This window comes from Cyanistes caeruleus, chromosome 21 (assembly GCF_971803275.1).
Source record: "Cyanistes caeruleus chromosome 21, bCyaCae1.hap1.1, whole genome shotgun sequence".
Taxonomy (NCBI): Eukaryota; Metazoa; Chordata; class Aves; order Passeriformes; family Paridae; genus Cyanistes; species Cyanistes caeruleus.
In genome coordinates, this window is record NC_141721.1 from 3,988,694 (window position 1) to 4,267,256 (window position 278,563).

Below are 278,563 nucleotides of genomic sequence, written 5' to 3' on the forward strand. Positions count from 1 at the left end.
GTCTGTGGTTCCAACTGGGCACAGAGCTGGGCCATATCTCACTGAGAAATGAACAGAAACAGCTTTTGTTCAGGGTTACGAGCCACCTCCTCAGCTTAGTGTGTATTGATGGTTATAATGGAGTTCAAATCAATATTACCCAGGGTTGTAAATGTGGTGACTGCTGGACCTTTTTCAGGTTTCTGCTGTAAAGCATCTGCTCTATTAGAAAAAAACATTTGTAACAGATTATGGACAGCTTGTTCCTTTTAAAACAATAGAATTTGAGGTATATATGTGCTAGTGACAGTATCAAATCCAGTGTATGGTATATGAGGGTTCAGAAAGTTGATGAATTCAGCATCTGTTGATTTGCTGGCCTAGAAAAGTTGGATGCTGATGGTTTTGAAGTTGGAGTTACTGTTTGGAAGGAAGAGGCTAGAGGGTGCTCTTGCCCACCGCTGTGCTGGCAGATGCAGGAATGGTGCCAGCTGGATGGGATGGAAGGAAAGCAGGAATCAGCCGCTGAGAGCAGCCTCAGTAACCCTGCTGAGGTTTGTTCCCCAGCAGAGCTGTCACCTTGCACTGCACAAACAACTCCTGAGGGTGCAGCTGGAGCCCTCAGAGGGGAGCAGAGAACTGGGAATGGCTGAGCTGAGCAAGCCCAGGGCTGGTGCAGCATCCCCCTTCTCTCTGCAGTTTCCTGGTGGGGCTCTGGCTTTTTCCCTCCTGGAGAAGGGCTTGGTGGTTCAAGCAGCGCTTCCAGTACTGGGAGCAACAGTTGTAGCTGCCTTTAGTGCCAACTCAGCTTCCAACCCTGCCTTCTCCCCCAGGCTAAGAGCTCTTTCTTCTTCAGTCACTGCCCAGGATTACCAAGTAGATGAGTCTTCAAGTGAGCCACAAAACTGGAGCTGTCACCACCTTCTCAGCTGTTCCACCTGGCAGTGATGCTGAGCACTTGTTTATGTTCTGTGCTGCACTGGGGCAGAACAGCCTGAGTTCTTGCATGTTTTTTAAGAGACCTTCAGAAGCTGCTTGGTCTTTCAGAAAATCAGCAGGACAGAGAAACTGTACTGGCTTGGTGGGTTGTTTTACTTGCCTTTGGTGCAGTGAGAGTTAAATTAGCTTAGAGAGGCCTGGGAAGATGTTCTGTAAAAAAATATAAACCCAGATGATGGTTTAACTATGTCATTGCCCTCCAACTTCTTCTGCTAAGTCCTTTGGTCCTGCAGGTTTTCTCCACAGCTGGCTAAAATTTGTCAGGACAAGCTTTAATTGAAGTTAAAAGGAAAGTAAAAAACTTTAAAAATGTAATATATTAAGGACTGAATTAATCGTAGTTCTTCCCAGTGCTGTGTGAGGATTTGGTAGGACTTCCTACAATAAAATTCCCGACTGAGGAGGGATAGGACAGTAGATCTGTCCTGACAGGAGGTGGAAAACCAGGAGAATCTATCTCAACAGAAAGGAGCAGTTTGTTCTCAGCATAGCTGGGAGCAGCTCTGCTCTACTGCCTTCATCTCTATTTATGCTCCATCTTCCAATAATACATACTCTTAGTGGCAAGGGTTTTGCTTTGGAAATCAGTTCTGTGGGGAATGCTGGTGCTGTATTTATAAAAACAGGTCTAGCACTTGCCAAGTTCAACAAGGACTTGGTGGAGAAAAGAGGGATGCCAATGCAGGAGTGGCATGTGATCCTTACAGAGCTGAAATGCCACTCCAATATAAAATAATAGCTAAACATTTTCAGAGACACACAAATAGTTTCCATGCTGGGCCTCTGCAGCCAAACTTACCTCACCCTGAGAAGAAATGCAACTTTTAAGTTGCTCAAATACCACAATCCTAAAGAGAGATATGGAACAGTGAGTGAAGCCAATCTCTCGGGAGTTTGATCCAGCCAGTGCTGGTTTTGCCTAATCTAGAGTTGATAATTCCCATTTCCAGGGTAACTGAGCCCGTGTGATGATGTCCCAGTCAATGATGTTGCTAATGCTGCTGTAGCAGCTGCTTGTAAAGCTGTTGTAATAAAATACAGCTGTCAGAATGCACTCAAAACTGCTTAAAACTCCACTTTTCATACCAAGGTGGTGATTGCTGGAGCTCAGGTGCCTCCCTGATCCTAGAAAGAGATGCATGAATTTGGCTGTTTGCCGAGCAAATACCAATGAGATTCAAACTGCTCCAGAAAATCGGTGTTTTCGTGGGAGGCCTCATCAGCTGGATGCAGCTTCTTGACCTCACTGACTTCCAGGAACTCTACACACAAAAGGTAAAGCCAAGGGAAGTCTGCAGACTTAGCATTTTCTCTGTAACACCCTTGTGATGTCTGTTCCTGGCTCTGTTTGAGACAGGATACTGGGCAAGACAGACTTTCTAACACATTTTAAAGGACACAGGAAGGTCCTTTGACCTGTGAGAACTTAGTGTGCACAAATGAAGTACCCAGAAAACTGAGCAGAAAAGCTTCACTCTTGTGGCAACCCAAGGAACGTTAAGCTGCTTGTGCCTTGGTAAAGAATTTGACTCTTGCAGGCTGGGGTTGGGAGGGAAAGCTGTGACTGGGCCCATCTGACCTGATCCAAAGTCCCAGCTCTGGCCACTTTCCAGCAGCAGGATGAGGATTTTGGACATTGCCTGGCACAGCACCCACTGAGCCATCCTGCTGCTGTACAGCAGCAAACATCTGAAGAACTGCTCTTCTTAAAAGGATGAAAAGGAACAACTTGAACCCGTTTTCAGTGCAGAGCTTTAAAGGTTTTTGATGGTAGGTTCTTGTGCATCACATCCATCTTGGTTAGGAACTGCCACGGAGGAGTAACAGGGTTGCTATTTGCTTATCAGTTACAATAAACACTCAGAGCTGCTCTGAGAAAGCTCACAAGAGCTGTTTCATAATGTTGGTTTATGAACTCTTGGATCTCACCCCAGACAGGGATCCACTGGTGCTTCAGTGCTTCTCTCTGCAATGCTCAGCTGCTCTTGATGTGGCCCTGTGGACAATCCAGCCTCCCCCATGCCGGACTCCACACCTGTGGTGATCACATTTAGTTCTCTGGGATGTTTACAGGTCAATATGCAAATGATATTAAATTAGGAACACTGGTTCTCTGAGCTGGGAGGTGTCTTTAGGGAAGGGTTTGGAAATTGAGCTCAGTGAGTGCACTGACATCTTTTGAGTTAAACTCAAGGGAGAGGAGGGACTTTCTCTAGAAACCCAAGAAATCGGGAATGATTAGGCAACCAGAGCTTGTAGAGATCTATTTATCATATTCTTTGTGAATGCTTTACAAAAGCATTTGTTGGTTCTCTGCCACAGGCATGACTGGTTAGGTTTCAGTTTTGGGGTAGAAGTTACAAGGACTGAAACTTTTTTTTTTTGCCTCATTTCTGAGTTTTCACCTACTGAAGAACTGAAGAAGCCAGAAATCTGTTCACCTTTCCATGAGATAGTATTTTTGTTCCTGATAGCACTCTGATTACAGCAGCTGCATAAACATCTTTATACTCTGTCATGGAGTTACTTTACCTTTAAGGGAGTTGGAGTTGCTGGGAAGTGCTTGGAGTCTTTTCTCCTGACCAATTATCGGTCATTGCTGGGAATTGACAGCAGTTTAGGCCATTGAAAAGTAGGATCAACTTGTGAACCCTACCTTAAAATGTAAAAGCAGAGCTCTCTGGGCTCTCTTTGTTTCTGGCTGTGGAGGGTGGCTGAGCTCCAGGCCTCCCGTCCCTGCCCAGGCCATGCGGCCGGGCGGGGATGGGGCCGGGCCTGCCCCGTCTCCCGGCCGGGAGATGGGGGTGCCTGGGGAAGGTTTTCTCCGGGCCGGGCCGAGCCGATCTCTGGCTCGGCTGCAGGTTTTGCTGTAACTGAATTCACTGGAAACTGCCCAGTGAAGAAAGAGAAAGGCTCTGGACTTGCAGCAGGTTGGAGCAGCGACCACACGCTCCAGAGCAGCCATGAGGAACTTTCCATCGCAGACGGCTCCAGCTCCTGTTCAGCAGAGATCCCCAAACCATCTACAAAAGCCTGGGCAAGATTTTAACTCTTTCATTACCCAGATGAGACTTGCGGATTAATCTTTTTATCCAGAGAGAGAGAGAAAGAAAGATCAACATGAAAAGAGACTTTATAAACTACCAGTGACAAGAAAGAAAAGAAGCTTCAGGAAAGGTAGAGAATTAAGAAGATGCTTTAATTAAGCTGAAATATCTCCCTGTTAAAACTATGGAGATGGACAATGAAGTCCTGAAAAGAACTCCTTTAATTCATGATACAGGATCTAGAGAGGAATAGTGTTCAAAGTGTAAATTTGAGTAAAGAGTAATTATAGTATAGTGAAGTACTAAGAGATTAAAAGCCTTGAGAGGCCATGAGAAAACTGTTGAGAGATTTGAAGCCCTGAGAGGCCATGAGAAAACTGTTTTCTGGTGAAGCTCACAGAAACAGATGAAGAAGACTTTTTTTTGCCTTTGAATAACTTATCCTTAAAAATGTTATCTCTAGACACATGGCCCATACTTACTTCAGAGTGATGTGAAAATAGGAGGAGTGAACTCTAATAATAGCAGCTCTGAGCAGCTAACATTAGGGCAATAGAAAACTATAACAAAAATAGTTTTCTTGTGAGAAACTCCATAAATTAACAGGAAGAAACTTCTGTTTCTCTATAAAGACTGGTGAACATACTAGCAAGAATTGGGACTGTTTTAACCATCAGAGTTCCAGAGTTTTTGTCTCTGTTGTCATGTGAACAAGAGAATAGTGGGTGGATAGGAGATGGAAAGGTTTTTCTGGAAGTTTATTCTGGTGTTCTTATTATTGTGGTTTGTCAATAAACTTTCTTTTTTTCCCTTTTAAGTTGTATGCCTGTTTTGCTCTTATTCTAATCCATATCTCACAGCAAGAAGTAAATAATTTTCTTAGTTAGTGGTTTAAAACCACGACATACTCCCAGCCAAAAGTCTGCAGAGAAATATGATTTGGGATCCCCAAGGCTGGGATGAATTCTTCTCCATCTGAATGCCAGAACCCCTGAGGACTAAGGCAGCAGCCCCGGGAAATGCCCGGTCGGAAAGCTGGCGGCTCCGGAGGCTGCAGGTGCCCTCCCAGACACTTCCCCACATTACAATGAGCAGAGGAGGGAGTTTCCTGCCTCTGCCTGGAGCCCAGCCAGTCACTTTCTCATCATCCATATTCTTAAGTGGAAGAGCAGATGGATCAGTTGCTTCCTAGATACGACACAAACACGGATACATTTGCAGACAGAGCTGTTCTTGTTTTGAAAGGAAGCGTGAGGCTGACCTGTGTTGAGGAGAGGCCATCCCTTGGCTCTCCCTGCTGCCAGGGCTGAGTATTCCCCTCACACCATCCCTCAGGCTCTGCCAACTGCCCACTGTGCTCTCCAGCAACTCATCAGTCAGTTCTTACTGGCCCAGCCACAAAACCTTCATTTCTCCTATATTTATTACCTTTTAGCTCCGTGACTTCCATATTTTTCCATGTTATGTGGATCACTTACTCTCTCTTTCAAATGCTGCTTCCCTTCCCTATATCCCTGTGCAGCTCTAAAGCAAAGTGTCACAGGCTCTCTGCAGCTCTCTTCAAGCTGCACTCAGCAGAGGCTTCTGTAACTTCAGGTTTTGGTTATGATTAAAAATTGGAGGAAGGAGCCTGGGAGCTTTAAAATTAGGTGTGGGGTTGAAGCTGGCATGAAAACAAAAGCAGACAAGTCACATCCTATTTATTTTCCCCTTGAACCAAAGCAGAATCAAAACATCCTTTTGCTTTAGTCAAATTAAAACAAAACAGTGGAACAAAATACTGCTGTGAGTAAACAGAGCTGTTGACTTGTCACTGCAACCCTCAAGATCATCAGCTGTGTGTGAGCTGCAGGAGAGCTGTGACAATGACACGGTGCAGCAAACAGCCCCTCCTTGCCCACGGAGGGAAATTTAAGCAGAAGGAGTACAAACCACAGCCCTGAGAGTGTGGTTATCATGTAAAGCTTGAGGAGAGCACTGCTCTAAAGTGTAGATTTTGCCTGAGGAGGGGCTGCACTGCTGGCCCAGCTTCTGTGCTGCTGAGCTCATGGCAAGTGCTGGCCCACAGCACGACCCTGCCTCCGCGTGTGCTGGGCCATGAACTCAGGTTTAGGAAAAGCTGGAATTGCTTCCTCTTTTCCACTTTTCAAAGCGGACAGAGCGCTGTCCCAGCTGGCAGGAGAGAGGCACCGGCAGCGGGATGCTCCCGGGGGACAGGGGACAGGGGACAGGGCAAGCATTCATTCCCCCGGGCTGGGTAGCACGGGGGGGGAGCCCCGAGCAGGGCCAGCCCCTGGGCTCGGTGCTGCTGCCGGAGCCCGGCCCTCGGCCGGGGCTGGAGGGCTGGAGCTGGGGCCGCCCCCGGGGCCGGGGCCGGGGCGGGGAGGGGCGGCGGGCGGTGAGCGGAGCGGCGGCGGCGCAGCGGGGATGGCAGCGGCGCTGCGGGCAGCCCTGGCCATGGGGCTGCTGGCGGCTGCTCGGCCCGCAGCCACCGCAACGGGGCAGCGGCGGCAGGCGGAGGTAGGAGCGGCACCGGCACCGGCACCGGCACCGGCACCGGCACCGGCGGGGAGGGGCGGGAGCGCGTCCTGGGTGTGCGTCCCCTCCGTGTGACAGTGGCAGGGGTGTACCCGTGTCCCTGGTGTGCCCATGTCCCCGTGCCCATGTCCCTGGTGTCACTATGTCCCTGGTGTCACTATGTCCCAGGTGTGCCCATGTCCCTGGTGTGCCCATGTCCCAGGTGTGTCCATGTCCCTGGTGTCACTATGTCCCAGGTGTGCCCATGTCCCAGGTGTGCCCATGTCCCTGGTGTCACTATGTCCCTGGTGTCACTATGGCCCAGGTGTGCCCATGTCCCTGGTGTCACTATGTCCCTGGTGTGCCCATGTCCCTGGTGTCACTATGTCCCTGGTGTCACTATGTCCCTGGTGTGCCCATGTCCCAGGTGTGCCCATGTCCCTGGTGTCACTATGTCCCAGGTGTGCCCATGTCCCAGGTGTGCCCATGTCCCTGGTGTGCCCATGTCCCAGGTGTGCCCATGTCCCTGGTGTCACTATGTCCCAGGTGTGCCCATGTCCCAGGTGTGCCCATGTCCCTGGTGTCACTATGTCCCAGGTGTGCCCATGTCCCAGGTGTGCCCATGTCCCTGGTGTGCCCATGTCCCAGGTGTGCCCATGTCCCTGGTGTGCCCATGTCCCCGGTGTGCCCATGTCCCAGGTGTGCCCATGTCCCTGGTGTGCCCGTGCCATGGGTATGAATGTGTCCCCAAAGTACATCCCCAGCACGGGTGAGTGCCCACGAGCTCCTGACGCCTGTGCAGCCAGGTGTGCCCTGGCTACACGCAGTGAGTGTGGCACAGGTGAGTGGCTGTGCCAGCTGGAGATGGGGCTGTGCCATTGGGTTGTGCTGGAATGCCAGGGGCTGTGGCCACAGAGAATCACAGAATGGTTTGGGTTAGACTGGACCTAGAACTCATCCCATTTCATCCCCTGCCATGGGCAGGGACATTTCCACTATCTCAGGTTGCTCCAAGCCCTGTCCAACCCAGCCTGGAATCTTCCAGGGATGGGGCAGCCACAGCTGCTCTGTGCACCCTGTGCCAGGGCCTCACCTTCACAGGGAACAATTCCTTCCCAATATCTAATCCAAGTCTGCCCTATTTCATCTTAAGCTGTTCCTCCTTGTCCTATCTCTCCTTGCCTTTGTCCAAAATCTTTCTTGAGCTCTCTTGGAGCCCCTTTAGGCACTGGATGGGGCTCTGTGTGTCCCTGGAGCCTTCTCTTGTCCAGGATGGACAACCCAGCACTCTCAACCTGTGTCCAGGTGTCCCCACAGGTGATGTGCACCTGCAAACCTTCCCATCTCCCTGTATCAGGAGGGGACAAAAGCCAGTCCTTCCCCTGCCTGCCTCTCCCCAGGATTGTTCCCATCACCTCTGTTTGGATTTATTCTGTTTGTCCTGCTGTCATTGTCACCAAGTGCCAACATCCATTCCTGTTTGCCTTGGGAGGACAAAGGTGTGAGATTTGGCTGGTGAACAAAGGCTCATATTGGGAATTTTTTCTTGTTTAGGCCTCGATCCAATGTACATTTGCACAAATGCTTAATTTTCAACCTCAGCCAGCAAGTCCTGGTGAATTAATTGGGATTTTGAGCACATGCTCTGAGAGGAAAAGTGCTCAGGAATGCTCAGGAGTGTTTTGATGCACAGGCTTCTTCTGCTGGGAGATGCAGCTTCAGAGAGGTCATTAATAGTTGTGCTTTTCCCACTGTGCACAAACCTCATCCCCTCATGCCACCTGGAGAAAATAAATCTGTAAAGTTTTTAATGCTCAGAAAACCAATAATTTAAAATTCACTTTAAAATAAAACCAGTTGTTTTGGAACAACTGCTTTAACAATCCAAACTTGCCTTTCCACTCCTCATTGGTGACTTCTGAGTTCTTCTCCCTTGAAGCTTCAGAACAGATCCCAGGATTGTGGCAGATCCCTTGTGAGGAGTGAGGAGTTGCTGGGCAAGTGACTTTCCTGTCTCCCTGCCTCAGTTTCCCCAAGGGAACATGCAGTGCTGGCCAGGGACTTTGGGACAACACACACAATGGAAATGCAGAGGCTGGGGTGTGGAACTCGTCTAAATAAACTAAACAGTTAATTTTCTTTTAGGAGGAAGCTGAAATTCTCCCATAACATCAAATAGTTCTGGTGGCTTGTGGCTTTCAGAGCACTTCCAGGCTTTGCTTCTAAAATTTTATTATTTTTTTTAAAATTCTTTTTAAAAAGCCACAGTTAGCAACAATAGGTTGTGTAAACTTAGCTGCATAATACTGTGAAAATGTCCAGTTGTGTGCTTTTCCTGGCTGGTGCCCACATTTTCACTGTATCTGTATCAATTGCAGTTAAAAAAAATAAATTAAAAAAATAAGGAAAAATTCGAAAATTTAATTTAAAACATTTGTATGTGAAATCATCTTATCAGCTCCAGATAGGAGAGGGCCCAATGTAAGAGAGCAGATTGTTTGGCAGAGCTGGTGTCTGGCTGGGCTGTGCTCAGACAGCAGCTGGGGGGGTGGGAATGCCCGAGATCCCCTGATCCCGGGGGAATTGTGTAAAATACACGGGACATGTGAGATCTCAGCCCGTGGTGGGACTGAGGAGCACGCTGAGCTTCTGTGGAGCCAAGGATAAAGGACAATGAAGTCCCTGCAGAGATTTGTGTGAGAAGCTCCAGGTCTGTTTTGATGGAAATAAAAACTGGGGAGAAATTTGAGAAAAACAGGGAATGGAAACAGGACTAATGGACTGAATAATTCTCATTTTAGATTATTTTTTTCCAATTTTTTCTCCCTGCCCTGTCCTGCCCTTCTCCTTTCCATCTTGCAATATCTGGTGCACACCGACTTCTCCCACTTATCAAACCTCACTTTCCAGGCTCTGGGCTGGGTTTAGGCTGGGAAATGCTCCAGTGTCCAGCTGAGCATCTTTAGGGAGCAGGCAGCCAGTTGGGATGCAGGATGCTGAGCACAGCTGGATGGAGGGAGGGTCCCGGGTACCACACAGACGCGGTGGGGCTCGGGGGTCAGCTGGGGCACAGAGCATCCCACGTTTTCCTTCTGAAACAAGGCAGAGAAATCCTCCTCCCTGTACAAAACCACCCTGCTGTTCAGCCTCAGCACGGCGATGGAAGGAGAGGAGGAGGAATCGCCCCTCTGAGGCATCCCTGGGCTCTGGAACACCCCTGGGACCGCATCCCTGAGCGCTGCTGCTGATGTGGAGAGCGAGTGTCCCGGTGTGATTTACACCCCGTGAGCCACCACAGCACAAACAGCCCGGCTTTCTTCCTGCTTCTCCCCCAAACAATCCCCACTTGTCAGGGCAAACATCACCCGCCGGGCAAGGGGCTGCGGCGCCTTCCCCCGGCTCCCACCCCGCTGGAGGGCAAGACTCGCTTCCTTTCTGTCCTTAGACACGAAAACACAACCAGTCTGCATGACCAAACTGGTTTGTCAGCTGCTCTGGTATTCGCAGGGGAAGGTTTGGCCAAGCCCAGTGTTTTCCTCTGTTTTCCCCAAGTGTTTTGGGTGGCATTTGGGAGTTTTGGTGCTGCAGCCCATCGGGGTGGGGGGTGCTGGCAGTACCAGGACAAAGCTGCTGGCTGCTTCCCAAGGAGTTATCACAGAATCATGGATTGCTTTGGGTTGGAAGGGATCTTAAAGCTCATCTCATTCCACCCCCAGCCATGGGCAGGGACACTTTCCACCAGACCAAGCTGCTCCAAGCCACATCCAGTCAGTGAAACCAGGAGGGGTTTTAGTTAGACCTGGCTTATTGCTTCTCAGCTTTAGAAGATCGAGAGAAACACTCTATCTCATTATTTATTTATACTATAAACAACACAATTGTTAAATAGAATGAGTTTAGAAGACCCCAGCTCCCCATTTTTAGTCACAAGTGCATTATTTGCTGCTAAAGTAGATTTTTAGGAGTGCTAGGCGGGACAGGAGATTCCTTCAGGACTGGGTTAGGCGCAGCAGGGGAACATCCAGCAGCCAGACAGAGCTTAGGGCTTTAAGTGTGACAATCAGCTGAGGTTTCTCTGCCTTTGCAGTGGGAGGATGACCAGGCTCTGTGCTTGCTAATGCCCCTTCTCGTGTGTCTCCCTGTGTCTGTGGATATAATATTTACAGAGATATTTATACACACACTTACACAAAAGCGGCGCGCGGACTCTGCCTGAGGCTTTGCAGGGATGAGCGGAAGCAAATGAGCGTTTTTAATTGATGTGACATCTTCTGGAGGCAGCTCACAGGCAGCAGGGACCCCATGGGCAGGAGGAGCTGCTTCTCCTTCTGTGACCACTCGAAAACACGGCCCAGGCCAGCTCTCCTCGTGTGTGTGCACTGGGGGAAACTGAGGATGAAAAGCAGGAGCTGCTGTGCTCCTTCTGGTGATGAGATGATGTGGAATGAGCCTGGGGATGCTGGAACCAGGATTTAGGATCCACCTGGGCTGTGTCATGATTTAAAACAAAAGACTTTGAAGGTGCAGCTTGTGGTGGCAGCGCCTGCAATCACGACCCAAAGCGCTTGCCCACCCTGCACTGGGTTTGTACCCAGAGAGCAGAGGGAGCACGGTCAGCAGGAGCTCAGTCTGAGGCTTCTCTGGTACTCAGCTGCTGGAAAGGAGCCAGAGCTGGCGTGTCTGGGGGGGAGAGCAGGCAGGAGTGGAGCCTGATGTCTCGGCACTCTCGTTATCCCAGCTTCCAGGCAGGGAGGGCTAATTGTGTTTGCTGCTGGCTGGCTTCCACCCGGGATGCCTGTGGTCGAGGGCAAGGTGTTTCCTTGGCTTTAGCCAAGGCAGGGATGATTTCCAGGGTTGCAACAGGCTCCACATCAGAGCCCTGAAATGGGAAGGGTCCCTCTGTCTCCCCCAGACTCCTCCTGCTGTCCCTGCTGCAGCCCCAGGGGCTTCTCTGCCCCAGCACCGGCTCCCAGGAGCCAGATCCATCCTCCTCTCCCTTCCTCACACAGAGGGGAAACTGGGCATATTTCATATTAATGTTTCTCTTGGTTTCCTGCTGTTTTTCTTTTCCCATTGTACAGAAAAGAGCATTTCCCCGTCTGGGGCAGGAGGGAGGGGGTTTTCCCAGCACTGCCAGACTTTGCATTGCAGTCTCAGGAGATGTTTAATGGGCTGGTGCCAGATTCCAGCAGTGGAATCTCTGGGGGGCTGTGCAGTGCTGGGGGAGCCTCGAGCACTGCTTTGGGCACAGGACACTGTGCCATGGGGCTCTTGGCTTCCCCTGGACCCCCAAAACTCCTGACAGCATGGGGGATCAGCACATCCCCCTCCTGCAGCTCCGTGTTTCCAGGATCACCATCACCCTCAGCTGACAGTAGATGTGTCTAGAAAATGTAACAGAATTTCTCCTGATGGTTTTGCAGTTGATGCCTGTGTGTGAGAACCTCAATGTGGCACAGGTCAGAAACCAGAGAGAAAATTCTGCTTTGCTTGGAGTTGCAAAGCTCAAGGAGCTCTGGGCAGGAATGATAAAGCCAGTGACCTCTGTGCCTTCTGGTGCTGCTCAAGAGCAGCTGCTGGGACAGGAGTTGCTTTTTTCACTGTGCACCCTGACGTGTCCAGATGGGCTTTCAAGCCTTCATGAGATCATGGTGAGGAAAAAGCATTTTCACGCTTTAATGATGGGGTTGTGTTGGGTTCCAGGCGAGGAAGGATCTTCAGGTTGTGCTGAGTGAATGCAAAATTGTGTTAGGAAAGGTTCAGACCGTGGCGTGAGAGCCAGGACTTTCCATCCTGGCTGTTCTCAGCTCACATTTATCTGCAGTGATGTCACCATTGGGATCTTCACCCTGCACCCTTATATGTGATCTCGTGCTTCTGCAGGAGAACTTTACAAAAATACAAGCACAGAGGAAAAGGGCCAGATGCCTTCTCCTCTCCAACTACTTGGAGGATTCCAAGCCACCCCATCCCCAGGATGCTCCTCCATCCCCACATCCTCCATCCCTGCATGCTCATCCCGAGCTGCTGCTGCTGGATTTTGCCTCCTGGTGCCCCTGTAAATGTGGGGTTATCCCGGTGTGCCTGAGGAATGGAAAGTCCAGGCTGGATGATCCATCCCTGGGTCGGTGTTGTGGCTTTTCCTGACAAACAAGCCAATGCTCTCCCTGCCAGTGTGGCACTTGCCTGATTTATCCTGACTCACTGGCCAGTCTGAGGTGCCTGGGTCACTCTGGCCATGCTCAGGCTCTTGGCACTGCTGGGATGAGCTGCTGGAGCCTCCAGCTGAGACAGGCGGCTTTGGTGGGAAAACCAGCCAAATTCTTTGTGTGGGGCTGGGTAAAGAGCGTGTCCAGGCAGGAATCTGCTGGTCCTCTGCCGGAGGGGGATGCTCCAGGTAGAAGGGGCACAGAGGAGGAGATGAAACTGGAGGAGATGAAACTGGGGGAGAGGAAACTGGGGGAGATGAAACTGGAGGAGATGAAACTGGAGGAGAGGAAACTGGGGGAGATGAAACTGGGGGAGATGAAACTGGGGGAGATGAAACTGGGGGAGATGAAACTGGGGGAGATGAGGTCTGCAGAGCACCCGTGGATGTGGCTGCCCTGCCCGCGGGGAGGTGGCAGCACGGGGGGATGGCTTTGGGGATGACATGAAGATGACTGCTCATGGCAGGCAGAAGGTTTGGGCAGGAGGAGGAGGGGGAGAGGCCCTGGCACAGCTCGGGACTGCCACATCCATAAAGCATTCCCTCTCCTTGCCGGGTGACAAGGCCCAGGAAGGGCTGCTGCCTCCTCTGCAGGGACAGAAAGGAGAAGTGGGTGACCCACAGTCAGGAGCAGCACTGAGTGGAGGTCAACACTCCAACCCCGAGACGGGCTGGGGGGAAAACAGCTTTAAAAACCCCCTTTTATCCCTCAGGGCAGCAGCCCTGCTGTGTGGGTCAGCCCGTGGCATTCCTGGTGCTCAGCACTCCTCTCCTTTGGGATGTGAGGAAGGGAAGCCGCCACTTTCACTTTTTATTCTGATTATTATTCATGGCTGGAACTGCGGCTCTGCTGCACTAACAGGATGCTGGGCAGCTTGTTTGTCTCCTGCAGACATCCCTGGCCGTGGGGCAGGCGGGCGTGGAGCATTCCTGTAAGCCCGGCTATAAACTCCTCCAAAAGCTGGGGAGGAGCAGCCCGAGCAGTTTATTTTCTTTAAAATACAATTTAAGCGCTGGAGCAAGTTCAGAGAGGCAATCTCCGTCCGTGTCAAGGGCCGATAAGAAGAAGAATGGTTTGGCAAAGCAAATTGCGCCCGGAGCGCCCCCACTTTTGCAGCAGCACATCCTGAATGGGAACGGGGGGAGGCTGAGCCTGACCCCATCTCACCCGCCCCACTCGGGCCTTTGTTGGAATGGCTGAGCTCAGCCGGGACCAGTAGAGCTGTGCCTTTGGTCGCCTCTGGCTGCGGATGACACGGCTGCAGAGGGTTTTCATCTCTCTCTCCTTTCCTCCTACGCCTCCGTGGTGCGGTGGCCAAAAACCCCAAGAGCCACCCAAAGGATGGGGAGGACCCGTCCTGGCACAGGAGGCGCAGAGCTCTCAGGAGCAAAACAAGCGGGCATTTGGGGTTTGCAGCACTGTTTGACATCCCATCTCCTTTTCTCCCCTCCTTCCCAAGCCAACGCGTGCTCTGAGCTGCCCCTTTCCCGATTTTCCTTGCAGCTATTCCTGGAGAAGTACGGCTACTTCAGGGAGAGGGGGGGCACACACAGCCCCGCCGAGTTCACCGAGGCACTGAGGTAGGAACCTTCTGAGAAAAACCAGCTTCACATATTTCTGATAGAAATTAAAAGTTTAATAGAAAGACAATTAAGAGATAAAAATAAACTATACAGATACAGCCGGGTGTCTCTGCATTCACCTTACTAACAAAGGATTGTCCCCTAAACAAAACCCTACTACATATCCATAAATTCTCATACATATTCATACATTCTTCTTCAGTTTTTTGATGTTCCTGTGTTTAGTTTTTACCTTGCCCCCTTCCCAATAGATCAATCTTCTTGGTGCCACTGGGTTTTATATCCTCTGATAACGTGTGCAATAAATCCTTCACCTGGAGGGCTTGGAGGACAAGATAAGCCAAGAATGCAGGGGGGGTCTCTGACTGTCTTTTCAGTCTCTGGGTTATACAGACAAAAAGTATTTTGTGCTTTAATATCATGTTATAACCTAACATATATAGATAGATAGATAGATAGATAGATAGATAGATAGATAGATGATAGATAGATAGATAGATAGATAGATAGATAGATTGATAGATAGATAGATATGTACTATACCACTATTTTAAAGTTTCATCAATGAGAGAAATAAAAGAAACTACATTCATTATAATATTTGTGAAAAGCCAATAATATATTATGCACTTATAACACTTCTATTCAACACCGTGGTCAGAACTCAGCAGCTCCAGCTCCAGGGATGCTGCCAGCACTCCGAGGGGCTTTTTTTTTGCAGCCAGAGGGGTTTTTTTGCAGCTGGAGGCTCTCTGTCTCACGGTCTGATGCTGAAGCACAGCCAGTCCTTTTTGGAAAGGCGGCTCCGTGCCCGGCTCCTGCAGCTGGGTGCCGGCTGCTGCCACCCGCCTCTCGCTGCTTTATTGGCCTTTTATGGCCCCGTGCTCGCCTCGCCATAAAATCCGAGCTTGGGGATGGCTGGGAGATGTCAGAGGGGAAGAGCTGCCAGCTCCTGCCTGGATTTCTCCTAAAGACATCACCTCGGCTCTGGGAGCATCCCGGGCTTGGCCTTGCGCAAAGCCAAATGCAGAATTAAATGCGAAGTGGAATAACCGGGGTTATAAACTGGAAAAGGCATTTTTAGGCTCCCCTGTTTGTTTTTGCCCTGCTAGGAGGTGATTTACAGCCGTGGTTGCAGAGCCAAATCCTTCTTGTTTTGCCAGCTGGATGAAGTTCCGATGTTGGGGTGTGAAGCTTTTGGGGTGAAAACCCTGGCTCAGGTCAAACCCCGGCCACGAACACAACCAAAAAACGGGGTGTGGGGGCTGGATGTGGGTGCTGGTATTTCCCTTCCTTTTGTGAAAAATGACATTCACTGTTCTGATAAATTTTAAGAGGTTTAATAAAAAAAAAAGAAAAAAAAAAAGAAAAAAAAAAAGACAATAGAACAAAGGGTTAAAACAGCCAGGTGCTTGGCTCTCTGCCAAGAGCACACCTGGTATTTTGGAAACACCCTTTATATGCCATTTCTACTGCATCTACTTAATGCATATTCATGGACTTTATGCATATTCAAACTTTTCTATTAACTAGTTTACATTTTCCAGGAACTGTTTAGCATGGCCACTCCACAGATCCACCTTTTTAGAGCATGTGTGTTTCTTGGCTTGTGGTTTTAATTCTTCTCTTATCATCTTTTAATTTGGGCCTTGGCTCCTTCTTTCCACAGACAGGGAGTGCTGATAATCAGCAGGGTCCCCATCATCTGTTCATTGAATATTATCCTAACTAAGCAGACAGTTCAAACATACATCTATTGATAAATTATACATACAGCATTCATCTTAATACTTGTGAAAAGCCAATAGTATAATATTTAAATAAATAAATAAACAAACAAACAAATAAATGAAATGAATGAATGAATGAATGAATGAATGAATGAATAAATAAATATTTTTATGTATTTTTATTTATTTATATAAATTTATGTATTTATAACCCTTCTGCAGGGATTTCCAGCGGGTGTCCCACCTCCCTCCCAGCGGGTTGCTGGATGCCCCCACGCTCCATCAGATGGCCCTGCCCAGGTGTGGCACCGATGACGGCGACAGCCGCGCTGCCGGGACGCGCCGGGCACGGCGCACGGCACAGCACGGTGAGCACCGGCACCGAGGGGGCTTTGGGGTCTGGAATGCTCTGCTCTCCCATCCTGGACTCGTGGGGAGGCTGCTGTGGGTGCCTCCCATGCAGCCCAGGACACACTTGGAGGTTTTAAAGCTCTTTATTTTCACTTGATGTCAGCAGTGATTAGAGATGCGACTCCCACCTGTGGGGGAATTCAGCTCTCTGGGGTGGTTTCACTGCTCCTGGACATCTCCCAGGTCACCATGGCCCCACATTCAGTGCAGGGAGGGCAGGGGCCAGCACTCAGTGAAATTATCTCCAGGTTTTGCTGACCTTTGGCACTAATAATGCATATTAGGGACAGAGCAGTAACCAAATACCTGCCAGCACTTGGCTGCCTGACCTGGGAGTCATTTCACCCATGTTAAGGGGTTTGACTCTGCTCCAAGCATCCTTCTGTGCTCCTGTGTGTCCAGCACTGGGCCTCTTGTTCCTTGTGAGCTCTCTTTGGGCTCACAGATGAGTAACTGGATTCCTAGAGAGCAGGAGGGCCGGGGCCAGCTGTGATTAGGACATGGGAAAAACGAAGGCGAGATTAAGAAAAGGCTCTGAGCCGTGTCAGGCTGGCTGTGCATCTGGCAGGGCTGGTGATGGACGGCCTCAGGAGAGCCCTGTCATCCTCCTGCAGCCTCTGGATTTCCTTCCAAAGCCCCAAAATGCAGCGTGTCCCTTGCAGGAGCCATCCTGAGCCCAGGAGGAGGAGGAGGAGGAGGAGGAGGAGGAGGAGGAGGAGGATGAGGAGGAGGCTGTGATGCTGTTCAGTGACTCTGTGAACTCTCATCTTTGCCCTCCTGTGTGGTCAATGGTTTGGGGGAGCTTAGGGGGAGTCACAAGTCATCTTTCATCTTCATCCCCAGCTGTCCTGGTGATATCAGGGCTCTGTCTCCCCTGAAATCTTTTAAGGAAGCCTTGGGCACTAAGCTGTGCTGCTGAGCCCTTCCCACTCCTTTGCCTTTGTCCCACCTTTCCAGAGGTGGCTTTGACTCCTCTCCCAGAAATCCAGTCCTTGGGCTGCATCTTCTGGGCTTGAAGCTGGCACCAGGCAGCAGGGACCTCCTAGCAGGAACCCATGCTGGATTTGGCTCTGGAGAGGATGAGGAGCCAAAAGCTGACTTTAAAGCTTCTCATCTCCTCAGAGAGGTTTCAGCCTTTCAGCCTTGGCTGGGCTCTAGCGGTGGCACCTTCAGAAGGATTTAATCGTTGTGACGCACCTGCCCCAACTTCCACTTCGGCTCGGGAAAACCACGACATTCCCATGAAGTTTCCTCCCGCTCAGGCAGCCCTGGGTGGCAGGACAAGCCCAGGGAGCCTCGCTGAGCTCCTCCCGTTGCAGGTGGGCGCTGGCACAAGCGGCACCTGCGGTACCGGGTGGTGAACTGGCCGTCCTACCTGCCCCAGCACGAGGTGCGCCTGGCCGTGAGAGCCGCCTTCGAGCTCTGGAGCAACGTGTCCTCCCTGGTGTTCTGGGAGGCTCAGGACGGCCCCGCCGACATCCGCCTCACCTTCTTCCACGGGGACCACAACGATGGACTCAACAATGCCTTCGATGGGCCAGGTGCTGGTCGCTTCCCCCTCCTAAGGTGCTCTTTTACAACGTGGGCTCTTCCCTGGCAGGGAGGAGGGCTGTGGGTGATGGAGGCTCTGCATCTCCAGCCCAGTCTGCACCAGTTTGCTGTCTGATTTGGGGTCCCCCCTCCCAACCCTGCCAGGCGGCTGAGGTGTTCCTGATAGTCCCTCCCCACTTGCCAACACCCTCCGACCACGGGCTCCTCCGACAAGACCCAAAGCCGAGGCACATTTAGGCAAAGCAGAGCGGCGTGTGCCGGCTGTGCCGCGGTCCCTGATGGCTCTGGTGTCCCCAGGAGGTGCCCTGGCTCACGCCTTCTTCCCCCTGCGAGGAGAAGCCCACTTTGACAGCGCCGAGCGCTGGTCCCTGCACAGCGGCAAAGGGCGCAACCTCTTCATCGTGGTGGCCCACGAGGTCGGGCACACGCTGGGGCTGCAGCACTCGCCCGTCAAGAGCGCCCTGATGTCTCCCTACTACAAGAAGCTCAGCAAGGATTTTGTCCTCAGCTGGGATGACATCTTGGCCATCCAGAACTTGTACGGTGAGCCCTGAGCGTCCCTCGGTTCCTCCAGGGCTGTTCTCTGGGATGGAGAGCGAGCAGCAGGGATGGGAGCAGGTCCCTGAAAGGGGAGAGGGATGCAGTCACTTGGGGCCCATCCCTGTGTGTGGCTGGGGAGGAAAAGGCAGGAGGTGGGACAGGTACCAGCGCCTCCAGGGCAGGGAAGGTTGGATTTGCTGCCCACTTGTTCAGCTGGTGCGTTTTTTGGGGTACCAAGGGATTTTTGCCACTATCTTACAGAGTGGGATAGGAACCAGACAGTGGGACAAGGAGTCTTGGGAGTCCTGGGAGTCCCTGTGCTTTGGGAAAAGTTGTTTCTCTGCCCCTTCTCTGGATTCATCACCCTTTGTTTCATCCCAGGAAAGCCCTCCAAGGGCTCGGCCATCCAGCTCCCAGGAAAAGTCTTCACTCACTTCCAGGATTGGAACACGGACCTGTACAGCAGGGACCGAGAGCAGAGGAGCCTCAGCACCTATTACTGCCACTCCTTCTTCGATGCCATAACCGCTGGTGGGTGTTGGCCAGCGTCAGCCTCTCCCAAAACGTGCACCCCTAGCCCTTGTCCCCGTGCTGCTGCAGCTCCCCGTGGTGGGACAGGGGGGTTTGGCTGCTCCACAGCTCCTGGCACTGGTGGCATCACTGATGCACAGTGAAACAGTGCACCTTGAGGCCACAGAGATGTGTCAGGAGCAGGGAAAACATCCTAAAACTTGGGCCATGGCAAGGATTAATCACTGCAGGAGCTGAGCTGTGCAAGATAAGCCTTGAACTGTGATCAGCATTTATCCTCTCACGGCTGGAGGGGAGGCAATGAATTATGGAAGCTGAGGGGGTGGCTGGAAAGGCAGGAGGAAACGTCCAAACCCTGAGGATCCCCAAATCACCACGGGGCTGCATGGGGAGGAGAGGGGAGCTGGGCAGGGGTGGCTTAATAAAATTTCTCACCTGGGGCACCCTCCCTTTGCCTCACAGACGGGGATCACAACCTCTACATCTTCAAGGGCAGCCACTACTGGGTGGTGTCGGCGAGCGGCAACGCCAGCGAGCCACGGCCACTGCAGCCACGCTGGCCCGGCCTCCCCGCCAGCATCGACGCCTGCACCTGGTCCCAGCTCAGTGGGAAGTTCTACTTCTTCAAAGGTGGGTGAGGCCCGGCCAGGGGACTCCCCTCGGGGCTGCCCCTGCCTGTGGTGTGGCTGTCTGGGTCTGGCTGGAGCCACACAGCTCCTGTTTGTGTCCCTGAGCAGAGCTGGGGTATTGCTGTGTCCTGGCTGTGCAAAACCCTGGGTTTGGTGCTCTGCCGTGGATGAGCCACATGGCCTTGGCAGCCACATCACCTCCTCGTGCCTCAGTTTCCCCATCAGGAGAGCAGCGCTCACTGATGTGCCAAAGCAAATCCAGGTGCTGGATCTTGGGGAGAAAATGCTCCCCAAACCACGAGGTGCAGGGGTGTGTGTGGGGGTTAATGGTGCACATGGATCCCTGTGTTGTGACTGGAGGCTGAGCTGCTCTGGGAGCTGGGATATCATCCATAAACTGCCCCAGGAGCTGGGATATCCTCCATAAACTGCCCCAGGAGCTGGGATATCATCCATAAACTGCCCCAGGAGCTGGGATACCATCCCTGAGCTGCCCCAGGAGCTGGGATATCACCTATAAACTGCCCCAGGAGCTGGGATATCATCCATAAACTGCCCCAGGAGCTGGGATATCACCTATAAACTGCCCCAGGAGCTGGGATATCACCTATAAACTGCCCCAGGAGCTGGGATATCATCCATAAACTGCCCCAATGTCTGGAACAGCATCCCTGAGCTGCCTGGCAGCCAGATGGGGAGAGGAAGGTCAAACCAGGCAGCCTGGCTGCCAGGGTCAGCCCCAGCTTTTCGGGGAAAGCTGTCACTGGCTGTTTAGAAAAGGGGCTTTGTGCTGCAGCTGGGGCAGAGCCAAAGCCCCTCTGCCCCCCCAGCCCTCACCACTCCCTCCATCCTCCCCAGGGCTGCGTCAGGCTGTGCCTTGTGAGCAGAAAGGGGCTTTTGTCTGCCCTGTTGTGGGGACAGGGTGCTGTGGGGACAGCCGAGCCACCGCTCCCCATCGCAATTCTGCGCTGGTCTGGGATGGCCCAGCCTCAGCTGGATCTGTTTGTGACTGTCCCATTCGCTGTGCAGGATCAGGGGGAGGTTTGCCAGCACGGTGGTTGCCTTGCTCTGTCCCTGGTGGTCCTTTTCCATGCCTTCAAGCCCCTGAGCTGCCGTGCCTCAGTTTCCCCCCAGCCTGGTCCTCGGGGCAGCCCTGCAGTGGTTCCTGTTGGGTCACCGGTGGGACGGATGTCACTGACACTTCACAAGGCTGGTCCTGTGGCAGAGTCCGTCCACATCTGGATCTCCTCCTGCCACAAACCCCACCGGGGCTCTAACCCCTGCTCTGACCCCGTTCCCCGCAGGCGGCCGATGCTGGCGCTACGCCGGCTCCAAGCTGGAGTCAGGATTTCCCCGCAAATGCAGCACCCTGGGGCTCCCTCGGCACCCGGACACCGCTCTCTACTTCCAGCAGCTCCGCCGGCTCGTCCTCTTCAAAGGCCCCAAGTACTTCGTGCTGGGCGAGGAGCCGCTGGGCGTGGAGCCCTACTACCCCCGCAGCCTGCGGGACTGGGCAGGGCTGCCCCCGGCCACGGCCGGCGCTCTCACCCACACAGACGGCTCCCTCTACTTCTTTCGGGATGAGCAGTACTGGAAATTCGACCAGACCAAGCTGCGAGTGGTGGCCAGCGGTAAATGGGCGGCACAGCTGGCCTGGATGGGCTGCTGGGATGGCAACAGCGAGCAGGTCCTGTTCTGAGCAGGGGATGGATGGAACGGGGGGTCCGGAGCTCACCCCGCTGCCCGGATCCCCCTTTGTGCTGCTCTGGCTCCTGTCTGAGCCCGGTTGGGCAGGGACTGGCTGCCCCTGGATGGATGGAGCCGTGACCCAGCAGAGCCAGGATGCAGCTGGGACAGATGTGCCACAGCCAGCTGGCCTGGAGGCTTTGGGACACGGGATTTTTTTTGGAAAAAAAAAAGAAAAAAAATCCACCAAAAAAAACCCAAAGTTTTTTTTGAAGTATCAGCCATGGAGACTGCAAACACACCCATTCCTGTTAACTTTCAGGATATTGTTACACGTGTTTTTTAAACTAAGAGTGGGGTTTGGTGATACTTTTTGATATCTTTGTTGATACTTTTTGATATTTTCCTACGGCAGAGAAGTGTCTCGCTGCTGCTTGCTTTGGGGTTCGGATGGTTTTAAATGGCAGACTGAGAACGTCTCCTGCTTAAAACGAAAAGAGACATTTGAACAAAGATTTGGGTCCATGTGGAGCTTTGCCCCTGCAGTTTGTTCAGACCCCGGGGTTGGGGATGCTTTGCTGGGCTGTGCTCATGTCCTGGTGCTCTGCTGAGACACCCCCACAGTGGGATTTGGGGGCTGAAAGCAGAGGGGTTTGGTGTTTGGGCTGGAGAGAAAGGGGAGGCTCAGCTGAGCTGCTGGCCCTGTCACTGTGCAGCTGGCAGGCAGCAGGAGCATTGGTTTTTGGATGGGTTTGGGGTGCCTGGGTGGGTTCTGCGGGGTCCAACAAGGGTGGTGCTCACCTGGCAGCCCTCACTGTGTGCAGAGAAAGTGCCTGTGCTCTGCTGGCTCTGCAAGGGACGGGATCAGCGAATTCCTGAGTCCCTGAGCCCCACCTGGACGAACAGGGGAGAAAAATAACAGTGGAGGAGAGGAAGAGGAGAGGGCGAGCAGGACAGAAGGACATGTCTGTGCATGCAGGCTCACAGGGACAGTGTGGCTGCATATTCCTCATTCCTTCCCAAGGCAGACTCCCCACCTGGAAACGCTGCTGGCTCCTGGGCACGTCCTGTCTGCAGAGGGCTGGGGATGGACCTCAGCTCCCAGGGCTGGGGATGGACCTCAGCTCCCAGGGCTGGGGATGGACCTCAGCTCCCAGGGCTGGGGATGGACCTCAGCTCCCCAGGGCTGGGGATGGACCTCAGCTCCCCAGGGCTGGGGATGGACCTCAGCTCCCCAGGGCTGGGGATGGACCTCAGCTCCCCAGGGCTGGAATTCCAAGGCACTGGTGCTGAGCAAGACAGGTCTCAGCTTTATGAAATGATTTATTGAAACCTTTTATGCAGTGGCTCTCCCAGGGCTCAGGCCCACTGGGTCCTGCAGTGCCATGTCAGGGTGCTGTGCTGTCCTGCCATGTCAGGGTGCCCTCCTGATTCCAGCAGCTTCAATTATTCCTCTTTTACTCATTTTTGCCTGTTCTAGACCTTCCCTGCAGCACAGGGCTTGCCCTAAGCAGGGTGCCAGGGCTGGTACTTCCCCAGGGCTCTCAGTGCCAGATGCCAGCTGAGCTCTGGGTTTGGCAGGATGGGGAGCCAGCACCCTTCCCTTTCTCCACAACACTTGTGAGCAAGCCCTTCATGTGCAGACACAGGGTCCTCATCTGCCTAAAACCTCAGGGGATTTTCCACGTTGCCAAAGAAACGCCCCCACAGCATTTTCATTGGAATGGAATGATAATAAGGTGACGTTGCCTGCAAGGAGTCCCAAGGGCTTGGAGACCTGACAGCAAATAAAAACCAACCTCTGGATATGTGGCATTGGGATTTGTGCTTGTTTTCTTGTCACACTTTGGGTTTGGGTTTTTTTTTTTAAAGCAAATCTCCAATTTCCTGACAGGGTTGTGTTTAAGATGCCTTTGGGTGTTTGGGGTTGGAGTGGGGATTGTTGAATTTGGCCTCAGCTTTCATGCTTGCAGGATCAAAGAGGGGAGATGGATCCCACTGAAAACTCACTGATGGTGATGGAAACACAGAAATTCTCTTTCCTACTTCATCCCCAAATAACTGAGGATTTTTCCATGCTTTGGGATGTGCTAATAGTTTTTTTCCCCAGGCTGAATTCATTCATTATCCCTTTTCCTGCTCCCTTAGGAGAAAACTAGGCAACCCATCTGCTGTGTGACTGGAGGCTGAGGATGGGGCTACCTCAAATCCTCTCCCCTTTTTGTGTTTTCCATCTCTCCCCTGGCTTGCTGCCCTGGGTTTCCTGGGGCTGTGTCCTGTGGGGTGCCCTGGGGCCCTGTGATGCTGCCAGGGCTGGGGCTGAGCTCAGCGCAGCAAGGGTCACTCTAGATTGTCACCCCATCAATTTGGGGGGGTCTGGAAGAGGTGAACTCAAGCCCTGAGCCTTTCAATCCACCCCACTGGGTGCCCTGGATGGAAATCCAGCTTCTCAAGGGTTCTTTTCTCCTGCTGGGCTCCCTGGCTGGGCACATCAGGCGCAGACTCCTCCGGCCTGCCACACATTCCCCAGACAGAATAGCTGGGATTCCTACATTCCCTCCCCCAAAATGACCCCAGCTGGGCACTGTCTGCAGTGACATCAGCAGCTGGCTCCAGGGAGAGGAGGGGTCCCCCAACACAGCAAGGAGCCCCACAAAGCCCAGGAGAGGCTCTGTTTCGGTCCTGAGGCGTGAACACTTCCCTGGCAGATTTGTTTTTTGCGGGAGTACCTGGCTGCTGTGGCAGCTCTGCCAGGCTTGGGTTAGGGAGGGAGTATCCCACATTCCCAGAGGTGCCCACTCATGTGCAGTTATTTCCTTAAAGCCCCAACTCCTGGAGTCACTCCATTTTGCCAAAGACCTCGCTGTTGTGGCAATGAGGGAGCAGAGGAGCACAGAGCAGAGAAAGCCCAAAGGTGGGTGTGAAAATAAACCCTTCTCACCTCGAGGTTGCCCTGAAGGTGCACTTTGTGGCCCTCAGGTCACCTCACCTGTGGTGGAGGCGGCTGTAGGGGTTTTGGGGAGGGGGAAAATCCCTCCTTGTGGGGTTGGGAACAAACTGGGGGCTGATGAGCTGCTCTCTAACTCCTTCCTGCCCCAGAGCCAGGGCCCTTGAGGGGGTGGAAATCCACCCCTGGCATGGCTGGGGAAGAGCAGGGCTGTGACAGAGGAGCAGGTGCTGAAGGGTTAACAAGGAGTGTTTGCAGCCAGTCCCTTGTCACCAAGGAGAAGGGATCAGCACTTGGGAAGGAAACAAAACAGCCACTGCCCAGGAGGGTGATTTCCTCTCCCCGAGCAGCACTACAGCCCTGGGACCCCGGGAGGGCTCTGGACACCAGGACAGCGTCACCACCCCCTGTGGCACGGAGCAAGTGGCACCAGGTGAGTGTGGCTGCCAGGGAGCTGGGCTGGGGACAGGGCTGGGGCACCTCTCCATGTCCCTTTCATCCTTTTCCCTCACCCTCCTCCCAGGCTTATGGCAGAATGTGGGGGGCACCGGGCACGGGGGCGCGGAGCATCCGTCCCTACCAGTCCAGCGAGCAGTACCTGTACGCCATGAAGGAGGACCTGGCAGAGTGGCTGAAGGAGCTCTATGACCTTGACATCGAGGTGGGCACCTTCTTGGAGGTGCTGGAGACGGGGGCTGTGCTTTGCTCCCACGCCAACCACGTCACCCAGGTGGCCGGGGAGTTTGCCCGTGCCTGCCCCGACGTGGCCCAGCACCTCCACCTGCCCACCGCCGGCGTCGCCTGCAACCTCACAGCACAGCCAGGCACCTTCCAGGCCAGGGACAACGTCTCCAACTTCATCCAGTGGTGCAGGAAGGAAATGGATATCAAAGGTAGGATGCCAGGCTCCAGCTGTCCCATGTCTCCACGTTCAAGTCCCCCTCCAGCCCCTCCAGGTGTCCCCCAAGCCCAGCGCCACCCTGGCATGGGACAGCACCATGTGCCTGCATCCCTGAGCTGGAATTCCTCCTACGAGGTCCTGCAGTGTTTGCTTGGGTGCAAATATGCACAGGAGGAATGGAAAAGGAAAGGGTGGATGGCACAGTGTGTCCCTGCCAGGCACGGCACGATCCCAGCCCTAAGGACAGCAGGAGAAGTCCTGGCTCCGAGCAAAGCCTCTGTCACCCTGTCCTACCACTGTGGATGCCCAGGAAGGAGGGTGGCACAGAGCAGGACGTCCTCAGGGCACTCAGACCCTGAGTTTTGTGGCTTTGGGAAGCCGTGAAACAGCTGTAGATGCCCAAAAGGAAAGGCTCTTCCTCCTTTGTTATTTATCCCAACTCTTGTTGAACCCAACCCTATTCCTGGTGGGATGGCTCCAGTGAAGAGCACCCTTCTGGGTGGGTTCTGACTCCATGTGTGCCCCCCATCCCCTCTGCCCCCATCCCCACATCCCCTGGCTCAGCCCAGCCCTGCCCTGCCCAGACGTCCTGATGTTCGAGACAGAGGACCTGGTGCTGAGGAAGAACGAGAAGAACTTCGTGCTGTGCCTGCTGGAGCTGGCACGCCACGCTTCCCGCCTCGGAATGCGCGCCCCGACCCTGGTGCAGATGGAGGAGGAGATCGAGGAGGAGCTTCGGCAGGAGCTGGACCTGCCTCCCATGGACACCGCCCTGCCCCGGGGCCCCAGGAAACCACGGGACCTCAACAACCTCGACCAGATGGTACCGAGGGGAGTGGGGTAGCATGGAGACGGGGATGGAGATGGGTGGGATGGAGATGGGTGGGATGGGGATGGAGATGGATGGGATGGGCATGGAGATGGATGGGATGGAGATGGATGGGATGGGCATGGAGATGGGTGGGATGGGGATGGAGATGGGTGGGATGGGCATGGAGATGGGTGGGATGGGGATGGAGATGGATGGGATGGGCATGGAGATGGTTGGGGATGGGCATGGAGATGGGTGGGATGGGGATGGAGATGGATGGGATGGGCATGGAGATGGGTGGGATGGGCATGGAGATGGATGGGATGGGCATGGAGGTGGATGGGATGGGGATGGAGATGGGTGGGATGGGGGTGGAGATGGATGGGATGGAGATGGAGATGGGTGGGATGGGCATGGAGATGGATGGGATGGAGATGGATGGGATGGGCATGGAGATGGATGGGATGGAGATGGGTGGGATGGGGATGGAGATGGATGGGATGGAGATGGATGGGATGGGCATGGCCACCCCGGGAGCTTTCCCAGCAGCCCTGGTGAGGACCCATCCCTGCTGCCCGCAGGTCCAGCACCTGGTGAGCCGCTGTACCTGCCCTGTCCAGTTCCCCATGATCAAGCTCTCGGAAGGGAAATACCGTGTGGGGGACTCTGACACCCTCATCTTTGTGCGGGTGAGTCTGCTCCACCCTGTGCCCTCGGGGGAAAAGCATCAGGAGTTCTGCTCTGCTGCCGTGGCCCCTTTTCCATAATCCCCCCAAAAGCGCCCGTGTGGGAATTTTGGCCGCGTTTCCCAGGGCAGGGCAGCAGGGGAGCTCAGCCCCACCATAGGTGTTGCTATGGATTGAACCATCCGCGTGTGTGGGACCAAACCTGACATCCCACAGAGCCAAAGCCTGGTCTCACCCAGCAATGGGAGCACCGGGGTGTTCCAAATCCATCCCTAAGCCTGGCCAAAGAACCCCGCACGTGTCGGAGAACAGGGATTTTCCGAAAGGATTCCCACCCTCCTTGTGGTGACGAAATGAACCCGTCGGGAGGGCGGCAGGAGCTGAGCCAGGGACTCAGCCGTCCTTTGGGACACCTGGTGGCACTCAGGGCACAGCTCTCGCAGCCCGGCCGAGCGTGTCACCCCCCGGCTGGCGGTGTCCCATGGCACGGACATTCCCGTGCAGATCCTGCGGGAACACGTCATGGTGCGGGTCGGGGGCGGCTGGGACACGCTGGAGCATTACCTGGACAAGCACGACCCGTGTCGCTGCAGCTCGCTCTGTGAGTCCCCGTGTCCCCAAACCCCGCGGCTGGGTGGGCCGGGGGGGAATCTGTGCTTGGTCTCGCTGCTTTTCGGGGATATTTTCAAGAGCGGGAGGCTTTGGTACAGCCGTACCTCGTTGTTTTACCCGGGAATGATGGGTTTTGGGGACTTTCTTTGGCTTTGGTGGCCACTAGAGGTCATGGAAGACTTTTGAATGGAGCCGGACCCCAAAAGCCGCTTTGCAGGGAGCGCATCTCTGCCGGCACCCAGGGCTGGGTGGGCTGCTCCGGGGGGCGGCTGCAGGGGACAGGGCTGCTCAGCGTTGTCCCCACAGCTCACAAACAAGCCTGGAAAGGCCGGAGCCCGCAGCAGCAAGTGCAGCACGAGGTGCGGCTGTGCCCGACCCCGAGGGCGGCCGCCCGCAGCCCCCAGCCCGCGCTGCTGGTCAGCCGCTCCCAGAGCCCCCTGCCCCCCGTCCCTTGGGGGTCCCGTGTCCCCCCTGGCCCCGGCTCCCCTGCCACCCCCTCGCCGGAGGGCTGGGGTCGCCGGCCGGGTGCCAGCCCCCACCGAGAGCAGCCCCGGAGGGTCCCTTCGGGCAGGTGAGTGGCGCAGAGATGCTTCGTGCCTCCAACTGCTTCAGTTTGCTCACGTCCTTGGAATTTTTCTCCCCCCGCTCCCTTCTGGAGGTGCCCAGCTCCAGGCGGGACGGGGGGGATGCAGCAGCTCCTTGCTCCGCTGTCTCTCCCTGCAGGATGCGGGAGCCACCCGCTGTCCCTTTGGGGGAGCAGCCGCCACCATCCCGGTCCCCGGCTCGGTCCGGCTCCCCTGGGCACGGGGCGAGGGGCCGGGCACCCACCCCTTCCCGGCTGAGCTTCCCGAACGGCTCGGGGGTCCCCGGGGCACCGCAAGGGACCAGCCCGGGGAAAGCCCCCCCTGCGGCACCGGCACGGGGCAGGTCCGCAGCACCCAGCCCACGGACGGCACCAGCACCTCCGAGAAGCAGCCAGCAAGGAGGAAAATCGTCTGTGGTGGCTGCCAGGCCACAGGGAACGGGGGCACCCACCACAGTGACACCCCGAGCCCCCAGTCCCTTAAAGGCCCGTGCCTCCAGTCCCCGAAAGGCGCTCGCCCCCTCCTCGCACCGGGATGTCCCGGGGGACCCACGGGAAGGGAGGCAGGGAGCTCTGGGCCGGGGCCGACAGCCCTCACCCCGGAATTCCTCCAGCCGACCCCCGAAACTGGACAGCGGCCTTAACGCCCCCAGCAGAGGCAGCCCGGCCGCCCCCCGGCCCCCCACCCCTCCGGGCCGCTCTGCAGAGGGGTGCGAGGTCTGGGAGGGTCCCCAGGGGACACGGCAGTGCCACCCAGCCCCGAGCCCAAGGGCTGCGGCTGCCGAGGGACCCCGGGTGCCAGAGGATGAAGGCGGGGGAGGCTGCGGCCCTGGCGATGGGGCTGGGGGGCTCCGGGGGTGCTGTGGGAACTCGCAGCCCCCCGGGTATGACAGGGTGCTGGAGGAGCTCTCCCGGGGGCCGCAGCCCCTGCGCCCTGTGGGGATGTGGAGCCAGGTCCCCAAAACCCCCGCACGAGCTGTCCCGCAGCCCCCGGGCCCGGGGGAGGCGGAGCGGCCGGGGCTGGGGGGCCAGACCCCGCGGGGACCCAGGGCCAACAACGCCGCCAAGCCCCGGCGGTGCCTGAAGAAGCCCGAGCGTGTCCCCTCCATCTACAAGCTGAAGCTGCGGCCCAAGGTGCGCCCCCGGCGGGACCACAGGCCGGGCAAGCGCCCCTCGCGCATCCCCACCCCGCTGGGGCATCGCCCCCCTGCCCCCCGCACCCAGCAGCGCCCCCCGGGGACCCCCCGAGCCCCCCGGTCCGGCAGCAGCCGCCCCACGGCCGAGCCGCCCCTGGCTGACAGCGGCACCTGGCTGACCGAGGATGATGAGGAGTCGTGGGTCTGAGCCCACCCCGAGAGTCGGACAGACGGACGGACGGACGGACCGCTCCCTCCAAAGGTGGGAGCGATGCTGAAGCTGGAACTGGAGCTGCAGTGCCCGAGGATTCCAAGCGAGGGGCCCCACATCACTTCGAGAGCTGCGCCCCCTCCTTCCCCATGAACCTTTTGTGTACTGGTAATCCTGCTAAGCAGGCGTTTTGTACTGGTTTGGGTGGAAAAACCCAGCCCCAAATTGAGAGAATGGGATGCTTTCTGCAGGAGGAAGGGTTGAGCCACCCTGAAGTGGGGACAACCCACCCTTGACACCCATAAAAATGTCAATGTTCCTCGATGTTCCCCATCTGCACCACGGGACAGCCTCGTGTGTGACAGCTGCAGAGTGCTGGGGTCCCTCAGGTCAGGGGGCCACAGGAGGGGTCCCTGGCTGCCCCCGTGGGTGACATCCATCCTGGGGTGATGGATGTCACCGAGGGTCACAGCAGGCACTGCTGCACCCTGAGCCCGCAGCCACGGACCCAGCAACGCTGGTTGTGCAATAGAGATGTACCAAAACTCTTCTGTTTCCACATCTTTTCTGTGTGGGTGGGGAGGGAGAGAGGATAATGCTGAGATTATCCCATCCCCGTCCCTCTGAGAAGCCCACAAGGCCCAGGAGAGCCCCGTTTTCCACCAGAGGATGAAGTCAGCCCCACTTCCCTGCAGAGGAGCAGCAAATGTGAGCGCTGGGACTCTGGGAATTCAAAACCTGCCGGCAAAAACACTCCTGAGGCTGGTATGGAACAAGGGGGACAGACCTGATTTTTAATTCAATTTCAAAGAAGGAGGTGCAGGGCGTCACAGGCGGTGTAGACACCTCGGGAATCTCTGACAAGGAGTCCAGGGGGGGAAGGAAAGCCAAGTCCAGGCAACTGGGATGCTCAGTGGGGCAGGAGGAGGAGGGAGGGAGAGGGAAGCATCCTTGGTGGGGCCGAACCAAACCCAGGCATCACCTCCACGAGCACAGGGGGAGAAACCTGGTGCTGCCCTGGGCACAGCAGTGGGGCCATCCCAGCCTGTGCCAGGCCCAGGCTGCTCTCAGCAGGACCAGGGTGGCGTTGGGTGAGTGGTAAATCTGTAGTAAGGGGTGAGTAGGGCTGCGGGGTGCTCGTGGCTGCTGCTGTGCTCCCGTGAGCTCCCATCCCTGCGCCTGGAAACCTCGGATCTTCCTGCCTGGGATTCCCTGCCTGCACCCAGGGTGCCACCACCACCACCTACCCCTTCCTGGGCTCTTGGGAAAGTAACTCTTTGTAGCCCTCGTTTTCCCGGGAGCTGGGAAGTGCTGTCGAAGCAGTGAGAGTTGTTATTATTACTAATATAACTTCCTCTGTCTATAAAGTACAATAGAATATAACAATTATATTTATAACCTTTTTTTTTTGGTTTTTTTTTTTTCTTCAAAATACTAAATAGATGCTATAAAAACCTGTAACTAATTGTGCTATAAACTGCAGGCTACAGGGTTATAACAAACAATGTATTGGCTTAGTCGTTGATATGTGTACGTCAGAGCACTTCATAAATGCTTTATTATTAGCATTTACCGAGGAATTTCCTTCTCAGACAATTTAGAGGGATAAAGCTCTAGCCAGAGATCGATAAGTGGACTTACATGTGTTAATAAATCCTGACAGGATGAGCTTGGCTGGGGGAGCCGGGCTTGCCGTGAAGGCGAGGGATGGTGACAAGTGCCACTGCCCTTCCCGACTGAGATGGCCCCGTGTCCCCTCCCATTGCCTTTCCTCATTTTTTCCCTTTTTCTGTTCATTTTGGAGCAAGGGGTTTGATTCCCCAAGCAAGGAGGGAGGAGCAGGGTGTGTGTACCCCCAGCCCTGGGGCAGGGATGGGGCGCTGAGAGGCACTGGAGCTCAGCTGGAGCTGCCTTTAAGGGGAATCATTTCGAGGGCACAGCGGAGCTGCTGGGCCGTGGACACCTGGCTGTGGTGGGAGACAGAGCTGGGTGTCCTGGTTTGCTGCCCAGAGCAGCGCTGAGCCCCTCCAGCTCCTCGCTACAGCAGGAATTACAGAGATGGTTTTGCTGGAGGATGGATCAGACACAGATCCTGCCTCAGGAGGTGAGGATGGTGTTTCCCTGTGTCACACAGGGACCAGCCATGGACAAACCACGACCCCTTTGGCCTCTTGCTCGCCCTTCACTGCCCCATCATCATCATCATCATCATCTCCTGACAGGGGCTGCCCTTTGCCAACCCACCCTGCAGGGCAGGCCGCAGACGAGCTGCAACTCTGGTGCGAAAAATAAACCAGAACGATTAAAAAATAAATAAATAAAATCATAAAAAAAAAAGCGGGGGGACTCACTTTCCTATAAGGGATATGCAGAGAGAAAAAAACCCCCAAGAACACAACTGGAAGTGCTGCTCCAGCTCCCGGCTGCTGCCGAGGGTCTCACCGGGATGGAGGTGACATCCCTGCGGGAAAAGCCGGCGGGGTCGGAGCTGGTGGCCCTGCCGGTGGCTGCCATGGCACAGGGACAGTGGACCCTGTCCCCCTGCCCGGGACACCGCGGGGCTGGGGTGGAACAAAGCCGGTCCCTGCTGAGCCCGGGACAAGAGGTAGCAGAGGGGTGACCTGACGGGCAAGGAGCGTTCCCAGATTATTTGGTGTTCACAGGCTGGGGGGAGAAGCCTCCGGGGCTGTGCTGGGGCAGAGGGGAGCTCCGAGCCCTGGGAAGGCAGAATCCAGCATCCTGGGGATATCAGGAGCAGGATTCTGACTTACTTTTTTCCCCCCTTTCTCGCTTTTATCCAGAAATTCCACCTGGAAATTTGACCCGACCGAGCTCAAAGACAGCCCATGTAACCTGGCTGCTCTCCATAGGGAGAAATCCCAGCTCCACGAGGGGAAAAGCAGGATTCCTGTTCCCCTATGCCCCAGAGACAGAAGCACGCCCAGAACAGCGGGGTACAGGTGTTGGGTAATTCCCTTCCAGGAGCAGGTGATGCGCTGCCAGGGCAGGGACTGGCAGGGATGAACCGACAGCCAAAATCTGGGCACCCTCCGAGGGTCCTGCTCCACCCTCCAGTGCTGGGCACAGCCCCCAGGGATGGCTTCGGCCTCAAGCACCGGAGAGAGCTCAGGGGTTTAACCAAGGATCACCCACACCCTTCACCATGCCCAGGCAGCCTGGCCACCTCCCTGTCCATCCTGGCCACCTCTCTGTCCAGCCTGACCACCTCCCTGTCCAGCCTGACCACCCCCTGTCCAGACTGGCCACCTCCTGTCCATCCTGACCACCTTCCTGTCCATCCTGGCCACCTCTCTGTCCAGCCTGGCCACCTCCCTGTCCAGCCTGACCACCCCCTGTCCAGCCTGGCCACCTCCTGTCCAGCCTGACCACCCCCTGTCCAGCCTGACCACCCCCTGTCCAGCCTGGTCACCTCCTGTCCATCCTGGCCACCTCCCTGTCCATCCTGGCCACTGCACCGCCCTGCCCAGGGCTCCCTGTCCCCAAATGTCACCGCAGGGGACACGGAGGCGCCTCCAGCGCAGCTCCGGGGAGCAGAGCCGGGGGTCCCCGGGGGCAGGGGGGCTCACATCTCACATGATGGTGCAGCGGTTCCTGCGCAGCGCGCCCTGGAAGCGGATGGTGGTGTGGACGTGCTTGCAGCGGGCACAGCCCACGCTCTTGAGGAGCTCGCTGAAGAGCAGCAGGATGTGCCAGTTGTACTTGGCCGAGCACTCGATGTAGCCGCACTTCCACGTCTTCTTCACCAGGTTGGAGACGTTCCAGCGCGGGATGACCCGGCCCCGCTGCAGGTCCCGCTTGTTGCCCACGATGATGATGGGCGTCTCCGAGGTGCCGATGACCCTGGGGAGGGCGGGGGGTGACAGAGGATGGAAGGGGACGGGGCACAGCGGGACAGCCCCACCGGCCCGCAGAGCTCATCCCATCCCAAACGGGCTCCTGGCTGACGCTTTGCCAGGCAGAGATTGTCTTGTCCCCTTGTCCCTCTCCCCGGCCAGCCACCCCTCGATGCCGTCTCCAGCTGCTCACTCAGGGCTCACCCACACGGGATACCTGCCTGGGCTTCTGCTGTTTTGGTTTTTGGGCTCCCATCCCTGCAAAGGGGCTTGGTGCCAGTCTAACGCCAGGATGTGCCCCCTTGATGCCCTTCTCCCTTTCCAGGAGCCACAGGGCCCCACCACCGTGGGCACACACCATCCTAAAACCATCCCTACCTTGTTTCCAGGATCTGCTGGCGGATGGTTTTGATGTACTCGAAGCTGTCAAAGCAACAGATGTCATAGACCAGGATGTAGGCATGGACACTCCGGAGCCCCCTGCAACACACGTCCGCCCACTCCTGCAAGGTGCAGAGAGGGATCAATCCTGGCTCAGCCCCTCTGCCGTGCCTGGGGATGCCCTGCCCTGCCCTGTTCTGGGGATGGGCACCCCAAGGAGGCTGCTGTGGCAGCAGGGGGGCTGCACATTCCCCAGCCCTGACCTCAGCACCCACCTCTGCTCTGCTCTGCCCCATCTGTGTCTGCCCCCACAGCTCCAGAGATCCCTTATCCCCCTTTTCAATCCAGGGGACAGGTAACAGGATTTGTCAACCCCAATCCCATTCCTGAGTGAGGATTGCAGCCTAATTACAGCTCCAGTAATTAGGAATGGGGAAAAAAAACCTGAGCTGGGAGTGGGGCTGAATGCCCCCTACTCTGTGTGTAAAAGCTTCGTCCTCCAGAGCTGCTAATGAGCTGTGTTAATTAGTGATGCACCCTGGTTTTTGGGGCAGGGCAGGTGAGGAGGATGCTGAGCCCCATCTGAGGTCTGAGGGAGAGGCACCAGCAGCTCTGTGGGTCAGGGGGGGAAGGTGGCAGCAGGTCTGTCTGGAGGGGACATGGGGACAGAAGGGAAGCAGAGACTGCTCAGGAATTGAGTCTGTGAGAACAAGATGTGGATCCAGGGCAGAGGCAGGCAGGAGTGGCCTCTCTACAGCCAAAATCTGAAGCTGTAAGGAATTCATGCTGTTAGGAAACCCCTGCATTTCTGAGAACAACAGGAATCTTTTTTTCCCCATGCTGTAAGAGTGAAAATCTGCCTCACTCGGGCACTTTGGTGCCCCAGCAGTGGGACCCTGCAGGCAGCACTGCAAAACCCTCCTGAGTGCCTCTGGAAAGGAGGAAGATTCTCCAGGGAGGAAAAGCATCACTTCTCCCTGAGCAAACCCCTTCAGAGCCATGAATCAGCCCTTCCCGGGTTTATCATCAGAATGAGACGGGGAAAGGGGAGTTTTGGGATGTGCGTTGGTCTCCGTCACTGAGGGCAGCACGGGAGGAGCTGGGAGGGGGCAGAGTGACAGAGCCTCTCCCTGTGCACCCAGGGGAGATGTGGGGAGATCCTCAGGCTCAGAGACGCAGGAGGATGGAGCAGCAGCCTCTGGGTTACTCTGGGTCCTGACACATCTGGGAGACACCAAACTGCAGCTATTTCAGCGTGCTGGGGGGCAGCTCAGCGATGCCAGGATGGTTTTCCTCATGCAGTGCAGGTTTCCCGGGATGCTGGAGCTGCAGAAGTGTTGCACTGCGGGAGCAGGATCGCAGAGAGCCACTGGCTCCTGCTCCTCTTCCAGGACAGCACTGCAGGGATGCTTCTCCTGGCACAGAGCTGAGTCCAGCGATGTTTCCCAGCAGACAGAGCCATATCCCTCACCATGGCCCTCTCCTTTCCCCTCGGAGCCATCCCTCTGATCACCCTCTCTTCCCTGGAAACCTCCATCTGCTCCCACCGGCTGCCTCCTCTGGAGTGCAGCGAGGCAAGGAGTTAATGGAGTGTGTAAACATCGGCTGCCGTGTCAATAAATTACCCTTTGCTATTTCGGGCTGTTTCTCACGCTGACCTTTTGTTCCCTGCACTCACCCATTAATTTTTAAACCTTCTCCTCTCCCCTGGAATGCTCACTTCACCTCCTGCCCGATGGCAGGGACTCTTGGAGCAGTACATGACCCCGTTCCTGCTGGGGACAGGGACACTGTGACTAACTGAGGTGGCCCCACTGGTGGCACTGCCCTCCAGCGTGGCTGCAGCCACAGCTGGGAACCTCCAGCTCCTTTCCCCACAGTGGTGACACAACTTGTGTCCCTGGGACTGGGGCTATGGCATGAGCTTAAAATCCCCTTTTCCCCCATTAACTCCATCCAGAAGTTGTTGGCACTGGTGGCAACATTTTCCAACCCCACACTGCCTTGTGGGGGTGCTTTGGAAGCACCTGAGGGTAGAGGAGGAGCTGGTGGGTTCAGAGCTCCAGGAACAAGCCCAGGCCATGCTGGAGGGGCTGATGGCCACTCCCAGGAGGGGACAAGCTCTGCCTGGCTTGAGCAGTGGGTGCATCAGGGCTCTGGCTCTCCAGGTTTTCACCTGAATGCTCTGCTGTTGTGTCTGACAGGCACGGGACTGGATCCCAGTGCTCCAGGATCCCAGTGCTCCAGGATCCATCCCAGTGCTCCAGGATCCCAGCATTCCAGGATCCCAGTGCTCCAGGATCCCAGCATTCCAGGATCCCAGCATTCCAGGATCCATCCCAGTGCTCCAGGATCCATCCCAGCACTCCAGGATCCAACCCAGTGCTCCAGGATCCCAGCACTCCAGGATCCCAGTGCTCCAGGATCCCAGCACTCCAGGATCCCAGTGCTCCAGGATCCCAGTGCTCCAGGATCCATCCCAGCATTCCAGGATCCCAGCACTCCAGGATCCCAGTGCTCCAGGATCCCAGTGCTCCAGGATCCCAGTGCTCCAGGATCCATCCCAGCACTCCAGGATCCCAGTGCTCCAGGATCCCAGCACTCCAGGATCCCAGTGCTCCAGGATCCCATCACTCCAGGATCCATCCCAGCACTCCAGGATCCCAGTGCTCCAGGATCCCAGTGCTCCAGGATCCCAGTGCTCCAGGATCCCAGTGCTCCAGGATCCATCCCAGCATTCCAGGATCCCAGTGCTCCAGGATCCCAGCTGGACGTGGCTGTGGGCACAGCCAGAGCCACGCTCCTTGGAGCAGGATGCCATCTCTCTTGTGTTCATTGTCACCAAACTTTAAAGCACATTTTATCCTGGACCTGCTCAGCCACGAGGACACAATCCCTCATTCAGCAAGCAAACCCTGATGCGGAGGGAGAAGCATCCCCCAAAAAAGCGATGCAGAACTGGAACCCCACAAAATTTAACAGCAAAACCCCACGGAGGTCTCCGGAGACCCCGCAGAGGTGGAGGCCCCCTCGGGTGCCCCCCTACCTGCAGGGTGTTGACAGGGAAGGCGGTGATGGGGGGAAAGTCCATGATCTGCAGGTCGTGGACGTGGCCGTTCATGACCACGGCGGGCAGGTAGACACGGCGGGCCGTGGTGGGCACGCACACCTCGCTGAACTCGTTGTACAGGAACTGCCGGACTATGGCACTCTTGCCCACGCCCTGGGCTCCCAGCACGGCGATCTTGAAGGTTGCCACCATCCCGCCGCACGCCGGCCGCTGCCCTGGTGCTGCCCCCGCGGTGCCGAGGCCGCATATTCCCGAGCAGGGGGCCTCAGCCCCATTCAGGATGCATTTCCCCTCCGGGACTCCACGTCACTGCAAGGCCAAGGAGAAGCTGGTCAGGTGTGGGAGACACCCTGGAGTTACGGTGGTGTCGCTTCAGGGGAGGTTTTCTCAAGCAGGAGCTGCGCCCTCGGCACTGCAGGACCCCAGGGTCCCCCTTGGAGCCTCCCACCCCAGCAGCCAAGGAAAGCCAGGGTTTGAGGGAACTTTATTCCGGGAGGGTTGTCACAGGCACATCCAGCCCTTTCAGCACCAGAGCAAGGAAAGGGGCTGTCTGTGGCTCAGGGTTTGCCCAGCAGGGTCCCAGGCTGCGCTGGGGACTCAACCCATGGCCGCTGTTACCAGCTGCTCCTTCCCGGTGCTGCCCCAAGCCGGGAAATCCATCTTCCCTCCCCTTGGACAGCCGGAATTGCCTTTTGCCGGGCGGGGGGACATCGCTCTGTGCCTGCGAGCGACAGCTTGAACGTTTCGTTTCAGGCTTTGAGCGCTCGGGCAATTAAAACCTGATGGGGAATCATTTGGCAGCCAGCTGCCAGGGTGAGCCCAGAGCCACCGCATGTGCTGGGGGACACGGGGGGATAACCCACACACAGGAATGGGGGAGCTGAGGAGTCCCCAGGAGCGGGAGCTGTGATGGGGATGGCAAGGGCGAGGGGAGGGGTCCCACTCCCACTCGCTCTCTTCCCTAGGAAGCAGCTTGTGCTTTATCCCAAAGTGTGGATGCTTTGACCAATTTCTGATTCTCTGGTTCATTTTCCCTAAAAAAGCCGAAGTGCAGGGCAGCAGCTGAAAGCGTGAGGTTCAAACACCCCGTTGTGCCTGTTCGGTGGAGATTATTGACCCCAGGGGGAGCCTGGGCACAGAGGCTGGCACTGCTGGGTGCCGGAGTGGCCAAGCTCCCCGGGATCCTTCCAGCTGGGCCGTGGCTCACACCATCCTCACCTTCCCCACTCCAGCACTGGGGACCTTGTCCCCCCGTGCTGCTGCCGCTGTCCCCCGGGGTGCTGGCTGTCCCCAGCCCCGGCAGCAGGAATGTTTCTGTGCCAGATGCAGGGAAATGGGGGGTGCGGGAGCCCCCGGGCCCGACCCTGCCAGGGCCTTTCTCCGCCAGCAGCCAGCACTGTCACTGCAGTCCCGGGGGCCACTCTGCTGCAGGGACAGCCCCGTCCCCACGAACCCTTCCTCCTCACGGCAGCGTCCCCAGCTCCGCTGCGGGGCCGGAGGGTGATGGAGCGGCACAACTGGAAACGCAGAGCCCGCAGGGCTCCCTGGAGCTGGGGCACGGGCTGAGCCCCGCTGCGCCTCCGCCAGAGCCGCCTCGCCCTCCGTGCTGGCACCAGGGGCACCCCGAAAACACCAGAGGCCGATCTGACGGTCCCCAGCCCTACCAGCAGCTACTGTGGGAAACTGAGGCACGGCGGGGGGACCCTTCGGGGCACCCCACGGTGGGGTGGTGGAGCCGGGGCCAGGCGCGGGTCCTCGGGCGCACCGGGCCGGGCTCCGCGGGCTGCAGGGCCGGGCGGGGGCTCCAGGGGGCTCCAGGGAAAGGTGGCGCCGGCCCCCGCTGCGACCTTGGCCATCCTGCCACGCCTGGGGCACTGGAAGGGGCAACCCCTGAGCCCCGTGGGGCGGGGGCGGCGGCAGCGTCCCTCACCCCACATCCCTCACCCCACATCCCTCACTCCACATCCCTCACCCCACATCTCTCTCCCCACATCCCTCACCCCACATCCCTCACCCCACATCCCTCACCCCACATCCCTCACCCCACATCTCTCACCCCACATCCCTCACCCCACATCCCTCACCCCACATCCTTCACCCCACATCCCTCACCCCACATCCCTCACCCCACATCCCTCACCCCACATCCCTCACTCCATATCCCTCACCCCACCTCCCGCCCCCCACATCCCTCACCCCACATCCCTCACCCCACATCCTTCACCCCACATCCCTCACCCCACATCCCGCCCCCCACATCCCCCGCACCCCCCGCACCCCCCGCACCCCCCGCACCCCCCGCACCCCCCGCACTCCCCGCACCCCCCGCACCCAGCCGCTGCCGGGGATGCTCCGGTGGCGGGGGCAGCGCGGCACCCCCGGCCCGCGGGGTGGCTGGGGGTGATCGGGGGATGCCGAGGGGAGACGACACCCGCAGCCGCCGCGCCGGCGGGCGAAGGGGAGCGGAGAGCACCGGAGCTCAACTTTCGCTGGGGACCCCCTCGTCCCCTCATGCCAGCCCCCCCCGGCCCTGCCCGGCGGTAACTTTGCCCTCCCCGTCCTGCCCTTCCCGGCGGATCCCCGTACCTGGCGGCGGCGGCCCGGGCCCGCGGAGCCCCGGCGGGCGGCGGAGCCATGCGGCGAGCCCGGCTCGGGGCGGGCGGCCCCGCTGCAGAGCCCCGGCCCGGCCCGGCCCCCGCCCGGCGCGGCGACACCGGGGGACGGCGGCGGGGAGCGGGGAGCCCGGCCGGGGCACGGTGGGGTCCGGGCAGGGATGGAGGCAGAGCCCGGTGGGATGGCGGGGATGCCCAGGAGGGAGGCGGGCAGCGCCCGGGGAGGGATGGAGGGAGGGATGGAGGGAGGGATGGAGGGAGGGATGGAGGGAGGGATGGAGGGAGGGATGGAGGGAGGGATGGAGGGAGGGATGGATGGAGGGAGGGATGGAGGGAGGGAAGCAGGCAGAGCTCAGGCAGGGATGCAGGCAGCGCCCGGGGAGGGAAGGAGGCTCTGCCCAGGCAGGGATGCAGAGGATGCCCGAGGAAGGATGCGGGCAGTGCCCGGCAGGGAAGGAGGCAGCACTCGGGAAAGGAGGCAGGGAATGCCCAGAGCGAGCCGCAGGAATCCAGCAGAGACACCGGCTTCTCCCGGGGCTCTGGGGAGGCGCCGATGGGAAAAGACCCTCCCATGTCCCCCCTGCAGTGTGCTGGGTGCAGCGCCGTCACCCCTTCCCTCCCCGGCACCTGGGCTCTGATGCCCACCCCGGGGCAGCCCCTGGGGCCGGGTTCCCTCGGGGGAGGTGGGCAGGACCCCTCCCGGGGAGCCTTTCCCTCCTCCGACCCCGCTGCTCGCTGTGCCCTCCCGCGGCCAGGGCTGGGGGTCTCTCCGTGCCCGGGGGGGACCCTGAGCCCAGGCTGCTTGCAGGCCCCACCAAAGGAGGGACATTTCTGTGGCAGAGGCTGCATTTTTGGGTCACCCCGCACGGAGCATTTACCTGCGTGCTGGACAGAGGGAAGATGCTGGCTGCACCTCCAGGAACATGGTCCAGGCCCCCGGGACACGCTGCTGATGGACTCCCTGCACCTCTGTGCTCCTCGAAACAGAGCCCGAGCCCTCTCCGGCCCCGGTGGCACCAGCGAGCACCGAGGTGTCTGCACAGCCCTGCTGCCATCGCACGGGCTCGGCTGAGCCCGGGCTCCCCCAGCCTCCTCAGCACCTTCGGCTGGGAAAAATCATCTCCGGGGGCTCCTCTGCAGGGTGAGGAGGGGGTGAAAGCGGGAACACAACGCCGCATCCCCCCTGGGGGAGGAGGGGAGGGCAGACACAGCCCCACGGCCGGGGGGCGCAGCCTTTGTCACACCCCGGCAGCAGCACCGGGCAAAGCGGGTCCCAGCCGGGCTGGCAGGGACCTGGGCGGTATTTCCCTGCAAGGAACAGGATATTTCTGTGTCCCGGGGGTTATTTCCAGCCCGAGCTGCTGCTCCGCTTCCCCGCATCGCCATAAAGCAGCGCCGAGCCCTGGAATGTTTCAGGGAGAGCGCAGGGATCGGGCTGCACATGAACTCTCCTGCACAATTCGGGCTCCAGCCTCGGGGCTATTTTTAGCAGTTCCCTCCGAGATGCTCTTCAGTTGCAGTTTTATGTGTGAAATTTAATATAGGAGGATGGGGGGGAGGGGAGTGGGGCTGGATCCTGGCACGTCCCTGCTGGCTGGGAGGTTTATCCCAGTCTCAGCGACACGAGCCCAAGGCAAACCTGAAATCATCCATCCAAGAGCTCCTGGGCTCTGATGTGCAGGTGGCAGCAGGGGACAGGCAGAGCTGGCGGCTCAGGGAGCTGTGGTCAGATCCTGCCAGATCCCAAATCCTCCCCTGAGTCCCTGCCACCCCCATCAGGGGCTCAGGGACCTGCTGGCACTGGCACGGAGCAGCAGGTGGGGATTTTGGGGAGCCCACCCAGCACAGCAGGATTTGCCCCAGCTCCAGCCACAGCAGCAAGGAACAACTCAGGAGGTCCCTGTCCCACATCACGGGCCTCAGGAACAGGGAAGGCTGTGGGGACCAATCCCCCCTGGCACTTCCCAGCTCAGGGAGCATCACCTGTGTCCCCTGAGCCCCACGGGTGACAAATCCAGCTCCCAGGGTTGGTGTGTCCCTGCTGACAGGGAACAGTGTCTGGCAGCAGCAAAGACCAGGTTTTTCTCGAGGAGCCTCTGGCAGAACAGGGAGGGAGGAAGAAACCTTTCCCTTTGCCACAGGACATGAAGGGACAGCAGCTGACAGGGCACGGCCCTGAGAAACCCAGAGCAGCTTTTGCTCCTGTTGGGCCAAATGCTGCTCCAGCAGGGAATGATGATCCCATCCCAGGCACACCAGGGATGCAGGAAGGGACACAACAGCAAGATCAGGGACCCCAGACCAGGCTGTCACTGTTGTTACTTGACATGAAACACAAATCCCAGTGCAGGCCAACACTGGTTGATATGGCACCTGCCCTCCAGAGAGGGTGAGAGCTCCCAAAAATCCAGGTGCTGCTAAGCTAAGGCTGGGCAGGGTGAGGGAAAAGGTCACTCTGCTCTAGAGCAACACCTCCCAGACCTGCTGCTTGTTCTGCTGGATTTCTGCCACTTCAGGCAGTTTGGGGCTGCCCAAGCTTGGCTCTGGCCTGGCACAGAGGTTTTGCAGCCCAACCCATCTTGCTTGGGATGGCACCAGAGATGGCAAAGCCCTCTGAAAAACAACAGCACCACTGCAAAGCAATCCAAACCCATCACTGACTCCCAGGATTTTATTATTTCATCCCAGGAAAAACAGGTCACACTAAACCCACCTGGGGCCCCAAAAGGGCTAAATCACTAAAAAGGGTACATAAAAGGGTACATCCATCTTCTGCTCCTCATCTGAATCTGTCCCTGCTGCCCTTTGAGATGAGGAGAAGCAGCTGTTGGAGGACCAGGGAAACTTGCTGCCTCCTCCCCCTGCAAGCCCCAGATTTGGGGGGGTCTGTGCTGTAGAAGTGACTGGTGGAAGGAGAAGCCTGGTGGGTGAGCAGCCTCCTTCCCACCAAATCCAGCCCTCAGCCCTGCTGCTCCCCTGTCCAGAGCCAGTGTCGGGAATGGCTCCTCCTCTCCCCATCCCCACAGAGCCACACGCAGCCAGAGCCTGGTGGAAATGAGTTTATTGACACGGAGGGCAGGTAAAGCCTGAGGAGCAACACGAACACTCGAACGAGCAGGGGCGGAGGGAACGGCACCGACCAGCCCCGGCTCTGCTGAGACACCCACCCCAAAAGCTGGGGAGGAATTTGGCAAGAGAAGGAGGCGCTCAGCAACCCCTCCCCACATCGAAGCTGCGCTCTCCTCCCTGCCCCGACACAGCACCGCACTCAGTGCCACCGGTGCTTCCTTAATTACTCTATTAATGACTTTTACACTACACCCACAGGGCTTGGAGCACATCACCTCCCAGCACGCGTGGGCAGGGCTCAAGGGCTGGGTTGCTCCGGCTCTGCCCCACTTTCTTCCAGAGCACAGGGGTTCCTACACGGGGACACCACCTTCCTCAGGGTCCTGCAGCTCCTGGAGCCTCTCCCAGGACACTGCCACCTTTTCCCAGCACTGGTTTCTCTTGGCTGCAGTCAGTGCCAAAGCCCTGATGAACGATCTCCCACCGTGAAACATTTACTGCCTCTCAAAAGTGGCATCGAAAAGGACAACAGGGGGGTTGCTACACGCAAGAGCTTTGTTAGCTGGGGAGGAGATGTCCAAGCATGCTGGGGAGGGGGAGGCTGTTCTGGATTGGGGCTTGGATTAAGCAGGACAAGCTCTGGATGGAGCAGGGACATGCAAGAGGCTTTGCTTTCGCTGTTGCTGCAGCACTGAGGGGTTGCAATGAGGAGCCCACAGCTGTGGACTGAAAGGGAAACAATCCTGGCTCTAAGGGACAGGTTGGAAAAGAGGGGCCAGGGCATGGGGCTGCTTGGGACAGGGACTCAGAGCAGGAACCTGGCCACCGTGTGTCTCTGGGCACCAAGAGTGGAGCTGCAATGGGAGAAAAGCTTCCATGACCTGTCCCACTCGGCCCAGCTGGAAGCTGAGTGCCCCAGGCAGGCAGGGAGCAAACGCTGCCAAGCCCAAACCATCTCCCACCACGCCCCAAACCTGGCTTTTGGGGACAGCAGGGCACAGCCACTCTGCTCCCCTGGCATCCTGGGCACTGCCAGCAGTGGCCCCTCGCTGGAGGGGCCTGGCTGACACCTGCAGCCCCGCTGGGGAAGTGGCACTGCCACATCTGGATGTGCCACCACGAGCCTGGGAACTGCCAGGGCCAGCGCTGGGAGAGGGGGCACAGCTCAGGGATGGCTGAGACGGCAGCTTGGCCTCAACAGGCACGGAAGGAATGGGAGGAAAAGGAGCTGCACACGGGTGAGGGTGCAGAGACCACACCTGGAACTCTGGCATGAGCCTTTTGCTCTAAGAACAGGCTCATTTCCAACATTTCATCCACTGCTGCCCTGTCACCCATCCAGGCCTGCAGCTCCTCCTCACACTAAAGCAGCCTCACTCCTCAAATCACCAGCTCATGAGGCAGGGAGATGGCTGGAGTGAAAACACCATCGAAGCAGCGCTGTCTGCCAGCACAAGAGCAATAAAAACCCTTTTTTAGGGCTCCATCCCCCTCCTCAGACCCAGCTGATGGCTCTGTTCCTAATTCCCCGAGGCCGTGCTCACCCTGCTAGAGCCCAATGTCCCTGCAGGGCTCCCAAGACTTCCTTTAATCACCTTTAAGCCAATTACAATAGAAAAACTCAAAAAAAAAAAGTATAAAAATATAAAATAAAGTGCAGTGTTATGTTTTCGACACTTCTGCCTTGTTTTAATGAGCGGACGTGTGGTTTTTGCTCGGTGTTTGTTTTTCCAATGAGCGGTTATTTTACAAAATCCAAACTACACCTAAAGCCATTTAGAAAACACTGAACATTGGCACAAAATGGAGAGAAGCCCACGAGAACGGATGAGTGAGGGGCGAGGGGGAGATGGGAGTAGTCTGAAGCAGTGGTTACAAACTCCATGGACGCTAAAAATACCAAAGGGGTTTGTTCCCTATCATCGTTAGCACGTGGATACTAATTGCTACCTTGTTTATTCAGTGCCTTTGACTGAAATCCTACACATGAATACAGCTGCTTCCAGTTGCGAGTGCTTTTCCCTCACGCTGGCGGTGAAGGAGGCTCTGGGGACCCCTTTTTCCCCCCTCCTTCTGCAGGGTGAGGCACAGGCTCCGTCTCCTGTTAGTTTTTCAAGATGGCATCGTAGGCCTGGTAGATGTACTGGGACACTTCTGGAGCTCGGCATTTCAGGGAGAGCTGTGGAGAGGAGAGGAGAGGTTAGTGCTGGGGAAAAGAGGGGCAGGAGCTTTCCTGCCACGTCCACAAAGGTGGCTGGGAATGGGTTGGACATGGCTGCTGACAAACACACAGGGTATTTCTCCTGCTTTCTTCATCACCAACTCCAAACTGCCCTTTCAGGAGGAGGAAAACAAAAGTAGACTCCCACTGTGGGCTTCCCAAATTCTCAGCAAATGTAGGTGGCCCCACAGGCAGGAGGAAAGGGGACACGTCCCAAACTGAGTCAAGGGACCTGTGCTCGTCCTCGGGCTGCAAATCACAGCACTAAACCCAAGGGCTTCTAAGGATCTGCTGCTCAGTCCTGATGGACACAAACTTGGCTGTCACTCCTCTCTAAAGCAAAGATCAGGCTGAGACCAGGCTTGCAGCATCAAACCTTGTGCAAACACTTTAAATCACCTTCCAACGCTCACGCTCACCCCACGGCTCCCCACACCACAAATTCCTCTTGAAACTCCTGGCACAGCTTCCAACAGGAGATAAATCCTCTAAGACCAGAGACACACAGGTCCCTCAGAAGGGCAGTGAAGTCAAAGAGTCACAGGGGTGCATGAGGCAGGACAGAGAGCGCCTCCCCACCAGCCACGGGCTGCTGCCAGCACAGGGCCACAGCCAGCCAGGAACACGGCGGGGCATAAATTTCCCCTTGTCTGTAAGAGGGGGAAGGGCACCCTGGCAATGCTTCCTTGCTAATATCTCTTGGCTTTATCTCTGGGTCACCTTGGCAAGTCACTGCTCGTTGCTGAGTGGGCACTGTCCCAGCTCACTGGTGACAGAGCAGGGCAATTCTGTCGCTCCTCACTTTCCCCTTCGGCACTCCTCACACCCCCCCAGCCAAATTAACAGCATCTCCCTCAAAACAGTGCGAGCAGGGAGGGAGGAAGAGCAGTGAGGATGAGCTGAGTGTGTGGGTGAGGCAGCAGGAGCCCAGGCTGTGCCATGCCCTCTGCTCTGAGCCCTCACCGTGTAGTTGGGGTTCCCGGGCTGGATGCGCAGCTCCGCCAGGATCCAGATGCCGTTGGTGAGTTTGAGGGACTGGTAGAGCATGTCCTGCCCCTCCACGTTCCTCTTGGCAATGGTGTAGACATTGTTGTTCTGCAGTTTGCTGGAGACAGTGTCTTTGGAGGGAAGAGAGAAAAAGCACATCTGTTAGTTGAGATCCATCATCTGCAGAGACGGGAGAGCCCTGAGGAGCATTCCCAGGATGCAAGGGCACAGGGAGTGCTGGCTCCTTCCCTGGGGACAGGAGCACACATGACACAAGGAGAAAAAGAACCCAGTTCTCACCGTGGACCCACCTCATTCCCTTCAGGCTGTGATCTCTTGGTAAGAACGTGCCCATTTTACAGGGCTCTCACTGCCCTGGGTCACTCAGGACTTGAGACTTTCAGGGCTGCTCAGAGGGGAAGAGGACTCTGCTTTATCTACACCCCCAAGCCAGCTACAGACAGCCAAAAAGTCAGAACATGAAGGTGGAAAAGAACAAAGATCACAGCCTGAGGTTTGCTCATGTTCTGAGGTCCCTCCTACTTCCCTCACACACAGATGCTTCTGGCCAAATCAATGTCCTACGAGGAAATAAAAATGCTTTCCCTCTTTTAAAAAGCAATTACTTGAAAGGGTAACCCCCCCAGACACTGACTCTAAACATCACGTTGCCAATGAGGTGTGATTTCACCTGCACACCTGGATGGGTGTCATTGTCACACACACTGTTTCTAAGGGACTTTTTGAGGAAACCAGAACAGGCAAACACACGGAACACCAGGACCCAAACCAGAGCCCCTGGATCCCGAGGGGTTCCTCAGCACAGAGCAGAGCAAACATCAGGCTCTGGATGCCTGTAAAGGGGCACAGTCACACTTGGGGTGGAAGATCCCACACCTGATAAGCATCACTGGCAAATTCCCATTCCTGGTGCCCAGGAGGAGAAATTTAACTCCCTGCTGGGGCAGGGGGAACACTTTATCTATGCTGGGTCATTCAGAGCAGGTTGGGCACTACTGACAAAAAATGAGAGAGAGAAACAGCCTTAAACCAACTGGCACTGAAAGCCCAGAGACTGGAAATGTGGGATCCCTCTGAAGGAGCACAGGGAGCAGGACAGCAGCAGAGAAGCAGCAAAAAGTGATCGTGCAGCTCTAATCCATCCCTGCACCCACAGACACACAGATCCACAGGGTGCCAGATCTGAGAATGGACACCAGTGTGTGCTGAGGGACTGGAGAGAGGACAGCAGAGCCTGTTCATGCACCAGGGAATGGTGGGAGGAGGAAGCAAAAGGCCCTACAAATCTGCAGCCTGATGCAGACACTTCCCAGAACAGCCTGGAGCCTTTGCTGCACCCCTTTTCTCCCCAGGCTCCAGAGCAGCTCCCTGCAGGTCGAGGATGGTTCAGGCATCCAGCTACCCAGACACACTCAGATTTAGGCTTCCTCTCTTCCCCAGTTACTATGGAAACTGGCAGATATATGTAACTAATGAGATCTTTTACTTAAAACCCCTCATTGCCTGTCTCCTCCTCCCACCCATACTCCTCCTCTCCACAATAAACTCAGCCAGACTTGAGCACTGGGCAGTGCAGAGCAGACCCCTGCTCACAGGGAGCGTGGCTGGGATTAATCAGTGCTGCAAGGACATCACCCACCAGGAATGAAGCCCAAATTCCCATATTCTCATGCCCCCAAGCAATCTACAGGAGCCTCCAGGCCTTTGGGAAGGTCCAACACAAGCACTGGCTCAGAGAGGAAATCCTTGTGTGAAAGGGATGTTGGTGTTAAATGGGATTTTGTTTGCCCCATTTTGACAGGCTGTGGTTAAACCTCAAGGTGGAACTTCTGGCAAGGACTTTCTCCAGCAATCCTGACACCTGCCACAGCAGCCTCCCCGCTGCTGGGAGATGCTGTGGGAGTAAAGGCACTCCCTGGGGAGCAGGGATGCAGGATTGGAATGAGGAGCTGCAATTTTGGCTGCTGCTCCATCACACAGGGGATGATGGCAGAGCAGGGGAGCTGTGCTTGAGGAGCTCAGCAGGTGAGACACAGCCACAGAGCAGCTGCTCTTACACCAAAATCTTCATGTGCTGGCTCCTCCTGCAATGGAAACATCCCAGCCTCTGCTGAGGGGCAGATTTCTGAACAGGAATGTGCTTGTAGGGGGATGCAGGGAGGGAAAGTGAGGGAGGACAAACCCTAGGAAGCATATTTTCTGCTCCCCTGACCTCAGTTACCCTCCAAAGAGCACAAAAAGCCCCACCAAAAGATGCCCTGCCTCAGCCAGAGGTGGTGAGCAGGCTGGAGCTGATGCTTGGCTTGCCTGACCTCTCTCTGAGCACAGATTTGTGGCTTGGTGAGAGCTGACCCCCTCTCTCCCCCCCAGGTAGCAGCTCCCATCCCTCCTGTGCTCTGGAGTATCAGCAATTTGGATTTTGGAGATGATCAGAGTTGCTAAGCAACAGTGGCAGGCTGTGGCTGGCTGAAGGCAGGACCGCTAATGCCATGTGACAGCACAGCCTTTAAAAAAGAAAGAAATAAAATAAAGCCAGGCAGATCTTGCTGGGAGCAGGGAGCTGAGCCTGGGCCCCCAGAGCCCAGGGAGGCAGGAGCAGGGCTGGGTGACTCTGGGGACTCTGCAGAGCACACAAGTCCTTCAGCAAAGCAGCACCTGGCCTTGCACAGCAACTTTCTTTTGTCTCAAGGTTTATTCTCACAACCCTCCCGAAGCACAAGGGAAGGACAAAGGGAGGTTTGGTCACCATCGAGGCCAGGGAAGCCTCTGACATCAGCCCAGCTTTCAGGGCTGGTTTGTTTTCCTTGTATTTTCCTTTCTGAACAGAATTCTTCACCTCAGTGCCACACAACCAAGCAGTGCACACGGAAACACAGGGAGGAGCAGCTGCACAAGGTCTTCTCCTTTGCACTGGAGTGGCCCAAAACTCTTTTAACAGCACTTTTCTCCTGGGTGAAGCAGAGAATGAGCTGAAATCTTCTACCCACCAACCTAAGAACTTCACATCTGAACTCAGAGAGCCAAGATGAGCACCTGACAACCACGGGGTTTGCACGAAGGACAGGCACAACTCGGAGCCAACACTGACCTTTTCTGAACTTTGTGGCAATCTGCAACAAGCTCTCTGTATCAGAAAGTAGAATTTAATAGTTGTATTTTATGCTGTGGTAGCATGAAATATCAGCATAGAACATCCCTGTGCCATTTCTAGCAGCACCTGAATGGTCCTGAGCATCCAGCCAAGAACTGCATTCAAATACCAAGCACAGGCTGATGCAGTGGGGAGGCACTTGGGGCAATGTTATGACAGTACATTCATTTCCATTGCATGTAATATGCATCAGTTCTGTAATTTATTAAACTATCAGCTACAAGATTTGCACATACAGAAAAGAAAAACAATGCAAGCTTGTGTATGATTGTCCCCCAGGTTGTTTCATCAAAATAAAATCCAATTTCTCTGTTCTGGCATTAGCAAATTACTTAAGGGAGAAAAACAAAGTGACCACTGCATACCAATAAAGGCATGTGCAACTCCACACATGAAAGCTGCTACACTAAAGTGTAAATCAGTAATAAGTAAACCTAAAATTCCTGTGCTGAACAGCACAGCAACTGATTGAGTGCCATTAAATGGAAGGCAATCTTCATGTGCAAGTCAGCTCATCCTTTTTCACTCTGTGGGTTTGGGTAAGCAGTGTTTAGGAAAAAGAAAAACATTTAGCTCATCTAATTTGCATATCCTAATGTAGTGATCCTTTAGAATTTAGAATTTTCAAACTTGACATGTTGAAAAAAACCCCAGTGTAAACAAGGCAAACTGAGCTTCAGTGCGTGCTCAGCTACAGGGGAAACCTCAGTTGCACCAACAGCACCGGAATATTTGAGCTATAACAGTTAAGGAATCTATTTTCATGCACTAGATTAGTGTATTTTCATTAAAAAAAAAAACCTAAATCAATTAATTTAGCACTGGATTAATAAGAGATGAGAATGCTGGGATATAACCATGACCTTGTGTTTTCATTATTTCTGAATGAGACTTTCTCCAGGGAGCTTTCCCAACCTCTTCCTAAGAGGCTGATGCATGGAACAGCTCTAATGAATTCAAGATGTGCAGGGCATCCTAAGCACACCTTGGTCCCACGATACAGCTCCAGAGGGACCTGTTCCTCCACAGCCTGAGAGCTGCAGCCCCCAGGAACAGCCACAGGCCTGGTTCATCTCTCACCACTGGGAACCTGAGCCCCAAATCCTGAATTAAGCACTCATCTCTCCCTGAGTCACTGGGAACGGTGGGAATACCTTCAAAAGTCCGGGATTTGGTTTTTTTTGGAAACAAAGATGGTGAAGACACAGATCAGCTCACAGATCAGACCCCACTTCTCACTTAAAGGTACCTGCTCCTCATCCCACAGCCTGGCACCTTAGCCCTGGCTTCACTTGCTGTGCTCTGGGCTATCAGCAGCCAAGACTGTCTGGTGGCTCAGTGCTTTGGGATGAGCTGCCAGGGACAGGAGCTTTTTTTTGCCATCCCTGTTGCAAGCCACCAAAGCTCAAACCAATCCTATTTGGCTTGCCTTGTGGGCAGCACAGGATGGATCTCTTACCTACAAAGGCCTGGGAGCACAGACTCCCACAGCCGCTTCTCTGCTGTCTGCCTGTGTTTATCTCCTTTTTGTTTGAAGGAAGAAAAGCAATAACCTGGAGAAAAATCTGCAGTTTGCACAGGAGGTGCTGTAAGGTGACTGTTACACTGTGACAGACAGCTCTGGATGTACAAGAAACTCACACGCTGCTTTTATGACAGATAAAATCCCAGCCCCCAACAAATCCCTGTTCCAAGCCTAACTCACTTCAGAGCCAGTTCCACGCAGGGGCTCACAGCTGCATCCTGGCTCCTTCCTGCTCTTGTCCAGCCTTTCCCTCTCACCATTTCTTAACATCTCCCAGGCACATCCCAACCTCTTGGTTGCACACAGCTACATCACCCTGCACATCAGCTTCACCATCACCTCTCTTAGCCATCCACTCTTGTAATTCCCCAGCTCCAAACCCCTGTGTATTCTTCATTTTCACCTTCATTTCCTTATTTTTCACCTCCTTGATTAATCCTGTCTCAGTCCAGACATTTTCTAGAAAGCCTCAAGTGGGTCCATCTGCCTGCATTTTCCTTGCAGCATCTCCCAAGATTCCTGCCTCTCTCTTGGTAAAAGCTAAATAGGGAATATGTGCTGGGTGGGGGAGAGGAAGACATTCAAATTTCAGTTTCTCCACTGAGGATGCGCAGCACCCCCTGCTTGGCTGCTCTGCAGAGCAGAACTTCAGCCCTGCTCCTCAAACAGATGTGAGAACTCGGGAAAGCAAAGGCTGTTTGCAGCTGGGAGAAGGAAAAGCTGGAGAAGGAAAAGCTGGGAGAAGGAAAAGCTGGAGAAGGAGAGCTGGGAGAAGGAAAAGCTGGAGAAGGAGAGCTGGGAGAAGGAAAAGCTGGAGAAGGAAAAGCTGGAGAAGGAAAAGCTGGAGAAGGAAAGCTGGAGAAGGAGAGCTGGAGAAGGAGAGCTGGAGAAGGAGAGCTGGAAGAAGGGAAGCTGGGACAAGGAGAGCTGGAGAAGGAAAGCTGGAGAAGGAAAGCTGGAGAAGGAAAAGCTGGAGAAGGAGAGCTGGAGAAGGAAAGCTGGAGAAGGAAAGCTGGAGAAGGAAAGCTGGAGAAGGAAAGCTGGAGAAGGAAAGCCAGGCTCTGAGGGTGCAGGGATCACACTCCTGAGCAGCCTTTCCCAGCACAGCTGCTCCACACGGCTCCAAGTGGCTGCTGGAGCTGCGTTAGGGCACAGCACTGGGAGCAGAGTATTTTTAGCTCCAGCTCCACTCGCATCACTGGGCTGGGATCAGTGAGGCTGAGGCATGAATGGTCTCTGAGCACTCACCACCTGGTGGGTGGGCTCAGGCTAGGAATGAATGACTGATCCCAGCAGGAACAGCAACTCAGGGATAAGGAGTCACTCTGAGGAGCCAGAGGTGCTCTGGAGCTGTTCCCTGTGCTGGAGGGCTGCACAAACCAAACATCTCCTCAGGTTTGGTGAGGAGCTGCTGGAATCTGCAGAGTTTTGTGCAGCTCTGCCACGAGTGCATTGCAAACCTGCAAAGAACACCACATCCACTGACAGCCCAAATCAAGAGCTTTATTGTGGTTACTCATTTCCTACAGAGAGTCTTTGGAACAGGAATCAGCTCTTCCTCCAGAAGGATCAAGTTCCTAAAGATTTTATATGCAGACTTGTTCTTCTTGGAAGAATGGAGGTGTCTTAAGCCTATTATCACTGGATTTAAACAGTCAAGATTGTGAATCTTAAAAAATTATCACCCTCCTGAGACACACACCCTTGCTCTGGTGTACACTAGAAGGTGGATTCAGCTCCTGCCACGTTTCACCCAGCCTATTCTGCCTCTGCCCTGGTGTGTCTCACTTGCCATGCTGTGAGAAGTCTGCACCCCCAAGGATGCTGAAATCCCAGCACTCCATGGGTTTTGGATTTGGCTGATCCTTGTGCAAGCAAAGCTTGATGCTCTAAGGACAGTCTGAGCTAGAGGAAGTTACTGCCTGTAGGAAATTGAGGTGAGCAGGCTGAGTCAGGGTTGCACTGGTAGAAAAAATACAAGGGACTGGGTAAGCACACAAGATTTCTCTGGTTTTCTCTCCTGCAAGCTCTGTGCCCAAGCCCAGGTGGTCAAAGAGTTTCAAGAGGGAGGAGGTGCTGGCAGAGGAAACACAGAAACAGAAACCTCAGTGGATGGAAGTGTTTGGAATCTGTCTGTGAGGTGAGACCCACTTTCTGCTGTGCACAAGCCGAAGAGGCTGGCAGGTCCTGGCAGGTCCTGCACTCCCCTGAGCATCCCAAGGGATGGGCTGTGCTCTGGAAAGGCTCTGTGGCCACATTCCTCCCTGGAAAAGGCTGCAGATCCCACTGCAGAGGAACTGCCTGGTGTTCCCTGCTCCCTCTGAGAGCTGCTAACTTGTTCTCCTCTGAGCATCCCAGGCCTGGGTGAGCAGTCTGGCCCTGAGCTGGCAAACCCTTTTGGAATGGGGAGCATTCTGCCACTCCACGTTTCACATCTTCTTCCAGAGGGAGGAGGGGGAGGCCAGGCTGCAGGACCACCAATCTTCCCAACCCTCCCCAAACACATCCCCTGCTAGGCAGCACTTCAACACCAAAATGAGCAGCAGCTTCCAGGGTTTCTGGCTGGAGATAAAGAGCCCTGGATGCAGCCAGGGCATGGCCAGGGCAGAAGGCACCAGCAGCAGCAGCTCTGCAGTGCAGGGGGAGAGGCAATGCCAAGCTCGGTCAGGAGCAGAGGGAGGACTGGGGGAGGCACAGAGGTTGTTCTCATTTGAAACCCCACAGTGAAATCAAGTCATAAGGTCCAACAGCTGCTATTTTTCCCCTCCTCTTGTGTGCTCCATCTTTTATATTCCAAAATAGTAATAATTATGAGTACAAAGAGACCCATGGTTTCTGTCTGCTATTGAAGCACGAGGGTGTTCATTGTGTAATAGCAGGCATGAGAGAATAAAAAGGTTACAAGGTTGGTAATCAATAGGGACACTTCTTTCATCTGTGAAACAGAGCAGCTTTTTGGTAGAATCACTTGGCTCCTGTCCAGAACCTCCTGAACAGGAGCAGAGCTGGCCCCATTCCGCTCTTTTACACTCCCTTATCCTTCAGCAGCAGTAAGGTCACACGTACAAGATGCTCACAGAGGAAACTTCACCGCCAAACAAACTGAACAGGACCAAACACAAACAAAAAATGCACCAATATCTCAGCTAACAACAGCAGACCCTTCCTATATTGCCTGTCCTCCACAAACACCCAACACCCTGCAGCATCTGTAGGGTTAATATTTCAGAACAGACAGAAGAAGGAAGCTGCCAAAAGGTGAAGTGAGTGGCCCAGGGTGATGCAGTAGGGTTGGAACACATTGTTCAAAACTCCCAGCAGCAGGACAGGGCTGCTGAACAGCCCCAACACCACATTCAGCTCCATTTAAAGAGCAGCTTTGCAGGGAAGCAAAGTATAAAAGGGAAAACAAGAATACAAGGTCCAGAATGAAAGGAAGAACAGATGGGTCAAATCAAAGACTTGGTATTTGAGGTGTGCTTTCATGGGGACCCAGCTGAAGTTTTTGACTGAAACAAGCCCTAGGATCCCAGGCTGTTCTATTCAAAAGTGCAATACTTACCTCTTCATCAGCCATCAGCTTATTTTACTAAGGTAATATTAACGAGGTGATGTTTAATGGCAATACATCTAAAGTGCTCTCAGCATGGCAGAATGAAGCTACTCACCAGCATTCAGGTGACAATCTTTAATCTGGAACTGAAGCTCATTTTCATTTGGAATATCCTTCCATGTTGCAAGGAAGACCTGGCGCTCTAGAAACAAAAAAACCCCATCAGCATTGTAGGATCCTCACAGGACCCCAGCATTAATTAACACACCACAGAATGTTTTAAGGTTACACAAAAGGGCTTTTGGTAACTTTTTGCCCTGCTGGGGACAGATAAAGAATTTACTTCTATAACAACCTCAGTCTCTTTGTAAAAAGCAGCAAAGCTTTGATGGATTTTGGCCTCCCCCAAAAGAGAGATAGTCTTTGCCATATGAGATGTTTACAAGCCAAGAACATGCAGGATTTGACAACGAGGAAGGAGATCCACACATTTAGGATTACATTAGTGAAAGCTGCTTTTCTAGCAACTTCCAGCCAATTCAAACAAAAATTTAATATAGGTGACTAAGAATACACAAATTCCAGTGAATATGGTATGGGGGCAAATCCTAGACCCATTCAAGTGAATCAAACCATCAAAAAACCCCAAAACTACAACAACCCCAACCCAAACAAATACAAAAAAAAATAAAAAATCAGCTTTAAAAAACCCAGATTCACTCCTTGTCTGACAGAGAGCATGAGAGGAGGGTTCTGGCAAGTGTTGGAGCTGGAGGACAGCAGGGAGCAGCCAGCAGACCAAACCTGCTGAGATGGAATGGTTTGAAGGTAAAGGCACAGGTGGAACTCAGCCAGGAGACACCTGCACCCAGCTGGGCCCTGGGAGCACAGCCTGGCCTCACCACCAAGCACCTCCAAGCACTCACCCATTTTGCCATCCTCTACGAAAAGCACGTTGAGAGGGATTAGGCAGCTGAAGTAAAATACATCAATGTTGTTTTTCACAGCCACCTGTTACAGAAAAAACAGGGAGGTTAAAGAGTCTCTCTCAGCTGGAAATCCAAAGGGATCACAAGATTCCCCAGTCTCATCACCCTGGAGTGCTCTCTCTGAGCAGGGGCCAGCTCTGAATGGGATGGTACAGAGCTCATGGGCAGTTTCAGATAAGGACCATTTTCACTAAAAGCTGCCCAATTTTCTCCTGTGAACCTTTCATTGTGCTGCTTCCACTCAGGGGCTCACAGCAGCATCCTGGCTCCTTCCTGCTCTTGTCCAGTCTCTCCTCTCTTCTCTCCTCTCTTCAGCCCAACCTCTAGCACACACCTGCTATCACATCTGTCACACTGCACATCAGCTTCTTCATCACCTCTCCTTGCCAGTCACTCTTGTAATTCCCCAGCTCCAAACCCCTGTGTATTCTTCATTTTCACCTTCATTTCCTTATTTTTCTTCACCTCCTTAATTAGTCCTGTCTCAGTCCAGACACTTTCTAGAAAGCCTCAAGTGGGTCCATTGCCTGCATCTTCCTTGCAGCATCTCCCGAGCCTCCTGCCTTTCCCTCAGTAAAATCTAAATAGGGAATATGTGCAGGGTGTTGATTCCTGGAAAAAGAAAGCCCTGCTACAGAGCAATCAGGTAACAAAAGATCACTTCACAAAAGACTTAATTCTCAGTGTCATTAAACTCCACCAGCCTGGGAGTTTGCCTTTATCTGGTTTGCCTTTATCACACACGTTTGCCATGTTCCCCACTAATCTCTGCTAACACTTTTCCCCAGGCTGAGAGCTGCTGGGACAAGCAGGAGGTCTGAGAGGTGCCATGTCACAACACAGCACAGGAAAAGGCTGCTCTGGGCTTTATTTCCATGCCTCTCATGCTCTCCCCACGTCAGCCCACACAGCGAGAGCCTGTCATGGGAGCACAGCTCAGCAGACACCTGCCATTGCTGCAACCTGGGAATCTTAAACCTTGTAAGAAACACCCAGAATTGAGGTTGTGTGGGGAATTTCAGGAGGCATTTGAGCTCCTACTTGGTTTGCAGAACCCCAGAGGGAGTTCTCCAATTTGTCACCCTGAAACACAAACCAGACCGTGCTAAACGCTGAGCCAAAGGAATAAATTTGCTGCTACTGAGATTTATGGCAAGACAAACTTCATTGACATTAATAATTACATATATTGATGTCCTAATGGGAAAAAATCAACTGTCCCATAGGAGCAGGTTTAGAAGGACACCCACAAATGTTGGTAAAAACCAGCTGTGGATAGACAAGGAAGGGTAATAAAGCAGTCAGCTAATCACACATGCATGCAACCCAGAGACAGGTGGAAGGAGTTCAAGCTCCCAAAGAAACTCTTCTGGCATTTGGAAGGTCCCAGAAGTGCAAAGAACTGCAGAAAGGTAAATGTGACAATCTGTGGTGTTCCTACTTTTCAGCCATCACTAAAGGCAGCAGCTTATATTTGACTCCCACAGTGCAAACCAGCTTAAGAAGGGATTAGTCTAAAGCCCACTAAAACCACGTAAATGATGGTGCAACTGAGGAAAAAATTGGGATTTGTTCTCTGTAACAGGGAGTTGTTCCATGCTCTGATTGCTGGCGTCATGCTCACGAGTTGGAGCGCTCAGTGTTTGAACCAGAGGCACCAGAGGGGTAAAAGCAGATTGGTGGGTGGACTTAAGTGATTCACCACTGCAAAATATGATGGAACATGTTGGGTGAGGAGCCAAAAATGCACCTTGGAGTCTGGGAGGGGAGAGCTGGGGGAGGGACAGCACTGTAGCCATTCCAGATGCTGTGCTTGGATATAAGTCATGGAGATGAGCCAGAAAAGGGAAAATTTAGGCTAAATGTCTGGGAAAACCGACAGTGAGAATTATTAAGCGGCACTAAATTCCTCTGAGGAAGAGAGAAGCTTCAGTGCTTGGACTATTTAAAATCAGCCTTGACAATGCTCTTGATAAGAGGAACTGCAGGAAAACAACAAAGCATGGCAGGGACTACACTGCACGACCCAAGATCTTTTCCAAGTCTGATTTAATGATTAATTGCCTTGCCTTAGAACAACAGAGATTACTTAGCTTTTGTAGCTAATTGTTGTTGCCATACAACAGCAGTTTCTTACAAGAGGGGCTGGAAAGCAGCTCCTTCTCTCCAGTCACGGTTCTAGAGGCACATTCCAAATTAATATGCGAGCCCTGTCCCTGCAGTTATAAGGATGCTATAAAAAGGTATCTGCTGACCTGCTTCTCAACTCTGCACAAACACACTGAGTAAGCTGCTTTGGCTATCTCTGGAGAGCTACCCAATTAAGATGCTCTGAAGTGCAGTTTCTTCCCAGTAAAGAAAAATCAAGCCACATGCCAGCCTTCCTCCCAAACTGCATCACTGGGTTCAGGAATGACACCACGTGTCACCTTGCAAGCAGCTGTAATCATGCAGGAATCAGCTGTAACAAATAACTTTTGCACACAGGATGGGAAAAGCTCTCCTTAACCTACAGCACTGGGACATGACTCCTCAAAATGAGCTTCCATCCTTCACCACCACACACTTCCCCCAGACTGTGCACCACAAGATCTGGTCCATAAAAAGGCACCTGCAGACACCTGGATGGGGAAACTCACACCAAGAAGAGGCCCCCTGAGTTGGTAACAGCTTCCCAAGGTCATGCTCCATGTCAGGAGCATCCAGTGCCATCTGACAGGCTATAAAAGCAGCCACAGGCAGAGAGCAGATCCACAGCAGCATCTGCAAGAAGCTGAGCAGGTAATAACAGTGACTTTCCAAAAAAAATCCAGTGCTCCTCAGGTGGGAACATTGTCCTGAGACAGGCAATGGCATTTGATGTGATAGCAGGAGCTGAGATCAGGTTTAATGTGCTTGAAAGGAAACTCTGCTTGCATTCAACAAATCCTCCAGTCCAGACTAACTTTGCTCATGGCTCTGTTTTAACCTGCTGACCTGGACATGAACTATTCAATCTTTAGCTAGACCTTTAGCTTCAGACATTTCAGAGTTGAAACAGAAGCATTTTTAATAAAAATGGCTTTCCACCTATGATCTTTTAGAGAGAGAAAAAAAATAAATATTAGTGCCTTGTGAATTTAGTTGAGCAGCCTACAAAGCTCTGAGGGATAGAAGTCAAAAGGTGTCAGATTTTCCTGTGATGCCTGACTGAAAAGGTGTGAGCCCACTAAAAATTGGCTCAGGGTTTCAAATCACTGATGTCTCGTTCATGATCTGACTAGAGGAAGCAGCACCCCTAGAAATAACCCCTGGAATATATTTGCTCACCTTACAGCACGAGCACCCTTCTGAAGAGCTTTCTTGCAGTCAGTCCAGGCCTCTGACAGCCCAAACATGGTATTTTGGGGAAGAAGAACCTCATAAGAACAATGTCAAGTTATTTTCTTTGATAGTGTAGGTTTCTGATGCTTTAAATCTCAGACTTGAGCAACAGAACTGACTTTCAAAGTCAAGTCTGAAAGCAACACAGATGCTTTCCATCAGCAGCAAGTACACAACATACCCACTTGGAATCCCATTAGCACCTACACTAAATTAAGGATTTACTTAAGTTGGGTTTTGCTTTAGAGCCTGGTAACAGACTGTTAAGGCAAGAACAACTCTCCTCTGCAGAGCCTTTTTTACCTCACAAGGTCATGGCTTGTTCTCTGACAGTCTGCTGCTCTGCCCCCAGGGAATGCTGCTCCTCCACTTCATCTTGTGTGACAGGTAGGGCTCTCAGGATGATCCCAGGGGTGGCTGCAGCCTCTGCCAGCCGTGTGCTCTTCCCACAGGGATGAGCCTGGAGCCGGGGCGCAGCGAGGCTGGGCTACGTCAGTGGTCAGGGAACAGAGAGTTACTGGGAGTTGTGCTCTCCTGTGCCTTGCTGCACTTCAAGTTCAAAATGTACAATTTATAAATGTGCTGTACCATGTGGCAGACGTGCTCTTAACCCCCAAACCAACAGCTCTCCACAGCCGAGTGAGGAACTGGCCACAGATGCCGAGCTACGGTCCAAATCCTTAATTCAGAGCCTTCCCAGGAGGGTTCCTTGCTGAAATTAGACTCTCACGAGCAGAGACTGTTAAAGAATAACCCAGGCAACAAACCCAAGCAGCATCTTCCCCATCTAGCTACCCAGAGGTGTTCTGTGGTGGCTGGTCAGGGATTCTGACCCCGCTCACACACGGCCAGATATTGTGTCATTTATCAAGCAGGCTCTGGAGGGTGAACATCTGCTGGCTGGAATTGCTGCTCACAACGATTCCCACAGAGAGCTGGATGTGTGAAATCTGTCTCCAGCTTCTGAGTGCTGTGTTTGTGACCTGAGATACATTAACAGCTCTGATGAATGAGAGCTCCAGCGGTTCTGCACTGCGAGACGCTGGAGCGTGGAGGAGCACAGGTGATGAGTTACAGCAGAGCTGAGACTGGAAGGATAAGCATCATCTACTGCATTAGCAACACAGATATTTCCTCAGTGAAGAAGCTGCACCTTCCTCCTCTGCCTCTACAAAAACATTTTGCCAAACTCATTTCAAGAAACAAAAGCATCCTGCACCTCACGGTGCCCAGCAGTCAGTCTGTGTTTCCAAGTGCCTCTCCTCAGGTAGAAATACAACTGGGCAGATCCTTCCCTTTCCATACTCAGATAATTTTACTGAATTAAATAAAAAAACAGTTTGAAAAATTCAAGCTTTTTTTCAGCTGCATGCTCTGTAGCTGCAGCAGACAGGGCTGGCAGCTGACAGCAGGATGTGACACACTGATGGTGCATTCTGATCCCAAGAGAGTGGACTTGCTGCTGCTCCAGGAGTGCCATTGTCTCCTGCAAGGAGTTACAATCTCACAGAAGAGATTGTCATATTTGTGCCATGATAGACCAGGCCTGAGCTCTGACACTCTGGCCTCAGGTTGGCTCCACTTCACCCATTTCCAGGATTAGGGGAGCAATTCTCCTGTGCTCCGATGGGTATTCCAATTTCACAGCATTTCATAGCTGTTAAAATGCCAATTATTAGGAACAGTGCTTCTCTTTAGCATAGAAAGGCTTTCAGCCCAGGCATTTTCTAAATCCAAATTTGACTTGAAGAACTATCTGGAAAGACTTAATATTCCTCACCAGTGCAAGTCCCTGTTTCAGAAGGCACCTTCTAACCCACCCCACCTCCAGCAGCCCACACGTCACCAGCAGTGCCACCACTGCTTTGACTGTGAAAATGCAACGCTGCAAGAGCCAGGGAGAGCTGCACAACTCCCAGAGATGTCTCCATGGCTATCAAACACCCAGCAAGGTCAACACAGCCTCTCACAGGCCTTTGGGCAAGGCCTTGTTGCAATTTATTGCTGCCATGTTCTGACCACAGCACCCACAAGCACCAGGCAGCCCCCAAAATGCTGATGTGGCACTGCAAGGGTGTCTCCCACCAGAAATTAGAGGCACACAAATAACCAAGTCAGATTTTCTTTAGCAACAGCTACACTCCAAAGGCATCTTTTTAATCTGACAGAAGTGAAAAAGATGAACCAGAGAGCAGGGATTGAGGTTTATTCAGCCCTACAGTGCTGTGTCTGGTCTAGCTTTGCCCTTTGGATAAATCTCTGCTTGACTGGGGTTAAAGCTGAGTCAACAAGTCATGAAAATGATGATGATTATTTTGGGATGCAAGGGAGAAGCCTGGCATTCGGTATCACAAGATGCAAGGTGACTAGCAAACACAAGACTCTTCAGCTATATTTTACCTAAGCAAGCCTCTGAAAATATTTCAGTCTTCTTCATCTTCTTGCAAAAACGTCTTTTTCGTTACCTTGTCAAATATTTTAGTTTCTCTCCACGATTACAAATGTCAAGATTAAGTGAGCTGTATTGGGTGAAAGATTAGAAATGGTAATAAAAATAACCTGAACAAGACATGAATTCATTACTTCTGAAATAGTTGCCTAAGGAATGTACAACTAGTCTTTGAAGTGTATAATTAACATGACAAAAAGTTGAAAGCTATCAGTTTGGTTACTTCAGGACTTCTTTTTCTTGATACTAAAACCAAAAAACTCCCACCAGAATAGGAGATGAACATAAGGTCCTCAGGTTCAAACCAGCCCTGCATCTGCTTCAGTGTTCTCTAGCTGAGGAAAAAAACACATTAAGTAAATTCAACCTGATGAGTGTTTTGGTTCTTCAATGACTACAGGAACATTTGTATTCTCTACTCCTATATTATGCTATAAATTGTTCCCTAAGTAGGTCACCAAGGCGATTTCTGAACGTTCCAAGACAAATCCTTTCCACATGAACCCAGAAAACAAAACCAGAGCCTTGGCTGTCAGGGCATTGATAGATCTCCATCAAGCCCACTGCTGTCAAAAAAGGGGAGTGCTCTTTTTAACTTGGCATCTGCTATCATGAGTCAACTCTTTGCAGAGAAATATACTATTACTCCATATGGCAGCTTCCCCAATTGTAAAAGGGCAGCCAACTTCTATGGCAATGAGAGAGTTAGCAAATTAACAACTGAGTCTGGCACTAATGAATGCTCCACTGTCTCAATAGAAGGTAGCTGGAGGTTTCCTCACATGTTTGCTCTTAGCTTTGTTCTAGCAGGAGATGCTACAAGAAACAAACTGTGTTCCAAGCCCTTCAGAGATTTAATAACCCAAATACTTCACTTCCCTCCTGATCAAAGCAAGCAGAGACTTGAGAGGGCCTTGTTGAGAGTCCCCAGTGCTGTGGAGGCTGACTGGGACTGTCACCTCCACGTTCCCTTCGGAGCAGGAGCCAGATTTTACCACAGCTGACCCAAATACCACCTCACCTTCATGACCTGGTTGCAGAGGGAACTCAGCTCTTCCAGAGGCTGGAAGGGCCAGCTGTGGAAGACAGGCCATGGAATTCATTCACTGTCTGTGCTCTGCTCCCCCGTCGCATGACTGTGCTCAGAGCCCGAGTGTGGGACTGCTCCTTTGAGTGCCAGAGAAGCTATTTCAAGCTGTTAGCCCAAAGATTCATCAATAAGTCATAAGCCCCAGAATGGAAGTCAAAAGAAGGGGAAAAAACAGTTGCTCAGGCAGAATAAATAGTAACTTCCATTGCATTCTCTTAAACTAAAAAGAGAATGAGCTGCCTCAAAATATTTCCCTCTATAGGCTGATACACTGCAGGAACCCAACCCAGTTCCACCTCCTGGAGACCTGAGGTGAGAGGGATAGCTGCAGTGCAAGTTAACTGCATATTTTGGGATACTGGGATATTGGGAAAATCACCCTGGAGGACCCAGAGCAGAAGCAGGAGTCACTGACCTCCACTCCACACAGTGGCTGCACATGGCAGCAGAGGGGAAGAGCCTCCTTCCAGGGAGAATTGTCTGCCTGATGATTTCCAGATCACTGGAGACAGTCTCTGGTCCAAAGCAGAGGGGAACATCTCCCTGGATCTGTCCTGTCTTTATCAGATTGACAGCCCAATCTGATAAAGAGGCTCCTCCAGGGAGTGCTGTCCCTGCCATGCACCAACACCCTCATTAATGAAACATTAGCTGCTCACGTCATTTCTCCTCTGAAACACACAGCTTGCCTTGGATTAAGCTATCTGGGGCAGGGATGTGCCTTTGTGAAGCACCCTGGAATTTAAAAGCACTAGAGAAATATTAATCACTCAGCAGTTGCCATCATTCCTGCAATTCCTTTAATTGCCTCAATTCTTACTGACAGCTCTCTCTGCCTGCTTCACCATGGGTACTTTCTCTGTTCAGAACTGCTCCAGTTCTTAAGTCCAGCCAAACCTCATGCCCAGTTTACAGAACAGTGGTGCTGCAACAAAGCCCTTCATCTACACAGATGCAAAAAGTTGGTTTGAGGTGTTTGAAAAGTCACAAAATTCAAGAAGTTTCCATTACAGTTTTTCCGGGAGAAGCTTGGAAAAGGAAGAGGACTAAGTTTTGGGCAAACTCGACTGTTTACACCTGGTATTTTGTGATTAGAGCCTTACCACATTTGTGTTGGGCCAAACAAACTGGGCTGAGCACCTGCTGAGCTCCCCCCCTGCCCAGAACGAGCCAATCCTTACCTGGAGGTTGTTCAGAGGCTCCATTTTCATGACTGGTCCCAGAGTGTTGAGGGGCAGGGAGACATCAATACTTTGGTTTGGCATCAGAGGTGTGTGAATGGCCAGGGGGGTGCTTGGGATGACCCCAAAGCTGGGCAAGAGAAAAAGAGAAGTGATGAAAGCAGCCCTGCATTGTCCAAAATATGACCAAAATATAATGTTCCTTTTGTCAAGCACCACCTGCCTCATCTTCCCACTACTCCTGAGCTGCCCCTGCTGCTACTCCAGGGAGGGAACACAGTTCAAATGAGCAGACAAAGCAGGACAAGGCATGGGAAACTTACTCAGGGGTATCTTGCTGACAAATTCACCACCCTGCCCCAGGGCCCAGCTCCTGGGAACTCTCCCATTACCCACTGGTCTGTGTGCTGAGCACCAGCAAGGAATGACCTGGACTCAGAGCCAGGTGTTGTTTCCCCGTCCCTGAGCTCCAGAGCACTGCAGGTAGGGTGCATCACACACTGCATGGCTGCTGCACCCCTGGGAGCTGTGGCAGAGGGACCTGGAGCCAGCACAGAACAAACAGCCAGCCAAGGAGGAACATGTGCCTTGGAACAGCACTGCAGAACAAATGAATCAACACATCCAGCTGCCCGGTCCTGAAAGACAGCACCTGGCACAGCTGCCTGGCTGGGGGCTCCTTCACTGGGGATGTGTCCCAGCAATGTTTACTTGCCTGTTCAGTCCAAGGAACATTTAATTCAACAGGCATCTCTGCTTAGCATGGAGAAGAGGGAGAGCATCTCACGTTTAACACAGCACTTCTGTACTACGGACCAGCTGCTTTCCAAAAGCAGATGGAAGCCCAGATGTTTTGGTGTCCACTCAGAAATGCATTTCTCTGTAGCAGAATTCACATTAGAGCTCTCAGGGCGTTTGCAGGATGGATAGTTGTGTACTTTTATTTTATTTACTAAAAGCCTGATGCTGTCTCTGCAGCGTCAGCCACATTTATCAGGTTTGTCACTCTTTCAGAAACCAATAAATGCCCCATTCTTGGTTCTCCTTAGTTTTCAGCTCTAGGGAGCTGAAATAGGAATATTCCAAGCTAGGGCATAGCCACATGATTTACCTTCTGCAGCCATTTTGGGACACAAACCCTCATGTTTCCCCTAGGACTCAGAGGGAAACCAAACTTGCAGTTTGTTACTAAGGGGCTGGGATATTACAGCACACCAGAGCTTCAGCTTTCTTTTCTTTTTTTTTTTTTAATGCTTTATCCCAAGACTGCAGTGAATACCATCAGCAGCAGCAGGAAAGGAAGGAAAAGCAATAGAAACTTCCCAATCACAAACCTTAATATTTACACTTAAAGAATCAGCCCTCTGCAGCTCTTTCTAATGCACCAGGCACAGTGGAAAGCATTGACAGGAGAACAGCAATTGTAAAAGAGTAAATAGCAGTAGGTTGTATACGGAGCTTGTGCTGCAAGATGAAAAACTGCTGGTTTACTGTGGAGTATTTAAACTTTCTATATCCTCAAAGTACCATGTAGGTGTGGCTAAAACATAGCTTGATGTATAGGGGGGAAAAAAAAAATCATAAACAAAATGCCTTTCCTTCCAAGATAATTTGCATGAAACATTTGCACATAGCAGCTTAGCAAAACTCTCCAGAAAATATGACAGTCCAGGGAGAACATTTACTAAGACTTATTTAGCATAATGACTTTTCTAAGTAAATCTTATTCGTCCCAAGAAATCCTGAATTTGCAAAGCTAACAGTGAGATTAAAGAGATGGGTTCAGTGGATCTTCAGTAGGAGAACCCTTTTCCAGTCAAGTGATATCAAGGAATATAGAGAACATGTCAGTCACAAAACACTCTTTGCAGTCTTGATAAGAAGTAGCCTGGTCCTTGCTGAAGATAACACCCAGCAAACCACAGGATAAGCTCTCTGGAAAGGGTATTTGTGGGAAGACACGTGGCTGTGCTGCCATGTCACGTCCTTTGGCTGAGATGGGTTTCCAAGAACAATCTGAATTGTATCATCCAAGCTCTAAACTTTCAAGTGGCTCCTGCTTCTGACAGAATTGTTCTGCTGCCTGTTACAGGGAGAACATGTGCCACAGGCTCCCAGCTTGCAGCTCCTTCAGTGACAAGCAGCTTTACTAAGGAGCCCTGAGCTTCCAGACAGTCTGAGGGGCAGCACAGCAATTAAGTCAGGAGGCAGAGGCACCATGGGTTGATACTTGTGCAGCTCAGATCCTGCCTCTCTGTGCTCTTTTTTTGCCCAGGGCACTGACTGGCTTTAAACCCACCAACCTTCCTAACAACTCATGAGGCTGCTGAAAAACTCCCCCGAGGTTAAATGGGGCAGATGCTTGGTTAAATGGTTTCAGAGCTGGGAGAAGGACGGCACTGTCTGATGTCTGTTTCCTCTCAGATTTATCAGTCTGTGTTTTCAGCCTTTTCACGCAATTTTGGTGTGATGGAGAGGTCAGGCTGTATCATCCAAGCTATTTCCATGACTGCATTATATACCTAGGCACAAGCCCACCTTAAATTTAGCAGTGTAGGCACAAATTCCTTTCCCAGGAGCGTTCAATCTGCTGAACACAGTGCATTGCTAATTATTTCTTACCTGTTCTTATTGAACTGAATGGCAAAATCAGTCATGTGCTGCAAAGCCTTATTGGTAAAGTTCATCTCCATGTAGATGTGTCCCTGCCTGTGGCTGAATGTGCCTGAGATCTCCAGTCCTTTAGCCTTCACTGCAGGCAGCCAAACCTTGAACACAAGAGATGTCATTCAGTGTGAGCAGCCTGGCCTGAAGATAACAACAAACAAGCAGAGTTTTCCAATAAACAGAAGTCCTGAGCTCAGAAATCCACCTCCATCAGCACACTGAGCCCACAAAGGCAAAATAAACACTACGGGGAGGATGGGACATGGGGTGTTGAAAGGATGGAGCTCACCACTCAGGAATAAACTCGCTGCTCCTAATCCATATTTGTTCACAGCACTCTTGGAGAAATCAAATTACTACAGCACCAGTGAGCACAAGAGCAGGGACAGCTTGTGTCCATCACACCAAATAGACTCACCCAGTCTGCTCTCAACTTCTCCAAGGGCTGGTTGGGCTATTAGAGGCAGGACAATACTAAAGTTTGAACAAATAAAATCAAAGGGCTGATACTGTTATCTGTTGGGTTCTGGATTCCCAAATCACCTCTGTGGGAAAAACCCAGACCCAGTTCTGAGTGGTGAAAAATGAGGCAGTACTTAGCTCAAAATTACCCTGGGTGATTTTATATAAGGTGCAATAATTGGAAGGACCAAAATCTTTTGAGTATGGTCTGCAGTACCTTGAGATCTTTGATTTCAGAGGATGGTTTAAAATTTTCCATCCATGGAGTGCTAATTGAGTGCTAACTTTTGTTTATTCCCTTTCAGGAGCCTGAGTTCCCTGTGGCTGCTCCACAGGCTGTTCCCAGAACCATGTTCTGTGTCTCATGATCCCAACTCCATGCTTCAGCCAAAGCCTCTGTGATCTCTGTAGCTGACAGAACACTTCTCTGCATCCACTGCAGCACCATCATCCCAGCCACATGATTTTATCTCCACTGTCACGATGGATTCCTCCAAATAAACAAACCTGCTAGGAAAGTTGTTGCAAATTCTGTCTGGCCCTCAAGTTTCCTGGGGAACCTTGTTTAGAAGTAGGTCTGCAGGAAAGCTGCTCTGACACAGCTGAAAGTCTTGGATCTTATCTAAGCCGTTCTTTGGAGAAATATTGTCACAGGTAAAATGCCAGAAATGTGTAACTAATAACTAACATGGTCTCCAACATGTGGTTACTCTATTTGGGAAAAGCCCAGGGCACCCCTAATGGGACTGAGCTGAAGTTTTAGCACCAGAAGCTCACAATAAATGGGACAGGTGAGCAGTGTCAGATTTGAAACTCAAGGGAAGGCAAGAAACTGGGGATGATCATCTTTCCTTACGTACAGACTTGGGAGCCACATATCCTCCAGGAGCCATCCCTATGCCAGACGAGAGCTCGAAGAGATCGTTGAGTCCACAGGTGACCACTGCTGGGGTGGGAGAAGGGGCAAAGGCAGCGGGCACACAGGTGGGAATGTAGGTCTGTCCCACCTGGAGGAGTCAGAAAGAACAGGTACTCATTAACATCACGTGTGAGCACTGCTTATTAAATAAACCATGAACTCGGGCAATATCCTAAATATTTTAAAGCCATTTGCAGCTTCCCCACTGATTTATCAATAGTGCTAAATTATGCATTTGAATTCCAAAGCTCTTGGCAGCTAATCCCTACACTCGGCTGTCACCTCAACCAAGCTTCCACATCATTTTTTATAGCTCCAGTTATCTATTCCCACTGTAGAGGAATCTTTCTTCTCCATATCTCCTTCTCATAAGACAATATGCTTCCCTACATAAACCTAGGGAAAAGAGCAAATGCTTCAAACCTTCCCCCAACTACGTCAGCCTTCAGGAATCTGCAAGATTTTGCATATCCAGAGATAGCAAGGGAGTCATGACCGTGTTGTGTACTCCCACCCAAAGCCAGAGCTCTGCATTCTCAGCACTCGGGCCCAAAAGGTTCATTACATGAAGCAGAGTCTGCCAGAGGACAACCTTCCTTCAAGAAGGGCAATCACTCCCTCCCAGGACTTAAATGAGGGCACCAAAGCTGGAATATTAACCTTTAGGTGCCCAGCTTCAGATGGGACAGTCACACTCAAGTTACACTCCCAAGTTCTGTTCCTAGCAGGATGAATGCTGTGCTCGAGAACAGGACTCCCCAGCCAGCAGCCCAGAAACAGGCAGAGTGACCAGGACACAACTGCCTGCTGGGTTTTTGCTGGCCCAGGAGGGCAGAGGCCTGGCTTTGTAGGTATGACCACCACAGAGAACCATCTCCCATGTCCTGCAGTGGGCTGCCTGTGTCTACAGGTGTTCTGTGCCACCAGCTCTCCTCTGCCCTCGTGCTGAAGGAAGGAAGGAATGGCAGATTTGCAGGGAAAGGAGGAGAGAGAATGACTGCAGCCATAACACGGGTCTCTGAAAAGCCCTCCCTCCAGAACTGACTATGCTTTCCTCACTGAATTACTGAATACAGAGTCCTGGGAAGAGGGACTGGAGCTTTCTAAGGGACAGAACTTCTGGCTATGGGTTGGAAGCACGCTCCCTCCTACCTACTGCATCTCCAAGCCATGTTTCATTCCCTTTCCACGCTTTTCTGGAAGAAGCTGCTACGAGCTTGAAGCCAAGGCTGCTCTGAAAGCAGGCTGAAACTGTCCCATGTCCTGACAAGCGCTGTAGGCAAGAGGACACTCCCAAAGCACAGGCACAGAGGAGGAGGCGGTGGCAGCACTGACCACACACAGTAGGAAAGCTCAGAGCACCTGACCCTGATGTCCAGGCAAAAAACCTTAAATGGGGTTTGGGAGGAGAAAGCACTGAGTTCAGTCTGTGGTGACACTGGGTCAGGGCTACAGACCAGGCTTTGTGAGTAGGGATAAGCATCCTTGGCCTTTCAGCTGCTAAAGGAGTTGCACAAGGATGAGGCACTGCCAGGGTTGAGGCTGGTGCTCCAACTAAAAGCTCTGAGGAAGAGGAGCTAAGCAGAGACAGCGAACAGCTCTGGCCCTGGCTGCTCTTAGGAAAGCCCAGGTGACAGCTGGACTCAAATCAACATAGGTGGGGACCTGTGTGTTTCAGTTGCATTTATCCATTTACAAACATCTTCCAGGGCTTCAAGAAGCCCCTTCCAGCACGTAACGGGTGAAGTTACACTGAAAAACAATGAGCTCTGAGCAGCTGTGGAAATTGGGGAAAAAAATGGAATGGCACTTACTGCCGGGCTTCCTCCAATGCCCCCGCCAAGGTCACTGCCAAGCTGAAAGAGAGAAGGAGAGAGAGGAGAGGAAGACCGAGATCATTTCAGCCAAGTGTCGGACGGCCGGAGCGGAGCGCGGATCGCTCCCGCGTACAGGACAGACAGAAATGCAGTGCTGGGAAAGCACAGGGAACAGAGGGGCTGCTTGCTGCTGGGTGAGCACAGCTACCTGCACAACTACCCCACGCCTTCACTGTGGACAGGAGTGTTTTGTATGTTAGTAAGAACAGAAATCCATCCCTTCTTGTGCCTGTTGTCTGCACCAAAACCTCCTTTCTTCGCGTTTCACGCACTGGTGCTTTCCCCTCAGCCCTGCTGCTGCCAGCAGGCCCCAAGCAGCTCCACAAAACCCAGTGGGGTAACTGTGAAATGGCATAAAAATAAAACTGACAGGAAGGCTTGCTTCCTGAAAGCTTTAGTTTTCTAGGGAACAGCTACTAACCAGGGGCAAACACAATGCATCTTGGCTGTGCTCCTCCGACACGCGGCTCCTTTCGACAACAAGGAAGAAAGAGAATGGGATCCGTGCTGGCTCTGACAACAACTCCGAGAAGGGGGCTTTGAAGATGCTCCCCCCTCCCTCAGACAGGGAAAAAACAGCTTCATCATCTAATAGGCACTCCAACAGCAAAGAGACCTCACGGTGCACCAGGCTATTTCAGTGCTGATTTCTGCCAAGCTACGCAGTCACATCTGAAGTGACTCAAACAGCCCTCCATAAACACTAAATCCTCTCTGGGGCTCTTCTGCAGCCCACCTAGCAGCTCTCTCCCCACAAATTCCCTTTACAAAGCACCCAGACCACGTTCCCAGTGACAAAGGCCATTTTTCAAACCTCCACATCACTCTTCACGCTGAGGACAATTCAGAGATCAGGACGGGCTCCAAGGCTTGGCTACAAGCGCTGTTTGCAAGTACAACATCACTCCTGTGACTATTTAAAATGCACGTAACAGATGACTGATAACCAGGAGGAAACAAGCACAGATCTGCAGTGGTTATTTACTGCAGAGACGTCTCCAGGCTTATCTCTGTCCCAGGCTTTTCTTCTGAGGACCAGGGTAATTTTTTTTGCCTAGAACAGGGGTTTTTTGGGGTCACATTCAGACAAGGAACATGACCTGACAACAAGCACAGAGGATGATGCAGGGGTGAGGTAAGAGCCAGCTCCATTAGGAAAAGTCTGGACTTGCAGACCAGAACATCACAGCTCACCTGGTAGATGGTTTTCCTCTTCTGTTTGATTAAGGTTTGGGGAGTTAGTTTGCTTTTAAAAAAGCATGTGACAAACTGGGTCAACAAAGGCTCCAGTTCAAATAAGTGCTGGTGTGTCAGAATATTGAACAAATGCACCATATAGCTGAAGCAAAACTTCCAGGAGTGCCTATGCTTAGAGCCAAAAAGACTCTGACCTTTTCCCTCTGCACAAAAAACTTGGAAATTAACTTTGCTCTAATCCCTTCCAGCCTGTTCCCTGAGAGATCTCACAGCAAATGTGTTTTATGCTGGTCAAGAGATACCATAAAGCTTCATACCTCTCTCCATCAGAGCACAGATAAAAAGGATAAATTGCCCTGAGAAGAGCAGCAAAGGTGTAAGACAGTGACTTACCAGATGATAACTAGCCTCCATAAAACCTGTAAAATGTGACAAATCCCTGCACTTCCCTGCATCTCTCTTCTATTCCCAGGCACCTCTCCTTCCCCTAGTCCCCACAGGAGCAACATTAACCACTCTATGTAGGTGTTAGGAAAGAACAAATCACTCACTATTTGCTTTTTGTTAAGAGGCCCTAAGAGCTTTTTTTCCTGTGTGGGACTCAGTTTATCCCTACTTGAGACCATGGTGGAAGCTGAGGAAATTCCTCATCTTTTTCAACAGCCACCTCTCCATACAGCAACCCAGGCTCTGACTGTCCAGTTTTGTTTAGCTGACTCAAGAAATAACAGATAAAAGTGAGTGATTCCAAAGTCAAAAGAAGGATCAGTCAGAGACCAAAGGAAGCAAGTCAGAGGATGCAAATCCAATTAATATTGAGCTTATAAAATAAGGCTTATTACACTGTCAAGTCTCCCCCACAGAAACAGCCTGACAGAGTTTTGTTCTATTGACTGCTCTCTAAGCCAAGCCATGGTTTAGATTAATATATCAGATCATTTACATCTTGTTACTGGCTCACTGAGGAGTAATAAATGCAACTATTACACCTCATCCTTATTCATAGTCTTGCATGCAGATGAACTTCAAGCTTTATATTGACAGGCAGCGAAGTCTGGGGGAAAAGGAAGAATCCAGTTCATTTCCAGATATTATTGTATGCATGGAGGATTTCTGGTACTGTCGTCTGCAGCAGCAGAAAGGCTGGTTTATCAAGCAGCAAGCATTTTACAAAGGGTATTATGGAAATGACTGAATAATTCTGCATAATCAAGCCAGATGTTAACTATTCTACCATTTCCTACTACACTCATCAGAAGGAGCTGCAGGGTAGGAACCCAACCTCGAAGCAGCTCGTACACTGATGTTGGCTGCAAGGGACAGGGAATGACATATTGGGGTTCCTTGAGCTATCCATAAGTCTTCTATTTTCCCTAAATGTCAGGCCTTGGTGGGGGGGAAAGTAGAATGTGGATTTATTGCTTTAGTTAAGACTCTAGCTCTCAAAAAAAAAGGAGAAAAAAACCCCTGACTGGTTCAGAGAATTTACCCTGTGTATTTTCAGATTGGACCCAACATCTCTTTTCCATGCCAGGAATCTCTGAGCTGGTACAGCCCCTCTTTAGCGGCTGGAGGGCTCTGCAGAGCACAGCCTGAGCCTCTCCTGGTTCCTGTGCTCGGGCCCAAGCACTGCAGATGTGCTCCAGAGCTGCAGAGCCAGCGCCAAGGAGCTGCAGCTCCTCCAGGTCCCTACGGGCAGAGCTGGCTCTGCCCAGACTGAAGAGAGAACAGACAGCATTTCTACTGCACCAGAAGTTACAGGGGGGAAGTTAATAAAGAACTGTTCAGTTCCACATCAGATCTGGGCTGCACTTCCCATTGCAGCAGCACAAAGTCTCTTTTTCTGTTTTTCTTGCCTGTCACCCTCCCATGGCACTGACGCTTTCCCCATTCAGGAACCGCAGGTCTGTTTTTCCTCCTGCGAGATGCCCAAATCATAACTTTATTCCAAACTCTGAGTGATGGAAGAGACGGTAACAGTGATGTGTGTGAGTAAGAGGGAAGGAGGAAGACAGAGGGAACAGGAACCAATTACCCACGGAGTGTCCTCTCCCATCTGGAGTGACAGGCAGAGTGCAGAAGGAAAGAAACAGATATTAGTCAGGCGTGAAGTGCTGCTGAAGCAATTCCCCAGGACTAGCAGCTCTGGTTAACCATTTCCATTTGTCTCATGGGCAGACAGACACTCCTGACAGAAGGACAATCTGGATCTGCCTTACAGGAGAGTCAGGAAAAGCCCCACGTTAATCCAGTGCCAGCCCCACTCAGGCTGAAAGACTTGCTGTGAAGGTGGGGTGGACACGGGCTGGCTCCTGATGGTCCCAAGGGAGTTCATGGCACTGCAAACCCCTGATCCTGAAGTTGACAGCTTTGTCTCGTGCTTAAGAACACTTCAGGATGAAGAGCTGCCAGCTTCAGGAGATGAGCAGAGGATGGACAGGGAATCTCAGCCCCCAAAGGCATAGAAGTTCTTCAAACAGCAATTCTCTTTATTCCCTCCAAACCTATCCTGCCATAACCCAAGCAGCCACATGGGTTTAAAGAAGAGGCTGGGCTCTCCCTGTATCTATAAAACCAGTGCCAGCACCTTTTCCCAAACTGCATCAGCACCTTTACTTTGCACAAGTTGGCTTGGACGGTGCTGCAGCTGCTCTGCAGTTGGAGAGCCTTTGCCCTGCAATTCCAGCCCAGTGGAAGCAGTTCTGCTGACTTATGAAGTGTAGCAGTGCTGGAGTTACTGCATTAGGAGGGTTTATTTGCATCTTAACAGCAGCTTGTAATGAAGTGACTGCTGAAGTGTTCATGTGATCCTGAGGGGCTACAATCACTTCTGCAAAATGACGTGAGGCTTTTGGAGCACCAAAAAATAACAGGGAGGGTGGAGCCAGGGACAGAAGCTTCAACAACCACTGCTCAGCAACTGCCTTGCCTTGTTCCCACAGCATAATCAAGGCTTCCAGGGCAGCTGTGCGTTTTGTGGACCGCAATTTATGGGTTAGCAGGGGACAATTGCCTTCTTGCTCCCTCACACCACAGAGCAGGAGGTGTAAGTGCACTCAGGAACGGGCTGAGATGCTGAGAGCAGGGCTGCTGGCAGCCCCCTTGATGCTGCAGGACAGACCATGCATGGCTGGCAGGGATGTCACTGCAGACACCACTGTGCCTCACACAGAGGTGTTTCAGTGCCTTGTTTGCTGCCTATTTTGTGTCTGCACACCAAGCCAGGAGTGCAGAGCACAAGGGCTGCTCTCCAAACCAGGGACAGCTGTGCCAAGGCTGCTGCAGGACAGGTCACACTGCCAGGACCGTGGGCACTGCACTTGCTGCTAATGCTTTGCCCTGCTGAGCCATCTCCATCAGCAAGCAAAACTGAGTCCTAACCATTTTTGTCCTCCAAAATGTAAAAAAACGAGCAGCTCCCAAAGATCTGGCAGTCCTATGACTGCTGCCAACAGCTTGGAATCAGATATGAATGAGTGACCCACCAAAATAGCTCCTTTTCCACACCAGCCCTGCCCTAGCAATGGATTTGTGTCTTTTGTCAAAAATCTTAACAGATTCCTTCGTAGCACATCAAACCTCCAGAGCCCAAATGAAAGAAGTCACTCAGCTCCTTGTCAAAGGCTGGAGGAGCACTCAGGGAAAGCATCACAGCCACTGCATAAATGGATGTTGGGGCTGACCTGGCACAGCCACTCTCACATTGTAGCTCCAGGAAAAGGTAAATGAAGCAACTTTCCTAAGATTATACACAGCAAATCACTTGCAGAGCCAGGAGAGGAACGTGGCACCCCAGAGCAGACTGAAGATCACTTTGGGGCTTTTTTCATAGAACATTGGCGAGTCCCTAATCAAGCCCAACACTCCAGGGTGTTGCCCATTGAGGCCAGACTTTGAATTCTCCACTTGAAAGCAGCCAGAGAGGGAGGCAGGAACACCAGCAGCCCCTGCTCACAGCCTTGTGGATGAGGCAGGCACTTCAGCCTGCTGGAATAGGGGTTTCCTCCCAGGAAAGGTGAGCCTGTGGTGCCTGGAGCTCAGGGTGAGCTCCCACCCTCCATCCCACTGCAGTGATGGGACACTGCCCTGAATCGTGTGGAACAGACCCTTGGGGTCTTGGGATCAGACTCCCCTAAATCCAGCCAGGTTACACAGAAGGGCACAGCCCCACCTGGAACAGCCCAAAGCAGTCCAGGCATTACAGAAAACTGTGGATATTCAGTGTTTATCAAACAGCTTTTCAGTTCAGGACATAAATCAACCTGACCAGCTGCCAGTCTCGAATCAATAATATTCTTGTAGATGAGTGGCTAGAGTATTAAATAAAATCCTTACATAACAGACAATCCAAGCCTGTCCACTCCTGCAGATTTACTGCTCTGCCCCCGGGTTTCAAGCCAGCCTTGCTGGCTCCTGGCCATAGTGCCCTGCTCCCATAAAATGCAGGGGCTCCCAGGGAGCTCTGTGTGCCCACACTGCTCTGATGCTCCGTGCATTTGCAGAACAAATCAACACACAAAAAGGTTTCAAGGCAAAAATAGCATGTCAGTACAGACAGATATCCTGCAAAGCACTTCACCATTGCACAGGAGCTGGGAGAGTGACTGTAACCTGCAGGAAATTCAGCTAGTTGAGGGGAAAAAAGCATCAAGCTCCAGCTCTTGGGATGAACAGCTCTGTCAGAGCTGCAGCAGCAATCTGCTCTCACACAGGTTTTGTTTCTCCCCCATTAGTGACTTTACACTGTGGAGCTGGAGATCCCAAATAGTTTTGTAAAGTGGGCTTAGTTGCTTTACACTTTTATAGAAAAAGAAAATTGAGCAGAGAGGAACAAGATCTGCCCATGGTGGCAAACAGTGCCACAATCCATTCCCTAGAAAATAGCTCTCCAAAAGTCCTACAGCAATTCTGCACTGCTTACAAGCAATGCTCTTGTACCAAAGATCCTTTTCCTCCCCTCTTTAATTGTTAACACATGCTCAGCATCTGTGTATGCATGTTACATTTAAAACCAATTACAGAACTCGCTGTGGAGATAAAATAAAATTTACTCGCTAAAGAAATTAACCTCGCAAGCAGCTGGAGCCTCACTGGTCATGAGTAAAAATATCTGGCAATGCTAAGGACAATTCAAACCAACAGTATTGATTTGGTGTTTGTGCAGTTTTACACCACTCAGTCTTTATTTAAATGCCTGGAAGAAAAATAAAACCCCACAGTTTAAGAAATAGAAATGCAGAATGGCATTTTCCATGGGAGTTAATGCTGCTGTTGGTCTTTCTGGGTTAGTCCCATTGGGACTTTCACTACAAGAACATCCCTGTGATGAGACACCCCCTCCAAGACCCAGAAGAGGGGGTCAACAGATGTCACTGAGTGGGTGTGACAAACTGGCTGAGACCCTGCCAGCAGCCTCTTGCAGACCTCCAGCTGCCTTTGAGGCACTCACAGAGTGTGCAGCCTCAGTCTGCCCAACAAAGCGGGGGAAGAAATGCTTTAAAAAACACTTAAAGGGTAACAGAAAGAGAAATTTCAAAGCAGAACAATTCAGGCATTGCTGGCCCCCAGGTGTTTTTGATCCCTGGCCAAGGGTGAAAAGCTCAGCCCTTCTTCAAGGGGCACACTGGGATGTGTCTCACCTCCTTCCCACACACGGAAATCAGGCCTGTGGGATCTGCAGTTTGAGACTGATTTTGGCACGGTACAAATGTGGTTTAATGTTTGAGAACCAAATACCAATCCTCTTGGCAAGCTCTGCAGCCCAGGACACCTCCCAGCAATTTGGGTAATACCAGGTTAGGGTTAACCCAGCTTGAGACTGGTGAAACACATGCCCACAGCGACAAACACACAGATCACATTCACTCACTACTTAAGCTTATTATCCTAGACTCATTTAGGCTGGAAAAGACCTCCACAGCATTCCACCAGCACTGCCAAGGCCACCACTAAACCCTGTCCCCAGGTGCCACATCTGCACCATTTTTAAGTGAGCCCACCACTCCCCTAGTGCCCATTCCACTGCTTGAAAACCCTTTTGGTGAAGACAGATTTCCCAATATTCAGTTTAAACCTCCCTTGGCACAAGCTGAGGCCATTCCCTCTTATCCTGCCACTTGTTACCTGAGAAATAAGACTGACTAAGGGAAGGAAAAGCTGGAGTTTTGATAGAACAGCCCTCCAACAGAAAATATCCACCTTCAAAAACCACACCAGGATTCAGATTTTTTTTTTTTTAGTGCTTCCTCATCTACTCAGCTGAGAGAGAGCTGGCCATGCAGCCCCAGGCACAGCTACTCCCCATCCAGACAGATCATTTTGTCAGATCACACTCCATAACCCCACTGACGTACTTAAGGCTTGAGAAAAATATTAAGTAAAAGCCTGCTACCATTTCAACTAACAGCTGCACCAGCAGAGCAGGTCACTACATTAAGCCCATTAATGCCAGCTGTGAGCCAGCTCCTCTCCCAAAACCAAGTTCTAGCTCTACTGTGTCCATTTATTTGTGTGACACTAACAAGGAACAAAGGGTTGCTGTGAGAGGCCTGGAAGGCAGCAGAGAGGAATTTAAGTGCAAACCATCCTGTGGCATCACAGGCAGCACCACCTCCTGCAATGCCTTAATTCCCAGTTTTAGAGGCAGGACTTGCAGGGCAGGGAAAGGCTGCACAGGTCACTGCTCTGGGCTCGCTGCCTGCTTTCCCAGCAAGTCCAGCTTGACCATTTTGCTAATCCCCAGCAAGAGCAGTGTCCCTGCTAACCAAACACCTCTGGTTAGAGAGTACAGAGCATACAGCACCTGTGCCCTCTGGGAGTGCCAGTGCCATTAAGGGCCAGATTGTTTCCAGCTCATTAGGCCATGAAGCACTGGAGCTAGAAATGTGTTTGACATTTGCTTTAGTAAGCTTAAAAAATATATATATATATTTGACTAATAAGGATTTGTTGAATTGGGGTTCATCCAGCTGCCTCCTACCTCTGTTATTCAGAGCTTGACACAACTGAAAGTGCACCTGAACCAGGCAGAGATAATCCAGCCCAACTTCAAAGCAAGACAAACCCACTCCAAGTCTGAAAAACACCCAGCTGTATCCCCTGGAGAAGTCTTACTTGATTTACATGGTGCAGATAAACCTAGGAGAGCTTCTTCCCCCTGTGGGGAAGCCAGCAGGGAGCTGGGTGTCTGTGTGCTGTGCTCCCTGCCTTGGGCACAGTGCCCAGGCTGACCCTTACAGTCAGCAATCCTCATTGCCAGGCTGCCACCAGCCTAAAACCACAGAACCGACCTCTTCCCTGCTGCTGGCTCCCTGCTAAGTGATTTTCTCATTGCAGCTCATGCCCAGCTCCCTCCCCTGAGCAGAGGGGAGGTGTGATTGCTCCCACTGGAGCCTGACCCTGTTAGTGCCAGGGCAGGTACCTTGTGAGCAGCTCTGGCACAGGGAGGACTGCACAGAGAGCTCCCTCTTGACCTCACTGCAATTAAAATGTCACCCATATTAAACCATGGCACGCTCTGGAGAATACACAAATGGGATGACACAGGGTTACAGCCTGAGAGCACTGAAATTCAGGAGGGCTGGGAATTGGGTGGAATAAATGCCTTCTTGAAAGGGAGCCTGATTCAAACAGAAAGCAGCGAAACACTTTTACATCCTTAAAGCAACTTTTTGGTTTTCTTCTACAGACAGAAAAAGCACAGGACAAATATATCCACTGACCATGGGGATTCTACAGCATGCATTCATTGTAGAGCATGAAAAGCCTGCTGAAAGTTGGTACAATAACTCTGGTTAAATCCTCCTGGAGTTTCAGGACTCAGCACCGGGAGCTCGGCTCACTGAGCATTAAAAGCACAAACGATCAAGGCTTTGCAGAGATAAGCACAGCTCCAATTATCTCCCATCAGCTAAAGAGGATATGCTGCTTACCAAGCTGTCCAGCCCTCCTCCCAGGAGGTCCACAGCACCAATCTGCATGGGGGACACTTGGGGCACATTCACGGTGGGCCCCAGGTCCAGGTTGAGGAGGTCCCCCAGGAGGTCACCCTGGAAAGGGATGACCTGTGTCTGCTCCAGGTTTGTGGTGGTCGTGGTGCCCACGGGGCTGTCACCAGCATCAGGGCTGTGGGGGGAGAACAAGAAGCAGAAAAGACAAGTATCAGTCACCTCTGGTGTCCAGTTCCAGGTTCCCAGCATGGGGAAACACAGCAGGAGGTGGCTCAGCAGCAGAAGCCAGGCAAAAGGTGGTCCTAGCAGCTGCCGTGGCCTCTGCTCTGCAGCAGGCAGGGTTATGGAATGTGGCTCTTCACCACTTTGAGCACAAAGGTTTTCCCTTCATTGTATGTGGTTTTCAGCCCAGCAAGGGGAATCTTGCAAGGGGTGAATCCTACCCACCCCGAGGATCAGAGACCCCCTCTAAAACAGAGAGCCTTGGGTATCACATGGGCTACAGAACTGAATATAAGCATTTCCTACCTCAGAATAAACCAACAGAGATGATTTTGCCTGAGAATTACATGAAAACACAGGGAAAAATAAATAATCCAGATCTTCTCAGAGATCTAACACCGATAAAACACTTGAGCCCTTACTCTGGCCAGTGCAAACTCTGCCACTTCCCTCAGATCTAGATTAATCACCTTCTCCTGACCAGCAACAAAGTCCATCAGTCTTTCCTAATTGAAAAACTCAATCTAAAATTGATTCCTCCCTTCTATCAATAATTTCCTTTCCTCTGAGTTAGCAGGCATGCTAATTACTAGTCTAGAAACACTCATTGTACAGCTTCCAAAATTTATCATCATATGCAGTCTGGCTACTTTTTATATCTTTTATATTCACTTGTCACTGAATTTGATAACAAGGAGAGGGTAAAAAAATAACTGTAGCTCCTGGAAAAGTCACTACAATGTATTTATTCTTTAAATCCAGAAATGCTCATATTTTAGATAATTAAAATCCATTTTATATCCTGTTTCCAGCAGTAACTGATAAAATGATTTCTAGCTAACGTTACTGCAGCCAGCAGGTAAGTGCACACAATTGCTGTGGGAATTAGTGTCCTGACAAGGTGTTTAACCCTGGGGCTGTTCTGCAAGCACTGCAGCTTCTGATTTTGAGTAGCCAAAATTCTCTTATCCTTATTCAGCTATTGAGAGGAAAGATTCAGTGACAGAGTATAAGCTGCTCCCAATCCCAGTGCCAGGAGGAAAAGATGGAGCACGAGGAGTGCAGGATGAATAAGTTACCAGGCAGCAGCAGAAAGGCTTGAAAGCTTCTTTGCATTAAAAGCTTTAGAGCCCCAATAGCACTAATATTAGCTGTCCTTTCTGCTGCTGCCTTCAGCAGGGAGAGTGCTGAGTGTGCTGAAGTGCTCACTGAAGCATTCCTGAGGAGAGGTGGTGACTGTGATCCACTCCCACCCCCAGCCTGGGAACAGGAACAGCCTCTCTGAGAGAGGCACATCACAAACCACTCGGTTCCTTCCCAGGATATAATCCCTCTAACACTCCACCCCTTCAACACTTACTCATCCTTCTCCTGATGGAGACACAGAAATCCCTCTGTGTCTTGTGTAACTGCTGCTGCCCCAAAGCCCAGTAAAATTAGGAAAATACAAAGCTCAGTTGGTTTGTTTGCAAAAAGCAAAACCTCAGACTTCCATTTGTAAAAAAATTTTTAAAAGAGATTCCTAGAAACAACTTTGCATTTTCTTTGAAAGAAAACAGATTCCTAAAGAACATGTGGGTTAAAAAGGGCAAGAAGCCTTGACACAAGCTTTCCCCCTTACAGTCTTGGGTTTGGCCTTGGGAACTGGAGATTTGGCCCTGTGAGTTCAGTCTCCAGCAGTTCCCAGATGTTGGAGTCACAAGGGATGCACAGCCTGAGCCAGAATAAAAAATCTCCTGCAGCCACTTGTGAAACAGGGAAATAGAGACTCCTGCCCAAGTCCACCCCGACTTGCTTCTCCCAGAAGCCCTGTTAATATCTTCCCAAATTTCCCAGCTGATTTATGGATGAGCAGGGGTGGTAGGAGCCACCACACGAGGAAACACTGCCAAGCCATCAGATTTCTCCCCCACCCTCAGGATACATCTGCAGCTCTGTGACACTTGGTTGAAGAAAGAGGCAGGAACATTTCACCATCTGTGAGCTGTTCAATGGGTCTTCCCATCAGCTGAGAGCTGCAAGAAACCTGCCCTACAGTGCTCTGAATGGAAAAGAAATGAATCAAAATGCCATCATGTAGTTCTGCCAGCCAGAACTCCTCCTGGGTTTATACCCAGGGAAGCATCACTCAAGGCAGTGCTGCCTTGATCCTCTTAAACCACATTCACTGTGGGCATCTCTCCATTCCCATCTCACAGTGCCATCAGTCTCCACCACAAGGATCAGCCACCAGAATGGTCACTGGAGTGCAGGAGCTGTACAGAAAATCACCTCACCTCACTGTTAGGACTTATCCTTCACTGGACACCCTTAACTTGTCTTAAACTGATGCGGAAAACCTCCACAATGAGGCCTCTTGAGGTGAGCTCCCATCAGAGAACCCTGCTGTGCCATTAAACTAAGCCCACCCATTTTAAAACTTATCCCTGCATCAGTGTGATCAGTGTGCAGCACACTCTGCTGAGCATCCCTCACAGCCCAGCTTGCACTGCTGACTGAGGCCTGGAGGTTTGTTTTTGGGGGGTTTTTCAAGCAGTGGTTCTGCCAAAATCAGAAAATACTTAAGGTCATCAGACTGAGCATGGGCAATGAGAGTCAAAGCACACAGACACTACATGTAAGAAGATAATCAACTGCTCCTTCAAAAAGCTGAATTTTCTGAGTTAAATCCCCTAAAATGCTATTTGCTGTAATGACCTGGAACAACAGTGTATGGGAAGGCTGGTAACAGCAAAAACCAGCTCATTCTGAGACAAATCTTTAATTAGGAGAGGTAGGAAACTGGCCACCGCTTTTCCTAACTGGTACATTTGTACTTGCTGATTCTGGGTCAGCGCAGCCAGACTCGATTTCATAGGCAGGGAGAAAACAACTCAGCTTCCCAAAGCCAGCCACCACAGAAATAGCTTTAGCTGCTAAGAATAGCAGAGAAGTGGTGTCAGAAAATAGAAAAGAAGCAGCATCGCACACTGATTTATCAGTGCAACAGCAAAAAATAGCACTCCAAATGTCACTTTGGGAATATTATTAAGAGGTAAGCCTGGCTACTCTGCCTCTTGCTGCAAAATACACTCATTTTTGTAATTAATACCACTAGTGCAAATAGCAAACTGTTCACCTGAAGGAGGGACCATGGGAACAGGCCCAACAGCAACACAGCCTCAGCTGGGGCTGAGGCACTGCCTGCTCTTGCAGAGCTGCTGGAATTGTCATCCCAGGGAGGCACTGAAGCACCAGGCAATGAGCCAAAGCATCTCCCCCACCTCACAGAGGTCAGACAGACCATGTCAGCATGCCCATCTTCTTTTGAGCCCTAACAGTGATGGCTTTTGCACTTCCCTTGCTTTACAGGCACCAAGTGAGAAAGGGAGTTTTACCAATCCTTCTCCTTTTCGTGTTCCAGCAGTGAAAGATCCCTGTGCTTGCCTGTTCCATGGAAGTGATACTGCAAACCAGGGGACAGGCTCATAAAGCTGAGCTGCTGCTGAAGCAAAGCTCCTGCAAAATCATCTTCTGAAAGATGCCTGTTCTCAACTCTAGTCCTCCTTGCACCAGTCATCCAAAGCTTCTGCTTTTCTACTCAAATTCATGTCAAGAGCACTTATAACCAATGTCTTCTCAAAAAACATCATAGCTTCTCCTCACACAGGAACTTTGACACTTCCTGTGTCTTCTGACCCAGCAATTTGGACACTCCACACCCAGAATCACATTCTGCTTGTAATGGCTCCATGAATGACCTGCAAACTATCAATAAAATCCCACCAGGATGTTCTAAAAGATCTTGGCATCTTTTGGACTGTTTTCTAAAAAGAAACAGCCAACCCTGCCCGTGATCCCCAGGGCTGCCTGAGCTCACCTCCCATGGTGGATTGGCAGGTGCTTGCGGTGGATGCCGTGGCTCCCCTCCACAAAAGCGTTGGGTGGTTTGTGGTACACGGAAGCCAGAGACCCAATGTGGCAGATCAGCTCATCCAGCAGGGTTGGCTCAATCAGATCAGTCTCCTCAGAAATCAGTGGCTTTTCTGAGAGCACCACCTCCTTGGCAGTCACTGGATCCGTGGAAAGAAGGCGCCAGTAGATGTAGCCACGATCCCGCAGGTCTGGGTTGTCAGAATCCTGAGACAAAGCAATGCATCACTCAAGGGTCTGAGGTGAACCAATGCCTGTAATCACTTTATTCTTCCAGCAGTGATTCTGCTGGATTAAAAACCCCCAACCAACCAGCAGCCACTAATTTCAAAATGATGTTACAAGCTGCTTGTTGAGATGAACATCTTAAAATTAAAAATAAGAACCGAGAACAAATCTGGCTTCCTGCTCAGATGTTCAGGGAGGAAAAAGCCCGGGATTTACACCCCACAACTGCCCCAAACCACTGAACTGCCAACTGCTTTCCAAACTTTCCTGCCACTAAGTGCTAGGAGAAGTCCAGAGAAAAGAAAATGAATGGCAATGAGTGTTACACACTAAGAGCAGACACACAATGCTGCATAATGATCCAAGATTCCTGGAAATATGACTTAGCCAAGGGCACTGCTGGACAAAAAAGATGCTGCAGAGCCACATCTTAATAAGCCATATTCTTCATAGCAAAGGAGATCTTATTTATCCTGCCTTTTAGTTATCTAATGAAGTATGGAGAGATGCTAATGATACACACTCTTAGGGTACTTCAGCACTTCTCCAGCTGTCAATAATACCCTTGTTTTACTGCAGATACTTTTGCCTCTGCATGAAGTGCTAATTATTTCTCTCATCTTTGAGCAGCTCTGCCCAGAGCAGCAAAGTGAGTGGGAATGGTTTGCTGAATAATGTTCTAGGGAGAGGGAGGTGTTGTGGTTTTATGTTGTAGTGAACTGTTCATGGAAACAAGAGCTTGGATTTTTAATCCTCACATCAGCAGAATAACAGGATAAATGTTTCAGGTTTTTTCCCCCCTGATAAAATTCCAGCAAAATATTGTACACCTCACCAGCCTTCCTCTTGGCATTTATTTTTCTACTCTGTGCTCTCATTGCTGCTGCCCTGTTAGAACCTGCATCTGCCATCTGCCTCAAGACATTCTCAAACCTCTTCTTGGAATGAGACTGAGCTCAGCTCACTTTGCTTGTAAGGTCCTAAATTAATCTCTCTGTTGTCTCACACATTATCTCTGCAGAGCTGGCTCTGTTTGATGGTAGAATTGTGGACTCTTTACACCCTTAACAATCCCTCCCAGACTCTGCACTCAGGATCAGGCAGGGTTTCTGCAAGGGCACACATGAAAGGCCACACTCTCCTACTTGCAGGCACCTCCAGATTCAAGGCTGTTTCTTCTCACAGCCAAAAAAAAAAAATCACTGGAAATGGGTAAACCTACTGAAACAAGAGGCTTAAATCTCTTCCAGTTTCTCTCCCAATTCTTCCCTTTCCAGGGTCTGCATGCACATGTGTGGAGCAACACCAGTGAACCCTGGCTAGCTCAGCTCCCCACCCATGCAACAGCAATGGAGATGCAGAGGTCTGAGACCTCAATTCCTGTGTTTCTTCCAGCTCCAGCTGCTCCACTGCTATTTTTACCATATTTTTATTCAGTGGATGAAGCTGGCACCTGCTACAACCACACCTGCAGTCTGTGCAGCTGTGCAGACAAGCCCAGAGACACTCAAAGTGCAACAATACCTAAGCTGGGGAAAGAAACACACATGTAATTATTCTCCCACTCAAGTGAAAAACACCATCTCTACCTAGAAATCAGATCCTGAAGCACAAGGTTTTTCAGTGTTTTACAGCCAGTTATCCTACATTGACTTATTATTCACATAAAATACAAAAAGCCAGACTGAATCAACATTTGTGACAAACAGAGAAAAAAAAAACTAGACGCCTGCTATATTCCAAGGGTGCCATTAAATGTTCTGTGACTCAGCACAGTGGGTTTTAGCACTTAGTACCTTTCTTCTGTTGGCTCAGGCAAACAGCTTGCCCTTGGCCCACTCCTTGCTGAAGAGCAGCTCAGATATCCTACCTAATAGCAGGTTTTGAAGCAAGAAAAGCAGGTCATGGGTTTGTTGCTGCTGACCAGTGCAGTCCCCCAAAGGAATGAATAAAAGGTTTGAGTGCAGTAAGTCCACAGCCGTGATTTCTTGCAGCAAAGAGGATGAAAAAGGCCAGCTGATGATTGACTCCAGGTTTTCAGCTCAGAAACAATCACAGCCCATTCAGCTGGCAGACTATTTTTATCACTTGACACAGCAGGTCTGGAGAGGAGCTGCTCTTTTTGGGTACTTTACCCCAGTCATTGCAGCCAAGGAGTGTAAGAAGATCAGCTGAGCTCTTACCCACCCCTGCCACCACGACATCTCCACTTCTGTCCTCTAGAGCTACAGCAGTTGTGTCTGCCAGCTCAAGCCCAGCCTTGCCTGCAGTGATCTGAGCTCATAACTCAGCACCTCATGCATAATGAATCCATGATCTTAACCCACTGCTACAGCCTCCAGCAAAGCTGCCACATTGGTTGACAGCATCCAAGTACAAAGGAAAAACCCCAAACTTCAGTTCTTTCCTTTTCATAGGAAAAGCTGCTTAAACTTTGCTGTTCACAGAACAAAGTCTTTGCCGGGCTCTTTCCCTCTGTTACAGCTCCAGATGTTTAACTGCAAGCCACCTTCAAGGAGAAAGAATTTTGGTTTCTTGATAATTCTACACTGTCCCTAACTTTCCACTTAGTGAGTGAATGGGGAAGAAATTCAGATAAAGCAAGAGCTAAGAAGGAGAAAGCAGATTCCAGATGGCAACAGGCGTGAAGCAGCTTTTAAATGGTCTCTCTCTGGGAGAGAAGGGAACACCCTTGAATCCAATCTACTGCAAAGCTGCCTGGCCTGGCAGATGGGAGGCATCACACAACAGGCCAGCAGAGTGTCTGCAGGGCTCTGGATACCTTGGCTTACCTGTGTGGCCAGGCTGAGGACCTGCTGGACCAGCTCCTGTGTCTCAGAAGGCTTTTTCAAGAACAGCTTCACTATTGCAGTCAGGAGGGTGAGCTGCACCTAAGAGAGGGGGGCACAGGAGAGATTAGAAATTCATCCACTCAACAATGTCTCACAAGTCTCCACATCCTCTGCTGATATAAAATACAAGACTTCAGTTTCCCCACAGCAGTACACTATTCTTTGCCAGTGAAACCCAGTATAATGAGACTCAGACTTTGTTGCTTTCACAGACAAGTCCCTGAGCAGCAGGCTGAGGTTTGTGTCATACTGTGATGAACCCTATCTAAGTTCTGGTCCCCAGTACAGCCATTCCCCCAAGAAATATGCAACCTCTGGAATCCCCTCCAGTTCTGTCTTGTCCTCCCAAGAAGAGAATTTCTGAAGACACAAATAACAAAGCAAAACTGCAGATTCCCCAGAGTTTTACTTTAGCCCAATATTGAAGCTTTTATTGACAGGTATTGTCTGACCACTGCAAAAACATTTACTGTCCACCACACACTGCACAAAACACTACAGATAAAATGTACATTGCAACTCTACCTGAGTACTTTCATCATGGAAACCCTCCAGAAAACTCTCCAGCAGCTCATCTGCATTGTCAATTCTTTCAGCATATTCACCCACTATCCAAATCATGGCAGCTCTGGCATCTGGCTCATCCAGGGAATCCAGGTTCTCACACAGAGTGGCAATGATGCTCTCATACCTGGTTTGTCAGAGTACAGGTGGATTACTGGGGTGAACTGGATTTGTTTTACTCCATTTCTGCCCACATCATTCTGCAGAGAATCCTGTGCTGAATTAATGTCTTGTATTTCTACACAACAAGCAGCATTTTCATTCAACAGTTTTTTTTTAATTCCCAAAGCTGAGGACTGAGATCTCACGGGGTCTTTGCAGTTTAATCCATCAGCAAGACCACACAGATGTGGAGTTCAAGATAAAGCTGCCTCCCTTTCTGTTTGCTAATGGGAATATTTGATTAAACAGTTCAAATTATGAGTCTGAATCAGATCCTGCAGCCTTGCTGGAGGCTTCTAAACTGGTTGTTACACTCCCCCCAAGTCTTTACTACCACACAATATCCCACACTAATTGAGCCTCCCCTATTGCCATGTGTGGGTATCCCCACATACAGAGAATTTCTGACACTGACAGCAGAAATTGCCAGGGTAGCCTGCAGATGTCCCATATTATTTTTTAGGTGATCATGAAGTCTCTGCTGAAAAACATTGCTGTAGTTATGTGGCTGAGACAAAACCTTATTGCAGAACAAAAAGAAGCTGAGTTCTGCCCAAGCCAGAGGGAATACTCGGTGGGAAAAGCCAGCAGTGCTTTGTTCTGCACAACCTGACTGGATCTCAGACCACGGGAGCCATGAACTTTCACAGCCCTGTATGAGGGGACTTGCACACTTCATGGATTTCTAGAGGAGATTAGCAAAACCAGAATAGCCTGATGCTATAAACTTGGCCAAATTTTCTTTCTGGCATCTCCTGCAAGAGCTTTACTGGCTTTTGATCCAGGCTTCAATACAGAGTGGTGGGGAAGGAAAACCTTTCAATTCAAACTAATAACAAGCCAGGCTGACACCTCATCTAGAGCCAAGAACTGAATCCTTCCAAACTAGGAGTGAGATCACTGCTTCCAGCTTTGCTTCAGAGCCCTGGTGAGCTGAGTTCTGCTCTATTCTGATGATGGCAGCCAAGTGATTCCAGAAACACCTGAGGCTACTTCCACGCACTTGTTGGGGTACTTGCGGAAGATGTCCCTGATGACCACGATGGCCTCCTGCACCACGTAGTTGACCTTGGTCTGGATGAGGTCCAGCAGTGTGCTCACACAGCGCTCTGCAGATTGCTAGAGAGAGCAGAAAAACACCATTTAAAAAGCTGAAGAAACACCCCTGCTCCCGCAGCACACACTGAGGAACACGGCATGTGCATGAGGAAAGGCCCAGAGAGGGACAACACGAGGAACAAGAGCTAAGAACCCTGCCCAGAAATGAACAACAGGGTAACAACAGGTTGTTTGTTACAGTGGGATCACCAGCTGGCTCCAGCTCCTGTAGAAAGTATGAGAAGCAGCTGTGCCAGTAGAAAGTTGGGTCACCACATGAAAGACCTTGAGGACATCACCTACACTGCTATTTGAACCACCCTGGGGGTGAACAGGCCACTGAATGAGCTCCCTGGAGCTTCCCATGCCAGGCAATCAGAGCTGGGAAACTGCAGGGAAAGTTTCTAGCAAAGCCAGAAGGCAGGAGGAAACAGCAACTTGCTGCTCCCAGCAGCAACAGGTTCAGTATTTTTGGAGTGAGGTCACTAACAACACGTGAAATGTACAGCTAAAAATAAAAACTCAGCTGCTCCTAATGCAGCTTTCACATTAATTAGTTCAATTTACAGGCACTGCAAGATAACAAGGACTGGACACTGTCACGTTCCAGGAACCAGGAGTTAGAGGCAGATAATTCAGGGAGGTCTATTCCCAAACAGCACAGCGAGGCAGGACATCACAGGAGCAACCAACTTCAGCAGCAGAGAGTCGCAAATAAAGGCAGTGATTTGGTTATTAGCAGAGCACACATGAAGCCTCATTACACAGCTGGTGATTAATGTGGGAAGCAGACTGCTCCCGACGCTGCCTTTGGAGCACTCATAAAGGATTCAGGCTGGAGACAACACTGTAGGGCACAAACAACAGCAATGTAGGTGGATTTTTCAATTTCAGTGAGTTAACAGCTCCCTCAACTTACAGAGCACTTAAAGGCTGGGCAGGAGGAGGAGGAGTGAAATGGCATTTTAGTCACAGGAATCGGTTCTTTGACAATGGGCAAAAATTCTCAAGGACAAACCTCAAGAATTTGTGTCAGAGACTAAAACCTTCTGGCAATTTCCTGCCCTCGTGGGTATCTCACACAGGGCCTGTCAGCACAAACAGGCTGACATGAGGATCAGCCAAGGGAGGAGACACCACAAACCAACACTTGCTCTGTCTTTGCAAACTGGCAGTAAGTCATAAGGCTCTCCCCTGAAATTCACACCAAACAGAAAAAAAATCCAATATAATTGGTGTCAGAGTGAAGAGAGGCATCACATAAAAGCAGGTGATTGGTGTAATATTTTTTTTTATGATGCTTCTCACTCCTTAGCTCAGCTTTATGGGTACTATGGCACTACAGGGGCAGTGAATGGCAACCTGACCATGTTCTGCTCTGATCCCTTCTGCTCCAGAAGTCCTTGCAAGAGAGATGCTCCAGAAATTCAAATTTCACCTCTCCATCTCAATAACTTTCCTCTGATATTTTAACAAGTGACATGATGGGGGTAAATCTGTCCCACACCCATTCCACAGAATCGACAGCACCAGTCACTGCTGGCAACAAGCAGGGCAGCCCTGTCAGAGCCTACAGCTAACAGAGCTTTAAGAGCTGTACAATTCAAAGAAAAGCAAATTAAAGTTTAGTTTTCTTCTCTTTAGACACTTTGAAGCATGATTTTTTTTTCCAGGAAAAGCACAACATCCACTTTGAAATACACAGGAATGATTTTTAGCCAAAGAGTCCCTTGGAAAGTGAGCAGTGGTGGGCACATGCCCAGAAGAGCAGTCCCTCTAACAAAACTGATCTCAGCTCACCCCATCCCTTGTAAACACTGCCTTTTGAAGGTGGACATCCTTGGGGACAGCAGAACACTGCAAACTGATGAAAGTGTGCTGCAACTCTAACAGCTTTCAAGTTGGAGTGAGGAAGGACAAGCAACCAAAGTCAAAATTGCTTTGTTTTTCTGCAGAAACCAAATGAAAGCCCACAAGATTACTGAAGTAGCACACATCACACTCAGCCATAAGCCTCAATGATTTCTAAGAACCAGGCTGCTGGCAGAGTCTCTTGGAAACGAGACAAATATCCCTGTAAGATGGCTCCTTCTGCTTCTCCTTTGCTCCAGAGGAATTCCTGTCTTTACTGCATCCACTTCATTTCCTTTTCCCACAGGAATGGTGCTTGTTTTCCTTACAGTCAAAGCATGTCATGATGGTTTCTTGTGATGCTGCCACTGGAGCAAACCAATTCACAAGGCAGATAAGTGTAGCTACACCAGAGTTTGCTGTAGATAAACCAAATTTAACTCTCAGCTCAGCTATCAATAATCCAGCCCTATCCATGTGAAATGATGTTTTGACATCCCTCAAAACAATGTGACTGCTCAAGCCTGGGCAAAATCTTGCTACTAAGTGTGGGTGTTGGTCCCATATCCCAAACCAGCACTAGAAGCAAAGGGAAAACCACATTTGCTTTGTGGTGCACCTCTCAGCAGACAAATGTATTTCTGTCTCACTCTCCCAGGAGTGACAATTAGACAAAAGATAGGATCCCTGAAGGCAGAGCTGAGGTGCTCTGTGAATCCTCATTCATCAACAGCTCCCACTGGCTGTGTCCTGTGTCAAAAAGCAGATTTCTGAGCTTTGGAAACTTGGACAGCGATGGCTGTGAGGATGCCCTCCCATCAGTCACAACTCACAGTGTAAACAGCCTCTAGTAAACACAGATGCACTGGGGACAGGGATTAACCTAGGGATGAGGACACTGTGATGACTTGTTCAATATTTCCCCTCTTTAAATCCGGGTCTTGTCAGAGCAGGAAACTTGCTCAGCAGCATCTCCAATGGAGCAGTGCTAAAATGAAGGTTGAAATGAAATAATGGAGAGGCACAATTACAATTAGAGGGTCACTGGGGCATTATTACTAATCCTTTGCTTATCAAATTTGACTGTTGTGGTATCAGGGATGGCAAAAAATGCAGGGGAAGAGGGCAGAAAAGGGTAAAAACTTCTAAAACCACCCTGATGCTGCAGGAACACACCACCCTCCATGTGCAACTAGGACAGACACACGGGCAAATCCTAGTGGGAAAGTCCCTGCTGAAAACTGAAAGGAATTCCCAGCCTCCAGCACAGCACTGCTGCAGAAAGGGCTGTCACCAGCTCCTTTTAAACATCTCTGTGGCCCTTTTCCATGCTCAGGAGGGTTTCCTAATGTCACTGCTGTGGCTCCATCCACACAGGCTCCTGCCTGGATGCAGCATGGAAAGAGTGCTCTGGTGTTCTGAGCTGCAGACATGAAATAGAAGCAGCAGCCCCTGCTCCATGGCACCACACTTCAAATAAAGCCCCTGGCAGTGACAAACCTTTGAGAGCTGAAGGAAGGAAGGGAGAGCTGCACAAAAGGGCAGTTGATTCCCTCCAGAGGACAGAAGTTGGTGTCCCCTGTGCACAGGCTTGCAGTAGTTTAGCTGAAACAAGAGAATCCTGTGCACTGACACCACACTAAGCTAGGCATGATTAGGTTATTATTTAAATCTGCTGTCAGGCAATGCTCATGGGAACACACTTGAGCAAAAGCTAAATGAGCTCAGCTGAAATTAGAGCACTTTACGTGACATTTTGCACTCAGTCATCAGTTTACTGGAAAGTACCAACACCACAGCATAAATCTTCCCTCTCTTCACAGGATTTCTGAGCTCCTGACAGGCGTTTCAGATTCACTTACAGGGAAATTAACAGAGATATCACTAAAAAAACAATATTCTATTATGAGTACTTAAGGTGGATGGCAGAGGACATTTCAGAATTGTTTTGGATAACTGCAAAGGTTCCTGGGAACTTGTTTGCATAAGCATTGAGGCAAAAGAGAGCACACTCCAAATGCAGCCACAAGTTATATGGATTTATGTAAGTAGAGTCACTCTGTTTGTATAAATTGCATTTAAGTGCCCCAAATCTCTGCAATTCTCTGCCTTTGTGTTCTGTTTTGCTGAAATGGAGGGGAGGGATGACACAAAATGCTTCATAATACTGAGTTTCTCTGTATAATCTCTTCTTCCCCCTTCAAAAGGTCAGGCCACAGCTATTAAAGGAGTTGGATGGACAAGTGGTCATTATTCCACTAAAGCAAATGGAGTAAAATATTCCATCAAGGATGAATGATGTGCCTTACTCTGCCTGCAAGATGAGAGGAGCACCCCACCCTCCTGTGATGTCCTTACAGCTCACGTCCTGCTCAGTGGTGCTCTGCCTATAACCAGGCCACTTGAGGGCCACCACTGAAATTCCAGCAACATGGAAATGAGCTGGCAAGGCCCATCATTGTTTCTGGAGACAGGGAACCACAGAGAACCTCCAGGATGAGATACTTGCCTCCACCTTGATGGCACAGCGGCCGATGGCTCGCACGGCCTTGCGCACGAAGTCGACGTCAACCTCGGTGGCGTATTCCTTCAGCTCTGCCAGGACCTGTGGGGACACCACACCACTGTCAGCCCCTGGGGATACTCAGAGACCAGCCCACCCTCACAGCTGATGCTGCCTGGACACCAGGAGATGAGCAGGATATTCTTTCACAGCTACCACACACACCCAGCCAAACTCTGCCATCAGCCTCGCCCTCCGAAGCCCACTGGTCTGCTTACACTGCTGTGTAATCCAAACTGGTGTAGGCTGGACAGAGTCAGAACGTGGCCTGGTCTTGGTTATTTTCAATCCCTCTGAACAAGAGCTGGGGAAAAATCAGCCAAATTTAAAGGTTTCTACCCCTTCCTACACTGAAAAGACATTTGCTGCATGCAAAGCTCTCGACAACCATTTCTGATCTCTCCTTTCCTGTGCTGAGATGAACCTTTGGATCCCTGGTGAATCCAACCAGAAGATGCAGAGGAGATATGAGGACACTCTGGAACATCTATACACAGATTAATAACAGCATGAAGATACTTCCCCTTGGAAAAACTAAGATTTATTATTTTGTCTCAGTGTTTTTGCTAATTGAAACCGATGAAGGGCTAAGCCCGGGATCAGCCGGGTTCTTACAGACCTTTAACCAAAAAGCTTTGTCTTAAATCACTTAGCTTACAAAAAATTATTTCAAGAAAAGACCATATGTAATTTATATTCCCTCAGAAGCTCAATTTATTTCAGTTTCTCATGCCAAACATGATATCAGGGATTTAATCGTGATATCACAAATGGATGGTGAGGGAGAGAGGAGCAGCACAAAGCCAGACAGTCCTTTGAAAAATCTCTCATCCAAGCAAATTGCTCAGAAGAATGACAAGATAAAGAGGCCATGAAGGGCCAGACTGCAGACAGATAAATCTGCAAGGAGGAGACAGGACATCTGTGTTTTGAAGTTTTATTATTTCCTTGGATGATCTACGTTGCTCAGCACTTGGAGCAGCTGATGCTTCCCAAACACTGCCCGAGGACTGGAACCATCCTGGTGCCTTGGTCCAGGATGGGCACGGGGATGGAGAATCTCCAGCAGCAGCACAGGAGGATGTGGGTGGAAGCTGCTCTCAGGTCTCATTCCAGGACATATTCCTGCTAAAGCTTGTGTTGTTTTATGAATGTCTCCTCACAAGCAGGAGAGATTCATTCATTAGTCTACAGATCTCAAACTGCCCTCCAGACACTGCTGCCTTTCATGCAAACAGCACATATTATTGGAACATTATAAATTCAAATTGGTGTGGAGCCTACCAAGAGTAAAGAGAAAATTCTGAATATGTTCTCACAGAAACTGATTTTTAAAATATTTTCCATGCCCCCAGCACAAAGAGGGCATGAATTACCTTGCTCAGTTCCAAAAACCATCAGGAGAGAGCTGAAGGAGCTGCTTCAAAATGTCACATTAAATGAAATTGCTCTGTGACAATTAGGATAGGACAATAATAGCACTAACCAGAGGCATTAATCATTCTGCATTAGTGTTAGGCCTCATGACCAGGGATGCACTTGAGAACACCTCCTCCAAGGAAAGGATCTGCATTAAACCAACATCAAATACAAGAAGAATCTACACTGTAAAGCAAATCTCAGTTCAGTTCAGCTTCAGCTCTGTGCTATTTCCACTCTGGAAGCAAGTTAAGCAAAAGCAGGATTTTTTTAGCTCCGAAGAGTGCCTGTGCAAGCATTTTAACAATTTTACTAACTTGAAATTCACACTTCAATAATGTTTGGCCTTTCTGAATGCCTCCCTTACAGGCACACCCCTCTCATTCCAACCTGAGCTCTGGCAGTGACTCATTTGACAGGAGCCACGAGTTCTCCTGCTGGAATTGTCATCTGTGAAACAAGATCCACCTCACGGTCACGATGCATCCATGCCACGCTATTAACATTTAAATTATGGGGGAAACTCCACCACCTCCCATTAAAGAACTGTACACAGCACTCTACCAGGCACAGTGATGCCTGAAAGCCAGGATAACTCCAGGAGTAGCTGCAAGCATGCTCACACAAGGACCAGGGGAGGGTTTTCCCCTCCCAGAGCACAGCAGGAGTGCCCCAGCTGACCTGGGCAATGTTTGCTTGGGAGGCCAGGCGGATCATGATGTCCAGTTTCTCCAGTTTGACATAGATGGGGTCGTTGTACTTCACAAAGAACACTTTAATCTCCTGCTTCAGGATCTCAGGCCTGCAGGAAACATAATGTTGTGTCACTCAAAGGTGGTAAAAAACCCAAATTATTGTAACAAAAGGCATCTTTCCTTTAAAAATCTGCCCAAATATCCACTGAGAAACAGAATGGTGTTGTTTTGCCCTGGTAGACCAGGGAGGTCATGGACTCCCATCCCTGAAAGTGTTCAAGACCAGGCTGGACAGGGCTCTCAGTAATTTGGAAGGTGAAACCTACAGAGGAGGTTGGAACTGGATGATCTTTAAAGTCCTTTTCAACCCCAACCATTCTCTGACTCTGATTTTATGCCTAGGATGTGAAAACACCAATTTGAAGAAGGAAGTCTGGATAAAAAGATTATTTAGATACAAAAATGCATAATTCAAGTCTTTCTATGGCCACATCTCCACTTCCTCTACTTGAGCTGCTGAACCAAACACGACAGGCAGTGAACAATATTTTCAGTGAAAGAATAACATCCTTATCTCAATGCAAAACCTACAAATTCATTTCCACTTTCACTTGCAAGATGCCAGTGCACAGTAACTCTGACCTAATATAATCACAAAGTGCTATCCAAGTTATGTCACCTTTCCAGCAAGGATCAGCAGCAATGAAACAGGAATGTTGGAGCAAACAGGTGGGAAAAACCCCAAGCCACTGTCACCAGCCTGGTGGTTCTGTGCTGAACAGAGCAACACAGGCACAGTGAGATCCTGCAGGGCACTATGAACTGTTCCTATTTGCCATTTTGATTTATACAGGGCAATTCTGACTACTAATAAAAAGAAGGTGAAGAGAGGCAGGTAAAGAAATACTGCATGAAACTGGTATCACAAGTATGCTGTAAAGGAAATCAGGCTACCAGAGTCATGAGACTGTTTAACCTGGCTCTCAAGGGATTGAGCCTGGATTAAAATAAATTCTGTGCATGTGGCAATCATCTGAAGGTCTGAGACAACCAAATGGCTTTTGACAACACAGGAATAACACCCCCTGAGCCTTTACCTCTTCTGCACTATCAGGTTGATGTTCCTCAGGGCAACATACTGAACTTCAGGCTCTCCAGACAGCAGGGTCACCAGAGGAGGGGCAAGTTTCTTCAGCAGCATGTTGTAATAGTCAGAGTCCTTGGGAAGGAGCTCCAGGAACTTCATCAGCACCTTTACTGCTGACAGCACCACTGCTGAGTTGGCGTGAGACAGCCGGGGGGTCACTCGCTCACAGATGCTGGGGACACAGGCACAAGAAAGGGTTCAAATGGATTGCAGGGTGCCAAATATTTCAAATTTAAATTTAGGACACGGCACATAGCTTAAGACAGCTTCTCAGACGCTGTTTGGATTTGGTTTTGTTCACAATGAATGAGCAAAGTCCTGTTTTCCTGAACACAGCAGAAAGCAAACAGGGACTTCTCTCATAGCTTCTCTCCTGCCATAGTCAGCTCAGGAGCTATTCCACACTTCCTGCTTTTTCCTGGTGGTATTCTCCATTTGTGTGGTCTTGTCTGTCACTTACAAACATAACTTCAACGAAAAACAGCTACTGGAAAAACACTTTAGCCTCCATATAGCCATTCAGAGGTGATACACGCTTCTGGCTCACTTGGGGGATTGCTGTCATTTCAACAGAAAAAGATTTCTGTTCCTCTGAATACACAAGGAAAGAGTGACCTAAATAGCCTCCCAAAGCTCAGCTTCACCATAATGGATCCTGTAATCAAACAGCATCCTAAACAGCCTATCCCAAAAAGAAAGGAAGTTCTGGTTCATATGGTCTTTCTTACAGCATCTGTCAAGTTTCTTCCCACTCCCTCCTGCGTATTGCTAACCCAGAACAATCTTATTCCCATCTGTGCCTCCTGAAGTTTCCTTCCCTGCAGGATTTGCTTTCAGCCATGCTGGAAGGGAAGCAGCACAGCTCAGTGAAGAGCAGAGAAATCCAGGTAAGGGCTGGGGCACTCCCAGCTTCCCTCTGCCCAAGGTCACCTGCATGTCCCAGCTCTGTGCCTCAGTTTCCCCATGCACAGGGGAGTGACACAGCAGCCTTGCTGGAAATGAGGGGTGGCTTTCCCAGTGCTGTCTGAAGGAAGGCAGACTCCAGGAGATAAACTCTACACAAAGGAGCAAAAGGAGTTCCTGCCCCTTCAGTTGGATAAACAGCTTTTCAGAGGAACTGCAGCTGAGGAACTGGGACATGCCCACAGGTGTTCCCACCAGTGCTCCATCTGAGCTGGGAAAACATGGGCCTCACACCCTGGAGATCTCTGCAGGCTTCTAGCACAGAAACAGATCACAAGGGGAAAAAAACCCAAAAAAACCAGCAAGACTACTGGCAGGTTTCTTAGAAACAGTGCATTTTGTGCCTCAAAAACAGAGTCAATGAAGAAACCCATCAAATTCCAAATGGCCTGGCCAAGATTTTGCATGTGGGCTTGTGATGCTTCCTCCCCCTCCATCCCCACATCAGCTGCATTAAATACATCATCTCAGAGTCTCCCTGTTCCAAGTTACTTTTCTGGCTGAATTCTTGTTTTCTTGGGAACACAATCTGGCTTTTTGTGATTCTGGAGACAGATGAGGAAGAAGCTTGAAGTGCACAAACTAACAGCCCACTACCCAAACCCTAAAGTCTTTCTATTTAGGTTCAGTCATTGCAGCTAAAGGTAAAAGCACAAAGGTGAATTTGGAGCAATAAGAAAAATATTTTCTTACCTTTATTTTCACTTCTATCATATCACAGACTAGTTTTCAGTTAAGAAAATATTTCAGTCCCAGACCTGTAGTACTCTGGAAACCCACAAACCTATAAAGGCTTCTTGCCTCTCAAAGCAGCAAAACCAAATAGGAAAGTTCTGCTTTAAACCAGAAAATCCTCAAAAACAGTGTTTCCTCTGTTACAGGTTTGGTCTTGGGCTGATCCCTTCTTAGTAGTGCCAGTTCCCACAAGAACCAGCCTTTTAAACAGAACTAAAAAAAAAAAGCTAAAAAAAGATAAACAGAAAAATGGTTCTGCAGAGTGAAGGGACACGTTTCCAGCATCAGCCCCAACTACCAAAAGTAGCTTTGTTTTTAAATCTAGTTTATCAAGTCTTATCTGTGCTACCACAGTGCCCTGCTACCAGAAGTTCTCTCAGAGTTCTAACACCCCCAGCAGGCCCCAAGTGCCACCAAAAAGCCACCGCACCTCTGAGCTTCCCGGTCATCCTTGGGGTTGTAGTTGGACAGGCAGTCCAGGATGAAGATCTGCCCCCACTCTGTGCACTCATTTAAAGCTGTCAGCAGCTTGTTGATGTTCTGAGGGTTCAGATCCAGCAGGTTGCTGTTGGGGTGGGACTCGCTGATCTCCGACAGGGCGGCCACGGCGTTTGCTACCACCTGTGGGAAGAAGAGTTCCCTGTGAGCAGATGGAACTGAGACTGGAGAAGAACTCCACAAAATCATTGAGTTCAACCATCAGCCCAATCCTGCCAAACCCACCACTAAATCATGTCCCCAGGTATCATATTCAGATGTTTTTGGGCACTTTCAGGATATCCTAAACTCTGGGGCAAGTACAAGTCCAAGCAGCTGTGGTTGGCAGGGATTGATCTGGTGCTGGAGCAAACTGGAGCTCTTTCAGCTGCCACATCAGTTATTTGAGTTATCTGAGCCTTCTGGGATGCAGCCTCACAACCTCACAACCAACCTGCAGAGCCCACAGCTTCACTGGGAGGAATGGGGAACCAGGACAAGGACATCACAAGAGACTTTGCTGTGGAAGGAGCTGGAGATGGCACCCATCACCACCGTGCCTCCCTACAGCCTCCACATCCAGGTCCAGGGGATGCTCAGCTTTACAGTCAAGGTGCCCAAACCCTAGTTACCCTATTTATTCAGGAATGTGTGCCTCTTGCCAATTTCCCCATGGCACAAGGCTTAACAGTGACCCAGAAATGAGCTGGCAGGTGCCTGGCAGCCTCCAGCTCTGCAGGAGCACTGGCAGGTCACACAGTTTGAGAACAAACAAACAATTTCCTTAAAATGGGCAACCCCTGCTAAATTGTTAATAACCTGTATGCCAGTTTTAGTCTCCAGAACATCCTTTGGCTTCGTGGAGCCATGGTAAAGCAAAAAGTTCAGCACAACATCCCTGAAAATATTCTTGCTGCATTTAGGACTATATAAGGTCTTCTCTTCTCAAAGCACAGATGAAAGGAAACACAGAGAGGTCCAGGGTTCAGCTTGACTCAAACAGAAGTGGGAGTGCAGCATAAATTTCTAATTCTTAGTTCCAAACTCAGATTCAACAGTTATTCCAACAGACTCCAAAAACCAGGTTTTTTTTTAAATAGAAGAGTTGCAGAATATAGAGACAAAATAGAAAATCTGCAGATGAGACTAAACTCTTATTTGTTTAACTAACAGGAAAAGGGATTTAAGCTGAGTTTGACACACAAATCTGAAATCCCCTATGAAAAGGCATTTTCAGGACATTTTACAATGTACATCACGTCCAGCCCAACTCCCTCCAGTAAATACCTGCTCAAATGAAGATTTATAGTGTTATTTTCTATGAGATTAAGGCAAAAAAAATCTTATCTAAAATCATCTGATTGTTTGGATGGCTAAAGATGCTTTTGATGCAGTACAATGGAAACAAGAACAGCACAAGCAGAACTTTCCCTGCCTTGTTCCCATCCCTGCTTGTCATTAAACCAATATATTCCAAAGTCATTGCACAGGCCCAGTAATGTTGATTGTTCTGCATTTCACACCTAGAGGTCAGAGATAGGATTTTGATCCAAGATTTTATGAATTTCATTAGTTGAATGAGCCTTCTGTCACCAAAACCATTAGCAATCAGTGCTGCTGTCTTCTTGTACTGTTTTAATGAGGAACTTATTAAGATAGGCTACTTATTCTCCTCATTATTTAATTTGCCTAATTCCTGAATGGTTAATGTGACACAGCACAAAACTGAAGTGAAAGATTTTTAATATCATTGTATTTCTAAAGTTTACTAGTGAAGACAAAGCACAAAAGCCACTGAAAAGTTCAAAATCCTTATGAAAAAGCACTTATAAAATGAAACTACTTTGGGAAAAAAAAAATTGAATTGACAAAAAACTTTACAGAGCCAAAGCATCAGAGAAAGGGATCTGTCAGCTGTACTGAGGGACAGGAGCTCTGGCAAATGCACTCACAGTCAGGCACTTTGTTCCAGTAACTGATAAATTAGCAACAAACAGAGAATTTCAGAATAGAACTGAGACTGGAGAAGAACTCCAAAATCATTGAGTCCAACCATTAACCCAGTCCTGCCAAACCCAGCACTAAATCATGTCCCCAGGTGCCATATTCAGATGTTTTTGGGCACTTCCAGGATATCCTAAACCCTGGGGCAAGTACAAGTCCAAGCAGCTGTGGTTACATTTCCTTTCTTGCAGGGTCCATGGAGTCTATCCCTGTGTTTGCCAGGGGAAAGGGATGGATGGAGATGCTGTTCCCATGGGTGGAGAACAGCAGCTCCAACCCAGAGACCAAACTGTGAATGAGCTTTTGCCCTCAGGATCCTTTGGGTCCATGTCAGCAAAAATGTAAATGTCCAGTTCAAAGGTGAGGATGGGACACCACGTGGCAATCCACTCATAATTCCATTCAAAGCATCCATGAGGAAGTGGCAGAAGCCAGATGGACTTAGGAACATGGGCTGTGGTCTCCTTGAGTGTTAGAAAAAGGACTGGGAGGGGTTGTCAAACATCTGGAGCAGCTCAATCCTGCCAGAGGAGCTTTTGGATCTACAATCCACAGTCCACAATTAAAGCTGGTCCCCACCTCAGCACCACAGTAACAAGGGCATAAATGAGGCAAAAGGTGGGGAATAAATTCAAACTTTAAGCAATATTTATTAAAAAAAAAGGACCTGCTGGCGATTTGCACTGAACATACTGATGTGTTATGGTGTTGTGCTATGCCAACAAAAATCAGCATCTTCAAGGCTTTTCACACAGCCCCAGCAGAGCTGAAAGGCAAACAGCTCCCAGGAAACAGTCCAACACAAACACTGGCTGGAGCACACACACTCACCTCTTCCCTGGCACTGCCACAGTCAGGAACAGGAACGTGGAGCAGCACAAGCCAGCACTGCACAATTCCAGCACACAACTCCTGCTCTGCCAACTGCTCCCACCAAGGGAGGGGTCAGCTCAAGGACTGGAGCATCCCCCACCAAGAGCTAGCACTCAGGTATGGCAAAAAGTCCATAAAGAACCATTCAATACCAATTCCTGTATTACATCACCTGCTAATCCAGTGTGTGCTTTGGAACTCATGGAAGTGACACTGGAAATATTTAGAAAGATGGGTTTTGGCCAAAAGAAAAAAAAAATTAATCTGCAATATCAAAGCTGAACCTTAAGTCTTCAGCTTAACTGACATTTCTTCCTTAACACAGCAACACAAAATCATGAAGTCCAACTACATTAAACAGCAAGAACAAAGTGATAAGTTACAAGAAGTCATTTTCTCTTTAAAATAAAAAATTATGGAATTGCTGGGCAATCAAAAGTGACATAAAAGTAAGCTAAAGCATTATAAATGGTATAGCACTAAGGAACTAGACACGTTTCACAGGCTGATGGAAGAAAAATCCCCAAGTTTCTTTACAAAACAAAGTATTCTCTGCTTTTCAAAACATGCCCCACTTTTATTTTGATAAAAAAACAACCAGTTGTATAATTTATCCCATAGATTGGAAGAAGCAGACTTAAAGTACATAGAACTAGCAAGTGGTGTAGTCTTGAGTTCTCAAAAACAATGAAAAAAACAGAAGTCAACCCAGTAGCCACAGATATGTGAGTCTAAAAAGCTAATGAACAGGAAAATCTTTTAAAGTTTGAAATTCCAAGTTAAATCCACAGCAAAAGGCCTCATTTGACTCACAATTAAGAATACCAACTTTAAGCTAAGAGGTACCAAATGGTGATCTGCTTAAAAAATCCCCCAGAAAATAAAAAATGCAGAGCAGATTGGAGAATTAATAATAATTAATAACAGTAACAGGTCCCTGGCTTGCTGATGTAAATCAGTTCACCCTGGGTACAGGATGACATTATTCAAATGCAGCCACAGCAACATCCCTTTGGAGCACAGATGAGCAGAATGACAATAAACCTCCTTTTGGCTGGAATTTCCCAATAAATTTAGGCTCTTGGAGAAGAGTCACTGGGATGAGGATAACCAAAATCTCCCAGGCTCTTATTAAAAAAAAAAAAAAAACAAAACCAAACCAACAAGCCCAAACCTCTATGCTTAGAGCTATCTCACAGCTTTAACAAGAGCCCAACAGTTTTAAATCCACCTCCAGACAAACTCCCTCTGCAGCCAGAGAGACCAGACCCAACCTCGCGGGAAGCTGCAGAGGTAGGAGCACTGCGATTTCCAAGTGATTCCTTCTGGCAGCTCAAACCTTCAGCTCAGAGCAAATGGTATAAAACAGCATCAGGGAAGGGAAGGGGGTGGGTGAAAACCTGTGTGTCTGCCTGGCAGCCCACACGGAAAAGCTTTGCAGGGGCTGGGGGGACAGGAGGGAAGCTCGGCACATCCAGAACGCCAACCAGTCGAAGCAATCAGATTATTTCCCTAGCATCCCCAGCTAATTGGAAATTAAACCAAGTGTGTAATGGAGTTAATGAAATACAACGTTCTGCTGCTTGAAACAGGAACCTCTGGCTTGCCATGCTGTTGAAGTGAAGTGAAAATGAAGAAGAGGAGGAAAAATGAAGGGGTTCGGAGAAGATGCTGAGGGAAGGGAACGTTCTCTCCACAGCTGGAGACTCCTGCACTCCAGGGAGCTCTCCTCCAGGGAGCCAGGCTCCAGGAGATGTTTCTGAGAATGCAGAGGTGCTGACATTTCAAAGAGCAGTCTGTACCTGCAGGGTACATCCGTGTCATTAAGCACAGACTCCCAGATGGGAGATTCAGAGCATCCATGGATGGGTTTCACTGGGCTGCTCATTTTTATAACCACGCTGTGTACCCCTAACAGGTGCTCCCCAGAGAACACAACCCCTCATCCTGTTTACATCCTATCTCCAAGCTCTCCTTACTCTGCTTCCCTAAAAACAGCTCAGGAACCATTAAAATTTCTTACTTTACAAAAGTAATAATTTCCTGTGAGGGTGGGTTAGGTTGCCCAGAGAGGCTGTGGCTTTCCTGTCCCTGGAAGTGTTGAAAGGGGCTTGGAGCAACATGGGATAATGGAAGGTGTCCCTGACCATGGCAGGGGATGGAACAAATTGAACATTAAGGTCCCTTCCAACCCAAACCCTTCTGTCATTCCATGATTCTATGAAATGCCTCAGCCATGCAAGTCAGAGAGCCTCTCACACTGTTAATGCTTGTTTATATGTATAGATACAAATTAAAGCTCTGGGAGACTCACACATTCCCAGTTCCTGGTCACATCCCAAAAACTGCCTGGGTGGGGAAGACCTCCTGGCTTGCTTTTTGGAAGTGGGCTGAATTTTTCTGGAGGTGTCAATGGAAGGAAAGTGAAGTGTTACACTTCCCACGGTGTGCTTGCCCTAACTGGGTTTTGCACTTCCCTGCAGAAAAATGGCACTTTGTGGCAGACTGGAACATCACTCCTGCTCTGATATCCTTGCAAAAATCAGGATGTGTGAGGTGTAAGGCAGGCAAACAAGCTTCCCCCAACTGTTGAAACTCTTGTGGAAGGTGTGCAAGAAGCTGCTCAGGGATGGCTCCATCACAAGGGGCTTCTCCTTGGCATAGAACAGCCCTCAGTGCAGGAAATTAAACTCCACAGGAAGACACAGAGGGTCTACAACTCTTTATTCTCCTTCCAGAAATCACTGTGCTGTGATCCCAGTCTGGATCAGTGATGTGTGTGGTACCTACCACACACATCAGAAACGTTTTGCTTTATTTTTTTTCAATTTTCCTTGCAGAGGTTCTCGCTGGCACCATCCAGTGGCAAATGGGCTGTCTCTGATCTGAGCAAAAAGCACCAGCTAAGCACCAAATTCCTTACAGAGCCCTAAAAAGGGGGGTGCAGAGTTACAAAACATCACAACCACAACATTATCTGACAAATGGTGCTTGTCAATAGCTGGAAGTGTCTGTTCCAATGGAAAATAACACGTAGACACATGTCAACAAGATACCCAGCACACTGATTGATGTTAGAGATCCTGGAATGATCTGTTCAGCAAGACTAATGCTTTGGAAATTAGGCACATACTGGTGGCTGTAATTGGAAGGAGACAAGTCTCTGATGGATGAATTTGTCAATTAAGCTTTATAAATGAGGGGTCTGGGAAGACAAACTCTGGAGCCATGGAAATTCACCAATTATCAAACTCCTTGCCTCTCTGCCAGTACTGAAAACACAGGGAAGAAGCACAGCTTTGAGGGAAGATGCTCAAGACCTGTATCCTTCATACCAAAACCAACCAAACAAAAACCCAAGTCCCACATGCATGCTTGAAACTCCCTCAGACCTCTTTAGGATGACAACCTGTAGGAAATACCTACTCAGAAAGTGAGATTCCTCTGCAGGAGCTCATTCCAAAGCCAAAACTGGTTTCACCAGCAGAACAAGGGGGTCAGAGTGGGAAACCAGAAGTTGTGCCACCAATCACAGGTGACAGCTCTCCCTTTTTCCCTACTTTAAGTCTTTGCTGCTGCCTCCTGTAACACACACAGCTGGATTCTGCACTGCCAGGCAATCTCCCACATCTCCTCTCTCTAGCATCCCACCACACATGAACATAGCCACTGCTCAGACAGGCTCATCCATAGCTTCTCCCCACCTCTTTCCCAGCTCGTTGCTGCTTTTGGCTGCACAGTTTACCAAAAGTGTTGCTCCTTCTCCTGGACAGCCTCATGTAAACAGCAGAAGCATCCATTAGAGAGCTCCAAAGTGCCACCACCACTCTTCGACAGCCCCAAGCAACATCCTCATTCACTGCAACATATCCATCACTGGGTAAGAGAAATTCCGCCCACAAATGCCATCAAGTGTCTCCCAGAAGGAAACATTATCTCTACTTGCAGCACAAACATTATAAAAAAACCCCAAACCACACACAAGACCAATTCAGACACGGTTGGAGGACTTCAAGATGCAGCCTGCATCTGCAGTACTCGGCTTGAAAAGGACAGGGATATTTTTTGCCCACAGGACAGAAAGGGTATCCTGGAGCAGCCCCAGGCTGATGAGATGCTGCAGAGCCCAGCAATATTCAGCTCCATACTGGCATGTGGATTTTCAAGTCCTTACAACCTTCATGAGCAGGAATCATGAATTCATCCAGCAGTGACAGCTCACTCCTCCCACCAGAAAAAACACCAGCTGCAGAGGGAAAACACAGGGCTGGGAGAGTCCCCATGAGGAACAAGTGATCTCCTGTGCCCAGGGAGAAGGTGGTGCTCCACTCCCTGTTGGATAAGACAATTCCCACATCCCTGACTGCCTCCCACAAAGCCCTTTTGGGACTTAGGGGAGGAACAGTTTCTCAGAAAGGGGTTCTTTTCTCAGCTTTATTACATAGAGAGGGATAAAATTCCTGCAGAGGACAGGCCCAGGGAACAAAAGTTCCTTTTGTTTCTAAACAGGCTCATTCCTCAGGACATTCATCTCAGAGACATTCTGCTTGCCAGCTAGTAGGAAAAATAAAAGGAATATCATCTTCCTCCATAGGGTCATCCAGGAAGCTCCTGCACACCCACTCTGAAGTTCTGGCAGAGAAGGAACCCACATCCCTTGCAGGCACTGCAGGGGAGACTGGAGAACACTGATTTATCTCTACAGGTTTTCAGTCTCATCTGTGATCTGTAGAAACTCAATACTGCTGGAGGGAATTTGGATTAGATCGAGCTGGACCTCACCACCTCCAGCTGTCAGATCTCAGATTCCCTTCTTAGTGTTAATGCTAAAGGCAAAAAAAAACCCCCAGGTACAAGAGAGTTTAATTATACTCCACACACTTGGTGCATTTACTAATCAGTTATGTGATCTCAGGTTACTCTGTGCTGAGTCACAACAGTGTTGCTCCCAATAAATTGTGATGCAGAGGGTATAAAACACAGCACAAAAAGTCTGTGCAGCCCACAAAAACACACAGCAGAACAGCCACACCTGAAAAACCTTGGATCCAGCATGAAGAAGGAGAAACGCTACAGGAAGGAATTAAAAACAGAACCTAGAAAATAACAGGGAGAAGGTGACATCAGTTAACTTAAGCCATGTGGATAACAGAAAGATTGGCAAGGAATCTGTTTCATGGGTTAAAAGTTACCTTAGAAGGTCAAGGATGGAAAATATTTGGAGAGAAAGGTTGTTCCATTCAAATATTAAAAGACAGTAAGGCTTTAGATGGATTTCCTCTTATGTTTTTCTGCTAATATTTACATTCCTGAAGAAAAGCAAGTGGAGGGATAAAAACCAGGAGGGAAGTAGTTACAAAATAAAGTGTCTAAAGATAGTCAGCTCTCATTCTGCTTTCAGCTGCTGCCATCTCGTGGTCTGCAGCACTCCCAATGCTCCAAGGAGGAGAAGTCATTACATGTGATTCACAAAGGCCAGAACAAGACAGCAGCAGGAAAAAAATAATAAAAGGTTTTTCCACAACCTCAGAGAACCTCTGGCCACTCCTCTCTCCCCTCACTATTACCTACTGCTGGGTGTGAACAATGCTCTGCAGTAACAGTGCACAGAAATCTCATTTTGGAACCATGTTTTTGTTAGAACATGTGGGAGAACAGGCTTCTGAGCTCCATTATACCCAGGTTAACAGCAAGACAGGTGCTGAGGACCGAGCAAGGGCAGCAGCCCAAGGCAGCCAGGCCCCAGCTTTATATTCCTCCAGTCCTGCTTCTGCTGAGCTTCACGTGCAGAAATGCAGGGTGAAAAATGAAGGATTTGCCTTGAGACAGCTCTGGGAAGAAATGAGGGCTCCCTCTATGGAAGGATCCTCTTCAGTAGGATCCCAACTGACAAAGGGCAGCCACAGGCACTTCAGACCCTTCTGTAAAATGAGATTAAAGACTCCTTCACAATCAAACTTCTGCAGGGCAACCGAACCGTGCCCTTGTGAGGGGTTTTGGGCCATGGCCTGCACAAGACATCTCAGATAACTCTGCTATCAAAAGCCACCAGCCCACCTAGTGCCTCACCAGATACACACATATCAATATATCTGCAATGATAAGTTTGAATTAATTCACCCAGGGGATGCACCTGCACAAAAGATCCCTTCATTTGAACTAAGGCCTCGTCCTGACAACAAAAAAAATACAGATAAAGGGGAAAGAAGCTTGGCTGTGCACCTACAGCACCTCAACAGTACTTCAATGCCCTGAACATCCCCAAAGGCTGCTGGTTAATTAACACAGAATAATGCCATTAATCCAAAAATGTAAGAAAAAAAAAAAAGAACAAACTCAAAATGTTTCTGACAAGGTCACCTCCAACTTAATCAGACATCCTTATGATGAAGGTGATCTGAGCCCAGAGAAATATGCACCCTGATCTCTGCACAATTATGAGGCAATTAGTGAGCCACAAGAAGGAGATGTTCCTCTACCAACACCCAGCTAAAATGCTTAGAGCTTGCTCATGTGCTAGAGGCAACCAATTACAAAGCCATAATAAAACCCTTCTTGAAGACAATTTTTCAGCTGCAGCCTTTTTTAGCTTCTGCTCAAAATCCTCATTTCTCAGAAGAGAGAACAAGTGTGGATTTCCCATCTCAAAAATTCTGCTTCATTAAGTATCTAATGTTGCCCATTTCCACAAGCCATCAAAAGAGGAGAAACATTTATAATATAAATATGAATGAGCTTGGCTAACAGGTTGTAATGATTGAGATGCACCATTTACAGAGGAACAGGCCATCAGAATAGATCCATCTGTACCATTCCTTCCAGCAATCTCTCTTTTGATAGCCAATACTGATACACACATTTTACTTAAAGAGACCTTCCAGGCAGGACTGCATTCCAAGGAAAAATGCCTTAATAAATACCAACTTGCACACAAATATAACTTATCTGGCAAACACAATTCAAGGTCATAAGGAAGTTTCACATGGAGAAAGCAATGAGGTGGATGGTTTGACCAGGAAGATGAACCTCAATTAGGGGTGGATAATTCCTGTACTTCTGAGGGAACCACTGTGCCACAAAGGCACAAATTTCAAAGAGGATCAACTTAACTAGAGGGAATGTCCTTTTCTACTAAAATTGTAACAATAATAAATATTGTATTAAATCAGCTCTAAAAGCCTTTGATAAAATCTCTCCCCATACACCCTTAAAAAGCAATATTATACCCCATCTACAGTACAACCTGGCAAGCCAGTACATAGAACACCAGCTACAGAATCCTCTCAAAGCCTGCAGATCTGAAAACACACTCCAGGCCTCTCCTTCATCAGCACCACTCCTCCAAACTACATTTTCTCCTCAGTTTTGGAAGGAGCAGGTGAGTACAACATGAAGTAGGTACTCTGACCCTGCACAGCTTCAGGAGAGCTGTCCCAGCCCACCCTCATTATCACCAAGGAGCTCATGAGTTTTCCTGATGTTTTTTTAGGAAGCCCTGTGCTACTTTTGGAGGTTTATTTAGCAAATGGAGCATACATTGCCCTTTGGTTTTTTTTCCTCTTCTCTCCATTTATTTAAATCTATATTAAGTTAATGCACTTCTTAAATACATATCTGTGCTCTCCTGTCAGCCAATGGTTCATTTACCAAACCACTGAGTTTCACAGAGATAACAAGCACAGAGGGCAAGCAAGACCTTCTTCTTTCTCCTGAAGTATCACATCTTTTCAGCCAGAGCTCTTCACCTCATCAGAACAGAGTTGGAATCCAGGCTGGGAGAAGAGGAGGTTCTGTCCCTGACCTCCACTGCTGCCTGGGAGCTGCTGAACACCAGGGCCAGCACTGAAGTGGAACTAAAGAAACCCAAGCAAGTCCCTTCAGAGGCTGCAAGGCACACCCTCCACATTGAATTGGAACAGCAGGTGCTCCTCTACAGGCCTCAGAGCTGCCTAGACAAAGAAAGCATCTTCAAGAAGTCATCAATATTCACACAGAAGCCTGGCATAAGAAAAAAAAAATAAAAAATCAGGGAGGCAGATAAAAAGAGCAACTTGTAAAAGAGCTGGGTATCAGAGAAAAGAGATGTCTGTATCTCCTGAGAGACACCACCACTCAGACTGCTGCCTGTGACAGACACCTCGAGTTTTACTGTCTCTAGGAAGTCTTACAAAGAGCACTCAGCAGCCTCCACTCTCCTGCTAAAGGGGACAGCACCTTATCACCTGTACTTGGTTTAGCTCAGGTGCCCAAAGACTACAGCAGGACAGAAATTTTGTGGTTTGACTCATGCACTAGGGAAAGAGCTGTTAAACCTACCCTAATAATGTGAGATTATTTCTTTAACCAGAGTCCATTCCCTAAAAGAGCTAAAATAGCAGCACATTCCTAAACTCTGATTTAAACTGAGTTTTTTTTCTCTGCTAAGGGTCAGGATGATGTTGGTATGCTTCCTGGACTCCAGCAGGAAACAGTATTAAATGAAAGGATGATGCAGTGAGGCACTTCAATTCCTTGGCCATTACCTTTTAGTCACAAAATAATAGCAGGAGACACCTGGCTTGGAAGTGGACCCTTCATCAAGCATAATTAAATGCTGATTTAGTAGGTAATTTACTCCTGTGAAATTCTTGGTCATGATCTCCACCTCTCCTCTGACGACTCATTTAACTTTATTAAAAACATTAGCATTGATTTTCTCCACTCATTACAAGCCAGGGGATTTATCTGCACTAGCAAATGAACTCATCCAAACTCTTATTCCAAGAAGAGCCAAAGCCTGCAGGAAAATAAGAGCTACAAGCTGTCACCAAGGCAGCAGCATCACATATTTCTTGCTCTTCTGACTCACCTGGCCAGGAAGTTACGCTTTTGCAGCATTCAAGACAGGCAAAAGCCCAAACAGATCAAATAACAGAAGATATTTACTGTTTTCTGAGCCAACAAGTGTTCTCTAACCAACAAAACCACCCCAGTGCAGCAGCTGCAGTGGAGAACCTTTCACATTTGTGACTGATGAACAACACAAACTCAAGCAACGTGCCGGGAATACGTTACCATGGGATTGGAGTCTGCAATCAGGTCACGCAGGGAATCCAGGAATCCTTGGTCCTCCACCATCTGGGCATTGATGTCGTGCAGCTTGGCGACGCAGACAGCTGCGGTTTTCCTCACGTAGGGGTCCTCATCCTTGAGACACTTGCGCAGGGGCTCGCACAGGTACTCTGTGATTTTATCCACGCGGATGCAGCCCATGGTGCGCACGGCCAGGGCGCGGATCAGGGGGTTTGGGTCCTCACAGTCCTGCACCAGAACACAAACACATCTGCAGCCAGAACCAGGCTGCTCTTAAGCAGCATCTCCCTGATTACATGCTAAGAGCTGGGTAATTATTTCAGATCAGGGATAAAAGGGCACTTGCTGCTTCACAGAAACATTTTACACTGTCTCAAGATGCTTCCATCTTGTAAAATTGTCATCTAGGTGTTCCTTTATTCTCCCAGCAAAGCTGCTTTCAACATGATCCAACAGCTAAGCTGGAGAGGCAGCTCTCAGCACCCAAAATCTCACCACAGACAAAGTAATTTACTGATTTCCAACCTTCCTGGTTTAAAGGAGCAAGAAATAAAATGGGAAAAAAATCAACAATTAACACAATGCAACAGTCATCAAGGCCTATTTCTTAAAAGCCAAGCACAAACACCCCTTAAGTTACAACAGATGAAGTACTAAGCAAAGGCTAATCTAGAGGTGCTTTTCTAAAGAGGAAAAAGGCAAACAGGAATACAACATTTCCTACTCCAAGCCTACATAATTTTCCATGCATCGAATCCATTCTCATCTCTGAGCTCCTCCAAAAACCAGCCTGTAAAAGGATGGCTACAGAATGACCCACAAAAGCATTTACCTCTCACTGTTCAAATTTCCTGCAGCTGAAAAACTACTTTTAAAGCCTGCAAGAGAAGTGACACATCCTACCATTCCACACCTTGAACTGGGAAGTGCTGAGTTTGTGCAGACCAGCATCAACACCTGCTCTTCACTAACACCTGTCCCTCAACTTGCCAAAAGGGACACCAGGCTTTCCTCTGCAGGGCATGAGATGGAAAATATCATTTTGTTAGTCCTTTCTAACAGACCTGCACTTTAAAGATAGAGAATATTCTTTCCAGAGAGGAAGACAGGGACATCTTCTCTGGCCAGAAGGAGAAGACCTCTCAGCTTAGGTCTTCTCACCTCTTTCTGCCTCAAGAACCACAACAGAAACTTGAAACTCAATCCTATTCCCCAGTGTCTCCAATTTTATAACACTCTGAAAGGAGTCTCAAACTTCTTCTAAGCACTGGGTTTTATCTTGCACAACATGGGACTGAAATAACATTTCCCAGATAAGGAGAGGCAACCCAGCAATCAGGCTGTTGTTTTTCCAGTGAACTGTCTCTCAGTTTCACCAGAGATAAAGGTTTTCCACACAGAGCACAGCTGGAACATTCAAACAGGAAGTTTGATATCCTTGTCTCAGATACTACAAAGGCTGGAAGATGAAACAGATAAAATCTGCTTTCCAATACCAGAAGTTGGTAAAACAACAGAAGCAGCTTTCCCTGGAGCTCTGTAAGTGGCTCACAGCCACTTAGAGGGCTGCTGAAGTCACCTCTGCAATAACCAGGAGGAACAATTGAGAGAAAGGACCCAGATCTAGTGGATTCAGCACCCTCCTCTACGAGCCCAGCCCCAAAGCAGAGATAAAGCTCCCAAAAGCTGATGGACAAAGAGATGTGCTAGCAGCCACTGTGCTGGAGCCTTTCCTGATGTGCCAGGGGAGCAGGTTACCTTCACAAAGCTGTTGACAGCCATGATGGCCATGTCTGGCTGGCTTTTGGCATAGTTCATCAGGTACAGGTAGACCAGCTTCTTCAGCTCCAGGTTGTCAGTCTGCATGCAGTTGACAACATCAGGGAACAGAGAGCTGGATACACAACACAAGGATAAGCAAGGATGGAATCAGAGAATTGTTTAGGTTAGGAAATGGCAGCAGTTCCCGCAGCACTGCCACAACCATGTCCCCAAGTGCCACAGTTAAACACCTAAAATTCTTCCAGGGATGGTACCACTGCCCAGGGTAACCTGCTACAATCCCATCTGAAGCTCCCTGGCACAACTTGAGGTTATTTCCTCTCATCCTGTAACTTGTCAGCTGGGAGAAGGGACTGAGCCCCAACTACACCCTCCCATCAGGGAGTTCAGAGAGGGAGAGGGTCCCCCTGAGCCTCCTTTTCTCCAGACTGAGCCCTCCCAGATGCTCCTCATCAGACCTGTGCTCCAGCCCATTCCCTCCTCTGGACATGCTCCAGCCCCTCAATGTTCTCCTTGTCATGAGGGGCCCAGGATTTGAGGTGTGGCCTCACCAGTGCTCAGCACAGAGGGACAATCACTGCCCTGGTCCTGCTACAGGACCTACCTGATACAGGCCAGGTGCCATTGGCTCTCTTGGCCACCTGGGCACACAGCAGCTCATGTTCAGCCACAGCTGACCAGCACCCCTAGGTCCTTTTCCATCTTTCCAGCTTCTCTTCCCCATGCCTCAAGTGTTCCATGGGTTGCTGTGACCCAAGTGCAGGACCTCACACCACTGGCCTCAGCCCATGGGTTCAGCCTGTCCAGATCCCTCTGCAGAGCACTCCTGCCCTCCACCAGATCCACACTCCCACCCAAAAAATAAAAACCAGAGCTTGCATGGCATGCAAAGGGGACAGTAACAATATCAAGGAAGCCAGAAAAACTGCAGGTCCACTTTAAGCACCCTGTTGTTTAATGAGAGGTCACCTTCCCTTTCAAAGCAGATTGCAATTTAACCTCTTCTATGGCTTTAACATAGGAGGAAGTGAAAACTAATGCCATTTCCTAAATGTATTTTAACTGGGGAGTTCACCAAGCAAGAAAATTCTACTATGCTGGGCCTGGAAATGAACCCACAAGAGGAAAAAAAATTGCTTTAAAATATTTTGGTCATGCAGGACACTTATGAAGAAGCTGCCAAATTTCAGACTAGCAAAGTCCAGAGTGATTAGAAGCTTAAACACTGACAAGCTGGGTTTCACTCAAATGTCAAACAGCCATCTGTAAACAGCACTGCAGAATAACACAGGAAGTTACACAAAGATTCTGGAGCATCTAGGTTTGCTGTGTGGATCTTAAAGGTGAAGGGTATATGCTGCTAAAAGATTAGGGTTTTTTCCCCTTTCAGTTTTTATGTTCCTTCATTCTGTGATGAAGTCACGACGCTGAATTTGCAACCTTATATTGATTTCCGTGGCAACAGACCACGCTGCAGTGAATCCAGAATTACTGACTCTCTAGGCTCCAGGAACAGAAGCTGGAAGGGAGAAAAAGCATTCACTCAAACAGGTTTTTCTGGTTCTCTCAGAAAATAGTATTGGGGACAGTAAATGCCAGTGTCCTTTAGCTGCGGTAAGACACAGATTTAGTTTTTAAATCACCCATTTTAAAACACAGCTTAAATTCATGCTGTGCCAGATAAGGCTAAGAAAAACTTGGAATTACCTTTGTAACAATAAAATCCAGGACAGCAAGCAGCAAGAAAAATATCACCTGAAGTGACATACAAAATGGCTGAATTCTGGGTATGTTTTAAATAAAAAGGGCTCTTGGCACTGAGCTAAACCCACACTGAAAACAGTTGTTTCTCTTGCTTTCAGTGACAGCAAGGAGTTTGAGAAACCTGTGACTCAGGCACAGCACAGGCAAGGACACAGCCATCCTCACCAAGGTGCCAAGGAGCTGTTCCATGGACATCTGTCACCACACTGAGTCCCAGGAAAACTTGAGCTGCCACAGCCACAAGCTGCTTTTACCTGACATCCTTCCCCACGGTCATGGCTGCAATAACTTTCTTCACAGCTTCTTTCCTCTTCTCTTTCTTTTCATTGTTGAGTTCAGCCTTCAGTTCAAAAATCTCTCCTGGGATGAGACAAAAAAAAACCAACAGATTGAACCTCTCAGGAGAAGAAAAGGGTCTTGTTTTAGGGATAATTCAAGAGTGAATTTTTGCTTTCTTGGCCTGTTATTGCCATAAAACTGGTTCAGCAGCGCTTGGAAGCTGTCAGACCTTGTGGTGAACATGGTTCACTGAGAAACAAAGCTGCAACACTCAAGGGACTGATATGACTACACCTTGCAGAGGAAAATGCCACAAACAAGGACCATGCTGCGTGTGGCAGCTCTCCCACCTCCAGGACACCAAATCACATCCCTGGAGTGTCTGTTTCTCTGAGGCAACCATTACATAACCAGCACGAAAAGCTGCTTGGAGATGCCAGATTCGTGCCTGCAAGAAACAAACCAAGTTAGGAATTTTGCCCAGACTTTTAAGTTTTGCTCATCGTTGCCTTCTTCCTGAGAAAGTTGGAGTGGAGCCTAAATGCTCTGGTTCCTGAAACAGGACAGCATGTGTTTAGTCCAGTGGAAAAAAGCTAAAAAGACAGAGCCACCATTAACAAAACCTGCATGTAACACAGCCTGCCTGGATTTCATGCCTCCCAAAGCAGCCTTTTCCACAGCATTAATTTTTCCAGATATGATGGTGTAGAAAGCCAGTTCAGGCTGGGTCACCAAAGTGGCAATCCAGTTTATAAAATAAAGCAACATGTGCAAAAGGCTGTTTATCAGGCCTGTTCCAGACAGAGGCAGTGGTATGAGAAGGATAATGCTCCCAACAGACAGAAAGCTTTCCTCAGGAAGGACAGCCAGCAGCGTTCCCACTGGGAGCCACAGCCTGAGCACACATTACAAATACCAAAATATCCCCGACAAAATTCTAGCACCAACTTTCCATTCCTACTCTTGCTCAGAGCAGCAGCACTAATTAAAATCTGACACAGAGAGACTGCCAGGGACTCCAAAAAAGAAGGGAAGCTGCTGCAGTGCAGAGACCACTCATCATCCCTCCTGCCTGAGGAAGAGCCTGGCATTACTCACCCACAGCTCGTGCCCTGGAGCGGAGCTGAGCCGGCTCCAGCTCTCACCCAGCCCAGACTGGCTCCCTGCAGCCAGCCCACAAAAAGCTGCCTTTAGCTCTCAACCTTCAGAGCTGCTCCTTCCAAAGATGCCAACTGCATTAGCTTCGTTTATGAGCTCATTGTGAAGCTTAATGACACATAAATAGATCAACAATGTGGGTTTTTTCACTGGCAGGCATTCAGAGGGAGCACTCAGCCATTTTGCAAAGGGGAGGTTAATGCAAACCAGTTTCCACATCTGCTGGAGAATGATCAGGCTTAAATTGCACTCAGCAACAATGTGTTCAAGAACAGGTCAGAAAATCTGCCTGGGACAGTCTCAGCAGAACAAGCCCTGCTCTGAAACAGCTGAATGAGTAAAATAATCCCAAAGAGCCTTTCCAGGAGTTCCATTTTTAAAGGCAGTAGTTTGTCCTGAGGCGAGGTAACCACCACACCTGCAGAAAAGGCAGAGGAAAGTCAAACAGAGCACCTGCAGCTTTGGAGAAAATGGCAGCAGGAAAACCCATTATGTTTGCTCAATGTATATATCCAAAATATTAAGTTCTTCACATCAACTTAATTCTGTGATGCCCAAATTGACAACCATCCTTAGTCTGGCACTCGTTAGTCCATAACCAAAACTTTGTCTCTGGCCAGATCTGCACTCAAATCCCAATGTTTTGCTTTCTGATCCTTGAAAGAGGAGCAATTTGGGTCATTTTGTGCATCATAAAAACGTATAATATCCCAGTTTTGTCTTTTGTCACCATGTGACCTACTTTGAAACTTTCTCCCTGGATGATTAAGAAGAGAAAAACAAGGACAGAGCTACCAGGAAAGCACAAGTTCTCCTGCATTCAGTTAAAAAAGCTGGGTAAAAATAGCCACCCACCACCTCCAATCCACTGCACCAGCTCAACACCAACCTTTTTTATTGGTCGTGAAGTATTTGGAGTCCGTCATGGTTCCAGCTCCTTAAAACACCTGAGAATATGAAGAATAAAAAAAAGAACAAGTCAGCTCCAAATGCTGTTTGGTGGCAACAGCCAGTTTGTGAGGCAGGAACTCGGAGCAAGGACGGTTGGTGAGTGAAGGAGGAAGCAAAAGCTTCACATCCACGGGCACAAGTTCCCCAATCTTCATCCTGCACCTGCTGCTGGCATTACTTGGCAAAGCCAGGGATTTAAAAGGTTTGGTAAAAACACAGCAGTGGTGCTCAGCCCAGCTTCCTAAATTCTCCTTCTCAGCAGGCAAAAGGCATTTTTGGAACTCCTTATAACCAGCAGATGCTGGTATGCTCTGCAGCTGGCTTTCCTGGGTACACAGATTCATCTTCCAAGGAAAAGCACATCCAGTGTCTCGCCTGGCAGTGAGAAGTCCATGTTTCAGACAAAGGAAACTGTCATCTCCCCCTAACGATATCTGCCTGTGCTGCATCTTGATGGAAGGCACAATTAACCCCACTTGCAACATCCACCCCCAGGCCTTTCATTCCTTTCCCTCCTTTTGTTCCCAGCAGATGCAAAACAGTGGGGTTTTTTTTAAAAGAAAAACCATTACTTTTCAGTTCTCTCAAGCTTGAAATTGAAATATTTCTCTGCCAAGATCTGACATCCCACCTCTGAGACACATACACAAAGCTCATTATTTCAGTGCTGCTTTGCCTTTTTTTTTATTTTATTTTATGGACAGGATGGAAAAATGCTGTTGGAGCAGCAAGTGGTCAGCAGAGACACGAGAGTGATCTCACCAGAACTTCTCTTGCTCCACAGAACTAAATTAATGCCTTGGAATACAGGGATTGCCTAAACATATGTGGATATCCATCATTTTATTCTTACAATTGCTAGTTCTGTGACAAATATGAAACAATTTTCACAACAAGCAGAGGAATGGGCAGTTTTGCTGCTTTTAATTTAAGTCTGTATCACTGCTAGGAACTACGACCTTAAAACCATCTCAAAAAGGATTTTATCATTTCTTTCCTCCTTCTTCTATTTTTTTTTGCCCCAATTCCCCTTTTCTTACACATCCTTCCATGACCTTAAGGGCTGCCAGCAAAGCAGTAAATCATCTGTTCCCTAAATGCTGCCTGTCTTTCCTCTAAGCCCTGCAGGTCTTGCTGGCTCAGCAACAAAAGGACCAGCACAGCTTTGAACTCCAGGACTGCCCAGCAGTGCAATCACATCGCTGTTCTTTAACCCCTGCCTTCTTCATCCCTTCACCAACCCCAATGCCATCACCATTCCCTTTCCCCCCATCCACCTGGATCAGTTTAACACCCCAGCAGTTGAATTCCCAGCAGCTGCTGAGGGGTAATGCCCCAATTTCCACCCCTTTCTCGTGGGGTCATCCTGTCCAATTGCCAAACATATGGATGAGGATCAACCTGTTGCTTTTCCCAGTTTCCTGGAGCTGCTGCCTGCCCCGTGCCTGTCTGGTTTCCACCTCATCCAATTAGACTGAATTACTGGGTTTGGTTTGATTTCTCTCCCTTTCTGCTCCTGCCAAGCCTGGAGACAACTCTGGAAACACATTCCTCATGCAGATGAGGTTTAACCTCCTTCCAAAACAGAGGCTGGGTTGGGAAAGCCACATGAGCCACAATGAGTGCAATTTTACCAGCAAAAAATCTCACAGCCCCCACCCCTCAAAAGCAGAGGCTGCTGTGGAGCTTGTTTTGTAATTAAAATCAGAGTCTGTGTTCAGCTGCAATGTTACTGCTGACAGAGTCCTTCGGGTTTGAGCTCAGCTTAAAAGGAGGACTTAAAATGTTTTTCTCTGCCAGAGTATTTGGCATAGTGCCATGCAAAAAGCACTGAATGTGGCCTCGGTGTTCTTTGTTTGCATTATGTGGGGACTTGTCATCCAGGGTCACATCTCAACTGAGCTGCTCTAATACAGCTTTAACTGGGGCCAGAGCAGCAGATTAGAGAGAAAATCGAGGGTGGGGAAAAAAAACCCTACCCAAACACCATAAACATCAGCCCAGCTGCACAAAGCTACACACAGAGAGGAAAGCACCCTGCTGAATTCCAGAGATGGTCATTAAACCCTAAGTGCAGGACATTTTGTTGTTTTCCTTTCAGATTTTGTTTTCTCTTTTCATATACTTGGAAACATGAAGAATCCTAGAAACACTCAGACAGGGCCAAGCACAGCTCATGCCTTTCCAGCCTCCTTTGACAGATGTAAATGAGAGCTGACTTAGGTCAATAACCAAACTGCCCTATTCCAAGTGCAGCACAGGATGAAGCTCCTTTTCTCACAAGCACACAGACTGCTGCTTCATGTGTGGCAGAGCCTGCTTTGCACACTGTTCAGAGACAGCCTGCCAGCAGCACTGGGTATTATCTCATCACTAACCATCTCAGCATGCTTTACAGCAAATGGAACCAGAACAGATATTTAAAACACTGCTGTTTGTGTGACTGCAGAAAATGCCAGCTCCTTGTACACAAATCTAAACCGAGGAGAGCCAAGGTAAATTAGAACATCATGAACAGTCTAGTATTTTCTGAAGAAAAATCTACTTTAGACTGCCCCCTCCTCACTCTTTTCTGCGCCCAGCAGTTGCTGAGATGAAAACAGGTAAGAAGTGCACAAAGCTGATAGCAAAAGGCTCCTCCTGATCCAAACCCAGCAAACAAGAAGAGATGAAAAGGAAGAATTGCTCCAGAAAGCTCCAGCAACGCTAAATGCTACAAACAGTGGTTTAACCTTTCAATGTAGACTGAACCAAAGCAAGATAAGCCTCCTCAGCCCAAAATCACACAGAAAACCTGACCCTGGGTCTGACCAACACCTGCTTGACCCCACACATGACTCCAGTCAACCTGACCCGGTCCCCAGCACTGACCCCACACAGGAAGGTGGCAGGTTTAAGGGCCTTGGGATTGACCTAAGCTCCTGGACATTGAAACCATCAATCCCTAAATCTCTCAAGTGATCCCTGGTTTAACGCCAGTGTAAGTGGTGCCACCCATTCTTCCTGGAAAGCCTTTCAAGGAGCTGCATGACAACCCAGGTGTGGCCCACGGCCACTGGAGAACCAGGAAGATAAACACAACAGTGGAATGTGGAGGGAGAGCTGCGCCTGCAGCCCCAAACTCGGGCTGGCACAGGGATTTTGTTTCCATCCTGGGGACCAAACACCCCCTTGGTGGTCCCCATTCCACCTGCTCCTTCTATCACCTCCCCACTCTGTGGAAGCCCCATCCCAGCTTTGCTGCCAGCCCCTCCCACATCTCCAGCAGGACTCCCAGCACCCACCTACATCCCAGACTGGCATCCCAGCATGTCCCCCCAAGCCCCCTGCCCACCAGCCCTTCCCCCTCAGCACCATTCCCCAGATCTCTCCCAGTACCCCCAGTCACAGGAGCGCTCCCCACAAATCCCAGCTCCTCTCCCCAGCACTCCCAGTCCCAGCAGTGCCCACCAGTCCCTCTACCAGCATCCAGTTCTTATCCCTGCCTGCTCCCACCAGGATCCCGGTAGCTTACTGTGCTCATTCCCATCCCACCAAGCCCCATCCCCAGCAGCCCCACCTCACCCCAGGGCCCACTGACCCCACTCCTCACTCTTGCCCCTCCAGCTTCTCTGCAACCACCTGCCCAATCCTCCCAGTGGCTCCCCATCCTCTTCCAGTACATCACCAGAGCCACTCCCAGTGCCTCACCAGCGACTCTCCCACCTCATTCCAATTCCCTCTCCCAGGATCACTCACCTTCCCCCACTACCCACCCCCAGTGCCCCTTCCCACCCTAACCCAGGTGTCCCTTCCCACCCTATGCCAATCCCCCCACCATCCCCTCACAGGGCCCTCCCATCACCCTCCAGCCCCTCCCTAACCAGCATCTCTCCCCGCCCTATCCCAGTACCCCCCCAGCACCTCACACCTCCTCCCAGCACCCCTCCCCACCCTATGCCAGCCCCCCACCACTGCCCTCACCGCTCCCAATATCCCCTCCAGGCACCCCCCAGCCCCTCCCAATTCTCCACCAGTGTCCCTACCCCCCCTATCGCAGTCCCCCCTCTCCGTACCCCACCAGTGCCCCTCACCTCCTCCCCGTATCCCCCCCCAGAGCCCCCCCCACCTCCCCCGGTGCCCTCAGCCCCGGCCCCACTCACGGACCGGACTCACCGCTGCGGGGGCGGCGGCGGAACCGGAAGCGGAGGGGCCGGGCGGACTCGCGAGCAGCGAGATCGAACCCTCCCCCGCCCAGAGCGGCCGCACCCCGGCACCATAGAGCGGCGGCAGCGGGCGGAGCGCCGGCGGCCCGCGCTTCCGGGGGGCGGAGCGGAGCGGCACCCGGCGGGACGGGAAGGAGGCGCCCCCTGGCGGCGGGGCTGAGCGGCGGTGTCATGGCGGAGGTGGGCGCGCATCTCACGGCCACCCCGGCCGGCGGGGACCGGCCGTCCGTGTTCGAGGCCGTGGCCCAGGACAGCTTGATGGCCGCCGTGAAACCCGCCTTGCAGCACCTGGTCAAGGTGAGGGCGAGGCGGGCCGCGGGTGAAGGGAGAGGAGAGGCGGCCGGCCTGTAACTCCGGCCGCACTCCCAGGCAGCGAGACAGTTGTGAGCCACCTGGCTTGCGTTGAGGATTAGAGGTGTCGTTTATAGCTGCTGTAATTTATAATTTAGTTCTTTACTCCGCTTTCAGGTCCTTCCCTGTGAGGGTGAGGAGGCCCTGGCACAGGTTACCAAGAGAAGCCCCATCCCTTAGAGTGTTAAAATCCAGGCTGGATGGGGCTTGGAGCAGCCTGGCATAATAAAAGGTGTCCCTGCTCACGGCAGGGGCTGGATCCAGATGATCTTTTATGCTCTTTCCAGCCCAAACCACTCTGATTCCTCCCGTTTCATGTCCCTTTCGCAACAGGTGCTTGCTGAGTCTAATCCTGCCCGATATGGTTTCGTCTGGCACTGGTTTGATGAGATCTACGTCCTTCTGGATCTGCTGCTCCAGCAGCACTACCTGGCCAGGTGCAGCGCATCCTTCTCTGAGAACTTCTATAGCTTGAAGAGGATCCCCATGGGAGATGGCAAACAGCAATCTCTGGCCACACTTGGCCTGCCAAAGAGGCAGCACTGGAAGTCTCTGCTCCTGCTGGTTCTGGTTCCTTACCTGAAGGGAAAGCTGGAGAAGCTGGTGTCCAGCCTGAGGGAAGAGGATGAGTACTCCATCCACCCTCCCTCATCATCCTGGAAGCGCTTCTACAGAGCCTTTCTAGCTGCCTACCCCTACGTAAACATGACCTGGGAGGGCTGGTTTCTTATCCAGCAACTGGGCTACATCCTGGGCAAGGCTGAGCATCATTCCCCCATGCTGAAGCTGGCTGGTGTCCGCCTGGTCAGACTGACTGCAGAGGATATCCAGGCCCTGCAGAAGAAATGGGCTGAAACCACCTCAAGTGAAACACACAGGTATGGCAGAACCTGGCTTAGCTGTTGCTCTCCAGGGGGTTCTGTGGGTGTGTAAATTTAGAGATGATTCTGCAAGTAAAAGTGCCTTGTTCCCCAAAAATTCAAGATGAAAGTTCACTCTGAGAATATGTGCTCCCAAAGGGTGCATTGTGAGTGAAAATAAGGAAACCAGTAGCAGGGATTAGCTTGAAATGATTTTGTGGTAATAAAATTTCAGAGTTTGGGGGTGTTTTTGGGCATACAGGCCTTTTTCCTGTTCATCAAGCCTTTACCCTGCACTTTTCCAGCAAAGGAGAGGCAGCAGTTGCAGCAACATTTCTGAAAGGATTGAAACATATTTATTTGGTTTTCCTAAGCAGCAGTTAGTCATGGCCACACTGAATACCCTGTGAAATGGTGATCCAGGAGTGAAACACTCTGTGGTCCAGGATCCTCTAATCCAAATTCTTCTGATTAAGACTTCTGAAAAAAGCAGGATTTAGATCTTCCTTAAAATAAAAAAAGAATCTGAAACATCCTAATAAGTGCAAACATGGGGCATGCTCACCAGCTAACTTAGCATGTAGGAGCTGTGTGAAGCAGTCACTCCCTGAGGGCTTTTCCCCACGGTTTCTAGGTGGGTAAATACGCAGTAGTAACCATCTCTCCCTGCTTGTCTCTGCTCCAGCTTTACCTCACGAGTGCAGTCAGCCCTGAGGAGAGCCCTGGGTGGCATTGCCTTCTCCCTGTCCACCGGCCTGTCCGTCAGCGTGTTCTTCCTCCAGTTCCTGGACTGGTGGTACTCCTCGGAAAACCAGGAGACCATCAAGTCCCTGACAGCGCTCCCCACGCCCCCACCCCCTGTGCACCTGGAGCACGAGCCCAGCTCAGCTCTCCTGCCCAGCCTGAAGACCGTGTGCCCTCTGTGCCGCAAGGTCCGCGTGAACGCCACGGCCCTGGCCACGTCCGGCTTCGTGTTCTGCTACCGCTGCGCCTACAGCTACGTGAAGGCTCACCAGCGCTGCCCGGTCACAGGCTATGCCACAGAGCTGCAGCACCTGGTCAAACTCTACTCCCCTGAGAGCTGAAAGGCTCCCAGGAGCATCCAGCACTTCTTTCTACGTCCCATGGAAGGCTTCAGACCGCCGTGCTCATCGGTGAGCTCCACAGCGCCTTTGAACTCAGTGGTTCATCAGCTTTGCTGCCTTTGCACATTCTGGCAAGGCTCTGCCCTTTGTTGATAAGCTGTTCAAACATCCTGGCAGTTGCAGAGGGATCACACAGCCCCAGCCTGTCAGCCAGTACAGAAATGCCTTAAAAGACCAGCTGAAAGGGAGGAAACATTGATTTGGATAAGAGGAATGCAGATGTGAGGATCAAAGACCAGCACTGGTCCTGCTTGAGGGCATGAGCCAGCAAATTAAAGAGGTAGGGAAATTCTCCAGGCAGGTTTTTCCTCCCTGGGCATCTTCCCAGGTCCTCGTGCTGCTCAGGGTGAGCTCTGGCTTTGTCAAGAGTGGAGATGGGCTTAAACCTCTGCTCTTCAGTCTTCTGCATTTTCAGGCTCTTCACCTCAGAATTAAGAACATCACCCTCCTAATTCCCATCAACGGTTCTAAATTAAGACTTTTGACTCTTTAAAGTCAATCATGGACAAGAGGAATGTGACATTTTCTGCACAAGAGAGAAAATGACAAAACAGATTAAAAAACTGCCAGCTGATGAGAGTGGTTTATTGTTAAATAAGTCTTTGCATTCATTATTATCTGCTTTTATAAAGCAAAATTCTGATGGAGAACCTAATTTAATTCTTTTCTGGTTATTGGAAAAACATTTTCCTCCTCTGGGGGTTCTAATTACATGAGAGACAAGACTAAAGCTGCTTTCACCTTTCCACATGCAAGATTAGCACTTTGTAGGCTGAAGATCTTTAATGTCCAAGCATTACATTGCAATTATTCCAGCCCCAGCCACGTAGAACATTCATATCAGAACAAAACATCCTTCCACTGAACACAGGAGGAAAGAAAACCTGTGTGACGTGGTTTGCTCTTGTTTGACACCTGATTTTTCAGGATGGAAGGTTGTTTTTCTGACTCTAGGGAGCAGCAGTGCTCCAGATATCACGGTGACAGTGCTCGGAGAACACAAGAACAAAGTTTGCTGCACAAAGTACAGGACCCCACTCTGCTCTTTCCAGATTAAGAGACATCTTCTAACGTTTAATCCACTGAACCAGGTGTCTGTCTCATTTTCCCTCCACTTTAGCTCTGTTTCAGAAGATAAGAATCTCCAATATCCTCCTTCTCCTGTAAGCAGGAGAGCAAGGTTATTGAATAATGTGGGGAAATGCAGTAATTTGAATCTCCCCAAAACACCTAATAAATGAGATTTGTTCCTGATGCTTTATTATCTCTGTATCCCTGACCCTTCTACTTTGCCACTATGGAATAATAATAGAAACTCTCTCATTTCTGTCTTCTCCAGTAGCTATGAGATCCGTGAAGATACTTCTCTTCCTTCAGAGAGCCAGTAAGAACACACAGATCACATTGAGGTGCGAGATTTTCTGAGGTTCTAAACAATTTTTACTTTTTGTTAATGTCCTGGTGACTCTGGTGCACCAACTCATAAATAAGCATTTGACTGATGATTCCTTCTCAGGATAAGTTTATTTTCCTGTTATCCTTCCTATTCTATTTGTCTGCTGCTCAGGGAGAAGCTGGGCAGGCATGGGACACGCACCCCCAGCACTGCAGAGCTCTTGGGGAGGTTCATCCCTCAATGCAGAATTCACTAACACACAAATTACCTTATCCCACACTGCTCCAGGGCCTCTACAGCTCCTTCTTCCAGGATTAATCCCTCTTTTCTCCCCAAAATGCCCACCAGATGTCTGCCTGCCAGGCCCTGGCTGCTTTCCACTCCTGCACAACACCCTGTCCCTGCCAAACTTGGATTTGGCCAGCTCCAAGACCTGCAGAGAACCACCCACATCAAAGCCTCCCAGTTCTGAGCAGCTGTAATGACTTTTACACAATAAACTGCCCTTTAAAGCTTAGCTGAGTAACAAGCACCAAACCCAGCACAGCGACAGGCTCAGCAATTACCTGGCACATTTTGTGTCTTCCTGGGGATGGCTGCAGGATGCCAACTTGGATCTGACTCCTTTGAAACCTCCTGTCCTTAGCAGTCAAATAAATGCTCATTTGTGAAGTTTCTTGCTCTAAAACAAACTACAAATCCAATTTGGGTTATAGAAAAATTTCCATTTATCTGCTTTTTAGCCATGTTCTTAAAACCACGATGGGGTAAAGATTGACAAGAAAAATTTTTCAGGGAGCACCAACTTTATTAAACCAACCTTTGGACTTACATACTAATTTGTGATTTCTATAGAGTCATGTACATCACATGCCCTCGGGATGCTTTGGTGTTGCTCAGTACAATTTCATCAACATTAACAGCAGCATTGGAGTTGTTCAGTATCCTGCTACCAGGACTTTGCAAGTATTTCAAAAATTCTTTAGTGAACCTAAGGTACATTCACAGCTCATCTAGGCAGTCTTCAAAAATTAGAGCATGAAGCAAATGAGGTTTTGCTACTTCCTTAACAGAAACAAAGTGGCTTCTCCTGTTAAGGGAAAACCACTCTAACATATTCCTAGGTATATATTCCCCATAGATGCGTCCTTCTCCACAGGAAGAGAGAAATCAATATAAAGATGTCATCAGGACCTGAAAAAGAACAAAAAAACTGAATGAGAGAATAGCCCCATCTCTTTTCTTGGGCCCTTCCCTCAACCCCAAAGGGGTTGCACTTCATTAAAAATATTTAAGAAAAACTCCTGGCTCCCTGCTGGCAATCACTAAATGAGAATACAGCTGAATAAACTGCTAATGAGCTTCTACAGGACAGACAGCTCAGAGTCTGAAATGCACTTACACAGGAGACACAGTGGCAGAGTATCTGGAGTTTGGTGATCCATGGAGCATGCAGGAGAAAACCCAAATCCCCCAGGACTGCAAACTCACAGTAAAGCTGCAGCAAGTATTTGGGTTACTTTTCAAATCAATAATTGTTTATCTGCCATTAAAATAAATTGCTAAAAAATCTTAGTATTTTTTTTTAGGGTGCATCCAAGTTTCAAGAACAGCAAAGCTGTTCCCTAAAGACGAGCTTAGCCTAGAGTAGCTCAGAGAGAAGATTAGGTGATCATGCCCTGGTCAGAGCAGAGACACGGAGTCTCTGCAATACCAGTTCAGACTATACTTCGCTCATCATTGCTTCTGGGCAAATCTATTTGCCTTCAGTAAGGAGCCTGCTCCCAGGCCAGGGGCTGGGAGGTTTCCTCCTCCCTGGGAGGATGAAGCACGTGGAGCAGGGCAGCACAGGGGCACAGGTGACATCCCTTCTACAGCCGAGCAGAAGCTGCGGAACAGAGCTCACAAACTGGCATTCCAAGGTCAGGAGAGCCAGGACTAGGCAAACCCCAGAGGAAAAAAGCGTGTCACACCTATAAATGCTGCTGCAGTCAGTGTCTCCAGAAGGCTCCAGAGGCCTGTTTGGATCCCTCCCGTCATGCCACAAATCTGTCCTCTTTTCCCACCTCCTTCCCTGTATCCTCCCCATCAGGTCTCTGCAGCTCCTCAGTCCCCGGTTCCTCTGCCCGTAGCTGCCCTACCCCAGCCTCACATCCCCCGAGCTCACAGATATCCTCCCCGCATCTCAGTAAACACCACATGCCCTACACCTCGGCCGGGTTCACCCTCCTCATCCAGCCCCCTCCGCGTCCCCTCACACTCCGAGCCCTCCGCTGCTCCACCGCGGTCCCGCATCCCCTGGACCCCGCTGCCCAGCCCCGGTGCCCCATGTCCCGTACCCCTCACGCCGCTCCGCTCCCGCAGGCCCGGCCATGCCGGGGCGGAGCCGCCCGCTTCGCTCCACCCATCCGCTGGTAACAACCAATCACAGCGCGCGGCTCTGCCGGTGGGGCCGGCAGAAGCCAATAGGAAGGCGCGTTAGAGGAACTGCGGGCGGTGCGAGCGTTTCCCGCCCTGAGGAAGCCTGAGGGGCGCTGAGGGAGAGGATGGTCCCTGTTAGTGTAAAATGGGTGTTCTGCCCACGTCTAGCTAAAAGAAATGCCCATAAATGTCTTTTACAGAAGTTATTTCCCCTCTCAGCTTCAGCAACAGTCAGTAGAACCCAGCTGCTCTAACGGGAAGCTTTAGTGGGAGAAAGTGCCCTTCAGTACCAATGGCACTTTGTCTTGATGTCAGAGATGCTGGTTAGGTAAACCTGTAGAGAGTTAATGTAAAGTACTTTCGAAAGCCAGATTCAAAATCCCTAAAAATGGGTATCAAAAATTGAAGGCTGGTAGAAAACAAACCATATTTCCCAGCACGGAATGTGGCTCTCAGTTTAGAAGAACAGCCTGATATTTTATCCTGCTGTGATTATAAAGCACCAGCTATTTAACTGAATGTGCTTACATTCATTGAATACAGCTGGAATCACCAGCCAAATAAAGTTGCCTTTAGATTACCAAACCTATTAGGTTAAAATTTTTAATCTTTTTCAAATTCAGGGCACTAGAGGCATTTTTCAGTGTTTTTTTTCCCCTTAACATGCAAGAAAAGACTATCCTCATAATTCCTTTCATAACCCCAAACCTCAACATTTCATCATGCTATGCCTATTGTGAATATTACTAATATTTAATATGATCAGCAATATTTTAATGTGTTTGAATTAATATTTAAATTATTATTTAGTAAAATTATATTTATTACATGCTTAGGGACTTTCCCCCAAGAACTAAAGGAAGTCTGTGATTTTTGTGTTGTCCAAAGCCTGCATTAAAAATCTGTGCTTGAATGAAAATATTGATGTAATGAAGTTTAACATGATGGCCCACTGGTGGGTTGCTTCTCATTCTGGTTTCTTTTTTTCATAAATAGGATATTTTCAACATTCCCTGTGCCTTGGTGTGACATCTTTGTGGTGACTGCCGCATTTGGGAGCACTGGATGCTTTGTAAGGAGTGAAAATTCAGCCTGTGCTACCAATTACTCCATTTTTCCAGGTGTGATGCAAGACTGCAAGTGAGACTTCCCTTAAATTTTCCTTTTGCTTAATAAAATCAGAACAGGAATTCCACATGGAACAAAGTAGTGAATTTATTAAGAGTTCATCCACCATCCTCACACTTTACCACACAATTTCTGATATATGAAGAAAAAAGCACACAGCTAAAATCCTATTTTCTGACTACAGGATAGAAGGCACTTAACCCTCCCTGTTCCACCATTGCTGGCAATTCCAGAAGTACCAGGAGCTGGAGATGGATGCAGAAGCGATTTCAGCTTTGTTCAGCTTCCTTCCAACAGCCTCCTGACACATCTCCAACAAAACCAACCCTTTTACAGCTGGGCCTTGAAGCTTTCGTCATTTTCAGCTGAATGGGGGCAGAGAAAGGATTTACACCATCTGGGAATTACTCAGATGGACACTTCCCAAATTTCCCAAGCAAATTCCCTCCTTTTCCTCATACAGCTTATGATCCTCCAAAGCTGCCCCCAAACTACTCAGTGCCTTGAAAATGGCACTAGATTTCTCCTCGCGGCTCTCACTTTTCCATATTTCTCCATTTCTTCCCCCCACACTCAGCCTTTTTTGGTGCTTTTCATTCCCTCACGCCTGAGAGAGAGGTTTGATCAGCTCATAATCCATGCACTTGGTGAGGCAATCCCGTGCCACACTAATGATGTGCTGCTTCTTGGGGTGATCCTCCTGCTTCCCGACGTAGGTCAGGATCTCCAGGAGCTCTGATTCCACCAGCTTCTTTGCCAGCTCTTTGTCAGCGCTGATTAGGTTGAAAGCAATGACCAGTCCTCGGTGCTGGACCTCCATGTTGTCATGCAAGCAGAGCCTCTGCAGGATTTCAAGCCACTGGGTGGTCTGGAAGGGAAAGAGAGATCATTAGTACTGATTGAAGAATACCTCAACCTAGAGCATGACTTCTGCTTCCTTCAGCAGTAGGAAGAGCAGTACTTATATCACTTAGAGTTATTTCATTTTTTAACTAAGGAAACCTGACTCCAAACGTTTGAACCTAATTTTTCTTACGCTTAAGTCAGAATCTTTCACGGCACTCGGACAACACGGAACATGTTTCATATTCAGGCTGCTGCATAATCTCTCTAAAAATAATTTGACCAGAATCTTGAGACAGCTGAGATGACCAGGACACTCCCCCACCCCAATATTCTGAGCTTCTCTTTTGACATGATTAATCATTTTTATCTTAACAAGCTTCAGTATCCAATCGTGTGCAACAAAATAGGGTTCAGGAGCTCTCAACAACAGCTCTTCAGACACTCAGCCATGGATCTGGGTTCTCAGGGTCTACAGATCTGTGCAGGGAAGGGACATCCCTTGGGATCTCTAAAGCTCAGTAGGTTATGGATCAAGCTCTTCTCATTTCTGGGTGTAACAAGGTTTGGATTTCAGGTTATTTATTAAAATGGACTAAAAGCATGCACACTAAGGTCCCAGCTTCTCTAGGTTCCTCTACACTGAACTAGTAAATTGCATATTCCTTTGGAGAGACTTTTTCATGTCTAAGCCAGGACCCTTGCAGGGTTCATCCACACTGCCCACAATCAGAGTGATGGTCTTACCACTTGAGTCATCTTCGAGCAGAGTTTCTTTTGCGCTGCCGTAAGCATGGCCAGGGCTCCTGCTGCTGCAACCTGAACCTTCTCATCATCCTCACCACACAGCAACACCACCAACTTCAGCCGGTCATTGCCATCAGCCACAAACCGCTCCTGAACCTAAAAAAACCCCAGAGATGCCCAGAGGTAACACAGTTAGGGACTGCTCCTCACAGGGGCAGGTGCACACAGTCAGCTTGGACGTGCCCAGGGCTTACCTCCTTGTTGACCACCAAGTTGCACATGCACTCTGTGGCTGCCTGTCGAAGTTGGTCGTGGTTCTCAAACATGTAGTTTTCGATATCTGGCAGGGCCTTCTCTTTGACTATCTTCAACCTGTGTCAAAGAGGAGTAAAAACCCCACATTGGAGGTCAAGCAGGAACCAACTTATCAAATATTAACTGCAGGGAAGGCCTTGAAACAAATCAGTGTCTGCAGCTCTGGAACTCATGACATGGCTCATTCCCTGTCTAATGCAGATGAAGTCCTTCATGTCTTTGCTGTTTCTAGAGGAAAATATGCCACTCTTTTATTCATATTTCATTAATCTTTTAGCTCTGAGACCTTTGTAGCTCTGTCAAAGACAGCTCAAACTGACCAGTCTTTGTAGTCCAACAAGTAACTCACATTCACTCCTGGGGAAGAAGGAAGGTTGAAAAGCAGTAAAGCTCACCTGAGTTTATCACTTCTCCCTGAAAAGTTTGTGAGACCCAACAGAGCCTCATAGTTCTGGAGGCCATCTCTCTCTGTGTTCAGCAGGCTGACAAGGGGCCTCACCACCTCATACACCTGGAAGAGAAGGCCAGCATTAGCAAGAAAGTATCAATGGTTTTGGGTTTTTTTGTTTTTTTGGGTTTTTTAAGCTTACCCTCTCCCCTGGGAATGCAATGTCTGGATTGGAGATAGCAGCGATTTTTGCCAGAGCATGAGAAGCCTTTATCTTGCCAATGTCTGTGCCTTCCACAGCCAGAGGTATCAGGGCCTGGACACACACACAGGAAAAAGCATTCAGTGTTCTTAAAACATTTACAGGATTGCCTTAACAGACTAAAACAAGTTAAAAATAGAGCTCATAGCTCTCTGTGATGTCTTGGTTTTGTTCTCGAATAGGCACCACATCAGAGCTTGTAGCTCACACAGTCAAGGACATTACTTCTTTGGAGCCTTGCAGACATGGGACTGCAGTGTCAGTGTGGCATGGGGGGGGTCAGCTTGTGCTCTTCTGTCACTGTCCCTCCCCAGAGACACACCCCAGACTCCCAGCAGACATTAACAGCACAGCAACAACTCTGAACATAAAAGTAATCACCTTCCCACCACCTTGAGCCACAATGGTCCCTCGGTCCTTGGGGTCTTCACACAAGGCAAGAAACACCCTGCAGGGGCACAGAACACTCAGTGAAACAGCCAGGCAGGACAACAGCAGCCAACAGCCCTCATGGAACAGGGGTTGAGGTTGTGCAGGAGTGCCAGAGCCACCCGGTAAATTCCAGGTGCTTAACCCTGTGTGCACAGCACTCTATGAGGAAGCAGCAAATGGCAGAGTAAGAAGTTTCCAGGTCTGTAAAATGAACTCTATTCTAGCCAGAACCAATACAGAGAACTCAAAAATGCATTCCAGCAAGGCAGCTTGAAGGTCAGAACATGGATTTTTATGATGCTGCTGAACAAACCTTTGGTTTTAAATCTTTGCTTCACACACTCGCCCACAGGCAGAATGCCCCACCCCAGGTGTCCATCCCCACTGCACAGGGGCTGCCCAGCACTCCCAGCTCCCAGGACTACAGTGAAGGCACCTGGCAATGAGCTCCTTGCTCTGGTCTGTCAAAATGGCACTGTCAGCCTTCACCATGCAGGCCAAGGCAGAGACAACCCCAGCCTTCAGCAACCGCTTCACCCGCTTCACCACAAAATCCTTCTTGTCCTGAGGAGGAAACATTGGGAAAGGATTAGCCCTTAGCAGCTGCCATTCTGCCATCCAGCCACAGCCTGGTTGGAGAGCAAAGCAATTTCAGCCTGCAGACTAGAGACCTGAAGTCTGTGACAATGGATGCACCCAAGAATGTCTTTCTGAACAGCATCTCCAGCTGGACACAACCCACCTTTGGATGCTCCTCAGGCACGTGCTGCTTGGAGAATTTTGCCAGCTGCACCAGCTCTGGGACCAGCTCCTTGGTGTCGTAGCTGTTGGTACAGTTCACCAGCGCAGAAGCCACGGAATACAAGATTGTCTTGTCACTTGCCTGCACAGGAAAATAAAAGCTTGTGTGAGGGTGAGGAGGGCACAGCAGGCTGGACACAGGTTGGACTGCCATGATGGTGTTTTGCACTAGTGGAAATGTTCTTAGCTTTATCCCCATGGCACAGAAAACCAAAAGTTTTCATGGTCAGACAAGGTGTTGGACATCATCAGGTCCTGTCAACACCTTGGTGCCTTTGGTTTCCTTGCAGTTGCTGACAGTGAAGGTATATGCAACCTCCCTCAGCCTAGGGAGAAGAGCAGCCCTGGGGCACAGGCAAAACTGAAGTTCTCCTGAACCAGAGCTCGGGGTTTGGGGTCACAGCTCCTTCTGACTGGGGCACAGAGGAGAGTGGGAGAACTTGATGCTACCAAAGGAATGAGGGAACAAGGAGAGGAGATAGACCTTGGCTAAATCAAACATAGCCTTCAGGGCTGGCTCATCTTCAACGAAGTCATCTTTCACATCTGCATCGAGGGTGAGGTACGAGAGCCCTTCCACAGCCCATTTCCTGGTGCGAGCATCAATGCTGGTGTTGCACAACCACCTGGAAGAGAGAAAAACACTCACATTTCTATCTCAGGAGCCAGAACTAACTCATCTGGAAAAAGAGGGAGGAAAAACAGATATTGAGGCTGATTCAGGCCCAAGTATGTCCTCAGGGTCTGCTGCAGCTCCTCAGACTGGGGATGCTTCCCTTTGAGACATGACCTTCCTCTCATGGCCCAACTAGTGGGATGTAAATGCTGCAGACAATGACAGACCTCAGCACTGCTTTGCCTTTTCCATCCCACGAAACATGAGATGCCTGCAGGAATGACCACCCATTCAGTCATTCCCTGATCCCACTGCCTTGGTTACTCCACCTGGCAAATTCACCTTCTGTGGGGACTTGTGTTTATTCAGGGTAAGGGTTAATTAGGCTGTGCCACTCTGGCAAGGAGGGAGGCACCGGGTCTGGTGACTCCCGTGGGCAGTGAGGGAGGGAGAAGGCTCCTCTGGATATTGAGGCAGGAGGAACACGTGGCTGCTTCATGTCCTGGTGAAGCAATGGCTCTGGGGGCACTGTCAGCTGGCAGGCAGCACAGGAAACGAAGGCAACGTGTGGGCAGGGTCTCGTGGGAGAGGAACATATTGTACTTTGGAAAGGTTGGAATAACTGAAGGAAGAAGTGAAGCCGCTCACTTTCGGCACTGCTTGGCTAACTTCTCCGTGGAGCCCTCAGCAAACTGCCGCAGGCCGTAGTCTGTGCCTCCTGCTGAGCCCAGCTTGCAGAGACCCTGAAAGGACAAAAAGGACATACCAGCAAGAAAGACTCATCAATCCTCTTGTGTTGCTGCCCCAAAACAGCCCAATCTCTCATTCCCAGAACCTCCCTCCTCTCCCAAGCCTGGGATTAAGCTACCAAGTGTGGCAGGCAACAGAGGCAGGGCTGCATCCTTACCACCAGAGCTCGGATTTTGATCTTTTCATTCTTGGTCTTCTTGTAGATCTCCTTCAGGAGAGTCACCCCATTGGTGATGATGAAGGTGGCTCGGCTCAGTTTGGTGGAAGCGTGGATGAGGGCTTCCACAGCCACCAGCTGGTCAATCTCCCTCTCAGAGCCACACAGGGCAACCATCATCTCCATCACTCCCTTCATGCCAAGCAGCTTGTTGCCCAAGTCAAAGGGCCCTTGCAGAACGCCAGACACAATCTGGACAGCATGGAGCGTCTTATCCATGTCTTGTGGGTCGATTTTGCTCCTGCATGGGATAGAGGGAGTAGGGTATAGAACAGCAGTGGGGAGGGAATGAATCACATTGGGCATTTGGGAGTGCAAATTCCTGCAAAGCTGTGATTCAGCAGGATCTCAAGCAAGTCAGAACCTCCCAGAGCTCCAGTTCTGAACACAAGTGGACTTTAAGTACCCAATCTCACCCTCAAGAGCCCCTGCTCCTGCCCTCTGGGCCAGCTCACCCCTGACTCACTTGATGTACTCCTCACAGATCAGCCGGTAGTTGTCCCGCTCCGGGTCGCAGCGCAGGTCATCGTAGAGCTTATTTAGGAGGACAGAGGCAGTCAGCTGGGTGTTCTCTGTCAGTGGCAGGCAGTCAGGCATCTCAGGAATCTGGCCCACCACTTTCAGAATCTTTTTTAAGCCTGGAAATGATGGAGTGATATGGCTGTCAGAGGGGAGAGGGTCCATGCAAAACTCAAGATACCATTTGTTACTTTCTTGCTGTGGAATAGCCAGCTTGGATGGTTTTCAGTTATTTTGCAGCCTTATCACGTAAGTTTTAAGCAAAAAAGACACTCAGATATTTGCAGGGGAGGAGCTTCTGCTGGTGAGATCACAGGTTTGCAGCATCAGGCTTTTTTCCAGTTCTCTAAGTGAGATAAGCAAAACTGCATTAGGCCCCTGGCTGGATCTGTTATTTCTGTCAGGAGACATTAAACCTACTGACCTCCAAGGCTGGAGGCTCTGACTGAGGAAAACTCAGCCACTTTCAAGTGATTCTGGATGACTTAACTCTCCTTTTGCTGAATTATTATTAAATGACTTCCTTCAAAATGGCAACACACACATGCATTGGAATTCCTATAAAAACACATATTCCTCACCCTTGCCCAGTGTTAGAATTGATCAGTTTATGGGTCCACCAAGCCCAGGAGGGTGCTCATCTCATCCTGTCTAAACCAGATAATTTATCCAAGCCAAATCCTCCTAACATTAGCAAATACATTGGAGAAAACTAACCAGAGATATTAGAGTCCTTTAGAAACTCAAAAATTCTTGCCCTCATACACACTTGATTTTCTCTTAGTACTATTTCCTGCTAGTAAGTCTAACTTTGCTCTGGGCTTGCATGCACCAAAAAAAGCCAGAGAGGATTTATTTTTTAGCAAGGACCAGTTCTACAGGTATTCAGGCAAGAACACACAGCTCCACATCTCCCAAATCAGAACAGGATGGCGGGCAAGGACTGACCATTGTCGATGACAAAGATGCTCCTGCTGTTGTCATGGTCTTTCAGGTCCTTCCTTGGTATGTTCTTGTTGAGAAGGTTGAGGGCTCGGTCTCGCCCTTGCCCGGACACTTTCTTACTGACCAGCATATCCAGCAAACGCATCGTGATCATCCTCAAATCCTTCTTAGTGTCTACACAGGAGCAAAACAAGCAGCAGCCAGTTACAAGAAGTTACCTCTGAAAGCAGGTGAGCTCAGTCAAACCCATTCAAAGCCATTGTGTGGCTGGAACAGAAGTATTCAAGCTATCCATGAGGACAAGAGCTGTGTGCAGGTTGTCCTCCTGTACAGCTGAAGGGTGAAGTCCCCACTCCAGCAAAGAAGAAGGAATAAAGTGGAATCCCAGGAGCAAAGCTCCACTCCTCCTTCAGGCAGAAGGAATGGAGAGAAGGTGATGTGCTGTTACCTAGCACTAGAGCCTCCTCCTTGCCGTGGTGCTCCTCCTTCCCCTGGTCCAGCAGGCAGTCGGTGATGGTCTGCAGGAGGTTGCAGACAGCCAGGGAGATTTCTTCGTTGTCCACTGACATCCACATGCAAATGCTGTCGATGCCCAGGTAATGGAGAATGGCAGTGGCCTGGCCCCATGAAGGAGAGAGCAGGATGGTGTTAGCAAAGGCCTTTCCTCCCCATGTCCTCTAGGCTCAGGTGGGACAAAGAAACTATTTTCCTCAGTGAATCCTGAATCAGCACAAGTCAGAGTTTTAATCTTCTCCCGCTGCTCACAAACAAAACAAACTATTTTAACTTCCCACTCCCCAGGTGCAAAAGGCAATAGCAGTGGAGGTCCAAGCAGCCTGTCCTTACCCGAGCCTTATGTCCTGTGCACATTCCTGAAAGTGTCCTCACAGCTGCCAGGATCAGCTCAGGATTTTTGGTTTCTATCAGCTGCAGCAGCAAGTTGACCCCGTTATTCTGGAAAATCCTCTCGGCACCTGCTTCCTCCCGCCCCAGGACTATGAGGTTGTTTGCAGCCTAGGTGGGAGGCAGAAGAACCAGGGATCAGTGGCACAGCCCAGCCTCCAGAACATCTCCATGCAGCTCTGGGAGATCCTGGTGGGAGCCATCTCCTGACAGACACAGCAGATCAGCTCAGACACCACCAGACAGTTTATCCAGGTGAATTTAGGGATCAGCTCTGCTCTGCCCAAGAAGAGTGGGTCACTGCTTGGAGGAAACATCTGGAAAGTGGCAAAGATAGACCTGAGCAGAAGTCCAGGCTGATCCCACCTTTGGAATTTTGGGAGGTTCGACCACCTTCTCTCGGCACAGGGGTGATTTTCCCTCTCTCTGGGTGCAGTTCACCTCCCAGCTCCTTCCCTCAGCCTCCTTCCAGGGGAGGTGGGGAAGGGAACACAGGGTTCTGCTCCCTGGTGCAGCCTCTGACATCAAACAGCCATTTTGCCAAGTCCAGGGCAGTTCTCACCTTTTCTCGCTTTTCTTTGTCGCTGTTCTCATCCAGCAGGATCTCAAACATCTTCTGCACCCTTGAGTCTGTGGAGAACTGAATGCGCAGCTGTGCCAAGAGAGAGAGAGAGCACAGATCATCAGGAGGAGAAAACCAAGGAGCAACTTTCCTTTTTCGCTTCAAGAATATTCCCTCCCCTCAAACCACAGGCAATTGAAGCTGAATAACAGGAGATACAATTTCTCAGCAATCAGCATCCATTACCCATCTCATGGGCTCAGGCAGAGCCAGACCTAAACCTTAATCTCTAAGACTTCACAGTACATAGTAGTGCAAAGATTTCTTCACAGCACCCCTGTAAAGGTAACCATAGCAATGTGGAACCGCCAGACACAACCCAAAGCTACTCCAGTCCCTTGCCAAGACCTTTTCCAGACACTCAGGACCAGGCCAGTCCCAGGAGGGAACCTCCACACTTTAATTTCCCCACTCAACCCAATCCTCAGATTTACACACATGAGGTATGAACATCCAGTCAATGGAGCCTATTTATCCCCCTATACTGCCACGAGTTTCCAATATGACCAAAAATCCATTGATGTAACCCAGAGCGAGGATTTCCCACCCCTGGTCTGTGAATCAAGGACTGTTCCCCTGGCATTTACCTTCTCCTGGATGTTGGCACCCAGTCTCCTCAGGGTCTCCTGGAAGTTTTTGTTGCGAGGTTCAAGGGTGGCACATTTCTGAGCATCTTTGAATGCTTGGTCTAACTTCCCCAGTTTTTCCAGGGCTTGGCTGCGCCGGTACAAAGCTTTGATATCTGAAGCATTGATGTCAATAGCTGGGAAAGGAATCCAAAACACCAGGCATCAGAGCTTGCTGCTTGGAAGAGGCTTATGCAAACTGTGATTTGCTTTGTTATTAGCATCAATCAGTGCCTGATTAGCACTGATTGCACCAGCACACCGAATTGGAACACCACTTGAACTTCCAGAAATTCCCTTGTGGCCTCAGCACTTGGGTGTTAGTGGGCATTGAGGAATAAGGCCACAGTGTCCCAAAAGCAGATGTGAGAGCAGGCTGAGCAAGTGCATCCAGCTCTCCTCATAACAGCCCCCTCCTCACCTCTAGATGCATCTGAGGCTGCCTTGGCATATTCCTCCTGTGAAACCAGAAAGGAGAGATTTGTTAGCATGGAACAGCAGGGCATGTCCCCATTGCTGATGGACATTGGGACCTCTCTGTTCCCTTTTCCCAGTGGGACTGCCCAGTAAAGCTCCAGCACAAGCCCAGAACATTTCATTTCAGACCAGCTGCAAAGACCCAATTCAATAAATGGACAAACCACCCAGTCCACAGCCAGTGAGTGCCCTTGGCTGCCCTCCTGCTCTTCTCCCCTTGAGCACTGCCCAGGTTAGGGGAGTTTTTCTCACCTTTTTGAGGAAGCAGGCTGCCCTGTTCCTGTACAGCACCGCCTGCAGCGCCTTGTCCTTGTTCAGCTTTATGGCTTGAGTGTAGCTTTCAAGGGCTTTCTCATAGTCACTGGCCTGAAAATATTTATTGCCCTCCTCTTTCAGCTGGATGGGATCCTCCATCTGGAGAGCTTGAAGGAAAAACATTAATTTGTGTCCCATTTTCAACTGCCTGGGTTGACTGCCTACTCCCCCAAGCTGAGTTCCACCATGAGACTCACATATAATTAACACACATTAATAAAAGCAGCTTACCAGGCCGAAAAGTTTTGGAAATAAAGACCTAAATGACTTCTCAGAAGCTTTCCCCACCAATATAGATCCTTAGGAGTCAATTAAAAAGCAAAAATAAAAAGAAAACAACAACAAAAAACGGAATTAAAGCGATCTGCCAGCACTATGGAGAGTCTGTGTGGCTCAGGAAAGAGCTCACTTCCCACTCCAAGTTTGGGCAGGACCTGGCAGCTCCTGCTGCCTGTCAGCGTCACCTGTCACCACAGCCTGTCCCCTCCTCGTCCCCTCGTGCTTTATACGCCTGGGGAGGGCTGGGAGCCAGGGCCAGCTCGGGGGGCACCTGGCTGTAAGCAGGCAGCAGCCCTCTGCAGCAGGAGGGAATCCTCTCCCACCTGCCAGGGCAAATCCCAGCTCCTCTCTGCCTGCAGAGCTGCAAAGGGTGTACGGAGCAGGAAAAGGGAGGTTGGTGCCAGAAAAGCCCACGGCTGGGATGGCTGACCCCTATCACAGTGCTCAGACCCCTTTCCCTTTCTATTTAAGGAAGCATGAGACAGCTGAGCCTTGGAGACAAGTGGCCCCAGGCCAGCAGCTGCAGCAGTGCCCAGCACCTTCCAGAATTCCCTGGGATGGAAAGCTGACTGACACCCAGCGCTGCCTCCTCCTCCTCCTCCTTGCAGAGCCTTTGGGAGCCCATCCCGCTGGAAATCCCACCCTGCCTGGAGCTTCCACCAGCCCCACGCCTGGTCGTTCATGGGCTGGCACAGAGGTCTGGACTGGAACACACTGGAAGTGCTGGCTCAATTTGAGTGACACCAGGAGACAGAGCAGCGCTGAGCTCCAAGAGAGCTGAGCTTTTCAACCCACTCTGTTCCCCAGCAGTCACACTCAGGAATTCTGCTTTTTGATTTATCCTCCCCCAAACGCAGGCCTTGCCTTCCCCTGTGTCCCTACCAGCACCCCAGCTATAAAGCAAAGAAGGGACTGGCAGGATGGAGAAATGACTGAGGAGAGCATGGGCTGACCAAGACACAGCCAGGTGCAAAAACATCATTGTCTTTAACTGTGTGATCTGTGTTGTGGCTTGTGGCTCTTATACAGCAAGATTTAACACAGAACTCCCCTGTGCAGGGCTCCTGTTTTATTCACCCACCACCAGCAGCACTGCCCGGTCCCTGGTATTCCTGGCAGGCAGCGATTCCATTTGTAAATCCCTTCACAGCAAATCATCAACACCACAGCTGCAGGCAGCTTCATCACGAGCATCTCCCCCATCTTTACCTGTCTGGGAACAGGTCCAAGGCACAGGGACAGCTGTGCAAAGTGCAAGATACCATCCCTGCCTTGGGTAGACTCAGTGCAGCGGCTTTTCCAGCATTCACCTGGATTAATGCACCAGAAACTCCAACATTTAGGTATTGGGCAGGGCTCAGCTGGCTGAAATACTCGTGGGATACAGCAGCCAGCCAGAATAAAGGTTCATTGCCACTGCAGGTAAACTGAGCTACAAAAATCAAAGCGTGTCGGATGCTGCTGCTGCTGCTGAAGGCAGAGCTGAGAGGGCAGGGCAGGCTCAGCAGCGAGTTCACAGAGACCTCTTCAGGCCTCGGCTGGAAAGATAATAATAATAATAATAAATACCCCCAAACCCAGCTTTTCCCAGGAGAACAAACCTCCGAGGCAGCCAGGGAGGGCTGTAGGGCAGCAAAGCCCCGCAGCCCTTTGGGGGCCTTCATCTCCCCCCGGGCAGCAGCGGCTGCTGAGCCTGGACAAAGGCAGCCCGGGAGTGTCCCCGATCCCGGGATGGCTCGGGGGGAAGGGACCCAGGGTTCGGCTGATCCCGGGATGGCTCGGGGGGAAGGGACCCAGGGTTCGGCTGATCCCGGGATGGCTCGGGAGGAAGGGACCCAGGGTTCGGCTGATCCCGGGATGGTTCGGGGGGAAGGGACCCAGGGTTCGGCTGATCCCGGGATGGTTCGGGGGGAAGGGACCCAGGGTTCGGCGGATCCCGGGATGGCTCGGGGGGAAGGGACCCAGGGTTCGGCTGATCCCGGGATGGCTCGGGGGGAAGGGACCCAGGGTTCGGCGGATCCCGGCGGATCCCGGGATGGCTCGGGAGGAAGGGACCCAGGGTTCGGCTGATCCCGGCGGATCCCGGCGGATCCCGGGATGGCTCGGGAGGAAGGGACCCAGGGTTCGGCTGATCCCGGCGGATCCCGGCGGATCCCGGGATGGCTCGGGGGGAAGGGACCCAGGGTTCGGCTGATCCCGGGATGGTTCGGGGGGAAGGGACCCAGTGCCCGGCGGATCCCGGGGAGGGGAGCAGCCGCGGTCCTTCCGCCGGCCGCAGGAAGCAGGAAGGGAGCCCCGGGCGCTGCGAAGCACCGCGGGCTCTCCTGCAGGTGCTCGGCATCGGGGGGAGCCACAGCCATGGCCCCCCGCAGGATTTCGGGCTTTTCGGCTCCAAACAGGAATTAATTACCCCCCGGATCCACCCATCCCAAACGCAGCTTGGGTGGCTTCTCCCCGGCTTCGGGGGCAGGCGCCATCCTGTGTTGGAGCTGGCAGTGAAGGGTTGAGGGTTGATGATCTCGGATGTCTTTTCCATCCCTAATGGTTCTGTGAATTCCGCCCTCCCATCTCCTCCGCAGGTCTTTGCTCTTCTCCCTCCCTGTGGAGATGGTGGTCCTGCAGGCTGGGCTCTGCCCTGGTCTCTCTGAAGAGATGCTGCAGCTTCTCAGGGCTAATGGCATCAGGACAGGTAACATCATCCCCTGTATCATCCCACATCCTGGGAGGGTGGTGGTGGTGGAGTATCCTTCTGTGTCCTCCTTGCTGGGTGTCTTCTGGGTCTTCCTGGGTGGAAAGAAGACTTCTTTCCACAAAGAAGACTTCTCCAAAGGAGCAGGAGTGTAAGGACTTCCTGCAGAGTAAGGGATCCCTGCAGAGGCTCATTGAGGATTAATCAATTCTGGTTTGGTTTTTTTATGGTATTTCAGGAGGGTTTGTGCAGTTTTCTCTCTGAAAAATGCCCAACTCCCTGGGCACCTCCTGTGCTTAGAGGGGAAGGAAAAGGTGCTGGGCAACTCTTGAGCAAAACAGGGAAAATTTTTACCAGCTTCTCTCCCTGCTCTGTTTTACATGAAATTATTTGTTCTGTGATGAGTGGTGGGGCCATCTCAGAGGAAAAACTCCTCCACTCACAGTGTTGACAGAGGGCACAGGCACTTTGCTTGTTGGTGCAGGTTTTGTCTAAGCTGGTTGTCTTCTGTTGTTTGTGGTCTGACCATGCTTGGTTTCCAACCTCTTGTCCCTCATGTTGTCTGCAGTGGTGGACTTTGTGTCTTCAGACCTGGAGGATGTTGCCCAAAAGTGTTCCCTGTCTTACAAGGTAGAAGGGACTACTCCTAACTACATTAACACCTCAGAGCTGTTTGGCTCATGGACAAGGATGGGATTTTTGGGGGGACCTTCTGCAGCAGCTGCTGGCTGTTGGTCAGTCCCATTTCCAGACGTCTCTCTGTCCCCAGGCGCTGGTTGCAGTCAGACGTGTGCTCCTGGCCCAGTTCTCTGCCTTCCCTGCCAATGGAGCAGACCTCTACGAGGAGCTCAAGAGCTCCACTGCCATCCTGCCCACTGGCAGTCCAAGGTGAGTGCCTCACCCATCCAGGAGCTCTGCCCAGGGCTGGCTTTGCTGCACAAGGCTGTGGTTGCCAGCACAAGCTTTGGATTTAATTCTCCAAACCATCCCCAGGCACTTGTGTGCATTTGGGGACTCCAGGGACAAATCTCTGGGGACTGCTGCCTCCCAGTGCCCCTGCCATCCTGGCTGAAGGGGTGTTGATAATCCCACTTGTGTCCATCCCATAGCCTGGACCAGCTGCTGGACTCGGGGCTGTACACGGGGGAGCTGACGGAGCTCATGGGAGCACCGGGCAGTGGGAAGACGCAGGTGAGTGGGGTGGAGGACAGGGGAGAGCACAGGTAGGGTGAAGGTGGTGCCATCGGGCCCGTGAAGCAGAGGGACATGTGGGGGCTGGCTGACACCCTGTCCCTGTTCCCACAGGTGTGTCTGGGCATCGCAGCCAGTGTGTCCCTGGGCCTCAAGCAGCACGTCCTGTTTCTCGACTCCACGGGGGGTTTCACTGCCTCCCGTCTCTACCAGATCCTCCGAGCCCAGACAGAGGATGAGGAAGAGCAGGCAAGGTCCCCTGGAGCTGGTCCCTCTGCTTGCTCTAAAACTCACTTTGCTCTTGCCTGCAAGAAGCCCGAGAGATGTTTTGTCTTTCCAGTTCTGCCCTTGTCTTCATGGGCTTTTTTGAGTCCAAACCCTTCCTTCCCTGGCCTGGTGGGTGCCATGCTCAGGACAGACACTACTCCTTGTTGTTTTTCTTGGCAGAAGGGAGGGACTTACTGGACTTGCAGGACTTGGCTCCCTGAGCTCAATTCATGTTGCTTTTCCCATCAGTGCAGTTGGGGCAGTGGTGTTAATGGAGTGGGGGCAGATGTGGAAGAGTAAGGGTCCCTGGCTCTGTGGTGTGGTGTGAGTGCACAGAGCTGGTGGCAGCTGGAAGTGGAATAGGACAAGTCCTGGGGAAACTGAGGCTGTGTTTTGTGCTGCAGCTAGAGGCTCTGCAGCGGGTGCAGGTGGTCCGTGTGTTCAACATCTATGAGCTGCTGGGTGCCTTGCAGGAGCTGCGGGATCGCCTCTCCCAGCAGGTAGGAGTGAGCCTCTGGGCTCCTCTCCCTTCCCCAGAGCTGCAGGGAGGGCAGCAGGGCTTGTGTGCCTGACAAGTGACTCCAGATTGCCTCACCCTGTGGACACTGGAGCCCCTGTGCAGCTCACAGCCTCCAAAACTGCTGGATTTGTTACTCCACATTGCCTCCTTGCAGGCTGTGAGCTCCGTGGGACCTCTCAAGGTGGTGTTGCTGGACTCGGTGTCGGCTGTGATTTACCCTCTGCTGGGTGGCAGGCAGTCAGAGGGTGAGCTGTGTGTGCCAGGAGGCTGCAGAGCTCTCTGCTCATCCTGGAGAGCCTCTCCCAGCCATGTGTGCTGTGCTTGGAGCGTGGGCTGGGGCAGGACTGATGTGGATGTGACTGCTCCCAGCTTTTCCTTTGGGACTGGATAAAAGAGGAGTCTGTTTGCAGTGCTAGCAGCAAACACTCCAGCTGCCTGTGCCTGTGCACGCTCATGGCAGTGGTCTGAAACCCATCCAGGGGAGGCACTGGATAAATTAAAACTTTTTTGCCCATAAATTAAAACTTCTCTTACAGTGTCAGAAATACATCATGGTTGCTGGCACACTTTCTGCCAGAAAGGACCATAGATCAGAAGTGAGGATACCATGGAGACCCCTCAAACACCTCCCAGAGGGTCTTGCACAGCTGGGTGACAGCCCAGTGCTATCACAGGAGTCCCCTGACAGCTGTGGGCTGTAGGAAATGAAGTTGTGAGCTGGAGAGATGGGTCCTGTGCCTGCTAAACCAACCTGGCCAGCTTTGTCTGGAGCTCCTGGTGCTTTTGTAGGGATTTTTGACCTTCTAAGATAGGGAAGGATGGGGCATGGTCCAGTGAAGGTGTCCATGAACATGAGCGCTGGTGCTGAATCCAGTGCTCAGGCGAACCCAGATGTCAGCTGCTCCCAGGATGTGCTTTGGGGGCTGATCCCCAGACAGCCAAATGCTTTGTCCTGCTCCAGGTTTGGCCCTGATGATGCAGCTCTCCAGGGAGCTGAAGACCCTGGCCAGGGAGTTCAGCCTTGCTGTCGTGGTGAGTGTTGCTGTGCTTTGCCCTTCGTGTGCTGCTGTGGAGGAGCCATGGGGAGGCTCAGGAGTCTGTGGGAGAGGGGACCCCACTCTCAGCTAAGCAGGAGCCAGAGGCCTGAACCCCCCAGTGCCCTTCTCCCCGACATCTCTGCAGCCTGCTGATGTCTTGTTCCAAGCATGGGGCAAGACCTGGGCTGATGTGCTGCCTCCTGCTCTTGCTGTCCTCAGCCATTCAGTGGCTGAGCAAGGCAGAGTTAAGTCCAGGCAGATGGAAAGGCTGGTTGTGTTTATTTTTGATATAACACCATTCATTTAAGGGGCTGGCCAGCTTCCTGGGTAACCTCTTGGTCACCTTGCAGGAACTGCAGGGCATTGCATCATCCCCCAGGAGCTGGGAAGGGCCCTGCTCTGGCCTTCCCCAGCTCTTGGCCAAGCACTTACATTTGCCAATGCACCAGACAGGTGGGTGGGACCACAATTAGTGTGTCTGAACAGGGAAGGCAGCAGGAGAAGGTGGAGGTCTGCTGAGCCACCAGTCCTACCCTTCACTCTGATAAAGTGACAAGGACAGTGTGTCTGTAAGGAGAGGCCCCAAGTTAAACTTTGTGGTGACTTCAGCACATGTAATGCAGCTTGCAGATATCAGTGGAATCCCTGGTGGTGCCCTGGGACAATTACCTGGGCTGTGTTCAGAGGGGATGGCAGAGGAGCTGAAGGAGGGCTCAGGATGGAGAAGGGAAAACCTTCCTAGAAGGAGCAGCCTGGCCAGGATCTCCTGGTCACCTCCAGTGTTTCACCACGCTGTGTGGCACTGCTTTTCCCAGGCACTGATGAGTCTGTTTGTGCTGCAGGTGACCAACCAGGTGACAAGGGACAGCAGCACTGGCCAGCTGAAGCCAGCCCTCGGCCGCTCCTGGAGTTTTGTGCCCAGCACCCGGGTGCTGCTGGAGAGCAAAGAAGCCAGCTGGGAGAGAGCCTGCACACAACGTGCTGCTTCCCTGGCAAAGTCACCCCGGCAGGTGAGGCTCCCTGGATCCATCCCTTGGGAATGCAGGGACTTGGCCCTGGCTCCTGTGGGAGTGGGGCAGGACCCAGCCTCACTGGGTGGGCACTGGAGAGGAGCTTGTGCACCCTGGCTGGATGCAGCAGAGGAGAAGAGCATCTGTTCCCAACAGAGTGGGCTGGTATTTATAGGCAGGATAAATGAGTGGCACCACTTCCAGTCCAGGTCACTGTGTTCTTGGTGTTGGTCTCACTCTCCTGATGGTGTGTGGGCAGTGAGGGTCCTGTGGAAATGGCTCTGACACCTTCAAAGGTGACTTCAGCTTGAGGCCTGCCTGTGCACAGGCAGCACTGCCTGAGCCTCCTGGCTCTGAGCCTGCTCTGCTGCTTGATCCAAACAAATTTGGGAATGGTGGCGTGCTAGGCAGAAAAATGCATCCTGGATGTGCTAAATAATGGTGTATCTGGGGATGTCTCAGAGCAAGATGTTCTTTCTTTGCCAAATCACATTGTCTTTCTGTATCTCTGCATTCAGCAGACCCAGTTAAAACAGGGGCACCAGCAAAAGGAAACCCTCAGGGGGATGTAACTGGGATTTTTGGCTCTGAGACAGGAGATGGAGTGATGTAGAGTCCAACAGTGTGAGGATAAACTTTGCTCTGTTCTTTCTTGCAGCCAGCAGGGATCCAGGTGGAGCTGGACATTGGAAATGGTGTCATGTTGGAACCGAGCCTGGTGACACCCACACAGGGACTCTGATGCCATGGAAAAGCAAATGTCACAAGGTTCAAGGGAGCTGCACAAAAGCAGGCAGGCATTTAAGGTTTTACAAACTGACTGAGAGTCCTGCAGCCTTGGGAAGGACTGACATGAAAAAACTCTTGTTCTTCTGCCCTGAGGAAAAACTGAGTGTGGGGTTCCCTGGAGACCTCTGTGCCAACAGATCCTGTCTGCAGTGGCTGGGCTGTGAGGGCAGCCAGGTCCTGCCCTCTGCTGCAGGCTTCACCCCCCAGAGCCAGCCCTGTCCTCAGGTGTTGTTTGGGATCAGCTGCCTTGTCCCTGCACAGCCCCACAACTCCCCGTGCTGGTTTTGTTCCCCCCGTGGCTCGCTGCCCTCTGGTCCTGGAGTTCTGATCATCCTTGGGCCCACAGTGGGCTTGGTTCAGAAATAAAATAAAAAGAAAGCTGTTGCACATTGCAGTGGTTGTTGAGAGCTGCAATTCAATTAATGACAGCTGCTCTGAACTTAATTAAAATGTTGAGCAGCACTGGGGTGGGACAGGCTGCTGATGAGCAGGGAAATAATGAGATGCTTGATCTTCCCTCCTCCCCAAAGTAACACCAGGCCCTGTGGGGACCTGCTGGTGTTTTTGGGGCACAGCTGGACTGTGTAAAGGCTTGCTGATAACTGATGGAGGTTTTGATCTGGATCAGCTGAGCAGATGGGTCCTGGCTGGCACCAACTGGCCCTGCTTGATGCTCAAGGACCTATTCAATTGCATGTGGTGATGTTTAAAATAATCATCCTGTGCTCCAGTGCTTTGCAGCTGCTCCTGCCTGCTCTTGGCAACCTCCTGAGGAGAGGGCAGGCTTGGATGTGGAGTTTGCTCTTGATCCCAGATGTCTCAGATACCCTCAGTTTAAGAGACCTTCTTGGCAGTTGAGCTGAGCCATGGCTTGCACTTCAAGGCAGCTGATGGAGAATTTGGGGGCTGGGACTAATTAGGGCATGATCATTAAACTAATAACACAGCACCACAGCTCCTGGCGCCCTCTAAGGCCATGCTTGGCACATTAAATACATTTTTTTTTACTGAAAATTTCTTAAAGTTATGTATTTATTTGCATTCCTGGGCTCCCCAAGTTCAGGAGGGGAGGTTCCAGGGATTTTAGCCTGGCTGGAGGGGGTGAGGAGGAAGAGGATGGTTTTCTTGTCTGCTGGAGATCTGTGCTGACGTGGCTGGAACTTTCAAGCAGAAATTTACCTTATTAGCTAATTTCTTGTCAGTTAATTCCTTGCTAGCCCCTGTCTTGGAGCTGTGGATAAAGGGGTGGTGTACACACATTTCAATTACTAATTTATCTCCCTGCTTGAGGTTCTGTAGGGGAAGCAAAGCTCTTGTGGGGGAGTGTGGAGCAGGGAAGAGCCAAATAGAAACCTCTGGGGTTATATTTGAACCAAGAGGGCTTTCCAGATGTTTCCTTCCCCTAACCAGCAGGATAAGAAGAGGAACAGCATTCTTTGAACCCTTGTTAGACTCAGCATGAGATCAACCATGTGTGCATCTTCCCTGTGATCCCTGAGAAATGCCAGAAGAAATTCCACCCTTGCACTCAGTCACCAGGGAGTCACAGGGTGGTGACTCAACAGGGACACTGCCAGTCTGTCAGGAAAGGTGATGGTGTGAAGTCTGGGCTCCTTCAAAGCTTCCCATCCCAGCTTTCCTTGGCATAATCGTGGCTGGGGGGGATTTTCTCTCCTTGGCATTCAGCTAAATGCAGCTGTGGGAGTATTTTCCCTTTTGGGATCCATCTGGGGCCTGGCTGGGTTTTGTGTGGCAGCTCTTCTGCTCCTGGCTGTTCTCTGAGGTCACGGGGTGTCCTGAATTTCTGGCTGTGTTGCTGCAGGGAGGGTGTCACTGTGGGTGCTGCCTGTTGCACAGTGTGGGGACAGCAGGAGCGTTCAGGTCACGGGAACCTCTTACCCCATCTGGGAAAACTTGACTTCCTACTCAGGCTCGTTTGGCCTAAATTTGTGTAGTAAAATCAGGCTTAAAGAAGTTTCTGACCTAAATATCCTCATTCAGCCTTTCCCCACCATGCTCAGAAGGGCGCTCCTGCAGCTCTGTAATGCAGAGCTCGAGATGTCCTCTTTCCCTGCCTCTTCCCCAGGCCCAAAACACCTGGAAAACCTCTGGAAAGGCTTGGAACAGGGCAGTGAATCCCATCCCAGGGCAGGCAGGGCACCTCTCACTCCAAGCAGCAGGCGTGCCTTTTGGCTGTAAGGGCTTATTTGCCCTTGGTACATAAAAAATACACATATAGGTGTGTGTTTACACTCATTGTGTGTATGTATGTGTAAACACGTATAGGGATGTGTGTCTGTATCTCATGATGAGAGGACAGGAGCCTCAAGCTGTGCCAGGGGAAGTTCAGGTTGGACATTAGGAGGAAGAAAGGGTGATTAAACATTGGACTGGGCTGCCCAGGGCGGTGGTGGGGTCAAGGAAAGTCTGCATGTGCACTCAGCGCTCTGGTGTGGTCGATGAGGTGTTTTCCATCCGGATTCATTCTGTGATCTCTCAGTGTGTGCTCGTGTCCCGTGCAAAGGACACCCCCAGCACAGAGGGGACCCCGCAGTGTCCCCTCCGCCTCCCACCTGCCCGGGCCGGGTCTCGAACCCGCGGCTCTCGGGGCCACTGCTGAGGGCAGCGCGCAGTCCTCCTGCCCGCCAGGGGGCGGTGCTGCCCCGCCCGGCTCCCCTGGGGCCGCTCCGGCCGCCCGGCCCCGCGGCCAGTTGCCATAGCGCCGCCGCCGCCGAGCCCCGGCACCGGGACGGGACCGCCCGCTGCAGGCCCGCCGGCCCCGCCGCCACCCGGGACACGGCTCCTTAGGGGGAAGGTGAGGCTGTTGAGGCGCTGCTGGCGTCGGGGGACTGCGGAGCGCTGAGAGAGCTGCCAGGCGTGAGAGGTGTGTGTGGGGCTGCGAGGCCTCGGGGGGGCTGAGAGGGTCTGGGCAGGCTGACAGGATTTCAGGGAGTGGAGCACTGAGGGGAGCTGGCAGGTTTGGGGGCGCGTGTGAGGCTTGTGGAGAAGCTGCCAGCCCAAGAGGGTTTGGGGATGTGGGGCAGTGAGGAAGCTGCCGGGTTTGGGGCCGGGGGGTGAGAGGATTTGAGGCTGCTGCCGGTGTTTGGGGGCGTGCGGCAATGGGAGGGTAGAGCAGGGTGGATGGGGTAGGGGAGGGGGAGCAGGTAAATGTGGGGTTTGTGAGGCCCTATGGCTGTCACTGAGGGTTATCCAGCGGCTGTGGGGTGAGGGAATGGCTCTGGATTGGGGTATTGGCAAACGTAGGGGGATAGAGGGCAGGAGGAGCTGCCAGGACTTGGGGGCACAGGGCAGGGGGAATGGGGCTGCTCGGGTTGGGACAGGTGCAGCACCTTGGGGAGATGGGGTCACAGGGTTTCCCTCAAGAGGGGGAGTGTGACTCTGGCACGGCCTTTTTTGTCACGTTTAAAAGTGGTGATGAGCAACTCTTCCCTTTCTGAGTTCTGCTCCCAAAGGGCCTCTGCGGTTCAGTAGGTTATTCTGCTCAAATTGCTATGAGAGCTGAGGAATTCTGGATAAGCACCAGCCTTCTGTAGAGTTCTCTGCTTAAATTATTATCTCTTCGCATTTTAGCATGTCCAAAGTGTAATTTGGTGTTAAGGATATAAATTATTTCCTTCTCTGCTCCAAACTGGGGGTGTACTGCAAAGTGAAAGCTGAGAAGGTGCTTCCTTTGCTGCAGAAAGTAAAAGTTCAGAAAATAAAAGTCCTTGAGTGTCCTTCTCAACAGTTTGTTCTCGTAAGCAGGTCAAGGTGTTTCCTGTGGGGAAAGTGTTGACTCATTCTCTGGTTTCTTAGCAATATTTTGGTGTCTGCAGGTTATTAAGTGTCAGCTGTGGAGTGAGAACAGGGTCCTGCCCGGGTCTCCTCGGGTTAAAAGGCTGAGGATGGACAGGCTCAGTGTTTGACCCCGTGATAAAGGACCAGTTGCACTCCAGAAAAAACTCAGGTGTTTCCCTACGCTGCAAGGACGGCCAGGAGTGCTTAGTCAAGTGTAGCATTAAAGGTAGATAAACCCTAGGAACAGTTTAATTTTATGCTTCTTGGGTTAAGCTGTGCTCAGGGCAATGTTTCATTGGCTGAGACAGAAAGGGTTTATTTGTGTGTTTCATTTGGGCTCACTTCCTCTGTGACACACAGCATGTCTTCTGTGGGGAGCACAGGATGTAACCTTGGATGTTGCTGTTCCACAGCAGTGCAGGGACCCGTGGCAGTTTTCTCTCCTTCCTGACCTGACTGTGGAATTGAACAACTTAGTGGCTCTACAAGAAGGGTTTTTAGCTCTCCATATCATTAGGATGGGAGAAGACAGGTGCATTTTAAGTTGGTATTTTATTGTGTTTACACTCTGGTGGGTTGTATTTTCACACTTTGAAGTTCAGATTTTAAGACAGATGATCATTAAGGCATATACATGATTGCATAAACAAAAGGAGTTTTAATCCTATGTTTTCCCATTGTTCCCTCATTTTTCCAGAGCTGAGGAGTGAAGCAGAAAACTGTGATGAGCTTCAAATGTTTCTTACCAATTCCAGATCCTTGGATTTACCTACCTACACCCATCAAAAACTGAATCTCCTTAACACCTTTGTGCCCACAGTGATGGGGGGGGGGGATCTTGTAGTTGTTTTGTGTAATCACAATTAGTTTTGGTGGCACAATTGGGCCTAATGAACCAAAACAATCACCTTTGGCTGCTGTGTTTCCCATTGGGAGCTGGGGATCCTGGAGCAGAGTTATCCAGCTGCAGCACTCTGTGACTGCACATCCACTCATCTGTAGCAGCTGAACTTTTAATTAAAGGCTGATTGCCTTGACAGTGGTGCTCATGGGTTAATGCTTAATTGCTCAAGTTTTTGCTGAACTGGGATAGTTTTGAAGTCATCATTTAAGTGTTGTGTTTAATTGTAGGGTAGGAAAAGTAGGATGGCTTTCAGTGAGACTCAGACTTTCTCATTGTTAGGTACTGTGTGATTTGGCTCCTAAAATGGGAGCTGAATGCAATACCTTGCACTGAGAGTACAAAGGAATAATATATATGAGTTTTTGGGAGGTTAGTGGTCACTAGTTGAGTTTATGACTGAAATCTGCCTTCTTCACATCTTCAGTTTTCTCTTTATTGTTGTTGACTTCAGTGTGGGTTTGTGTTGTTTTGTTTGTTTGTTTGTTTTTTAAATGATGTCATTTTCACTTCTTGTGCAACTTTGCACCATGGTTTGTTGTTAATAACAACTGAGGTTGTAAACTTCAATTAGGCTGGAGCATGATCTGGGCTGAGCAGCCAATGTTGTTATTAAACCTGGAGCTTGGACTTTGAACCAGTTTTTGCCTGGAGGGGTGGAAGCAGATTTCCACGGTCTGCTCTGTGTGCCTGCCTGTGCTCTGGCTCTCCTAGTCCAGCTTGGAGGGGGCAGTGGAGCTGGGCAGGCTGTGGCTGACCCAGCACTGTCCTCAGGTCTGGCTGGGTAAAATACTCCTCACCTGGGGTGTGTTGGTTTCAGTGTAGGAAAAATGGTGTTTAATTAAGGTTAGGCTACTTTCCTGTCCCTTACAATGTTTATTCATAGGCTATGGAATCACAGAGTGGACTGGGTTGGAAGGACCTTAAAGATCATCTAATTAAAGATCACCTGGCTCCATTTCTTCTCTAAACCTTCTGAGCAGTCCTGAGGGATGCAGAGCCTGATTTGAAGATAAGAAATCAAAATGCATCGAAGCAAGTTCTTGTGCTTAATGAAACACGCTGTGGGCAGCAGGATAGTGTGAGCTGCAGAACAGTGTGTGCATGTGGCCCTTTTTTGGACACAGCTGTGTGTGATCTGCTGCTGTGCAGGGAGAGGACCTCTGGGTACCTGCTAGTTAAGAGAAACTGGTTCTTCTTTCTGGTCCCAGCTCTGACTGCAGACATAACCCAGCTTTACCTGGGTATTGCTGGCAGTCTGGATTGAGCTCTGGTGGCTCAGCCAGAGCCCTGGTGAGATCTCTGCTGCTGCTGTTGACTGCCTGTGCTTTGTGCTCTGCACTTCCGTGTATTTACCTGGTACAAATGTTCCCCCAGCCCTCCCCTGATTGCCCGTTGTGAAACCCCACCCTGGCTCCTGCTCCCCAGAGTAATCCCAGTCTTTATCCTTCACAATCCCTCTCTGTGGTTTCCCATCAAGCCTGTTTCCCCCCCTGCCCAGGGACTGTCCTTAAAGAAGCCAGGGATTTGGAGTGTGAATTTCCCTGAGCTGGCATCCAGGGAGCAGGGAATGCTTTGCAGGGATGAGTAAGTGGAATCTCTATTTCACAGGTGGGACAATCCCGTCACTGCTGGGCTGATGTCAGGACCAGGACTCACCTGCATGCAAAGGTTTCTTACCCCCTGCTGGTAGGTGGCTCTAAAGTTGATTATTTAGTCTTCAAACAACATTGCAAGGTTGAAAAATTACCCTCTTCGTTAAGAAACCAAGAGAAGAGCTGTCAGACCAAGAATTCAGATTTTGTATTAGGTTTTTTCTTCTTTCTCAGCTGGTTTTCTCAGAACTGAGATGGCTTATTCAAACCTCTGAAAGGCCTTTTTGGCTTGCTAAATTTATGTTCCCATAAGGGACTTTCTTAAGAAAGAATTGTTCTGAGATGCTGTTAATTCTTCTCAGTGCCTATAAAATCTACAACTTCTTCATATTAATTGCTGTTGAGGTTTTCAGTTTACTCAAAAATATTAATCAGGCTTCTTTCTCTAATACCCTTTGGCTCCTCTGCTAAATAGTCTTGGAATAGGATTTCCCACATTTTATTTTGGTGGAGACTAAAATATTCATTAAACATCAGCTTTTTTTAATGCTGCCACTTTTTATTTATATTCAGAAGGTTGTGGGATGTGCTTATAAGAATATACTTAAGGAGCATATGCTTTGAATCTTTTAGTTTAGGCTGATGTTAAGTGAGATTTGAAACTCATTAAGTGTAATTTAAATTTAAAATACTCTCTTTAGGGAGTAGTTTGTTGCGTGGTAACCTCTGCTGTAAGAAGGATGGTTCCTTTGGACATTATATATTCTATATATACACATGGATGATTTCAAATTGCAATGTCACAAGTGGCATCACTGAATCCACACCACTTGAATTTTTATTGCTTTGGCCTTTCCCCAGATGAGTCAGGAACTGCATCCCACAGAATTCCAGACTGGAACTGATGTGATGCTGCTTTTTGTTGATGTCAGAATACCTTGCTCAGAGCGAAATGGCTGCTGAGGATGGCCTTCACCCAGAGTCTCAGCTCACTGGCATCACTCAGATGAGCAATTCCTGTGTTTGAGGTCATCCTCCACAAGATTGTGCCATGCATTAATAGATTTGCTTCCATGGAAGTGTTGGTGCTTTCCAGGAGTTTACCTGGGCCACGAGTACTTGGAAAACTGCCTAGCAGTGCTGTCCCTGGACACGGAGGGTGATAAGCAGCAGCTTCATGCTCTGCTGTAGTTTGGTGTTAAAATAATCATGGCCAGGCTGGAAGCTGCAGCTCTGAGGCAGTGAGCAATTCCTTCTCTGTGGGGTTGCCTTTGAATTTGTTTTATATGTATCTTAAAAAGGAGCTTTTATTCATCTGCTGGAATAGATTTCTTTATAGACACTTGAATTTGATAATCTGGAGGACAGACAGGCCTCTGGGTTCCTGAACAGTTTTTTAAAGTGGTAAATTAATGGTTAAAAGAAGGGAAATCTCTGTTTAGATTAACAAAATAACTTTTTTCTTACTGAATCCATGAACCTCTTCCTATATATATGCCCAGCAGTCTGGGCTAGCAGCAGAGACGGATAGAATGTCAAGCTTGATAGATTGTTGGAGCTGGTTTTTGGTAGTTAAACAATAATGGAGCTGTTGTGTGCTTGCAGGGAAACACTGAGCTCTGTGTGCAGACTTCAGCCTGGAGAAAGTTCCAATTGTTCCAGAGAAGGGCGAGTTCTAAAATGCAGCTTCTGTGGCTGGTGGCACAGCTGGCCAGATCCCTGCCTGTCCTGAGGCTGTTGCACAAGCATTGCAGGAGAGTTTGGAAACAGTTTATTTTTCAGATTCCAAGTAGATTTCCAAGTCCTCTTTGACTGTATAATCCAAAAAGTAGAAATGGAAGCAGGTTTTTATGAAGGGGCTGTTTCATGCTCTTGAAGCTCAGGGCCCAGGTTCCTGCCAGTCAGGCAGAGGCTGATACTGCATGATCCATGCCTTATGTCTCTCAGATGGAAAGGCTGATCAGTTGTGGCAGGGGATCATGGAATTCCTTGTCAGCTCAGTCAGACCTCGTCTGTCACTGTGCATCTTCTTGTGCAGAAGGCTCTGGAGTGGGAGGAGCAAGATTCAGTCTCTTATGCAAAAGAGAAATAAGAGTTGAAGCATTAATTCAATAAAATAAAGCCCAAATCATCAGCCTCCTTTCTGGCAAGCTACTTCCTTCTACTCCTGCTGTTATTTATCACTGTTGCTTTATTGCTGTTACTTGTTACTTGCTCCTCTGACTCGAATACAAAACACAGACCGATTTTTGCAACGAAAATACCTAAGTCAGGAATGTCATTCTGAGTGAAGGAATTCCTGGAAAGAATTGAAATATGTTGTTCAGCTTGCTGCCAGGCTTCAGGAGCAACTTGGAATGCCTATAGGGTGTGCAGGGAGAATTCAAAGCACCCGTAAATGACTGCTTGTGTATGGCAAAATAACACACTTGGGAGCAAAGCACTTGCAGCATTTCTTTGTATCTGACTTCAGAGACACCTTAAATCTGCAAATAACCTTATCTGATCACCCTGAGACCATCTCTGAACTCTGCCATGGGTGATAAAGCTATTTCAGGGTTTAAACTGTGTGTGTTTTAGAGAGAACACACAACACATTTAATACAGTTTTGCCATTTTGGTCCCTTGGAACCCTTAACATTGCATGATTTCAGTTTGTTCAGTTCTTGCTGCGGTAAAGGCTGTTCATATCAGGTTTTTAAACAATGTGTTCAACTGCATATAATGAAGCCTTTTCATCCAAGAGAATGTAGGCCAGAGCCCAGCCTGGGTCATGAAAGGCTTTACTTTGTCTGAGGGAAGTAAGATGATCGTTCTTGGAATGAGGCCTGTCTCACTCAGTGCTGCTCTGCCCAAAGCCAAACTCTCTTGGTAAGACATTGTTCTGGAGGCCTGAGCTTGCTTTTTTATTTCTGGATGTGGCTGTTAATAAGATGAGCTAAAGCTTTCATTGCTCTGGCAGGAATAAGGGATTCAGGCTTGACATTAAATCTAATACATGGTGGTATTTCCTAAAAACTCCCCTAATGAAAGAAAATGTGAAGAAAAGGGTATAAATTGTTACTGTCCACTGTGTGCTTGACTGATCAGCCTTAATCATGGAGGAAACGGTCTCAATGTATCAACCAAACCTTCTAAACTTCTAAGGAAAAGGGTTTTTTTACAACATGTACAAAAGATTTGAAATCTAAAATCCTTGATGTCTTCCTAGCCAGCAGTTTGACAGCATGCTGCCTCTTTCACACCTCAAGTGCCAAGAATGTTTGTCTTTTTTGTTTGTTTTGTAGTGATTTGTTGTTTTTTTCTAAGGCCACATTTGTCAGTAACACTTTTATTTTTAAGTTGAAGTGTCCCCTTAAGTAAAAACAAGCTTTTTGAGCAATATTTTATTCTGCATGTTGACCCTAATTTTCACTGTGAACTGGGAAGGAGTTAAAAAAAAAAAGCCACACAAAATGAACAGGACTTGCATTGTCTTTTGCACTTGTATCAAACATGAATTTGGCCTCAAAATCATCATTTCGTCCTGTTTTTTTTTTTAATATTATGTGTTGTAAAATTGTTAGGATGCTCTGCAGAATTGCAAGGAGGTTGTTCACTCTTAGCATTTGTACTCTTAAGTGCCTCACTTCTCTGAGCTCTGCAGTTCTCTGAAAGTATTTAATTCCATTATGAATACAGAACTTCTTCAAGGAAATGAAATATTGATTCCATTCCCTGATGGGCATTATCTGCATTGTATGTATGGAAGACTTAAGCACAGAGAACTGAAGTGGCCCAGACTCAGAGCTGGAAACTGAAACTAAAAATCCTCACCCTGAATTTTCTCGTATTATCCCATTACTAATCTGAAAATAATTACCCAATGATATATTTTGAAATTTGGATTTTAACTTTTTTTAATAGGAATATCTAGTATCTGATTTTGTTTGTGTAATCCAAAATGGGTCAGTTTCTGCTGAACTATTGAACTGAGAAAAGTAGAGTTCAAAAGAGAAGAAGGTCATGCTGATGTTATCAGGTCAGTGGTGGAAAAGATTGTGTCATAGGGAGCTTCTTACTGGCAGCAGTCCTGTCTGGTTGTGCTGAAATGCCAGATAAGTAGTTTGTTTGGGATTTGAGGACAGAAGTGAAGATATTTTGAGGTTTTAGTTAAAATATATATATTCTTTGTTGTTAGAGGGCTGTGTGAAAATACAAGACAGCTTAGCATGTTACCAGCCTCCATGATAATTACAGTTTTATTCTTCATGCTCCAACGTCAGGAGTTAGTCTAGAATGAAAATCTTGTCATTTTACAAAGCAAAAAACCTCCAGAATGGAAAGAAATGCTCCTGCCAGTTACAGAGAAGCAAAATGAAAATGTGGCAGTGCCTGTGTACTGCAAAGGTTGAGAGGAAAAATCCCCAGCAGAAGGTGAATTAAAAGTCCCAACCAAAATGAAGTAGATTTATTGGTTTCTAGACCCCAGTGGTTTCTGGAGCACTGACTCATGATGTCTGAATGTCTGGGCTTGCCAGAAGCCTGCACTGATGAAATGTGACCCTGCTGGCATGGGCCATATATGGGAAATTTCCCCTCTGTGACAAAGGTAGGGAATCCAGGAGATGCAGGTCCCTGGCTGAAGCTTTCCTTGCCTCCTGTCCTCTCAGTCTTGTGTAAAAATGCATTCTCTGGGCTGGGTCCCACTGGGACTCCCTGTTCAGCACTTTGTGAATTGGGCGGGTTCAGGTGAGCTCTGCCATCAAAGGATGCCCGTCCTGCCTCTTTTAATCACCCAGGTGATTAAAAGGCTTGACAAAGAACTTAAGTGTTCTGCCATAATTGATGTACAGAGATGTGGCAATAAAGGAGAAATACCTTTTTTTGGATCATGGCTTTAGTTCCCTGAGACAAATATTTACTTGAATGGTTTGTCAGCCTGTGTGAGCTCTCGCAGAATCTCCTCAGGTTGTGCCCCTTCAGCTCAGCAACCAAAAACATGGGACCAGATGGCTGTTGGGTTTGTTCATGTTTCTGGTTGAATAAAGCCCAGATTTCAGGCTGCTTGGTTTCAGATTTCTCAGTCCTTAATCTGCAGGGATTGAGGCTGGAGGGAGAAAGGCACAGCAGTCAAACAAGGATGGTGGTGAAGGAAGCGTAGAACCTTCCAGCCCTAGAAACAAACACTACAGATGGTTGGAAATGGACTTTTCCACAACAGCTGTCCCACACATGCTGGAGAGAGTTCATGCCCATCCTGCTGGCACACACTGGGTGCTAAGGCTTGAACTTTCCCTCAGTTTTCAGGCTCTTCTCCAGGAAGAATTACTGCATGTAAGCAATTCTGAATTTCAAATGCTTCCGTGCTAAGTGGAGATTGGCACAAGAATAATATTTATGGAAATACTTTGAGACTACAACTTCAAAGTCCCTCTCAAAGTTCCACCTGTGTTAACTTCCTTCACATGAGAGTAGGGTATTTTCCCTTGTCCACAGATAAGGTGACTAAACCATAAATAAACTCACTTTTTTACTGTGCTATCTTTTGTTATCTCAGAACTAAACCAGTCCTCAGGTTTGTATTCAACATCCTGGACCTTTTTTTAATGTCTGACTAATTTCTAAGTATTTCTGCAGCCTGGGAGGGCAGAGCTTCCCACACCATGTTGGATGTGACGTCTGTGCTGGTCTTTGTATGTGTGTGCCAAAGGAGGAGATCTGCAGCTGCATTTTATTCTATTTCAGCACCTAGTTTGGATTTGAATTCAGATTAATTTGGAATAGGCATAGCTATGAAATGAGTCTGCAGTGCTTGTACTTGTTACGATGTGCCTCAGTTATATACATCCAGATCTGTTTCAGTCCAGTCAAATAAAAATTATCTTTTTTCAGGCTCCAGTTAAATGGGTTAGAGGTTGCCTGCCAGTCTGCACAGAGCTGTGATGCATCCAGTCCCACTGCACGTACACTTTTCCACTTGTACAAATTCCACGGGGTTCAGGTTCATTTTCTGCCAGCAGCTCCTGGAATAAGGTGGGGAGAAGAGTAGGTTTGGCATGTGAGGAATTTTGAGTCTATATTTTGATTTTGGAGGGGTGAAGTTTAGAAGTTGACTGGTTAAAAATAAGCCCATGGCTTGGCATGACAAGTGATTTCCAGGATTTCCAACTGGTGTTGTAATTTATCAGCAAACACTCTCAATTCTGGGTGCCTGAGACACAATGATAGCTCATTGAGACACAATGATAGTCTGTGGAGCTTTGGGGCCAACTGCAATCCCAGGTTCAGGAAAACTTACTGTCATTCTGGCTAGTCTTGTCCAATCCTGACTTGGAGGAGCTGCATCAGGGATAATGCACCTCTTTCTTCTCCTTTCAACTACCCCCATGTGCTTGTGCTTCATTCCAAAGCTGAAGTGTTGGTTAGTTTGTAATTAGCTGTCATGATGAAACAAGATGTGTAATTGTAAGCATAGGCCTTTGGGGCCAGGGATTCCAATGGAAATAGCTTGATCTCTTTTTTTCCTGAAGTAGGGAACTCGAGCTGTGATGAAAATACAAATTTTTATATCCTTTCTCTTTCCCTTTTTTCTCCAGCTCCCCGAATTCCCCCATTTAGGAAAAGGGTATCATTAAACCAGCTGACAGTGGTTACCTTCTTCCATGATGAAATCACCTTCCAGCAGAGGGGATTCCAAGCTGTTCCCTGGTTCAGCTGTGGATCTGGCTTCTGTTTGTTTGCAATACCCAAACACTGAAGTCACTGAGTCCACAGCAGTATTTTGCAGCACAGCAGAAACTTATTTTCAGCAAGGTTCTATTCTGGGCATTGTAGAATTTGCTGAGAGAGGGACGTGTTTGTAGTGTGGAGAGGAGGAGGGGGACTCCCTGAAAAGTTCCTGCTGTGTCTTTAGAGCCACTTTTTGGCTTTCAGGTGGACACAGATCCAGGAAACCTCCCCCAGCTGTTGCCATGTGGCTATCATGGAAGAGTGGTCAAGGTGGGTTTTGAGATTAAATCTGGATAGGAGGGACCCTTCCTGGAGCAGGGCTGGTAAGGGAAACTGCACAGTTATTTAAATGTTCAGGTTTTCACTGAGAATTTATTGCTACCTATTTCAGTTACAATATAAAGTTATAGTTTTAGCAGTGACCCATGCACCTGAATCCAAGAAAACCTGTCAGGATAGGAAGGAATGGAGAGAAAAATCCAGCATATGGATCTTTTTCTCCATAATGAAAAGGACTGGTTGACTTGGGAGGGGATAGTCTAGGATTCCTGGACTGCTCTCTGCTGACGTTTTGGTGGAGAATTTCCACTTTGAGTGATGCTTTCAGGTGTGGGACTAAGGATAGAGACACATCCACCCATGCAGGATGCTGGGAACGGTGACAAAACAGTACCGTGGAATCTGGCTTCTCCAGAGTCTCTTCTCCTCCTGACTTGGTTCATGCTATAATTACAACTGACTTAATTCAGCCTTGCTGATGAATATCAAACCAGTGTGAAAGAGCATAGCAGCTTTTTGAATTGTTTTTCAGCATAACAGGAGAGTGGCAGGGAGATAAGCCTGAGGTCACAGTATGTCCCTTGGGAGCAGGTATGGGACTAACAATTGAGATAGACCAGGTAAGAAAAATAATTTTCTAAAATCACATATTTCATTAATCACTTTGTTTTGTTTTCTGTTAACTTGCTAGAAGAATGTCACTGACTTGCAAAGGAAAAAGGCATCTTGGCAGATGTCTCGAGACCTAATTACAGTTAATAGCAAAAAGAACTTTTTGTCTAAATGTTTTTCTATATATAAAATGCAACCTTGGGTCAAAATAAACAGTTTATATTAAAATAATACTCACCCCAAGTATCCAGTTCCTTACAAAACAGGATTTCCAAGCTTCTCATGTTAAAATGGGGGAAATTTGGTGTTGTGCTACAGAGGAGAGGGAAGGTGGACAAGAGTTGAGTTTGCAATTCCAGGTGCAAAGCTGGGAGTCAAGTGAGAAGGTGTCTGTTTTGGAATTAGCCTTCTGGGCAATGCTCTATAAATCCCACAGCTTTCTAAAACCATATTCTCCATTTGAAATGGGAATTGCAGCTCTCTGGTTTCAAAAAGGTGCTTGAAGCTGAGATCCTTTGTGCTTGTAACAGTGCTGGTGGGATTTGGAGTGGAGATCTGTCTAAACCTCCTGAACAGCATCAAGTGTTGCTGGGAGTACTGATAAGCACTGCTACAGCTGCAAAATGTTCTTGGAATACCTGCTGGATTTCTGACATGTATATAAGAACTCGTAATTTTCCTTGCAGTTAAGCCAATTTTCCAAGGGTTTACCTGGCAAATGGTCTGCTCAATGTAAACCAGGTTATAGCAGCATAAAGGGGGCTTTGTCCCTGCCACACAGGTGGGAAGTGAGTTTTGGTGCTTCTCTGGGCTCAGCAGCAATTGCAGGCGTTTCAGCAGAGCTGTGTGTGGCTGTGCTGAATGCCTGTGGCCCCATTCCAGCTTTTTCCTGCTCTGCCTTGCACCCTGCCCCAGCGGGCTGCCCTGTTTACTCTCTGCTCTGTGGTAAATGGATGTCACTTCCTTCATTAAAATGCTGGTGTGTGGCCAGGTTCCCTTCCTTTGGGCTCGCGCGCTCGGAGCAGCAGCGCTGCCGAATCCAGCTGTGTGCCACGCTCCGGGATCTGCTCCTGGCTGGATTGTTGGGATCTGCTGAGGTTCCTGAACCCACACACAGAGGCTTTTGGAGGCATCTCCGGGCTGGAGAAGCACAGGTGCAGCTGTGTTGAAGAGGGGCTGCAGATGGATTATTGCTGGTGGGCGCAAGCTGCGCATCCAGCCGGGGACCGCGTGCATCCCGTGGGGAAGGTGTAGGCAGCGTCAGGAATGGGGTGCCAGTGCCAGCCTGCTCTGGCCAGCCGCTGGACTTGAGGATGTGGGTGCTGTTCAAGGGCATCCCCTGATGTGCCTGGCAGTGCAAGCACTCCTGGATACACAGGATCACAAGCAAGGGGACACAGAAATCCTGGACACCCCGTTCTGAGCGCTTGCTGCGGACTGACCTGACCGCTCTGCCTTTGTAGCTGACCAGGGTCTCACCTGAAGAGTTTTAAACTGACATCAAACTTGCTGATCAGACTGGTGAGCAATTAAATATTTGTCTTTGTAAGGATTATTGCTGTTTTATATGTAGATCGTTAGATATGGAAAATGTCTCCAGGCTTTTGGAAGGCACAGAACAAAATGGAAAAGTGTTTCCTCCTTCCATAACACAATTTCTTGTGTCTCCCCCACCTGAACACTCCTGTTTCTAGCTGTGATCCAGTGCTGGTATTTATTTACTCATTTTTTCAAGGTGTTTATGCTGTCACCTTGGGCACAGGTGAATTAGTACCTTTACTCATAAACATATTTTTTCCTATCCCTACATAAAAATCTGACAGTCTCAGTCCAGTTATTTTATACAGTAAATTAGATGTACATTCCTTGTGACAGATTTGTGTCCCATCTCTTCCTTTTCTCCTGCTCTGTACTGGTTGAGACACCACGTCTGCAAATGTCATGCTCAGACTGGAAACCTGCTTCCTTCCCTTGTCCCTTCTGCAAGTGGCTCGTTTGCTGACTTTTCCAGCTGTCCCAACATATGGCTGCTCACATTTATCAGAATTCAGGTCTGTGCCTGGGACAAAGGCTGATAAAAATAATACTTTGTACATAAGTGACATTCGAGCAGATTATTTTATAGCTGTGTTATCAAGCAAATACTATTTTTTTGACCTAACTCTGAATTCAGTTTGTAAGTGGTAGGTCATTAGTGAAACTAATTTTAGCAAGGCATTTCTTATCAGTGCAGGTTTGTTGAAATAAAAAAAAAAAAGTAGTAAATTGTAACAATGAGCAATTGTGCAACACTATTAATGGGGCACCAGGGTGGTTAACTCATTAAATACTTCAGCTGTTTCAAACAACATTCATCAAAGTGAGATCTGATTAATTTTGCAGGGGCTTAGAGCATGGATTAATAACAAAACCAGTAATTTAAAATGTCAGCTATCAATACATGAGTATTTTAAAGCCACACTACCTTTTCCTGGCCTCCTGAACAATGTCCTTGGTCTTGAAGCTACTAGAAGTGGCGGGAACTAAGGATTTTGTGATCAGCATTATGGCAGTGTTGGTGTGCTGTGATGAAAGGTGTCTTATGAGTGTTGTGGAGAACACAGTGTGTGAGTCCAGGTCAGACCTGTGTTGTTTTAGAGCATCTCCAGCTGCTCACTGCAGGTTCTGAAGGTCCTAAGAGGGTCCTAAAGGGGTAAGGAGGGTTTCTCTCCATGGGTGAGGGGCAGAGAGGAGCTGGGTGGTTCAGGGAGCTGATGGAAAAGCAGCTTGTTGTGATGACCAGAGGAGATGTGAGGGCAGCTGTTGGGGCTGATGAGCAAACAGCACTGCAGGGAAGCTGGCCCTGGCAAAGCTGCTCTCCTGCATCTCCCTCCCTTTTTGGCACCCAGCTCCATGTGCAGTAGCCTCGAGGGTCATCAGCCCTGCTGTTCCAGTGGTTAAAGACCTCTCAGGAGCAGAACTACTTGCTGCTGTGGTTTCTCCTTGTGTGGGAGTAAAATCAGCTGCTTTTGGGAGCTCAGTTCCTTTTGATCCCTTGGTTCAAGTGTCTCCTTGGTGTTGCTGCATTCCAGCTGCTGAATTCCTGAGCAGTCATGAAAAGGAGCCAGACCCAGTCCTCGAGAGCTTTATTATACAGAGCTGGAAGCTCATTGATTCCGAGATATTCCTTTGCTTGCTCTAGTCCCTTGTTGTTTGTACCCTTAGGAAAATAAAGGCAGGTTTTATATTCAAACATAAACCACAGTTTCCCTCTGCAGGCTCAGCCTACCCTTTGATGAAATCCAAACAGCATGTGTAATAAATCCTCTGTGGAGGCTGTGATCCCTGATACTCCAGCTATTCCAACTGCCAGGTTATGGCAGTGATATTGCATATAGAGTGAGAACCTGAGTTCAAACACTTTTTAAAGTGAAGATGGAAAGTATAAGAATCCAATCCTGTATTATGAATCCTGTCTTCAGCTATGTGTGGGAGGAAAACTTTGACATCTCTGGTATTTCTTTCAGAATTAAATTAATACAGAACTTGCGGCGTTGTGTAGAACGCGTTTATGAACTGGTGATGAAATGAATTTCACTGTGCTGTTTAAATGCATTGAAGAGAGTCATGGCATGCACAGCTTCATACTGGAAAAATAAATAGTCAAATCAATAAAAAGTCCAGCTGAGCATGGTGGAGTGCTGGCACCACTTTGTCCATGGCAAGCATCTCCCAGCCATTTATTGAAATTCTTCTGGCTTTTCTTAAAGCAGCTGAAGAAAGAAGATGAAACCCCTTCTTCCCAAGGTGCTGATTGCCGTGTGGGTGGATGTGTTTGCAGGTCCGGGATAGACTGTTTGATCTTGTGTCTCCACCCTTGATGAAACTCCCTCTCCCTTTGCCCTGGCAGATGCTCCAAGCACAAGGTGCATTTAGGATTTAGGGCAGGTGGGTTTTGGCTGCCAGCAGTCACTGTTGGCTGCCTGCCACGGAGCTTCCAGTTTGCCAAACCCAGCTCGGCTGCGTGGCTCAGGCAGTTGTTTCTGTAGCTCCATGAGGCAGTACAAGCACCTTGTCCAAGGGTAATGCTGCTATCAGTAGTGCCTGTAATATTGGCTATGCCAGTAAGTCCACATCTTTTATTCAAGATGTTCCTTGAGCATTCCTGAAATCCATGCTGTCATTAAGCTTTCCAAGCTGTCACGTTGTTATTAGCCAAGTTACTGTAAGTATTTTCCTGGACTCGGAGCACAACACAGAATTAGCTCTTTAGACTGGGTGGTTTTTTTGTCGGGTATTAATTCATCACTTTGGTGTAGCTATGGAGCAGCTTGGGTGCAGAACAGCAGCTCCTTTGCAGGGGATTGACAGGATTTGTACAGGGCAGGACTCTGGTTCTGACTCTCAGACTGCCACATCCCTCCGTCCCTCGGGGAAATGAGCAGCTCCTGGACTGTGCTGACCTCGTACCTCCAGATGGGTAACAAAATAAATAAGGGAATCATTTTGCTGTAGCAAACATTGTAGAGTTATCAAGGAAATTGTCATCCTGAAATTCCACTGAGTCATTTTTCTTGTAACTTTGTGTCCTCTACCAGTGGCAGTGCTCATTTCCTTGGCTCTAAAGCTGATCCTGTCCAGAACAATGGAAAATCCCTCTTGAAGCAGCTGCTGAATCTTGCTTGTATTTCTTGCTGCTGTCTTAGTGCAGCTGTGGGCAGCTACAGAGGTGTTTTACATCTGTGCTCATTTCTATTCAAGAAGAGATACCTCTGGAAAAATGTAACAGACCAGAGGACAGTCCTGGTTGTTCAGCTGTTTGTTTGTGGGCATTTCCCGTCTATGCTTTTGTAGCTGAGCAGGATTAAGGTTCTTCTAAAGCAACATCTAAGCTTTTTGTTGGCCTTTTAATTCCTGGCAATCACAGAGTTCCAACCCCAGCTGAATGCTGAGCTCTGTCTTAATTTATCCCAGTTTGTGCACTGCCTTGTGTTTTTCTTCCCCATCTTTGACATGTTGCAATGTTCCAGGGTGAATTAGTAGGCTGTCTTTTTTAAGAAAACAAAATTTTTGGGGGCAGGCAGTAGCATTTGTGTATTCTGTTATCGTGGGTGGCCTTCAGCTTGCAGGGGTCCTTGAAACAGGAAGGGAGCTGAACTCTGGGTACAGTTTTCCACTGCTGTGGAGGCTGTGAATGCTTGTTGGACTGTGCAACTTTCATGCTGTTTAGATTTGTGAGTCCTGGGAACAAGTTAAACCTCCAAAGAGCACGGTTTCAAGTAGAAATTCTGTATTTTTGCAAAAGAAAGGATCTGTTAACTTCTGAGTGCAACAGAGAGCTTGGAAATTAACGTGCAGAGAGAAAAAGGGTAATTATTTCTTTTATCTGTGCCATCTAAAGTGCGTGTTTGATTGCAGGGCAAAGCTAATTCAGATGGATGATAGATTATTTCTGTTCGTGCAGTGCTTTCCTCCACGTATTTTTTGGGATCCCATTGCCAGCCTCAGTGCAATCCACACTCTTTATTGAGATCTGGTTGCCAGCCCAAGTGTTATTTCACTGCAGCAATGAGCACATCAGCTACACCACGAATCCATGGCGTGAATGTGTAGATTTGCACTTAAACGCTGCAATGTGCTGAGCCTGCAGGGAGGGCTCCTGGCTGAGCTCACACTGTGGGGTTTGAAAGGCATCTGTCCAGGACAGCAGGGACTCTGACCAGCCAAATTCAGGTTTTGAAAGGATTAAAGATGCCACTAAAGCAACAGATACTGGAACAGCACCAGAGTGCAAAATCTTCCCCATTCAAGTACATCAGCCCCAAAGATTTAGCACAGCTTTAAAAAAGAACATATTATACCAAATAACCTTTAGGATTCATACCAGCCCCGCTCCCTTGGGAATCTAGGGTTTCACAGTGGCAATACTTGCTGAGTAAAAAGCAGTGAATTGGCTGTGCAGCTGAAAGATGTTTTATTTCCAGAAGTTTATAAAACCAAGCAGTTGCTGAACACTACCAGTGAGGGAGCTGATTTTTAAGACATAAAAGAAACAGTTCAGGAGCTCCCATGTGAGAGCAGAAATGCAGAGGAGGCAATTTGTATTCAGTTTACCCATAAGTGATGACACATGGTGCGTGCTCCACAAACTGAATGCCCAGATGAATTCAGATTTCTTTGTAAACTCCCAAAAGCAAGTTTGTAGCAGTGCATTTCTGGAATATTGCAGCAGAGGCGGTCTGAGAAGGCTTTGGAACTGAGCATTTTGCACTGGACTGTGTTATGATTTTTGGTAAGTGTGTATATGTGTGTACACATATAAAATTTGATTTGAAAAAATAAGTTATTTTGTGTCTCAGCTGCAATTGTTTTCCCAAGCAAGTTGCTAAAGCCAGTACTTGATTTTCTTACATTACTGACATTGACCTACTGTGTGATGATTCAGCCTTGTAATGCTGTAAATTCAGCTGAGAACTGCAGTGTGTGAAATCAGTGGCTCAGCTGTCCTTGCTTTTATTTTATCTTTTTGGATTTGTAGCTGTAAATCTGTAGAGGGATTTAGGATAAAGCTGAGGAGTAGCCATCTATGATCCTGTTGCTGATTTTATTTAACTGTTCTGTGCCATATAATTTGAGCTTTTGTGTTCTTTTCCTGACACATTATTACATCCTGATAAGTATTACAGCTTATGTGAAATAGAAACAGCCTGTTACAGCAAACTCAGGATCTGATAATAGCCAAGTGGAACATAAATTTTATCTTATCTTCACTGTAGTCTCTTAACTCTATGAAGTTTTAGTAATGAAGTTCTCTTGATCTTTATTTGTCCTTTCTCACCAAAGCTGCATCGTGCTGGGCTGGGCGTGTGGGGTTTGCGTGCACTTGTCACAGGAAGGATCAAAAATGACAAATGTGCTGTTAAAAATGAACCATGGGTGGGCAGTTGGCCTGCATGTCCTGCTGTGTTGTCACCTCAGCTGGCAGCCCGTGTCCCTGGCACCTCTGACCCGTGTTTTGCCTGGCAGGTACTATGTGGGCGAGCTGCTGTAACTGGTTCTGTGTGGATGGCTCCCCTGAGGAGATGCAGCCGCCGCAGGCAGCCCGAGCCCAGGCCTATTCCAACCCTGGCTACAGCTCCTTCCCCTCTCCCACTGCTTCTGAACAGAGCTGCAAAGCCTGTGGCTTGCACTTCGACAGCTCCTCCAGCAAGGTGAGTCCAGAGCCTGCCCTGCCAGGGGCAGCTGCCTTCATTTAATTACAGACACACGTTTTATACACATACCCTTGGATCTGAGGACATTCCCTATGGGAGAGGACAGATCCCCTTGCTCTGGGTCTTCAGTCCTTCTGTCACAATTAACAGGCATCATTAATGTGACTGGAAATCCTTCAGCAGATTTCCTCAACGAGAAAGCCAAGCTGCTGATAATCACTTAAAGGAGCATTAACTTGAACATGAGTTATTAAATTTCTTATTTAAAAACACTAATGTCCTTTAAAAATAAATATTGTGGCAAGAAATTGGATAATGTTTGTGCTTTCAGTAAAGGAAGGTCTGCTTTGCCTGTTTACCAAACTATTGCTGCACAGACTAAAAGCCAGTGAAGTTTTTTGAGGGTGTGTGTGTAGAACTGCTGAGCAAAAATAGCCCCAGACCAGACCCAAATCTATTTTATCTTACTTTTAAACTTGATTTGTGGGTATATAAAGGCCAAAATAATTGGTACCACAAGACTTAATTCAATAGCAAACTGTGCCTGGGGCATTGTTTGGATATGGTGAGTCCTTTAATGCTGCTTGAAAATGTTCTAGTGAGGAAAATTGTTCTGTGTCCACACTCTGACTTAAGAAATGTCAGATCTATAGTTAGTGAACTTAAGTATGTGAGAACTTAAAAATAATGGTGAATTCTGGTGACAGCCCTTTTAGATTATGTGGGAAAGTTCATAAATTTGTTTTCCTTGCACTTTTTTATTTATGCATGAGGACACACATCTGAGGAATGGTGAGTCTTGGCAGAGCTGCTGCTTTCTACTCCCAGGACAACAGGGATGTTGATGCATTTTTGCACTAAGAAGTGTAGTTGCTTCAGGAATCAAACTCTGGTGATAGATAGATTTTGGGGTGTGTGAGTATGCTGAGACTTGTCCTGGGGCTTGCTGAGCTGCAGTGGGGCTGTCCCTGCTCGTGACTCTGTAATGTTGTCTTTAACATTGTCCTCATTAAACCACATGTCCTCACAACCACTTGTGCAGAGTTACCCTGGAGCCAGCGCTTGCTGTCGGGCATGGTTGCAAATAGTGGATGGAGATAATTCTGAAATGAAACCATTTCAGGCAGTTGTGAGCTCAACAGCAGAAGCACAGCCCTGATTTCCCCAGTACCTCCTAAATACCTGTTCTGTATGAGCTGCCCCTAGAGCAGTGTCTTGTACAGAGGTGAGCTCTGACTGGGGAGAGGGAAGGCTCTGGTGCACGAATTGTAGAGGATCTGCTAAAGCTGTTGAGAACATTCCTGTCCCCAGCAGCTTCCCCCTTTTCCTGTGGGAGCTGGTGGCTGTACCTGTGGATCGTGTCCAGCTGTTCCTGCTCCAGGCTGGCAGGGAAATTGAGACTGAGGTTTATATTCTGTGTTCCAAAGGGGGTTCCCAAACCTCCTCCCACCTTCCTGCTGCCCCAGCTCCTGAGCAGTGATCGCAGGGAGTGACTGGAGCACGGTGCTGCAGGTGGGGATGCGGGGAGAGCTGCAGGAGGGGCTGCCACAGCTCATCCACCAGGTCTCTGAGGGAGTGAAAACATCACTGAGAACACACTGGTGTGTTTGTGAGCCATGGTAATTCCTCAGTGCTGTTGCTAAGGAGGGAGAAGTGAGAGAAATCTCGCTGTGCTGCAAGGACAGTGTGGAAAACTGCATTCTCTCCTGGGAGAGGCAGCACCTTTGAACTTGTGTCCAGTTAATGTTTATTCTGAAATACAGTGGATAAAAATTAATTCCTTCTATACTGCTGACCATGAAGATAGCCTAGATTGCTTTAAAAAAGCCCAATCCCACCAAACCAACAAAAACCCCCATGTGAAGCATTTCAGGGCTGTCTGACCATGCTGTGCTGTCAGGGAGCAGCACTCAGACGTGGCCTGACCTTTTAGGAACGAGTTTAAATGTACAACAACGTTTGAAACTGATCCTTCTGAAGAGACCAGTGCCTTGAATCCCTGCCCTTTCAGACAGAGTTCAGTGAAGCTGTAAAAGCTGCTTGATGCTGAGATGTAGCCAAAATATCCACATTTAAACACTTGGTGCTCAGACACAGGCTGAGGAGGTTGTTTTTCTCTGAAGATAAATCTTAGTGATGAGCTGTTAAGTCAGAGACATGCCTGGGTTTACTTTCACTTCCCAAATGTATCCTTTGATAACTGAGGCAGGATTACTGTTAATTGCAAGAATGTGTTTGATAGAACAGCCCTTGTGCTGTGTTTGCTGTGTGATGCCTCACGATGGGAGTGCTCAAGTAGGGGTTTTCTGGCTGGTGGAAGGTCCTTGGCAGTACAGGGCTTCACTTTGGAGCCAGTTTGGCAATCTGGGTTTTTAAATCTCAATTCTTCTGATTGCTCCCATGTCAGAGTTGGGGGATTCAGAGGAGGGCAAGTGTTACCAACAGGGTTGTTTTCCACTTCTCTGCCTTTGTGGATTTGTTTTGTTTCCCTGCTTTAAGCACACACAGCCATCAGTTCCTGTCTCTGCCCTGAAAATTCCCCAAGGAACAGGATTGCTCCTGCAATCACAGGGTCACAAAAAGTCAATTACATATTAATTTTTTTATGGTGATGAAGTTAAGGAAATCTCCTCCAAACTGGATGTTCTGTGGAAATTGCCCTTCCTGCCTTGCTTTGTGATTGGTGAAAGTCACTTTTCCTTGGCAGGCCCCCAAACAGCAGTTTTGAGATGAGGTTTCAAGAATTTCTCTTTGTGGTAGAAATTTTTATGTCTTAAATTGCTTGAGCAGGAAATTGGGATTCTTTCCAGTGTCACTGTGAGTGTAGTACAGGCTCTAAAGAGAGGCCTGGAGGTGTTAGCTGGGGAGCAGGGAGGGTTTCAGGTAAGCAGGTGGTGTATTTACACCCTATAAAACACGAGCAACATCTGCTTTCTTCCTGCTGGGAAGTTAGAGATGTTCTTCAGTCACTAGAGCAGTTCCTAAATCAGTTTTTTGCCTTTGAGTTTGTATTTATTACTTCTCCAACTCCACCTGTGTGTTTTTCCTTGCTCAGCTCTGATGTCACTATGTCAGGATTTCACAGAGGTGCTTGGCTTCTCTGAGACTGTGAATTAGCATTTTTAACCAGCACTGAAACCACTTCTTTTTTCCCTCAGGACTTTTTCACAGGCACGTAATGTGGCTGTTCTGCTGCTATTCCTATTGGAAAATGTAGAATTTGCCTTTCCAAAGGGTTGAACAGTCAAGTTTCTGCAGAAGTCAACATGGACTGTGAGTGCTTGGAACTTCTGAAAATCAAGCCCTGAGTTGACAAATCAGAACAGTATCAAAACCAAACATTTAACAATGGAATTCAATCTGTAATGTTTTTGACTGGGGCATAATATTTCCAAAACTTCCAACACTTTCTGTCTATCACTATCTGGTATAAAGTGTGCATATTCTTTTCAAAATAAGCTATTTTTGTATAAATAAATGTCAGATTCTTTGATGTCTGTGAGACCTTGCTGTTCCCTGTCCCTCTTATGGTGAAACAAAGATTCATTCTGTGATTGCAGCAAATTGGAGGGAAAAAAAAAGAGGGAGGAACATCATTCATAGCAGGTATTTATGAAAGAAAAAATGTTCTTAATTAATTCCCTTCAATGCTGGAGCTTCTTAATGCACAGAACAATATGCCCAACTAGCTGGAATTCACTTACAAGTCTGCTGCTTCAATCTCCTGATTTCCTCTGGCTTAAACTGCATGAGCAGGTGCAGAAAATTCCTGTCATGTGTGGGAATCTTGTAAGGATATCCCATTTCTTTGTGGGTAAACGGAGAGGGAATGGGGCTTCTCTAAGAAGTGAGAAACCTGCTGATTGCTCGGAAATCACTCCTTTTTCTCTTCTAACAACATGGTAATCCCTTGAACATGGGAACACACCAACACACCTGGCACTTTTGCATGGATTGGAAGGTTTTGATGTGTTTTGAGAGCAGCTGCTGCTGCTTCCTTTGGCTCTGGCCAGGAGGGAAGCGCTGCCCGTGGCCGCCATGTGCTGCTGGCACGGGGCACGGGCTGGCTCTGATTCCTTCCCCTCTCTTTCCCAGCACATCTGCTTGGACTGTAAGAAGAACTTTTGCACATCCTGCTCAAACCAGCCCGAGGGTGGACCCCTGCTCTGCCACCTCTGTCAGCGCTTCCGAGCCACGGCTTTTCAGCGGGAGGAGCTGATCAAGATGAAGGTGAAGGATCTGAGAGATTACTTGGCACTCCATGAGATCTCCACAGAGTTCTGTCGTGAAAAGGAGGACCTGGTATTCCTGATCCTTGGCCAGCAGCCTCCAATTACCCAGGAAGATCAGATAAGAACAAACACATTTAATACCAGTGCTCGTGGACAGCAAGACTTTGTGAGTCACCCCCCAACCAGCCTGGCCTCTCCTACCTCACACGAAGAGCCCTCAGTGTCTGCAGATCCCATCTCAAGTTCAGAAGCTCAGGAACACCAACAGGTACAGTCTCTGGCCAGAACCATCTTTTGCAAACTCATTCATCTCCATCTATGGATTTACCACTAGGCTGTTGGATGTGTTTTTGCTGTGTAAAGCTGTGACTTGCTGTCACTAACTTCAATGTGCCCTTCGTTATGGAATTGAATTTGGTGGGCAGTGCTGAATATATCAAGCATTCACTGTCAGGACATTATCACTGCTCTGGGGTGTGTTTCTTCTGGTGCTCTGGTCCACGCTTCCATTGTTACACTACGCTCCTGTGGCTGCTTCCTTTGGTACTTGCTGATGGCTTCTGACATGTGTTTGTAGGTGTAATTAAATTGTTGATACTGTTCTTTAATTCCTGTGCCAGATAACAAGCACAGTCTAAAGCAGTTTTGGAGCTGATCAGAGGTGATGGGGGGTGGGTGAGGTTTTTGGTGTCTCCAGCACTCAGATCAATAGAAGGCAAACCCTGAGTCTGTTGCCAAGTCTTGGTTTATGATGAACCTGCAGTTCTGATGAACCTTGGCAGGGGCATTTGAGCTTAATTATTTTTTATTGACCTTGCTTTGTTTGTCTTTCTGCTCCTGCTAAGGAAAGTTTACTCAGTGTTCGACATCTGCTCCTTGTCCTATTACAGAGTTAATGGGTGTATTCAGTTCCCTGTGGGCCAGAGCTGTGAAAATGTGTGTGCCTTCTGCTTCCTCAGCAGATATATCTGGTTCAAAAGAAGAGTTCTCCTGGGAAAATATTTTTTACAAATCATTAAAAGGCATTTTCATTCCCTGGTTTTCCAGTTTTTACCAGCTCTGCTGTCTTCTCTCACTGCCCCGTGATACATTTCAGCTTCTTGTCTCGACTTGCATGACATCCTGCTGCAGTTCAGGCTCTTTGATCCTGATTGTTGTTCTTGAGCTCTGTAAATATTAACAAGTCCCCACTTGGATAAGTGGGATGGTAACATTACAGTCTCTTTGTCAGTAGGAAACCAGAGGGAAGAGTGGCTGCTGGGGGTGAGTCAGCTGAAATTACACTGCTCATTTGATTGAGTGTTCAAAGCAACTGCCCAGCTTTTCTTCTCCAGCTCCCTGGCTGCTGCTCCCTCACTCGGTGTGTCCTGTTTGCCCTCTCCAGACCCCAGCTGAGGAGGTGTTTGCCAGGTGACTGCAGATCTGCGCTGTGTTAGAGGAGGGTTCTGCAGAGCCTTGCACTGAGAGCTCTGCCATCACACCACAGCACAGAGTGACCCTCAGGGAAGGACTGCAGATACACACCCAACAATTTTAGTGCATAAATTTGGTCTCCTCCCGATCCAACCTGGAGTTCTGTACTGGGCCTTTAAAGGTTCAGTTTCTGCAATGTTACTTTGTGTGAGTGCTGCACAGGGAGAACCCTCTGTGAGTGTGCCTGGCTTGTGCCTCGTCCTGCCCGTGTCTTTCCAGAGGTCAGGGACTGCAGGGACACTGCCCTGGAGTTGATTTCCTTTCACAGCTGGTGAAAGCTTTATTTCCTCTTCCAGGCCAATGGCCACGTGCCTCCGAGCCCAGCCTGTGGAACAGCAGCTGAGAATGCAGCAGAAGAAGCAGCAGCAGAGGACGAGACACAGGTTTGTGTGTCCTGGAATTGGATGGCAGGGAACACCAGCTTTCCTGGGCTGGATTTGCTGCCAGAGGTAAACAGTAACTGAGACTGCCCAAACCAAATCAAACTCTTGTGTGGCATCATCTTGTCCTCCACATGCAGAAAGAAATGGTGTCACTGCTATGGACACCACAGCAGTAAGGATTTAGTTCTATCTCAAGATTTGTGTTTCTGATAGATTAATTCGGAGTAGCCACTTCTCTGTACATCCAAACCTGAATTCCTGCTAATGCACATGCTGAAAGTGCATTGAAGTCATAGTTCAAGGTCGTGAGGGCAAGAATGATTCCCTCTTTGCTCCCTCCCAGTCTAGTGACTCTGAGGATAACCTGGTGCTGGGCAGGAAGGCGTCTCTGTCTGACCTGACGAGCATCGGGGACATCAACGCGCTCTCGGTGCGGCAGCTGAAGGAAATCCTCGCCCGCAACTTTGTCAACTACAAAGGCTGCTGTGAGAAGTGGGAGCTGCTGGAGAGGGTCACTCGCCTCTACAGAGAGAAGGACCTTCAACATCTAGGTAAGAAACTTAGCAAACATGGGCCTGTTTTCCAGGTTTAGCCATTTTATGGACAGCTGTGGAAGAAAATAGTACTTACATTTGCATTTCTGGTGCAGCAAAGTGAGGAGAAGGAGAGAGTTTTGTATAGAGTGAAAGGAGCAGAGCTCTACTCCCCACTCCTTGTTTGGGGAGAGTTCTGGGAGCCTGCAGCAGCACAAGGGCTGTGCATCCTTCACCCTTGGTGTTGTGTGTGCCCTGATGGATCCCACTGGGCACTGCCTCACCCTCAGCAGCTGGTGGCTGGCTGGACATGACTGGATATGCTGAGCTCTGATCTCTGGGCTCGTGGCACCTGGCAAAGCCAGCAGGGAAATGGCACCAAAGAGCAGCTGGGAGACTGGGCCATGTGCTCAGAGCAGTGGCTCCAGGGCTGCCCAGCTGGGGGTAGCTGGGTTTCACTGTCACCACCAGAGTGTTCCTGCTGCACAGGTGGCTGGGAGGGGACACAGGTGCATAGAGAATATATCTGGCTTGATTCTCCAGGTGCCAGTCTGCACTACAAGGGCATTTCTTAAAAAAAAAAAGTGTATTATTTACATATTTGTAAATTACTTACAAGAGAAACTTTAACACTTTGATTTCATACATTTGTTTCTCAGTGCTGTCCAAAGTAGTGTCATTTTCTTAAACCAGTCTCTCTAGGCTTTGTGGTGATCACCTGATATGGATGATCCAAGATTTAAGGCAGCAGCTTTGGGGTTATATTCTTTCATTATCTTGTGCTTTTGATGCAATTTGTCTTTTTCTTTCACTCACTGTGTGTCTGTGTTCAGTCACTTGGTGATTGTGTAACAGCAGCACAAGGGGATACTGCAGGTACAGCACTGGGAAACCAAACTGCACACATTCCAAGGCTGTCTTAAAACCTGAGACATCCCTTTGGATCCCTTACCTCTGGGAAGCTTTAACTGTTCTGTAAGCTCAGTGTAGGAGAAAGTTTCTTGTCAGTTGTTGAAGCTGTGCTGATCAGAGCCCAGCCTGAGCCTCCCATGCTGATCAGCAAAAAGCATGTTTGATTTAACAACTCCTTCAAGGTTTTCAGCCCCTGCCTGGTAATTCTTACCAAATCCCTCTCTTCTTCTGTTGCAGTTTTGGACACTGATGATCAAACTGGTGAGTGAATCCTTAATCATGGAGTTGTTTATTGGGAAAAGCCCTCCAAGATCCAGTCCAACCAGCACTGCCAAGGCCAACCCTAAGCCATGTCCCCAAAAGCCACATCCACATGGCTTTTAACCCTCCCCCAGGGTTGTTTATGCCACCACTGCCCTGAGCAGCCTATTCCAGAGCTTGACAACCCTTTTGAAAATGGATATCAGGAAAAATTTCTACCTAAACCTCCCTGGCATAACTTGAGGTCATTTCCTCTTGTGCTGTTACTTGGGAAGAAAGACCCATGTTGCTTCATTTGCTTCATCACTGAGAATCTCAGTGGTATTTGTTTCCATCTCACAGAAATTAGAATAGACATGGAATAATTGGTGTAAAAGCTAAAACTTGTGCTCCTTGCCAGCTGATGGAGCAGCCACAAGGGGAATTCCTCTGCAGCCCTTGTCCCTGAGGGAATCCCTTCAGCAGAGCCAGCTGGGATTGCACAAACCCACCTCACCTCCCTTTGTCTGACCCCCCCGTGCTCTCCTGTCCCCCCAGGCGGTGCTGGGCCCCCCAGCAGCGAGGACAACCTGTGCAGGATCTGCATGGATGCTCCCACCGACTGTGTGCTGCTGGAGTGTGGGCACATGGTGACGTGCACCAAGTGCGGGAAGCGCATGAGCGAGTGCCCCATCTGCCGCCAGTACGTGATCAGGGCCGTGCACGTCTTCAGGACCTAAAGGTGCCTCTGGCTCAGGGTGCTGTGCCTTAAAGCCTCAGTGCTCTTAGGGAAAGGGCCAACATCCCTGCCAATAGTTACCCTGGAGATTAGCACAGACCCCGCTGCAAGGGAGGGGAAGGAGGAGGCCTGGGGAAAACTGCTCTGCCCAAGCCATGCCCCGTGTGCTCATCCTGCCGTCGTGCTTTACACCACAGTGCCTGGACTCGTTGGAGCTCATTGCCAGCAATCATTAACCGCCTCCATCCTAGGATAATTTGAGGACACAAGGATGCCCAGCTTTTCCACCAGGAAGATCGGATCCAGAGGCTTTGTATTTTCCTCTGAATAATAAAAGTGAACTGGGGTCTCAAAATGTGTCCTTTGTTTTGCTGCTCAGGCTATGCTCAGCAACAACTTGATTTTCAAAGATTAAAATGTCACTGTGCTTGTTAATTTTAATTTAATGTAAAATTGTTATGCTTGCAGGACAGGCAGCCCATCCCTGCTTTCCCTAATTCTAGCCTAGTGCAGTTGTGGAAAAATGTGTAATTTTATATCAAGGTTATCTTTGTATTATTGCAAACTGTTGGGGAGGGAGGCTGGGAAGGCTCAGCCTTGCCCTGTGTGCTGGATTTTTGTTTCTGTGCCAGAGGGACGTTTCTGGTTTGATTTTGTCGACTTTGACTTCACAGCATGTGCCAGAGCTGGGGCTCAAACTGAGCTGCCCTTGCTGAGGGGAGTTACTAATCCAAGGTTTGAGTATTCCCCAGGGTTTACTGGGGAAACCAGAGAGCTGCAGAGTCCTGAGGACTCCACTGCTACACAATCATATTTAAGTACAGGTGACTTTTTCTTTTTTTAGAAGGGAATCATTTGTCTCCAGTGGATCCATGAGCAATCTCCACTGCCAATCAGCTTCTCCCAGGGCCCAGTTCTACGGTTCTGTTACCTTCCACTGCTTACCAAAAGCAATTTTGTCCTTTCTGCTGGTGAGGGTGGGGAGAGAGGCTGTGGCCTGATCCCTGACAGCTCTCCTGGGCCGTGTGTGGAGCTGGAAGAGACTCGCTAGAGGAGTCTGGCAGTTGTTGCAGGAGCTGACTGTAACTGGTGCTGCTCCACAGCCAAGCTTCAGCATCCTGCTGCCCTCAGTGTCCAGCAGCAGGGCACTGTGCCCTCACTGCAGCACAGCTTTCCTGGCTGCTCTGGGCACAGGGGATGACAAAGCCAGAGAGGAGCTGCAGGGAGTCCCCTCACTGCTGCTGGGGCACTGAAGTGCAGCTGCAGGGGCAGCACCAGAGCTCCTGTGCAGTGGAATCATGGCAGCAGCACATTGCCCTCGTGTGTTCTGAGCAGGGCCAGTTCCAGGAGCAGCAGCTCAGCTGCAGGGAGCGCAGGGTCTTGGCTCTGGGAGCTGCAGCTGTTTGCCCCTGAGATGAGGAAATCCATGGAGCAGGAGGCAGCAGGAGAGAGCCATGGACTCATCACTGAAGTGGTCTCAAAACTCCACAAAACTGCAGCTCCCTGAACTCAGCATTCTGAGTTCTGCTCTGTGAAAGGTCAGGCTGTTCTTTAATCTTTGACTTAAGGTTTAGCAGATCCAGCACCAGAACAAACTGAGTCAGAGCATCACAGAAAAAAGGGCAGGTAAGAAGTGACTCTGCCCTGGAGAGGGCACAGTGACCTCGAGGAGCTGCAGGAATACACAGAGTGCTGAACAGCCTCATTTAGGAAATTCACTGTGAAAATTCATGTTATTATACTTTTCAATAAACTCAGGGCTGGGGGAATTTAGCAGGAAGAAAATGATTCCCCTATGGATAGATGTACTTTTCCTTGTTGAGGGTAGGCTTATTTTCTACAGCAGATAAATCAAGCTGCAGATCAATGCCTGTAATTTTAGGGATGAGAAGATCCAACCACCCTGTGACTCTAAAATGTATTTGTGAAGGGAGGACTCTTCTTGTTTCCCTTGTAAAAATGGCTTCTCTACTTATGGATACGAGTGAGTTGTTTTTTAAAGGAAAATCAAAACCTGGAGGAAACTGATTAATGATCCAAAGGAATATAATGTTCTGAACTAATAAAGTAAATGGAAATATTTATGTGCTTTATGTACACTGTTTCAAGATTTTAAAAGTTAATATTCTACTTGAAAGGGCATGTTATTCACTATTAAATCCTCTGGTACTATGACAGTTAAACTTACTAGTTTTGGTACAGAAGTTTGGTTTATAATTTTATAATAAAGCTGAAATGTGATTGAGTTAGCTTTGTTTCTGACTCTGTTACAAGCAAAGATCCTACAGCTACTGCTGGACCTCAGCCAGAAATTGGGATCCCAGATGCTGAAATGTTGCTAGTGGGGGGTACAGAAGAGGTGGAAAAAGATTACCTGACAACACAAATGACCTTTGCACCACAGCCAAGAGTCCCATGGGCTGCTGGTCCATTTTCCTGAACAGGAAGAGAAGAACCTTTGGAAAGTGAGTCCTGACAGCAAAGGAGAAGCTGCTTCAGTTTTATTTCTTTATCTATAAAAATACCCAAACTTTAAAAACCCAAGGAGCCTAAAGCAGCACCTGGATAAGGGCGGTGGTCTACAGTAGGGGCAGGAAAAGGGGATTCAGCAGGGACATTTCTTCAGAGAACTTTTTTAATTCATTCCATAGGGTTGCTCTGGAGCCTTGTAGCTACTCCTGAGGGCGGTTCCTGTCTATCCACATCCCCATGGAGGAGTCTCCCTGTCCCTGTTCCCAGCTCTGCTAGCACGGGGCCACCAGCCTGCGCTTCCGGATGCACTCCCAGATCCACCTGGGAGTCACCCGCTGCGCCCCGGGGTTGTCATCAATGTCCCCAATCACGTGGGTGGCCGAGGCCGTGTCGAACTCCTCCACCAGGTCCCCGTCGAAGGCGATGAAGTAGCGGCGGATTCGGTCGAAGTCCTTGACGGAGGGCGCCAGGTAGAGCCTCACCCCCGTGAAAATGTCCAGCAGTGGCTGCTGGGGGGGAAGGAGAAGCAGAGCTTGGGCAAAACATTCCTTGGAATGGAAGTGAACAGAGCAACTGCCTCGGCCTCCCCCACCCCGCCGTGGTGCTGTCCTGGCTCCCCCTGTACCTTTTTTCCATTGTCCTCCATCTCAGATGCTTTTCTCTTCTCCCCTCGTTTCTCCTCGCATTTCTGAGGGGATCCAATCACTGCTTTGCTCTCTAAAAACAGAAATTTGGCTTGTGCATGTGCTCTGTCGAGATACTGGTTGTGTGTTAACATTGGGGGAGAGAGTAAAGAGCAGAAAGGAAAAGTTTCCTCCCCTGTTTCTGGAAATCCATGAATTGCTGCCACTAGTGAGACACATGTTTCTACTGGAAATGGTGTGGGGCAGCCTCCTGCCCCATTCCCACGCTGCTGCTCCCAGCTGCCCTCCATGCTGTCACCACTCTGTCCTCTGTGAAACTGCTCAGCAATCTGCTCCATGTTCCAGCTCAATTCACCTGGAAATCACCTCCAGCCACGTGTCCCTCTATACACACAAATTCCATCCAAATCAAATTAAATGCTGGCTCATGGCCAACAATCTCTAACCAAAGGCTGTGACCTGCAGAAAGGGGAGCACTGAACACCTGAACAGCATCATCAGAGCTGTTTCCATCCAACTTTTCCCAATCCCAGGACACCTCGGAGCCATGGCTACTCAATTCATACTGGGCCAAACCAAGGATCTGACCAGCTTTGCCCATTATCCCTGAGGTCCATGTGAAAAGTGGGATCATCAAGGATCCAGAGCCAGCCTGCCCCAAGCACAGAGGACACAGCCCCAGGCTCCTTCCTGAAAGCCCCATCATCTTACCTTCTGCCTTCTGGGCTTTTGCAGGTGACTTGCTTGGGGGACTCTTAATACTGCTGTGAGGTGTGGAAGACCTGGAATTCCCATCATTCTCTCCACTGCTGCCAGCTGTGGACTCGTCTTCCTCCCCAGCTGTAACATTGAAATCAGCCTTCTCCTTGGAGAGCTGGTACAGCTCCTGCCCAGCAGAAACAGCACTGATCATGTCTGACACTGACACGAGCTGGGATGCACACACTGCTCTGGTTTTCTTCCCCCTGAAGTGTTTGCCCAAAAGCTTTTTCCTCCTGCACCTCTCCAGTCATTTTCCTGCCAACTCTGTCCCAGCTCCCTGCATTCCACCCCCTCCTGGCATTAAGGGAAGCCACACAGGGAGGAGCAAAAGCCACATCCACATCAACTGCTACAGAGCCAGAGCCTGATTCACCAGAGCCTGAGGATGAGCCCAGTGCTCACTGTGGGAAGGGCCCATCTGCAGAGGGGTTTATTCCCCTCTCCTCCCCACTGGCAGGCCCTGGGGGCTGCATCACTCCTGCTCCACAAGCAGCCCTGGCAGCTGCTGCCAGCCCCAAACTGCAGCAACTCCCTCGAGCAGAGCAGCCCCAGCTCTCCCACTGCCAGGGCTGGGCTCCTGCCCCTCAGCACAGGAGGGTGAGGGGTGGCTGCAGCCCGGGCTCCTGGCCAGTGCCACGTGGCCCCTGTGCCCCAGGACACCCACAGGTACTTCCCAATGCCTCTCCCAGTCTCAGCAACCGATGGGAAGCTGAGTGAGCCTGGAGAGAACAAAGGTCTGCCCGAGGAGCTGGGGGAGTCACTGTCCCTGGAGGTGGCACTCAGTGCCGTGGCACTGTTGATGAGGAGGTGTTAGGTCATAGGCTGGATTTGATCTCAAAAGGTCTTTTCCAACTGACCTAACTCTGTGATTCTGGGGTCACCTCTGAGGAAGGCAATTCCTCAGCCTGTCACAAGAGCTGATGGAACCAATTCCAGCAGAGACTTCTCTGACAGCCACACCACCACAACAGCTCAGGGGACCTTGAGCCTCCACAGCAGAACAACCCAGCCTGGGCCTGGCACGAAGGGAGAACGGGAGGTGCCATCACAGGCAGCCTTCAGTGCACGCTGTGATTTGTGTGTGAAGCACAGACTGGTGCCAGGGGCTGCCCCCCACGCTGACCCACCTTCAGCTGCTGCAGGTTGGTGGCTGTCTGCCAGTCCTTGTCGTCGCGGATGCGGGTGCAGCGCGGGAAGCGGATGGAGATCCCGTCCGCAGTGTGGGCCTCGGCCTTGGAGAACTCAGCCCCCGTGATCTCCCACACTGGGGCTTTCTAAACACAGCGAGAAAGCCACGTCACATCCCTGTGTCCTCCCAGGAACCAGCTCCAAGTGTCTCACCCCCACTCATCTCCACCCCAGCTCAGTTCCACAGACACAAACTGACCTTCCTGCTCGACTTCATTACAAAATCTACTTTTTACTGAGCCAGAAATCCTTCTCTGACACAAAATGCCAATTTCTAAGTAACACCTTCTCCTTCAGGCATACAGAGCATACTGACACATTCCCTGCAACAACAGCAACTTCTGGGTTGCAGTTGTGTTTCAACCCTTTAAAACTTCTCATAGCTCAAATTTAAAGTAAGCTCACTTCTGGAAGGGATTTAATGCACAAGAATATTTCCCAAAACTGCTGCAGGTGTGATTTCTTCATGAAGCTCTTAGCCTCAAATGCACCTGCAAGATTGAGAGATAAAAACTTGTGCTTAATTTCCCATTCCAAGTATGAAGATTCATTTTGTAACAGAGACAACTTCTAAGTTGCCCTTCTAAAGGACTTATACAAGATTGCAGAACAAGGGCTGGGAAATGTTAAATGATTATGAGAGCACTTACCTTTGGATCTGGGACAATGAAGTCTGGGTAGTAGATTTTGTTAATTTTTAGCCACCTTGGAATTTTACTAGGATCCTATTAATTAAAAGCACAAAATTAAGATCACTGTGCGACACTTATCATCATAATTCACTTAATTCTACAATAGAAGCTGCTGAAACACAACCTAGAAGTACATCAGCATGGAAGGATTTACATTGCCTTTGCACTGATCTGCAGCCATTTCTCTCATCTAAAAATCACAAATATTGCCTGAAACACAGCCCTCAGTTCCTGCCATTCTGTGTGTGAAACAAGAAAAGTTGCTCCAATTGTGATTCATGTAAAACTACCCATTTTTTTTTTTTTAAAGATTCTACAACCTTGATGCAAATGACCTTCAGGATGTCATGGTAATATTAAAATTCAGCTCTCTGGAAAAATAAAGAGTATTGAAAAGCAAGATAAATCATTCACAGAAATCTTAACTCCAACCCCAGGTTATGGAGCCACAGACCAGAGTCTGACCAAGCACTTCCCTCCCACAGCCCCATCTAGTGACTGCCTTTGCCAATCACAACGTGCCCAAAAATCCAGAGAAAAATTTGGTATCTTCCCAACAAAACTTTGTCCTAGCAGGAAACAGATGGTGCCTGGCTTCCCACTCAGTGTCTGGGTACAGATCCCAGGCAGTGCCTCCTCCAGGAGCTGCCTGCTCTGACACCTCACTTGTGCCAAGTGGTTGATGTGCTTTAACTCTGACTCATTGCTGGCAGGGCACTTCCACCCTGCAGCACCTCAAGGGCAGCTGAGCCCTTTGCTGAGCACCCCTTGGCTCCCCCCTCTCACCTTGCTGATCTTCACCATGTCCAGCTCTGTCTGCAGACGTGCCAGCGTGGCGTCATCGTGGCCACCAGAGCACTTGGTCACCGTGCACCACTTCTCACTCTTGGGGTCGTAGCAGCCCATGAGGAAGATGGACATCATCCCACCTGCACAGGGACAGCAGGGCTCACACCTTCCACAGCACAAGCTTTTCTGAGCCAAAACCCTTTTCCATCTCTGGGAGTCAAAGGGGCCTGGGCTTGTGATGGTTGCAGGGCCACTCACAGAGCTGAACAGAGCCCCTGCACTGCGCAACAGCTCAGCCAACACCTCCAGCTCTGCTGTGCCAACCAACCCACAGCAATCCCACAGCAAGGACGTGATGGGCTGCAGCATCACTGCTCCAGCCACTCTCATTCTGGAGCCCAGGAACAGGAAAACCTTGGGAGCTCCTTGAACAGACAGATCTCTGACTTAAGCCAACTCCTACCTTTACTGCCCTGTCCATAGAAAGCCCCCAGCACCACCAGGTCAGCAGTGTCAGCCATTGCCCCCTCGTTGAGATAATCCTTCTTCACCTTCAGCCAGTGGCGTTTCCCTGGTTCGTAATTTCCCTGTGCAAAGGAAGGCAGAGCCCCCTCAGAGACATCCCCTGGTGGGCAGCAGCTCCTCACACAGCCCTGGCCTTTACCCAGCACAGCAGGAGGAGCAGCTTGGACTGGATGTCAGCATTGAGAGGAACACAGAGATGTTTCTAGAATGTTCAGTGTGTGATTCTGTCTCAGAGCTGACTCTGTCCATTGCCATTCCCCAATTCCCAGCTTACACCAGCACAGAGTGAATGGGAACTTGCCTTTAAATCCTTCAGCACCAGCCCTTCCAGCCCCTCCCGGATGACTCGGGTGATCATGTCTGCCAGATCTGAAGCTTTCTGCAAAGGAGACAGATCGTGGTTAGCTCAGGACTGGAAAAAGGCCTGAGGTCTTGAGGCTTTTTGTTTGGACCAGTGGTGCACTAAACCCAAAGCACCTGCAGAGGGAATACTTTTTCTTAATATTTCATAATACTTTTCCAAGGAGAATCCTGTACATTTTCTCCTTGCTGCACATCCAGTAACCAAGCAGGGATTATGTCCCCAGAAGAGGTCTGTCTGGTTAAAAAATAGAGATGTGGCCGTCCCACTGGCTGTGTCCCAGTACGTCCCATATCAGATTTGCTCAGCCAGCAGTGCCTGCTTCCTGCTCCAGCCAACTGCCCTGGGACCTCTGAACCTCCTTTCTGCCCAAAATGTCCAAGCATTCTCCACCAAAGCCAAGGAGACACAGGAATCACCAGCAATGGGGAAAATAAGGGGACATCAGGCTTGTGCATAATCAAAACCTCAGCATTCTGCTGCCTAAGTGCAGGCTTTAGCAGCCAGGATGTCTCAGGGCTGCCGGTTTGGGAAGTGGCACAGTCTGGCTGCCTTCAACCACACTGCAGTCACAGCTCAGCACTGCTCAGCACAGACTGACAACAACATTTAACTCCTCCTAGCAGGATCACAGTGACAATGGCTACAAAATCATTAACAAGCCAGAAAACCTGAGGTGTGCAAGTTAAGATTACACTGAAGGGGTTGGGCCCAGGAAAAGATGGGAATACAATGTTGGCTCAAGAAGTCCTGCACACAGAGCAGAAGGAGAACCATTTTGCCAGGGTGAACTTGCAGAGGTAATCATAAAGCTAAGTGCTGGAGGAGCAGGGTTGGGGTTGTAAGGGCACACTGGACTCACTGTGACATGTTTCATCTCTGAGAACAGGATCCTGTTAGGGATCTCCACCATGTTGTCATGCAGGAACTTGCGCCGTTCACACAGGGGCCTGGAGCAGGGCATGGAGAATGAGGGACAAACAGCAATCCCAACAGGAACATTGAAAAAAGCTGTTAGAGTCATTAAATTATTCATCCTAGAGAGTTCCAGAGAGGACAACTAGTTCTCATGTTCCTCCAGAAAGTGATAAAATGGAAATTCCAATGTTAACAGTGTGCTTAGAGGACGTAAGATGAGCAGCTGAGATTCCCCAGTAATCCTGAATCCCAGTATTTTGGGGAGCAAGAGGAGCTCCAGAGGGAAACTCCCACACTGCCCTGGTTTCCCAGTGAGTGACCAGTCTGAGAGCCCAGGTGAACTGGTCTGTCTGCACCAGTGGGGTTTTCCAGCCAGTTCATCCCAGGAAACCAGCCCAGCCACTCTCCCCTGGCACACACACCTGTCCATCAGGCTGATGTCATTGAAGTAGATGCAGTCAAACACAAACAGGCAAACGTTGGCATCCTGGAAAGCAGCTTTCTGAAATATAATTAATAGAATTCTGCAGTCACAGCAAACTGTTTCAGCAAAGCAATAAAAGGAAGGATTTTTATCTCTGTAATATTTTAGTTATGATAAGCTTATGCCTCTTCTAAAGAAGCATTCTGAGAATTAAGATTTACACCGAATGTGTCCAAGCACAAGCTAAGAAGATAAAAAATGTTCATTTCCTAGGAATGGGAAATAATGCTAAAAATATTAATGGCTCAGGGCAATGCAACATCTGTCACTACTGCTGCAAAAATCCCACCACATTTCTACAGACAGCAGATTAATGGCTACTTTTTAACTTAAGCACTTATAGCTTAATTTTCATTTTCCTGTCCTCTTCCTCACCCCCATTCAGTCTAGACACAGGCACTACATAACACTTACATGGAATAATCACTGCATCCTTGTGCTCTCCCAGGCTGCCATACATTGCTCAAGCCATGAGAAACAACAACACAATTGCAAGATTTTCCAAAGGTTTTTTTAATATTATTGTAATATTAATTTAAAAGTAGTATTTTAATATTAATATCTTGGAGATGAGTCCTGCCAGTGATCAAGCTAATATCAAATCTAATGTATTAGAGCAGTAGCTTTTCCATATCAGCTTCTCAATAATCTTATTTTTTCCCCAGATGCTCTAACAAGCACCAGGGATCTGAAATTATCCTGTGATAACAGATTAAGTCAGCAGACTAACAGCCACCAAACATGAAAGAACAGTTTTATTTAATTTTTTTTTTTACCTTGTGCACACCAAGAGTCCCAAAAGGAAGTGGCTTGCCAGTTTTATTGTCAATCAGGAGAACTTCTGAATCCAGGATCATACTTTGCCCACCAGGGAAAGCCTGGGGGATGAAATCCTTAAAATGGGCTACCTTGGGAAAAGGAAAAAAAAGAAGAAAAAAAGAAAAATAACTGAAGAGTGGGATTCATTCCAAAGCAGGTGCTTTCTCCACAAGTATATGAGGCACATGTGGCACATCTGCACTTCTATGGTACCCACAGCAGTCTACAAACAGAAAAATGAGGCTTTAAGAAACAGAACCAAGTCACTCAACCAAGGCTCCCAAAATGCAGTGCATAGAAAGGATTCTACAGCCGACAGATGAAATTTAATTTCAAGCTCTTAATGTGCACCAGAATTAAATGATTACAGTTTTAAGTGTTGCCTTCCCACATTCTACACATCTCTATAAATTATGAATAAGTCTCAAGAGAAGGAATCCTCCTTGCCTGTAGAAGGAAACTATTGGGAATGCAGTGGAGAAGCTGGCACGAGGAGCAGTGCTCAGGTGCTTACTTTGTGGGGGAGCACAGGTTTGAGGCTCCTGCTGAAGTAGCTGAAGTGATCCCCGTTCTTGTGCACCTGCACGCGCTCGCCGTCGTACTTGATCTCGGCGTACATCCCGTTGGGACACTTCTTCATGGCGTACTCGATGGACTTGCAGGCCTCAGCCTGGGGGAGACAGGGGCAAACGCTCAGGAGACACGTGGAAAATAAAGCTACTCTTACCTAAGTTCATGAATGAGCTATGGTGAATTCCCCTGTAGAGCTTTTTGTACAGAACCTCTGTTAGCAAGTCCACGTTTTCCTTAATTATTCACTTGGAATCATCTGCATATGCCCAGATAATTACAGCTTTTCAGTGCTTATCCCCTCCAAATGCTTTAAAATGTGCACTGTGCCTTCTGTAAGAGTGTTCTCAGCCCAGAAGTAAATATTTAACTCTGCTTTGTTCACACAAAAAGCCAGGCTTATTTGAATCTCTAATCCACTGGAAAGCTTACACTATTTCCAAAGAATCAACTTCTGCAGTGACAGCAAATAAATACAAAAGACTGAGAGCAAGACTAAGAACAAGGCAAGGTTTTAGCTTGGCAGTGGCACTCAAGGTGCAGGTCCTGAGTGTATTGAACACTTGGCCTGGTGGAGGGAGATGCTTTCTAAATTGGCATTAAACAACACTGAGCCCTGCACAGCCACTGCCCTGGCTCCTGACCCCCCCAGCTGGGGGTTAAACGGCACTGAGCCCTGCTCAGCCACTGCCCTGGCTCCTGACCCCCCCCCCCCAGCTGGGGTTTAAACTGCACTGAGCCCTGCTCAGCCACTGCCCTGGCTCCTGACCCTTCCAGCTGGGGTTTAAACTGCACTGAGCCCTGCTCAGCCACTGCCCTGGCTCCTGACCCCCCCAGCTGGGGGTTAAACTGCCCTGAGCCCTGCACAGGCACTGTCCTGGCTCCTGACCCTTCCAGCTGGGGGTCTCTGCTCTGTGTCTGGCTGCCAGGAAGGGACCCAACCTACCAGCATGGGCTGCACTGGGGTCATGAGTGAGGCCTGCACGCTCAGGGTCCTCTTCAGGCCTGGCACCTTCTCAGACTCCTGCTGGTTCTGCAGCACCCGCTCCACCACGTCCTGCAGGTTCCGCGAGGCCTTGAACGCCTCGTAGGCGTTGGGATCCAGAGCGTCCAACCTGCAACGCGTGGAGACAGGGGCACATTGATCAGCCTCAGGGCTGCTGCTGCTTCTGCTGCCTCAGGAAATGGAATGAGCATTTCTGGGTTCGTGTCACTTACACGTGCTTTGCTCCAGCATTCATTTTCAAGTCATGTTTAATTAGCCTGATGATGCACTTCAGGTCATTGCCCGTACACCTGAAGAAGAGAAGATTCAGCAAAGGTGTGAACTGAAAAGCTGTGCAGCTGGAAAGAAGAAACTCAGCCAGGTCTCTTTAAAAAAGGCCCTCCCTTTGCAGAGGGTTTAAACAAAACTGAGGACATGTTAATAATGACACCTCAGAGACACAGGGGAATAGCCAAAAGGCTTTCCAGCATATTTATGCCAACATTAACTCTGCCTCAGTGTTGATGGACCTTCCAAAATTTACTTAATTAATCAAAAATAACTGATCAGAAGATCCTTAGCCTCAGGTCAACACAAACTGAGTCAGACCAAGAATTTTTGTCTAAACTACTTGAAGGCTTTTCCCAACATACTTAAGAACAGCAACTTCATTAACAGCTAAACACCATTAGGGTATTACTGCAAATCACTTGTTTGACTGAAGTGTCCTGAGAGGCAGGGATGAAGTTCTCTGGTATGAACAAGAGCCATAAATGTTCTCCATTGCTGTCAAGGTGTCTGAATCACACCACTAACAGCAGCTTACAGATGCTAATAAAGTTCAAATAGTGGCTCACGATTAATTTTTCACCTACTCCACCTTGTAGAGAACCACTCCAGTGTCTGGGCAAACCTTGAGAGGCTGATTCCTTCCCTCACCTGCGGCTGATCTGCTGCAGGACACTCTGCTGGTCATCCTCCTTGGTGAGCTTGGACAGTTGGATGAGGAATTCATCGACCTCCTGGATGGTCAGGAGGCTCTTGGCTGCTGGAGGACAGGTCTTGCTCTGCTCGAAGAAGATCCGTATGGTCTCGGAAACATCTCCCTGTCTCCAAAAACAAAACCAGAGTGTGGATGAGAGGCATGGCCAGAGAATGGGGGTGCCACTGGGGATTCTGCATGGTTCCAGTGAGGACAAAGGACAGGAGTGATTCTGGGATTGAATGAAGAATTGCATGGAATCAAACACTTAAGGAAGCTGCCATGACACATAAAGCTGCTCAGCTGTTTAATTTGCCAAGAAAGGTAATTAAGAGTACCAGCATCATCTCATGGCTCTATTTTTCACTGCTGCAGCAGCACAGACCCTTTATTTCCTCAGGAAGAATCCACTTGTAAATCCAAGGATGTGGGACAGGCTAGTGATGTCACTAGAAGGCAGTACACAGCAAGGCAATGAACAGAGGTGAAAGAATTACCTTTATTATCTAATTCACCCCTTTTCTGCACCTGGCAGTGAAATCAGAGGGTGCACAGGCACTCAGTGCACAACTGAGCACTTGCAATTGTAGCAGCTTAATTGTATCAACCAACTGCAGCTGCCAGTGACAGGTCTGTTAATTGAATCCCAAGTTTTGATATGTGATGGTACAGAAAGAGTAATATAAATCAGTTCTGTAGGAATGTGCCAGACAAAGGAGTTTAGACAAACAGATGCAGCCCACCTCGCCTAGATAATTTTAGTCTTGCTTTCTAAAGCTTTGCCAGGTGAATTCTTATCCTGCTTTCTGCTCAAACATGATTTTCTACAGGTTCCAGATGGCAGAAAATGCTATAAAAACTGCTAAAGCCAAGGAAAACCAAAATAAATCACCAGCTCCCATTCTAACAGTCAAGCTAAGGAGTAAAAAACCTAAACCATTACAGAATTTCCACAAGCAAAGGGCTGAACAGCAGAAATTAAGAGAGCTGCTGTCTGTACTCACCTGCTCCAGGTCCCGGACCATTTCTTCCTGGTTGCAGTTAAAAATCCTGCTAAACAGCTTTACAATCTGCTTATCATTCAAGTTGTAAACTATTTTAATGACACCTGGTAACAGCATCTTAATGGTCAGGTATACATCACCATGAAAACCATCTGGAAAAAAAAAAGCACATTATAACTGTGAGGATTCATTTTCATGTCCAGGCTTTGGTTGGTTGTGTCCATTTGCATAACCCTGGGGATTAAACCCACAGTTGGGGCTTGGAATTCTTAGGGGAAATAGCCATAATTTGCCTCTAAATCTGATCTCAGCACTGAATTTGGCACCTTCAACACCTGAGTGAGACATTTTTGTCTGAATTTTCTATTTAAAGAGCTCATTTTTCAAAGATTACCTCCACAGTTCAGAAATCACCAAAGCATAAGGCTGGGACCACGCAACAGTCAGATTTTCATTTCACCTTTCCTTTTGAGATCAGACTTCGAAGCTGATTCTGAAAGGGCTGAGAATTCCAAGGTGGAGCCATACCTCCTGCAGATCCCTTCCTGAGGAAGTCCTGGATGATCTGTGTTTTCACGTTGTAGCTTGGCTTCTCAGCCACCATGGCACAGAGCTTGCGGAATTCCCGCAGCAGGCAATCCTTGTGCTTGGGATCACACCTGGCTGCAGACAGGCTGGGTTTGTGGGCAGAGTTTGCAGGGGCATCTTCTGAATTCTTTGGCTTGGCTGCAACAAACACATCACAAGTTGTTTTTTTAACAACACGGAGCAAATGTTGAAGTTACCTCTGCCTGGGAACAATCCCAGTGTGCTGGAAAAGCTTCAGAGCTAAAATTTATGACTTTTATAAAAACCTTCCAACTATTTTTACTCTTCAAATTACACCACAACTTCCTAGATCTTATTTCTATCAGAAAAATATGATAGTGATCCCAACTATAGTGAAAATTAATTTCTCCTTCCAGATGCCTCTATTAATTTTTTTTTTCCTACTTTACAAGCTTTTGCCCTTCAGAGCAAGATGCTTCCCTAAGGTAAAATCAAAAAATGGGGGATTATGTCCCCATCCCCTTTTGTCTCCCAACACCAATCTCCTAGAGGAGGTGATGTCTTTGGCTGTGCTGTGGCTCTGGGTAGTCTGGAGCTGGGTGTCAGGTCAGTCAGAGCTCACAGATGAACTGTCATTCTGGCAGCTGCTCCTCAGGACATGTTTTCCTTTCCATGAACACCACTGAGAATTCCTCAGCAGTTTTCTCCAGATTTTGAGCTCCACATGGGATAACTGGAATTTGACTGGAATGAGCCAGTGGATGCAGGGAGATGGAGTCAGCCTGACAATGTGGGTCACAGCAGAACCTTTGTTTCCTTGGGAAAACTGGAAATTCAAACATCTTTCAAGATGTTCTTTCAAGACTAACAGCCTAAAAAAGCACTGACAGCTTTTGACAAACCAGAATTAAAACCCCCTAAATCATCTATAGATAAAAACCTGCTGATCTGAGCCAAGCTGAAACACCTCTTGATGTTGAGATTAAAAGAAACTGATTTCCCAGAATCAGTTTCTTAATTCTTACCAGTGAATCCAGAGAACTTCTTTGGTGGATCTTTTGTGGTCAGCTGTCCTGTGGCAGTGAGTTTTGCCTGCACTATCACCTTTTTCTTCGGGGTACCTCCAGTCTTGGAATTGGCTTCTGGAAAGCAGAAAGGTTCAAAAAGGCAATCAGGAATAATCTCATACATCCCTCACCATATAATGCAGCTTACAAAACAAAAAGCCTTAAAAGAAATAGGAACTGGAGAAGAAAAAAAACCAGGTGTTTTTCAGATAACAAAAGTTAGAAACACATGTAATTTATTAAAGATTACAGAAAAAGGTGGAAATGGAAAATAACAGATGCTTCCTCATGGGTTTTATTTGCCCATGAATTAAATCACCTAGGCCTTGTCCACAATCACTTGTGACAAATGAATCAAGGAGTGTCACTGTAGAAGGGACCATTTCTTTCCTTTCCCACAGGGCTGAGACAGGGACTGAAGCAGCACCACACACTTTGTTCCTAAGACACACAAATCCATGAGGATTTCATGGCAAAGGCAAAGCTGGGTGACAACCTCTGGCATAACTTGAAAGTAAGTGACCCTTAGAGAAGTGACCCTGGCACTGCCTCGTGCCTCACCTGAGATGTACTTGTTGATTATTTCCTTCTCCTCATCCTGTAGCTCTTCCCACCCCTCCAAGTCTGTGATGTCTTCGATTTTCTTGGTGGTGGCCCGGGCCTTGTCCAGCTTCTCAAAGATGCACTTGACATGGTACCACTCCTTCATGTCCCCTCCAGACTCGGTGAAAGGATTGGGAACGATCTTCCCAATGCGCACCATCCCCTTCACGATCTTCTCCTTGCACTTCTTGCAGCCCGCGGTGCCCCGCTTGGCATAGTCCACACAGTAGCGCTGCTCTGCCATGTCCCCCGCAGCCGCGCAGGCCGAGCGCAGCCAGCTGCCCAAGAGCAGGGAGAGGGGAAAAGAGCGGCGCTGCTTCGGGGATGGCACGGAGACACGGGGGAACAGCAGCGGGCACCAACAACCGGGGCTGACTCCGCCAGAGGAGGAGAACGGTCGGGGCAAGGGGAGCTGTGGGCGAGGGCAGAACAGCGCTGTGCCCCTGCCGAGAGCGCGGGCAGCGTGTGACAGCGTCCTGCCGCCCGTGGGCATCCAGTCCGTGCTGAGGGTGCTGCGAGCGACACACGGGACACTGAGCACCCTCTGCCCGCCGGGACCCGCTCAGCAGCCCCAGCCCTCACCCCCCGGCCCGGCACCCGCTCCGCGGCGGCCTCCATCGCCCCCGCTCCGCTGCCCCACAGCCCGACCCCTCACAGCCCCTCCTCGCTCCCAGGCCCTCTCCCGCCTCAGCTTCTCCCCGAGGCCTCTTTCCCGCCCTGCCTGCCCCGGCCCAACCACCGGCTCCCGCCGCCACCGCAGGCTCCAGGCCGCCCCTCCGCCGCTTACCGAGCTCCTCACGGTGCCGCCATCTCGCCGCCCGCTCCGTCCGGACCCCCGGGACACCCCTAGCCCCCCCAGGCCGGGGCCGCCGCCTACAGCCGCCGCCGGGACACGAGCGTCCCTGCCCGGCTTCCGTAGAGCCACGCGCGCGCGCGCCGCACGGAGCCCCGCCCCTTTCGGCCCGAACGGCGGCCGAGGGGCAGGCGAGCGCAGGCCACGCCCCTTCGGCCCGCCTCGGCCCGCCCCCAGCACGCGCCGGGAGCGTTTTCCCGCCTCGGGCACAGCTGGGGCGGCACCGGGACCGAGCCTTGAGGCGGCACTGCATCCGTGCCTAGGGCAGCACTGGGACCGCGCCTGGGTGAGGGAGAGTTCCCTCTCCATGAGGTGACGGAGGGACTGTGCCCTAGGGCGGCACCGGGACCACGCCCGCGGCGATGGAGGGTTTGTGCCCTGCGGTTGCACCTAGTTGTGCCATGAGGCAATGGAGTCTTTTCCCTCAGGTGGTGCCAGGTCCGTGCCCTGAGGGTGTTGGTCCCCACCACATGGGTGACCCCTGCAGCACTGCGCCCTGCGTGTCCATCCCTGAGGTGATGATGTATTCCCAAACTCCCAAATCTGGCTTTTCCAGAGGCCTACACCACACTGGCTCACCAAGAGTGCTGTGCTGCTGAACACAGCTCCGAGATGCTGCTGGATCAGCTGGCCACAGAAATGGTCCCTCCAAGAATTCTAACACCGTGTTTGTGCCCTGAGCCACCACCTTATCCCCAGCCTCATGAAGTTGTCCCTTCAGGAGTGCTGTGTCATGTTGGTGCAGGTTTGAGATGCTGCCGTGTCACCTGGGCCCTCACCTGCAAGGACCTGAAGTGCTGCCTTATCACCTTCTGAAATTGTCCCTCGTGCTGTGTTTGTGTGGGTCTGAGGTGCTGCTGTATCACCCCAGAGAACAGCCCTTCATCCCAGTACAGGTGAACACACACCTGCAGTCCAGCTGTTGGCTCTCTGCTGGTGGCAGCCACCCCTGTTCCTCTGATGGAAGTGCTGTTGTGCTGTGCCAGGAGGCTGCTGAGGAGGCTGGAATGGAAGCAGTACACAGCTCTGCTGGATTCCTGCCTTCATCCATGGAAAGAATGCTGTGTGGGTTGACGTGGCCAAGCCTCTGACCTGCTTTGCTGTACCTCTAAGGCAAAGCATGAGGTACAGAATTTGCTTCCCCAGCCACATATCTGTCTTTTTGCTGGCCTCCAGCTGGTTGCAAAGCAAGCTGCAGGCAGTCTCCCTCTTCCCAGCACATCAAACAAACCACTGTTCAGAGCTGGGAGTGAGTGTAACAACTGTACCCAGTCACAAAACTGGGATGAAGTCTGACACAGGCATTTCTGATCACTGGGATCTGGCTCTGAACAGACAGTTGCAATATTTTACATTGCAATATTTACTCTCAGACAATGCATTCAATCCATGATCTCAGGATGGAAATGCACCTTCCCATCCCTCATGGCCTAAAAATGGAGGAAACCCCAAAATCAAAGAAAGAAACAAGCTCCCCCAACCAAATCCAGCTGGGAGCTTTGAGTCACAGAAGAGGAATTGTGGAAGGATTCAGAGAGGTCTTTTCTGCTACAGACTTTATGTGGAAGGCACCCAGATCACCACCACCACACTCCAGATTTTTGCCTGAGTTCATTCAGTTCCAAGACCATGCCTTTGGCAGACTTTGGTTAGAATCTTGATGTGTGAGTTTAATGTGATTTGATTTTTAGTATTAAATTAGTATTGATATTAGTATATAGTATTGATATTAGATTTTCAGATTGCTCTGAAGAATGATTTACAGAACCAGCAGTGACTGGGTGCAACAGTTTGTATGAACACTGGGATTTTAGAGAGGAAGGAAACAAAACCCAGGTAAAGATGGTTCAGATGCTGTGATGTGAAGATGTGAGGAGTTCAGAGAGCACTTGCTGAGAGCAGAGAGTTCATGGCCCCACGGTGAGATCTTCCATTCACTGTGAGCCTGCTAAAAGAGATGGAAAGGCAAAGGCTGACACTGCAGCACATCATTATCAGGTTTAGATAAGGCAGCTGAGTAACCTGGAAGTGGTGAGATCTGCTTCCCTAACTCTGTCTAGCAGTCAGCTTAATGAGCTAAACTAGGCAAAGTCTTCAGTCACTAGAGAAATGTTTCAGAGGCCTCAGTGAGGGTGAGATGAATTGCTCCTGGCTCTTTTCAGCCTGGAGGGGGTTTGGATGGCAGCAGGGATGAGTGAGGGGAGTAGGAAACACTCTGCAGAGTGGTGCAGGGACTGGAGATTGATGACCCAGCAGTGAGAGATGCAGCGAGCACAGGCAGGTGGCAGAAGGCTGCCACGAGAAACTGGGAGTTTTAGATAAATTTCCTCTCTGAGAAACACACACAACTGCTGTTTGGTTGTTTTGGAGAGGCCTGGGAACAACAGCAGCAAAGCTGGTGCACTCTTAATGCCAGCTCTCCTCCTCTTGAGCAGTGGATGACTTTTCAGCCTGGAGCATTAATTTTACTGATTTTCTACTGTGGCTCCAAAGGAATTGGTGGAAAGTTGAAACTTGCTTCTTCATAGGATCACAGAATGGTTTGGGTTGGAAAGGACCTTAAAGCTCATCCAGTTCCACCCCCTGCCATGGGCAGGAACACCTTCCACTATCCAGGTTGCTCCAAGCCCTGTCCAACCCAGACTGGAATCTTCCAGAGATGGGGCAGCCACAGCTGCTCTGGGCACCCTGTGCCAGGGCCTCACCTTCACAGTGAACACTTTCTTCCCAATATCTAATGTAAATCTACCATCTTTCAATTTTACCTTGTCATCTTTTTTGTGGCTAACAGCTCTGAGATGAAATTAAGAAGTGATAAAGTTTCAAGTGGCCCATCAGGCCCTGATTTTGGTCACTGCTCCTAAAATTTCCCTGCAAGCACTTTCATCCCCTGCAACTGCAATGTGCATCCACTGTTCTTATAGTGAGTGGGAAGGTTTGTGTGCAAGGGGAATAATTAAAATTACTCTGGGTTTTAGAATCTTATTGCAATAAACTCCTCCAATTCCCCCGTTTGTCCAAATGTACCTTCAAACAGCTGTGAGTAGAGCAGTATATCCAGTGAATATATCCACAAAAACACAGGACACTGAGTTCACTGAGGGAAAACCAGGAGACAAATCCCTGCTGCTTTGTGAAGGATCAGGGAGAAATCGCTGCTGGAGTCTCCCTTGGCAGCAAATACTGGAATTGCTGAGCAGAGCCTCTTAACATAATGTGCTCTCTATGTAAAAGGCAGCAGTGACAGGGCAGTAGAGAGCCTCCCAGGAAAGCAGAACTCTGTTTTAAGTAGTTTATTCCACTAATACCAGAAGATAATGCCCAAAAAGTCAGATTTAAATGCTTAAGTCTGTCCTTGCTTAAGCCAAATGGCCATCGGGAGTTCTGTCAGGAGTTAAGATATATATGAAAGTAAAATAATAGTCTCAAGTTTTGCTTTTAGAGTTTTTTCCTCAGTGCTAAGAAAAAAAAATAAGTTAATCTTAAACCAGGGTTGAAAATAGTTCATAAAAAAGGGTTCACCTTGTCCTCATCTTCTAGGGATATCTTAAATTAATGGAGTTTGAACTAAAATTAGTTTCCTTGCAAGACTTCTGTCAAAGTTATATTCCAATGAATCCAATCTTCTTGGTATTGAGAAAATGTCTGGAATCTCACTAAAATCAAATAAAAGGAGGGAGATATTTAGAATTTTAATAACCCCAATGAACAACTATATCTTCCTCTCTGGCTGCCAGAGAAGATACTGAATCTGTACATGTAGTTTATTAAAATACAAGTGATAAGAAAAATGGAAAAGATGATAGGAAACAGACATATATACATGAAATACATTTGGCAAAAATTGAAGGCATGTCAGTTAAATAACAGATGATGAAGCCACTTAAAGTGGATTTGTAGAACTCATATTTGCATTTGTGTTTGTTGGTAAGTCTGACTTTAGGGAGGGCTTGGAAAGGAAAAGCTCCACGGTCCAGTCTGAAGGGATTTGTTTTGGTTGGAGAAATGGCATGCAAGGCTTTCTTCTGCCTTGTGTGGGGATGAAAAGTGGAAGCTGGATATAACAGGAATAAAATCTCTTGAAAGCCTCTTTCTGCTCCCTCAGTTTGGTGGGGAAAGGGGAGATTATAATCTGTTGTCAGTTTAAAAAGTAATTTGCTGTTCTTCAGTTCCCGTTTTCTTCTTAGTGTTTCCTGGAACAGTAAGAGGGACTGGATGTGATCTAAGGTGTAACAGGGAAAATTTGAGGAAAATCTCAGAGGAAAAGCTGTTCCCTGCTGCAGGGCATGGACCAGGTGTTCCCAAAGAGGTTCTTCATCTTTCCTTCTCTCCTGTTCCCTTCTCCAGGGCACTGCCTGTGATTCAGCGCCTGTGACACAGAGCCACGGAACTCTGCATCCCACTGCATCCCTGCTCCCATTGCAGTGACATCCCTGCCTAGGGCAGTGACAAAAAGATGACAATGAATGTGGTATTATCCTAAAATTGCTCTATGCAGCCCTCTGTGGAGGAGACAGTTTTGGAATGTGAACTTTGTCCTTTAATCCAAACACAGCAAAAGTCTGTCTCTGCACTCCCTCTCACCACATCTCAGCTGTCTTTTTGAGGGAAAATTTTGACATTTGGTACATGGACATTAGGAATATTGAAGTGCAGGAAAGCAAATGGGAAATTTGTCATTTCTAGTGCAGATCGCCCAAAGAGTCATTTAACAGCCACCAAAATAAAAATGTGTCAGAGATCTCCAAAGGCACTGAGGAGATGCTCATGCTCATTTGCTATTAATACTAATGAGAAGTGAGTGTCCAAATCACTTGGACAGGTTTTGGAATATCTCAGCTAGATACATGTCTTCCTGGAGAAAATTATATTTGACAGGAGGCTTCTGATGCAGAGAGAAGAAGGGCATTGGAGGCCACGCTCTGAATCCATTCTATTTCAGTTCAGAAATCTGCCAAACATGTGTCAGACACAGAGCTGGTACCTCCACCTCTATTCTAAGCATCTAAGAGAATATCCTTTATTTTTCTGCTTGCTGCATATGCTGTTAAATTAGATAGAGGTATTTGCAAGGTGAATGACAAGTGTAATTGGCTATAAATGCTCCATTTAGAGAGATTGCAAACTATGTTTAAGTTACACCCAAGTGCACCTGTACTTGAGATGCAAAGTCATCAGCTCCCACAGCACCTTCATTATAACCATACTTCATCCTCCCACACAAATAGATTCTGTGGAAAATAATTTCTCCCCAAATGTACATCTGCTGCGAATTATGCTGGCATCATTACACATGCCAGGGTAGTGAACACAAATCTCATCCTCTGGGGTGGTGCTGATTGAAAGATGACACCTAATATCGGAAAACAAAGGAAATCTAAAGTAAAAGCCTGGCAGGTATTTTTTGGGGGGAGTTTATTTCAGTTAATTTTCCAAATTAATTTGTCATTTCTGCTTGCTGGGAGAAGACTCTTTTTCAAAATTTCAATTGAAAATTTTAGCTGTGAATACTTTAGAATGAAATTGAAACCACAGGTGATTTTTTTAAATTGACCTTGTCAGGCAATGACTGTTGCTGAAATCAGAGATCATTGTGATACCATTCTTTGAGACATCCAAAATAATTTCAGGAAATTGTCAATGTTTCCAAGACAGACTATAAAAAGTTTTGGGGTTTTTTTGAGTTTTGGAAAGCGTTCAAGGCTACTGATTAAAAGGCTATTTTTGAATGCAAACAGCATTTTATTAAAATACTTTCAGTCCTGCAAAGCAACCCTTGTGACCGGGAAGAAAATGGTGCAATTAACTGGTGCCTACCTTACGTTGTCTCCTCTGATCTGGGCTTGGTTGTGGGGTGCAAATCATTGTTTATTCTCTTAACAGCCAGGTATCCTGCAGGCTTCAAATTCCCAATTTCTCTTCTCTGTTTGTTCCTTGTTCTAAGTGGCAGCTGGGTACGACCGGAGAACAGACAGGGCTGAGCAGCTTTAACTTCTCTTTGTGTCCCAGAGAATCTCTGTTCTTCAGTACAAAGCACTCCCAGGTTGCTGTGCACTTTCCCCGGGTTCTTTCAAGCCACATCTGTCATATCTGCACTCCACAGCTGCTCTGGCCTGGTGTCACACATCCAAAGTGAAATGAAAGAAACTCCTCAACAAATCCGATATCGGTTGTGCCCTGCTGCCTGCGGTGTGGGGCTGAGCTGTGTCTGATTGCAGATCTAATCTCACCCTGATACCTGAGGAGCAATAATGGCACTGCTCCATTTGCTCCTGCCCAGGGAAGCTGAGGGATCTCTTTAGCTAAATTAAATATTAGCACTTCTTGGGCTTTCCACAGCCCAACACCATTTTTTGGAAGGGGAATGGAAATTCAGCTACAAGGTGAATTCTGCAGCCCCCAGCTCTTGGCCCGCTCAGCCACTTGGGCTGCTCAGCACATTCAGGAGTTGTCATAGCTGGGTTTTAACAGAGCTCAGGAGGCACAGACAAACCTCTGCTTGGAGGGAAGTTCTGATTTGTAATGCACAGGACCTTTCTTACTTTAGTGCTAAACTGTGTTATTTCTCTTTGAATCTTCCCTGAAGTAGCTCTGTGATGTTCCCCTTTGCTGCGCTGAGGGCTGGATGTTTAATTAGTGACTTGTATGACTCCCAAAAGCTGCAGTCTAAACCTTAATCCAACCTTCACGTTGATCACCCTGCCACATCACTTGAAAGCACTTATGATCAAGGAACTGCAATTCTCCGAGCCAATTCCACATTGGAGATGACTTTTATTGGGGAGATGGGATGTTAAAAAAAAATTAAACCGGTCCTCATTAGAAAGTGGAGACATAAAAGTCTCCAGAGCCAGACTGCGAGTGCCACTGCAGAGCTGTTTATGCAGCTATTTATGCAGGGAATAGCTCCCCTGGGATAGGCGATTTGCTGTTGCTTCTGCTCAAAGACCCCGCACCGAGATGTCAGTGCTGGAACCGGGGGTTTGGGCTCCTGCAGGAGCAGCGGGAGAGAGCCCTAATGATGGCAAAGTGCTGCCTTTCCCTCTCTGGAGGGTGCAGGGGCTGTCACAATGCCTCTGGCTCACTCCTGTCGCCCCGGGCCATGGGAAATGGGATATAAACAAAGCCAAAGCGAATGCAGAACCTCTGACCTATCTGCAAATGTTTCTTCTGGGGCTATTTGTTTCTGTAATTCCTCAGAGTACGTTGGGGGGAGACCGATTTATTGCTGCCTGGGATATCTTATCCCTGTCCTTCCAGTGAAATGGAGCTCCTTTTTCTTTCTGAAGGGTTTTGTGCATGAATTGAGGAGCTGCCACTCAGCTTCTGTGTGTCTCCAGCCAAATAACTCCACATTCACTCTGTTGCTATCAGGACAACCAGGTCCTTCCCTGCAGGGGGAAAAAACAGGGTCCAGCCTGTTCCTGTCCATGGAGTGCATTTACAAAATTAGCTGTTCCAAGTAGAAGGGCTTTGCTGAACTCAGGAGGTTCCTGCTGGCACCTTTTTACAGGGAATTGAGGCCCCTCTGCAAAGCCCAGGCTTCCTTTTCTTTTTCCTTTTCCTTTTCCTTTTCCTTTTCCTTTTCCTTTTCCTTTTCCTTTCCTTCCTGCCTCCCAGCTGTCCCACTTGTTAATCCAAATCTGGAATCTCACTGAAATGCACATGAATGAAAAGAGCAGCACGTTAAAACAAATACATTTAAAACACATTTTTAAAGAGCTTTTATGCCTCGGTTAGCACCTGCTGTTGGTGTTTTGGGGAAAGCCACTCCTTGTGCGCCATCCCCTCCACCACAGGGTCACATTTCCTGTCTGAGCAGGTGCTCACAAACACCCACCTGCTGCAGGTGAAACCAAATTAACCCAATTAAGGGCCTCATGCTGTTCCAAACACTGTGAGTAGCTCTGCTGGTTCTTTGCCTGGGCAGAAAGGGTGTGGCTGTGCTCTGTCAGAACTGGGGGTTCTGTTCCTCAGTTCACCCCTTAGGAGGGGAATGCTGACTAGAGCTGTTGTAGAACCACACCTGTCTGATCAGTTCTCTCTAAAGCAGCTCTAATTGCCGTGTATAGATCCTTTCCCTCCTCACTTCCAGGGGTATTTTTAGACTAGTTGGTAAATCAGTGCTGTGCCAGGACCCCTGAAAAGCTCTTGGCTTGGAGAGTCTGAAGGGAGGGGGGATGGATCTGCCTTGTGAAGGGGCTGACAGCTGTTCTGAGGTGCTTAGATCTATTCCATACTAATGAGAGTTTCTTATCTGACTGAACTGCAGCTTTGCTTAACTGCTGTCCTCTTTTGAGAACCTATGTGTTAAATTACCGTGAGACAATGGTTCCTAAAAGGCACTCCCCTAACCTTAGTTTCTTCACTAAATTGGATGAATCTAGTGAAATGTCTCTGAGAAACAAATCTTTTTTAAGCCTGCACTCTATTCTTCTTAACCTCTCTGCCCTAAACAATTTCTGAGACAAGATGAATGCCAGCCTGCGATGATCATTGTACATATATTCCACTTAAGCATTCACTTGGCTGGTAGCCTGGAATAAGTCACTGTTGGGGGTTAAACAACTTCTGGGGCTATAGATGGGACCTCATTATGCCAAGTGAGGAGAGTTATCGCTGGAAGCAGCTCAGGTGGAGCTGCTGTGTTCACTCGACAGAAAGTACAAGAGCTGAGGTTACCTGGTGTTGAAACCTCTCAGCTGAAATCTGAAACAAGTGGGGTAACCTCTTTCCCACGGGGACCTTCCACACTTTGTCTTGGTTTTGCTGATTTAGGATACCATTTTCTGCTAGGAAATGTAGGAAAGGAAGGTTTTCACTCCCTCTGAGGATTATGTCGTTGCCTTGAGAGGTTTTGAATTGCAAATACAACCTTAAATCTGGTCGGGACTAAGGCACTGCTGAGAACCAGACCAAGGCTTTGACAAACCTTGCAAATTGGAGGCTTCCCATTTGAATTTCAGATGTGCCCAAGGCTCTGGAGTACCCGAATGCAGTGCTTAAACACGTGAGGTGAATGATCCTGCCTTTGTACTGCTCTGGGATAAAGCAGCATGGCTGTTTCCCTAGGAGTGTGTTCCTTCAAGTGATCTCCACCTCCCAGTGTCCTCTCCATTACCTGGTATAATTGAACCAGGCTGGGACATCCCCACCTCCTTTAGGAGTGTTCAGAACTGAAACTTCATTTGGGTTCAGGATCCAGGGCTTTAGCAGACCCTGTTATGGGCTGTCCACAAAGATTTGGATGGGAAATAATAGAACCAAGAAAATCAACCAAAAGCAGTTGTTCTATTAATTCATTAAATAAGCTTATTAGATTTTTTTTGCTGATAGGAAGTTACTTTCCAAAGGCTGATAAAAAGTGTGTCTAGCCAAGTTTATCCTCAAGTGGGACTGGGAGAGAAATCTGGATTGTTGGTTTGGACTTGCACAGTAAGGGGGAGCTGCTTTGTCGTGTTCAAAGAACCACAAAATTATTAAAGGTTTTAAACTTTTATGCTGCAAACTAGAAGAAGCAAGTAACTTCTTTTTGGACTCATTTGGAATGCTGAGGTCTACAGGCTGGATTTTGAAATCTCAGTGAAATTCATAAAGTCAGCTTAGATTAAGAATTTAACTCACCTGTACTGTGAGTTTAGAGCTGGCTGGGATGAATAATGACGTGATTGGATCAGTCTTCCCACACAACAAATGACACTCTTGTGTCTCTGCTTGGAATTCAGAAAGGAATAGGAAACTTTGGAAAAGGAAAAAAGGAAACTTTTTTAGCTGAGCTTTGGTCTGCTCTGACTCTCTGCATTTCTCTGTGAGCTGTCTTCCTTCTGAATTAATTTGAGCTCCCAGTAGATCTCCGGGCTGGTGAAGTTGCAGCATCCTGGGTTTGCTTTCAGACATCCACACCCTAACGTGTTGTAGTGTCTGTGTTGGGATGCTTCTTCCTCCTCTGCATGCAGAACAAGCCCCAAAAAGCCATTGACCAAATGCTTCCAAACAGTGTCAGATTCTCTCAGGACTGGTGTCAGGCAGAATGTCACTGTGTGCTCAGGGCTTTGCTCATAAGCATGCTGAACTGCGTGATGGAAATGGAGGATTAATTCACTGATGGATTGCTCACTCCCTGCATGTAAACAGAGACGTGGAGGGTGCTGCCAGGACCCTCCAAAGGGTTCTGCAATGTCAGGGATCTTTCCCTACAAATTGCTCCCCCAGTGACTCTCCTGCTGATGGAGTGGCTGCCAGGGCTGTTCTGTTTTCCAGCCCTGGATGAGATCCTTCTGCAAATCCTCCTCAGCCTGTCCTTGCTTCAGGGCAAAAACCTCTCTGTTCAAGGTGTCCTTAACCCTTTCAGGACCCTACAGAGGTTGCTACCTGCTTCTCACCTGCCCCTGGAGCTGCTGCATAACTTAAATCATCAAGTTGTTCTTGCAAACTGTTCCCCCATTTCACTTTAGTACTTCAAAGAATTACTGGACCTCGTAATATTGATCTATTCGCTTCCTATCCTTTTACAGCTGCCTATATAATTTCTGATCCTTAAATCTGACAACTGTGTCCCCAAGATGACTGTTCTTAATGTTTAAATGATCACTAGCTTCCATCAAAACAATCTAGCATTAAAACTGGAAATACAGTGCAAAAGCAGTAAAATAGTGTGTCTGTGGATTAATTTCTGATTACCCACTCAGTATAAAACCAATGTGTGGAATATAACTTGATTTTAAGCTAAAAGTAGATCAAAGCTCTCTAAGCACGAACAAGAAATCACCTGGAAATAGTGCGGCTACAAGGAGAAGTGCCCAAATTTTGTACATTTCATGTATCTGAAACTTCATTGAAAGAATTATTTCAGAAAGAAGGAGGGGTTTATGCTTTTATGTAGATATCAAAGACACAGAGGATTCCAAGAGTGCTAGAAACAGCAATTAATGCAGCAGGTCTTTCAGTAATGCCATTTCCTCTCTGTTGAGCAATACAGTGTTTAAACATTACTTTCTATTTTTTTAGTGGATTTGTGTTTCCATGCTAAAGCACTGCATATAATTTGGGCATACAACTCCTTATAAATGTGAATAAAATTTCCCAGCTCCTCTCCTGCCTTCTCTGCAGACCACCAAAGAAACTACTAATGCAATTTTAATTTATAGCTCTACCTTTTCCTCAAGCTCTGGGACAAAGATTCCCTAAAGTGCTTTAGAACAGAGGTCAGGCTGCATTTCTAACAGAGCTGTGAGGAGTCTCTGCTCTGTAATATAAACCCCACACTCTCCATCTCCACAGCCTAATCCAGCTGGGAAGCTGCTGCTTTGGGAGGAGGCTAAGTGTGCACCTAGCAGCTGTGCACATCACATCTTTATAGGAGTGGTAGATACTTTGGACAGCCAAAGTTCCAATTTTTCCCCTGTTGCCATGTCCTTTTCCTGCAGAGCCATCCTTCCCACATGGGAGGTGCCTTAAACAACAGCCCAAGCAGCTGGGACCATGAGGAGCCCTCAGCCAGGGCTGTGCTTCACGTGAAACTCTCACAGCCTCTCTCCCTGCGCCTAGGAAGAGCTGCAGCCTTGCCCAGCACACTTCCCAGAGCTTCTGGCTTTTGGCTTGACATGTTTGTCCATTTCTTTGTTAGCTCACACCGCTGAGATGCCCCCATCCAGCCTTGGCTGTTTGCTCAGGCTTCTCAGAGCAAATGTCAAGTGGCTTGGAACTGGCTGTCTTTTAAGTAATGTTAAAACAGGCGTGAAAATCAAATGCAGCAGCTTTTGAAATCTGGGCAACTTCCTGAGTATGAGCTTTTAAATTTCCATGCTGTGAGGCAGGTGCTTTTTAGCAGAGTTCCTGTTAGCTGCTAGTCAAATCTCCAGACAGTTATGTGATAAATACCTGCCAGTCCTGCATCTATCATCCCAAATATGCTTGGATTGTTTGCTTGTGCAGATGGAGCATGTTGGGTGTCTGCATTTTGTTCAGACCACATATGTTACCTGTCCGATGCTTATATTGTATGCTAAGAAATGAGATTTGAACCATTTGTACTTCCATGGTACCTTTCCAATTCCCTCTCTTCCTCCCTCTTTTCTTTCCAAGATGCATGACCTCTATACTCTTCCATTTTCCCTCTGTTTTCACCCCATTCCACCAAAGGTGCACCAGCTGTGCAGACAAATGTTTCAAGGACAGAACAGTGAGGTACTGCAATTCACAATTTTGAATAGAATTCAGTGCGTTGTCTGAGAACCACTTACAGAGATGTCTTTCTTCAGAGTCAAATGAACTTTAGTGAACAATCTGGAATGTATCTGGCTCGCCTAGAAGGGCCAGGTGTTACAGTAACAGATTTTGGAAACTGAAGTGCTAAGATAATAGTGGGAGCGGTTCAGTGACTGCCAGTCAGTCATAAAAGTGACAAAAAATGTTACTTTGTTGTTTGGCCCATTATTTAAAATGTTGCAAAAAACCCTTTTTTAAGGGCTTAATGATATTGGGAGTTTAAACTCGCGCCATGCTGAGTTTACAAGCAATCTTTTGATTAATCTCTTTCAGGCAAAGCACTGATAGGTAAAGCTGAGGAACATGCAACAGGCAGATCTCAGATTTAGTCTGAGATGGTCTAAAATCCGTCAGGGCAGGAAGGTGCCCTCTTGCAGCATAAACACAGTGCTCAGCTTTTCCAGAGGAGGGCTCAGTGGGAATTTCTGTAATACAAAAAAATGGATTTTACAGGATCTCCCTTACAACAAACAGGAGTTCACTGAGATTTATCAAATGTCAGGTGAGTAATTCAGCTTGGAAAAGCTGGTTCAGAAGGCTGTAGCTTTGAAGCAGTGAGTCAGTGTGCCAAACACAGCTCTGCTGGCAGATTTCAGTGACCCTGCCTGAAACTTCACCTACTGGTGGCCACTGAAGTTCTGCAGGGAACAAACTCTGCCTGCAAGAGCTTTGCAGTGTGGCAAGACAAGCCAACTTCAGAAAAGTTCCTCCACTTGCCACCTACTCTCCCTTTCCACAGCCACAACTTTCCTGGCAGGGTTTCCAGGGGAGCAGTGTGACAGGGTTGTGCACACAGCAGCACTAACAGGGCTCTTTTCCCACTCCAGGGGTTTTTTTGCAGCCCATTTTGGCATCCTGGCTCACCCTGTGAGGGCAGACACTGAACCTCAGTCACCCACCTGTCTGAACTACTGAGAGCCCCTGCAAAGTTCTCCTTAGGGCAGACTGGCAAAATAAAGTCCTCTCTCAGCTGGTTTATTGTGTTGTTGGGGCTGCCCTGGTGTCAATCTTGTTCGAAGCAGAACATGAAAAATTGTTCTTTGCCTTGCTGCTGGGGGGGCTGCAGGATAGAAAAGGACATTTCAACAGCTCATCTCCTGCCTCCCATGTGTAACCTGCCTCTTGGAAAGCTGCTGGAAGTGCCAGAGTGGTGCTAAACCATTATTTTCAGACCTTATTTCTTCCTTGTGCTGGTGGCAGGAGAAGCTTTTGCAAGAAACTGCCACTTGAGCCTTCAATTTGCAAGAACAGAAATACTTTTATATAAGATTTATAAAAACTTTTATATGAGGAGGGAAGTGAACCTGCACTCACCTTCTGATGTGAGAAATTTGACCCTCCAGCAGCCTTGCCTGGGCTCTTATAACAAGATAAAAATTTCAGTTGTGGCCGCTTGCTGCCTCTTCAGATTTTATCTTCTTCCTTTTGTAATTTTTCCCTATCGCTCTTTAGTGTGTTAGAGGAGATTTGAATTTCTTTCTTAGTCTGAGAATGAAGGGTGGCACAGAAGGAGCAGGGAGGAAAGCAGGGCTGTGGTCACGTCTTCCATCAGATGAGTTTCAGGTGCTAAGCAGTAATGTGGTGTCAAAATACCGAGCAGTGAAGCATTAGGATGATGCATCTCAATTTGTTTCAATCCTCTGGAAGCTGAAAGGAAATCCCCTACTACTTCAGATCCCATCATGAAATAATGGCATTCTCCTCTTCTGCCTCCCTCCCTGCTCCCTGGGGGAGAGATCATGCAGGATTTAGATAACCTTCATTCATGTGGCATAATGATATTGTAAGGGAGAAGATGTTTAAAACAAGCAGCAGACAGGCCTGGGATCAGGCTCAGCTCGCTCTCCTTGTGGTTGATGGGTGGGGAAGATGGTTCTGTTTTTGGAGAGCTGCTCCCCATTTCTGCAGCTTGCCCTTCTCAGTTCAGCTCCCTCAAGGCCTGTGATATCCAGTTTGTCCCATCCCTTTGGTTCCTGGCTTCTGAGTGACTGAAATGTGGAGGAAGAGAGAGGAGAGCAGCATGGCTGTGTGGCCTGCCAGGCTCCCAGCCCGAGGAGCTGTGTGAGAGCCCTGAACTCGGTTCCTCTGGGACACCATTCCTTCCTGGACTCTTGCTCCCCAACCTCAGGGTTCAGCACACGAGATGCCCTTCTCTCACAGCCTGTTCCCTCTTCTGCTTCCCTGGGATGTGGCCAGGAAGGAAAAACAGCCTCTCCTGGGTTTTTGAGGCTGACAGATGACTCTGTAGCCCGCAGTGCTCTGGGCAAGAACAAGTTCCTTTTGATTAAAGCTGGGATGTGTTGGTAAACCAGCGGTGGATGAGGGACAGCTTGAAATACTCAGATCCTCCAGGACTAGATAAGCATAATTGAGTATTTGGAATTAGCAAAACTGCAAGGATCAAAGCAATCTCCTGGATGGATAACTAGATCAAAGGAGAGACTTTAAAAGGAGAAAACATGGATGTTAAGTTCTCCATCTACACTCTATAAATACAAGATGCCAGCGGTAAAGAGGATATAGGAATAAAGGGAGTTTTTGCACATTTCTCAGCAGGAAATAATTTAGTGTCTGACTAGTTTGATTTTAAATTATGATAAAATAACAGGCACAAAACTCCAGCACAAACAAGGTTCTCCTTTTAAAAGCTAAGTCTGAATCCTTATTAGGATATAGGATAAAATCATAACTTCTTCCATAAATTTACATGAGAGAGCAGTATCGTGTTTCTCTGCTTGAAGAACAGATGTTACCTGACTAAACAGCAAACTGCAACATAACCAAAAATCTATCAAGGACTGTTACTTGGTCTCCCTTTAAATCATTCCCTGACATCCAGATAGAATCAGAGAATACAGATTTCTCTCCAAGCACAAGGGGCCCAGCAAAGCACATGGCAGATTGGAAACGTGACTGCTGCTTGTTTTGCGTGTGCCTGTTCAAAGAATGAGGCATTCTGGATGAAAACTCGAGATGAGAATCTGCCAGGTTTGCTTTATCTTTCCAAGGGGAAGATGCTGGCTTTTAATAATGGTCGGTTTTATCTTGAGCAGCATCATCCGTGGGTGTGGTTGTCCTGCTTGTGGATTGCCTGTGATGCTTTGAGCAGGGTGGAACTGGGATGAGAGCTGAGCTGCAGCCTCAGAACAGGAGCATCTCCAGAATCCCTGTGCTGTGGAATGAATTCTCCTGCCATGTCCTGGGGGATTGAACTCCCACGCTGACATGTGCTTCCTGCTGCAAGGAGCGCTAATGAACAAATACTTCTCCGGTTAAATGAGGTGTTTCAGAGGGTTGTAAAAGCGGCTTTCTGGGAGGAGAAAATGAGCTGAGCAGTGGTTTATGCAAGAAGGAAGTGCAAATGGTACATGTCTGCATGCTCAGCCTGTCGCCCTTACCTCACTTGTGTGTGTGGATCTGGGGGTACTTCCAGGATCAGACGGCTCCGAGGATCCCAGTGTTGGACTGGAGGTTCTTCACTGAAATCCTTTTGTCAGTCTGACCCCTCAGGCCTGTCCCAGCTGTGAAAAATCCCCTGACAGTGAAATATGGAAGAGCTAGGTGTTAGGAATAAGATAGCCTTTTGCAAAGAGGCATTTAGACCAGCATTAGTGTTACCTCTTGCTACAAGTGAGTTCTCTGCCTGAGGCTTTCCTTCATTACACTTTGGATGGGAGACAGGAAAGAAGCATCCAAAAGAACAGCCAGCACTGCCATGCTTGGCTCCTCTTCTTTTCTGAGCAGAAAAAGCTGTGAGGAAAGAAAACATCTTTTATTGTGCTCTGCTCTTTCTCCAAATTCTGTGATTGGTTAACTGCCAAGTACTTTTCAATCCAACCAAATCAATTTGCAAACTTTCACTAATACTATCAGGTAATCTGCAAGCTGTTTGCTCCTTGCCTTATTGGAAGGGCCATTAATACACAGGATAATGGATACCTCGGGGAAGCCAGACATTGAGTTAATAATTAATGTTTACAGAGGCCTTAAGGCAACTGAGTGCATTTACCTCCGTGAGGATATTGAAATTGCATTACTGTAATTTCAGCTGTCTCCCCATAGTTGGCAATCAGAGTTGGGCCGGAGCCTGGCTCCAGATGAGCTGTTCTTACCCTGGGTTGCAATAAATAAAGTGTTCCTGGGAATTGCTGGGCTTTCCATGCTGTAGTTTGTGCTAATGCTGAGGGAGGCACGTGGGACTAATCCCTCCTCACAGGTTCCTGTGGTGCTCTGCTGGATGTGCTGTGGGTGGGCTGTGGGTGCTGAGTGCAGGGGGATGAGGCTGATGTCACGTGAAGTGCTGATCCTGCTGTGTCTTCTGAGAGCTCGTACAACCCCCAGAGAGCCTCTGTGAGTGGAAAGGGTGGATCCTAAGAGGGACATGCAACCCAAACCCCAGCTCTGGCCTTCAGCCAGCCAGGGACGGGGTATTCACTGAAGGTATCTCACAGACATGGTGACAGTGAATTCAGAACAGCCTTAATCCAGGCAGTCCAGATGTGGATGGGTCAGACCCCACCTATTAACCAGAGAAGCTGGGATTTTGGTTGTGTGTGTTCATTGAAGGACCTCCCTTTTCCATAGGTTTGCCTCTGACTTTTCTTCCTTTCTTTCTGCACCAGTTTGACACATTCCCTCCAAAAGCCCTGGCTCCACTTTGTGCCATACCCAGTGTACGTTCCCTGTTCTCTCATCCCATGTTTCTGCTGCCTCTGAGGCTTCCCTTCTGTGCTGATTTTGTCCAATTGCCTGTAGAGATTTCTCCTGTTCCAGGGCCAAGCTACATCTGTTTTGGGTCAGAGTGCTGAGCTGGGGCTGACCCTACTGCTGCTTCAGGACAAAACTGAGCACATGCTTGTGCTGGGACTGTTCTGGGACATTTGGGCACAAAGGCTTTAGCACAGGCATCCTCCCATGTCAGGGAAAACTGAGTTGGGTATAAGACACACTTGTTGGTCCCAACTCCCATGTTTGGACAAATATTTGCCAAGTATTGGAATGTTTAAAATAGCATTAGACAAACCTCCCCTTCAATTTATGAGCATTCATCCTTGATGAGTCTGCTTGGGAAATGTGTTTAATTCCTAAAGCCATTGTTCTGCACTCAGAACCTCTTCACTTTGGACAGGTGAACAGCTACCCTTAGCTGCTTGTCTTTCTTCCAGTCTCCTGAAGATAGGTCTTATCTGGCTGTGAGGTGTAATTTGTGTGAAACTGTCCTCACTCATCAATCCCAATGATGTTAGCTCAGTGCTTAAGCTAGTCCTTTTATTAAGTTCCAGGGGTTTTGTATTCCACAATCCAATTGTGCATTATTGATAAAGTCTTGAGCAGGGGATTACTTGAGCCATGAGCTTTCTGGCACATTAGTCATACCTGAGCTGTATTTTTCAGAGGAAGCTGCTCTCCTCTTTAGGCTCGTTACTGCCTGGCTGGCTCTCCTGTTCCTCTGGAGCTCTGACTCCAGGCAGAACTGCAGGATCTCAGCAGGGAGGTGTGAAAAACGACATTCACTTTCCCCAGTAACTTTTAAAAGGTTTAATAAAAAAGACAATAGGAGACAAAGACAATAAAGCAAAGGGTTAAAACAGCCAGGTGCTTGGCTCTCTGCCAAGAGCACACCTGGTATTTTGGAAACACCCTTTATATGCCACTTCTACTGCATCTACTTAATGCATATTCATGGACTTCAAACTTTTCTATTAACTAGTTTACATTTTTCAGGAACTGTTTAGCATGGCGACTCCACAGATCCACCTTTTTAGAGCATGTGTGTTTCTTGGCTTGTGGTTTTAATTCTTCTCTTATCATCTTTTAATTTGGGCCTTGGCTCCTTCTTTCCACAGACAGGGAGTGCTGATAATCAGCAGGGTCCCCATCATCTGTTCATTGAATATTATCCTAACTAAGCAGACAGTTCAAACATACATCTATTGATAAATTATACATACAGCATTCATCTTAATACTTGTGAAAAGCCAGTATTATAACATGTGTTTGTAACAGAGGTGACAGTGACAACAGGACAAGCAGAGGCTGTGGCCTTGCTGATGAGTGCTGCAGTGCCACAGTAATCCCCAGCAAGAAGAGCAGAGCTGAACTCACTCTCCAAGTGCCAAGGCAGGTCTGGGATCAAGCTGGGAAGTGACACCAGAAGTTTGGGGTCAGCAAGGGGCACTGCCAGGCACGAGGAGTGCTGCTGACTGGCTGGGGATCCACCACAGGAGTCCCTTGGGGCGACAGCCAGCTTGTCCCTTGCCAGTCCTGCAGGGAGGGGAGGGGGTGCCAGGTCACTGCTGTGCCAGGACTGGGGTGTTTGCCATGGCCTGCAGAACTCATCCCTTTCCTGGGGCTGGGCTGAGGTGGCTCGGGGAAAGGAGGGCAGGGATGTGATGCAGGGTCACAGGTTTGTGCCAAGGTGTGGAACTTGGAGCTGTGGAGGAATCCTAAAGGTTCCTGTGTGGGAAAATTGGAAGGTCTTTGATGCACTCAAGGTTCTGATGTGTGACTCCTAAATGACACATTTTCCCTGTGGATGGGCAGGCTTTGTAGTCTTGGAATCACTGTGATTTTCACATATCAGTTATTTATAAGTCTAAGAAAATGGTAAAACAGATCTTTTCCCCCCAGATTTCAGCAAAATGATCATAAAGGCATTGAAACTTGTCAGAGCCCTGATCTGCCAGCTGACTGGTGGATGTGTGCTGGTTAAAACCAGGCTATGTGCAGCCTTGCACCTTCCCAGCAGGGCAGGGCACACCCTTCTGGAATCATCTTCACAGGCACAGCTCTGCCATTACAGACCTGTTCACAGAACAGCATCAGCCAGAAAATGGAGACCAAATTAAAGCACTTGTTGTCTTTGTTGCAGAAGAAAAGAGACGTTTCTTTCTGCAACAAATTTATGTCTTGGGTTTTCCATGACCGCTTGATATATTTTTTAACCACTGTAGAAGTGCCAGAAACAAGGTATTTACAACCCCACTGTGCAACTCAAAATAGACTTGAAACTAGTTGGTTCTTTCCTCTGAGGGTTTCTCAGCGTGGTTTGCAAAACTGTGCAGTGAAGTGTGACCTGTGCTGGCTGGTTCTGCTTTCCCTGGCTCGTGTATCATGGCTTGGGCAGGACAGTGGTGATGGAGGGGTGGTGCTCAGAGGATGTGCTCCTGCAGGGGATGTTAAAGCACGTTTTACAGTCACACTCCCCGTCCTCTTCATGTTTCTTGTCACACACTCATTGCTGCAGTATTGCCTTCCAGACACACCATAAAGGCTGGAATAAAAGAGTCCCCTCTGGTTTTCCTTCAGGCTCTCTCCTCTCCTGCCAGTGAAGGGGGAAAGACAAAACAAAACAATTTTTAAATTGTGTTCTTCTGCTCAATGCCTCAATGGGCAGGATCAAGGCACAGCTTGTTTTTAGAAAGCGTGGGGAAGGGTGAGGTTGGTGTGACAGGAGAGCTGCCCACTTCACTTGGGGGGCATCTCCTGAGCCGATCCTCCAGGGTGTTCCCTAGGGACTGAGAGTGTTCCCTGCACATGTGGCTGAGCCCCAGAGAGGGATGTCACAGGGCTGAGGCTGCTGCCTGGTCCCACACTCCCCCTACCCTGGCTGCCCAGTCTGGGGGCTGCATCCCAGCTGTCCCCCCTGCTCTCCATGAACCTCTGTGATTGAAACTCCTGCAGATCCCCCCGGAGCTTCTGGAGTCTTTCCTAGCTGGAGCTTTGACAGGCAGACATTGCTGTCACAATTCACATGCTAAAAGGCCTTTTACTCCCCCTCCCTGCCCCAGCCTCTGTTATAGAGGGCTGGTTTTATAAGCCTTATTAGAGACTCGTCTTGCAAAGCCCTTGGGGGCTATTTGGCTTGATAAAACACCATATAAATTGGAGTGGCTGTTGATTTTGGAGCCCTTCTTACGAGACAATTGTGTTTCCAATTAGGGATTTCCTTCTCTTACATGCACAACATGTTTTTTTTTTTCCTTTGCAAGATGGCTTAAAATGCCTGCCATGTGCTGATAAGCTCTGTGCTAGACCTTTTGTCTTCTCCTGCTGTATGTGTGCAGGCCAATGTGCACAATGCTGAGGTAGATACAACTCCCCAAATCCACTGCCAGTCATAAAAAAGCTGATCCAGGACAGCTCTTGTTCTCCCCAGGAGCTGTGGGCATGTATAGAAAATTCAGTAATTCAGATGCTTGTTGAACACTGCCAAATTACAGTGGTATTATCTGGTTTATAGATGGTCTCAGGAGGCTGAGAAGGTAGATAAGTGTTGGCAGAGGGCAATTCCAGCTGTTGTGGTCTCCTTGGGAAGAGGCCTGGCCATGGGGAGGATCCCACAGAGCCAGGGGAACAGGAGTGAGGAACAGGAGGCACTGAAAGGCTCCCAGGTCAGTACCACCCTCATCAGAAATAACTGCAGGATCACAATGAGATTTCTGGTTACCCTTTCTGTACTTCTCTTTGCCTCTTCATTTCCATCATGAATTAGACTTGGTCATAATGGGCTCGCAGAGTTCCCCCATCCCCTCACCACAAAAGGGTACAAGAAAAATAAAAAAGCCAAGTTTATCAAAGGATATCATCTCTTGGGATAACTTCTGACTCAGGGGTCTAAGTGATTTCTGATCTGTTAAAAGCTTCCAATGCCTGGGAAGAGGGCCTTGCTGATGCTTGCAGATTTTGAAGGGTGGAGGAGAGGTGGGTAATGTTCTGATCCTTTTTAAGAAAGAGTAGGAGATAAAGTTTACTCTGGAGTCTGTAACATGCTCCAGCACTCCTGTCCTCTGGTAGTGGCCTGTGCTAAAAGCACATCAATAAAATTGCTGATGCTGCTGTTAAGTAACAAGGTAATTACCAAGGATGGGGAGGGGAACAGAACTAAAATTCTGAAATGGTAGTTAATGCCTTTCCCATTAAGTTACCAGCCTTAAATACATGGCTTACTGCATCTCTAACTTTCACTGCTATAAAATGGTGCAAATTGCAGACTTAAGAGATGATTAGAAAAATACACAATGGATTTATCTTCATGAATAAAAATGATGCAGCAAGCAGCTTTTTCTTTTGTGGCTAGGCAGATACAAGTCAAGACAAGAAAGCCCCTGTTCCCAGGTAGTGTTTAAGAGCAGCAAATCCAAAGGTTTGTGCTGTCTGTGTGGTTAAAGCTGTGTCTTAACCTCCTTGATGTAAATAGTTCTTAAGATAAAAGATGAAGCTCTTCCGAGAATATTTTGCTGTTCCCTGGTGACAAATCAAGGAAATGTTTTGTGCTGATTAAGTCACTGTCAGCAGGTCAGCCATCTAGGGGAACTGATTTAGAAAGCTCTTAAATAAATCACGTGTATTTCTCACCCCTGCCCATTCCTCCCTTGATGCTGTACCTGCCCTGGAGATGCAGATGGGGCTCTGTGTGCTGTAACCTCTGCTGTCACCCTGCCCTCACCTCTGGGGAAGCTCAAGCAGCAGAATCTGCAGGAGCTGCTGTCTCCCAGCTCCTGCAAATGAAAAAGGAAGAAAATGTGTTCCCACAGTGGAAGTTTGAGTTTTTGTGCCCTTGTGTTACTTGTGGCTGTTGAGGTTTCAGACTGCATCCAGCTTTCAGATGCAGTGAAACTGTGCAGGTTCTCATTCCAGAATGGCTGGAAAAGTATCCTGATTATCCTTTGAGTGTCTTGTTCTCCCTAGCAAGTCTGGAAACCAAATGCCTCACTTCTGTGCCTTATTTCCTCTCTGGTGATGACAGAATGTGCAGGAGCCCCACTTGTGCTCAGCTGGGCTGTCTGCAGGATGGCTCTTCCAGGCTGTAATTTCACAGCTGCCCTGGGCCTGGGCGCCCTGCTTGTGTTTGTGGTTGTGATTCCTGGGCTGTGCTTGTCTTCCTGTCATCCCAGGGCAGGCACAGCAAGCATTTCCTAGCAGTAAAACCCCCCTGGCTCCTGAAAAAGGAGACTCAGAACTTCAGTCTTAAAGCTGAGGGGGCTGTGTGGTCACCTACAGTGACCTCAGACAGCATCAGGAGAGGGAAGGGTGAAGAAAGGACTGTGTCAGAGACCTGGGGGATTTTATTACAAGACATTAACCAAGCATAAATTCTTTTATCATCATTAACATTTTCAGTCTAAAGCTGAACAGATCCAGGAGCTTTAGACCAGATCAGGGCTCTGTATCATCTGGCCATTACAGCTTTTGATACTGAGCCAACTTCATTCTATCTCTTTGGCTAACAAGAATCCGAGAGGCTTTTGCTCTGTTTTCAAAACGGATGAGATGTATCACCAGTGCTCCAGCTTTCCTTTTCTCCCATTTCCTAAACCAATAAATATTTCTCATAGATGAGTCTAATAGTCTAAGCATAACCTGGCAGCTCATGAAATATTTCCTTGCTTTAATCAGAATCCTGAAGCAAACAAGGAGGGAAATAAAAAGCCAATAATATGCTTGGTTGTGTGCACAAAAGTAGAATGAAATATATGAAGCTGGTAATGGCTCTGCTGTCACATCTTAAAAACATTTGCTTTGACTTGCATAAGTGTCAATTCAGCTTGCATTTGACACATTATACCATGGATAAAGCTGCTGGCTTTTAAAATCAGGTCTTTAAACAAATGCAGAGATACTCTAAGTAGCTACTCTGTATTGTTGGGTAATGATGTATGTAGCAGAGAAAGCTTTTTCTCTAAAAGCACAACTTTTAGGCTGCAATTTTTTTTTTTTTTCTGCTGTGTCTCTGCATTAGGGAAGGAGGCCAGAAGCTCATCCATTGTCATGATTAAAGGCAGATCTCTTTAGCCAAGGTCACAACAAATTGGACCTCTTGGCCATTTGCTGGGGAGGTGTGTTCAACCAGGCTTTCTTCCCAGCTCCTTTCTTCCAGCAGCCTGGCTGGGAGGAGAGCAGAGGAGCTGGGGGCTCTATCCTGGGGGAACAAATCTGTTAAACCTGTTCACTGAATATCCTCGTGCTGGTCCTGAACATCCTCGTGCTTGGACCTCCTGAAAAGCAAATTTCACTCCCTGCCCCAAGCCCAAGATCACAGAAATCTGCTACTCTTACCCAGGAATATCTTTTAGTTTCTCCACTGGGATTCAAATTGATCAGCAGCCTCCTACCACCCAGAGAACATTCTTAATTCTCTCCCCAAAATGACTGAGTCAAAGCCTCCAGTCTTCATTCTCCACCCTGCCTGCTGTCTTTACCTGCCATCTTATCATACTCCACCTTTGCCTCCTTTTGGTCCTGAAGGTTCTGCATTTCCTTTCTATCATCAAATCTAATGGATCAACAGAACTTTTCTCCCACTGAGGGCACATCTGTCCTCGGCTTGTTCATGTTTTTGTGCCAGCCCTTTCTCTGTTCATCACGACAGCTCATGGTAGGTCTGAGATCCTTGCCTAACTGCACCACTTGCCCTTCTCTGGCTGTGCTGCTCATTTCCTTCATACTTTCACTCTCTTTGCCCTCTGGTAAGTTTTTCCTTTACCCCTTCCTAGAACTTTTTAGGTTGTCTAGTCCTCTGCCCATGTCACTCCCGCTGCATAACAAGAAGTGGTCTCTGTCACACTGTGTTAGGAACAGTGAGAGTGTGACACAGACTCTGGCTGGGTTGTACAAGAGAGCAAAGTTTATTATCCTGGACCTTCTTTGTAGACAGGTCCAAGAAGGTCTGAGAGGTAAAACTCTCATTGGGCATTAAACTGACACATCACCATCATTGGGCAAGTGGAACACCACCCCTTGACTGTAAGTAAACAACAAGGATCTAAACAACACCTGCAAAAGGCTGTTATCCTTCTCCAAGGTCTGCTTGGAATCCTCCTCAGGCCAGAGTGAGAAGCTTGTGTGACTTATTTTCACACAGGCTCTGTGCTCCCTGCTTGCTTTTTGCATTTAGCATCCACAGGTCTCTGTGCTGATGTTCTACTTCCATTTCTGCTTTGGCATTTCCTCTCCACTCCCCGAGTCCCTCCTGGATAAGCAGCTCTTCTTCCAGAGGCACAGCCCACAGTTCCAGACCTTCATTCCAGCAATCCTCTTTGAGCCACCTCTGCTTTCCTTCTCTCTGGGCTGGAGAAATCCTATTGAAGGGCACACGAGTGCTGTGTCATTTGTGTCCCCACCTGTCAGGGTTGCAGTATCCACACCCATGCTGCAGCTGGGTGACTTCTGGACTATCCTGGATCTCTCCTGAGCAAAAACTCGAGGCAGGGAGCTGCAAGTTAATGCACCTTGCTCTGGGCAAGGCAGTTTACCTTACAGCTGCTTCTCATGATTTCACAGCCTCTAATTTTCTTGTCGTGCTGCCCTGAACTTTATTTACTCTGGGGACAATTGGAGGAGATGACTTTGAGTGTTTCTCAAACACTGAACAGGCAGAGCTGGGCTGGAATGTGTGAATTGCTGAGAGCCTTAAGTGACAGCTGCTGTACTTGTGACCCCTGGGTGAGGAAATTAGAGGCTATGAAACCTCTAGAAAGGCTTTCTGCCACATTATTTACTTTGCCCAAGTTCCCTAAGGCTCACTCAGAAATGTGCTTCTGAGGACTGTTCAGTGCTCACATGTTTACAGTGCAATGGAGTTAAAAGCACTTGGGATTTGCCTTGCTGCTGGAAAAGCTGGGTGGGAAGCCAGGCTGCCTTGAAGGCTTTTTAAACAGGATTAAAGCTTTTCATACTCGAGAATAGGAATGGGAGGGCTTTTGCCACACTGTGTTTGATCAGTGGGAAGGGGGTTTCCATCCCCAGGATTAGCTGTTATCCTGCTCGAGGGGGCAGCCTTGTGACGTGTGGGAGGATAAAGAGATCTGGACTTTTCCGGTGATATTTTTCTCTGTAGGCTGCTTTAGGATTTCCAAACTGAGCCCTCTCCCTTCAGTGAGGGCAGCAGTCCCTAGATAAAAAAGAGGGATCAAGTTTAGAGAGGTTTTAAACAGGAATTTTGTCTTCATAATACCAGTCCTATTCCCTCTGCAGATTTCTGCATCTTCTTGGAGGCCTCCAAACAAAGGTAACTTTTATCACTTGCCCTGTGGATGGACAGGATATTTCTCTTCCCAATCAGAAATCCTGCGGAGGATCTTCTTTTCCTGCGTGATGAGAAATGTCTTTGCACTCAGCATCATGTTCCAGCCTCCCTGGGAGGAAGCTTTCCTTGGGGAATGTGCTGGTAACTAAATTCCAGGGTCAAAGCCCTTTCTGAACATCAAGGTGGTGTTTCAGTCTTTTTCCAAATCACCTCTGAGGGAGTGAGTTTTTATAAAATAAAATCTGGGAGATGGAGTCTGATTCCCTGCCCTGCCAGTGGCTGTGACCTTGGATAAGTCCTCATCATAATGGAGGTAGCTGAGATGTGAATTTGAAGTGTTTTTGTCAACAAGTGATTACATAGGCATAGGAAAAATAAATAAATAAGTGATCCAGGAAATTTTGTAATTTTTTTTTTTTTTTTTTAATCTACCAGTACCTGGAAGAAAAAAAAAAATCAAGGAAACTTGGCTGGAGTCCCTATTCACTTAATCCTTTTCTCCTTGACAAATGCTGCAGATTCTGTATGCTGGAGGATATTCTTCAAGAGAAGCCTGGCTGCTAGTACATTAAGAGGCAATTTAATATTGAATGCACACTGAAGAAGCAGAGCTCTTGACTAGAAAGCAAACAGGACCAGAAAGGGGATACAAATAAATAGAGCAAGCACCAACCTTTTCCCAAGTCTCACCTTAAATTCCCTTTTAAATTAAGGTAAAGCTGATTCCAGCATTTCCTGCTGGAGGAACTCCTGCTACTTTATCACTGTAAAGATGCAAAACAAGCTGAGTTCTGAGACAATCCTCAGGTGCTCTGGTGTGTTGTTGACATCCCTGTGGCCACGGGTCTTTCTTCTCTCAGCACAAGCACAGCTGGGTGGGATTTTTGCTGTCCTGCAAAGCCAAATGCCTCAGGTTTTCCCCACGATTTTCTGCTGTCTGATTCACACACTGTTAGCTGGGATTTGCTGCTTTACTTTAGAGCATCTATTTCCTGCGAGATGGTTTTCAAACAGATTGGGGCGAGGGGAGAGTTTGCAGCGCAAATATTGAAGCTCCCTCCTGGCTGTGCCAGCTGCAGAGATCTTTGCACTGGCAAAAGCAATGTTGGCATTGCTGAGCTCTGTCCCATCCCATGGTGGCTGCAGGTAACAGCTGGGTAAACCCAGCTCACACTCATCAGGCAGGATTAGAACTGATTTTCTTCTCCTCTCAGCAAGAGGAGCTGAAATCCGAGCTGCTTTCAGGGCTGAAGGTGCTCTCAGTTCAACAAGTAATGCAAAGCTGAAAACCTGGGGTATAAGAATGTGCAAGCTGGCTGGGAAATATTGTGGATTGCAGTGTTTTTCTTGCCTTAGTCCTGTCAGCTGTACTAAAGCTGCTCACAAATCTCCTCATCTCTGCAGGGACAGACCCAGCTGGTTTTGGTGGGTGAGAGGGTGGCCCTGGCTGGGTCACCCAGAGGTGCAGGGACTCACACTCCACTCTCCCAGCCAGTGTCTCCCCCCCAGCACTGACCCTTCCAATCTTTCACACTCTTCATTTTGCAAAACCTCTCCACATGCACAGGTACCCAGTGCTGTCCTGACATCCTTTCTCTCTGGGGGAAGCCTTCAGCAGCTCCTGCACAGGGTGGGCAATGACTGAAGCCATGGTTTTGCCAGAGAGTGTCTGGGCTTCCTAGAGATGTGGAGAGGGCTCCACTCGGGGCTGTGTTGGGCACTTTTGAGCTCTGTGAAGTGCAGGAGAGGTGTCTCCTATCCAAGATGTGTTTCAGTGCAGAGCCTGAGGGCACGGTGAGATTTGAGGGAGTGCAGCAGTGAATTGCCATTGTGTGAGGGCTGGGACAGGTTCTGGCTCCTCTGCCACTGCAGCTGCCTCGAGCTTTTCCATCTGTTCCCTGTCCCCTTCCCTAGTGTGTGGCTGAGAAAGGATGGACAAGCTAGTGGAGAATGGATCAAGCTCTGCTTGTGATGGGAATAGGAATAGAAATTGGCCTCCCCTCCAGGTGCTGAGGCAGAATTCCTTGAGTGCCAGAAAACTCTGAGGAAAATGCCTTTCCCTCTCCTCCTGCCTGGGAGCAGGTACAAATCATCCCACCGTGCTCTGTGGCTTTCACTTCATTACAAAAAGTGTGCCTGCTGGAAGCCAATGCCCTTCACAGGTGCTTAGGGAGAAAAATGCCTCTGGAATAGCCCATCTGGTGCTGGATTTTGATTACTTCCCTCTCCCCTCTCCCTGCCCTCATTACTAAGAAATGCCCAAATGCTGTTAACAGTCCATTCCCATAATAACAGTGCTGCTTCATCAGGGGCAGCCTCCACCACAGGAGAAAGCAAAGAAGCTTTTTTTTCTTCCTGTGAAGATGGGGAAGGGGAAAATCCTGTTGGGAAATTGCTGCAGAGGATGGCTTGGGAAGGGAAGAGCAGGTTCTGTCAGGGCCAGCAGGTTCAGAGCAAAACCACTGAGATAACACCACTGCATTTGGTCAGCCTTTGGCATCAGCCAGGCTGATCAGTGTCCTCTGCACAGAACTGTAAAGCTCCCCAGCTGTTCTGGGGACATGACATCATCTCTTCCTCAGAGAAATGTAGTGCTGGCATTGAAAAAACCCAGTTATGTTTGGGTCTGGAATAGCAGATATTTGAAAGCCACTTAAACGGGCCAGCAGCGATTTTGAAACGAGCAGAACTGAAGATATGACTAAGAGAGAGCTAAATGAGGAAATTAGTTGCCCTGCAAAATCAGATGCCAGTTGAGTTGCTGCTTTCTCTGCCTGTGTTCCAAAATTTCAGTTTTTTCCTGCTCATTCCTCATGCTCCCAGCATGACCAGACCATACCCTTTTGCTTGGCACTGTGACCTTTTTTCCCCTGGCCTCTGTCTTGAAACATAAATTGCACTGTTTGGACATTCGTGCTGCACAATAAATCTGTCTCTTGGTCAAGCAGAACTTCAGAGTAGAGGGAAGGAAATAGAAAATTGTGGGGAAATATTTCTGTTTGTTTTCTCCTGATTTTCTGCTCTTTAAATCTCCCAGCCTGGCTTTTGGATAGTCATTGAGACAACTTGGCCTCTTCTTCCCTGCATGAATTACCAGTAAAATAAAAGGGACTTTTCCCTGCATCCTTATTGTTTTTGTTCTTATTCCACAGCAGAAGTGAGTGTCTTTCAGGAGCGTTGTTCCCTTTACAGATAAGTTATCAGGGCCTTCAGTATCTCTTGTATCTAAGGCACTCAGCAGTGTGGACAATGGACTCACATTGGTAGTTCAAAAAGCAGCTTCTGCAGTTGATTTAATGTCTTTATGGAGGAGGCAACAGAGACAGACCTGGTGAGGAGCCATTGGAGTCAAATTGTGCTTGTCAGAAAAACGAGCTGAATTTCTTTCCCACTGTCTCATCATTCTTTGGTTTATGAGATGCCCTCTGAGTTGGCTCTCCCTTGTCTGCCTGGCAGGAATCTTTATTTCTCTTTCTCCCTGGCTCTCCCCTTTGGTGCTCAGCCATTGCTAATGCTCCACAGCTGCTTTAGGGCTGCTCTCACACCTGGACTGCAGCACAGACTGTTTTTTTTAAGCTCTAGCAGCCAGATGTGCTGCACAAAGCTGGGCTTGAGCTGCTGCTGTGCCCAAGAGTTACCTCAGAGAGCCCTGGCAGTCCCTGTTCCCTGAGTGCTTCTCAGGTCATCCTGCTCTGGGTGCCACCTCCCACCTCAGAGCTGTCACAGTGCAATGGGACCAGCCTGAGGTTGTGGCTTTACCACTCCCAAACCCAACAGGAGCCACCTCCCGAGGCCAGCAGCTGTTTAGAGGCTTCTGTGCAATCCACCACCACCACCATTTCCACCAGTGCAGGTTCCTCATGAATTTCACAGCCCATTCTGTACCTGGGGCACTTTCTCCAGGCAGGATTAGTGCCTGTTAAGCCGTGCTGGAAGAGGAGCAGCCTCAGCCCCCACCCCAGGGAATGTCCCTGGACACAGAGCCCAGCCCTGCAGGGCACAGCTCAGTTCTTGCTTGGTAAAGGTTTAGTTCTGCCCTCAGCCCGTGCTGGGGATTGTGTGCTCTCAGGACTGCCCCAGAAAGGCAAAGGCTGCTCCAAGGAAAGGTGTTGGTGATGAGGATGAGGAAGGGGAAAGCTGGACTTGATAAAATCCTGGCATGTTCAGCTTTTTCCATAACAGGCAGGATGAAGGTGCAGGACCAGGAATACCCCTGGCAGGTCTCTCGAGGCATTCAGAGGCCCCATCAAGGGGTTTCCTGCATTTCTTGCAGATGGGACATGTTTCTGGCATCCTCTTCACAGGCATGGCTGGGCAGAGCCAGCTGCACAGACAGCAAGAGGAAATCTCCTGTTTTGGAGTGGTGTGATGTCATTACACAGTGGGCAGGTCAGAGGGACAATAATGTGTGTGGACAGCAGCTGAGATGTGCTGGAAAGGAGAGCAGAGCAAATATTTGAGAGACTTGTTCTCCAGCACAGCCTCTCAGGGCCAGGGCTGGCACTTACCTTGAGTACTGCAGGGTTCAAGTTTATTCATTGTCAAGCAAATCCAGCCAAGAGGAGAAGAGCTGGGATATGTGAAAATGAAAAAAATGGCCATTATTTTCTAAAGGAGCCTGTAAACATGCACACAAGGGATCAGATCCTTTCCAGCTAAAAATCAGTAGAACCACCACTTATCTTTCTCTTGTTCCTGCCCTGCTTCCCACAGCTGCTGTGCTGTGGCCAGCTGGTGATGGATTCCAGGTCTGCCAGCTCCCACACCTGAATCCACACCAAGTGTCTTGATGCCCTGGTCCCCCCAAAGCAGTGCTGAGGGAGAGGTCAGTGAGGACAGGAAAGGACAGCAGGAGCAGTGGGAGGAAGGAGCTCACCTGCTTCTTAAGAGTTGTAGAACCACCAGAAACCACCAGGAAATCCCAGTTCCTCTTGGGTATCTCCACCTGGGAGCACTGCTCACTGCTCTGCTCCCTCCTCTGCTCCCTCCTGCCCTCCCCAAGCTCATCCCAGGGTTTTCCCAGGAGGATCCAGCTCCAAGGGCACCTGGCACACGCTGTCCCTGTTTGATGGCTGTCACTGCAGTGAAACAAATCTCCTTGTTTCGGTTCCCTGACCTTCAGCAGCCAAATCATTGACTGGCATTTCCTACTCTCCCCTCTTCCCTACACTGGCAATAACTGTGTGCACATAAAAGCTTAGGGAATGCTAATCAGGATAAATGTAATGGTGTTTCTAGCCCTGTGAACACATGCTTTATGACTATTGTGGGGTTTGGGTTTTGTTTTTTTTGTTGGTGGGTTTTGTTTTCTAGAAAGAAAAAAGTCCCACAGGGTTTTTGTTCACGTAATTGTGTTGAGCAAATTTGAAATATTTGAAAGCTTTAAAGTGCCTGTTATATATACATCCAAGGTTTGTCTTGGAACATGCTAGGTTGCAATAGACATTTTCCAATTAAGTGAAACAGCAGTGAGGATAATGGGTTTATGGAAATGGAAGAGCCATGCTAGAGGGAGATGGAAAGCCAGAAAGCATTAATCTTAATAGGATCCTTTTTCTTTTTTAGCTTTGCTTTTTTCTAAAAACTTTTAAAAAATTTCCCTAGGCATGTCCCTGGTTCTGCAGTGGCACGTTATGTATCTAGAGAACCTCTTCCTCTTTTTTCCCTAATTTACTCCAAATTACTCTCTTTTTTTTTAATCCTTTCTCTCCAAGAAATCATCTGCACTACCCTTTCTCCAGTGATGGAGGCTCGTGCACACATCCAGTCATCTGTCACTTTAACTGTGCGTGCAGTGTGAGAATGGGAATTCACAGCCTTCTGCTCTGGAAGGCAGAGTAACCCTCCAAAGAGCCAGAGCCTCCCTCCCTCCCTCTGCCTCTCAGAAAACCTCTGGGAGAGCTCTGGGCTCTGCTCCAGTCCTGCAGCCCAGTCACCTTGGGCCAGGCTCCTCCCTTCTCTAGGGTGAGGAAATATCTTTTCCAGGAGGCTTCCCAGTGAAATCAGCAGGACCCAGGGTGGGATCAGTGCCTGGGACTGGCATTTTTCTGTGCTGCTCTGATTTTCATGCTGTGCCTTGCTGGGGCAGTCCCTGGGAGCTGGAGCAGCCAAGTCTGGCCCAGGAAGGTGGTGCTGAGCTCTGCTGAGGGGCTTTTCCTCTTTGGGAGGAGTCACTGTGAGAGGAAGGTGGGACCAAAGGGGAATTTGAGAATTTATAGCCAGAAATCAGGACTCTGAGTCCCCAGCCAAATCTGCTGGCAATAACTGGAGCTTGAAGAAAGGAGGCAACTTGTGGGTTGTACATGACACATGATAGAGAGGGATGGCTGTGCCATCTCCCAGGAGGGGTGCTGGCCTTAACCCACCCCTTCCCTGTGCCATTCCTCTCCCACCATTTCTGACCTGGTCTGTGACACATTCCCATGCCAGCTCTCCCTCTTGGCTCACCCTCATTGTGTGAACACCAGCACAGATTCCTGTGAGATGCTGAATTTGGATCATCTCTGTAGGAACAACCACCTTGAGTCTGGCACAGATGTTTTTAGTTCCCTTCCTACCCCTGGCTGTAAAAGTGGTCTGTGTTTCTTTAAATCCACTCACTCCTTTACAGCTGCTGCTTTGCAGGAAACAATGCTTAGATCTTTAATCTGAAAATAAAATATAAAGGGCTCAGGTTCCCCTACTGTATTTATCTCTGCCCAAATCAGAAGGGTTGGAGCCTTAGACACCTCGAAGGTCTCCCCAGGGGTAGGTGCATTTCAATAGTGGATGAAGGGATATATATATATATATAAAACATTCAGGTTAGAGAGGCTTCTGCATGGGAAGAGCCCCGAAGGAACCACATAATTCCACTCTATTGAGGTTCTAATGCTGCACCTGTCAAGGCAGTGTCAGTGTGATCTCAGAGCAGGGCACTGGGGAGAGCATATTGATCCCATCTGGATACAGAGCACAGCATCCTCCGCATCCTTTATGTCCAACACAGCAGTCCTTGCCCAGCTTCCCCCCCTCCTCTAACAGCAAAATCTTTCATCCATGAGCCAAAGCAAAACGACTTCACCAGCTCTGATGTCTTGGGGAAATGTGTTGGGCCTCTGCCACGAGTACAGAGACTCCTTCCACACCCAGAAGCTTTCAGGCAGTGAGCAGGATTAAGACACGCAGCCCTAGGCTTTGCTGTGACCTTTGGGTATTTAAACAGTCTTGGCCTGGCTTCATGAATATGAGCAGGTTCCTGTCTGCTTTCCAGCCCAGCACTCTCCCTGCACGGATATACTTGAAAAAGCAGGTCTTAAATGGCTTTCTTGGAAAAGTAAAAAATAGTACTGCAAGTGATAATCAGACTTTATGACTTTATTTCCCCAAGATATTCCGTCTCCCTCTGTTTTCAAGCCCATTTTTATGGTTACTCTCAATGCAGTTTTTCTTTAGCTCTAAAACCCCTGCATTTGTGTGTGTGTGTGATGGTTTGAAAGGCTTTCTCCAGGCTCTTCTCCCACTAGAGGGTACTCCTGCTACACCAACCATGGACATTCCGGGCTGGAGCGGGTTCGCAATGCGTCCTTCCCCTCTCGGAGCTGTTCCCTGCCAGCACAGCCTGCCTGTGCTCAGTCCTGCTGCTCCCCTGCTCCAGCAGCCACCCAGCTGCCTTGCTTTTGGCTGTACACGGGCCCAGAAATGCTGGAGGGCCATTTTGGCCTCTCCTGTTTTCACCTCCATGGCTACACAACACTCTGGAATTTGGGGAATTTGACCCACTGGGGGGATGAGATTGGTGCCAACACCAGGGATGCTGTGGAGATCCCCACACACCACACACCACACCATTATGATTTAGAAATGCTCCCATGGTTACGTGGTGCTGAGCTGAGGGGTAGAGTTTGGGTGCTCTTGTTTTTAGGGCTTGCTATTGGACTGAGGAAACAGAGAAATTTTCCTGGCCACCCTCTTTTAGGCAGGAGATCAGACCCTGTGGTCTGTTCTGGCCTTGAACTCTGTGTGTGTGTAGCTGTTGATGGATGGGAGGCTCCCTTAAGAGCAGATTTATTTGGCTTTCATGTTGTGAGGCTGCAAAAGCAGCTTTGGGTAGGGCTGGACCCCTCCTCTCCCCTCCATGCCTGAGTGCCCCTCTCCATTTGCAGCAGGCAGCTGCCCGTGGCAGGCAGGACGCAGCACATGCTGTGCTTGATGTGCCTCTGGGGGCTGCAGGCTCTGGAATGGCACAGCCAGCAGGATGGAGTTCAGCTTTTCACCCAAGGAAAAGCCCCAGGTTCCTTGCCTGGTAGGAGAACTCTCACTCCCCTGTCCCCTTCACACCTCCCTGCTCTGCAGAGCCGCTGGGATTTCCACTCCTGCCTGCTGCTCTCTCTTTTGAGCATGCTCGTGCTGCTGCCTGCTCTCACTGATTAAATGAGCAGGCAGGAATTACAGTCAACCATCCATCACCACAGCCACCGCTCCCTTGACCCAGTCAGGATGAAAGAGGTCAACATTTTTCTTTCCCAAGCCATTTGTAGCAGTGAGAAACTCAGCTAGAGTTTTCTGGCAGGGTGATTCTCCTTCCTAAAAGAACCAGCTATGCAAAGTGGTGTCTTCAGAAGAACAAGAGTCACAACCTGGCACTTGCAGTTGGTTGAAAGGTCTATTCTTAGGAGAATAAAACATCATCTTCTGCCTTGTGTTGGCATTTGGAGCTATAAATCCCTAATGTGGACCATGAAAGGGAATGTCACTGTCCCATGAAAGGAAAAGCCATTTCCACACATCCAGTCTATCTTAGGGCTGTCCAGAGCAGCTCTTTGTATGTGCTGCCCACAGGTGTCTCCTGTTTGTGCTGTCCAGCACAGGGGAGGAGATCATCCAAGGCACTGAATGCTCAAAGCATTTGATCCTCTTTGGCTGGACCCATGGGCTGTGGATCTTGCAAAAAGCCTGGTGGTGGTTGGGATATTGTTGTTCCTGGAAGCATCAGTAGAGCTGGCTCCTCTTCAGAAAAGAGTTAAGGAAGGACATCCATGAAGCTGGAGAGGAAGTCATACCCTAAAACCCAGCAAAACCTTCTGTCTTCCCACGGACTGACAGCATTGAGGGCTCTGATGGGAGGCTGGAACAGCACTCTCTGCTCTCCATGAGTGGAAAGGGAGTTGGGGTGACAATTAGGAAGGGGAAAACCAGAAAACAGCCTACAAAGGGGAGCAACTCACCACTGTGACTAACTGTTCCTCTTGGAAAACCCGGAGAAAGTAATCTAGCAGCTCAGAATTACAGTAAATGACAGACCTGGCTTAGTCTGGCTGCTGAGTGCTCCCAGCCTGCATTGATTTCAGAAGCAGGCTGTGAATTGCTGCCAGGCAATGAGCTGGCTGGTGGCTGAACCCTTACGTGCTCCCCTGGACCAGATCCCTCTCTTTGTCCCTGTTCCCATCCCAGGCCGTGGCTGCCATCTCTCACTCCGGCTGAGTGCGGAGTCGACTCCGTTTTACCCCCGTGTAAATCCAGAGGAATTTCACTCTAACAGCCCCTCCAAGCTTGCCTCAAGAGCTCCTTTTTCTCTGCCACTCCTGGTCATTATTCAGAATGTTCCTGTGAGCAGCAGGGCATCTTGGAGCTCTGCTGGAAGGAGGAATCTCTATGTCCTTCAGGCAGCCCCAGGCACGCACGGCCAGGGCAGCCTGCTGAGCATCTCCACACCACGTTCCCCTTGCTCCTTCCAGCTGGGAGCTGATCAATGTGGGAGCTGGAGAGGAACACCCCGGCCCACCTCGTCTGGGAGGCCTCTCCTGAGAGCTGCTGTGCAAACAAAGGGCTGTTTGTTTGTTTGTGCAGCCCAGAGCAATTAGGACGTGCTGGACCCTGTGTTTGTCAGGCAGCTCCTGAGGATCCTCCCCAGCCAGAGCTGGGGCCAGCTGGGCCTGGCAGCCCCTTGGTGCTGAGAATCCGCTGCTTCTCAACCCTAGAGCTCCCTGATGGAGAGGTTTGGAGAGGGAGGATTAGACTTGCTAATCAGGAGGTGTCTGCAGCCCGTGTTGGGGTGGCTCAGAGCTGTGTGACTCATTCCTGCTCAGGTTAGCAGCCCTGGGGGCAGGCAGTGCAAACTGACAGGGCTCGCTCCTAATAACGCTCCATCCCTCTCATGGAGGCAGCTCCGGTCCCTGAGATGTTCCCAGCCTCCAGCTGCACTTTGTTCAGCTACAACTCTGCAGGATTGGCTCTGTCCTCCAGATTTTCTCCTCTGATTCTCCCTTGTTCTCTCCAAACCATGCTGTGCCATGCAGCCATTTCACTTCCCTGTTTTCTGTGCCTTTGCTTAACCTGTGGTGCGTATTTTGGGGTTTTTGGTGTGACAGTCTCTGAGCTGGGAGTCTCTTTGCTCCAGGTAGGGAAGTTAATGATAAAATACACAGAGCAAAACTAAGAGGGAATGACTGAGAGAGAGCAGCTCCTGTGATGCTGATGACAGTGATGGATTCAGGATGTGTTCTCCAGGGCTCACAGGAGACCAGCACTGGTGGCTGGGCTTGGCTGGAGGTCTGTATGAGCCAGCTTGGGTGTCTGGAGTGGGAACAAGGCTGGTGGTGGGGCTGGAGAGTGCGCCCAGCAAGGACAGGGACACAGGCTGGGGGATGCCAAGTTGCTGCTCCATTGAGTTTGGCCAGTGGGACTCTGGAGGGGGACATCAAAAAATAATTTTAAGGCTAGGGGATAATCATGGGAGAACAGCGTTTGGGGGTTTAAATCTAAATCCCAGAGGGTGAACAGATCCCATAAAGAAATCCTCCTCAGGAAAAAGCATGTGAGGGGAAGGATGAAACTACTAGAGATGGATGTTGTACCTGCAGGGATGTTTGCTCCTGCTTCCATTAGGTGCTGAGGCACGAGAGAAGAGGGAGCAGCCTCCCAGACCCACAGGAACCTTGGGAGCTCTGTCAGGACCTGTGCCTGTGGTTCCCTCCCCATGGGCTGACAGAAATGAAATGACTCGTAATAGTTCACCCAATTACCACAAAACAGCTTAAAAACAGAGCTGTGTCAAATCCAGCGTGTGCTGTCTCTGTGTCTGCAGAGCTGTTTGTTTGCCTGATGAAGGGGAAAAATAATGTGAAGCTGGAGATGAAACTAAGCTGAGAAAAGGTTTGTTTTTTATTTCTCAATCTCAGCCTTTCCAGGATCATTCCAGTAGGTGCCAGTCTCACCTTGTGGAGCAGGGGAGGATGGAAACTGCCAGTAATTCTTCACAGAAATATGAAAAAATACAGCACAAGAGGGGGTGGGTGGAGAAATTAAAACCTATAGGAAAGATCTCTGCTCTCTGGGATGTTCACTTCATTTCTTCCTCCCCACTCAGCAAAGTTTATCTTGGGCTCAGCAGCACAGACCAGTCTCTCCACCCTTGTTCTTTAATTAGTGTGCAGTAAAGGAAAAGGTGTTGGGGGAAGGAAAGGGAAATGGGATATTGTGTTTTGATACCCCAATGGGTAGAAAACTGCATGGTTTCCAAATATGATAGTTAATGCTTAATCTGACAGGCTGTCTCTTATCAACAGGCTGGATGTGACTCCCCATTACATGATAATGGAATTCTATATGGAGACCACAGGAGACCCAGTTCCATTCAATTAACTCACAAAACAGCAAACCTCTGAAAGCATCTTTGTCTTCTCTTCTCCCCACCTCTTTCTCTCCCCTTTTTTTTTTTTTTTTTTAACCCTGAGAAAATGAGTGAATATTTCCATTTTGTTTTGTGGAGGATTAGTACCAACTAATAGGATTAATATCCCAAGTTGTGTGGCAAATGGAACATTGTTAATAGGGTGATTATTAGAGAATTATATGGAGGGGCAAAAAAATTAAAAGCAGTTGAAAGAAAAGCATCCCTCTGTTGGAGAGACTGCCATTTCTGTGCAATATCCAGCTTCTGACCTGCCTGTTCTGGGTCAGACTTCTTTATTTCTCAGGCTTGCTCTGCCTCTGGGATTGACTTCCCCATCAGCACAGGGCAGGAAGCAATTTCAGAGGCTGGAAATGCTGGATGCAAAGAGCATCTCCTCCAGTGACAGCTGCAGGGACCTTGAGAGAAAAAAGGAAAGTAAAGGATAGTCACCACTGTACTGGCATCCCAGGGATGTGAGCAGGCTTTTGCTCAGGGTGAACAGCTCCATCTCTCCCTCATCCCACTCTGGTTTCTCTAGCTCTGCCCACAGCCATGGCCATGAGTCTGAGGGGCTGTGTCCTCTGGGAATGTTTGGTTTGGACACTGGTGGCTCTGTAGGACTGGACTCTAGACAGCTTTAAATGAAACTGCAGAGCCAAATAGAACTGGCAAAAATCCTGCAGAGGCTGCGTGCCAGAGGTGAAGTGGTTGTGTGCCATTGCCAGCAGGTGTAGGACAGGCACCCTCTGCAAACCAAGGGTGGAAAGGCCCAGGGCCCTGCTAGGAAAGCACAGAGCCCTCAGGAAAATAAAGCACATTTATTTGTTTCCCAGGCCCTCAAGGAGGGACTCTTGGCAGACAGGTTTCAGCAGCAGCAGCAGCAGCACAGTTGATGCATGGAGATTTTTTCTGACATCTGTCTGAGAGACTCTCCTTATGCTCTGCATAAATCCATCTCTCCTGGGCCACAAAGCCATGCACAGCACTGGATGCTTCCTGGACAGGGAACTGGCACAAAGGGCTTTCTGCCTCAGAGAGGTATTGTCCCGAGCTCTGTGTTTCCAAATCTCTGCAGGAATTTAGGTCTGCTCCTTCGGAGGTGTTTGCTGTAGGAGGCTTTGTCTGAGCCTCTGATAGGGATTTGTTCCCCTGAACTGGATCCCCATTACACCATGAGTCACTACTATTTATATCAGCTGTCGATCTCTCTCTCTGCCAGCTATTTCTGGCTACCTCCATTGTATTCAAGGGAGATTTAGCACCTTTTTTTATTTTTATTCCTTTTACCGAACCTGCTTTCAATTCTTTTTCAAACGTTTTTTTGTCTTAGTTTGTTTTTCAGCAGATTTTGAGCTGTCTGCAGCTGAGCTGCCATCACCTGCTGTTGTTCTGCTGAAAAAAAAGGATTTCCAGTGCTACTTTCAGCAGATTCAGCTTTCTCTGAAGGAGTACTTTGCCTCAGAGTGAGAGTGTTGTGCCATCTAGAAATGAAAGGCTACAACGAGAACCAAAGCACTTTGCATCAAACAGGGTTCTAAACGCTGTTGAACTGCAATCCAGGGTAGCAGGTCTGCTTTGTTTATAGCCCTTGTTACCCTAGGAACTCTTCAAGCAAACAGTGACTAACCCATTCTTGCAAGTGGATCAAAAAGGACCGACCCCTTTTATTGCAAAGAGAAGAGAAATGGGCCATGGGAAGGGCTCAGCCTCACCTGCACTGAGCAAAGTGGTAGCAGAGCTGAGAGTCCAACCAAAATCTCCTGAGGGCCGTTTGGATGCTCTACCCACAAGGCTGAGCTTTCTGCTCTGCTCTGGTTTCCCTTCCAAATGGACATACTCAGAATTTCCAATCCATCACAATCAGTTGGATTGTGTTGAAACCCACCATCATTCTCCTGTCTTTTATCAGAACCAGGATTTTCCTTTTTCATCCCCACATCCCAGTCAACCAAGAGCTCTCCTGCCTGCCTTGGGCTCTCTCTGGAGCAGATCAAAGGCTTAGGCTGGGAGCAGTTGTGGAGGAGCTGTGTGCACTTCCAAGAAGGAGAAGGTGCTTTGGGAGCTGCTGGAAGACTTTAGAGCATGGCTGGTTTTCTGGTGCACGAGGCAGGGGCACAATTCCCTGCTGAGTTCCCTGGTTTACAGCTGGCTCAGCTGGCACTGGGAAAACAGGAACGTTCTGAGGGGCTAATATTCAGGACTGATCCTGGCACAGAGAGTCCACATCTGCTCTGAGGCAGGACATGCAGGAGCAGCAGGGTGGTGTTTTACCTTCACCTCCGTGGAAGGTAAAAGTCTACGTAATTTAAAGATGAGTTCCCTTATGCCAGGCTATGAAAAAACTCTTCAGAACACCCCCAAGGTTTCCATTTAATTACCAATTGCAGCTGATTTCACAGAGCAATTTCTAAGCCTCCAGCAAGGCCTTGTGGCAGTTCTTTCATCTCTCAGGCTTATTGGGAAAAGCTGTATTAAACGTCTTTTAATCCTGCCTTGGATGCACTACCTTTGATCACCTACAATTTTATACATCTGTGCTCAGGCTCACGTACCTACGTACGTGCCTCCCCATCCAAAATGCTTTAAACTGTGTCAGTTGATTAGAAAGTCTCCCCTGACTGATATAAAGCATCTTGCAAACTTGACTGAAACACCCTGAGAGCTAATGATCATCCAGAGGGTCTGGGTGATCCAAGTGGATGGTTTAGCATTGCTGCATAAGCTGATGAATGTCAATCCCTCATTTGTGTTTTACTCCACCTTCTCCTTCCTTAGAGAACGAGTTTCTGCTGGGGAAAAGGAAGCAGTGAATGTCCTTGCATGAAAAAAGAGAGCTTTAGCCAGATCTGGGGTGAGATGATTTTGTTTATTAATATGACATCTCAGTTGAGGGTGGGACGCAAGAGGGTGGGACATTCCCAGAGAAGATGCAGAAATCCACACCCTAAACCCCAAGATTTCTGCAGTTCATTGAGGGCAGGGCCAGCTGGAGCTCTGATGTCTCAGTCTGATGTCCCAGCTACAGGACACTGTGTCCCTTTTCCTGTCCGAGGAGAACCTGATCTCTTTTCTGGGAGGAGCACAGTGCCGACAATAAGAGATTCCACTTGGGATTCAGCTGGATTCCCAGTGCTCCTGAGCATGGAAATGTGCCACGACAATTGTGCCACTTCCCTGTGAGAAATCCCCACAAAGCTCTGGTGGGATTGGCTGCCTGGGAGAGGGGAAGGAGCTGTGCCCTAGAACTGCCAGCGCTTAAGTGGGGACATCTGCCTGCACCAACAGCTCTGTGCGGCCACCTGGACACGGACTCGAGTCAGGGCTGTTTGAACATATGTTTGTTTCAAGTGTGACAAGAAATCCGAGTGTGGGGTCGTGTTGTGGAGGCCTTGGGTTTGCTCACTGGAGCAGGAACAATCTCTTTCCCGGGAAGTGATTATCTGAGGCTCAAAGAGAGAGAGCAGCCGGAGAGCTTTGTGATCAGAACAGCCAGAACAGCTCAGCTCTGCAGGAAAAGCGAGGTCAGCTGCCAGATGGGGCAACTCCAACCTTTTGCTCTGCCAAGACCAGCACGTTTTGCACTTTGCAGCTTTTCCACAGGATCTTCAGGCTGTGGCATTCTTGGGCAGAGCCCCTTTAGGTGTGTGCCCACCACATCCCCAGGGCCTGTCTCTTTGGGAGCTTACAGAATGTGTTTTCTACTGCTCTTTTCTTGGTGCTGCTGCTCTCCCCTCCCCTGGAAGGAGTGAGTGTCTGCCTGTGGCTGTGCTCCTTGGACAGTGGGAATGGCAGCAGATCATCCACGAGCTCCTCTTTCTGCACAGCAGCTGAACCTGGGGTTTTGGCTAGGGGGGATTCATTCCCAAGGGATAAACGAGGCTGATCTCTTTTCTCTTGCTCTATCAGAGTGAATGAGAGAGTGAATGCTAAAGGAGTCAGATCCAAGAGTTAGATGTGAAGATCCAGCGCTGGCACGCTTTCCAGGTTTGATGGAACTGTGATCTGATGTGTCAAATGCATTTTAGGGTCTCAGTTCTGTGACAGCTTGCTAATGACTCTGAGCTTCAGGAAGCTTTGACTGATCCCTCCGGGAACTGGCAGAAAAAACTGCAGCAAAACTTTTTTTTTTTTTTTTTCCCTTTCTTTTTTGGAAACATTTTTGTCAAAATCAAAACATTGAATGGAAACATGTCTCCTCCAGCAGCATTTTAAACTGGAATGTGTCAAAACAAATGCTTTCGGTTTGATTTGAGTGAGACATTTATAATTTTTTACTTCATCTTGCAATAAGGAAACAACACATTTCCCATATTTTTATTTAGATCTTTGCTTTTTTGGATAATTATCAGAAATGAGGAACCACATGCTTCCAAAGAGAATTCTTGGCATTCCTATTCAGAGATTCTCAATTTCTTGTTGATTATGGAAGCAGATGTGGATGTTCAGGCAGAACTACCAAGAGGGATAGGGCAGGACACGTCTTCAGGTAGAAGAATCAGGAATTGGAGCCATCCAATGAGGCTGACAGAGGAAGGATGCCCTGCTGCTTGCTTACTTGTTTCTTGCAACCTGTTCTCTGCATTCAGTCATTTTAGGCCCCAGAACTTCAAAACTGTGTGAATAAATCATGGTCCTGTCTCACAGTGAACTGAGCTGCCTTCACAGGGCAGAGCCTGGCTGAGCTTGGCCAGACAGAGCCAAAACTTGTTTGTGTTTCTGAGCTCTGGAAGGCTCAGCCTGGGTTTCAGAGGGTCTGCTCTGGGTTGGAGGGAGCATTTCCCCTCTGTTTTTCTTGCCTTGGGCTAAAAATACCTTGTGGCTTTTCTTTCCCCAAGGCTAACGGTGATTCTTGTCTTGTCTTAATTGCTTTTTAAAGCACGAAGAGCTCCAGGTCTAGCCCAGACACTGCTGAGCTCCGTGGTGCATTTGTCATTTTCCCAAATACCTTTTTAATTAAATTGGAGCAGAACACTCCACTTTGTTGAGCTATCCATCTCAGCAAGTTTCTTTCTTCTGCTGGGCAGGAGTTATCCTAATAATCACTGGCAAAATTTGGTGATTCTTCCTCAGGCTTTGGGATTTGCAAGGAAATTTTCCTCTGGTGGACAGAGAACTGCTCAGACTCAAGGTTGCTCAGACTGGCTGCTGGGGGCTGGGGATGTGCTGCATCCATCCAGTTTCTGCAGGGCTTAGGAAGAAAAATGTGGTGTCTGTGATGGAAAGAAATGAGGTTTGACACTACGTTAAGCCATCTCTGCTCTCGAATTCTGCAAATCTGTGCAGGATATATTTTTTTTTATGGCCAAAATAAGGGTTTGGAATTTGGCTAAAAGAGTAATCCCAATCCTGTGAATTTAGGAAAGAGGTGTCTGTCCTGCTCCATCACAGGCACCTGCGGTACCAGTCACCTCTTCTGCTCAAAATGAGCTTCTTCCTTCTCTGAAAAATTTGTTGTCCTTTGAAAATCCACTGCACTTTTTGGCTTGACAGCCCTGGGCTGTGCTGTGCCATTTCACATCTCCATCCCTGCACAGGGCTCAGTGCTCAGCCCCTCCTGCCCCACACACTGCAGAGCTTCAGAACCCAAACCCTGCTCACGCTGCTCCAGAGATAAGGTCAGTGGGGCGACTGTGTGGAGCGACCCTTTCTTCCCTGACAGCAAGCAGTGACCACCTGAGTTATGTTTGCTCTGTTGGAGGAGAAACAGAGATGATTTGCAGTGTTTTCACCAGCACTCTGCAGGATCAGCTCAGCTCTGGAGAGCAATTCCATCTTCTCTGCCTGGAAAAGCAATGGAATGATGAACTTCCCTCTGCATATCCTCCTCGACCTTCTGTCTGTGCCTTGAACTCCAGCTGTGCAATCCTTCCACAGAAAAGGGGTTGTGGATGTGTCTGACACGAGCAGCACGAGCTCCTGGGATTCTTATTACAGCTGCTGCTGATGGCTGAGCCAAAGCCAAAATGATTTGTTTTCCCTGAGTGCGTTCCTGGGCGTTTTCCCCTGGCAGAGGGGTTGGAGGAGTCATCTTGACAGGTGAATTGAGCAGATTTGTTGCTGACACTGAGAAAATGGAGGTGGTGCCCCACAAGAGAGCTTTGTAAACAGCTTTTGGAAATTCCAGCACTGAGTGACACCTGGAATTTTCCTGTGATGAAGTGACTTTGATGGAGACAAGGCAGCTGTTGGCTGTTGCCTGGGCACATTGCACATCCAGCTGAAGATCAGGTGGGAACTGAGAGTTGGTGCCTGGTGAGGGCAGACAAGAAAACAGAGATTGAAATGCAAATTGCACCAGAAGCCATGGAAGGAGCTCCAGCACCAAACCCTGCATGGGTGCACAGGTCAGTGCTCACCTCCAGAGATGGACACTGATAAAAGCTCCTGTGTTCTTGTCCTCACATTTTAAGGCTGGAACGTGGAATTTCCTCATCAAAACGGTGAAGATCCTGTAAGAATTGCAGTTTAGGAGGTCTCTACTTGGCTCTGAACATATTTGAAGGTATTTCTGGCCCCTGAGGTTCAGGTTGATTCATTTTTCTTTTGCTGTTACCTAAGAGGAACTTGCATGTTCAACCTGGATGTGTCAGACTGATGTTCTGGGACTCACCTAGGGAGAGGTTTTGCATCTTTGAGACATTCTCTTTTTGTCAAAGACAATTGGATCAGAGATGTTCAATTTTGTTGAGTTTTGGTTTTGACTTTTTCTTTTTTTTTTCTTTTTTTTTTTTTTTTGTCACAACAGTTTTGTCTGGAAAAATGTCATTTTTATGAAACAGAAATTGCTGAAGAAATCTTACCAATTTTGACAATTCTGCTTGGAAGGGAGCTGAGGAGGAATATCTTGAAAGTGCTGGAGCTCCCAGTTATGACACTTTCTGAATGGAAAGGGGTTTTGATTTATTTCTTCTTCTCTTTCCAAAGTGATGTTTCAAAATGTGCTGTTTTGTGGAGGAACAAAATGGTTGAATTAAAGGCCTGGAAAAAAAAAGGAAATAAAATATTTTGACTGATCCGAGGCAGTGTGTCAGCGTTTTATTTTGCAACTCTGTTGGCTTTTCGGACAACATGGAATGATTTAAAATTGTTGGTTGTTCTGTTCTGATATCCAGACTCAGAGATGTGTTTCTCAGTTGAGCCAATGATGTATGAACCGTACTTGGGCTTGTGGTGATAAATTACCTGGTTTCATAGCTGAAAAAAACCTGTTTTAATCCATTAACTATAGAGAACAAAACACCCCAAGTCTCTCAATTCATGGAACCATGCAAGGATCTTCCACCATATGAATTATTCAGGAGCAGTGGTGGAAATGAAGTACCCATTACATTTACAAATATTCCACAAAGAGTTCAAGGCTGAGCAGGAATAGATCAGACAGCATTTATTGTAAAGCCTTGCTGAGTATTACTGGAGATGTAATTTCCCGTAGTAATTAACACAGGATCTGCAATCCAGCTTTGAAAAGGCGATTGAACCTTTCCCTGTGAATTTAGGAATCATCTGAGTTATTCCATGCTATAGGTGACTGGGAGCATCGAGCCTTTGTCTGAAATTAGTCCTCAGCGTGGTGGATGATTAAAGAGGGCTCGTTCCTTCAGGCTACTCGGGATTGATGTTTTCTATTAAAAAATGCACTGCTAAGGATTTGTGAAATAGAGAGAGCTTCTCTGGGTGTGTGCCACTTATTATGCAGATGTGCTTAAGCCATCAGATAAATGATAAATGATTTCTCCAAGCTGGATGGGGTAGCATGACCCAAAGGGGATGGAAGGGGGGGGTTGTTATTTCTCTTCCCTTCCAAGAATCAGAGAGAGCCATTTGTCAGCTGAACCCAGCGAGGTGCCCAAAGATCAGATGTCAAAGGCTGCTCTGTCTGGAGAGGGAACAATGGAGTTAATAGTGGTGCCCTTCCTCAGACCTCTTCATTTCTACTCCATTTCCCTGTCCTTTCTCTTGCTTTGAACTCCACTTTCTTCTGGCTTCTGAGGCTGTGACTGGCTCCGAGTGCTGCCTGCTGGAAAGAAATGAGTGGAATTTTGGGGTTTTTATTTGAGGAATAATATGCAGTTTCTTCTTGGTGGAGGGAGTTCAAACATCTCTAGCACCATCCAGTCTTAAATCAGAATTTTAAGAAAACAAAGCTTTGTCTAATTGCACCCAGAACATTAATTCACTGCTGGAAATGGGGATTCTGGTGAGTTGAGGTCCATACATGGAATATAAGAGTCACTGGCCTGAAGATTCATCTACTTAAAAAACAGAGTAGGGGAAAAGTTATTAGAGCTGTTCCCACCTTTGATAAGTGTGAAATCTTTTAAAATTGAAAATTTCAGTGGAAGAAATGGGAACTCTTTTGGAAACACAGTACTTGCTTTTCACTTAACTCTGACTCTTCTTATCTCATCATGAAGAATGGAGATAGTGATTCTCAAGGAATGTTGAATTTCACAATGGAGAAAAATGACAGTTCATCAAAAATGACCCTTTACTGTAGGAATCCATTTCACTGGAGGTCTTGCTGGACTCTTTTATGTTGGAAAAATAACAATTAAATCACTTCCCAACAGTTTTACCCTTTGAAACTTGGTTTCCTTTTGTAAACTTGAAACATCTTACCTCAGATCAGCAAAACAATTTAGCAGCTTTCCCTCAGAAATAAAATACTTCGTAGGACTTCCTGTTGAGCTTTGTTAATCAAAGGGGGATTAGAAGGCTTGAGAGACATCTGTGTCATTGAGGCAAGGGGTGTCTCACTCCACATTTTCATGGCCCCAACAGGGCTGTGACCAAGGCCAGGGCACTCTGATACCACTGTAAAACTCCTTATTGTGTTTTTAACCTAGTCTGGAATTCCAGCAGAATCTGGATTTTTATTTGGCTTTCCCTGGAACATTTTCTTTTCCTAAATATAATGTAATTAACCCAGGATCTTCTAAGAAGAGAAGGTGTAGGGATTTGAACAAATTGCGCTGGATTTGGGTAGCAGGAGATAATCCCCAGCCCGTAGAACACCTTTAGCTCATTGTAGGGTTCAATCACTTCAGCCCACACCCATCCAGGTGTGACAGCATCCCTGGGCCTTGCCACCCACCCCAGCAAGGAGTGTGGCACATCAGGGAGAGGTTCATCACTGCAGCCCTTTGTGAGTGCTGGATCCTGCATCCAAACGGGAGAACATCCGGAGAGGAGCCAGCAACAGCCCCAGAAAATCTCTGCACAAGTCCTGCCACTGCCACCCTGGAGCCTGCAGGAGCTGTTGGCACCTCCCTTCTCAGGGGGCTGCTTCCCTTCCCCTTCTCCAGGGACATCATCTGCTTTCCTGGGCATCAGCTGCTTCACAGCTTCACTTGCTAATGCTGAAGGACAAGGGAGACTCTGCTGCCAGGCTTGATACAAATATGTAATAATTTGGTTTTAATCAGCATTAACAGTGCTGAGATTACAAAGTCAGATCCATTCATATCTCAGGGTTGGGGTAACGAGGAGTGATCAGTGCCATGTTGGTTGAATTCCTTCTTCCTAACAAAGCATGGAGATGATCTGAGTGCAGCTCGTGCATGCAAAATCAAACCCAGCCTTGGTTTGGGGAAACTCCTTCTCCAGCATCTTTGTCACCACGTGAGTCTCACTGTACACTCGAGTCTCTGAGGGCTCACAGAGCCAGGCAGTTCAGCTGTTTGCAAAGGGAACTGGCTCGTGTGTGCTGACAATTTGCTTCCATTAAAAGAATAAAAGCAGGCAATTAAATGAAGCAACATGTTGTTTCCCTGACTCTGGCAGGTGCCTATCTGATTGCACAGGTAGGCTCAGGGCTGCTGTTTGTTCCTTAATGGCTTTGATGAGTTTCCAAATCAAATCAGGACGGGCAGGAATCCACAGAGGTGCCTTTTGCATTTATTCACGGTGCAAATTCCTTCTTGGGATCTACACCGTGCCCTGAGTTTGGGAATGAGTCCCACTTTTACCCCCAGCAGCTGGAAGTGCCTGAAGCAAGGCTGCAATTTCCTCTGAGAGCTTTCACCTTCCTTATTTTTATTTTTTTGGGTTTTTGAGTTTTTTTGTGGTTTTTATTTTTGGTTTTTGTTTTGTTTTGTTTTGTTTAGTGGGCACGTCAGGAGTGTTTCAAATTATCAGGGCTGTGGTCTGCTGAGCACAGACCAGATCCCTCCCTTCCTTCTCTTCCCCTGCATTCCTCACTGCAGTCAGAAATTGGCCCATCTGCTGCTCTTTGGCCCCAGCAGTGGGGATTTTGCCCTTCAGTGAGTGATTTCTGCTCATATTGGGTGACTGGAAAGGAACAGGCTTGTTTAGGAGCCTCACAGATTTCTTGAAGAATTTCTGTCCTTTCACATCTGTCTCTGCATTTTTAGGATTTCACAAGCTGCATTTCTTTTTCTTTATAGTGCTACATTTTTCTTCGGTTTAGCTAAGTTGTTCTTCTTTTATTTGGGTTTTTTTGGTAAAGAATAACAGTTTTCTTCCTGAGACTTCTCCTTTCCTCAGAAAATACTTACCATCTTCAGAAATAACTAAACAGGATTTTTTTTTTTTTTTTAAGAGGTGGGTCCACCCTGTTTTCCAAGCTGGTTCCATTTAGGTGGAGCTGCTGCTCCTTTGGACCACGTGTGATTCCAGCTCTCCCATGTCCTGTCCTGGCTCTCCTCACAGCCAGGGCTGTTTCTCTCTCTTTACACAGTGAGTAACAAGATGTCTCAGCAAGGCATCAAAGTCTGTGCTGCGTGTTCAGACTCCAAATCCCTGCCAATAACGCAGAGATAGAAGAGGATTATAACGTTGCATAACAAATAACAAGGGTTTAAAGTGTCTTAAGAACACCGTGCACAGAAAGAGAGGGATTGTTGGCATGGGGAAGCCTGCAGGTATGAAGGAAGGTTTTATTTCATGTGTTTGTAGCACTTGCAATAAGAAACTCTGCTGTGTGAGATGGGTTATTTTAAAGAATTTATCCTGGATTTAGGTGTTCCTCTCACTCTAATGCCTCCGGGCTGTGGTCACTTTCTTCTTCCTTCAAAGGCCTCCAGTCTTAGGAACAAATCCAAGGAGAAGGAGCAGATACTGGGGGTTAAAGGCAAGGTGGAAAATGCCCTTCCTGCCTTTCTTCCCATCCTTTTCTCCTTGGACCACCTCTCCTGCTCTGTACCCCCTCTCACCTCCCGTGGGCCGCGTTCCTGGGCTGAGGAGCATCCCAAACGTCCTGCTTGTGCTGAGCCACCTCCTCACCCGAGCTCAGGTCTCCCTGAGAATCCCTGGAGCCCTGGGCACCTCTGTCCCTTCATGCAGGCAAGGCCTGAGCGTTTCAAAGCTCGGTGGAGAACAAGGCTGGCGTATGGGGAACAGAAGCGAGGGTGTCAGAACACGTTAGTGCTGCTTTGAGCTCCTGCCTACCTGACAAATCCCCCTTCCCTCTGAAATCCCACACAGGCCTTGCTTTCTACAAAGGCAACAAATGCAAATGCTTGTTTGTTTTGTGTTAAACAAAGCTGCCTTCTTTCCCCTCATGTTTTTCAGTAGTTGCCACACGTGGCAAGAGAAAATAGGGAGGAGGAACCTTGTTTTTGAAAGAAGGAAAACAAAAGCCCAAAAAATGAGTAAACCTGAAACATCTAAGAGAGGTATTTATTGAAGCTGGCGCGTGGTTTGCTTTACGTGTTTCCTTTTTTTACGGGCTGAGACATCTGGATTTGTCTCATTTACCAGAGGAGAATGGCAGGCAGCAGCCGTGGAGGTGATTACAGACAGGTTTAAAGCAAATAAGGAGAACAAACCAGCTGTTATTTAAGTGCCATTTCCAAGCCAAAGGTGGCCCTGCTGTAAACACAGATCACTGTGGTGCAGACACTGTCACCAGCTGGCTCCTGGAGTAAGCCTGGCTTTGCTCTCCTGCTCTGTCTGAGCATCAGCTGTGACACAGTCTGACTTTTACTCACTGCCTTCTAAAAAACAAAAAAGTGACTTTTTTTTGGACTCTCCTCCTCCTAAATTCAACTGCAGGTTGATCTTTTCCTATTTTTAGGTGCAAGAACACCAAGGTGCAGGTCAGCTCCTCTGTCTTAGCCTAGCAGTTGTGCTGGCTTTGCTGCAGTCCAGTGGTGGCCAGCACTGCAGCTGTGACAGTGACACTCCCCCAGAGGCACCCAATTACAGATGGAAGTGGCCCAGCTGCCTGCACAGATTAGACAGAAGCAAACACGATTTGCCATCCCTGTAGATCTTCTGACACACCACGTTCACAAAGGGCAGGGTGTCAAAATGCTTTGACTTGAAATAAGAGAAGAGGGGATAAAAAAAAAAAAAAAAAAGCCAGAAAATGGGTCATAATGGAAAGCACTGGGTGGAGAGGGAGGATTCTTTAGAGATGCTGCAAAATTTTGTGCTGCTCTGCTGGTTATTGTGTTGTGTTCTGGAAAGTGGAAAGTGGCAAGTCTCTGCACACTCTTAAATACTAAAATTTCAACTTGTATTGCATTTTTCCTTAAGAAGTGTGTCTATTTCCATTGAGTATGGGGAGAATTTCCTGTGTCCTGCATAGGAGGACTCAGGAAAGTTCCCAGGCAGGCAGGTGTACAAGAGCCATTTTTTGTAGCAGGATTTTAATTTGCCTTCCTAAGCCCAAAACAACTTTTTATCCCAAATCCATAAAAAGTTTCCATCCCAAAGAAGTGCAAAACACATCACATCCTACATACACCGTGTATGGTCTCCAGACAGTTGAAATGCTGCTAAATCTGGGTAGAAGATGGTGCAACCATTTTATAGTGAAGGTCTTCACCAGAGAAAGAGGCTGAAGAAGCCACAGCTCTCCCAGGCTGACCCTCCTGGGACTCCACATGGTGTGGAAAACAGCTCAGCACTGGGAATGCCTTGTGTGGGCTTCAGACATGCTCAGCACAAGGCATTTCCAAGAGCTCTCCACTTGGCCAGAATCTCCAAATTTGGAGATTGCAATCAATGAGTTTTGAGGTACACTGAATCCCCATCTCCCTTCTCCCTCTTTCCCTCACTGTGTTAGTGCTGACAGGCTCCTTGGGAGCTTCCAAGGATTAATCTGCCAACAACCTTGTCCAGACAAGCAGCTGCAGTGTTGGGTTTGTGCTGTTGGATGGCTGTGTGCTTGCCTTCAGCAGGTTTCACAGGGCAGGACAGAGCCCCTCAGCTCATTCTCCAGCTTTTTCACATCCATCCTTCCTGTTCAGGCTCCCCTTTTACCCCCTAAAGCTGTCCTTTGTCTTGCAGAAAAGCCGTTCAGCTGGCAGGAGATCTCTCCAGGCATTCTGAGGATTGTCATCACTCTGTGTTCCAGCCAGGCAGCTTTTGGCCATTGTTAGCTGGATCCACAGCTCAGCTCGTTTTCATCTTCATCCAAGACAGGGAACTAAATCCAGAAGTGCAGCTCCTCTATTGATATCTCTGTGCTGTGGTAGGACCACACTGCCAGGTGCTCTGCTTTGTGCACAGGGAGGGACTCTATTGTTCCACTGAGCTTGAAGCAAAGGCACAGAGAGAAGCCAGATTACTTGGGAGAGCTGAAAAATCAGCTTTGGTTTCCTAAGCCTCAATCCAATCTTTGATCCATCAGGCTGTGCTGCCTGGTAGTTTGAAATTGCTCACTTCCACGAGAGCTGAATCTGCCCCCCTGCTCTAAAATGTGAGGCTATTGATGTCTGACTCCAAACTTTCAGTGCCTCAGGCCTCTCCTGAGGGTGCCTCTATTCCAGCAGCCCAGAGCCACTGGTTTGTAGCATTTTTGCACACATTTATTACCAGCCAGAGGAATCCACTCTGCTATCAGCTTCATGCTTCAAGGGCAAACATCCTAATTACTTTTGGGCTCCGTGGAAGGATAGGTCTTCATGGAAGTGCTTCAGTCACAGATTTATTTGCCAATTACATGCCAAATCATCTCCCTTATCTGAAATGTTTGTATCTTACTGGGTTGGGGTCTATTTAAGTTTGTTGGCGTTGTTCTGTTCCATGGAAAGGCAGCTGATGGGTAGCAAATTCTCACTTGGCATCAACCACGCTGGGCATGAGCCCAGTGGTGAATGCTCACAAATTTCCTTGCTAATTCCTGAAGAAAAGACCCTCTCAGAGATGCACAGCAAAGCCCTGGTGCCCTGAGGAATCTCCCTTCTCATGAACTGCCAGCCCTGTGGAGTTGTGGGCTGGATGGTCTCTCCAGCCCCACTTTCCTGCGTGGAAGAGCTCGCGTTCCCAAGCAGCACTTCGTGTCCTGAAATGCTCTGTGGGTGCTTCAGACTGAAGGGGCTCCCTCCACCAGCAGGATCTGGATCTGCTGAGCTGCTCCCAAAGGTGTCTGAGAGGGATTAAAGAAGGAAACAGAGGTGTAGTCCTCAAAGCAGGGCAAGGGGGATGGAGTTCAGTGGCTCCTAATGGCCTCCAATCAGCTGTGCAGTTCTGCTGGATGAAAATTACCTTTTCCCTTGATAAGATGAGAAAAAAAACCAACAGAACACCCCCAGCATTAACAACCATAATCCTGAATTCACTCAGAGAGCACACTCTGATTTGAGCACGCTGGAATAACACTAGAACTTTTTTAGGTTAATAATTAATTGCGTGTTTTTAATTAGAAATTACTGTTGCATCCGCATGGACTTCTAGCACATTGCATCTTATTAAAGCTGTAATTGGAATACGTTATTTATTTGTTTCTTTTGTTAATGTTCATATTTCTGGCTCCTCAGGTCACTAGAGCTGCAAAAGCAACTTGTTTAAAATGAAATGCAGCAAATTCCCAACAGTAAATGTTGCTGTGTGATAGTAATTGTTCTTGTTCCTCCGTGTTCCAGCGCGGTGCTTCGGGATGCAGGGGATATTTATGTGGTGTCTGCTCAGGCTCAGCTGCTCACCAGGCACTTCAGGAGTCTGTGGCTTCTCCCCCACCCCACGGAGCCCAGGCTGGGCTGTGCTGCCCTGGCTCTCAGATTGGAGGGTAGGTGGATGATGGGTGAGGATGGGAGGATTTAAAGCACTCCCAGAAGCCATTCTGGGATCAATCCTGGTGCAGCTGGGAGTGCTGCTGGATGGGTGTGAGTTCACTTCCCAGTGAGGGATATTTGGGGCTCACTCATTCCTGTCCACCCAATCTCCTGTGTTCATCATCCTCGCTGTTCCTTCTGCACCGCCTCCCCTGATTTCAGTTTCTGGAGATAATCCTGGATGGAGAGCAGACACTCTGTCCTGGATAGCTCCTGTGTGGGGAATGGAACAGCCTGGGAAAAACTTGTGTGGCTCAAAGCAGCTCAGCCCTAAGGATCAGGTGGATACAGCATGAAAATTAAGATAAGGAATAGAGTTAAAGACCTCTACAGCTCTGGAAAAATTTAAAGAATTAAATCAGGATAAGTATGGCTGGGAAAGCTTCAATGAGGAGCAGTCTGGTCTTCCAGGGAGTGATGGGCTGGAAACTCTGGGTCAGCCCAGTAAAGGTCTGGGGAAAAAATAATGGAGCTTATCAGAAAAAAACAGGTTCTCTCTCAGTTCCAAACAAAATTGCATTTCCTTCCACTTGTTCCATTTGTTTCATTATCCGCTGAGAGAATTGACTCAGAAATCCTGTGTTGTGTAAGAGATAATTCTGAGGACCCTTTGTAGCCTTCTAATCAAAAGTCTGCATGGAAGCTGACACCTAAAATCTGCCCTCATTAAGGCAGTTGAGAGATTACCAGTTGCAGGCCACCCAATTTGCCTGTAAATATTCAAGGAGCTGAGGTAAACTCCACAGATGTGAAAAGCCAGCGTGTCAAAGCAATGGCAGAACCTTTGGCACCCGTTCAGATAATCTTTGGAACACCAGGATTTGGGCTGATTAGAAGAGAAAACCAAAGCAATTTGAGGAAGAGTTGGGGGGAGGAGAAAGGAGTAAATTTAGACAAGAGAAAGCAATTACAGGCTTAAAAGGAATAATAAGCATCAATTAGCAGCAAGTATCTCTGCCTACAATGAAAGCATTTTCTAATACATCCACGGTGGAATAGAGAAAGAGAAAAGACAGCTCTGTCAATGAATTGCAGCAGGGATCCCGAGATAAAGGGGAGCAAATGCTGTGGAGATATTAAACAATTACTAAGCATCAGCCTTTTAGAAATTAAAAAGGTGGAGGCTGCCCTGAGCTGAGGAGCTTTCCAAAGCCAGCCGATAAGGCTGCAGATGCCAGCTGATAATGGCACGTGGCTGATGCTCTTCAGAGAATCTCCTTGGCCAAGCTACAGCTTCCAGGGACAGGCACGGTGGGAGCAGGGAGTGATGGCAAAGGGCTGGAGATGAGGAATGAAGTGGCAGCTCTGTGCTGGCAGCACTGCCAGGCTGTCTGTGTGCCACTGCCTCCCGTGGAAAAGGGACTGGGGGAAAGGTTTGGCTTCTCCATCTGCTCCTTCCTGCACGTGGTCCGTGGTGGGAGATTGTGCTCCCCGTTCTGCCGGCTGGGATTCCGCGCTTGGCTGTGCCTGCTGGGGAGCTGAGTGATGGGCAGCTGTGCTGAGGAGTCCAGCCTTGGCATCCATCGTGAAAGGAGGGCAGGGACACGATTCAGTTGGCTTCACCTCTCCTTAGCTGTGTCCCTGTTCCTAGGACAGGCCTCTAATTGGATCAGGCCTGTTATTCAGCCGAGCGTAGCTAATCCTTTTCTGTCTCTCTCCTCCTCTACTGCCCCAAAATAATGGAGGCTGAGGCTGGGCTCGGGATTGTGGGGACTTGTTTTGTGTCTGGGACACTGATTTTTTAGCCTTTGTTTAGGAAGATCTTGTCCAGCCCCTTTTTCTGAATGGCAGCAACTGGAAAAGCTCAGCTGCATCTCCCACTCCGATCCCTTCTCTTCCTAGGAAAGGTGTGTCAGGAGAGATCCCAGTGTGGAGCAGGCATGTGGGAACTGCTGCCAGGTCAGTTCATCCTGGCAAATCCCCTGCACTGTGGGATTCCCAGTTCAAAAAAAAAAAAAATCCAATATAACTGGGAGAATTTCAGAATTTTGTGACATCCCCAGTGCCAGGGGTGAGGAGGTAGCTCTGACTGCTCCATGTGAGAGAGTTCTGATGGCAGGGGTGTGTGAGGAAGGGCTGTGGAGGCAGGAGAAGCCTGTGGAGGGTGGGCAGGTATTGGATGTGCACTTCCAGCACAAGAACTAGAAAGCACCAGGGGAAGCTTCCCCTTGGAGGTGACAGCATCAAAAGAAATGAAAGAAGGTTGGTGCTGGTACTGATAGCTCAGCTGAGGAACTCCTCGCTGTGGGATGGTTTATACAGTATCAGGGAATGTCACACTGATTCAGGGCAGAGAAATCAGCTTAGAGATACTAAATACATGAAAGCACTGCCTAACTTTGAATGAGACACAGAAGTTGGAATCTGAGAGGCTGTTTGGGGGAAAATGGTATGTTTGCTATTAATTTTCGTGCTTTTCCCTGATATCCCTTTTTGGCTGCTGTCAGAGAGATGTTTGGGCTGCTCCTTATCCTTGTATGTTTTCCTGTGTAATCGTGGGGCAGCAGTGGGATTAAAGAACTCTTTTGGAAAAACCAGCTCAATTTTAGGCTGTGTGGCTTTCCCTGCTGCAGCTGGGATGATCCAGGTACACCTGACAGACAGTGAAAGCCACACTGGGGCTCTCCCTCTCCAAAACACTGCAGTCATTTGGGTGACCTCAATGCAGGCATGATCCTGCTAGCGTTAAATGGAGCTGAAAAATATCAGTATTACTACTCAACAGCAGCTATTTCCAGCGTGGGAACAAGGGAAGGAACACCACTGGTGCTCCAGCTGGCACATGAGCCATGTAACCCTTCTCTCCCTCCTTCCCTGAGGCCTGGCAGGTCTCTCCAATGTTCCACAATCAGCAAAGAAAGCTATCAGTGATGCTCTCCGTATTTTTTGGTGACTACCTGGCAAATGTAAAGTCATCTTGTGAGCTGCCTCACTCTAATGTGAGCAGGGAGCTGCTCACTGGAGATCAGCAGTGTCACACAGGGCAGTGCCACTTTGGTTTGTGGCTCTCAGTCTTGGCTCTCTGATGTTTTCCTGAGGTGTCTGCAGGGGGCTGTGCCACAGGAGGTGAGACCCTGGGGCTCACCAGGATCCTACCAAAAGCCAAGAGAGCTGTGCTGATAGCAGGAAAATCTATCCACAAACACCAGAGCTTTATGTCTGAAAAGGAGATAGAGGAGTCCTGAAACTTTATTCGAATAAAGGGAGACGCCCTGGGGCATTTCAAATTTTTGGAGGATGCAGCTCCTTTTAACCCAAAATTCCCAGCCTCAGTGTCCTGTCTCTTTCCCCTTTAGCTGAGGTACTTGAGAGGTGCAGAATTCCCAAATCACCTTACACAGACCCCTTCTAATGTGTACCCCTCCCCTTTTTCTTTTCCTTCTATCTCTGTTCTTTTACTCTAAATCCAGGGATTTAGCAGAGTCTTGGGTGAGTAACAGTCTGTGTCAATCAGTGGGATTCCTCTGGAATTTATGGATCCCACATTGCCTGATTTACCTCTCAGTATCTGTCCTCATCTACCAGCAGGCCCACAGTTTGTAAAGACACTTCCTTCTCATTCCTTTCACCAACAGGGATTTCTTCCCTTTCCTAAAAGGCTGTGCCAGGGCAGGGTGAGGGGTGGGAAGAGAGGCTCATTCCTTCTGTTAAACTTGTTGTTCCTCCACTCAGCAGAGAGGGTGTGATCCTGACTGATCCTGCAGGGATAAAAATGTCTTAAAAACACGGTAGGTGACACCAAAACACCCCAAAAATAAAAATTAGGGTTGGGTAAAGGTTGTGTTTGGTTGGGTTGGGTTGGGTTTAGGATTGGGGTTGGTTTTAGGGTTAGGTTATGGTTAGGCTTAGTGTTTTGGTTTGGGTTGGGTTTTGTTAGTGTTAGGGCTGGGGTTAGGTCTTGTCTTGGGATTAGGGTTAGAGTTGTGTTTAGGTTGGGTTAGGTTAGGGTTTTGGTTTAGTTCAGGTTAGGTTTTAGGGTTTATTGTACAGTGAACATGAAGGGGCTTTTCTTTGATTTGTGTTTGGGTTAGGTTTTGAATTAGGCTTAGGCTTGGCTTTAGGTTTGGAGTTAGGACTGCGTTAAAGTTGATTTAGGGTTAAGGTTTTTTGGTTTATTGCATCCTGAAGGGACTTACTGAGCTGCACAACTCCCCTGTGCCAGCCCTGCATCAAATCCAGAGCCAAAGCTGGGCTTTTTTAGCAGATCAGTGCTGGGATGTGCTTGGGAATTTGTCAGCACTTGATTTCCAGGTGTGAATCTTCATTTTTCCCAGCTGGAGGTTTTCTCCTGTGATGCCAATGTGCTGAGATCGCAGAAGGATCCAGCAGGAGCAGAGTGGGAGGAGCTCTCTGGGGGAAGAGGAAGATGGGGAAGGGAATGCTTCAGTGAACTAATTCAAATCTGTTTTTTAATTAAAAAAAAAAAAAAAAAAGTGAAGGGAAAATGAGATAAAAGTGAAAGACAAGAAAAATCTCCTCAAGGCTGGACAGACCTATCATGCAAATAAGGATTTTAAGTGGAAAATTAAAAAATTACCAAGAAAGAGAAGAGAAGCAAGAAAGTAGCCAGCATAAAAATTAAGTTGCTGAGTCAGTCCTGGAAAGAGTTCAGAAGAGAGGGCTTCTTTTTTTTTTTTCCCAAATAGATTTTTTTCCTTAAATAATAGATGAAGTAGGAACCAAAACTACAAAAACGCTGGAGTTTGTGAATGCTGAGTGTGCTTTCCCTCATTAAACCAATTTTTGAGAAGACATTTACAGGGAGCTCCCTGCCCCAGCAGCTGGCAATTTCACTTTGTAGCCACCTGTGGCTCGAGGCTTTGCTGAGTTCTCTTGGCCTGTGTGAGGCAGTGGTTTTGGGGCATGTGGGAGAGGGACAGGACTGGTGGGATGAAGTCCTCGTGCCTCTGTGCTGGGTGCACTGAAGCAGCTCCTCAGTGGGAGGAGGTGGAGCAGGATCTGGGATCTGTAGCATCAATCCCAACCAAGGCTGGGAAAGGCTGACCGAAGTCAAATTTCCCACTGGAAGCCCTAAATCTGTGGTTGGCCACCACCAACAGCTGCCTGTTTGTTGTGTTTGTAGAGCTCCAGGAGGGGTCCAACCCCATTCGTGGCTGTCCCAGGCCCACAACCCAGCCCCCTGTGAGAGCCCAGACCCCACTCACTGAGGGACAGGCAGGACATAAGGCTGCATTTCCTCAGGGTTCAGTTGTTCCACACAACAGCTCTGTCCTGCAGGGCTCCTCTTCTCATCCAAGAGCAGACTGGCTCCATCCATCCATCCATCATCCATCCATCCATCCATCATCCATCCATCCATCATCCATCCATCCATCCATCCATCCATCCATCATCCATCCATCCATCCATCCATCATCCATCCATCCATCATCCATCCATCATCCATCATCCATCCATCATCCATCCATCCATCCATCCATCCATCATCCATCCATCCATCATCCATCCATCCATCCATCCATCCTCCATCCATCATCCATCCATCCATCATCCATCATCCATCCATCCATCATCCATCCATCCATCATCCATCATCCATCCATCCATCCATCCATCCATCCATCCATCCATCCATCCATCCATCCATCCATCCATCATCCATGCATCATCCATCCATCATCCATCCATCCATCCATCCATCATCCATCCATCCATCCATCCATCCATCCATCCATCCATCCATCCATCCATCCATCCATCCCTCCCCTCTTGCTTCCCCTACAGCTGAGAAGCTGCTGCATGACCAGAGAAACAGCTTAGCCCGATTTCAGCTCTCTGTTTGCTCCTGCAGTCTCCAGCAGTGATCCTGAGAGCTGTCAGGTGTTCACAAAGCAGGATAAGCAAGCCCTGGGAAGAGCTGAGCTGGCAGCAGCGTTAAGAACCAGCCATGCAGAGCCACTGAGTGGTGGGAGAAGCCTTGGAGAGTCACAGTTTGCTGTGCCAGGAGAAACGTCACTGAAAGCCACCCTGCCAGATGGCCAGTGCTGCCTTTTTCACAAGGCTGGTCCTGCCATCAGCCCTGTCCTGTCTCCAGCTGTGAGAAGCCAGGTGCTGAGGAATGAACTCGTGCCCTTCAGCAGTGAGGAAATGGGATAATGTGGAATCCTGCTCTGCAGCTCAGGCAGAGGGTCTGCACCAAACTCACGGCCGTGGTTGGGTTCGGAGCCTGCTGAAGCTTTGCTCCCTTGGGTCCAGCTGCTTGGGACATCATCTGCCCCTGCCTGCCAGGACCTTGCCATGACATTAACCTGACCCTGGCTTCATCCCCTTGGAGCTGAGCTGATGTTCCTGGGCATGGAGCCCTTCATCACTGAGGAAATTCCAGCTGGAGGATGCTGTGGTGTCTCCTTAGCAACACAGGCTGCTCCAAGTCCATCAGCTCTGCAGCTTTCTCTCCCTCTGCTTTCCAGACTGACTTCCCATGAGATGTAAATCAAGTTCACATCAGTCCTGATCTTCCTGCTGTGGTCTGAGCTCACATCTGGTGTATACAGGATACATCTGGCACTGGCAGGAAGGCCCTGAGAGGTGACTGTGGTCTTTGGGCACAGAGCATTTTGTGCTGTGGGCATTTTGCCTATAGTTTGTACTCATGCAAAGGCAGATTTTAGATTTTAACAACCTTGTGATGAGTCAGGATGTCCCCTCAGTGTCCAAATGGTGCAGGTGTTAACATCCAGCTTTTCCATTCCACACTACAGTGAAGATTGTCTGTCAGTCTGTCTGTCTGTCTGTCTGCTTGGCCAGCAGTCTGACTGCTCCTCTGCTGTGTGTCCCTTCTCCCTGTCTCCTGCCACTTGTCCCTGCCCACCTCCCTTCATGGAAAGCATCTGCTGACCCATGAACAGCCCAAACTGGCCTTGAAGAAGGAGTTGAAGGAGTTGAAGTAGCTGCCAAAAGACTGGGAAAGATGATGGACAAGGGAGCTTTGAGGAGGATGTGGATTTTGGTTGGTAAGAAAATGCCTGGAGGAACACAGATCTGCAAAACCTTGGAGAGCACAGTTAACGGTGTGGGCAGATCCAGCTAAGCTCCTGCTGAATTAGAGTCATTTCACCTCTAATTTTGGAAAGCAAAACAGCCTGGCACCAAACTTTTGGGACACTTGAGGTCTGCTTCTGCAGGGAAAACCTGCTGCTGCCCAGCCAGGTTTGTTTGGGATCTGCATTTCCTCGTGCTTGCTGTGCTCACTGGGGAAAGGACAGGTGAAGAAAAGGCTGGTGTTCCTCTCTGCCACACTGGGACTGCAGCAAGAAGGAAGACAGAAGACTCAGAAAAGCAGCTGGCAATAAATCTGTTTCCTGGGAGGTGTCTAAGCTGAGGGCTCAGCTCAGAGTGTGATTCCTTGGCAGCAGAGGGCCACTGGAGAGGGTCCCCTCCCTGGATATCTGTCCTGTGCTTGTGCTGATCCACTGTTTATTAGTGACAAGAATCAGCTATTCCCAGGTACCCCACATTCCTCTGCTGGCTTTTGTTCTGGAATCACCTCATGGGATCTGTGAGGATCACCAGAGAGAATCCTCAAATAACTTCACCTCTTCATTTTGGCAGGGTGAGAGGATTGCAGCTCTAATTGTGTGATTATTAGAATGCACTGCAAGTCACACAGCAGCGTCTGTGTCTTGCTGAACAGCAGCTCCAAACGTCCTCTGCTGCTCAACAGCCTTTCCCAAAGACATGTGGGATGTGTTAATATGCACATTAAAGCCAAGGGTCACAGTATCACACACAGTGCTGGCCTTGGGGTGAAACTTCTTGTAGCTCGTGCCAGAAGTTGGGATTTATGATGAACTCCCCCATGACCAAAAGATGGATGCAAACCCCTCCACCCTGGCTGATGGTGGGAGTGTCTCTTTGATCTCAGCACTTATACCTACCAAAAAATATCTTTGTCTTAAAAGAAATGCACAGATCACCTGTTTTTTCACCACTAGGAAAAGATGTAGGGGTTTAAAAATTTTTGTAGTGCTGGATGAGATGCCACAATGCCTTAAGCAACACCAGTTCTTGATGAGGTCTTTGGTTGTACAACTGCAAAAAGAAACTGGTGCCCTTCCAGGCTTTTCCCCCAAATATAAATCACTTTTTTTTATTATTTTTTTTTTTTTTTTTTGCATGACAAAAAATGCCCAGAATATTAGCTTTTAACCATTTTGCTTTGGGGAGATAAATCTGAGTGGAAGACAATCCATCGAGGTGTGACATGAGCTATATTGCAGACACAAACCATCTGGGACTGTTTGTTATCCCAGGGTGTCCTGTTTGTGTCCAAGCACCATGAGTTACTGGTACAGCCCTGGCTATGGGGAGGGTGAATCCACTGCTGAAGACACAGCAAAAGCAATTTTCTTCCTCCTCCATCTGGGCAGCAAAGACAACTCGCTTTAATCTTTTCTTTCCAAGCACTAATTAATCTTCTGATGAAAACAGGGACAATATTTGGCCTGGCAGGGTGGGTGGTTGCTCATGCAAATGAGTACCTTTGTTCATCCACAGAGGACAGAAATCCATCTCAGACCTGGGGCCAACGTCAAGGCAAGGCCACAGAGGCACTGAGTCCGTGCAGAGACACCTGGGCAGGTGTGAAACCAAAAGCTGAATTCCAGCTGGGCCATAAGTGAGCGTTTTGCTGCAACACTGAGCCAGCTGTGGATGATCTGCTTTGATAAACCATTAGCTCAGACACCCTTAAAGCCAAAGAAGCAATAAAAGTGAGAGGTAGGCACTGGTGGTTAATGAAGTGAGCTCCAGTGAGGAGGAATGTGTGTCAGGCCAGAGGCCCCGAGGAGGCAGTGACACATTTACCTCTGGAGAAGCAAGAGCTGGAGTCCAAGACCTGAGGATTCAGTAATTGAGTGTGTTTGAGCCCGCCTGGGGAGCTCTCCACAAATACAGTTGTCCACCTGGGTAGCTGAGGAGGATTAAAAATAGCCCAGCAAGATGTTGGCTTATCCCTGAGAGAACAGAATTAGTTGTCTGGAAAGACAGAGCATATTAGGGGAGGATGAAAGGTGGGTGAGCACTGCTCTTTCTTTTCAGTTAAATTCCTGCCCTATCCCTGCAGGCTTTGGATGTAAGATCAGACCCTTTTTCTATTCAGCACTTACCCTCTCTAATGCAAAGTTAAGCACTGCCATCTATCCTGCCAGGCCTGTGGCTTCGATTGGAGAGCAGGACCCAGAGCTGGGCAGCCCTGCCCCAGCCCCTGAGCTCCTCTGCTGGGGCTTTTTGCAGATAAACTGAAGCTGATCTGCTGAATCACTGAGCAGGAGCCTGGGCTTGTAGCTCTGAGGCCAACCTGATCATCTCACGGGCTCTAAAAGTGTGGTCAGAGGTGTTGGCTGCTGTTTAATGTGGGCTTGCAGCTCTTCCAGCTGGGAATTTGGTGGGAAGGAGAGGCTTCCCTGGTGTTGTGTCCCTCTGGGAGACCTGGGGGGCTGCTGAGCTGCTCTCTCTTTCAGCAGGGTGTTCAGCCTTGCTTTAATGGCTGCAGGGAACAGCAGAAGTGCTTGATGTTTTCCCCATTTCTCACAGTGACCCTGCCCAAATTTCACCCACAACCTCCTGCCCCTCTCCGCCTTCTCAGCCTGAGTAACTCAAACCTCTCTTTAGCAACCCACCAGACCTTGGTTCCCTTGGCCTTCTCTCAGATACAACCATTCCTCTTCCTCCAGGGACTGCTTCTCTAAATATTTCTGTCTGTTCTGCAGCAATCATGGGGCTGGATGAATTTTTTTTTTTTTTCATTTCTATGCTCTTACACTACCCCCATTTTTAACTATGACTCCTTGGTTTGCTGCCCCATTTCCCAGTCTGTGCCAGTGGCCTCTGTCCAGATAATTTAGTCAACATAGGATTTTCCAGCAGGATCAGGCATGTTCATTCTGTACACAAATCTCATTTTCACTGCCCATGAACCTGTTGAACGCTGAGCCTTGGATCCAATATGGCAAAAGCTGTGGTACAGCTCAGTCTGTAACAAGTGGCTCATTCTAAATTGGGATAATCATTTAGTTAATAAACACCCATTAAAGATTAGATTAAACTATGATTCCTTCCTTTGCTGATCTGTCATTGTTTCTTATTTAGTAGCTGCATTCAGGAATATTCATACATGATTGCTTATGATGTTTTAATTGTCTTTGAAATGTTGTTTCACAGCTTAGGTTGGAACCTGGGTAAAGGATCCTGGAAATCAATGTCTCTAAAGAGTGTCTGACCACTGACACAGAGTTATCTTTGCTTCTTTTTGACTCTTTAATTGCTGGTAATAGTCAAACTTGGTTTCCGCTGGCTGAGTCTGAAGTCCTTCATCTTGTTAGGAGCGATGAGAAATCACCAGGATAAAGCTCTGCTGTTAATATCCAAGGAATATGGCTAACCAGCTGCCATCAATCTTAATGCAAACCAGACATTCAGCCTTAAATTGTATCATCCTTAATGGAGTGATGCAGTTAAGCAAGCATCAAGTGGCCCCAGGGCAAGGATGTTTCAGTTTCATTGAGCTTTTTTTTTTTTGATCAGGCAAGGGCTGAGTCTTGGGTTTTGACAATTTGAGTCCTCCAGAAAGTGATGCTGCAGGGGATGGGGTTACACATCTGAGAGAGCTCCCCATGGCTCCTGTGACCCTGGGCAAAGGGGACAGCTGGCCTTGGCACAAAGCAGCCCAGAGGAGCTGGGTCAGGAACTCTGCTCTTCCTGACCTTCCCCAGGCTCTGCACAGAGGTTGAGCAGCACCAGGGATGGTCTCCTGTGGCTCCTGGCACACACAGGAGGGGTTCTGGCCCTGATGCTTTGATGGAGGACTTGGCACTCTCTGCTCTGCTCAGAGCAGCTTGCCTGGTGTTCACAGTACAAACAGGGCCCTTGCTCCCTGCAGGAGGGTAATAACTAACCAGGGATCCCTCTGAGCAGCCTGGCTGCACTGGAGAGAGAAATCAATCTGTGGAAATCCCAGCTGAAGCACAGAAGAGAGGATCTAAATTTAGCTGCAGCCTGCCTTGGGCTCCTGAGGTTTGTGGCTGCTGGGCTCAGAAGTTGAGGCTGCACCCAAAGGCTGCAGGCAATGAAGAAAACAGCACATTCTGTTGTACTTCCAGGTACCTCTCTCGAGTCTTTGGGATCATGGATTAATTTGGTGGTTGTTTAAAAAAACCCAAGAACAGTTGTACATACAAGGGAAGAGCAAGAGTTTGTGCCTCACAGGGGTTGCAGTCTGCTCAGCAACGTCCAACAAGGGCCTGGAGGAACAAAGCTCTTCTTATCCTCCCTTCACAGCTGGGTAACTGCATTTTGTGAGATGAAGAGATTTGCCTGTGGTTGTGTGGGAAGTGGGAAGGCCAGGAACGGAGCTGGGATCTCAGGGGATCCGAGCTCACAACCAGTTTCTTTCTGTAGCTCCAGACAAGCCCCGTCATTTCTCAGTGACCTGTTGTTTTGCCCTTGGCATTCCCCAGCAATAGAATCAGCAGGTTGGCATCTCCACTGGAAACAAATCAGTACAGCTCCTGCTTGGGACTGAGAATGTTCAGTCTTTTTTAAGAAAAAAAAATCAAATCCACACTTCCTTTAGACACTGCTTGTTACCTTTTCTCAAGAGACAATTTGTAGATGCTATACTTAGGCCTGGAAGCAAACTAGAAACCTTGCTAAGTCTCCAAACTGCCAATTGCAGCAGAACACGTTACTGGGGCTGATAAAAGCTGCCAGGGACTCACAGTTTGGAAAGCCAGCAGCACTGAAAATTGAATTCCTGGGCGAGAGAATCTGCGGAGCTGAGACCAGAGAAAATTGCTGCTGAGGACAGGAGGGGTGCTGCTGTAACCTGAATTTGGTGGAATCAACACCAACATCAGCCCTAGGACCGAACTCCTGCATGTTTTACTCAGTGGGTTCAAAGCAATCCTTCCCTCATGCTCGTGGAGTGGCAGAGAGGAGTCCAGATGAATGAGAGGCACAAATATAAAAGTACTTGCAGTGATCAACTTGCCTGTGAAACGTTCTCTGGAAGGGGTCATGGTTGATGTTGCTGCTTCCCATCTAAACAGGAACACAGAGCCCTCCTTGACAGGGAGTTTAGCAGGAGCCGAGGGGATTAGGGGGTGTTACAATACCTCACTTCTAAAAAGTTAATGTATTAGGAATGTGTGAGTCTAGACACGTATTGCAAGACTGATTTAGGATCTTAAAGAGGATTCTGCCTTTCATTCTGGCTTTTATTAAAAGCTTTGTAGTACATCTTTAAAGAGCCACTAAAGCCACAGTGAAAACATAAAGGAGAAAATAATAGAAGCAGAAAGATTTTTTAGAAATGGATTTCTTTCCCCTTTTTTTTCTCTTGCCCCTACTCGGAGTTGAAATCCATTTGCATAAAAATATTATGTTCTTTTTTTTTTTCCTTTAAAAACACAACTCCCTTCCTCTTTACTCTCTTCCCCTGAAAGCCCTGGGTCACTGTGCAAGATTAAAGCCAGACTGTGGAGGAGCAGAATGCCTCCAATTTGGAAGTTCATCCAAACTTCTTCCAGCTGCAGAGTGGTTGAGACAGGAGCAAGATGGGGGAATCTGGGACAAGGTAACTGGTCCTCAGAAGGAGTAGCTGCCAAAAGACTGGGAAAGATGATGGACAAGGGAGCTTTGAGGAGGATGTGGATTTCGGTTGGTAAGAAAACGCCTGGAGGAACACAGATCTGCAAAACCTTGGAGAGCACAGTTAACGGTGTGGGCAGATCCAGCTAAGCTCCTGCTGAATTAGAGTCATTTCACCTCTAATTTTGGAAAGCAAAACAGCCTTGCACCAAACTTTTGGGACACTTGAGGTCTGCTTCTGCAGGGAAAATCATTCTGAGATGGAAGAACATCTGCTGTTCACTTTTATTTTATCTTTTTTCCTCCCAAGCTCCAACTTCTAGGTCCTTTCAGCTCACAGGCACCCAAACCACTGCAAGAAGGACTGGCTGACTTCAGGTGAGGAGGGAACAGCAGGAACAGATGGATTCCTCAGCTCCAGAGCCTGCTTTCCGTGCCAATAGAGCCTGATGGCAGAGAACAAGGAGTCAAACTCTGCTGACAAAGGGAATGGGAGCTGCTGGCTGAAAATTTCCTGAGGCTTTGGTGATTCTGTAGCAGGTGGCAGCTGAATGGAGCTGCTTTCTGTTCAGAAGGGATTTTGTGTTTTAAACACAGCCCAAGCCCCTGAGCAAAGCAGAGAGAAGTTCCTACCAGCTCTGCGGGAATGCAAACCACTGTTATCCACACCTTGTACTCAGCTCACCTGCCCGGAAAGAGGAGGAGGAAGGCACCACAATTTGCATATAAATGAGGTCAGATTGGGTTCCTCTGCAGTCATTAAGGCAGGTTTATTGTCCTGCTTGTTCTTAGCAAAGCTGCCCACCCCATCTCCAGCCCACAGCTCCTGCCAGCCCTCTCTGCCCGTGGACAGAAGCTCCAAGGTGTAGGTGCCTTCCTGGGCTCTCCTGAGCTTCTGCTTCCACCCTGGAGCTCAGCCCCACCCGGGGGATGCTCGTGGTGCTTCACCAGGAGGGTTTACAGAGAGGGAAACTGAGGCACAGAGCGAAGGGAAAGGCGCAGGGTTGGAAGAGCAGAGCAGGGCTGACACCCACTGCTGTGTCCTTGCTTTCATGGTGGAGAACTCCTTTTCCTGAGCTCCAGCTGGAGGCCAGGCAGCCACTGAGGATCAATCAAACACCCCCTTTCTTCACTCAGGCCTCAGTAGATCTGTACCAGTTCTGAGAATTTTGAAATTGCTCTGACTTCCCATCAGCAGAGCCTGGCCTAGTGCAAGGTGCAGGATAAAATGCTGCTGAGTGGAGGATTTATATCATTTTACTCTCTGGAGGGGGTCAGCTGGATCAGCTGGGAACAAGTCTGCTAAAAGGGAGTTAAAAGACTTTGAGTGATTTTCTGTGTTGCTTTCTCTTTGGAACAATCCCTGGAAATATCCAAATGCTCTATTAACAGCATTTCGGAGGATTTAGTGCTCAGAAATTACAGGTGACTCTGCTTTGCTCTGACAAATGCAGTGGGAGTGTGGGTCCTCCCCTCCTGAATTATTCACACCGAAATGTAGTTTGAACCTCAAAGTTCCCAGATTTGTTTTGATTTTTCACAGAATGCCTCCTGTCAGCAGGCTTCTCTTAAAACATGGAATTTTCATGAAAATCAAGTTGCCTTGTTTAGGGGGAATAGTATTTTCTGTCAGTAAAGGTGTTGCAGGAAATAAACAGGGGAACTCACGGGCACAGCAGGATTAGAATAAAAATGTATAGAAAGAGAGGAAACACATTCAAATATTTCTGCCCACGGCTGTTAAAACTTCTGAACAGAATTTGTGACCTTCTTATTGACACCCTTCAAAACCTGTACCTGCAGCAAAGCCCAGAGCAGGAGAGCATCCCTGCATCCTGCCAGGGAGCTGTGTTAGACCGGAGTAAAACTGTGCCTGCAAAGTGGCTGCTCCTCTCAATAAAACATGGGCTTTCATTTCAGCAAGGGATCACAGCACAAAGTGCTAAGTGCTGTAAACACTTTCCAGCAAGACATTTCAGGAGCTGAAAACTGACTGCTTAGGTAGCTGCAGTTGATAAAAAGCAAATGTAAAAGCAGCTGAGCTCAGCTAAGGCAAGGTTGTGCTTTCCGTGGAGCTTCCTCTGGATGCCCACGGTGAGTGTGGGGAGGTGGCTGCAGCTCAGGAGCTGCTGGGGGCTGTGTCTCTGAGTTAAGAACCCTCTTTGGGGTCTCTCATCAGTCTGAAGGCTGATGAATTTCTTCTGTTCATCGTGGAATAACGCGAGTTCATTCCGCGTTGACCACGGACCGCACGCGGTTTACGTGGCTTGGATAAAGCAGGGTAACAGATTGTTCAGTCTTCATGTCTTGTGTGTCTGACACGTCCGTGGATCTCAACATTCCACACCTTTCAATGGTTTCTGTTCCTCCCTGGACAGCTGGAGCAATGAGCACTGGCTCCTTTTATTTTTTGCCTGTTGCCTCTGTTGCCTCCAAACATCCCCTTCCTCCAACAGAGAACAAGAGGGGAATGAACTTCCTTGTCCAGTCCCTTGGAGGTGACAGGGGGGAGAATCTGCCCTAAAACACCTCCCTGGGGGCAGAGCCAGAGCCAGGGACTGAAGTGGTTAAACAGCAGAAGGTTCTGCCAGGCAGCAGGGAAAACGTGGCTGATTCTCACCCTAAGTTGAAGTGCTAAAACTACCAGCAAATACTTCAATAAATAGCAAGCTCATAAATAACTTGCAACATTGCACTTCATAATAAAGCAGTGACAAATGTTACATCTCTCTCCAGCATGGATTAATGGTAATGGGGGTGGGAAGAAGGAGTGATGTCTGTGAGGTGGTATTAAAAATCACTTACATTTCACAGGTTCCCATAAAAGGGAGGCTTGTGCAAAACAATTAATCATGCATTATAAATGCAGCTTTTATTAAGGAAAAGCAAAAGCATAAATACAGCCAAGCCCTGAGGCACTTGTTCCTTGCAATAGTTAGTAAGTGTTTGGAAATACGAGCCAACACTTGGGACTCGGTTTAGCTCTGTTGTTATTGCTCTGAGAAAAGCTGGGATGCAGAGGTGGCTTTGCTGCCCTGATTTTTGTCTTTTTTTATAGTCTGGCATAGACTGCTCTGCATATCTACAGCTTTTCCTGTGCCTTGCAGTACTGGAGGGCTCAGAACAGCCCAGCCAGATCCTTCCAAGGATTTGTCCTGCAGATGACCCCTGTAGAGTGGAGTTTCTGAGCCATCTCAGCTGTAGGAGTCCCCTGCTCCTACAAGACTAAAACCTTTGCCAATTAGAAACAACTGTCATTGTCCCACCAAGGCAGCAGAGAGCATAAAGAGGAGGAGAAAGTTGTTTTCCCTGAACGTTCTCCATGGAGAGCTGTCCCAGTGGTTTCCCCATTGCATTAGGAAAGGGGAGTTTGTTGTTTAGAGTTGAAATTCTGCTCTCTCAAATCCAGGCCTGAGGAATGGAAACTTTGGGGGGTCTTTTTAAATTCCCCTTGGCTTGATCTGCTCTTTCAAGTTTAAGTCTGAGCATTGAAAGAGGGAAGTGGCAGAACTAGAAGGTGATGAAAGAGGGATATTAAGGGGCAGGGGGATTTATGACAGCACAGAAACAGAGATGATTTATTTTGTCCTTCGAGCACTTTCTCTTGAAGGCTGCTAAAGCCCATTAAAGCTTCTGTCTGAAGCCATGGTGAGATTCATTCCCTGGAAAGGACAGAGGTTTTACCATGGGGAGCCAGGAGTGGGGATGGCTCTGGTTTCATTAGCAGAGCAGTTACCTGAGCTGAAATGGTTTCTGCTAAATTAGCAGGGGCCCTAGCTGCAATTAAAGAGCTCCTGGTTGTAATCACAGTCACTGTGGCTTGTTTGATTTTTGTGGGAGAGACAGAATATGATAGCCAGGATCCCAGCTGTCAAACAACAGGTACCAAAGGGATTTCAGGAATCTGCACAGCCACAAATCCTCCCCAGCTCCACCTGTGCAGGTCCTTTCCTTGGACTTCTCTTATGTTCAGTGTCTGAAGTTCACCACCAGACACAATCAACTGAGCTGGGATACAGTGGGATTCAGCAAGACCATTCCAGAGTGTGTTTTCTTGCTTGTGCAATGCTGCATTTCTCCATGTGGGCGTTGGGAATTGCCATCCCAGCTCATCTGTGTGCCTTGCAGCCTCTGAATTGTTTCCCCTGGTCCAGGACTGGAGATGTACACTGTGGAATAAATACTGGGTAAGTTGCTAAAAACCCCCTTGTCAGTTTGGTGGCAGCCCAGGATACAATGTCCATTCTGGAAAAGCATAAATCCTGATTAAAATCCTTCCACCCTGCTCAGATCCATCCTTTTGGCTGGCAGGCCATGGATCCTTCAGCCACAGAGCCTGGAGGGCAGCCAGGGGTGCTGCCAACCCTCCCACTGCTCCCTCCTGTGCCTCTGACTGCTCCAAGGTACGTGGGACCTTCCAGCAGCATCTTGACAGAGCAGCTGAGCTGTCCTGAGCTGTCACCCAGGCTATGAAATATTTAATTAATCCATCACTTGAGGACTGGCCGTGATCAAACGGACAAAGGAGCTGCTGCTTGTTAATCAGAGCAGCTCTGGTGAGCAGCCCTGACAAGATCTTGAAAGGATTATTTTAATTTCTGTGGAGGTGCTCAGATGTGTCACCCTGGAAAGAGGACACCTGTCAGCTGAGCATCCTCCTCTCTCTGGCAGTCCCCAGAGACCAGAGATCACCTGGCCTGGCAGTGGGGATGCCACAAAAATTGGGCTTTTTGCTGCCTACTGGGTCTAGAGCAAAGCCTTGGAAACTGGGTCACCCTTGAATGGTTCTGGTGAAGAGGAATGGGCAAGGGATTCCTGCATCCCCCAAGGTGAACCTGAGGGTTCCCCCTTTCATTTGGAGACAAACCATGATCTAGAACAAGAACACAACTCGTGCTCTTTCCTGTCACTTAATGCTCAAGGAAAATGAACTTCCAGCAGTGACACTGGATATTGGTTTTCTTGTTCTCACCGAGTGCAGGGCACCACAGAACCACTCTGTTCTCTGTATCTTCTCTATTCCCTTGCATCTGCAGCCAAATCTCAGCTGTCCCATATCTTTCATTCCCTTCCATCTGAAAAATGACTTCTGTTCACACTGGACTATCTCCAAACCTTGCTACTGCCTGAAGAGTCCCCAGGCTCCGGCATCAAATCCAGCTCTAACTGCTCTCACAGAATCACAGAGTGAATCTTCTCCCTGCTCCTCATCAGCCTGGAATGACAGAGGTCAGAAATGCCTCCCTGCCCATCTGTTTTCTCCAGCTCCTGGATGGAGTTCTCTTCTTTGTCTCTGCACTGTTTGACATTTGTGGGGCCACAAGTGTCTCAATGGAACACAAATCACTGGAGTTACGGCATCTGGGACACTCAGGGAAGAGCAGGAGCAGCACTGAAATCCCTCATTCCGGGTCTCTCTTGGTGGTGAGAGATCTTCCAGCTGTCATTTCTTTTATTTCTGGTCCTAAATGATGCCTAGGCCTCTCCTGCCTGTCAGCCTGCTTTGCCAATTCTGTAAATACTTCCATTACCCATCCAAACCCCACTGCACCAGCTGCTTCTTGGGCTCTCCTGCTTATAAATCTCCCCAACTTTAGTTCTTGTATTTGTTTGGGGCAATTAGTTCTGCAGCTCTGCCCAGAGGTCAGTGTGAGTTAGCAGTGCTTTTCATCTTTTCTCCTTTCTTTTCTTCTGGAATTCCCTCTCCATGCTATTTTTCCCAATTTTCTCTGCCCTATTTTACTGCTGCTAAATTCAGACTCCTCTTTTTCCTCCAAATCTCTCATGGAAGTGCTGACTCCCTCCCCAGCACATCCTGGATGTTCCCTACCCTGTTTGCTGGTGGGGAACCCCAAACCTGGAGCCTGAGAGATCCCAACCACCCCCCTTTCCTTGCTGACTGTGCCCACACCTCCACTCTGCCTTCTCTCCTGCTTCCTTTGTGAGTCCCTTCTGCGTTTCACTTCTGAAAAGCCTCGTGCCCATGGAGAGCGGAGGGTCCCAGCTGGTCTGCTGTCCTTTATCCCTCTGGAGCTGTTCCAGCAACTCTGTTCCGTGGGCTTCTAATTAAAATCTTCAAAGCAGGACGTGCAGGGAGCTGAGAAGAGCTGAGTGAACCCTGGGCACCTTTTCCCTGATGCCTCCTTTGTCCTCAGCTTCCGAGGGCCGGGCTGTTTGCCGGAGAGTCGGTTCTGATCACTGCAAGAACATTTTACACAACCACTGCTATTAGCCATAATGAGAATAAATGATACAAGAATGGAATCTTATTATGCACTTTTTGATAGGGGCCTTTCATCTGAAAGATTCCAAGGTGCTTTGCAGGCTACTGAGCATAGAAATCATTTTGCTCACTGGGGAAATTCAGCCAGCTCAGGAGCACCGTGTGGGGAACTGTTGGAAAACACACACTGAGCACGTGGGATGGTTCAGTAGGGGGAGCAAACATACTGGATTCAAACAAAATTGCTGCCTAAATTTAGGGGGAGAAGTAGGCTAGAATGCCTTTTATGTGGAGCATTAAACAGCTGCCCCCTGGCTAATACCTGTTGGAGTGAGACAGATATCACATTTTATGATCAAGGCTGGTATTTCCTTAAAGGAGCTCAAATGCTTGACTGCCATTTAATTCTTGTTCCTAACTCCCTTTGATTCCTATGAATCAACTCACCCTGGTTTCACATTCCACAGGGAGCAGGGAAGTTCTGCAGCTGTGATTTCCTGATTAACCCTGCCTGCAATGGGGATCCAGGGCTGGCTCAGAGAGAGGAGTGTTATTCCCTAACAGCCAAGTCACAAGTTTTTCTCTTCCTCCTCTACTGTGGATTTTGCTTCCCTTGAGATCTCCAGTCCAAGCACTGACCAATGCCTGACCCTGCTTGGTTTATGAGAGGTCCACAAGATGAAAATCCGTAGCATAACATGGAATGAATTTAATTTTGTAAAGGAGAAAAACATCCACACAAACCCCTGACCTCTGAAGACACTCGGCTGCCTCCTGCTCTTTCGCTGCTCCTTGGTTCTGTTTAGAGAAGCAGATTGAACCCTGCTGTTCCCTGTGGAGGGGAGCTGTGAGCATTCCTGCTGATCTGTGAGGTGAAGAATATTCCCAGCCCAAGCATTATGCAAAGCAGGACATGGCACCTGGGAGTGGGAGGCACAGGTGACAGCACAATCCATCTCCAGCCTCTCTGGAGCTGCCTGGGCTGCTACTGGCCCTGCTGAAGGCTGGGCTGAGCACGTGAGCTGATTCCTCAGGCTCTGGGAGCTGGATCTGCCACTGGAATCCCATCCTCTTGAGCTCTTTGGGTTGCAAAAAATGGGTGTAATGAGCCTGCAATAGAATATGGACCTCTTGTAATTGCTGTCACATCGAGGGGCTGGGTGTGAGACCTTGGGAAGGGAATTCCCTGCCTTTGCTGCCCTGATGGTCTGAAGAGGATGTAAAAGGGTCTCACCAGTCCTCTCCAAAAGCCTTGAAATTCTGGCAAAAGTGGGTATTTGGGGCCCAGTCTGTGGTGCCTCCTGCTTACATGAGAGCTCCCAGCCTGGAGGAGATCACAGAGGGAGCAGCATTTGCAGCTGAATTGAGCGTGACCTTTCCTGACGCACCAGAGGATTGAAAAGCCCATCATGGATTGACTCATTCCCCAGGAAAAACACCATTAGTCCTGGAGGGCTCATGGGAAGGACAGGAAGAGGGCACGTAAGGGCAGGGTGGCAGCTCTGTCACCGAGGTGCTCCAGAGCAGACCCGACAGCTCTGACAGACGGGTGAGGGGTCAGATTCCTGCCTTGGAGCACGTGGAATGGCCAGGATGTCCGAAGTGATGGACTCTGCTGGAGTGGGCACTTACAGAGCAGGGCCCTTCCCCATCCTGCCACAGAGCAGGATCCATGCAGTGATCCATCATGCAGGAATTATTCAGGGAATTTGTCTGCACAGAGAGTGGAGCTTGTTTGGGCTGAGGGTGATCCCACATCCTCGAAGGGGATGTGAGCTGCTCCACAGGCTCTTCCCGAGGCAGAGGGGGTGAGGAGCTGTTCCAGGAGCTGTTTGGAAGTGCCTGGTTCAGAGATCTCCTTTTCTCCACAGGGATGTGATGGGCAGAGCTGGCAGTAGGGATAATTAACAGCAGAGTAGCTGGGGGAGAAGTATTTGGGAACTTGGGAAGGATCCTGGCTTTAATTCCTGGCTTTAAATGCCACGGACAAGAGGGAAAAGGAGCCCTGAGACTATCACAAAACTGATATCCTGACCAAAATCCACCTCAGATCAGTGCTGGGCTATCTGAGGGAGCAGTTATTTGTCTTAGGAGTCAGGACAGCTATAAATAAGCAAAGATGACTTTAAGGAACTTGAAGCCATCCAGTCTGGGTTTTCTGGAAGCTCTTCCAGGAGTTGGGAGCATCAGCAGTTTTGAGGACCATAGCACTTCCAAGCCCTTTATGAGTAAATCTCAAAAAAAATTGGGCAGGAAATTTGTGAGTTCTTAGGAGGAGATGACTACTGCAGAACAATAGCAGGTCTTTTTTTGTTCTCCTAGGAAATTTAGGCTAAAAAGAAACTTGAATAAATGCATGTAGCAGATTATTTACTGTAAGCTATTCGCCTAGCTCAGCTTTAAACTAACTTGTTGAATGACTTGCTTATGCTTAAAATAAATGTTTATTTTAACCTAAGCTCATTGTAGAAAGCCTCAAACCCCCAGTGCTGCTATCAGCTAAATATATTTTCTCAAAGTGTATACAAGGCTGTAATTAAGGCTGTATCAGACATTCCATTATATGTCTCTCATCCCCGTCTCTTAATATTTATCACCCACTTTCACATCTTTTCATCTTTACTCTGGGCAATCACTCAGGCCTGGCAAGGTATTTCCTCCTGAAATGGATTTAATCCACCAATGATGGTTGCAAACCTTTACAACACCCGTAAAGGTCGTCTCCAGTTGGATTTAAGGTGTCCCTTAAGCTGTCACTGCCCTCCATCTGCCCCTGCCCCTTGTGGCTCAGTGTGGGCTGGGCTCATTCCCAGCTCCAGCCATGCAGGGAGCAGAGGAAACGCTTCCCAGCACACCCTCAGCCCCGTGCCTGCACAGGGGTGGTGTCAGGATGGAGCCCTGGCTGATGGAGGTGTCCTGTCACATCCTGGCCCAGGTGTCCCAGGTGTCCCTCAGGTGGCCTCATGTTGACTGGGGCCAGTTTCCATCCCAGTGTTTGCATGAGAACACCCATGGCAGCTGCTGCCTTGGGTTTCCTGGGATAAACCTGGCTTCCCACACTCCTGCTGTGTCCCAAGCTCCTGGATGTCCTCATCAGGGCTGCAGCTGAATGTGGGTGCTGTGGAGCTGGGTGAGGGTGGCCTTGCTCCGTGGCTGCTCCTTCACCCCTCTCTGGGCTCCCTCGTGGTGCCCAACAGGAGGCTCATCCTCGGATTCTCAGATCTTGCAGTGAGACATCACTGTCTGGGCTCTGAAAGGCTGCAGTGGGACCCAGAAATGCCATTTGCTCACCTGCCAGCAACCTCCCTCAGGGAGACATGGTGACCAGCAGCCCTCATGGCCTTCATTTTCATAACAGAATTTGCAGTTCACACTCTGTGGTGACAGCAGAGAGAGCCCCCTGAGCTGGGTGGCAGCAAGGACCCCAGGTGGCAGGAACAGAGGCTTTGGAGAGCCAGGAGCAGGATAATCCGAGGGCAGGGGGATGTCAGAGTGCTGGGAGTGCTGTGCTGACTATGCTAATGCCTGTTGGCTGGAGGAGAAGCATTTATTATGTGTCAGGGGGAGGGTGATGGATGGCAACTCAGGTTTTCCCCTGTATTATTTCAGCTCTCTGGTCTGCTGGTGATTTATTCAGTAGCATTTATGGTGTTACAAGTCTAGAACCAAAAGTGGAATTTATTCAACCCCTTCCTGCCTTTCTTTTCCTTCTCTGTTTTATTATATTTCTGAGGGATTTTTCCCCTCTGGTTTAAAGCTTTCCTTGCTTTTGGGGTAGATGGATTACAAAGCACCAGGCAGGTGCTTTTCTGCTCTTCTTCTCTCCCAAACAAGGGCAACTTTTCCAGGGACTTGGGTGCTGGGTTTTTCCAGAACTTCCCATGTAAATCCAGAGGAGCTACTGTGCTCCAGGCTTTTCTGGAAGGCTGGCCCTCAGCAGTTGAGCTTTTAAAAATCAAACCATATGCTGTTTGAAAATAAAACAAGCACTCTTGCCTTTGTCACAGAAACTCTGATCCATGCAGCAGGTGGGGCTGTTTGGGGCAGTTTTCTTGGCCCTGTGTTTTAGTCTTGATAAAAAACCCACTTCCCAGTATGGTAAAATAAAAATTGTTGTGTTTAAGCACAGATCTACATCCAGGGAAGCTGGAAAGGTTTGTGAGAGTCGAGGTGCCTTTCCCCCTTGCTGTTCAGAGACCTCTGCACACTGCAGGACCTGCCTGTGTTTGCAAGCTGTGCATGCAAGCAGTTCATCCAGTTTCACCCCAAATGCAGCTCAAACCCTTTATCTTTAGGGCAGCATCCTTGGTGTCCCTCAGACCCAGCAGCCTGAGCTGAATCAAGCCCTGGAGAGAGGCAAGACTCACTCACTGCTCTGGTATCCGTGGAAAACCTGCTTCCCTTCACCCTCAGCCCATGGGGAGCATCCTTCGTGCCTGGACTTCATAAACTGGGAGGGTTTGGTGCTGTTCCAGCACTCCTGGGGTTGATGTGACCCATCAGGGAGGAGCAGGTTCTGCTCTGGCACCGCTGGGTGCTCACCCCTCTCCTTTTGCTTTCTGAGGGCACAGCAGGGTTGAAGTGGCCCATGAAGCTGCAGCTGTCTCTGGAGGCTGTGGGGCACTGAGGATGTGGGGAATTACAGCAGCAGAGGCTGTGCTGGTGCTCTGCAGCCCGTGGCTCTCTGTTTATTTATCCAAAGTAGCAGGTTTGCAGTGCTTTTCCAGGAGAACGCCTTCCAGGCCGGGGTGTCTCGGTGCCTGCATCCGCTGCTTCAGATGAGCAGTGACAGGCTCTAAATCTGGGCCAAAGAGGGGTTGGAGGGGCGAGGCAGTGCCGAGGGAGAGCTGGGGATGATTTCCTGCTGGAAACCTGCAATGTTTTGTGAGGGAAGCTTGGCTGCTTTTGCTGAGAGCTGCAGGTTTTTTGTCTGACTGTTGTTGTTTACAAACGCAGCCGTTCGTGGAGGAGCAAAACGTTTAATTGCAATTGGCTTCCCTCAGCCTTGTACCAGCCAAGGAAGGAGGGGAGAGGATGAGAGGCTGTAAAAGAAGAAAAATATTTGTTTCCCTGTGGCTTTAGCAGTTGTGAAGGATTTTTACTGCTGCTGCAGCAGGAGATGGTTCCTCTCCTCACGTCTGGCCCAGGCTGGGATGTGTTTGGGCTCTGCCTCGAGCAGCTGCACTTTTTCCTCTCAGAGAGTGCAGCAGGGAGCAGAATCCTGCCTGCTGCAGGAATTCCTGGGGTGGCTGCAAGGGTGACAGTGGCCCTGTGAGTGTGCAGGACCTCTGTGCTGCCCTGCCACGCTGGCACACCTGGCCAGGGACCAAAGCCTCACCTGCACAGAGGAATTGCCTTCAATTGGCATTGCCAGACCTTCATTCCTTCCTTCCTTCCTTGCATTTTTGAAACAAAAAGAGAGGAACTTTCATACATTTGGGAGAGAAAAAGTACCCCCAAAACTTTGTCTTTTTCCAAAATTATTCTCTGTTTTGGCTTCTGCCTGCTGGGATCTGGTTAAAGGCCATTCACATCCCTCAGGGAGACCTGGTGCTCCCTCAGCTCCAGGCAGAAATTTTTTTGGTGAAATTTGTGTATCCTCCTGTCCTCAGGTCACTAAAATGCACAATTCCAGGCTGGAATGAGCTGCTCGTCTCCCATTGCAAATCTCCAGGTACCAGGATCTCTCCTCTCCCTCCTGCTGAGCTCATTCCTGGTTCTCCTGGCTGGTGTCTGCCAGCTGTGACCTCCAGGCACACGTGGGTAGTTCTGGCACCAAACTGCTCCCAGGTATCCCACAGGAGGGGAATGCCAAGGAAATGTGGGATATAAATCTAGGGAAGACTCCTTGGAGCCAGAAGGGAAGAAAAAAAGGGATGTTTGGCACAGAGAGTTGGGCTGTAGGACAGTCTGGAAGGCTGGAGGATGGAAATTCTCTTTTCTATCCCACAAAACAGCTGAGATTTTTATAGAATTTTTAAAATTTGCTCTCCATATGGCCCTAAGTATGATATCGTTGCTGTTTTTATAAAAATGCGAGACAGCCAGCCCGAGGGAGCCTGGGGGAGAGAAGCTGTGGCGTGGAGGAGAGGGAAGGGACTGAAATCCCTCCTTAGCTCCTTTTCTGCCTGTGTGGGAGCAGGCAAATGTCCTCATTCCAGGATTGCTGACTGCGCTGGAGCCTCCTCTTTCCTGCAGAGCAAACGGAAGAAGCAAATTGAGCTGCGAGGGATTGACGTCTCTGGGAAATAACAACAGAGAGCCCCATCCTTTGTGCTGGGCACTGCTGATGGTGCTCCCAGCTGAGCGGGGTGTGCAGGGAGGGGGTCCTGCCACCCTTTTCCCAAGGGAAAACTTCCATGGAAGGCAGGAGGCAGCCCCTGCTCTGCTGGGATTTCACGCTCCGAGTGGGGAAGGCTCAGCCTGGCAGGTGCAGAGCACACAAAGCCTAGTTCCAAATGGATGTGGGGTTTGGATAAGTTTCTGCCTTTTGCCCAGGCCTCTGGCAGCAGGCAGTAGATTTATTGAAGTGGCCAGCACCCCAAAACCCACCCTCATTCACAGGTTCTTTAATAATGGCTGATTTGGTCTATTATAGAATGAATTATTTATTTAATAGACACAAAATGAACACACATAAGACTTAAGCTAATATACTATACAGGAATAAGGACAAAAAATTGACTACTAGTAGGTATATAGTTAAAGGTACCTATTAATGCTACAGCTAGAGAAGAAATAATATAACTTAGGATTCAATGTATCTCACCATGCAGCTGTTGGTGGGACACACGTGGAGTTCCTTTCCCTCAATCCCCAGGGAAGTAAGCAAGGATTTGTGTCCAAACTCCGGGGAAAAGGTTTGAACACTTTCAGGGTGTGTGTAGAAGGCCTCTGCCTCTGTGATAATTGTGTCTTTTACAGTTCACAAAACAGTGTCTCTCAGTCAAGAATATTTCTTTTATCTTGCCACACCTGCTCTCCAGACTAAGATGTGGATTCTAAACTGAGGCCTGAGCCCTTCTGGCACCAGGGATAGCCCCTCACTGTGCCCTTAACCCTGAGTTATCTCTCCTATCTGCACCAGCCACCTGTGGTAGAGGGGGAGGACAATCCTGCCACACTCCTCCCAAATCCTGGGCAGCCAGAAACCTTTAGGCAGTGCTGGAGCTCCTTGTGAGGGGTGAAAGACGATTGCAGGCGGCACCTCCCTGCCCGCTCCCATCCCGTGTATAATTTACAGTACATCATGTTACATTTTCATTACTACACCAGTTCCCAGGCTCAGGGCTGGCGGGATTCCCAGCAGGCAGCTCAGGGAGGCTTTTGTGTGTGGAGAACTTCAACAGGAGGAGCGATTCCTCGGGAGCCTTTGTGTCGATATGTGGGTTTAACGCGCGCCTCCTAAAAGCAGGTTTAATAAAACGGGGGGTTGTGCGTTAATCATTTCCTTTTCAATGGAATTGATAGCAGAAAAAAAAGGCTCAGAATAAGTAAGAGAGGAAATGAGAGTCACCCCTGCCATCTGCATAAAATCCCTTCCAGTATAGATTGCAATTTTGTTTGAATTATAGGACAATTAGTTTGTCAGGCTGGGGGGTGTTACACAAGACTCCAGGAATTTCCTTGGAAGCTGTCTTAGCCCCAAAATCTAGAGAGGTTTTAGTATGGAAAGCTGTGGTGCTGGGCTGTGCTGATGCCATGGATTGATTTCCTACCTGTAGCAGATGTTCCCAGGCAGATGACAAATCGGTGACACATAAATATTGAGGCTCCTGGAGCACAGCTCTGGAGCAAAATCTGTGCAGGTGACAAAAATAATCCTGCCCAGGAGCAGGAGCTTCCCTGGCAATGGCACATGGTGTGGCCATGTGCCTGCAGAAACTCCCCCCTGGTTGGGAGCCAGGAGCCTGCTCTCAGAGCAGGACTGAGACATTCCTTCTGGAGCATTCCCTAAGTGTGGTAGGCTTCACACTGGAGTGTCTAAATGAACAAAATCTGGGAAGTTTTGGTGGGAAGTTATATTTATTACCTGGCCTCATTCTGACATGAACGATAACACAAGTACCAAAGCAGGTTAAAAATAGGCAGCATCCCCAGCAAAGTTCAGGAGACCTGGAGCTGCAGGGAGAAAAATCCAGCACAGAAACAGACACTGAAGACAGGGACTGAGTGTATTTTTTCTCAAAAAATAATGATACTTTGCATCTTCTAGCACCTGTGTCTCAAAGAGGGTCATTTAATTAGTTAATAGTAATGATAAGTTTCTTCTTAGAGGTTTCTCTCCCTGGTAAGGCCCAGGCTTGAATCCTGCTTGGGCTCGAGTGTGCAGGTTGGAGTGGATCATTCAGGGCTCTCCATACTCCTTGCACTGCTGGATTTCTGGGGTTTCCTCTTGCCTGTCCCCCTGCCCTGGCTCAGCTGGTTTGGATTGGAGGCTCTTGGAGCAGAGCTTGTCCCTTGGCCAGCTCCTCACCTGCAAGTTCCCTCCAGCCTGGTTATTTCTAAGGCACTGCTCTAAGGCACAAACCATATTTCCTTCTGGGGTTCCTGTTCTTTGCCCATTGTTTTATTCACCTCAATCCTGCCCTAAGAACCAAGATTTCAAACCGCTCTGAGTGCTCAGCAGGACCATGGAAGGCTCATTCCCCACAGCCTGAACAAAGGCTTTGTGAGGCTTCCCATGAACCAACATAAATACCTAATTCTCCCTCTCTCTCTCTCTCTCTCTCTCTCTCCCCGGCTGCCCTCGGGAAGAGACCTCCCTAAGCAAGGCAGAAATTGTGTGTTCTCTGCTCCTAGGCAGTAATCAACCTGGAAAAGGGAGGGGAAGTTCAACATCCAGCCAGGAATCTCAAGGAATGCCCTCCTCATGTGCTGGCAGCCTCACAGATTTGTCTCTGCCTGCTCCAAGACGTGGACGTGAGGGATCTCTAATAACAATCTTGTTGCTGGTGCTGCTCCCTGTTTATTTTCTGCTCCAGGATTCACAAGGTGCTGGGCTCTGCACAACATGAAGGGCTTTAGAGATAAGGGTAGGAATGAGAGGAGAGAGAAATTCTGCTGCAGCCTTGAAACCCCCTCAGTGATGCTGAAATATCTCTGCGTTTCTCCTTGCCTTCATCGGTGTTTCTCAGAAGGATGTTTCCAACCTTGACTCCTGGGGAGGAGAGATGCAGACTCTGAGAAAATCCAATTTCATGTGAGACACAGAAATATTTGGTAGATAAAGTGCTGTGGTTGTTCCTGGCTTTCCTCTCTGTGCCTGGAATTGGAGCAGCTCCCTCTGTGCTGCGAGCCAGGCTGAGCTTTCACACCACTCCTGTGTGGATGGATCCTCTGTTCCCTCAGACAGAAGTTCATCCAAGGTACTGCCTTCCCAAATTTCCCTGGCCTGCAGGCAGTGGGTCTAGGGAATGGATGCACTATAAATACAGGGCTGTGAGCACCAGCAGGGCTGTCAGGGATCCGGGATCTTGGAACATCTGCATGGATTTGTAGCATCCCCGATTCCCTGGATGGGATTTCAGAGTGTTGCAGTGCGCAGCTCATCCTGCAGCAGATGATCACACACAGGAAACTGTGTTTAGTTTGACTAAACTCTAGTGTTCTCCTAAATCTATCCCTCCTTGCTGCCCTGGCACTAAGCAGACTCTGCTCTTCCTACCTGGCTCCCAAACTCTCATCCAATTTGGAGACAGGTAAGAAGATAACGCTTTTCTCCACAACCTGTTGCTCTTCTTGTTATTCTGTGCCAGACTGTGAATGAAAAAATCCTTCTGCATTTGAGGCTGTGCTTGTAGCTGGTAATTAACACCCAGCACATTCTGCCAATGCATCTCAGAGCTGCTTTACAGAAACCTAGAGCTGGAACAGAAGCCACCCAGAAAAACAACGTCTGCCAATGGAGTTAAACCTTAAGTAAAATCCCCAGCCAAATGTCTGCAGGATAAATCTGGGAAGGATGCTGGCTCCTGCTCTGAGCTGGGGAGGTGTTTTCCAACTATGGGGCCCCAGAGACAAGAACGTTAAGCGCTAATGGGACTGATGCAGATCTATCTCCCCCTCCTGTGTGCTGTGCTCCAGCTGGGAGCGGGTGCTTTATGGGGAGTTAACTCCTCCAGATGTGCAGTGGAAGTGCTGACAGAGCCGAGTTTTAAGCAGTGCTAATGGAAATGTCTGCTTTGCAGCCGAACCTGGGAGATGGGGTTACACACAGCATGCACAAGGCAGAGCGAGCCCTGTGCTAACAAATTCCGTTTGCAGAAGTGATGTGTACATGAAATACACCTGCCAGCCCCATGGCCTGGCTCCAGCACTAAGGATTGTTCTCACCCACGTGCCTTCCCCCCCTCTTTGTCATCCTCTCTGAACAAGGCTTTAACAGAAAGGCTGACACTCCTGTCCAGGTGCCTGCCCAGCAAACAGACCCGAGCCCAGGCAGCTGTCAGAGCTGTGTGGGTGAGCCTGCACTGCTCTGAGCCCCCCACGCCTGCTGGCACTCCTGGAGCTGGGGAAAAGCTGTTCAATGGAATCGATCTGCTGGAGAGCAGCCTTGTCCCCAGTGGCCAGACTGCCCTGTGCTTCTCTGGTGTGACACCACTTGCACCAAGGATGGGATCTCCAAATGTGTGGGATTTCCTGGCTGCTGTAAGCCTGTCTGCAGGGGAAGCGAGGAGCTGGTGCATTAATCCCCTCTGCCAGCCACAGTTCTTACAGTTTGTTGTTGCTCCAGGTTCATGGTAACCTCAGGAACAGTTTCCAGTTTATTTACCTCACCTTCTGCTTCTGTGAGACTCTGAGAGCCCCTTGCAGAGAATCAACAACCACCAGGGCCATCCATCAGCTCTGCCCAGCTCCCGAGGCAGGAACGGGCACAGCCTCGCATGGCCTGGCTGCAAAGTGGGAAGAGAATCACATCCACAGTTTTGTAGCTGAGCTGATATTGCACCTGCAACAAGGACCTGCAAAGTGAGACCTCCTGGGGGACAGCTTTTACTTTTGGACCTCTGTAGCTCCTTGGCTCCTTGTGCCATAGCATAAGGCAGCGATGTGTGTACGTGCATCCACAGACACTCACAATTATACAGACACTCATAGCAAGAGACAATTTGCTGCTTCAAAGAGTCTGAGGGCCAGAATTGCAGAGGCATTTGGATGCCTGAGGCTGCACTGAAATGGGACAAGGCCCAAGTGAGTTGGGCACATAATTGCTTAGAACAATTTTAAATACTTCTGGGCACACACATGCATCCTCAGGGGTGCAAATTGCCTTAGAAAACCTGGTCCTTGAGCAGTAACAGCAGGAGAGGTATAGGAGAGACCACAATGCTCATTTGCCAAGTGGGAGCTGTGGCAAAAGGAATACCTGTGACTTGCCTGAGGTTATGTGAGAAGGCAGGGGCAGAATATCCCTTTCTTCCAGTTTGTTACTCTCTATCACCAGCTGTCCCCTCTCCCGTTAACACCAGGGCTGAGCAGCGAGGAAACTCCCTCCTGCAGCTCTCAGCTCTCCCTTTCCTGTGCATTTCATCTGGGTCTGCTTGTAGCCACCAAACACGAGCCTCGAGCCAACCTGAAGGAGTTTCTCAGGAGCCCACCAGCTCCCAGAAGGAGCAGCTACAATTGCAGGCCGCGAGTTTGCCTGCGTTTGGCCCCCTCCACCCCTCCTTCCATCTCCCCTCAGTGCTTGTCTGCTATTTTCTTTTGATTTGCAGCTTTCCTGAGCGCCGAGCCTGCAGCAGGCTGTGATTACCCTGTGTGGAGCCTTTCCCACTGACAGCATGATGAGCAGAGACAGAGCTCGGTGCATCTACAATTGAAGCCAAGCAGGAGGCCAGTCCAACACCTCACTTGCCAATTAACTGAGTCGATATTGTGCACAGGATAATGTTTGTTGTTTGTCTGTGTTGCTAAAACACTTCCAGGCTGTTTAGAGCAATACAGCAACATCGTCACCTCCCTGCTGGAGGGATGAGCTCTCCATCCAAACCTCTGCTCTCTGAGAGGAACAGCCACAGAGGGAAAAGGGAGCTGGGGACCTCCAGGGCTCTGTGTCCATCAGGGCTTTGTGTGAAGGCCTGTTCAGGGTGGGGGAAGCCGAGAGCCTCTCCCACTGATCGTGATGAGTGTGGGGATGCAAAGGACTGAGAAGGAAACTCGTCTGTGGTGATAAAAAGATGTTCAAGAAGATGGGAGGCAGTGGAAAGACACTGCAAAGGAGCCACGGGCAAACCTGGCTCCCAGCTATCTCCCTGGTTCTGGACATCCTAGGGAGCTGGGTTTCCTCACTGAGGCTGGTGTCCGTGGCCTCCACTGCCAGCCCAAGGCAAAGGGAATCCAGCAGAGGGAAACTCTGAGGGGTGCAGGTTTCTGCCACGTAGCATCACCTGCCCCAGGAGCAAACCCGGGCACTGCCGCTCCCCTGGGAGGCCTCTGTCATTTCTGAGGGGCTGGGAGCAAACAGCAGCTCCTGCCAGAGGAGCTCACAGATTTCACATTTCCTGAGGGTGAGCTCCCCTTCCCTCTGGGCCCAGCTGGGGTTTGGAGGCCCCGTCCCAGCTCTCAGGTGGCTCCTCAGTGGGAATCCCTCGCGCTTGCGGGGAAGCGAGGGCGCCATGGCGGCAAGGCTCGGCCTTCTGCCACAGAGCTCCGAGACTGCCCCAGGCAAACCCATGTTGGTTCTCTCCAGACAAGTTTCTGCCTCAGGTTTCTTTCTTTTCCCAAAGTACACAAACAATGTTTTCCTGCCTCTCTACAGTGACAGGAGGATGTATATCCGTGAGGCACCTCCATTCCCAAGCAAAGGCAGCTGCAGAAGCATCTTGGCACACGGGGTCAGCAGCGGGGAGGTTTTGGGGTGCTCCAGCTCTCCTTGTGTGGGGACAGCGGGGTGGTGGCAGCACAAGAAAGGGCCACACACCATTCTGCCTCAGATTTGCACCTTTCATCCACTGTTAGCACTATTAGGAAACATCAGTGTGCACAGAGGCCCAGCCTGCCTCAGAAGGGGCCTCTTATGATGGTGAAGCTGTTCTGGGTTTTGCTTTTTTTCTTTTATATGCTCACTGTATTCTTCACACATACACTTGTAACTCTGTGTCACCCACTGCATTAGTGGCTGATTATCCCAGGAATTTTCCATGGCCTTTCCCTAGGCAGAAAGACAAAACAAGATCCAGAGCTCCAAGGCCCCAGCGCTCTCTCGGTTCTTCCAGGGAACCAAGGCTGAGAACAATTCTTCCAGATACATTTCCATGGGTAAAGTACAGCTAGTGCAGAGGGAGGAACTCCAGAAAAAAGGCTTGACCTGAAGAGAAACTGCATCACCACTTGTCCTCCTAATTAGTGGTTTTGATCAATTATGCTAATTTCCTAAAACTAATAAAAAGTGTACTTACCCCTGGGGTGTGGGCTTTTGTAGACATCTTTTTATAACTGCTCCTGAAGGCATTCAAATAAAAATCCACTTTTACGTTGCCTCCTTATTAAAATGATCTCAAATTTCATTTCCAAGTTGAGCAAAAGGCAACAATGGTCATGGACAAGAAAAATCCCTTTAAGGTGAAGCCTCCTCAGCCTATTCCCCCACCAGCTCCCAGGCCTGTGTTTGCTGGTTGGTTTCTCACCATCCTTCCCCATGGTCACTGAAAGCACCTGGTGACCACAGGTGTGGGCTGTCCCCCCTCTCCCTTCTCTCCCTCTTCCCCAGGCTTCACCAGGAAGTATTTATTAAGTGTCAAAGTGATAAATGAAAAGTCATATTTTATTGTGAATTATTCCAGCCCTGCAGTGGAGCCCAGATCTATCGCCTCAGAGAGTTATTAACTGCTTACCACAGAGAGCTATAAAATCCTCATCATTTTCTCCACTCTCTGCTCTGTCAGGGTGAGGGAAAGAGAGCCAGATTATCACACAAAATGCCTGGGAAGCTGCCTCCAAAATTCCCTTTTGACTGGAGGCCAGAATGGCTGGAATGATTTCATCAGAGCAGGACAGGTCTCTTGTGAAACACCATTGCTGGATTCGATTCTTCCCAACATCTTCTCATTTTCAGCACCACTCAAGTGCCTTGTGAGAGAGCCCTTGGGAACCTCCCTCTGGCATTGTGGCTCTAGTTCTTCTCTTCGAGATTTCTTCTCAGAAACACAAAAGGCAAAAGCAACTCCAAGGTGCAGGGAGTGAAGTGCATTTTTTGAATTTCTCTCATTGTGTTTCTCCAAAGACTCCACGAAGATCACGAAGATTTCCAAATAGGAAGTGGTATTCTCATCCCCTTGTTTCTGCACTTGAGATTGAATATGTCACCTTTGGCAGCTCCTTGCCCAGGCTGCAGAGCCAATTTCTGGTGCAGTTTCACTGCTTCGAGTGCCTGAATAGGAGCTGAATTCCTGTTGACACCAATTGAATTGGGAATGTGCTCTTCGCTTCTTTGGCTGGATGAGAAGTGATCCTGACTCCTCGTGTCCTGCAGTCACCTCACAACAAAGACCCTGCTGGCTTCTTCCATAGTCTGCAGAAAGGCCAAGGGTTTCCTGCACCCAAAGGCTGCCAAGGCCTGTCATTGCACCCTGGTGACACAGGGCTGGCCACCTGGGTGGTGCAGAGCAGCAGGGACATCTCCTGACTAGGTTTGTCTTCTTTCTCACTGGTGTTTTTTGTGCTCCTCTGCTTTGGATTTTAATCCTGCTCCATGGCAATACCTTCTTTTCATAGTGCAGATTGGCCAGAAAAGGTTGGCTTTGGAATCTACCAGGACATAAAAGGTTTAGGTTGATCAAGAGATGAAGAGGTCCCCTGAATCTTCCCCAGAGTTGTTTGCTACTGGAGAGTTATTGAGAGGTAGAACAATCCTCTCTCAGGACGATAAATATAACAAAGACTGGATCATCTTTCATCTCTTCACATAGATGGGACTTTTCTCTGCAACATGTTCATTTCTGCTTGAATTTGTGACCTGGGAAGGGAGTAAAAGTGCATGCAGCAGGTGTTCCTTGGACTGGGACAGGTTTGCTAGGAAAAGGGAAGGATCCTCTTGTGGGAATCACTGAGAGCCAGTGGATCCAATCCATTGTCTTGTAAGACCTTTTGTTGTCTTCCAAGATCTGGTAGGTGCAATGATGGGCTAAATTCATGCTTGGAGTTTGACTTCTTAGCTGGAGGTGCAACATCTGAAGCAAGATCATCCTCTAGGTCTCCCTCAAGTTCAGCAGGCATTTGATGTGCACCAAACCGGCAGCAGCAGCTGAGGGGAGTGAGAGGGAATCGTAGCTTGCAGCTTGGTGGACTCTGGGGGCACCTGACACGTTGCTGCCTCCATTAAATGAAACTCCACTTCTAATTATAACCTTTTATAATTACAGCCTTCAACCAATGTGATTTGTGAAGAGAGGGGTCACAGAGCCGAGCTGGCTGTGAGATTGACTGTGCTGGGGATATCAGTAAACATCCCTGCCTGCCTCCCCGAGCCTGGCAGAGACAGAAAGGGCTAATGCAGCCCGGCAGGGCACGCAGCTGGATTGATGGGAGCTGTGGTGTGGCCTCTGGCCCCCAGAGATATGCTGTGACAAGGCAGTGAAAGCTGCAAACACGAGGCCAAACCATCTATTCATCCTGACAGCTCTGGACAGGGGTTAAGGAGCTTGTGGACTCCCATCAGCATCGATGAACGGGCTCCAGAGGAGCTGCATTAACACGTGCAGTGCCGGGACCCTGGGTGTGAGTGGCAGCTGTGCCTGGCCAGATGTCCCCGTGTCACAGGCAGAGCCATCGCCCTGAGATCATGGGGAACAAGGTTCTGTGTCCCTGGAAAGGGAGAGAATGGCAGCTGTGCCCAGCCAAACATCCCCGTGTCACAGGCAGAGCCATCACCCTGAGATCACAGGGGAGCAAGGTTCTGCACCCCTGGAAACCTGGGCAGCCAGGAGGGATTCACTTCCAGGTGAATTTTTTAAGAGCAGGGGATGGTAAAGGCTTGTTTTGTTCTCTAGAAACCCCTGTGATCAAACTGGAGGTGTTGCTGTAAATGATGCAGGTTTGGTTTGAAATTCTAGTCTTGGCTCTCATGTTTTTCTAGTGTGCATTTCTTAAATAACCCCCAAGAGTGGTGCAGGTTCCCCTCCAGGGCTGGTGCCAGGCACAGCAGAGACTTTGTGTGAGCCAGAGTCAGTCCTGGCAGTTCTCTGGTCAGAGAGAACGTGTGGGCTGCTCTGCTCTGGCCTCTGGCACTTCTCAAGCTCAGAAAAGTGCTGTGACTGACCTCTGCACTGAGTCTAACAAGCTGTGGTTCCTCCCATGCTCTCCTGGTTTGGATCTAAGTGATGGAGAATTAGCCCTGCTCTTTTGGGCAGCTCTTGCAGGGAATAGTTCCTCTCCCTGTTAATATTTGTGTTTCAGGTGCCATTTAAATATTTCAGTCTCGGCTTGCAGCCACTGGGCCCTTGGGATATTAAGACAGCAAAGGTGACAGAGACAGAATGAAAAATCAAAATTTTTCATTTCAAAATCAAAAATGAGATTGTCTCTCATTTGATGTAATTTCCCTTGGACTTAAACAGTGAGGGAAAGGAAACAGCACTGCTCAGACATAAACTGATCTGCTGATTGAGATGAGACAGTTGGCTTGGCTTTGCTCCAGCCAGCCTGATTTTGGGTGTGTTTTCCCTGGAAATGGGTTGTGCAGCTGCAGGTGCTCTGAAACCTCAACTTCTGCACATCTCAACCAATTCCAGCCCTGTTTGGTGGATGAGGAATGGCTGTAAAAGGGGTGATGGCCTGACAAATCTCGAGGAAGAGGAAGAGGAAGAGGAAGAGGAAGAGGAAGAGGAAGAGGAAGAGGAAGAGGAAGAGGAAGAGGAAGAGGACCTTCTAAGGTTCAAAGGCCCCAGTTCCAGCTTTTTCAGCTGGAGGAAAAGGTCCAGAACCTCGCCAGAGTTGAAAAAGCTTCAGCAAGAGCTCCCAGGCACTGAAGAGTGAAATACAAAATAGTTTAGAAATTTGATTTAACCATGCCTGTGCTCAAGAATTTCATCTTTATTTACCTTCAATAGCAATACAGGATCCAGCTGGCTGGACAGAGTGCAGACATCTCACGAGAGGCTGTCTGACCCCAGCCTCCCGTGGGCTGACTGGCCAAGGTGGCCAACAACCATTTTATGGCTGGACAGCTGAAGCAAAGAGAGATTAAATCATGTTCTGAGTCCCACAGGGTGGCTGCTTGATTCTCAGCCAGCTCTCTCTTGCTTTCTTGTCTCTAATTCGATTCTTTGATCAGAGGCTCTGGCTTTTGTTTCTATAGCTCGTCCAACCTTCTTGTTGTTGTTTCCAGCAGCCTCGTTACAGCTTTTTGCAGGCTCTGCTGCGCTGGCACGATCATTGTTCCTCTCTGCAGGATGGGATGTACGTCTGAGTAATTCTGTGCATGAGTTGTCTTTCTCTCAGAGACGTTTCTGTGATACAGAATAAATTGCAGCACACAGCTTATTAGAGAAACAACAAAAAAACTCCATCAAAAACCTTCACAACCGAGGCAGTTCAAAGAAGCAAGCAGCAGAGTCCAACATAAACAAGCTGTAGGAGCATAGTCAGAAACTTTCCTGCTACTCTCTGGGATAGATTTGCTGAAGCCTCTGCTCCCTGGGTCATCACATGCTCAGCTTGGGGTCAATCACATTTACAATCTTGTTTTCACCCTCTGAACTGCACAGCCGAGGCCATCCTGCCCTGCCAGGTGGGATAATCCCAGAGCTGCTTCCAGAGGAATTCAGGCCAGCTCAGAGGTGTGTTCTGGAAGGATTTCCCAGCTCCAGGTGCTTTTCCCTGCTGCCTCTGAGCACCAGGAGGGTTTCCCAGCCTGTGGGAGATATTCCAGGCCAGCAGCATTCCCACCTCTGGGCGCCTGGAGCGGGAAGCACTTCATGCCCTGCTTTTTTCATTTTCGGATAAAGCAGCTTCCACTCCCCTGCGCCTCTTAGCAATGCAGCCAAAATCTTTCCCAGCTAAAAATCAGATTTACCAAGAATGTCTTTATTGATTTACAGGGTTCAGCTTTATGAACATCTCCAGTATTTCTCTTTGGTCAAAATAAAGCAATATTAAACACCGTAGCAATAAATCCAGGGCACCCTCTTCTCTTCAGGGTGCAAGGTTATCCAAATGTATTTATCATTTAC

At 49.1% G+C, this 278,563-nt stretch overlaps 9 protein-coding genes, 3 long non-coding RNA genes and 1 other non-coding gene across 56 annotated transcripts; 7 read left to right on the plus strand and 6 right to left on the minus strand.

The window, feature by feature from the left end:
- The first annotated feature begins 6,411 nt into the window (after window positions 1-6,411).
- Window positions 6,412-23,218, plus strand: MMP28 (matrix metallopeptidase 28). 2 transcript variants are annotated; one of them, XM_086859900.1, is made up of 8 exons: window positions 6,412-6,545; window positions 14,255-14,331; window positions 16,287-16,432; window positions 17,795-18,016; window positions 18,324-18,569; window positions 18,948-19,097; window positions 19,560-19,727; window positions 21,031-23,218. In XM_086859900.1, exons 1-8 carry the CDS (start codon window positions 6,453-6,455, stop codon window positions 21,423-21,425), a joined length of 1,497 nt encoding a protein of 498 aa, XP_086716026.1. In that variant the 5' UTR covers window positions 6,412-6,452; the 3' UTR covers window positions 21,426-23,218. The 2 variants fall into 2 exon arrangements, with proteins under 2 accessions (XP_086716026.1, XP_023794932.2); XM_023939164.2 differs by lacking the exon at window positions 6,412-6,545 and having other exon boundaries at window positions 13,959-14,331.
- Window positions 23,219-24,512: 1,294 nt separating this feature from the next.
- On the plus strand, window positions 24,513-29,397 carry GAS2L2 (growth arrest specific 2 like 2). The gene is made up of 7 exons (XM_086859899.1): window positions 24,513-24,792; window positions 24,883-25,252; window positions 25,845-26,083; window positions 26,653-26,760; window positions 27,262-27,358; window positions 27,676-27,940; window positions 28,093-29,397. Exons 1-7 carry the CDS (start codon window positions 24,550-24,552, stop codon window positions 29,294-29,296), a joined length of 2,526 nt encoding a protein of 841 aa, XP_086716025.1. The 5' UTR covers window positions 24,513-24,549; the 3' UTR covers window positions 29,297-29,397.
- A 670-nt stretch (window positions 29,398-30,067) lies between these two features.
- On the minus strand, window positions 30,068-40,726 carry RASL10B (RAS like family 10 member B). 2 transcript variants are annotated; one of them, XM_086859923.1, is made up of 4 exons: window positions 40,095-40,726; window positions 36,581-36,913; window positions 33,532-33,656; window positions 30,068-33,160 (listed from the first exon to the last, which is right to left on the minus strand). In XM_086859923.1, exons 2-4 carry the CDS (start codon window positions 36,794-36,796, stop codon window positions 32,890-32,892), a joined length of 612 nt encoding a protein of 203 aa, XP_086716049.1. In that variant the 5' UTR covers window positions 36,797-36,913; window positions 40,095-40,726; the 3' UTR covers window positions 30,068-32,889. The 2 variants fall into 2 exon arrangements, with proteins under 2 accessions (XP_086716049.1, XP_086716048.1); XM_086859922.1 differs by lacking the exon at window positions 40,095-40,726 and adding an exon at window positions 39,191-39,281.
- Window positions 40,727-43,947: 3,221 nt separating this feature from the next.
- Window positions 43,948-118,923, minus strand: AP2B1 (adaptor related protein complex 2 subunit beta 1). 14 transcript variants are annotated; one of them, XM_086859884.1, is made up of 22 exons: window positions 118,804-118,923; window positions 114,596-114,653; window positions 112,524-112,629; window positions 110,482-110,617; window positions 108,706-108,951; window positions 96,728-96,918; window positions 94,550-94,771; window positions 93,439-93,559; window positions 91,285-91,380; window positions 86,830-86,945; window positions 85,626-85,791; window positions 85,041-85,139; window positions 81,968-82,227; window positions 77,869-78,061; window positions 68,678-68,719; window positions 66,805-66,951; window positions 65,438-65,583; window positions 62,816-62,945; window positions 54,670-54,754; window positions 53,859-53,945; window positions 45,470-45,624; window positions 43,948-44,464 (listed from the first exon to the last, which is right to left on the minus strand). In XM_086859884.1, exons 2-22 carry the CDS (start codon window positions 114,630-114,632, stop codon window positions 44,390-44,392), a joined length of 2,856 nt encoding a protein of 951 aa, XP_086716010.1. In that variant the 5' UTR covers window positions 114,633-114,653; window positions 118,804-118,923; the 3' UTR covers window positions 43,948-44,389. The 14 variants fall into 14 exon arrangements, with proteins under 14 accessions (XP_086716010.1, XP_086716009.1, XP_086716012.1 ...); XM_086859883.1 differs by having other exon boundaries at window positions 118,813-118,916; XM_086859886.1 differs by having other exon boundaries at window positions 118,800-118,861.
- A 24-nt stretch (window positions 118,924-118,947) lies between these two features.
- Window positions 118,948-122,472, plus strand: PEX12 (peroxisomal biogenesis factor 12). The gene is made up of 3 exons (XM_023939181.2): window positions 118,948-119,159; window positions 119,547-120,091; window positions 120,759-122,472. The coding sequence occupies exons 1-3, from the start codon at window positions 119,034-119,036 to the stop codon at window positions 121,156-121,158; spliced, it is 1,071 nt and encodes a 356-aa protein (XP_023794949.2). The 5' UTR covers window positions 118,948-119,033; the 3' UTR covers window positions 121,159-122,472.
- Window positions 122,473-123,401: 929 nt separating this feature from the next.
- On the minus strand, window positions 123,402-125,148 carry LOC111937719 (uncharacterized). Its single transcript, XR_002868722.2, has 2 exons — window positions 124,954-125,148; window positions 123,402-123,808 (listed from the first exon to the last, which is right to left on the minus strand). It is a non-coding gene; the product is annotated as an uncharacterized LOC111937719 (long non-coding RNA).
- Window positions 124,263-124,360, minus strand: LOC111937985 (Z30 small nucleolar RNA). The gene has a single exon (XR_002868819.1). It is a non-coding gene; the product is annotated as a Z30 small nucleolar RNA (small nucleolar RNA).
- Window positions 125,149-126,225: 1,077 nt separating the features above from the next.
- On the minus strand, window positions 126,226-138,592 carry UNC45B (unc-45 myosin chaperone B). Of its 5 annotated transcripts, XM_086859898.1 has the most exons (22): window positions 138,412-138,592; window positions 138,026-138,259; window positions 137,822-137,982; window positions 135,879-136,048; window positions 135,571-135,607; window positions 135,111-135,286; window positions 134,464-134,553; window positions 133,845-134,012; window positions 133,447-133,615; window positions 133,002-133,172; window positions 132,001-132,172; window positions 131,475-131,775; window positions 131,216-131,310; window positions 130,436-130,577; window positions 129,893-130,033; window positions 129,587-129,714; window positions 129,100-129,166; window positions 128,659-128,772; window positions 128,464-128,579; window positions 128,008-128,125; window positions 127,754-127,909; window positions 126,226-127,031 (listed from the first exon to the last, which is right to left on the minus strand). In XM_086859898.1, exons 4-22 carry the CDS (start codon window positions 136,038-136,040, stop codon window positions 126,765-126,767), a joined length of 2,790 nt encoding a protein of 929 aa, XP_086716024.1. In that variant the 5' UTR covers window positions 136,041-136,048; window positions 137,822-137,982; window positions 138,026-138,259; window positions 138,412-138,592; the 3' UTR covers window positions 126,226-126,764. The 5 variants fall into 5 exon arrangements, with proteins under 5 accessions (XP_086716024.1, XP_086716023.1, XP_023794942.1 ...); XM_086859897.1 differs by lacking the exons at window positions 137,822-137,982; window positions 138,026-138,259; window positions 138,412-138,592 and adding exons at window positions 136,173-136,240; window positions 136,406-136,688; XM_023939174.2 differs by lacking the exons at window positions 137,822-137,982; window positions 138,026-138,259; window positions 138,412-138,592 and adding an exon at window positions 137,430-137,758.
- On the plus strand, window positions 138,467-144,737 carry RAD51D (RAD51 paralog D). The gene is made up of 11 exons (XM_086859902.1): window positions 138,467-138,550; window positions 138,800-138,909; window positions 139,478-139,539; window positions 139,679-139,797; window positions 140,019-140,100; window positions 140,215-140,349; window positions 140,772-140,867; window positions 141,042-141,132; window positions 141,849-141,919; window positions 142,767-142,934; window positions 143,593-144,737. Exons 2-11 carry the CDS (start codon window positions 138,828-138,830, stop codon window positions 143,674-143,676), a joined length of 990 nt encoding a protein of 329 aa, XP_086716028.1. The 5' UTR covers window positions 138,467-138,550; window positions 138,800-138,827; the 3' UTR covers window positions 143,677-144,737.
- RFFL (ring finger and FYVE like domain containing E3 ubiquitin protein ligase) lies at window positions 144,389-175,573 on the plus strand. Of its 19 annotated transcripts, XM_086859921.1 has the most exons (11): window positions 144,785-144,824; window positions 145,137-145,313; window positions 150,034-150,111; window positions 151,623-151,685; window positions 164,625-164,809; window positions 168,908-169,312; window positions 170,814-170,900; window positions 171,244-171,451; window positions 172,583-172,606; window positions 173,144-173,327; window positions 173,522-175,573. In XM_086859921.1, exons 5-10 carry the CDS (start codon window positions 164,630-164,632, stop codon window positions 173,323-173,325), a joined length of 1,086 nt encoding a protein of 361 aa, XP_086716047.1. In that variant the 5' UTR covers window positions 144,785-144,824; window positions 145,137-145,313; window positions 150,034-150,111; window positions 151,623-151,685; window positions 164,625-164,629; the 3' UTR covers window positions 173,326-173,327; window positions 173,522-175,573. The 19 variants fall into 19 exon arrangements, with proteins under 19 accessions (XP_086716042.1, XP_086716034.1, XP_086716047.1 ...); XM_086859913.1 differs by lacking the exons at window positions 144,785-144,824; window positions 145,137-145,313; window positions 151,623-151,685 and adding exons at window positions 146,437-146,607; window positions 157,540-157,627; XM_086859905.1 differs by lacking the exons at window positions 144,785-144,824; window positions 145,137-145,313; window positions 151,623-151,685 and adding exons at window positions 146,437-146,607; window positions 157,540-157,627 and having other exon boundaries at window positions 173,144-173,288.
- A 235-nt stretch (window positions 175,574-175,808) lies between these two features.
- LIG3 (DNA ligase 3) lies at window positions 175,809-190,029 on the minus strand. Of its 6 annotated transcripts, none has more exons than XR_015278572.1 (21): window positions 189,526-190,029; window positions 188,697-189,150; window positions 188,094-188,210; window positions 187,048-187,245; window positions 186,520-186,671; window positions 185,473-185,639; window positions 184,767-184,844; window positions 184,495-184,663; window positions 183,493-183,648; window positions 182,936-183,067; window positions 182,098-182,177; window positions 181,620-181,707; window positions 180,698-180,775; window positions 180,335-180,458; window positions 179,869-180,011; window positions 179,041-179,115; window positions 178,796-178,881; window positions 178,330-178,476; window positions 177,152-177,326; window positions 176,422-176,513; window positions 175,809-176,302 (listed from the first exon to the last, which is right to left on the minus strand). XR_015278572.1 is itself a non-coding variant. In XM_086859880.1 (20 exons), exons 1-20 carry the CDS (start codon window positions 189,898-189,900, stop codon window positions 176,069-176,071), a joined length of 3,234 nt encoding a protein of 1,077 aa, XP_086716006.1. In that variant the 5' UTR covers window positions 189,901-190,029; the 3' UTR covers window positions 175,809-176,068. The 6 variants fall into 6 exon arrangements, 4 of the variants coding, with proteins under 4 accessions (XP_086716006.1, XP_086716005.1, XP_086716008.1 ...); XR_015278571.1 differs by having other exon boundaries at window positions 175,809-176,305; XM_086859880.1 differs by lacking the exon at window positions 178,796-178,881.
- Window positions 189,817-195,723, plus strand: LOC147649611 (uncharacterized). The gene is made up of 3 exons (XR_015278574.1): window positions 189,817-189,877; window positions 190,020-191,255; window positions 193,939-195,723. It is a non-coding gene; the product is annotated as an uncharacterized LOC147649611 (long non-coding RNA).
- A 54,576-nt stretch (window positions 195,724-250,299) lies between these two features.
- Window positions 250,300-258,686, plus strand: LOC147649612 (uncharacterized). 2 transcript variants are annotated; one of them, XR_015278452.1, is made up of 6 exons: window positions 250,300-250,593; window positions 252,462-252,595; window positions 252,682-252,863; window positions 253,257-253,469; window positions 254,026-258,357; window positions 258,461-258,686. It is a non-coding gene; the product is annotated as an uncharacterized LOC147649612 (long non-coding RNA). The 2 variants fall into 2 exon arrangements; XR_015278453.1 differs by lacking the exons at window positions 252,682-252,863; window positions 258,461-258,686 and having other exon boundaries at window positions 250,317-250,593; window positions 252,462-252,681; window positions 254,026-256,893.
- The last annotated feature ends 19,877 nt before the right edge of the window (window positions 258,687-278,563 follow it).

Excerpts from the sequence above, each read along its gene's own strand:
- MMP28 (XM_023939164.2), top strand. The coding sequence starts at position 14,093 with ATGGGGAGGACCCGTCCTGGCACAGGAGGCGCAGAGCTCTCAGGAGCA. Across the intron at positions 16,433-17,794 it reads ACGGCGCACGGCACAGCACG|GTGGGCGCTGGCACAAGCGG; the intron begins GTGAGCACCGGC and ends CTCCCGTTGCAG. Across the intron at positions 18,017-18,323 it reads CAATGCCTTCGATGGGCCAG|GAGGTGCCCTGGCTCACGCC; the intron begins GTGCTGGTCGCT and ends TGGTGTCCCCAG.
- GAS2L2 (XM_086859899.1), top strand. The coding sequence starts at position 24,550 with ATGGCTGGGGAAGAGCAGGGCTGTGACAGAGGAGCAGGTGCTGAAGGG. Across the intron at positions 25,253-25,844 it reads GAAGGAAATGGATATCAAAG|ACGTCCTGATGTTCGAGACA; the intron begins GTAGGATGCCAG and ends TGCCCTGCCCAG. Across the intron at positions 26,084-26,652 it reads TCAACAACCTCGACCAGATG|GTCCAGCACCTGGTGAGCCG; the intron begins GTACCGAGGGGA and ends TGCTGCCCGCAG.
- RASL10B (XM_086859923.1), bottom strand. The coding sequence starts at position 36,796 with ATGGTGGCAACCTTCAAGATCGCCGTGCTGGGAGCCCAGGGCGTGGGC. Across the intron at positions 33,657-36,580 it reads TCCCTGTCAACACCCTGCAG|GAGTGGGCGGACGTGTGTTG; the intron begins GTAGGGGGGCAC and ends TGCACCTTGCAG. Across the intron at positions 33,161-33,531 it reads CAGCAGATCCTGGAAACAAG|GGTCATCGGCACCTCGGAGA; the intron begins GTAGGGATGGTT and ends CGCCCTCCCCAG.
- AP2B1 (XM_086859884.1), bottom strand. The coding sequence starts at position 114,632 with ATGACGGACTCCAAATACTTCACGACCAATAAAAAAG. Across the intron at positions 86,946-91,284 it reads GCTGTGCCATCAAGGTGGAG|CAATCTGCAGAGCGCTGTGT; the intron begins GCAAGTATCTCA and ends TGCTCTCTCTAG. Across the intron at positions 44,465-45,469 it reads CCGGGAACCCCAACTACACG|CTCTCCCTGAAATGCCGAGC; the intron begins GTGAGGGCTCAG and ends TCCTCTCCACAG.
- PEX12 (XM_023939181.2), top strand. The coding sequence starts at position 119,034 with ATGGCGGAGGTGGGCGCGCATCTCACGGCCACCCCGGCCGGCGGGGAC. Across the intron at positions 119,160-119,546 it reads CCTTGCAGCACCTGGTCAAG|GTGCTTGCTGAGTCTAATCC; the intron begins GTGAGGGCGAGG and ends CTTTCGCAACAG. Across the intron at positions 120,092-120,758 it reads ACCTCAAGTGAAACACACAG|CTTTACCTCACGAGTGCAGT; the intron begins GTATGGCAGAAC and ends TCTCTGCTCCAG.
- UNC45B (XM_023939172.2), bottom strand. The coding sequence starts at position 136,079 with ATGGGACACAAATTAATGTTTTTCCTTCAAGCTCTCCAGATGGAGGAT. Across the intron at positions 129,167-129,586 it reads AGCAAGGAGCTCATTGCCAG|GGTGTTTCTTGCCTTGTGTG; the intron begins GTGCCTTCACTG and ends GTGCCCCTGCAG. Across the intron at positions 127,910-128,007 it reads ACTTGGTGGTCAACAAGGAG|GTTCAGGAGCGGTTTGTGGC; the intron begins GTAAGCCCTGGG and ends GGGTTTTTTTAG.
- RAD51D (XM_086859902.1), top strand. The coding sequence starts at position 138,828 with ATGGTGGTCCTGCAGGCTGGGCTCTGCCCTGGTCTCTCTGAAGAGATG. Across the intron at positions 139,798-140,018 it reads CTGCCCACTGGCAGTCCAAG|CCTGGACCAGCTGCTGGACT; the intron begins GTGAGTGCCTCA and ends TCCATCCCATAG. Across the intron at positions 141,133-141,848 it reads GGGTGGCAGGCAGTCAGAGG|GTTTGGCCCTGATGATGCAG; the intron begins GTGAGCTGTGTG and ends GTCCTGCTCCAG.
- RFFL (XM_086859903.1), top strand. Across the intron at positions 164,810-168,907 it reads TCGACAGCTCCTCCAGCAAG|CACATCTGCTTGGACTGTAA; the intron begins GTGAGTCCAGAG and ends TCTCTTTCCCAG. Across the intron at positions 170,901-171,243 it reads CAGCAGAGGACGAGACACAG|TCTAGTGACTCTGAGGATAA; the intron begins GTTTGTGTGTCC and ends GCTCCCTCCCAG.
- LIG3 (XM_086859879.1), bottom strand. The coding sequence starts at position 189,900 with ATGGAGAGGGAACTCTCCCTCACCCAGGCGCGGTCCCAGTGCTGCCCT. Across the intron at positions 188,211-188,696 it reads AATCAACAAGTACATCTCAG|AAGCCAATTCCAAGACTGGA; the intron begins GTGAGGCACGAG and ends TCTGCTTTCCAG. Across the intron at positions 180,012-180,334 it reads CTATGGACAGGGCAGTAAAG|GTGGGATGATGTCCATCTTC; the intron begins GTAGGAGTTGGC and ends GTCCCTGTGCAG.